At 37.8% G+C, this 288,358-nt stretch overlaps 3 protein-coding genes and 1 long non-coding RNA gene across 15 annotated transcripts; 1 reads left to right on the top strand and 3 right to left on the bottom strand.

The window, feature by feature from the left end:
• Positions 1 to 74,333: 74,333 nt before the first annotated feature.
• On the top strand, positions 74,334 to 95,262 carry EDNRB (endothelin receptor type B). 3 transcript variants are annotated; one of them, XM_064645926.1, is made up of 8 exons: positions 74,334 to 74,630; positions 74,845 to 75,357; positions 84,726 to 84,838; positions 85,001 to 85,205; positions 85,590 to 85,739; positions 86,657 to 86,790; positions 87,343 to 87,451; positions 93,454 to 95,262. In XM_064645926.1, exons 1-8 carry the CDS (start codon positions 74,340 to 74,342, stop codon positions 93,544 to 93,546), a joined length of 1,608 nt encoding a protein of 535 aa, XP_064501996.1. In that variant the 5' UTR covers positions 74,334 to 74,339; the 3' UTR covers positions 93,547 to 95,262. The 3 variants fall into 3 exon arrangements, with proteins under 3 accessions (XP_064501996.1, XP_064501994.1, XP_064501995.1); XM_064645924.1 differs by lacking the exon at positions 93,454 to 95,262 and adding an exon at positions 88,954 to 92,336; XM_064645925.1 differs by lacking the exon at positions 93,454 to 95,262 and adding an exon at positions 88,648 to 88,947.
• Positions 95,263 to 104,886: 9,624 nt separating this feature from the next.
• SLAIN1 (SLAIN motif family member 1) lies at positions 104,887 to 198,251 on the bottom strand. Of its 5 annotated transcripts, none has more exons than XM_064645949.1 (8): positions 197,709 to 198,251; positions 194,223 to 194,362; positions 169,772 to 169,921; positions 167,701 to 167,850; positions 165,286 to 165,624; positions 158,613 to 158,777; positions 156,379 to 156,676; positions 104,887 to 108,464 (listed from the first exon to the last, which is right to left on the bottom strand). In XM_064645949.1, the coding sequence occupies exons 1-8, from the start codon at positions 198,155 to 198,157 to the stop codon at positions 108,446 to 108,448; spliced, it is 1,710 nt and encodes a 569-aa protein (XP_064502019.1). In that variant the 5' UTR covers positions 198,158 to 198,251; the 3' UTR covers positions 104,887 to 108,445. The 5 variants fall into 5 exon arrangements, with proteins under 5 accessions (XP_064502019.1, XP_064502018.1, XP_064502016.1 ...); XM_064645948.1 differs by lacking the exon at positions 104,887 to 108,464 and adding an exon at positions 116,121 to 116,198; XM_064645946.1 differs by lacking the exon at positions 104,887 to 108,464 and adding an exon at positions 150,637 to 152,267.
• Positions 198,252 to 207,127: 8,876 nt separating this feature from the next.
• Positions 207,128 to 276,721, bottom strand: SCEL (sciellin). Of its 6 annotated transcripts, XM_064645957.1 has the most exons (18): positions 276,528 to 276,720; positions 253,536 to 253,735; positions 247,265 to 247,340; positions 243,382 to 243,499; positions 242,685 to 242,747; positions 242,307 to 242,378; positions 237,050 to 237,118; positions 235,253 to 235,318; positions 233,993 to 234,058; positions 231,910 to 231,942; positions 229,893 to 229,964; positions 219,415 to 219,474; positions 218,054 to 218,113; positions 216,466 to 216,555; positions 213,544 to 213,618; positions 212,177 to 212,285; positions 209,768 to 209,870; positions 207,128 to 208,786 (listed from the first exon to the last, which is right to left on the bottom strand). In XM_064645957.1, the coding sequence occupies exons 3-18, from the start codon at positions 247,305 to 247,307 to the stop codon at positions 208,770 to 208,772; spliced, it is 1,116 nt and encodes a 371-aa protein (XP_064502027.1). In that variant the 5' UTR covers positions 247,308 to 247,340; positions 253,536 to 253,735; positions 276,528 to 276,720; the 3' UTR covers positions 207,128 to 208,769. The 6 variants fall into 6 exon arrangements, with proteins under 6 accessions (XP_064502027.1, XP_064502028.1, XP_064502029.1 ...); XM_064645958.1 differs by lacking the exon at positions 253,536 to 253,735 and having other exon boundaries at positions 276,528 to 276,721; XM_064645959.1 differs by lacking the exon at positions 276,528 to 276,720 and having other exon boundaries at positions 242,307 to 242,375; positions 253,536 to 253,798.
• Positions 276,722 to 278,063: 1,342 nt separating this feature from the next.
• On the bottom strand, positions 278,064 to 285,373 carry LOC135409852 (uncharacterized). The gene is made up of 3 exons (XR_010428384.1): positions 284,665 to 285,373; positions 284,190 to 284,371; positions 278,064 to 280,322 (listed from the first exon to the last, which is right to left on the bottom strand). It is a non-coding gene; the product is annotated as an uncharacterized LOC135409852 (long non-coding RNA).
• Positions 285,374 to 288,358: the final 2,985 nt, after the last annotated feature.

Genomic DNA, 288,358 nt, shown 5'->3' with positions numbered 1-288,358 from the left:
AAGGTGTAGCCAGAGTGCCTTCAGTTGAGATGGCCAGTAAAGAACAATTCCTTACAACCAATTTTATTGATAAATGGGAATGTGATGGGGATTAGTAATTCTTTCAGAATAAAATATCAATACATGTTTATCTTTTTGTGACATTCTGGCAAGTATGAAAATAAATTATTTTTTGTTAAACCACAGACTAAACAGCACTATAGCTCCAAATTTATTGCTTCACTTGGTAAGACAGTATAAAACTATACTGTGCAAGGATATCTCACAACAATAATTTCTGCACATAACAAAGAGTAAAATAGACAAGCCCTGTTAGAAAAGAGAGTCAAAAGGTGTTGAAATAAGTACTTTGAAGTGAAAGAGAAGCCTTGTTGTGGTCTGAGCAATTAATTTTGATCAGTAAACCATGCAAAAAATCTGTTCTCCTGTCCAATCTAACATTGTTCAGTTGTCAGACTAGATCAAGTCTAATTAGAATTTACTACTTTCTGTAAAGTTGTTTGTGATCCGTCATGATAAAAACATTCCAGGGATTCAAATTTTTGTTCAGGCAAAAATCAGTAGTGAAAAGTTGCTCTGCTCTCAATTCCTAGAGTTGAGGACATATTCTTACAAAACAAAACCATGTCAACTATTTGTTATCCTTCTACTTAACACCTCTTGGGCTGAAAGGTTATGGCAACTTGTTGATTAGTATTCTGTCTTTGAGAATGACCCCAAAAACATTCCCAAAATCCCAAAAACTTGTCTTTTTATAATCAAAACTGTTTGGCTTGTATATTCTCTTACATTTGACATGGTCATAAGCCCACAACATATTTAAGCTACTTTTTTGCACTTCTTAAATACTGTTTTGTTTGTGTTTACATTATGTATGATTGACAATATCATTAGTGCCCTTGTCCTTGTCCATGTCCTATTAAAGTGATCAGCCTCAGGACAGCCCAGCTTCCCAAAGATTCGTCTCCTTTACCCAGAAGTAAGAACATTCTTCATTAAAAAAAAACCTCATGAATGAAAAACCTTCCAATCTATCAAAGATAATTTCTTTATGATTTCCCAGTTCTATTATGGCAATTAACAAACCTTCAAATCAGTCAAGGTTCTAGAATACAATTGTTTTTTAGTTAGGCCACTAGAGTTACTTTCGAGTAGTCAGGGCACAACACTCCACGTTGTACAACTCCTGCACTTAAACATATTCAGTATTCATGCACAAGTAATACTTCCAACTTCCCTAGAAATGCTCTACTGTAGTTGTCACCACCTCCAAAGTCATGGTTCTGCAGTGATTGAAAGTTTTCCAGATTTGCTCATCATCAGTGCTTAGAATAAAGGAACAGTGGGTTTTGTTATGGCTACACTCATTCAATCACTTAGGAGGTTGGTGTATTAGAAACATGATACAGCATACCACCTAAGGAGTCCTTCTGCTGTGCCTTTTGCAACTGGACTTGTCTATCTCATATTGGCCTTTTAGCCACCAGCGCGCTTGCAGCAAATGTGGGTAGAGCCCTTCCCAAATCTTCGTTCTCAAAGCCTAGCCGTGATGACTGACTGATGACAGCATTAACCTTCCATGCAAATTTCTTCTGGCTTTTTTTCAGCCTTGAATATATACACTGATAAAAGAATGTTAGATTCCCAAAGCCAGCTCAGTATCTCTTATCCTCTGCTAATTCCTCAGATGAGCCTTATAAACCAAGCTAAAGCAGCACTACACTTGTTTCATGGAAGGTATCCCAATCACAGCTTCATGATTTTACTAATTTTCAAACAAACAGCCTTTCCCTCATCCCAAACACATTAAAATAAAAATTATAAAAGACCCAAAACGCCACAAAATATGCATATAAGGGTTTTTCTTTGGATAATAGATTTTATCTCTGTACTTATCTTGTCAAATTATTGCAAAAATAGGAAACGCTGCTAAGGCACAAGCATTATTTATCACCTTAATTCATTCACTATCCTTAAGTATGCATGTACCAGCAACTAGAATTATATAAGTGAGTTGACTCCATTCACAGATCTGAGGTCTGCAGATGGATAAAATCTTGAGTAATACTTATGAGTTTAAACAAGTACCCCATGGGAATTGTTTGATTATTTTTCTCACATATGTCCAGGAGATGTTTTTTCATCTCCATATGAAAACTTTCTGTAACCTTGTCATATTTTGCATTCCTTTGTACTATTCATAAATTCAGATAAAAGAAATTTCAGCTGAAGAATTACGTCATGGTCATCTCCTACAAAATGCAGGTTTTTCACCTTTTTGAACAAATAATTTTGTCCAAAATATATGCCCAGACACCTAGTTGACTTATTTCAAAATTTGCAGCTATACTTATTATCCGTAACATCAGTATGGAGCAGAAGTCTATCAAGTGCTTTTTCAAAGTCTTGTTTTGTTTTTAATGTGGCTGGTTCAAATCTAGCTTTACTGTTAAATGTGGACTGGTTTTATCAAGGAATAATTGTAGAAAGAGGTCAGAACCAAAATTTAAAGTGTACTGACATCCTTTCCTAAATTCAGCTTCCGTATTAGGATTATGACTACAGTATCCTAAACTCTAGGAAGCAAAGAGAATTAACAGAGGTAAATAGATGAACATAAACAGCCAATGCTATATACCACAACAGATGTGGTATATAAGCAAGCATACTTCAATTTTCTTTACCATATGATGAACTCTGATTTGAATTGGAGGCCTTAAAATCACCACAAATTTTAAAAACCAAACCAACAAACAAAAAACCCCCACAGTAACAGAAAAAAAACAACAAAAATAAAAGGGAGTGGAGCATCTCTCGGAAATGAAAGGCTGCCAATTCCTCATCAGCCACAGAAAGTGATGGAGAAAAAGGGAAATGAAAACTGCGGGGAAAAACACACACACTAAAAATGGGAGCATTTTATTTGTTTTGGTTTGGCTTCTTTTCAGGAAAAAAACATCATAGTTCCAAATTTAAGAGCTGGTTTTATATAGCCACTCAAAATAACTGTCATTAATCAAATAAAAAAAATTCTCACAAATTATAATTTAATTATGTAATCCCAGTTGTTTAGATAATGCATATGTACAATTTGAGTCACTTTCAGTCTTAATTTTGTAGGTGATTTTGCAAAGCAGGGACCAAGATCTTTCTTTAATTATCCAAATTAAATTATTCTCAGTGCATCAAACTCTAGTTAAGCATGTCATTTTGAAAGCAATAGAATAGTATATGATGCTTCTTCACTGCTCTCGTGTCCTGCACGTAGCCTCTCTGTGGATGGGTTTGAGAAGTGAAGTGTAGCACCTCAGGCCTGCATCAGGGAAGACAAAAAATTCACAAATCATCATTTAAGTAACCTGAAATTTTATTAAGCCTCCTAGAAACCCTGGGCAGCATATCAGACAAAATTTTCCACTGGTCTCTCTGTGATTGTTCACCCTTGCTCCTCTAATAAATCCCTCTTCCACCTTGGTCTCAGATTGCTCCTGGCACCGGGTCATCCTTTAGCTCCTGATGATCTAGCGATGTTCTTGGATGGATTTCTCTCAGCATACATGGCCAGCTTGGTCACAGCACTAATAGAAAAATTCAATGTCCAGTAATCGGGATTCATAGCTGCTGTCTTATGACAGCAGTTTTTCTTTTATCCCTTCTCAGTTCCAAATTTATAGACAATGAAACTCTATGAATTTGTCTAAATTATTTTTAACTTCTAAGTCATTGGAACATTTATCTAAATTGCCTCCCCGCAAAACAGATATTCAACTGGGAAGGGAAAATATCCTTTCTGCCTTACCTAATCTGTCACAAACACGAAACTTCATCTTGGTCTCAGAGATAAGAATATGACTAACAAAACCCAAGCAAATCCAGTCTCTTTCTAATAGATATCTGGGAGGGTGAAAACTGTTGATCAGGGCCACAGTCATGGAATAGAAATATAACATCTCCTCAATGGTCTTTTCTCCTTTTACCTACTTCTACCACTTCAGTTTCTCTCCAGCCCACATGTTAACCGTCCTACTACTTCTCCCCTATACATCCTCACCACTTAGAAGACAGACTTAAAGAAACTATCTTTGTTTTCACTGTCAGACCAAGAATAGAAGTAGAGTAATATAACTAAAGTATCCCCACTTTTCTGCTGCTCTGCTCCTTGTGACTCTGACATCTCCTTATGTTTAGAATTCTGCCCAAGCTTTACTGTACCTCTTGCTTGCGAAATACTATGCAAACAATAATCTCTTTGATCATTTTTTTAATGAGAAGAAAATCTGCCAGAAAAAATAAAATGCAATATCTATAACATGTTAAGTTAAAGCCCTTTATATAACCATTGGCATCTTAATTGGAGCTTCTTATGCTCTGCATTTTGTCATGTAAGGAAGGAACTGAACTTCATTTTTCCTAAAGATATAATATCTTCTAGAATTTCAACATTAGTTTATGCTGAAAGATAACATAGCAATTAAGCATGTCCCAGTGGTTGTTGAACTGTATTTTCCATCATTTCCAAAAGCACATTGCTTTTCAAACTAGGGATCTGATATATCTAAAATTCCAGTGTTGTTTATGACTGATGATTTCAATTAACACATACTGCCAAGCACTTGTTTTCCAGAAGTCAGGGACTGCTGAAAATGGAATCAAATTCCAATTTTTATCAGACTTGCCTATCTGATAAAAATTAACCCCTTAAACTGAAATACTTTAACAGAGATGGATATACACAAGTTAGAAGGCGAGGGATCATGAAAAAAATCACAATTTGATTTCAGAAATAGGAGGTTGTTCTCTTAATATGTAGATGCACAAAACCAATTGACCACTGTGTATTATGTTTTCTATGTAATAACAGTTGACATGGCAATTATTTTAGATTTCTTAGCTTGTTTTATGTTGAAATTTTGTTTTAGAAGGACTTGTACAAGCTCTTCTTTTATCATTCTGGTTAGATTCCAATTTTCATACCTCAAATTCTGCTTTTAAGCAATGAGTAAAAATCCAGAGCAAAGTTTAGCCAAGATTATCAAGTTTTACTTCCATAAGAGTCAGAACCAAGTTCTTACAGGTTTGGTCTAAGACATGAGCAACACCGGATATCTGACCATACTTCTTTCAACAAATGAAAGGCTAGCCATAAAAGCTGATCCACAAGTCATTATTACAGGTGCCCTTCAGACTACATAACTAATCAAAAGTCTGTCACAACACCAACCCTCGATAAGGTGTCATTCTTCCATGCAGATGTTTGTAAGGAGGATATGCAATCCGTAGTATGTTTTTAATTCTGGTGGAATGCACCTGCATTGTTCATTTTACAGAGGAAGTGGACGTGGGTGCTTTATAATTCACACGTAATTAAGAAGCGTAAAACGTTTTGTTTTGAAATAAAACTAGATTAGATTCCTTCATTTGATTACAAATAGGAGCTCAGTGGACTAATGGTTATTTAAATCACTTTGAATTTCTTTGAAGAATCTTATGCTAATAAAATGTCTTCTCTTTGCACCATCAGCATAACAAAGCAAGTTCTTCATAAATTTGCACATCTATTCCACACTGGAAAATTCATTTTCTGCTTCCTCCAGCCTTGTTTCCTTAAACCCCACACTGACACCACCTAATCTGCCTATCATTACCTTCTCTGTCTTTTTATTCATAGGTGACTGAATAGTCTGTTCCTCTAAGGTTCATCTATTAAGCATATTCCCTATTTGGGAAGTTTGTTTTCCCTTGCTTTTCTGAAGGACTTCTTGGCTCCAAGCTTCTCATGTCATTAACTACTATTTACTCCACTCTTTTCTTGCTGCCGCTTGGAGTCCACTGAAGGGATTCCTTAAACTAAAGACCCTCAGCTTCTTCTTACCAATTAACCCAAACACAAAGTGGTCCACTGAAGTTGTTTTGCTTAACAGTATCCATGCACCTTTGTTAATTTAGGAAGCTAAGCGGGTAACATTTAGAGTTTTTATTATGCAAATCCATCAGGTAAACAGTGATCCTAGGACCACACTCCAACAGAACTCTATTTTGCATAGCATCTTCTGTGAAACAGATGCTTTACCAGACCAGAAGGAAAGGTATATTAAAAGTTTGTTTCACTGCAGACATGGAAACCACTGAAGGATTATTTTAAAAAGCATTTTTGTCAGAATAGAATTTTTTAGTATGGTCATGTTGATTTCCTTTACAATTTGAAAAGGAAAATGCCTTTTAAATTGCAAAAGCTTTCCACTTCTATGAGGTAAAAATGTTTTAATGCCATGATTTCAAATCATTCAATTAACTACATCATTCCAGTAGAAATACAATATCAATGACTTTGGAATCTGATTCAGAGAAGAGTGGGGACTTCCTTCCTTCCTTCCTTCTGTCCTTCCTTCCTTCCTTATTTCCTCAAAAATTAAAATTATTTTATACCATCAGCTCTACAGTTGGCTCCTTTTAAACACATCTCCAGGTATATCCAAAGTTCCCTCATTCCAAAGTAACACTACACTAAACCTGTGCTAACTGGTCCATTACAAATTGAAATTCCTGTAAAGAGAGACACCAAACAAGAGGAGTGCTGATATTCCACACTGCTTTCTCACTATCTCCCTTTGTTTTCTCAGGACACTAAGGTACTCCCCAGCTCTCAGGGACAGGGTTGCACTCATACTTGGCTGCAGGTGGATAAGAGCCATGGCAAGTAACCTGAAAGATCTAGCAATGTATTTGGATGATTACAGTACTAGCATAGTCAAAGCAACTAAAATATTGCTTTCCACTCAGGCCGCTCACTGCCAGGATAAATGTACCCACATACATTCTGTAGGTGAGAATTTTCTTATATAGATACTCAAGGAAGAAAGAATAATGAAAATAACAAAAGTGACAGAATTAACACTAGGCAACAGAGGAAGGAAGACGATGGATCTATGAAACTTAGGAAGGAATCGGTCAAACTGCATTAAACACTGATACACTTCATCTGTGCCACCCCCAAACAGATGCTTTACTTACAACAGTAGCATAAAACATCTGCTTATTACCTTATTCACAACTGGGGCCACTAAAACAGAATGCTCCCAAATCACAAGATGTGTGCATCTGCTTGGCTGCTTTTGAGACACGTTAGTTCAAAAAAAGGAGTTTCAAGGCTGAAGTCAGAGACAATCTCAGGAAATCATTTTATTTAAACACTAGGTTGCCATTAATTCACAAGAAACAAGGAATATTAAACAATATTCAGAACTCTATGGATAGAACTGACATTTAATGCTTTGTCAAAGCAGCAAAGTTTAAACCTAAACCAGATTCTATTAGTTATAGTAGAAAATGGAATAAACATTGAACACATATTTTTAATTTTTTTAATCATTTTCCATAAGTAAAAATTATTATTCATATTTTGAATATGCACATAAAGAAGGCTTTCTGCTGTTTTACAATTGTAAAGCCACAATACAAAACAGAACCTCCTCAAAATTATGCAAATTTCCAAATCAGGAGTACTTCTAATTGTAATAGCAATTACTGGTAAACTTTGAACTAGAACAGTTTATTAAGCCAGGGCAGAGGAGTCAGATTATAAGAATGGAAATTAAAAGCTTCTTTAAAATGGCATGAGGATGTTGTTTTAATGAGACTCAAGCATGTGTGCCTGAAAGGTTGTTTTAATTCTCTGAAGACTTGCATGACTACTCTAAGCAAAATGTTTTTCACAGTTTCACCCCCAACTGTCAAATCTCAAGGCTTCTAGACTTGACTTCCAGAAATGAGTTTACTAGCCTAAAATCTGCAATCTGTGACAAAAGGGGGGAAAAAAAAACCAACAACCACAAAACACCCACACAAACAAACCAAAAAACCCAAGCAAACAACCTTTGCTACAGAAAAAAAATTAGAGACCAGATATGGAGAATCTTTGTAGTCCTGTGCTAGAGAAAATATTAAACGTAAAGTAGAATGACTGAACATAGAGCTTCAAGTATAAATTAGGTAGCAAGGAGTTTTAAACAGTACATACTACAAATTATCCTGAAGAAGTGTTTCCCCAGAACACCAAGAACCTCAGAGGTTTTTGTTTAGTTTTTTTTTAATAGATATATTTGCATGAGAACAGATAGTTTATTTAAAAAATAAAACGTGGAATAAAACTAATTGGGAACAGTCTTATAATGAGAACTTGGATCACTCTGCAGCATGACAGACCTTCTCAACTTGCAGACCCATAAGCAATGCCAGATTCAGAAGTTTTGACTTCAGATTTTTTTCCAACATGACTAAAAAACTGAGGATAGGAGGAAAAAAGAAAACAAAACCCAAACAACTCGTTTTAAGCAGGTACACAAGATTGTTTTTGCAGCCATTCCTCAGTCCAACTGAACATCTGTGTCCCAGGGTAGGGACTGCCTGTGTTAATGCAGTGGCACTGCTACTGAATGCCGAAGTGTTGACTCAGAGTGAAGAGTACAAACTTTTCTGAAAGCTGTATACACATACTCTTTGGATGCAGATATGTCACAGTAAGAGGTTAAAGGAGGGTCATCTCCTTCTGCTTGTCTTATTGAATGCTATCACCTCTTTCAATCTGCCATTTAAACTTCTTGTGTGAGTTCTGACTGGTCCATTTAAAGCAAAATGCACTAGATTAGCTTACAGTCTTAACAGTAGGACTCAATTTGACTGAAAATTTCTTACGAATTCAAATTAGATGGCAAATCCAACCTCCGGAGAAATGGCAGTGGATTGCTGGCACTGTGTTGCAAATCTCTTGGATCAACATCACTGCAGGACAAAGAGTCCTCCTCCACTGTGTATGTTTATATGCATACATCTCTAATTATATGTATACATTTCTAACTATACTGCTAAGGAGGGTAGAGTTAAGACAAAACATACAAAATTGATACTGAATAAGTCTGTCTTTACTTTCTTTTTCATCTCTTCTTCTCTGTTCTTGGAATTATACTGGTGTTCTCACCCCTGCCCAACTCTGTGATCTGATCTCCAAGGAGTTGTTGGCTTTTTTTCCTTCCTTTTTGGTTGAGCGGGTTTCCTACTAGGTCACTAAGAGGAATCAGTTCCCTGAGTTACAGCAATGATAACATGTTAAACAGTACCAGGAAACACTCCAAGGCACTGGAACTGGATTGTTTATGCTGCATACAGTAAATTATTTTAATGATCCCAGTATGGTTTTGGCCCAGGTTAACTACCTCTCTTCCAACAATTCCTAGGAACAGCTGCAAAACCATAATGGACCTGAAAACATTCCCCATAGGCAGCTTGTATATGGCCACCAACCACTGAAAGTTTTAAGAGTGTGATGAATGGGGAGAGTGCTGCTCCTTTCCAGATGGTCTCAGTACCAGAGTACAGTTCTGGGTAACTATAATTTGCTAGAAAACACAGAGCCCAAGGGACAGGTGTGCCTGAGATCTGGTGAAAGAGGAGGGAAGGAGTCAGCAGATCAGAATGAGAAATAAGTGAAAAAGCTATTGAAGATGAAACAAGACAGTTCCTCTCAGCAGCAGTAAACTTTTACACAGATTCAGCCTTTCTCATATAGTTGCATCCCTGTAGATTTACAGTCTTGCTTTTCAGCGAAATATTGGTACCAGTTGCTGCTGATGGCAACACAGATACCAGTCAGCTGCAGAGCTAGTATGGAGACAGTTTTTCTCTCCTTCCTTCCAAGGCTGTGGCATTGTGTCAGTCACAAAATGACTTCTGGTTTGGCACAATAGCCATGTGAATTTTTATTAAATGCCAAGAAAATGGCCATAAAAAGTGTTACAGTTTAAAGCATTTTGAATCTACCAATGTCTTCTGAAACAGGGAATAGGCAACTTGGATGTACCAGACCACATGTTAACTGTTTAAGTATTACCACTTGTGGTTTTACAAGTAGTAAGATACATAATACAGATTAAAAAAAAAAGAAGAAGAAGAAGAAGAAAGAAAAGGAATTTGCCACTGTAGCTGTCATTAACCCTTCAGTCTTCTTGATGTATTAATGGAGTTGCATGGTTTAAGATTATAACTGGAGGAATTTGAAGATGAATCCCATAAGAATCCCAAGGCCTTTCTTGCATCCATTTCCACACTTTTAGAATTAAAGGCAAAAAAACAAGGGAAATTGCTGTCTGTTAATTGGATTGGGACCAAAAAGATCAATAATGATTTCTGGAAAAGGGTTTTTTTTCCTGCTTATTGCTTTTAACTTCAATTATGTCACAGTACATGATCTCTCTCTCCCCTTCTCTTTCCCCCTCTCTCTTTCTCTCCCTCTCTCTCTCTCCCTCTCTCTCTCCCTCCATCCCTCTCTTAAAAAAGGTTCAGCCCAGTTGGAGGTAAAAAGAGGAGTCTGAAATGAGAGTGCCATCATACATATTAATTTATGCGTATCTTTTGCTGGTAAATGGTACAAGAAAAGATCATGTCCTGTCTTTCTTTTATGCTGTATTTGTCTTCATCATACTTCTCTGAGTGAACCTTGATCCCTCAAGTTATAACCGTACAGCTAAATAAATAACATACAGAGGCCAACCCCTTCCTCTGATGCTAAGTGGCATCAATTGACGCACATCCTCTGTTTAGGAGCAGACCCCTGTAGAATAGATTCCACTTGGAAAGTTGGCAAGATCTGCCTTGCTTTATGAGGAGCAGGGTGCAGCCTAGCAGATGCATAGTGGGGTAAAGTGCTTGAACTCACTTCCTGGCCCTCTTTTACTTAGTAGTGCAGATGCAGTTGGAGCAAACATGACAGAACATCTGGAAAGAAAGATGAGGTCAAGGAAACTTAAAAAGATGAGAACTTTCCATGGCAGTTTCTCAGCTCAAGGAAACATTTTCCAAAGTTACATTCTCTTGTCCAGGCTCTCCGTACTGCAGTTCTCTTTGATGATTAGGATTAGCTCCGACTTCCTGACAGGGAAATTACCTCACAAGGACCTTGGCTTCTGCATCTCATTCTAGAATGGAAGTTTAAAAAAATCCAGTTAAATAAATAGCAAGCATTTAAACTATGATGTTTGCAACAGTTATTCAATAAAACAACAAAACCAGATATTTCTTAAGGGCAATTACTTGAATTACTTCCCTCTAAGTGCTCCACACTCCATACACTGTGCTGATAGTTCTGTAGATAAAATTTTGCCTAAAGCTGCCCTTTACTTGATATTTACTTTATAAAATAATACATTTTTAATTGTTCTTAAATTGTTCATATTGCCCTCCTCCTTTCTCACTTGAGGTTTGTAGTAATTTGGTGAAAGACAGTTAAAAAATGGGGAAAAAAAAAGTCAACCATGCATTAACCAGTTACAATCTCATGAAGCTATTTGTGTTTATTTTTGGATGGTAACATCAAAGCTTGGATGGTTTATGTCATCCCCAAAAGTCATGCAGAGAAAGTAGAAGCCAAGAGCTGATCTGCACCAGTGACACAAAGGTGTTCTAAACCTGTCATAACCAGCTGCTCCAGATAAAGGTCCATCTGCTTTGCATCAGTGATGTGGTGAGAAGCAGCTGGAGGATCTCAGTGGATCTGTCTCTAATTATCCATAACAGCCCTATTTTCCCTTTACACTGTTATACTGTATGAAGTTCTGTGGCACAATTCCCACCTGTCTTCAGCACTTTTGAAGCCCTGTCAGTATTATTTGTTCTCCTCTGCAATCATTGTTGTCTTCATTTAACCTGTACTTTCACCACTGCTGTTGTGGTGACAAACCCTCCTTTCATCCCCATCTTTCTCTTTTCTGGGGTAGGTCTCCATTCTTTCCTCTTCTTTCCATTTGATTACATAAGAACCCCTATATGGTAGCAACCAACCATCCATTTGCTTTTATCCAACAGAGAAACCCGTGTTTTCTACTGCTTCTGCTGCTTCTGTCTGTGTCCTTTTCAAGGGTATGAAGCACAATCATATAAATTTGCATTAGACCCAGATACACCAAATCTATGGAAGTTGTGCCTCAAGCTTCAGTAGAAATTGGATTAGATCTGAAAGAGCTAAGTGCTTTTCCACAGATTTCAATAAACTTCATTAAGCCAAATGTATCATACTGTTGTGTGATACATCCAAAGAAAGGTGACGGATGAACAACTTTGGTAAAAAAATTTAGTAGAATTAATAAAGGACAACGAAAAAGAGAGAAGAAAAATAGGCTTAGGTCTTTCTAACCTGACATGAGGCATCTGAGTCTAAACTTGACTAGCTCTCATACACCCACAGGAAGCAAAAAAACCCCTTTTGAGGTCTGGGTGGTTGTCTCAGGTAAACACAGGACTTACTGGACTTTTTGGTATTCTGTCTGTGTGGCTCAACTATGTATCTGTTTACTCTTCTAGCCTTAAAACTCTTTCAGTCAGACATCCCAGGAAAACAGAGTCAATATAAATTGCAGAATCAAGGAGAATCTAGTGCTTCATAACCGTTTGGGGTTTTGTTATTTGATTTTGTCTTGTATGGGATGAGAGTCCTACACACTAGTTCCAGAAGTAGATGAGTGGCATCAGCAGCGAAGTGAGATAGGAGTGACTTATGGAAACTGCACAGCTTCCAGGTACCTCTGTGTCATCAGGTTTTTGTCTTGTTGCACTCACTTATGTTATTAACATTGCTTCCATGGATTAATTGGACACTCATGTTCCTGGTACTTTATTGAAGAATAAATCCTTTGTTTGAATAGGATTTCTGGGAAGCGCCCAAATATTGATTTTTCTTACTTACATTTAAAGTCACCAGACCCTTTTATATAATCACAACCAAGTACTATTGATATGACTTATCTATAAAGAATGTTCAAAGTATCACAAGGAATTTAGATTTTACTAGGAAAAAATAGTCAACACTGTGCCTGAACTAATCTCAGTATATGGACTCCCTTCTTTTACAGTAGAATTCTTTTCTCCCTTCTCACCCCCTGACAATATATAATCTTGGCTTGGGCTTCACCAAAAAGAGAAACATTAAAAAATAACAAGTAAAGATGTTATGGATTCCTGAAGTCAGCTTTTAAAATCCTGGGTTTCTTTTCTCTTCACAGCATACTGCCAGATCTTTTGCTTGACTTGAGACTACAAGCCTTTCCTCAGTGGATTATATTATTAAATATTAGAGTCTCCAAACTTTGTGCCAAGGGGCAGGCAATAAATTGAGTATACTCTCTCTTCACAGATCTTTAAAACACATTCAGAACAGAAACAAGATCAAGCTCATGTCCAGCCTCTTATCCACGAGCATATCTGAGTCCTTCTCTGCAGGTCTGCTCTCAGCCTGTTCATCCCATAGCCTGTATTGATATCAGGCATTGCCCCGACCCAGGTTCAGCACCTTGTCCTTGTTATTGTTAAACCTCATGAGATTCCCTTGGATGGAAATTTTCTCCTTCTTGCCCCTTGCCCTTCATCTCTGTATAAAATGAATTTTAATCTATTCAAGAGGGGATTGCACAGCGCAAGAGCACACACCAAGAGAATAATTAAATTTTCCAGTGGTGCTCTTCCACCAAAATGATGAACCCCAAACCAGTGCCAATCTCTAAGCTCACATACAATCTTAGTACTCAAGCAGAGTATCTCCTTGGATCCCACGAGCAAGGTATATAAACCACAATGCAGGCAATTACTGGGAGCTTAAGATTCTGATCCTGAAATCCTGAACAGAGACCTGTTCATTGACATAAACTAGGTGCTATGCAGATTTATTTGCAAAATTAGCAAAGAGTTAGCAAAAAGACAATTTACATGTTGGTGAACATAACATATTCTGTGTTATTTTATGCATTATTATGATATTATAACACTTCAAGGAATTTTAAGTGGGAATAGAGAAAATTGATTCTAGATCCCCTTTCTGACAAGACTGATTTGGGTCAGGTTCTTCTCAACCAGCTCAAAATACCTCATAGTTAGACTGAACTCCTTCACAATTCATTAGAAAGAAACCTCGTGAGAGCAATTAATTATATCCTAAAATAACATCTAAAATCAGACAAATCACTTTAAAAGTACTTATTTCCCACATCTACTGAAAAAAAGAGAAAACAAAAATTTCATGGTGACTATGGTTATTTCATTGTTGAACATCCTATGCCAGTGAAACAAATCCCACACTTTCAGTTTTTCACTAGTTTTCATTAAAAGCTGAATGAGGATCCTTCTGGATGTCTTGACATGGGATTTCATGCATATCTTTATTCTTCAGCAGAGAATGCCAAAGGTTGTGGCTGATACAAATGGCTTAGTGATATTTCAAATGGCAAACCATGGTGGATAGCATTTGTAGCTGAATAAGCTCTCAAAATTGCAGATGCTAGTAATCCTGATTATTTATATTACCTTCTGTGTTTATAGAGAATTTTCAAACCTCATGTACTCCCAAGGTTAAGTATTATAAATGTATTATTAGAATTTTTTTCACCTTTAAGACTTCTAAGAATAGCAACTGGTTGCCAAACAAGGAGCAGGACCATTCTTTTCTTGTACACTTATTTCTAACAGCTATTATTACTCCAATTATGTTTACATTTCAAATGACTGATCAGATATTAAGTGCAGGAAATAACTTTCCTTGTCCGACTGTAACTATGACACGAACAGCAGCAGATTCCACCCAGGACTTGGCTGCATTCACAGGCTGCGTGTCACTCCTAATTGCCCTGCTCATCCAACTAGCAACTCAGGCAAAAACAGTGTAAGAGAAAGGAAAGACAGGAAAAGAGCCTGACAGCCCTCAAAGCAAAAAGTGTCTAGTTCCTTTCTTGTTTCAGACTTCCAGATGTGTTTTTCTTACAGTCTTTAAACAGGCAGTGCCTTGGTCTCCACTTCTTAGTAGAAGTCATTAACTGACCTTACTTGCTTCATATGTTGACAGTGTTAGCACACAGACAAAAGCACTGGTCCTATACAGGAACCCAGGCTCTGTCGCCTCTGAAACAAATTGAATTCCTCTGAAAGTCAAATGCTCCAGAAGTAGAGCAGGTGAACAAGCTTGTTAAGTATTGCAAGTCCTGTGTTCTTTAAACAGGCATTGTGTTTGCCTTTTCATCACCTAATTTTTCCAATGCAACATGTTGACTTATATGATTGGGTTGCACTACACTGTGAACAACACTCTTCAATGTGAGCTACGGGTCATATCTATTGTCCCTGAGGGACCACACAATTTGTGTGCCAATTAGAACCACTGTGCCAAAGGCAATTTGTAGTGAGGGCTTTAGTTGGTATTGCAAGAGTATTCTCATTTACTAGACTGTACCTATTATATAAGGAAAAACAGAATAAACTGGATGGATGTAGAGAAACAGATAGAGTAGGTAATATCTACTTATAAGAATATAGTTAAAGGATTTGAAGAATAGTTGAGTCTTTGTTTTCAAAGCCACCTGAATAAGTTTACAAAAGAAATTTCCTCACTCTTTTCTCTTTTTCCCTTTTGTCTTCCTTTTTCTTATGCACATGAACACAGGAATGTAGATGTACGTTTCTCAACTCAACTCAAGATATATGTATCAGAGCTTATGGGTATCACTGCATTCATCATGTACTTAGAAGGTCAGCAGCTGCTAGGCTTTAAACAGTTCTCCCACAATTGTTGGAAGGTATTCCTTCTTTTTTCTTTCCCTTTTCCTTTCCTTTCTTGTGGTTCTTGGTCTTGAAAGCCAGATTTAACATCAGTATTTTGACACTATCCACATTTTCTGAAAACATATAAAACTATTTATTTTCCAAGTACATTTCTTACCCAGACTTCTGTCTCGAGTATTTTTATATTATTTAGGTACTTGTATAGTAGTGGAAACATTACTTTGATCAACTTATTCTCTTCCTAGCTATATGAAGCACACTGTTTTTAACAGCAACACCTTATTTCTTTCTTTGAAGAGACTTGTACACTCTAAGAGAATTCTAAATAATGATTTTGCTTTGGTACTGTTACTACAGAGACAGATTTACCTGGGGACAAACAGGAAGAAAAATGATAGTAGCCTGTGACAGAGACATCACTTTTGCCACTGCTATTAATCCATTAATATGAAGACTGGAGTCTAGGCTGCACTGTAGAAATATATGATCATAGAATTGACATATTCTGAAGAATCCATAGTTCAAATGCCTGATTTTTCAATAATCAGCTAATATAGTTTCTGATAAGCTGCGAAATAAGCTCCACTCCCCATCCTGAGTCATTAGCAACCAAAGCAATCTTGAGCAGCTCAGGAGACAAACAAGGTTAGCATGAAAAACATGTAGGAAATATGTCAATATTGTGAAAACAAAGCATTCAAAGCATAGAGAATTTATTTTCCAAACAAGGCATTTTCACTAATTTATTTTCAAAGCAATTTCCAAGCTAATCTTGTTGCAGTACTGTGAAGGTACATCAGTGGTACAGTTCACCTTTCAGAACTTTCTATGCTTACCACCATTCTGCCACTCACAGCTGTTTATTCCAAAGAAAGTCACTCATTTTACAACACAATCCCTCCCACATATTTGGTGTATCTTTGATTATTTGTTCCTAAAACAAAACAACTGAAAGTAGTGAATACACTACACTGTAGCCATAGGAAGAAAGATGGGTATTGTATTAAGGAATCTTAATAATCTCTTGAACTAATCTTATCTTAAAAACTTCACACAGTGCTTGTCAAGTCCAATCCCCATAAATATTTGGATAACTAGGAAGCTACTATTAAATTCAGACAAGGTGTTTGGTTATAAGTAGCAATAATATTTTAATACTTATGCTATCAAACATTTTTAATGCTGCTGAGCTGTTCAAAATGACATGTAACAAAGGTTGCTTCAAATCACTTCATAGAGCTAATCTACTCTCAAGCATCACAGGCAAAGTCTGCATTACACTTGCTTTTCAAATTGTTTATGTTTGATGGTATTCCATTATCTCTAAATGAGGTGAGTTACTCTAGTGTCACAGTCTGTTTCTTGTTATTAGTTGGCATGTTCCACTGTGTATACAAGATAAAGTGTATTTGATATTCTCTCTTTCCGTTTAAATATACTGAGGTTGAAAGATAAACGAAAGTGATTTTTTTTCCATTCCAAGGGCTATCATATCAAATACTTTGAGAAATTATTAAGATTCCTTGATGCTTTCTTTATGTAGTTTTCACACCTCAAGAAGTACAGATTTGGAATTACATATATGAGATTTCTGCTGATTCAGTGTTTGACATTAAGACTCCCTGCAGATATGGGCTCTAAGAACAGATAAGCAAAAAAAGCTATTTCTTCTTTCTACTGCAGAGAATCATCATCTCTGCTGTATCGTCATTTTATCCTCACTGTAGAAGTGAAAGCCTTTACATAAGAGAATACATTTAGTGGAAGCCAGCCTTGTCACTCCAAATGTGCATCCCATCCTTTTCCACTGTACTGCCCAAATGATGAAATAAGCACTTGGTAGCTGGATAGGAAAGCTTGTCTGGTTGAAAACAAACCCAGGGAGCTATCAAACTGCCTGTGAAGTCCCACAGTCGCAGGCATGGAAGAGCGACAATATGTGGCCAGCATTAAGGGAAAAGCAGTGCTATTCATCATAGATGCAATGGGGATATGTACTAATTTAAACTGATTGTAAAATTACACCTCATAGTCAGCTGTTTGGAGGCAGCAGAGACATTAACCATTTCCATTTAAAATACTACAACTGTAATACAATAGGGGACTTAAGGCCTCATTAAGCATGTAATCGTTATAGTGCAGCTAGCGATTACTCTAACAATGGGTTTTTTTCCTGACAAAATACTAACTACTGTCTTCAAGATTGCAACAGTACCTACAACTGCCAAGCTAGACAACGCTTTGAGCTCATACCACAGTGCCTTAAAAGCGTATGTTCAAAATCCCTCTGAAGATAGCCTTGAGAAATGGGACTACAGCATTTCCCAGCTTCTAATCATGCAGGAGCCATGCTCTGAAAGGTCTGCAGTCCCCATATTCCAGGCATCTTGCTGCTTAGCACAATCCACAACTCTAATGTCTGCCTAGGCACCCTGTAGAACACAAGGTGATTTTCCAGAGATGCCAGCAATCTAAACTTTCATATTGGCCAGTAATGAATACTGTGATGAAAGGCAAAACAGATTCTATAACTCTTACGAAGTTAAACAACTACTTGTATTGGGAATTTCTGTTGTGAAGCCCTTCCGAGACATATGACTGATACGGCCCTCTCTTATACATCTATTCAGCAGTGTAGAAACAATCTATGGTGCCTTCTCCGATTCTTCCAAAACTCAAATGTTCATTAGGTATGCACGAAGAATGTAATATGTGAAGATATACAAATGAAATTTTCTTTTGTGCTTCCTTCCAGATCTTATATGTCACACGAAAGGTCTGACCAGGTGTTGTCAGAGAGCCAGGACTGAGGTTTTCTCATTTTCAGCTGTCAAACATATTCCACTTTGTAAAAAATGTAGGTACTCTTAAGCAGGTCCTCCCACTGCCAGTTGAGATTCTCCATCATTAGGTTCCAAAATAATTCTTAGTGTTTCTTTGGTCCAATGCATGTTTAATATTGCTGTGTAAAGAAAAACAGAGAACCTGTTTCTCCCCCTCTCAGCAGCATTCAAAAGCTTGGTGGTTTTATTCACAAATTTTAGATATTGTGTCCAGATTGACTCATGAACAAACTAAAAGGAATAGCACCTCTTACAGCTCAAGTAAATACTCCATTGAGTAAAGAGAACAAAGACCAGATGCTTTTACACAAACTCGTTTCTGTACTAAGCATGATGTATAATATGAGCAGCCAGTAGGTGAGACCTACCCATCAAAGAGAGCTGTAGGACACATGCTCTGGGTATGCCTGGCACACAAGGATGAAATATGTCCCCAGATGCCTAGCATTCCCAAGATAAAGACACTCTAGCAAGCTCAGGATGGCACATATATAACAGGGGAGTGAGGTTACTGCTGAGGTGTGAAAATTGAGAATCTTGAATCTAAAACATTTGTAAGGGCTGTATCCTCTTGTGGATCTATGTTTTTGCATTATAATGCAATCAGCCTACTAGGTACAAGGATTTGGGGGTTTTTCATTGTAGTTGAAGTGGTTTTAATTTTAGAGATGAAACTCACCACATAGGTACCCTTCACTTCATCATTTCACTGGAAGTTTTCTTTCTACTTCCATCCCACATCTGTTCAGAAATGTCTCTTAGAGGAACTCCAAAGAAATAGACGGATATCTGTTGAATTTTTAACCTTAGTTCCTTTTTGGCAAATTTCTTCCTAACTTCCTTGGGAAACAATATCCTCACGGAAGAACTCCCTGTTCACAAAATGCACTTTAATAAATTATGTGGCCTGATGACCTAATGGTTTATTTGGGAGATGGAGTATACTCTACAAGATCTATAAATGACGAACTTATTTAAAAAAAGCAGCTGGGTCAGGATGTATATTAAACCTATTGCATAGAGCTGGACATTCTTAACAGTTAAGAACTGAGCATTATCTTCCAATATACCAGAAGTACTTCTATGGCCAGAAGTATCACTTGTTACCAGTGGAGGAAGAGGTGTGTGTCAAATCACAGAACAACAGAGCTAATCTCAATCCCAGTTCTGCTGTCACTTATATCCATTTTACATAGTTTAATTTCCCTGGCCTCTATGTTAATGGTAGGATAAATGAGGATAGTATCAATTTCAAAAATCTACTTTTACTGAACCTGCAAAAAATAGCACGAAAATTCTATGTTAATTAGTTATGAGGAAATTAATCATTTCCACCACATAAAGCCTTACAAGTATTTTTTATTATTATTTTTTTCAGAAGAACATTAGTGGAGGTTGTAAAGACCTGAATCTTTTGCCCACTGCTTCTCTTCTAAATTGAGTGGTCATGATTTTTTGCAGGACTTGCTACACCTTAATTTCTGTAACTTCTTACGCACAATTGCACACACAACAATGCGCTTATATTATACCATAATAATTCCTACCTTACAATTTAGCTGAAATATAAAGAGAATAAACATGAGAATATGATGAATCAAATTTAGGAACATAAATGAAGGGAACATGTGTAAATCAAAGTAGTCAGTCCAAGTTGCTCAAGTCAGTGAGCAGAAACAGACAATTTCAGAATGCAATTCTTTTAACTTATTTTGAAGTACATTAGAAGGAATAAGCCCAATGCTAAGAGCTAAGGACATAGTTAAAATTAGTTTAGAACCAGAGTTCCTTGTTCTCCACCTGGAAAATTAGATTTTCTCTTGTGTTATTTTGTATTCAGGATACAGGTAGAGATCAATGAAGATAGTCACAAAGTACACATAGCCAGAGCAAATTCAAATAATGGGGAAGGGAACCTTTCCGTTGCTTAACCACTTTGCTTTTCTACTTACACTTGTACATGTAATGAAAGGACTTAACATTTTTCCTATTTTTTCCTACTTTACCCTATTCTTCTAATGAAAGTTAAAATTACATACTAGGCCCCACAGCATTTTTGCTTTTTCAGAACTGAGGCCCCTGGTTAAAATTATCTGTGCTTTCAAAAAGAGCAAACAATCATTTCAAAGCAAGCTGCCAACATATAAATAACAGCTAGTGCAAATGAATTTCATGAAGCCTCTGATGCAGTGGCACATGTTCCAGTATTCTACATTTTTATGAGACGAAATGCAACTAAAGGCTGTAGAAATGACTAAAAGAATTGTTGAGTTTTCACAAAAGTATTTTGCCTTCAAAAAGGATACAAGTTTTGATAAAGAAATAAAAATTGGAATATCGAAACTCAGCTAGTTTTGGCAGATGAATTATGAGAACAGCACTTCAGACAGATGTTCAACGGAGCTTTCCAGCTGCTAGCAGAAATTATGTCAGAGCATTGCATAATCCCCTATGTTTGTAAGTGGTTGGAATAAACAGTCACATCATTAAGTCAGTTATTAGTATCCAAATTCCTTCCAAAGCTTCTGTGTTACAACTGAACAGCACTTTGTATCTTATAGCTCATCTCGGTGACCTTTTAAGTATTTGGGTTTCGGACATCTGTTTTATTTAGAATTGCTTATCTTAACAGTGTGCACAGTGTGAGACTGCACAGGTAGCAAGTTAACCCTTTACTTTTATTTATCCATGATAAACCAAAATTATCTTCTCAAGGCCTGATCCTGAAATGCTCATAGCAGGCAAATGCTAAGCTGTAGCATCAGACTTCCAGATTTGTTTCTGCATAAAGTTTCATGTTTCAGAGGCTGCTTCATAAGATAATTTCCTAAGAACATAGTGGGTGAGCCATGTAACTGTGGCATGTTCTCTCATAGCCTCTGTCCTCCTTGAAATTTAAAGCCTGAAAGCCAAATTATAGTCTGTGAACAGCATCCCCTACACCTTATGTCTCTTCTATAACCCTTCAAATTCATCTTTATTTCTCCACAATCCTTTGAATATGTTACAAAGCATTTTCTATGTTTTATAAATTATAAAGGATATAAGTATTATTAAAGAAATGTGTTGACTGGAATGAGGAACAATAGTACTTGATGATTGGTTTTGATAAAGCAAAACACCCTCTAGCCAGGTGGCCCAGTCACATTGCAGTGAGTCTTAAGAGTAAGGAATCAGAAGACAATACCCATTGCTCCAGCCAGAATTTTCATGCTGTGAAAGGAACTCATCTCTTTCAGATCATTTAAAACTCAATGGGAAGTTGCTGACTCTACAGACAGAGCACTTAGATCTCTTAAGAAGTGCAAAGACGTTTTTGTTTACTGACCCTCCCTAATCTTTCCACATGGAAACTTATAGAACAAAAGGGCATTGTAAAGGCAAAGATCAGGAGGCTGCATTAATTCATGTACTTTTTCATTTGTAGCTCGGTCACCAGCCTTCATGTAGATGTTAAACTACATTTGAGAAAAGACTATTTCATCATGGGTTTAAAACACATTTGGACTGAATAGTAAACAAGTTCTAAACAGGTTACTGTGGGTGAAACAGAAGGAAATGTCACTTTTCCTATCTGGTAACAAGTAGGAAAAACAAAACAAGCAGAAAAAGGGACAAAGTAGGAAAGTCTGTCTGATCAGATAATCAGAAGTAATAATTTCATCATAACAATGTTAATACATACATGTGTATTTGTATAGGTTATAGTAATCACTAAGCTTGATTGATTTTTTCAGTGCAGAAGACAATAGTTTCTGAGAACTAAAAGATAAGAGGTAAAGGAACTGTTGCTTATATTTATTCACACCCCTCCCCAAATAGAATATCTTTTCCTAGCAATTAATGCTCACTAGTCAAAGTCTAGATCAAAACTAAAAAGTTTATCTATTCTACAATACCCCAATTAAATGACATTTTGTCATAGTCTTCAAATATTATGTAAGACCCTGAAACACATAGCAGACTTTCTGGTGTATAGTTCACAACAGTCTCAAGGACTTCTGTGCCTGCCAGGTCTGAGAGCAATTCTAAAAGGGATTGGTTCCTGTTAGATGTTTCTCTGTAGCATATCCATGAACTGAATTCATTGCAACAAAAGGGAAACGATAACCTATCATCATTCTTCCAGGCCATGATATTGGGGCAGAGACCTCTCCCGTGACTTCTTGTCCTCAGAGCAGCTTACTGAATCAATCATTCTTTGGAGACAATGAGACAACTTTCTCTGAGGAAGAAGCCAAAACCTCAAACGAGTTGCTCATGGGTGGATCATGGGAAACAAGTTGAGAGGTTATATTTATCTCTACCTACATTACAACTGTATTTTCTCTGTTGACAAGTTTTAAAAGTTTTACAATACATATTGATAAGCGTAGGTCAAATGTTAGATGATAAAGGAAACCTAGAGAAGAGAGAGGAAAGACTTGCTAAAATTGAAGGCTGCTAATATCCTTTCTTGATAAGGATTTCAAGCTATTTTGAGAATAGAGTTTCTACTCCTTTAAAAATCAGCAGCACATGTCTTCAAGGGCAAAATTAATTTTAAATCGAGGCTTTACCATGTATATAAAATCTTCTCTGTACTAATGAGATCACAAATTAATCTGAAATTTATTTTAAACTGAGGGTTCACCATGCATATCACTTCTTCTCTGAACTAATGAAATCACACATTTCTGCTAGAGGTTTTCAAATGTGTGAATCTAAATTATAGCTCATTCTGAATTTAATTACAGCATATGTAAAGGGACCAACTTCAAAATAGTTTTCATCCACATCAGAAAGATAAAAGACTTTCATTATCACACAGAGGGAACAGTCAAATTTTTCCTCATTTGGGGTAAATGTCTTAGTGTACAGAACACCCATTTCCATCCCTTTTTATCTATAAAAGGAATTGCAATATTTTAGTTTGTGCCAGCACCTGATTAAATCAGTTCCATTGACTTCATTGTTCTAGATAATCATAGGAGATGACCAAAGAAGTGGATATCGAAGTCAGAAGTTTTCTGAAAATTAGGCAACAGGAGTTCTTTTGTAAAGGTCTCTGTAGGTAGCCATACAGGAGAGAGCAATAAATGGGGCAAATCACCTGGCATAAAGTCACGATTCCCAAGAAATGAGGTGGGGCAGCTTTTGGTTGCAGAGCCCAAAAGCTCTGCAAGGTCTATAAAAGGACTGCTACTTAGGTTATACCAGGGAGAGGATGGAAAAAAAGAATGGTCCCCTGAAGGAAGTCAGGGCCTCTCTTGAAAATTCCTTTTTCTTGCTTCTTACTTTGCCTATTAAAGCCTATTAAATCCTGTTTTTTCATTATTGTTTTTAATGTGCTAAAAATAGGGATATAAAAGGCTCCATAATTTCATAATAACTATTTGGCCTGAAATTTCCTTATTTACCTAAATAACATTAACTAGCATACTGCTATAATAGATCGCTGCTACTGGGTGCAAGTATTTATAGGAGAGATAAGGTAATAACCTTTTCCATCTTCCATCCCTGTATAAAGAAATTCACTGACTATCAAATATTTCAAACTTCCTTTGAATATATATTCCTAAGCTATGTTACATTTAAATTGTTTACTGTACATGATATATTGCCGTGAGAACATGCTAATTTCTGCTCTGTTTGAGAAACTATAGGTGTGTTTGAACCACTCTGATACTCTGGCAACAATATTGTTGCAAGAAGAAAGCACTAAAGAAGAAGATGAAAGTACTTAAAGGGAACCTACAAGAAAGTTGGAGAAAGACTTTTGACAAGGGCACATAGGGATAGGACACAAGGTAATTAACTTGAAAGAGAGTAGGTTTAGATTAGATATTAGGAAAAATTTGTTTACTGTGAGGGTGGTGAGGCACTGGAACAGGTTGTTCAGAGAAGTTGTAGATGCCCCATCACTGGCAGTATTCAAGGACAGGTTGGATGGGGCTCTGAGCAACCTGGTCTAGTGGAAGGTGTCCCTGCCCATGTCAGGGGGGTTGGAATTAGATGATATTTAAGGTCCCTTCCAAACCAAATCATTTCATAAAAGTTTCAGATCATAGCGCAGGACTTACCAACTCATCAGTTGGGCTTTCTGCTTCTTCACAAGCAAGATCTTGGGACATCAGATCTTCACTTAGGCACATATTCTTGCTGGTGTTTGGGTATCTGATTTCCTGCAAATGGAATTAAGAAGCCATATCCGAAAAAAAGTTAGGCACTAGATCTTACAGCCAAATACATAGTACTAAGAGCTTCTCCTGAGTAGAAAAAGGTTAGGCTCTTGGGTAGGTTTCACAATAAACTTTGTTCTAAAATAACCAGTTGAAAACACCAAGGTAGATGTGCATCAGAAATCTCTTTCTTCCACATACATCATGACTGAGTTAGTATAGAGAACACCACGAAACTGGGCTTCACAGCCTTGAAACTCGTCCTTTCACCTGGATTCTGTATTCCTCCTTTTAAGCACGAGAGACTCGATATTTTTTTCGTAAAGGAAAGACAGATTTTCGTATGAAACTTTTCTGCCTGACACATTCAGCAGCAAGAAAGAAATGGAGGTACATCTCTCCTGTCTTGGAGACAAAAGTAGTCCCACCTGCTTCTCTTGTTTACAAATGTTGCAACATAAGTGCCAAACTACAGAACAACTTGATGGAAGGTCCATTTCTTCCTGTATGCTCTGAGTGACTGAGAAACCAAGAATACCCAAATTCTTGGGTCTGTGAGGAGAGGAAGCATATCAGACATTACTAGAAGTAGAGTTAGTTTCATCTAACTTAAAACATTCATGATCTAGACAGCTACAGCAGAGCTTGTCACCTTAAGCTTCTTTAAAGACAGCAAGAGAAATGCACAGGTGTGATTCACCTGGCCTGTTTAAGACAATACTGTAGATATCTCATTTGGTCACATGCATCTCCCCATATTCTGTAGCCAAAGATGCAGGCTAGACACTAAGATAAAGTCTCTAATGACATGATCCCTAGGTGTTTTTGAAAATGCAACTTTAATATATTGTGTAGACTGCTAATGCTACTCTCAGAATTTCATTAGTTCCCTGTATCCGGTGCATTTGATGGTGAACAGATTTTTGAAAGCAGTCATTAAGAAGGATGGAGAAATATTATCAATAGAAAATTATAGGTGTGGGCAACCTATCAACAACAACATAATCAATATCTTGTAGGACAAAATGTTTACGAAAGCTTCTGTTCATAGATCACTTCTGATAAACAGACCTTTATTAAAGCTGACATAGTTGTGTCAATCTTCCGATTTATGACAAGATGCTGAAAGCTGCAGGTCCCGCAGAATAACTTGAAGTAGCATAAATCAGACTTTTACATATTTGAGGTAGAACTGAATATGTATATGGTTTGGCACACTGGCAAGTTCACTTGAATTTCTCACCTTTCTCTGGGTAGAAATCTTGAAGAAATACTCATAGAAAAAATGCTTTAAAGACCTTTTAGCCTAAACCAGTATAGACAGCTGTAGAGGATAACACAAGTCACATGATTTAAAAAAATGCATAAAACCTGTTATATAAGCATAATTTTAAATCAGTGTTCAACTAACTATTACATAGAATATTTTTTCTATATTTTTACCCATTGAATATATGTTGACTAAAACCTAAAATTTCCAGAGAATTTGATTGGCTGACTGATTATCTTTTTATGGTGAAACTTTGCAAAAAGGCAGCATTATTTTTCTTAAGGGTAAACCTATTAGATAGGAATCTGCACATGAGGTCTACACTTCAAAATTCTTTCATTCTCCAATATTCAGGAAAGTTTTTCATATTAATCCCCAAAAAGGGAAAACAGAGAAAGAACAAACCCGCCCAAGAAGGTTGTGTGGTTGTGACAGAATCACCAGGAAAATTTCAAGGGACTTTGCTTCTCTTGTTGATTTTATGCTTCAGGCATTTAGATAATTGTGCAGCAGTACAAAACTCTAAGGTAGATATTTACTTTTGCTTAGCTTTTGTGTTTAGGATTTTTTTCTCTTTGACGTTATATCAACATTTGTTCTCTACTGCTTCCATGCTGCTTTTGACATCTCTTTAGAGTAGATTATTGCATGTGAAGGCAAGGTTCTTTTGCACATAGGAAAAAGAATAGCTTTCTTTTGGAAAGTGCTTGTGGAAACACAAGTAATATAGCTATTGTCTTGTCTACAGCAATAATTTTACAGAGAAATGTTGATCAGCTGATGATGATTTACTCAGTATCATTTATCTGAGAGAATAACTCAGGTAGTTCTGGCTTGCGTGTCTATAAGCAGTTCCTTTAAAATTGAATGTATCTGCTTACAGCTCTTTGTCCTGTTGAAGTGACATTTATACCTGTGCTGTCATTTTCATTTGATGTGACGTTAGATGCTGATGTGCCTCCCCAGCCAATTCTTTATTATTTTAAATAACAAGTTGTGTTCTGAGTCCTAGCAGAGTCTTGACCTTGGAGCGCAGCTGAGTGTTCTAGAAACTGGAAACGTGGGAAATTGTGGAACAATATTGCAGAGCTGAAGAAGTGCAGGTGTTCAAGACCAAAGCAGGTGTTTCCTTTTGGTGGTCCAATTTTCCACATGAAAAACTGGAGTCTACCCAACAAAAAACTCCTCATACACCTCTCACATTTCATGATGCCACACAAAATCTGATGCTCAAAAAGAAAAACATGAAAAGAAAGGTATTATCACATGCCAGCAGAGGCTAGATAATTAGAAAAAAAATATCTCGAACTAGACTACCTGCTCATATCCAGGCTTTTAAAGAGGTAGATTATAGCACCTTTGCTATAATAGTTCAAGAAAGGAAACAAATCAGTGTTCAGCTTCAGGTATAAAATTAGAACAGAATACTCAACAAGCAGCATTTTTGATACTGTTAGAGGGTGAATAGTCTGAAGGGATGGGCTATGTGAAAGCATGACAAATTTTGCTGCATCTGCTTTCTTCCCATGCCAATCTTCTTGAATTTCATCACTATAATCTAGTAAAAAGTACCAAGATGAGACTCTAGTAGGTAGATATCTTCCAGATGCCAAATAGTAAAGGAAGAAGAGGCCTTATTTCATCCTCTACTAAAAATAGAGGATAAAAAATTAAAAATAGAGATAAACATGAGATCTTTGTTAAATTTTCTGTATAAATTTAGACATGGTGAAAGAATGTGTCATATAGTAACAATAATAATAGCAGACTTTGCAGACAATAATTATTACTTTCTTAATAAGATTATTTTAAGAAACATTTTAGTAAGAATATGCTACAGTAATAATATTGAAGTATTGAAATAATATTTACAGTAATAATATTGAAAATCCAATACTAATTTGTTGTCAGTAGCTAGTTTTTTTCCCCAAACCCTTTATCACATATAGTATTTGAAAGAATATGTGCTTTAAATTATCCAAATGATAATTGCAATATTTCTTTGGGATAACCTTATTGAAAGACTTTTCATAAGGAAAAAACATTTTTGTATATCATATTGAGAAAAGCAGGAATACAAGTTAAATCCAAATTTTCACCAATATAACGAATACTTGAGACAGGTCTCTAAACTGCAGTACTTAAACAGTGATCATTTTTTTCTATTAACATATTTTAAAATTAAAAAAAATTATTAAAATGTGTGATTGTAAATGCACAAAATTAATTTTGTTCTTTTATTGGCCAAAACCATGACAAAATCCTTTTCTTTACAATTTCATTAGCTGTATAGTCTGTCTTTTATTTATCTAATCTATTATTTACATATTAACATAAAATATGTTCGATGTTTTCTTCTGTGCTAAAAAACATCTTTCATATTGAGTTTATTATTACTTTTGAAAGTCTTTATAAAACAGTACAATTGAAGGATATATTTAGCTGAACAGTAACTTACAAAGATCTTCTAATACACAGAACAATTGTGACTGAGCAATTAATCTCTGGTGAAGGAATAAATATGTCCGCATCTCTAAATGCATATGTTTAAATACTGTGTTAAACTGCTGCCATAATCTTCCATTAAAAGTAATATTTAAAACGTGATGTAGGGTAAATTTTTTTATAAATATGTTCTGCATGTTAATCACTAAAAACACCCCACAGTTGTTTTTAAAATGTTCTTTACTCTCTCGTGCTTACTTCATATGTAGGGACATGATTGACCTCACATTGTTTCAGGGATTAGAGACTCACTGTGTAGTCCAAAACCTGGTCACACAGAAATACCCACAATCTGAGCAAAATTATTAGAGGACTGCTTAGGGGGAAATTCCCCAGCCCATGATAAATTGCCCCAACAAAGAGGTTTCTTCTCTTCTGTCTCCTTTTGCACAGGGCTTTACCATGAATAACAGCTTTATGAATCTCATAACTACTTTGCAGTAGAAGAAATAAAGCTTTTTTTTCTATTTGCAGCATTGAATCCTAATGGCACAAGGAGCTGATTAGCATACCTGAAAATATAAAAATATGTCATAAAATACATTTCTATGAGTAAAGCATTTAATTCGAATGAGGCACAATAATTTTTATACTGATATGTTTGTTCAAAACTAAACACTGAACAAAAGCAACACAGGCTCTGTGATAGATAATCAACATAAAGAGGTGGATAAGAAGGAGATAAATAGTTTGACTGAATCACACTGAAATGGAAAATCTGGCTAAGGATGCTGGGTGAAAACCCTACTCTAGGAAAGTTGTCCTGGGACCTTTACAGCTTGATATTGAAAAACAAATTCTGGGTCTTCTTTGAAATGCCATAATGGCAATGCATCAAAAACAAACAAACAAACAAAACTCCAACAAACAAACTAAAATAAATGAGACATTACTACAAAAAATATTATCCAAGCTGCAGAATCTATTGTTAAGACCTTATTCAAAGCGGTTACGTGTAAAAAACTCCAGAGAGCTCAGATTTACCGTACTAAAGGGAAACAGTTTTTCATATTCACAGATTCTATTTCAAATTAAAACAGGAAGTTAGTTTTTCTGGAAAATTCAGCTTTGAATCTCCAGTTGCCTCTCTCTGTAATTTCTTTTATATACCAGATGCAAAAGACAGGCAGAAATACTTTTTTTTTTTTAATCGTGTAGTATCTATTTTTACTACAATTAAAATGCCCAGAGTATTGAGGGTTTTTTCCCTTTGTACTACATACGTATGTACTACTTCAGCATATGTAAAAGGATACTAAATTTCAGTCAAAAAATGAAAATCTACTTCTATACATTCTTTTTTTCTTTAGTTGTATTTGGCACTGCACTGTCTAGCATCAATGGCTTTCATCAGGACAAAAGGAAGGAAAGACTGACAGTTTACAAAGCTGTGCTGCTGCTGGCTCTAATATTTTAACTTTAAAGAGGGAGTAAAGAAGGAAAACATGAACTAACTTGCATTAAAATGTGTGCACAAAACAAAATATTAAAGCTCAAGACTTAAACTTCATTCTCACAAGAAAATTACGTTCTCCAAATACTATAAATCTCTTGATCTATAACTTTTTTTTTCAAACAGTGGAATTAATAAAAAATGCAATGTAAGCAACTATGAATACTTAAACACACAAATTATTAATATGGTTACTTCATAAGCTTATTTTTGAAAGTATTCCATTTTGATGCTCAGTTTGTTACTGTTTTTAGTGGAAAACAAACAAAGATAAACAAAAAATATTTATTGGAAGCTTTTACTCAGCAAAGATAAAAATCCAAGACTTTGGTTTTAGATAGTAACACAACTTAGAGCAACCATTCTGATTTCCCTAGTTCAGTATTTTTTTGTGCAGATCCAGTTACTCAAAGTTGGATCACAAAGTTCTTTAGATGTAAGACACAAACAGGCAAAGCTTGAGAAGGCATGAGCTGAACTTCAGTCATCCACATCAGATTACTTAAATGTAATCATGGAAGTTTGACATATTTGTATCAGTAACTGCATAATTTTCAGTGCTCAGTAACTCGGAAAGGTAATGAAAATAAACATTCTGGTTGTTAGTAGGAAGTTACTAGCTCATGGTTATAGTGAATATCTTATATGCTTCTACAACTGTGTCTTGAGAAGAATGGTAAAAGTTTAATGACTAGGATAGCAGCATGTCATAAGGCAAAGTTCTGGAAAAGCTGCAGGGAAAAACAATTTAAACATGTGCCATTGATGATTTAATATAATTTTTCCATCTCTGATGTATTCTATAAGTCCTTTATTTGAGGAAGATTCTGAACTCAAGCCATTTTTCTAGGAATGACTAGACAATTCACAATCATTGACTTCACATTATACAGTAGACATTCTTTGCCCACAGATGCTTTATTGCTTGTTTTCTCATGGTGCCCTAAAGAAGTATGACAGGATAATTGAATCTTTACAATGATCTTTCAGACCCTATTTCTCTTATATGCATTTGAAGAAAAACAGAGTCTTTCAGTGGAGGGTTTAACAACAGTAATGTTTCTTTGATTTCCTAACAGCACTTAAAAACTTTTCAATATGCTTAAATTACCTCTTGTACCTCCTTACATTAAAAAAAAAAAAAAGGAAACACTGGTTTTTTCACACAGGAGTAGGAACTCCAGAACTAGCTATAATATAACTGGATTTTTGTCTTTTCTCCAGAACAGTTACAACTGGAGAGTCCCACCAACAGCTGCAAAGTCTGCTATGTTCTCAGAGGAGCTTTCACCAGAATAAATTATGAAGCTGCAGTAAGATCTATATGGGGTGGTGGTTGATCTTTGACTATGATGACAGCCAGAGCTTTTATCATCTTGCCCAGCAACAAGTAAAATTGGGCTTTAATTGCTGTTCAGAGAACAGTGCTCAATTAAATGTACACAACACAGAAACTGGTACAGGGCAGAAGGGAATGAGGGATGTCAAGCAGTCATGAGACAAACCCTTTTTTGAGACTCTGTTCTAAAGACAATGTGAGCTTTATATGTAAAATGAAACACTCAGAAAGGTTCCCTAACTATGAGACAGTGTCCCGAAACTTCATGCTTAATAACTGCTTTCTTATCAGCAATAGCTTGAACTGCATTGATTAAAATCTGTACTAAAGAGTCCTGCACCAAACTACCCTGTCAGGATCCATTTCTTGTCCACATTTCATTAATTCACCTTCTTAGTAGATAGCCACTGAAAGACTTAGAGACAAGTTCAAATTAAAAAGTTTAAAGGCACAGTATACTGCACTCAAGGGAATTCAGGTTTTTTATGAGTATTCTTTAGATGTAAAATGGCCTTGATTCCTTGTAATTTAATTCTCACTTTGATAAATGCTAATGTCTGAGTAAGACTATTATCTCTTGTACAACATCACCATGAAAAAGGTTACCCATTTTCCTCACCTCAATCCTTTCATACTTGCCTAGAAATTACAACTAATGTTTAAGATATTTTTTTCGGATATTTTGGTGACAGTGGTCTAGCAACATCTGTTTTCTTAACCAGTGCTAAGAACACTGGCAGAGTTTGTGACACGCCTACATTAATAATACTTGCCAGATACAAATTTTAGGCATAGGTACCTAAAACACATCTGCCTATTCAAAAAACAGAGACAAGTCAAAGCACATTTGATGCCTTAAACTTCTGTAAGATGAGCTATAAAGGGCCAGAAAACTGTAAAATGACAAAAGCCAATCAACTGTAGACACAGGCAAATAGGATCAAAGCTGGAATGTAATTTTAAAAGTAGAGACCAAATCATTCTGCCACATCTCTTCCTAAGTGGAAAAGAAGGGTTTTATTCCGGGAAAAAGCAAAACCTTGTATAACTGCCCAAGTTCACCTTTGTAGGTGTTAAAAAATTTGATTCAAATTGATAGCAAAAGAAACAGGAGCATATAGCCAGTCACCTCCAGCCAGCTTCATGAAACCGTGGGCTCTTGTCAGTGACATTCTGCAGCTCTTCTCATAACCAAGAAAGGGAATATACTTAACCCTGCCCAAGATCTGCCTAGATATTGAGGCCTTCGGCCTGCTATTTTCAGGCAAATTGTTTCAAATTCAAGAAACATACACATTGCTTGTGTTTGGGGAGGTTTTGTGCATTTTTTTTTTTAACATAGTAACTTTTTTAAATTATAAAATTACCATTGATTATATTTAATTTTAGTACAATTTTAAACATTTCGTTGAGAAAGAAAAAGTTTTGACATCCAAAAAGTTTTGAGTTTGTAAGAAATTTCTGCTCTCCTCTCCTGCACAGTGATGAAGAGGTTTAGAAAAATGTATTATTAAGTCCAAGAAAGATGCAGAAAAGATGTACCCATTCAAATATAAACGAGGTTGGTAGTTTGAATGCAAAGAGAAGCCTGAAGCAGACTTTTCAAAAGCATGATCTTAACTCAGATATACTTTGATTGAAAACTAACTTGAACAACATTTCAAATAGATGATGTAATAATCAAAATGTGTCATTTCTTTAACTTGGAAAAAAAAATAACATTATTTTACAAGTAATTAAAATTCAAAGTTATAAAACTTGAAATATTGAATTTTATGTGTAATCAGTCCCACTTCCGAAACTGATTTCTTTCCTCAGGAATTTCAGTGTCAACCCTTCAATCAAAAGCAAATCTCTAAATAACCCCATTCAAAATATCTAAATAGTGTAAATTGGAATAACTGTGATGTAAAAGTTGTGCATTATCTATATCCCACTTTAGGTCCTTCCATTTTATATTCTTTTATATTGTTTCAGTGCCAGACTTGTCACAAGAGAACAAGTAAGTTTCCCCAGTGCATGACAAGTTCTGAGGCACAAAATCTCACACAAGAAAAACTGATATTCATGCTGTGCATGCTACAAAACCTTCCTCCAAAATTAACTCACATTTTGAAAAGCACCTTTACTGTAACACTTTTTTAGGATAATCTCAAGTATTGCGGGAATAGAGTAAGCTATTTGAACCCCCTGATTCAGTGAAATGATTAATCTGCTTTATCTCCCCATGAAATCATTATACATTTAATCCAATTTAACATCCATGTGTGTCTTGGCACCGTTCTAGCATGCTGAAAATGGCAAATGTTCAGCCTGGCAAAAGAATTTGGTGCTAATTTGTTGCCTGCTAGTTCCCAGGTATGTTCTTTTAACCATCGTCTTGGCTTTGGACCAATGGGAGAATATAATCTCTTAAAATAAGCAGGAATTTAGCATGCTTTTCATATTTAGTTGCTAAATTTGCCATTGCACACCTGAAGATCTCTCAAACAGAAGAACTGACAGGGAACTGGGAAAGGAGGGCAGCCTTCCATCAGTGCACAGAACTCAGACCCAGAGAGCTCATAAAAAACATTTGCAGTACTACTTTGTAGCTTCTAGTCTGATTCTGACCTTTATTACACAGATGTTGATCAAGTGAATTAAAGTTCAGATGGTACTTTTAGCAAAAATCTTGTGCTCCTACCTATGATTAAATAGATCTAGGTATCTCTCTATAGCAAAGAATTTTGGGTAACTATGTGTCTAGGTAATATCTTTCAGAAAATGTTTTGTATCATGTTCAGCAATAATATAACAAATGGTGGAAACTACATGCAGTACAACTAAGGAACAAATTGATCAGAGGATTAGTAGTGAACCAGGGAAGAGATGGGCAGGAAAGCTCAGTATTATGTAAGAGATCAGAGAATAAAGAAAGGGAGGATAAAAAATGGCTAATAAAAGTCTTATGGATGGATGGGAAAAGTCTCCTTATCTTCTACACTCTTGACCATTACTTTCTTCCCATATATTTTGCTTGCAAATTGTGTTCTTTTTGCACTGAGCTGAATGAAAAATTAATCAAAATTTGTCTGCACTTTATCACAGACACCTGTTTTTTTGACCAGATTATAAGTGGGATAAGTCCTATCTCATATTTAAATCAAGATATTTTTTATTTATTTCAGTGGAGTTAGTACCCTGAACGTTTAACTTATGTGTCTGCATAATTTCTGAAATAGATCTGGCTTTTCCATGATGTTTAAATTTTCTTATTTTATGTTGAATTTGATACAAGGTCTGGGGTCTACAACCCACAGGAACAACTTTCTGTAAGCAGTAGAACAGATGCATATTTTGTGGAGAGTCCAGTTTCTATTTGAAAAGGTTTTTTTTGGTTTTCACAGGAAAAGGCTATACTAAAAACCAGAAGACAAATTTGCCAAATTTTTCTGATATGTGAATTCTGATATATATAAATTTGTCAGTACTTGTTATTGCGTTGTCTTTTTGCCTCACAAATGTGTTAATGCATGGTCTTGCAATTTCTGCTTAGCTTTATGAAATGCTACTGAGTACACATGGTTTAACATTGAAAAAAATACAGAATTAACAGCATTAATAACAACATGCTTTATTTTTAGCCCAACATTGAAGACATATTTCCCACTGAAATGTACTTTTGAAGAGGAGATTTGAAGAGTAATTACTTATTAAACTCCACCTAAACCAACACAAAAATAATAAGACTGACAGACGTGCCTTTGTTAGGACAGCACAAAAAATTCCATATACAAACAAATAAAATATCAGGTAAAGAAAGTCATAGCTGCTGGGCTTCAATCAAATAAGTAACTGCTACTCCAGGCATGGATTCTGTTGAGAGGGACTTGGTGGATATTCTATCATTCTCTAAAGAGATTAAGATTCATGGATTAGTTAAACAAACAAGTGAAAAGGTGATCAAATAACCTCTCAGAGCCTTTGTCTGACAAGATCACAGTGTTTTGGTAGTAGTTCATCTTTAGAAAAAACTCCCCCAACCCTTAAATTGGAAAGAGATGATACAATAAAAGCTCATGTTGCCTCACCTGCACTGACTATGTAAGTAGCATGGACAAAGGTCTGATTAGTTCATATAGGTGGACCATATACCTTTCCATTCTAGCCATGGAAAACCTAGCAGCCTTAAGAACTGAATCAAGACACACTAATAACAGAGGTTTCTGTGAAAGCTGTGATCAGAGCCTGAAAATGCAGGACTGAAACCCTGTCACAACTAAGCGAAGAAACACACATTCACATTGATGCCTTAAGAGGATTTTGATGAAACATTATGAAGACAGTGGCTCTAAGGAGTATCAGAACTACAGTGCTGCAGCCCCTTCCAATTCTTTCAAAGGGTTTGACATTTGCCTACTTTTCAGTTTGTTACAGGTTAAATTGCATGTGGAAGCTATCCTACTTAGTTTAGTAATATTTAACTGAAATTGCACGTGCCTAGCTTCAGAGGATGATCCAGGTCACCTAACACACCTGTCCAAATTTCCTACAATAGTAATTAGAGATTTTAAAATAAATATGAAGATTGCAGTAAAAGAAAGCTGTTTTCCTAATAGAAGCATTTCTCTTTCTCCGCTGAACGCAGGTGCTTCCAGATGATGACATTGCCCCCTCTTCAATTAAACCTCTGATTCTGTCAGAAAGCTGGACTATCTGATGTGTCTCATTGCCATTCTCATTCTCCTCAGATTATAGCAGCCCATCAGAGGAAGGTAATTTTTGTTTGTTTGTAGTCTGGTGAATACGTCTGGAACTCTCCCTGGGGATAGGAACATTCCCCATGTTCTAAGTCAGTGCCCAAAACATCAATGAGCAAAGAAATGTGGATAAGGACATTTTCCTATCTTAGCACTAGGCTACCAAACAGCAATGTATATTTACTGAAGTGACATAGTACAACTTCAAGAAAGAGTCACCTGCTATACGTTATGGCCTGTTGATCAGGACATTCTCCAGTATTTTGAAGATGAGGATTTAATACCCTGCTCAGACTAAATCAAGTCAAAGGTTATCTAATTCCTTTATTACTGTTCAGACTTCTTAACTAGTCCATATCATTTCTGAAAAACAGTGATAGCATTTTAGAATATTTTTTAGCATTCAGCTAAATCCTGGATCCCAATTCATTTGTTGGCAGAGTTTAAAGGGCTCAGGATCTTCTAAGCAGTCAACATTGATTTCCTTTAGGCATCCTAGAGATGTTCTAGCTTAGTAGGGAGGTACCTAATGAAAGTTGCTGTGTAAAGAGTTAAGCAGATTTTGAAACCTGTTGACTTTAGCTGCAATGGGCGTCAGGTGCCTGTGTACCTACTCAAGCTCTGTTTAAACCTACTAGATACCATGTACAGTTGTTCTGCATTCAAGTGGCTTTCACAATTTGAGGATTTTCTGGGTTTTTTTCCCCTGTGAAACATCTGGCCTTTGAACATATATTATTATTCCTGCTTGGAAACAAACTGTAGAATGCAAGATATATTTATCTACAGTAAAAATTAATCCAAACTAGTAACAAACATTACACATCTGTCAAATCTGTATTTTGCTATCCCACACAGTCTTGCTAGATAGCAAAATCCGATTATGTAATTATCCTCTGTGATTCCTGGCCCTTCATGAGCTATTATTTGCTATGAGCTATTATTATGAGCTAAATTTAAATTTAACAATCTCTTGAACATTTGAATTTTAAGTAAATGTTTAGATATTGATGGCTCATCAGGGCCTGTCCTTTCATCTCAGACTTCTATCATGGCCTTGATAATTGACTCCACACTTGTTTATAGAGATTCTTCTTCCTGTGTTTTGACATTTTCTAACCCACTACTAAACCTCAAAGTGATTCAGAAAAACATATCAATTCTCTTGTCACTTTTTTTTCTGTACTGACGTTATTTTGGCATTTCCTTTTCCATCGTCTCTTGCCAGTGTTCATTCAGTCTGTGGCCTTTACTTGTACCTCTGACCACTGCACCTTCATTCAAGTGCTGGCAAAGCAAGGACAAACAAGGACAAACAAGGAAAAGTTTTACAATTCAGATTTTTTTCATTAGTGGTGCCTTTCTAACGGCAAGTGCAGAGGAAAAAAAAAGAATTTGAGATCCATATATCTATAGTTCACAGTTTTATCAGTTCCTCCAGCCACTAAATAATCTAAGTTCTTATCAGGTGACTTGGCAAAAGTACTATCTTGAAACACTGAAAGAATGAATGACAAAGTAAAAAATTGTACAAGCTTAATTCATCACATAAAAGAACAAAAAATATCATCAATCATATTTCTGGACCGTGTCTCATCAGTTTTCTCAATTCTGAGGAATGAGATCTTTAACGAAGTAAATCATTCCAGTCATACTTAAGAGAGATTTGGGGGGGGGGGGGGGGGGGGGGAAGAAAAAGGAAAAAAAAAGGAAAGAAAAAGATTTTAAGTTTTCTTAAATGGTTTACATACACTATCTTATGGTCTGTAGAGTGCTACGTATTTTGTACAATATTTGGCATAAAATTCATAGCACCAGATTGTCTTACTAACAAGAATGACAATGATGACAAAAATTTCCTGAAGGAGAGTTTTATATTGTGCAAACTCTGACCAAGAAGTGTCAGGACTGAAAACACCAGGGGCTGTGCCAGTCAGATGATCTGCAGAGATAATTAACAGCAGAGTTCATAGCTTTGACTAGCCCGGGGACAGTGTCATGCAAACTGCTTCCAGGACCTGAGCTACCAGCTTTTTTTTGAACTGGGCTGTCAGGGAGACCTACTAATACATTTGGAACAAAAGCAGAAATTCCTGTATGATCATCATGTGGTCTAGACATGCCTCAAATGATCAGCAACATTAAATTTCTACCTAGATATATTAAAAAAAAAAATCAAGCATGTGTCACTTTAAGTTTTTCATATGTTTCATAAAAGGGCCTTTTTCAATAGGAGAAGGAGTAATGATTTTAAACCATTAAGGAGGATCAATTTAAATTAGATATAAGTAAGAAGCTTCTACAATTAAAAAAAAGAGTGGTGAAACACTGGAACAGATTGCCCAGAGAGGTGGTCCCATTCCTGGTAACATTCAAGGTCAAGTTTGGATAGGGTAAGATGTAATTTCAAATTAGACACATATTTCATAACTTGCCATTAAAATACTCACATATTTTGTAAAACACTAAACCCTGAATTCCTATGCCCTTGTGTTTTTCTCTTCTGCTATGGTACCTAATTATTTAGACTTCATATTTCCTCCCTCCTTTTCCTACTAAGTGATTCATAGGTTTTCTAGTTATATTCTTATCATTTTTCTGCAGAACTGCAGCTAAATGCTGACCGGTTTCAAACACAGGTATCTAGGTCTACGGGTATTAGAAGTAAAGAACTATGGCAATTGCACTTTTCACACTGACATCTTAAACTGAGTTTAGGAAGAAAAAGATATCTACACTGAATAAAGAACCAGCATTTCATAAAAACTTACTCTTCCCTTCGTGAGTGTTTCAGTGAGTCTCCCAGCTCCGTTATCCCAATAGCCTTCAGGAATCTCCTTTACTATATTCTAGGTACAATCTAGATTTTTTACTGGATTTACTAAAACCAAGCAAGTATTCTGAAATACTTAGTACAGCATTCAGCACTTCATTGTCATGTAATATAGTATTACATAGCATTATAATGTAATGTAATATAATTTAAATAAAATTATAGAACATAATATAGCTTTTGCTTGTAAATGCTTGAAAACAGGTCTGAAGGTACTATACTGGTAACAATCAATATCCTCTATTTCCTGGGTAAAAAGTAGTTCAGCTAATAGTCTTCAGTGTAGAATGTAAACTATCATTTCACAGAATCATGGCGTCACAAAATCAGAGTCACGGAATGGTCGAGGTTGGAGGTCGTCTGGTCGTCTGGTCCAAACCTCCACACCTGCTTGTCTCCATCTGGATGGCAGTGACCAAGAGTTGTCCTTGCTGAAGAGTTTGCATGGAGCTGGTTCACCTTCACTTCCTAGGACTAGGTTCAGATTTTTTGAGAAGTGAATCCATCCCAGTAGATGATCTGAGAGATCATCCATCTGCTTCATGTTAACTTCCTTCAAGTCAATACTTGGTGCGTGAAACTTAAACAACTTTAGCTATATTTGCAGTGAGATGACTACAAATATATGTACAAATATATAAATACACAACTGCATACAAACAAATGTATTTAAAGACTGTATATGTGTTTTTAGATGAATAACATTTATGCAGCACTAATGATTGTTTCCTTCATGTTAACCATCAGTGATTTCCCTGAAAAGGGGCCTAACAAGACAATGAAAGAAAAGGATGGTGGAAAAGGTTTACTCTGACCAATTCTGTCATATGCTACCTTCCTAATATTATCATTTTTTCTCTTTATACTTCACCTTATATTTATACTCTTAAAACATTGATTTTTTTTTTCTTTCACATTTAGAAACCTAGCAGGGGATATTGGAAAATTTTCAAGATATCTCTAACCTCTGCTCTGACAAGTCATGTATAATAAAATGTTCCTCTTGGAGTCCAAAAAATGTAAGTATACTGGTTAACAAACCTTTAGTACTAAACCTTACACATCACAAATCAAAATGAGAAACTATTTGAAAGTCCAAATGGCCTATATAGTTATATATAATTACAATACATAACATACACAATACATGTATTATATACTTATGTGTATATAGAGTCTTTGTACATATCAATATGTGTAAACACATGGGGGGACATGGGCATATGAGTGTGTGTATGCATATAAACTCAAATTACAGAATGTGTACATCCTAACTGCTTTATAAATTTAATACAGTTATCCTGTAGCACACAAAAATGTATTGCTGGATGCCTGGATGCATGTTTTTAAAAATCATAATAAATCATCTTATAGAAAGAATAATCTAAATCTTTTAGATTAGAGTTTGCTGGTGTACCAATGAGTATTTCCTTTCTAATCTCTGTTTCATTTGTATAGTTCCATATGTACTTAGGAGCATTTAATAATTCAGGCCTTAATTCATGACTTAATGTTGAGACCAGTCAGAGCATGAAATAGAAATAATGCCCCACAAGTGTAAGAGAAAACATGAGATTTCAATCCAGTAACAATGAGATAAAATCTTATCTATGCCTGGTGCCCAGTGAAATCATTTATATTCATAGAACAATTTTCTTTTTGCCTACCCATGCTCTGTAATTGATATAATCTGTGTTCTCCAAACTCTTCTTGTTCAGCTCAAACCAACAGACTCAATGTTCTTGGGAATCACTGACTAATTTTCAGTGTGTTTTCTACAGCAACAGAAATGAAAGAAGTTGCATAAAGAGGATGCAAGAGAAAAGCAAAATGAGGAGCCACTGCCATGATGGAATCAAATTTCCAGACATGTCATTAAAATGAGGAACTAATTGCCAAATTCTGGAGCCAGATTTTACACTTGGATACATGTACATAACTCCCACTGGTTTCATTAAGACCTATTCTTATGTACCAGAGAAGAGAGTTTGGCTTAAGATTTGCAATCATATCATATTAAAAAAACTTGTTCCTCAGGTGCAGCCAGAAGTTCAACAAGTTAGTCATGCAAATCACATTATGTAAATATTTGGACTCATTACTTTTTCTTTTATAAACTGTTTCAGAGTAAGCAATAGGTCCTATTACACTACTCATTTTATCAGTGATAGTGTTTCTTGAAAATTGTCAAATCAAAACAGAACAAGCAACAGAGCAAAAGAACCATGAGGCAAAATGCAGGAAATAATGTGTGCTGAGATTAGTCACTGAAAAACAGGGTGACAAGACACTAAGGATTCTAATAATTAACTTTCTGTTCTGCTACACGAGAAAATAACAGAAAGAAGCTAAGTGCTTAGCAATACTATTGCGAACACTATATCCAACACATTATTAAGAATTCTTTATCAAGAACACCTTGACTGACTCTCAATAAAGATATACACAGAAGGTATAATCACTGCTATGTGTTAGGAGAAGATATACAGGTGTTTGTGTAGCCCTTAGCATCATACAATTGATATGAATATGTCTGTGGGTAGGAATTTGTTGCATATTCAAGCACGCCCAGTGGAAGCAAGAAGAATACAGAGATGCTGATTGTTTTTGGAGGGAGAAAATTTGTGCCACTAGAGCTCAGCTGGAGTTGAAGCTGAACAGAAATGCGGGGAACAATAAAGAGTTTTTTTCAAATATATTAATGTCAATAGGAAGTACAGAAATATTATTGGCCCATTACAGAATGAGGATGATCAACTCACAAACAGGGACAGAGACAAGGCAGAGATGTTTAACACTTCCTTTGCCCCTGTCTTCAACACAGATGACAGACCAAGGGGGTCTCAGTGCCCTGAGCTGGAGGACCATGACTGCGAGAATGATCAACTCCCAGTTGACCCTGAAATTGTGTGGGATCTGCTCCTCCAACTGGTTCCCTACAAATCTACAGGGCCTACATGGGATTTATCCCAGAATCCTCTTGATGATTTTTGAGCAGTCTTGGGAATCCAGAGTGGTCCCAGCTGACTGGAAGTTGGCAAACACTGTCCCTATTGTCAAGAAGGGCAAGGAGGATCTCAGAAACTACAGGCCTGTCAGTCTCACCTAGTGCCTAGTAAAGTTATGGAGAAGATTATTCTGGGAACTATTGAAAACCACCTGTAGGACAACACAGTCATTGATCACAGCCAGCACAGCTTCATGAGAGGAAAGTCCTGCTTATCCAACCTGATTTCCTACTATGACAAGGTTGCAGTCTACAAATTCACCATAAGGGAAAGAAGAGAGGCAGGCACTGATCCCTCCTCTGTGGTGACCAGTGACAGGACTCGAGGGAATGTCCCGAAGTTTTGTTGGAGGAGGTTTAGGTTGGATATTAGAAAAAGGTTCTTCATCCAGAGAGTGGTTAGGACTGGAACAAGCTCCCCAGGGAAGTGGTCACAGCATCAGGCCTGACGGAGTTCAAGAAACATTTGGATAACACAGGTACACGATGTGACTCTTGGGGATGGTCCTGTGCAGGGCTAAGGGTTGAACTCAGTTATCCTTGTGGATCACTTCCAGTATTCTGTGATTTTCTGATCACATTGTATTTGCAAACTATGAAGCTAATTTCATGTTACAGACATGGTGTTCAATTCAATTGCCTAAACATAAGAGTATGGTATCTTCTGTAACATCCAAGGGTAGCTAAGATCCCACACAGGGCTAACAGATATGAGACAGGAACTACATGGGATCTAGATCCTTCTCAGTAAAAGAAAAAGGAATATTCTGGGCAACTGTGTTGAGGCCTTTGCCAATACACAGACATAATACATTTCTGTGAACAGAACCATCAAGTGCCATCTAACATTCCAAGGATGCTAAAATATCTGTACACATCTGATGGATGTGGCTCAAGACCTATGAGAGATCTGTGATTTTCCACAAAAGCAGCATTTTCCTCATGGCAGACTGACTCCAGGAAGTGTAAAATGGCACCAAACACAGATATTCATGCAACTGCATTGTGCCAGTTGTAGTCTGGAGAGCTACTAAGTTCATCCTAGAGTAGGCATCCTGTGGGAGATTTGGCTTAAGACAGGTGTGACATTTATGACTCCATCAGTATTTTAGAACCTTCACAAGTCAGGCAAAGTATGTAAGGACAAATGAGAGACTTGTGGTCTTCTGATGCATCAATTTTATACCTCTCTGAATCTAAAATTACTCCAATCACCTCAGCAAGCAACCAGTTGTATAGTTACATTAGATGTATTGAAAAGGTCAATACTACCTATGTGGATTTCATTTGATTACATTGAGAGTTTGCATTGCACATAGATTTTTACACAGTAGGCACATATATTAGAGCAACTGAATCTAGAGTTGAAACTAAATCAATTAATTAATATCAGATATTCCAGTGTATCTGAACTGTTGATGGAAGACTGGACAGGAGTATCACCACTACAATGCTATATAACCTGTAAGTCAGGGAAGTTAAATGTTCAAGGACAGGTTGGATCGGGCTTTGAGCAGACTGGTCTGCGTGAAAGGTGTCCCTGCCAATAACAGCGAGGTTGGAACTAGATGTTTTTTAAGGTCCCTTCTAACCCAAGTCATTCTATGATTCTGTGAAGTCCAGCTTTATATCAGCTGACACTGGTGGTAGAGAACATCCCAGGTGTTCCTGTAATTCTATCTTACCTCTTAACTGTAATATATAAACCAAAAATTTTAATATCCCTGTACAACAACATGTATTTGAAGCCCACTCTGCTTTATAATCATGGAGAGTGATTACATATTAATAAATATTTTATATATTTGATTATATATTTTATATATACGATTATATATATTTATAAATATTTTAAAAAATCTTTAAAAGACATTCAAAAGACACAGAAACACTCTTGCGACCCTGTTGCATTGAGTACAAATTGTAAAATGCAAATGTAAAAATTATTTGGATTTCTTTCATATCATGAATAGTCTTTACCCCTCATTTATTCCATCTAATGTGTTCATTAAACTATGCAGCTTAAAGCAAACAAATTTAAGGACAGGAAACTGAAGTTTAATATTCTTAGGTAGGGACTTCACATTCTCTTAATATAATGCAAAAACACAGATTGGGTCTTCCATTTCTGCCCTGAAAACCAGACAAATGTTTACATGAGAGACAAATAAATGTTTGGTCTATTGCAAATAACTAGTTTACACAATTTTTCATACTGTTGTATACTCATGTAACACAGCCCAAACCTTGGAAGGATGAGCTATCTCACGGTTGTCCCTCCGCCAAGTAAAAATACACGGCTTAATTAAAATGTAGGCCTTTAATCAAGATGATTAAAGAACGTGGAATCCTTTTTCACCAGAAACACATCTGGCACTATAACTATTATTATTTTTTTTTTCTTCATTTTTACAAACTAGAGATTGAAACACTAAATACATAGAATTAATCACCAGCAGGTCAGATATTGAACTCACTTGTCCCAAAATGCTTCCAAAAAAGGACGAGAAAATGCAATTTATTTACATTAATGATATATTTATATATCTAAGAGGTGAAGCAAGCTTAATGAGCAGGACACAGATCTAAGTAATATACATCCCCAAAAGAATTACCTTCCAAGTGAGATTGTCAAGACTAGATGAGAACTTATATAACAGTTCAAATAAAAGGATCACGATGAAAATTATTTCAAGGTGATTTCAAGTTCTATGTATGTTTTAGTCAATGGAGTTCTGTTAAAGACTCCAGCCAAATACAGTCCTCAATGACACAGAGGACCAGATGTTTTTGTGTCAACTATGCAGAAGACCAGATGTTTTCATGTCAACCTGGAAAAGGACTTAGGTTAGTAACAGCATAATGAATGGAGCTACTTAGAGTCTAATCGTTTTGCTGGCATGGGATAAGAGCATATAGCCAGCAGCAATCAGTGTGAAATTAGTGGTTATGTAAAGGAGTAGATAAAAATACTTCACTGTATTTTACTGAGTTCACCATCAGAAGATCCTGAGAATCGCTATCTTCCGCCATTCTTTCATTCCAATGCAATTCCTAAATTGCAGACTACCACAATGACCATTAGGTAACAAGTAACTGAGGGTGCATTTTACATGTCCTGGAGTGCTTAGAAAGTTTGTCAAGGATTTCTGAGCTGGGAAGATTCCTGGGGAATACATGAGAACATGTGAGATGTGTGACATGGGGAGACAAGCATGCCACCTCAACACAGGGAGCAATACCTGAAGACAAATATCTCCCACATTGGGCCTAGGTCTTACATGGAGATGCTTATATAGTTTACACTTAGCAGAAGCAGATACTCAATCTTGTGGCCGAGATCCAGAGGTGGCTTGGGAAATTATGTTCTTGACGAGGTAAACTTAACTTGCACCATGTTTAAGATTATGGTAGCTATTTCTTTGAAAATACAGACTGCAAAGCATGAAGATATGCTCTGAAACAGAAATCAAAATTGAAAAGTTACAAATGTAAAGTAAAATACACAATGGCAGGGGGAAAAAAAAGTTTTCTTTGTCTGGATTACAGATTCTCATCTCTAGCTGGCCAGAGGCCCACTAGAAAAAAACAGTCTGACTCATCAGATGCCCTTTGAGGAACAGCCAGAACAAATACAGATGGCCAATAATGTACAGTAAATGTCATCTATAGATAACATTCTGTCTAAACACACTTTAGAAAGGAAGACAACTGAAATACAGAGATGGTTTCTGTCAGTCTGACTTAATCATCTACTTCATCAGAAAACCCACAAAATATAGTAACTTCCTATAGAAATCTTTACAGAAAAAACTTAAAATTTCCTGAGGTATACTTCTCAGAGAATAATATGAAATATAAATGTTCTGAAACAGTACTTTCCACAGGTATCATGACAATCTTCTGATCAGCATTAATGATTGAGGTAGGCAGAAACTCTGTAACTAGTTTGCACGATGGCAACCTGCTCTGGAATATTATTTCTTATCAGTTCTGTCTTTCCTATGTGCTTTATTACAGTGCACACCAGTGGGAATGGGCAATGGGTGATTGCCTCTTTTGCAGGAAATTAGACGCTTGCTGAAATAAAAATCTTTCTGACTGTTAGATACAACACAGTAGTTCTAGGTACTGTAAAAGACAGACTGTGCAAGGGAGTCCCTCTTCCTGATGGTTCATATAATATTACCCAGCTTCAGCTTGCTGACTCTTCCTTGCTATTTCCCACAGCTGAAATGTGCTAGAAGACAGTGAGAAACACCCTGAATGCTTCCATGGTTGCTGCAACAGGAACACTGTGTTGTTACAGATGTGAAAAGAGCCAGTCTGTGTGATGATGAGAGAGGGCAATGGCAGTTTCTCTAGACAATCTCTCCCTCAGAACACTACAGAGATTCATATCTGTGGGAAAACAATGAATAATTGGCAGTCTTCTATGGTTGCTTCAGAACTCAGAGCAATCATACAGCTAAGTGACCTCTGTTTCTGCTAGGTCACCAAGAGGTAAATAACAGGAGAAAGGCAGTAAATGAAGCATTATTGTGCAGATTCTGCCTATACTGTATCAGTTCTGTAGAAAAATAAAGGTTTCCTGTGTTCTCTTCCTCCATGGTCTCAGTGGCATGATTAAGCACAGCACTACACTATGCATGATGTGAGTTAATTTGCCCCAGGCTGAGCACTGGGAGGTTCAGGGAAACAAAAAAGTTCCCAGAATGATGTGGTTTACTCAGTGAGAGCTTAGGTAAACTGCTTTGCATCTGTGGTCTGGAACATATGGACTGAGCAAGTGGCAGTCCCAATCCTGTGCCTTAAACTGAGAAGTAGGAAGAGGGAGTTTACCCTTCCCTTTTTAAGGCACTTTTGCCTCCACTATCTTTCTCCTCCCAATTTACTAAAGCCATAATTTGCAACACCATTCCCCAATGACTGCATTTCCAGAATCTGGTCTTGCTCATAAAGAGCTAGTTGCATTGTAGCATGCCTGGTGGCAATATTCACAAGGAAATGCTTAGCCCTTCTCTAGCAAAAAGAAGAATTAGAAAACTGTGGTGTTTTGGTTATGTTCTGAAATCAAAATAAAGCAGTTGTATGAAATGCAGAATTACAATAAATAAAAATTTTGTCTGTTTTATACCTGTGATTTTAGTCAGTCTCATGTGTCATAATTTACAGTTTTCAAATGTTTGATACTCAGCATACCATGTTAAAGTCCTTTTTGCTCCAGTAAAAAGGTGGTTGGATTGTCAATCAAAATATGCAGTATGGTCAATATTTCTGCTGCTTTGAAACCAGAGTTAAACATGATTCTAGAAGCCTTTATTCCTGCCAGTAATCCTCACACACATGAACACCCCCAGTTAAACAATGAGGATTATTCACTTCAGGTGAGATAGGTAGGACTGGCCCATTTTCTTCTATATTCTGAATCTTATCTGAAAAACTCATTTATGCATGGCTTGACAACATTCACTATTGAACTTCTTAATTTAGAGCAATGACTATACCAGGTGCTTGGATCAGAATTGCAGATTATATTTTGAATCTTAAATCTGTTCCAGCCAAGTTTTCACACACAAAGATTAACTACTTTCATGATCCACTTAATCATTCTTCTTTCAAGGATTCAGACAACAATTTATCTTTTACTTTTCTATTATAAATGAAGCATCACATGCTTAATGGAAAGAAAGCAATACATGATTTCTCAGAATAAGGACCAGATTTGAAATAGCCACAGCTTTGATCTGCAACCCTGTTATGTTTGCAGCTTGTTAATATGCAGTATAAATGCAAATGAAAAACCTTCAAGGTAATGGAAATATTTCTCATAAAAGTCAACACATACTTAGAATTATACTATTAGCCATCAATATAAACTTTAGTAGCTCTTTTGTAGTCAGTTGTCTACTATATATTGTGGACACGGTGCCAAAGCTGGTAAATCAGTGAACAGGTAAGGCAAGACTGATGCATAAATGAAGGAAACAGTGTGAAGATACACGTGCTAACAAGAGGAAGGAGGGACAAAGCTGAAGAAAGAGTCCACAATAGATAGGCTATCTGGAAAATGTGTAGAATATCTGCTAAATATCTGAGTCTGAAAATATTTTTCACAACAAGCTTATCTGACAAAAGGAGAATTAAGAATTTAATTCATTACATCTGGCTTTCAACAAAATATCTGAAACCACATCAGCCCTGGTTTGGGTGGCCAGGCTGCTTTGGTGGTCACTTATTTTCCCATCAGAGGCATCCAAGTTTATCTCAGATTAAAGTTCTAGCATAATGAAATTTTATGATCTGCAACAGCAATCTATTCTTATTCAGACTGCTGATATATCACCCTGAACATTCTGACAAGACAGAGGAGGTCTTGAAAAACAGGCCAAAAATGCTGTGGATGTTTATGTACATCATACCATTCAGCTATTTCACAATGCTGATATATTTCTATTTATATTTTCATCAGAGATAAGAGGTATTTATATTTCCCTCCAAGAACTGTTGATTAAATAATACTTGTCAACTAAACTTTAGGTTTACACAGTTTTCATGGAACAATTTGAGAATTAGCTTTTTAAATGTCGATTTAGATTTCCTAGTAAGACACCAGAAAAAATGCATTCTAGCAACTGAACCCTTACTAAGGGCAGCTGTGTTCAAATTTGAGTCTCAGGGTTTAAAATTTATTTGATTTTAGTTATTAGTACAAGTTCTCTGTGTTTCATCTGGAGATACTGGCTCATGTACATAGCCCTTACTTGAACAAGACATTCAGGGGGAAGAGCTGGGCATGCCATCCAGCCAGGAATTATGTGACTTGTACCAAAGTAAAAAATTTATCTTGTGTCTGACAGCATACAGATACAGAGGGAACTGTGACCCAAGCAAATACAGCTGAGCATGTAGTCACATCATCTTCTCCTTGCTTTGATTGCAGTTCTTATGCAGCAAGGTTTTCTTCGCAATAGAATGACACGCTTACACCTTTCCTGGGTATGTATAGCTCCTATACACAGTAAATTCAGTCCCCTTTACTTTGAGAAACATTTCAATATAATACATTCCCAGCTGATAGATTCACTTCATCCAGCTGCCAGCAGAATAGCTCTCCATATCCAGAGTCCTAGAACTTGGTTGTTTCATAGGGAACTATGCAAATGTCACACAAGAGCCATTTCAGAGTATAAAATTCTTAATCCATAAATCTGTGGTTCTCAATTAACAGTGACACTGTCTCAAGGAAAACACTCCAAATGCAGGGAAGGAAAACCTTAATGGAGGAATTCTAACAGCATCTGATAATGCACACACACTGAAGCAAGCCATAGAAATACATTGCCTGGAAAAATATACAAATATTTTTGCACACTTATCATCGTGTCAGATGCCAAGGCCAATTGAACGTCTAAGGCACCCCTCAACTGAGATGACAAAGGCCCTCCACTGCGCAATTCATGCTGCTGGGGCTCAGTGAAACCTTTCATGTCACATGTCAGACAGACATGTATCTGCTCTGTATGACATTGGTGACATTCCTTTGTGATAGCAATGGACTTTCTTGTTTAGGCTGGATCATTGAAAGTTATGTGAACAGGAAGGACATGAAGCCCATACCATGCACAGTTTACCATGTGATACACACACAGTCTTTCCTTAAAAAATATTTCAAATATTTCTTATATCAGTGGGTTGCTACTCCACTTCATTTCCACTTTAGACCTAAACGGACATTTAGACTGTCTTAACATCCATCGATAACTAGCAGGAGAAGATAATCTAATCAATACTAAAATACCATGAATATATGACTAAACTAGATTTATGATTTTATTTCATATAACCAGGAATTCTATTATAAGCAAGAACAAACACTCCCTTTATCTACAGCTCATCACTAAGGAAGAGAGCACTCCCTCTGGTATGCTCTAATAGCCCCATGCCATGTCAGATATGCAAAGCAATCATAAATCCACTTTAGCTTGTTAGTTTACTGCTGTTTTCTATCACCAGACAAGCACAAAGCAACTGGAATGTGTCAGTGAATCTGGCCCTAAATCACATTTCTTTTTTTCTTTTTCAAGTGGTATTTTTAAGCTGCGCCAAGTAATAACATTCCAAGACACCCAGGGAAGAGAGTAACAGCACATACACTGACTTTCTAGCATGTAGATGGCCCAATTCTCTGTGGAGTCCTGGCTGCTTGGCACAGTTTGAGCAAAGCAGTACAAGCCCAGCTCAGATGACTGGGTAAATGGAGTTTACTGGAGTAGCATGTACAAGCACGTTCCTGAAAGAAGCGCACAAAAATTCAACAATTCAATTTCCTTTTTTTTGTTTTATAAATGTATTTTGGAGAATTTAGTAAATCATAATTGTAGAGGAAAAAAAACTTTCTAAAAAACTTTCTAGGAGGAATAAGTTTCTTCCTTTTCTTACTTTCCTTTTTTTTTTTTTTTGAAGTATGTTACATCTACATTTTACTGTTGTTTTATCAAGAGGAAAACCAGAAGTACATAAGTGACAGTCAGGAAGACAAAGTTGCACTATTGATCCAAAATTAAAGTCAGCTCTGCAGCAGGGTTTAAAAAAATCCACATAGAAGATGTAAAGACAATGGCTGATGAACCTAGAGAGACTTTCTTTCTTTAGCAAGACATGGAAACACATAAAAGTCTTTTTAACCTCACATTCCTGAGTGACTATGCCTGGTTCCATAGTCAGACTTAATGAAATGGCAGTTACTCATCTATTACATTTGACAAGGATTCTGCCATTATTAAAAAAAAGTAAAATTGTTTCTTTTGTGTGTCATTCTATTTCGAAGAAAACCTTGCTAGTTCGCCAATGGTTCAAGAGATATTACGATGATACGAATGGTCCTGTGACCAAGGAATGACTTATAAACATGACTTGTAAAACTATGAAACTTACATTGTTTTGCTTAATGTGATAGAAAAGATCAAGAATTTAATTCTGCTTTTCCCAAATTATGGATAACAGCTTTAGTTGCTTTAAATAAGTAAGTGGATCAAACCAACTACCTACATAAAGAAGAAAATTCTCAAGAAAACCAACACAAATACAATATGCCAACATATTTGGCAGCAACTCAAGTAATCTAGGGCAGGAGAGAGATCATTTGTATTGAGAGCCAGCTACTACATTTGTCACTTAACTCTCCAGCCCAGCAGGGCTTCAAATAGTGCCAGCAATTAAAGCTAGTTAGGCAACCAAAGGTTACATAGAGACAAATGAGGCCATAAAGGGGCCCTGCTTGTAAAAAATTTTGAGAATTACAGACTTCTTTTGTGTATATTCTGTTCTTCTTCCACAGAAAATTTATTTCATAGGTATTTCATAGTGCTAATTTAGCAGCATATGCTTTCTTAGAGCAGTCTGAAAGAGAGATAATAAATTAGAGATTGGTAGAATGTAATGGCCTCATTTCACAAAGGTCCAAGGATGTGGTCATCTTTTCCCCTATAAGCCTGTTTTTTGCATGATTTTTACAAAGCTAATTAAATGCTGTCAAGTATTTCAGCCCTTGCTGCTATAGCTGTGGCTGTTTGTCTTCAATACAAACATCTTAGAAGCAGCATGAGACCATGCTTCTCTTTCAGAATATCCCGTGTTCATATGTGTACCACATGGGCCAAGAGTCCACCTATGTGTGCCCTGCCCTGAGCATGCTATGCTAACATGCAGTGAATGATTGTACCCAGAGGCTATATCTGTACTAGACCATAAAACAGCCAGGATTGGTGCTCAGGTCAAAAGGCACAGTTTCCTTTGACTGTGCTCTTCTGAAGGTTTATTGTAGAAGAGGGTATAACCTGTGGTGTGTAAAATCTAGCCACTGGATGTGTCTGTTTGAAAGTTTGAAAATAAAACATACTGAGAAAAGGAAGAAGGAAGTCCTAGAAATCACACATGACCCAGTACCTCAGTTTCCACTTAGATCAACAGTTAATCAAGTTCTCAGACAACTTTCTGAAAATGTACATTACCATGTTTCACCTGTAACCATGGTGTTGGTGTTTGGGAAGTAGCCGTAGGATAACAAGATCACAGGATAATTGAGGTGAAAAGGGACCTTGGCAGTTTTCTAATGCAAGCTGCTGCTCAGTGCAGGTGTAGCTCTGAAGTCAGAGCAAATTACTCAGGGCTGTGTACTCTGGGGTTTAAAACCTGACGGAGATAGCATAGCTTCTCTGGGCAATATGTTCCACTGCTTGACTGTCCTCAAGGTGCCCAGTTTGGGGTTTATTTTGGGTTTTATGACTTTGTAACTTTTCTATTCCAATGTACTGCTGTTGTTTCTTGTTCTCCTGCCATGCAACTCCTCAAAGAGTCTGTCTCTGTCTCCTGAATACTGCCCTGTACCGGGGTGTTTCTGTTAGATCCCCCCTCAACCATCTCTTATCCAGGCTGAAGAAGCCCACATCCCTCGGGTTTTTTTTCTAAAGGGCAATTCCAGTGGCCCTCCACTGGACCATTCTCTAGACCTGAACAATCACATCTTCTGCACATGTGGCTGGGAATAGAATTTGAGGCTTTCACCCTCCTCTCCCTGTCTCCCTCTTTCTCTTTCTCATTCCTTCCTTCTCTACACATACTATTTTCCTTTATACGGAAAAAAAACCTTCCAACTACCTTTTTTTTAACACTTTTGGTGAGAGAATTTTCAAACTCACAAGGCTGTAAAGTGGCAAAACACCCAAAAGGAAAAGCCGTTTAGGTCCAACTGTTTTCTCTGGTGGGCCTAGGCTTGTTTGGAGGAATAATAATAGTAATAACAGTGTAAAATAGTAATAGTAGTAATAATAATAGTATAGTGCATCTTGAACCAAGACATTGCAAAATGTGAGACAATTTGAAATGAAAAATATAAAACAAAACAGAAAAAAAACCAAAAAACAAAACCAAAGAATCACAGTCAATTCTGACAGGTACAAAACATTTTTTTTTTTGTCACTATTTTCGAATTGTTATCCCTGCAGTTAGTTAATATTTAAAAAGAATAATTGCCTTAAGCTGACGGGCTAAAACAATTTCTAATATATCTTAAATTCATTATTATAATTCAGAAGATTTCAAAGACTTATTAAACCAAAAATATTACATTTGTTTTGAAAGTACCAGTTAAAAGAGCTCAGTGTTATTTGGTAACTAGTTGCCCTCTGCTTTGGACAAGGAGTTACAATTTCCTTACAAAAAGTTCCCAGCTTTATGTAGGGAAAATACATTCTGGAATTGGCACACCAATATGCATGTCCTTACTAAAATGGGCCCTAAGCGAGTCAACAAAGCAGAGAATTAATCAAGGCACTTTCTGTGTCATTGTGTCTATGTGCATTCAGAGTGCTGCTCTTCCGAGATGAAATCTTTCCTTCTGCTAGCTGGATTCCTACCAAAAAAAAAAAAAATTATATATAAAAAAATACTTCTACTCTGTGCAGCCATATATTTAGGCCAGAAAGGAAAAGCATACCAAGCAGCATGATAGTCTAGCTAAATGGTCAGAAACAGTGACAAGAGAAGAGCTTAAATCTCCCACCCCTGTTTCCAGTTTACTCAGTGCATGGGTAAAATTAAACACAGCAAAAGTCCTGGTGGAAAGAAGTGGCAGCCAAACCTGTAAGCGTGTATTATACATTCTCAGAATATATTAGTTGGGCCTATTAGGGAACATAGCAAAGGAATATTCATTATCCAAACTGCAACTCAGTTAGGCTCAGATGCTCAGCTCTGTTAAAAACGGAGTAATCCTATATGTGATTGGAAACATGAAAGTCAGAGAGTGAATTTTCTATAATATTTGAGTGTCTCAAGGTCTCAAGTTATGTGATACCTGAGTGTAGTCTTATTTGTATGCATATAATTTCAGCCTAAACTCTCCATTACCTACATAATTCCTGTGTTGTCATTGAGTTCTTAATGTAACTATGCCAGCTTTTTTCCTTCTTTTTTCTTTCTTCATTTCCCTTTATGGCAGATACCGACAAAATAAGAACAGAACTGGTCACACAGCACTAGGAAAACGCTCCTATCTGACTTGGCCTCCCAAAGTCAGGAGTTCTTTCAAAGTAGTAATTTCAAAGGAGCAAGATAACTGCAGATGAACTGACCTTTTTGAAATATCTTAGGCAAAACAGAATTGCTCATGCTGCATGTCAAAACCCATGCCAAAAGTGGTTCTGTCTTTGGTTTGAGAAATCTTTTCTTATGAAATCTTAAACTAACACAGTACATTTCTCCAAAGGTTTTTTATTTCAACTACAGTTTTCTAATAAAAATTACTTTCCTGAGAAATGCTTAACTGCTTCTCCCCACAAGAAGGAGTCTTTTTAAGGTTAGCAGAGGACTAAAATGAGGAGAGGAGTAGGAAAACTCATCAATAGGTAGCTAAAGGATTGGTGCCATGGCAGAATTTTGGTTTTTTTCAACCTTGGAGCAAATTCTATGGTACCTAGCCTGGTAGAGTCAAATGGGCTTCACTTATCTAGCAAGGGCAAAAGGACTCTAGCCCATAAGTTGCCGGGGCTGATGAAGAAGGCTTTAAACTAGGTTTGAAGGAGGAAGGAGATGAAACCAGGCTCTCCAGAGATGAACCTAAGGGTGGAAAGCCTGAGTTAGAAGTGATATCAGCAGCCCAGCTGAAGTGCATGTACACCAATGCATGCAGTGTGGGTAACAAAAAAGAGGAGCTGGAAGCCATCGTGTAGCAGGAAAGCTGTGATGTAGTCGCCATCACAGAAACGTAGTGGGATGACTCACATAACTGGAGCACTGCCATGGGTGGCTACAAGCTCTTCAGAAGGGATAGGCAAGGTAGGAGAGGTGGAGGGGTAGCTCTATATGTTAGAGTCTCTTGACTCCGTAGAACTTGAAGTCAGTAATGATAAGGTTGAGTGCTTGTGGATCAGAATCAGGGGGAAGGCCAACAAGGCTGACATCCTGGTGGGAGTCTGTTATAGACCACCCAATCAGGATGATGAGGGTGATGAATTATTCCACAAGCAGCTAGCAGATGTCTCAAAATTGCCAGCCCTTGTTTTTATGGGCGAATTTAACCCTCTGGATGTCTGCTGGGAACTCCACACAGTGGAGAAGAGGCAGTCTAGGAGATTCCTAGAGTGTATAGAGGATAATTTCCTGCTTCAGCTGGTAAATGAGCCTACCAGGGGGTGGGGCCTTGCTAGACCTGCTGTTCACAAAGAAAGGGGCTGGTAGGAGATATGGTGGTTGGAGACCATCTGGGGCACAGTGACCATGAAATAATAGTTTTCAATACTCAGGGATACAAAGAGGGCTGTCAATAAAACTTCTACCCTGGACTTCCCCAGGGCAGATTTCAGTCTGCTCAGAAGGCTGGTTCAGAGGGTACCTTGGGAAACAGCCCTTGAAAACAAAGGGGTCCAGGAGGGATGGACATGCTTCAAGAAGCAAGTCTTCAGCACACAGGAGCAGGCAGTCTCCGTGTGCCAAAAGGCAACCCGTCAGGGAAGATGGCCAGCCCGGCTGAACAGGAAGATTTTAAAGGAAATTAGGGGAAAAAGAGAACTTACTGACTATGGAAAAAAGGGCTGGCTGCTCATGAAGAGTTTAGTAATACAGTTAGGTCATGTAGGAAGAAATTAGAGAGATAAAGGCACACTTTGAACTCAATCTAGCCACTTCTGTTAGGGATAAGAAGAAATGCTTCTACAAATACATTAGTAAAAGGAGGGGTAAGGAAAACGTCCATTCTTTGTTGGGGGGGAACATAGTCACCAAAGATGAGGAAAAGGCTGAGGTACTTAACACCTTCTTTGTCTCAGTTTTCAACAACAAGGCAGGTTGTCCTCAGGACAACTGGCCTCCAGAGCTGGTACACAGAGACAGGAAGCCAAATAGCTCCCTGTAATCCAGGAGGAAACCTGCTGGGCCACTTGGATCCCCACAAGTCTATGGGACCAGATGGGATCCATCCTAGGGTGATGAGGGAGCTGGCAGAAGAGCTTGCCAAGCCACTCTCCATCATTTTTCAACAGTCCTGGCTCACTGGGGAGGTCCCAGATGATTGGAAGTTGGCGGATGTCACACTGATCCACAAAAAGGGTCGGAAGGAGGACCCGGGAAACTACAGGCCTGTTAGCCTGACCTCAGTGCCTGGCAAGGTTATGAAGCAGATCATCCTAAGTGCAATCACACAACACCTACAGAATGGACAAGGCATCAGACCCAGCCAGCACGGGTTTAGGAAGGGCAGGTCCTGTCTGACCAACCTGATCTCCTTTTATGATCAGGTGACCCGCCTGGTGAATGAAGGGAAGGCTATGAATGTGTCTACCCAGACTTCAGCAAAGCCTTTGACACCGTCTCCCACAGCATACTCCTGAAAAAGCTGGCAGCCCACGGATTGGACAGGAGCACTCTCTGCTGGATTAAGAACCGGCTGGAGGGCCAGGCCCAGAGAGTGGTGGTGAACGGTGCTGCATCCAGTGGTGTCCCCCAGGGATCAGTGTTGGGCCCAGTTCTATTTTATATCTTTATTGATAATCTGGATGAGGGGATTGAGTGTACCAAATTTGCAGATGACACAAAGTTGAGGGGGCATGTTGATCTGCTGGAAGGCAGGAGGGCTCTGCAGAGGGACCTGGACAAGCTGGAGAGATGGTCTGATTCCAACGGGATGAGGTTCAATAAGGTCAAGTGCTGGTCCTGCACTTTGGTCACAACAACCCCAGGCAGTGCTACAGGCTGGGGACAGAGTGGCTGGAGAGCGGCCAGGCAGAAAGGGACCTGGGAGTTTGGATTGACGGGAAGCTGAACATGAGCCAGCAGTGTGCCCAGGTGGCCAAGAAGGCCAATGGCATCCTGGCCTCTATCAGGAACAGTGTGGCCAACAGGTCCAAGGAAGTGATTCTTCCCCTGTACTCAGCACTGGTGAGGCAACACCTCAAGTGCTGTGTCCAGTTCTGGTCCCCTCAGTTCAGGAAGGATATTGAGGTGCTGGAGCAGGTCCAGAGAAGAGCAACGAGGCTGGTGAAGGGACTCGAGCACAAGTCCTATGAGGAGAGGCTGAAGGAGCTGGGGTTGTTCAGCCTGGAGAAGAGGACGCTCGGGGGAGACCTCATGACTCTCTACAACTACCTGAAAGGACGTTGTACCCAGGTGGGCGTCAGTCTCTTCTCCCAGGGAACCAGCAGTAGGACAAGGGGGCACGATCTTAAGCTCTGCCACGGGAAGTTTAGGTTAGATATTAGGAAGAAATTTTTTATAGAGAGAATAATCAGGCATTGGAATGGGCTGCCCAGGGAGGTGGTGGATTCACCGTCCCTGGAGGCTTTTAAGATGAGACTGGATGTGGCACTTAGTGCCATGGTCTACTAACTGCTATGGTGTTGGATCAAGGGTTGGATTTGATGATCTCAGAGGTCTTTTCCAACCCAGTTGATTCTACGATTCTATGATTCTGACATACCAGCTGGCTAGACTTTCTTGAGGAACACAGCAGACAGAAAAAAGTTCAACATTAATTTCACTAAGACCCAGACTTACCTGTTTTGCAGTGGTTTATGAGCAGTCAGTAGCCAGTAAATTTCATTCTTTCAGTGCAATAACAAAAGCAGTGTGCATGACAGGCTAAAGCATAAAAAGCTCGTGCAGTTTGCCACAGGATTGTCCTGGCAAATTCCTACGAACTCTTCTTTAAAGCCTTGAAAAAAATTTGGATAAAACATCATTGCTTTGTTTTCCATCCGTGACATGGTCTTGACTCTCATGAGACAATTAATCCCTTACAGAAACTTAGTCCTCTGTTAGTGGTCCTCTGGAAGTCAGACTAGCATTGGTAGAAAAAAAGAAAGGATTATACTTAAAAGGAACGATGTAAGAGAGGAAAATCAAAACAACTCAAATTAAGAATGTTTTTCTATTCTATTGTCTGTCCTGGAACAAATTACAGCTTGTCACAAAAATTGTTCCAAATATTTCTGTGGTCTGGTTTTAGATTATTGCTATCTTTTGGGGCTTTTTTATTCAAAACAGTTAGTGATATATAACCAAAAACACTAGAGTACTCAGTATTTCACACCAGTGAGGGACATTTTGGATCAGATTACTAGCTGCTCATTTGTTCTTTTGCTTGACTTATTCTTCCTTGGCTAAGAGAGCATCATTTGTTTATAAGCCTTGAAATAGGCTCGTCAGTATAATGTAAATAAGAACTTAGCCCTGCCTTTGGACCCTCCGTAGTCAAGGGAAGTTCAGACCAGAATCCAGTGGAGTACTTGTTTAACTGTTTTACTGAGTCAGGAAAAGAGTGATCAGCACATCGGCAGATCAAGTCCACTTGTTGTGATATTTTAATAAGAAAAAACCTTATATGAAACCTCTAAAGTTACTATGTACATTACATTTCTGGAACAAGCAAGCATTCAGGATTGGCTATAGAAGAATAAAGGCAGTACTTTCTCTTCTGTTATTGTACAGACAGGAGAAAAAAAATGTTAGCATTACACATGGGGAAACACATAAATTGTCTGAGACTCCGGGTGTCTCACAGACAACACAAGTCACTTTCGAAGGGTAAAGAATGGACACATGGCACCACCAGAACACATTTTAACATGCCCTTCTTGCTTCAGAAATTATCAATATCTAATTATTTTGGGCTCATAATTATTTTGTTATTTTCTGCGTTTCAGTCACAGCCAAGGAAAAAACAGCTTAGAACAAAACGAAAGCACAACTGAATCAAATATGTTTAGAAGTTTAGAAACAAAAAGAAACTACTGACACAGCATATTGCATAATGAACTAGTGAAATTTTATGCTTAAGTGATCATCAGTAATGTGGAGGATAACCAAGTCCCCTAGACAGCTATCATTCAACTTTAGCATGATTTTAACAGTAAAAATGTAAGGGAATACTGGCATTATTGCTAGTGGAAGAAAAGGTTTCCACGAACGTATTAGGTAAAAAGCAGTGTAATCTCAGTGGGCATGGAAAAGATCTATCAGGTCTTCCAAACTTGCCACTTGTCACTGTATGACTTTTCCTCCAATGGTAAATTGATTACTGTTGCACAGAACCCTGCTCCATGTGGCAAAAGGTACCTATTAAGGGTTATCTCCACAGTGACAGCATAAATGTGTTTTACTAGGATCATTTTAATTCCCACCTATTCCACTCTGTCGACACATCTGCATATATTGAGACTAAACCTAATTCTAGTTCAGATAGTAATTTCCTACTGCTGAACTGCCTAAAATAGCTTTTCATTTTCTAGGCTCTCAGTAGGGTAGAAGCCTTTTATTGAAGCTTATTCTCAGCACACAGGAAAATTGCACAACCATATATAATGAGATTGCATCACATCACTTAGATTTCTCCTTAACTACCTCCAGACACTGCAAACATGTAATCTAGATCATTCCCTGCATCTCTGCCTGTTCCATCTGAACACCAGGAAACACTTTGTTACACTTTTTTACTGTGAGGGTGACTGAGCTCTGGCACAGGTTGCTCAGGGAAGTCATGGAATCTCTGTCCTTGGAGATATTTAAGTCACCCGGACATGGTCACGGACAAACAGATGTACATGGCCCCATTAAGCAGAGGAGTGGACCAGATGACCTCCAGAGGTCCCTTCCGACTTCCTTGTTTACCTGATGATGTGGTAGTGTAATCTTCAACACCAAAAAAAATTTTTATGAGGTAAGACTTTGAAAGAAAGGAGGATATGGAACTGGCTAAGTATCAAAAAGAAAGCTGGGACAGAAAGAGAATTTGCATAAGTTCAAATATTTAACAAGTAAAGAAATCTCAGGCTACATCTTATCAGGTTATAAGCTAATACATTTTATAAACTCTTCAGCTTATCCTGTTCACTGCATATTTTGCTACATGAGCCTGCTGAAATTCAGTCATGTGCGTTGCTTTTTCTGATAATTGAGAATGAGTGAAGACACAGCAGAACAGACTGCTTGGACTTCTGCATGATAATCCAGAAAAAAATTCACATTCAAAATGAAATATCTGCCACATTTATGTTACACTTGTATCTTTGTGATTTGGTCCCTACCAAAAAGTGTGGAAACCTTACAGAAGACACTAAGAGCATCCCCACAAAAATATCTGAAAAGTGGCCACTCTGGGCCTCTATAGCAGTGAGATTTACCTATTGATGTTAGATGCAGCAGCTGTTTCAGATTTCCTCTTCTCCTTTTTAACTTCATTCCCTGGTAAAGCCAAATTTTCCTTCCTTCGGCGTTGATTAGTGCCTCAGTTGGGAAAAGGAAAGTCCAAAGAATTCTTCACTCTATAGCATATAATCCTCCTTTTTCTCCACAGTTCTCAAGAAGCTCTTTTATTAAGATAGCTCTTTGATTGCCTTTCAGACAGAATCGTCCTGTATTCAGTCCTGGATATCCGTGGGAATCTCTGTAGTTTCTATCTGCATGATGTAAAATACCTTAGACACTTTTTTCCACTTCCTAGTTATTTTTTAAGTACTCATCTTCATATACAACTCAAAGATATCTTCCAATCCTTCATTTACATGTAAGTTCAAGAAAGAGCCATATTTCATAATATTGGCATGAGTTCATCTCACTGGAGTTCACAGGAGTCATGTGAGATGGAACCTAAAGTTTTCCTTTATTCTAAGCAGTCTTGTAAAGGAAATACCTTGCTTGATCTGCAAAACACCATAAAAGCAAAACACTGTTCTGTTACTTTTCCAAATAACAGTTTAGCTGATTAGCAGCTTAATCACACAATTTGTTATCAATTCACTTCAGGTTACTGTGGTTGGATATTTAAAACCACATGCCAAAGATTTGTGATGTTTCTGTCAGGTCACATTCACTTCAGCTGGTAACTGGCTAAGTACTTAGGGAAATGTTTTCATACAGAAAATCCTGGGCAAACTTTGGAAAGCTTGGGTAAACCAACAGATGTCCAAATGATTATTTAAAAGTAGTTTGAACTTAATAAGTTGTCTTTGTGACAACCTCATGGGATGACTTTCTCTCAAACACTTGCTAACTGTACTTGTGCCAAAAATACACAAAAATTGTAATTTCTTAAAATATGCTCACAGATGCATATCTAACTCTTCAGCAAATGATGCCCTGTAACTATTTAAAAACAAAGTTAACCAGATTTGATTGTTTGATTTTGGAAAAGTCTTTATTTCTTTGGAAAAGTCTTTATTTCAGTTCAGTTGGCATTCTAAATGATGAGTCTAACTGTGCTTCCTATAATCTTACTTCTTTTTTACAAAGTAAGTTATTTTGTAAAAGTACTGAGCAATTGGCAATCAATTATGCTAAAGTCAGCAAACTCCCATGATGGCTTGCATCAGTTTTTCCATCTTTAATCAGAATATTTATCTGCACAGAAGTAACAGTTAAAGTTAGAATGCCTTTTGTGAGATGAAAATTAATGACCAGAATCTTACACCTTCAAAAAGCTGCCCAGTAAATAACTAGCTCATATAATCAAAGTGTTTTACAGCATAAAACATTATGACAAGATTCTTTTACTAGATCACAAACAGCCAATAAGTGTTTTTTTCCTCACATGTGTAGAAATAAATCATTTGTACAAAATAGAAATTGCCTGCTGTGTTTTTTATGAAAATAACAGTAACACTTCAGACAATGTAGCCAAGGGTGGGACTACTAAGGTTATAAATACAACATTAACAACGTCATTGTATTTCCCTTGACTTCCACACTTGTATCTCTGGGGAAATAAAGGCCCTGTTACTTACTAACTTGAATTCCTGTCATTGTACTTTGGGAATCAGTTGCTTGGGATGAAAACGGACAACATATGCCTAAGGTTATCATATTTGGGGTCATCCACAAGCAGTGAGGTATAGCTGAAAAATTTATTTTTTTTTTTTATTCAGAAAGGCACAGAGCTAGAGAGACTTGTAATAAATCAAGATAAACAACAAACTATGAGCTGGCAGAAAGTGTAGTGGAGAAGTGAAAAATGTCCCACTTTTTTTTTTTAATTAAAAAATAACCACACTCTACTGTGATAATCATAATATTTTTTTTAAATTTTCAGGCAGTCCAAAGTGGTGATGTGTCAAGCTTTGCAAAAACACCTATTCATAGTTTCCTTCCTAGCATCTTTCCCTCCTTTCTGCCACTACACTGTTTAAGTGAACTGATGACAACAAAATCTTAAGTGAAATGCTTATCCCCTATTCTAGCTAAGGCCAGTGAGTAATTATCTCTCAACACTCGCTAAAAATCTACTCTGAGTCACACAGAGCTGCTGTTAAACTTCCATCAAGCTGTAGCATTCCTTTTCCTCTGAAAACATCCATTTTTGTTTAGAAAGGACTGCATTAATGTCATTACATGTTAAATCATACTGTATACGTATAGACCCTTCTTTGGTTGGTGCAGAGTCCCGTTGCTCATGCAAATTGGTGGCTGAGAGTCCTGATGAAGCCAAGCACGGTGTGGGTAAGGATGGGATGAACCAATCAGTTTAACAAATTAATATCACACAAATCCAGACTCCCAAAGTCCTGCAATCCCAATGCCGTCTCAAACACAGTCCAGTTCCTCCTCAAGGCTGCAATTCATAAGAAATTCTTGGAAACATAAATGAAGGAGCAGTCACATGGGGACAGAAAGACACAAGGGCAATGGTCCCAAGCTTCTCTGTGGTGCTTCTCCATGAACCTATGGATATTATATATACTCCACTTCAAGAAACTCTGAAGTCCTTAAGAGAAATAAGGCAGCACAGTATCAGCAGTCATCTATTTTGGGTTTAGATCTTACATATCTTCACATCCAAATCTTTACTATTTCCATTTGGTCAAAAAATGTATAGTTGTACACTTAAAGGGGAATGGCCAAATGCTGGTGTCAGTTAGATGGTGGAATGGCAGAAGCAGTTTCTTGTTGCAATGTTACTTTATCTATATAGTTAAGACGAGGCAAGAAGGGTCACTTCACTTTGTAGTTCCTGGACTGAGGCCACATGTGAAGTAAGTAACAGTGAAGTAAGCAGGCTCGAAATAAGCAGGCTTGAGCTATTGGGACAGCCAAGCACCATACAGTTCAACTGTCAGTTTCCAAGACAAAATAGCTACACCTTAACAGCTTGTAGAGAACAGTTCTTGCCCCTGATAACTCTGGAAGCATGCCCAAGTATTGTTTGGGAGGGTGATAGCTAGTCGCTAGAGTTATGCATGCCATGGACTATAGCACACTTTAACAGCATGGACCTCCAAATTCCTGTGTACTCTGGGAATATCTACTTTACTTATACAAACACAACTAGATGTTCTTGGGATGGCAAGAAGTGCTAACTTTCTGGCACATCTGAAACAATCTCTCCAGTGACAATGGAAGTTATAGCAAGGTGGAGGTCCATCTTTAATTCCAAGGAACTAGTAACAGGACAAGAGGAAATGGCCTCAAGCTGCACCAGGGGAGGTTTAGATTGGACATTAGGAAAAATTTCTTTGAGAGTGTTATCAAGCATTGCAGAGGTTGCCTGAGGAAGTGGTGGAGTTACCATCCCTTGAATATTTTAAAGACAGGTAGATGTAGTGGGGTGGGAAGGCAAGGCAAGGCAAGGCAAGGCAAATTTATTTATTTTGGTATCACTGTTTTTAACTTTGAGATAATTGAATTCACCAAATATATTTATTGTGACTGATCCCATCTTGTCCCTCCAGAAGACCAATGGGAGTACTATTATTGATTTCCAGAAGAGTAGAATTGGGTCCAAATTATCTGAATCAATGCCAAGAAAAAGCTTGTTTTCATCTGATCTTATGGCTAGTGCCTTGTGCCAAAAATAGAGATAAAGGAAATGTTTCCTCCTTATCATTAATATTAACCCATTGGAGCAAAATGTGTGTTACACTCAGTGATTTTAGAAATTAAAACTATATGGAACATGTAACGAGCCATTGTGTAGAAAAAGATATCATAATTTACTGATGGCTTAAATGGTGAATAATGTTAGACATGGAGAAACAATTGTTTAGGAAACATGTTCAGATGAGGAATAAATAATAAAAGAGACAATATGACATCATTTGTCCTTGAGTGGATCTAAAATTTATGTGACAAGACACAGACAAATGTAAGAAATCTCAATAAACTCAACATACAGATATAGGAAAAAGCTTTTCTTTTTAACTTATTTATCCTATCCTAAACCTTCTTCAAGCTAAAACTCAGACACCAGGCTTCACCTCATCTATTTTTAAGCAACTAAAAGATTGAAAATTAAATCCAAGCCAATCACTGTACTCTCACTAGACCTAAAGGAGACAGAATAGTAGATTACCCAGAAGTCAAATCCTCTGAGCAACTTTATGCCCTAATGTCCAGATGCAATTAATCACCTTCAGAGACAACTGATTATATTAATGCAAAGAAATCTTATAAAAGCTGCTTCAGGTTTAGCTTCTGTCATGCAGATGCCTAGCTCAGAAATTGCTCTAATGCAGAGTACAGCCTCCAGCACACTTTTTGTGGGTAAACAAGGAGATCAGGAAAAACAGAGTTCCATTTAGCCAGAAAACATCCACTATTGTCTAGTAGTTGATGAAGGTCTTATTTGCCTCATACTCTTTGAAAATTAACTCAGAAGAATTGCTCTTTAGACATACTATGGCCAATCTGCACAGACTCATTAAGGTACTTAGACAGGTCTCCACCTAGCTTTAAAAAGGGATGGGTTCTTTTTTTCCCTGTTCCACAGCTGCCAATTCCCTTGCAGTTCAGACTGAAATGCCCCACTGTTTTTCCAGATGACCCTTTTCTGTCAGCTGTTCATCTCCGCTATCTGCGTTACAAGTGGATCCATCTCTGAAGCTTTGTCTGCTTACATTGGAGTGAGTGACTCACTAACTGCATGTCATTCCTCCCTGTGTAGAAGGCAACACCAAGGTCCAGTGTAACCCTGTCCTCAAAGCTTCCCTGGAACTTGCAGGATATGGCTGTATCAGCAAATAGGATTAGCCAGGAACCCCAGGATCAGTGGCATGATGCAACTTACTTGCATACATCTAAACCCTCTTCCCTGCAACCCACCCCATCCCATACACACCAAAACAAAGTGGCTGTGTCCAGATTCCTTTTGGAACAGTCTCTATCATGCATTACCCCCATAACGCACAGGCATTATCCAGGGCAGCTCTAGCTGTTGTGTGGTGGTTCTCTGAAGAGTGGTGAATTTAATCCACTCATCAGTTAATAAGAAATATGTGGAATTATACTTTCCCATTTCCCAAGACTTGCTCTTGCACAGTAATGTTTAGATCCATAACTGCTCATGGTGCCCAATAGGCTGGCATGTTCAGGAAGCAAATCACCTGCCTAGGGGGAAGCAGTAAGTGGGACATGAAGCCCTCAGAAATGATGGTTGACTTATATTCTTAAGAACATATTCATCACTCAGCTGCTGGTATGTGGTAGGAACCACTGGTTACACATTTACAGCTAATATGAAAAACTAGGGAAGGAAACTGATTCTCTGGTTGTTCCCTTCCTTTTTATTCCGGATGCAAGACATATATACTAGTTTCATGTTTCACCTATTGAGCCTACTGGGATTTAAGCTATTAAAAGGGGCAAAGGGGTAGCTTAAAATGGCAGCTGCAAAAGGAACGATGAGAAAGGGAGTGGAGCATATCTTTTTTTAACAGTGAGGGCAAGCACATTGGCAAGCTCATTGCTGGTCTGAAGCATAGCAGTGTTAACTAACCCCAAATGTCTTATGCCATCAATAAGCAGCAGTAAATCTGCCTCTCTGCATTATCAGTCCATAAAAAAGGTTTAATTTAGTAGAAATTAATTTTGACATTTTTACATTTGTACTGACAAGATACTTTTGGCAAATTGGATGTTACTACACAAGCTATCATACAGCAGAGAAAATTACAATCACATTCTTAAATGTTATGGCATCTTATCTTTGCCCTGATTCTCATGGCTTTTTGCTCTTTTCGTCTGGACTTCTGGCATAACACAGCTATGAAAGAAATGTGTGTTTCAGTCAAGTGTTTCAAAGGAAGGGCTGCACCAATCTAAATGCATAGGAATCATGTCTGAGGGATGTAACTTGTATTTAACCAGGAAATCCCCATTAAAATAAAGTGTCTTGTTTGCAAAGCCATTCTGTGTTTAAAAACAGAGGAAGGAATAATCCTCATTCACGTCATTAGAGTAGGTAGCCAAGGACTCTGTATGAGGACATGGGTTAATGGGTTATCATACTCTTATATTTAACATAAAATGCAACCTTGGTACTTTATTTTTAGCATAATAGAAGTAAGCTCGTTCTGCTGACTGTGAACAGAAATAGGGGAAATGGCTCAGATATATTGAAACTCTCCTTGACGATTCGCCAAAATTATAATTACTCTTTTAGAAGACACAATATTTGCACTTGCTTTTCTTCGTTGTCATTTAATTTTCTTCCTCAACTGCTAACCAGAAAGAGAAGTGATGACAAAGCAAGATAGTTATTGTATGATTTCATTCCTGACTAGAAACAAACAAGCAAAAAAATTAGAAATGGACATAGACTGAGTTTCTAGTGGGTTAAAGTTGCTTTAACTTTAACCCACTAGTTAAAAGTGTGAAAAGTGCCCAGAGCTGCATTTGCTAACCCAAGCTGAATGCACACTCCAGCTAACATGAGTTAATACAGTGCTGTGAATTTCTGTTCCATTGCATTGCACATTTTACATGGTCCCATTCTAAAAGACAATTGCATACAAATGTCAACACACCAAAGAAGAGGAACACAGGACATAGGAGTAGATCTGTGATCCATTTCATCTGCCATGCAGAATAATGAACACGGGAAGACAAAGACATGCTATAGTTGGGTTTGTAGGCCACCAGGAGACTGGCACAGTGGAGAATGAGAATGAACATTACAAACCTGGAATAGTGAGAATGATGCAGAAGAATGTTGAAAACCACAACATCTACTTGTTATTTTCAAGATGTTGAATATTTATTTATTTTAAGAACATTTTCATTATCTGCAGGTGAAAAACCCTGGAGAATTTATTCCCTTCTGACAAAGAGTCTTTATTAAGATATATTCATGCAGACTGTAGCTAAGTTTGGAATAAGCTTTCTGCAAATTTTTCACCTATTTGTAAAGTCTTTCTGAAGCCTAAAGCTGATATTTCAGCACAGAATTAAACACACTTATTCTGCCCACTTGCTACAGAATCACAGCCCTTATTTAGCTACAATGAAAAGACTATAAATATGCCTATAAGAAAATACTGGCTTTATGAAGAACTCAGAGAAGGTATAAGTCTCTGCAAACAGAAACAGAGCAAGATCTATTTTCCGAAGTTAAAAAATGAAACCATAGAAGTGTCAGCAAATTTAATCTATGAAGAGTGGGTGAGATGATAGCAGCAATGTTTGAATATCAGTTTTGTCAAAACAGATATCTGAGTCATGCCGTTCAGCTGCAAATCTGTCAATATGAAGGTCTCTCTGGATGATACATTCGTGTCATATTAAGAAGCTTTGAAGTGAGAGAGTTGGAGAAGAAACCAGAGGGTTGCTCTGAGAAGAAATGGTATTTTGTGGCTGTGGCTTCTAAAGTTCAAGTTCTTCTGTGGGAAGATTACAGAATATACATCAGATATTACAGAAAGAGATACACCAACAGTAGGATTTCAATGCCTGGATGATAAAAAGGCCCAAAACAATAACAAAAAGATCAGGAAAAAGTGAAGAAAGTAGCTTTAGAGAACAGTTAAAAATGGAAAAGAGATAGAGCAGAACCTTGAAGACTACATTTTTCCCCCTGAGAACTAAGGGAAAATAAAGTTTTCACTGAAATAGTGCCATAATAGGGTAGTTTGCTTGGCAGTAGCAGAAAGTCTCCAGCTTAAAAAAGTGGAGTTAATTTCTGTCTGATATTGGGAAGAATATGATTTTGCTGGCTCAGGAACTTAAGAGAAAGAGATATAGGTACTCTCTCTAGTAAAGCAGAGAAAGAAGGAAGGGTCATGAAGGGGAGGTCACAATAAAATGGTACCTAAAAGTCAAGGATGGGGAGAGAGCTAAAAACAAGTTAGGGTGATCTTTTCCCGGAGAAATCAAAATGTATTTTTGAGCAGGAAGTAGCTTTGAAGAGTTCCTCTTCAAACATGAATACTCCATTTCCTGGAGATAAAAAATAGATTGCACTTGGGAGCAAAGAAGTCCACTTCAGAGAATGGTGGGTTAATCTAAGAACAAATACGTGACCAGGCTACTAGAGCATCTGTATCTTATCATAGATCTGCGAACTCAGAAACAAGCAAGGTAATGTTCTGTTAATGGCTGCAAGTGGATCGAGTGTCACAGAACATGCTTGTGCCAGCTGGGTGTGAGAGTTCTGGGCTCTACAGTACAAAAGAGATATGGAAGTACCGGATAGATACCAGCAAAGGGTCACAAAGATGATTAAAGGATTGGAGCACCTCTCCTATGAGGACAGGTTGATAGAGCTGGGAGTGTTTTTCTTTGCAGAGAAAGGGCTCAGGGTGGACCTTATTAATGTATATATGTACCTTGGTGTGGAGTCTCCATCAAAAGCCATCTGGACTCACTTCTGTAGAATCAACTGGTCTTGCTTGAGCAGGTGGGGTGGATTGATGACCTCCAGAAATCCTTTCCAGCCTCAATCATTATGTGATTCTGGTAGTGATAACAGTGCCTGTGGCTAACAAATCTACTCAACTGAAGGACCAAAGACAGCAGGAGAAAACATCACACAAAAATCACAGTATTTGGAAACCAAAATGGATTCCAGAAAAACAAAATAAAACAACTCCAATGCACCTGGAAAAAAAAAAAGGACAGCAAACTAAAAGAGTCCACTGTGTAGCAACAGAGTGCTCTGTCTTTTATGGAGGACTTTGAGTTGCAGGTCAATACCTGTATGGGTTACGTTAAAGGATTATTCTAATAGTGACCATGCACCTGAGCAAAGGAACCCACTTAGGCCTTTAAGCCCAGATTCTCAGTCTGTTAATATAATGTAAAACACGTTTGTAATGGAAAGAAAGTTTTTGAACCTAGAATCATCTTGGTAACATCAACAAAAATGTCAGATGTCGAGGCTTCTTCCAGAGGCCACCTTCTATAAATAAAACAGCATCTGGAGACAAAATTCCTGTTTTGCCTTCGCTGACAGCATACGATCTTTTAGCACTAAATATAGATGTATGTAAAAACTAGTATTAACAGTTTGACCCTTTACTACATAAAAGGAGAAGACTTGTTTCTCCACTACCACTTTTTTAAGTGGCTAGATTTTGTTGCAAAATGAACAAGGTAACAATAACACACGCCTGTTTTCAATATATTAAGGACAGTGTTTGTTGAGGTCCTGAGAAGACATGCATCTATAGTAACTACAGAATGTAGAATACAAATCCTTCAGCAACACCTATTGAAAAATGTAGTTAAATAGCCATCTCATCAAGCAGGTGCACTGATTTGAAAGAGTGTGGTTTCAGTTCATTAGATCTGGGCCTCTTAAGTACCTCCTTACCAAAAATGTGGTGTCCAGTAGAACCAGTAGTGTTAGGAACTTCCTAAAAGATACAAGCCAGCTTCAGTCTTTGCTGACCTGGAGAAGAGAGTGCTCTGACCTTCTTAGGGTTGAGAGCTGATGAGCTACCAATCTATTTCCATGGCAAACATCCCAAACTGAGAAAATCGCCAAGCACTGCTTCTCATTCTACATCCAACATTTGTTTCAAATAAAAGTGAAGAACTTCTTCAAAGGTCTGATCAGTAAAGACCTACTTGCACATATAAAATCTTTTTAGGTCTTATAAGAGAAAATGTTAGAGCCCAAGATCATGATGTAAATCTGTAGAAAGCCTTTTCTAGATCTTTGAGCATTTGAGTAGCTTCCAGTCAACCACATAAAGAATATTCCTACCTCTTGGGATATATGGCATCTAAACACTACCTCTTGCATATTCCCCTAGGTCTGTCAGTGCAGTTTGGTGAAAGTCACAGAATCATAGAATCACTTGCATTGGAAAAGATGCTTAAGATCTTTACGGCCCCTCAAGGAAACAACTTCCGCTTTAGAAATGGAAGTGTCTCCCTCTTCAACCCAAGCAGAGGATCCCACAGACTATTTTACTTGTTAGGAAGTGCAGCCATGTTACTGCCCAGAAGGTGCCCCACAGTGCCTCGTAGCAAGAACCAGCTTTCATCACCACTACTTCAGGCTGGCCCCGCAGTAATAGATTTCATTTGGAGCTAGTTGGAACCACCCTGTATAAGCATGAAGCAAATAAGAAGGCTGTGGACAGCCAGCTGTCTTGCACCTGAAATCCCTCCCTAGCACTCTTTTTCTTTCCAGCATGGATTTCCTTATTATAATGATTTTTAATTGTATGATTTTATTGGTGTACAGCTTGACAGTACATTTTAAAGTCAGAATGTGGTGGCGGCTTCGTTAAATCCAGATAAATGCTGTGTTTGTATTACATGGACACACTTTCAGAAAACCATGGATGAGTGAATCACTGCACCTCTTGCTGAAGTCAGACATTTTGTCTGGAAATGAATTTATTCCAGACTTGAAAGGCTTGACTGGAGTGATCTCTATGTGATAACATAAACAATGTATGGTCAGTTATCACCTCCTTTGTACAGATTCATACATTTCCCAGCAGCTGAAATATGTACTTTTTTTTTTAACAACAGATCTTATCTAGGCTTTCTGGAAGATTCTAATCCAAACTCCTACTACAGCTGAAATTTAAAAGTAAACTTGTTCACCTTTATTCTATTGAAGAAGCATGGGAAGAAGAAAAAAAAGAAGTGGTTTTAATAATTTCCATAGAATTCAGAAATGCTGCTCTTTCAAATCTGCAACTACTTTCACAAATACATTTCAGTAACTTCTCCCTTAATAGAATGATTCAGTGCATTTTATACATCAAGTTAATTACATGCTGCTATATCAATTTCAGAATTGTAATTTACCTTGTGATTTCCTTTGCTGTTGCTGAGTAGGAAGAATGAGAGAAGTAAATTTTACTATGTGGCATATTGGTTTTAATCTTGGAGTTATATGGAAAAGTGAATTTCAGTTTGCAATCAGTCTGACTCAAAGGCTTGAACTTTATTCCATATAAAAATCCTTGAACTCTCATAAATAAGGACTGTAAGAGGCAGTCAAATGTTTTTTCCTTAGTACAAATTTGATTGCCTTTCATTGTTTTGCATTTTGTAGTTTTAAGTTAAAATAAAGAACCATTTGCAATTTAATCTACATTAAAAGAGATATCTGCATTCAAACTTCATGTTTCATTTGTGGTATCTACCATTACTATTTATTATATTTTTTTATTATAAAATAAATATTGTTTTATTGTTTCAAGAATCAGGTATAATGTCAACACACTGCAGTTGATGGTCATCATTATAATTTGTGGATGTTGCTTAGCTTTGTAGAAGAAGAGACAAAGCATAGCTATACATCATATTAAAAAGAATTTCATATTTTTGCATAAATTTAGACTAAGAAAAAAAAGGAGACAGATAATGTCGTTCTTCTTTGTCATTTGTCCAGTATATAAACATATGCAGCTACGAAACTGCAATATCCTAATATCACAATTTCTTAAAGCATTTTTATTCCTTTAAAATTGCCATTGGAATTGTTTCTATGGTAACTTCTGAAACACAGAAAACTATTTTCTGACTTCAGTTCAGCTCATACATCTAATGAGTGGCTCACACTGAGACCGCTATTCTTTCTATTCATCCTAGACTTGCCCCTGTTAGCGGGCAAATTTCTACCAGACTCAACAAAAGGAAAAGAAGGCCGGAGGGGGCAGGTTTCTGAGGCTACTTAGTTGCTGAACTACATAAATAGAAAATGAATGAGATTTGCAAAAGTACCTGCAAACTCATGACAGAATTGTCATTGATTCAATAACAGGAATTAAAGTATACAATCCTGTGGTGTGTCTTATGAGTTTGTTAATAAAAGAATTTTTTTATGCCATAATTGTGACTACTTCTCATGATTTATATTACATAAAACATAATAATCTTTAAAGTCTTTCTGTTGTTAAAAATCGTTCTGGTGGTGCTTACAGTTTATCCAGTCTCTTTACTTTGTGTATGACATTTCAAATTAGAAAAGAAAAAAAAAGTCAGAACATTATCAGTCATTGATGGAAATGTTGGATCTGACTGTTGCATCAGTCATTAAAATAGTGACTGGCCACAATTCATATGATTGTTAATAGCTGGTGGGATGGAATGCAGTGGAAGTGCAGAATATAATAAAACGAATCTCAGCCAGTCTGGAAGATCTTTGAGAATGGGGTCCAGCTTTCCCTATTTTATACAAAAGTGAACTTTACATAGGACAAGGAGTATTTCTTCTGCCGAGGAAGGAAAAAAACCCAGATACGCTAGCAGCAGTTTGCATAATCTTACATAATGTATTTCATTCACTTCAGTAAGGAATTGATTTCATAGCTTAATTAGCAGAGGCAGTTTAAGGGACATCAGTCTATCATATTTACAGATGTTTTTCTCTTGTTGAAATCCAGATTAAACTTGTAAGTTGATCTTCATTTTAATTACAGTTAACTTGCCAAGATACCCATTATGCTCTCAGTATTTAATACAGTATTTAATCCTCACATAAATTTCTGTGAAACTGTGTTTTCCTTTAATTTTCATTAATTTAAGCAGACTTGTCCCACAGCATATGCTCTTTTTATTTTTCAAATATCTGAAAAAAAATTACTAGCAGCAAAAAGGGTGGTAAATTAAGCTAGTTGCAGCCAGAGACAGCTTAGATGCCTTGTCACATAGACTCATTTTGTGAAATATTAGAGAGTAATATGTTTCAGGTATCAGCAGCCACCGCAAAGTTCTGTATATACTAATGTTAAACACTTCAGAAGCTAAACTGCTATTACTAAAACTTCTGAAGCTGAAGTAAGTGGCAGTAATGGTGTTGCTACTGAACAGTAACAAACATATCTTGTGGAATTGTGCTAACAAAATTGTTAGCAAATATATCTCAATGTAGTCACAATCTATTTCTTAATGGTCAGGATCAGCACAGAAGCCTTTGAGACTTAGCAGGAACCTTACAAGTAAAAAAGTATTTGAGATAAAAGTTAATGCTATGTTAATTGGTGAGACTTTCTAATACAAATCAATACTGCATTTAGCAAAACATTGTTCACTTATGGATTGCTGAAGTGCAAATAGAGAAAATACAGAAGTGAAAACTGAAAATACTTTGTTTAAATCCCCAGGGCTCAGAATATAATATTGAATTCAATCTTCATACTTTTGGGAGAAGAATCAGTCCTGCAAAATGAATCACGCTGCAAAATACAGTCTTGAAAAGCTTGAACCCGGAAAGATCAGTCTTCCAGCTGGTGTGGAATCAGCTTCCAGCTACCCTTGTTCAGTTTAGAAGTGACTTTGTTGTCTTTATTCCACAAATACTACAATTTAAAATGGGATGAAAAATCAGTGTGACATAAATTAGGAAATGGATCAACAATGATTAAATAAAAAAGGTATTTGATATGTGAAGAGGGAGCTAAATGAGGATGAGAAAAGCCTGTCTGCTACAGTAGCTCAAGAAAACGTTAGCAGGAGATGTTGGAAAGATGAGATCAGCCCACCAATTTCTGAGAAAAGCATTTAGTTTTCAGTGTTTTCCCCTATGGGTATGTCAATAATATAGGTCAGTGGGTCACTTCTGTAATGAAGCATGTATATATGCAGGATTTAGCATCCAGCATGATTAAAGAAAAAAAAAATAAGATTAGAGGTGCCAGAAAACACCTATAAATTCAGCTCTTTTTAGTTAGACATGCAACTGTCTCCAGCCTGCAGAGGCTGTTCTTAGTCTCCAGAGAATCCTGTACAAATCTCTGCGCCTTTCCTTACGCTTCACTGAAGGGTGCAACGACTGGAACGAGCTAGCTGAGATCAGATGCCTTGCTAAGGCTGCGCAAAGCGGCAACCAACCAGAAAACCGAACTGGATCACTGCAACTTCAGAGCGAGTCAAAATACCATTTCTGATGTAAGAAGCGTATACAAAGTACCCCGGTTTGTGAAGCTCTTTAAAACGTGGCACTAATCTTGTAGGCGTTGCACAAGCAGGTTCTCCAGTGTGTGTGCCCCTCGGGGTGTGTAAGAGGGCTGTCGGTAGGGAGGAGAACCCCATACCCACTACTGGGAATTAGCCTCGGAGAGGACAGCAGGGAAATGCCCTCTTTCTCCCAGTTCTCCTTCAGTAATGCCCAAACCTCTTGTAACAACCCTTCTGATCTGAAAAATTGTTTCAAAGCCGGCAAAGTTACATCTTTAGGCTGCCACAGTCAGATTAGTATAAAACAAGAGGTCAGGTCTCAGGGCATGTCGTCCGGTCGGTACCGAGGTGGGGAGCCCTCTGGCCCGGGGGGCACTCCTGACCGCTGCGATGGGAAGCTCGGCGGGCTGGCGGGCGGGGGGGCTGGGCTGGGCTCCGCGGGGGGAGGAGGGCGCGGGTGGGGTCTGGCTGTGAGTGATGGGCCAGATGCGGCTGAATGTTTTAGAAAAGGGGGGGGCCTGCCCCGCCGGTGCGGCTTTAGCCACGGGGTCTGGTGCGCGGCTGACGGCCCCCGGGCTCTGCCACAAGCGCCTGTCCCTCCCGCCTCCTCGGCGGGGAGCTCCCTGGGAATCGCTGTCGAGCGGCGGCAGCCGGCCCGGGCGAGGACAGACAGACAGCCGGGGCGCGGAGCGCGGCGACAGCCGGCGGAGCGCGTTTCCCTCGCTTGGCCGGCGGGCGGGGAGGATCGGCTCGGCTCTGCTGGGCGAGGTGAGCGGGAGAGGAGCGGGGCACAGAGCGGGGCGACGCCGAGCCGGTCCAGCCGAAGGGGGCTGCTCGCCCCGGCGCTGCCCTGCCGGCTGCACCCCCGCACTGCCGCCACCGCCCGGGGACAGGCAGCGCCCCGGCTCGGCCCCGGGCGGTGGCGGCGAGCGGCGGGCGCGGTGTCCCCGCAGCTGACGCCCTGTCCCCTCTCTCCGCGCAGGTCGGCGCTGACGGCGGCGGGCGCCCGGCGGGGAATCGGCCGTGCCGCGGAGCCATGCCCGCCGCCCTCCTCCTCCTCTTGCTGCTCCTCAGCTGCCACGCCGCCGCCGAGGGCGACGGTTCCCTGCGCCGGCCGGGCCCGGGCAGGCAGAGCGCTCCGGCGGCGGCCGACGCCGCGGCCCCGACGGCCGGGGCCCCCGTAGTGCGGGGCGCCGAGCACAACTCGTCCCGCCCGGCCGCGCTACCCAAGGGCGGGCGGGCGGCTGGAGGGCGGCCTCGCCCTGCCTCGCTCCCCATGTGCACGGGGCAGACGGAGATCAAGGAGACTTTCAAGTACATCAACACGGTGGTGTCCTGCCTGGTCTTCGTCCTGGGCATCATCGGCAACTCCACGCTGCTGCGGATCATCTACAAGAACAAGTGCATGAGGAACGGCCCCAACATTCTTATCGCCAGCCTGGCCTTGGGCGACCTGCTCCACATCATCATTGACATCCCCATCAATGTCTACAAGGTAAGGAGGGGTCGGGGATGGATTCGGGAGCGGGTGCGGGGGTGCGGTGGTCACGGCGAGGGGAGACGCGTCCCTTCCTGTCTAGGAGTCATCCTTGGACTTCGCCTCACGCCAAATACCGCCCGAAGGTGGTATTTTGATCAGATGTTGTCGCAAATGGCACCCTCTCTGTGCCCCAGTCGCATCTCAGCGTTCCAGGCTGGGAAGGGTCAGAATGGGGGTGGCCAGGCTCCGAAAATCCCCTGGAAACAGGTGCTGTCCCAGGGATAAAGAAAATAAATGCGTTTGTCACTTCCTTCTTTTCCCGCAAAGACTGGAGGGGAGACAGAAGCTCCTTTCCTGTGGGTACCGCTCGGTTCCTCCTGCTCAGCTGCTGCAGGCTTGGTCATGATGCTTCACGTCTGTACAGTCGATTTTGGCATGGGGGTTTTTCAAAGAAACCAAGATCGTTCAGCTGAGCGGCTTTATGCATCTAGCGGTTGGGAGGTACGATGCTTTTCTGAGCCGTGAACGCTTTCCCCCCAGTGTTGCAGCATGGGCAGCCGAAAGGGAACTTGCTCCTCTTGAACCTTCATTAGTCTGTCCGTTGACGTAATAAGACTTGCCATGGAAGGAGTACAACCCCTGTCTTGTCTACCCAGCTTGTGCAGTCCATTTATCCTTAGGAATAAGTTGAAGTTGAATCCAACCTCTAGCTGCAATCAGTACTCTTGCGAGAGATACTGGAAATAACATAGCTCCTTCTGCTTTGAAAGTTTACAGTCTGGGTCCCTAAGCACCTATCAGTTACTTCATAAAGTGGACAAAATAGCCTTCATCTGTCATCTTCTCTTAGTTTTGTATATGATTGTAAACAGGGAATTGTTATTTTTAGCTTTAGAAAGCCACGTCAAAGGGTTAGGTTTTGAATCCATAATGATTACTCTCAGAAGCTGCTGAAATAGAAGAATCCTTTATCTTCAGCCTTTTAAAGTATTGAAGTATTACAATGCAGGGAATGTCATCACTGTGTTAAATTCATGAGCCAGTTAATTTGGATTACATGACAGTTCTTAGATTTGAAGTTCAGTGTTTTTTATACTCTACTGTTTACCTATTATATCTTTATTTATACTGTTTATCTTAGTTCTTGATAGAGGAGTGACTCTTCTCAATGAGGGTGAAAAACAAAAAACCCTTAACATGCTTTAAAAATGTGTTTTTGTAATAACATACACTGAACAAAAAGGTTTTTTTCACCTATTCTCAGAAAAATCAAAAAGATTGTATCAATAACAGCTGTTCAGTACAAGACTTTGCAATCTCAGCGATACTATCTCAAAATTTAATTACTGGTAGCATGCAATAATATACCTCAGTTTTTATCTCGATTGAATGTCATCAAGTATATCATTATGAGTAGGTTGGAGCGGGAGGAATAAAAGGTCAGATTGCAAACTGATAAATATTACACCAGCTGCAAGTCCAGGATTTTTGTGGTGCTGTTCAGAATGCTGGGGGCTGCACAGTAGTTCTCAGGTTCTAAATCTACCATGCTGCTACTCGTCTTAATGAAGAGCCCATAATCAATTTATATTATCCCTTATAATAATGAATTAAATATTTACTGGTTTAAGACAGGACTTTTGAATAAATGTAAGTTTACAAAAACAAACAACCCCTCCCCATGAGACACTGTGTTTATTTAATCAAGAGTTTGAGGGTGGTTTGAGTTGTTAACTTTTTATTGATTCCACATCCCATTTAATTCCATCCTCAGAGCAATATTTTGAGGGAAAATGCAATCAAAAACTAGCTGTTATCACACAGCAAAAGCTTGGTTAGTAAATCAAGTATGCTTAACAGTTGAAAGTTGCAATTTGAAACCATTTAAGATGGGATGAAACAGATCCAGGGGTAGAATTGCCAGGTCCCCACTTAGGCAACTGCATGAAAAAGAGAGTGAGAGAATTTCTTGTGTTAATAAAATGCCAGCAGTTGGCTCCACAACACTTGTCCTAGAAAGTGTGAAAGTGTCTGTGAATGCTTTCCAGACAGACCCATAGGACACAATCCAGAATCCACACCAGAAGCAGCTTTTTATTAGGTATTAAAAGTGATAACTGCAAAAGATATCCCCTGTGACTACAAAAGTAAATATGTAAGTAGCTGAAAAAAACCACACAAATGAAAATTGATGTCTCTTGAATCAAGCATATCTAAAGAAAAGCAGGTGTTATCTAGATTGTGAGGCAAATGCAGTCCAATGCATAAGATGCTAATTAGCCCATTGCACTTCATAAATTTGAATATCAATCAATACTTTCAGTAGAAAATGGAAAGTATCTGGAATCTGTCACACAGTCAGGCAACTGGGTATGAAATGAGGGCTTGAGGGGTGTTCAGTTCCAGCATGCAGAACCTGGCAGAGCTTTTCAGCATTGGTAAGTGGTTTGGCTTCGGCTGAACCTCCAAACTGCAGAATGGCAAGTAGATGAAAGTCTGAGGCAATCGTTCTGCAGTATGTAATGTTGTGGCAGTGTAGATACTTTGCAAGATTGTTACTAATTGGATGTGCAGGTGGTCCTGTGCCTGGTCAACTGCTTCACTAAACAGACTAAGTTAGCATGTCTTTGTTAATTTGAGGCCTTAAACAGCAATTAAGGAGCAGAAGGAAAGAGTAGCTGGTCAGTGAGCTTTTTATGTCCTTCTCTGCACTTAATTTTTGGAAGACAAGACAATGGTGGCTTGTACACCTGACAATACAGATCTGCAGTTCTGGAAGGCTTATGCTCAGTTTCCCAAGTCAATAAAGCTGCTAAGTGCCGTGTATAAGGCACCAAAACATCAGGACTGAAATTTCCAAACATACATTAGCTTTGCTTCTCATAGGCTTAAAAAGCCATAATGAAATAGCACAGAAACATGCTTTCTCTTTTGATACATAAACAACACCTCACTCTCTCATTTTCTGATATTTATTCTCTCATGTGAAATCCAATTTATTGTCATGTCCCATGGATTTTTAACAACAAAAACAACCTATCCTCTGCGCATTATTGTGTGGCTTTCTGAACTCTGTCAACTTGCTATGATACAGATGACTGAGCAAAAATATCTACCTGGTAATATTGTCATAGGTTCCTTTTTCTCAGAGCACAATAGAAAAGTGGATAAAAAAATTTCCAGGGAGTAAAAAAATCTGGTCTTTATCCAAGCTAATGATCAAAGGCCAGACTCAGCTTTGTAGGCACTGATTTCTTTTCAGTAATGTATTCTAAGGATTACATAAAAATTATGGTTAACATGTAGCATTATCAAGCACTGGAAATACAAGAAAGACCAGATTAGGGACTCTATATCCCATGCGGACACAAACTGGCTCCTTTGTTAATCCAGCAATGCTCTGAAAAAGGCAAGTTCCATGGAAATTTGTTTGTGATGATCTTACTAACTCTTGTAATGCAATTACCTGCATCATGATAAAGCCAACCCTTACCTAACTTTCAAAAAAAAAAATCAAGGTGCTTGTCTTTAGAAAACATTGCTAATATTCCATATTAGAACTCTTGGCCACTGGTTCTTTTGATGTTAAAGATAACAGCCATTTAATTGGGAGAAATGCATCATTTCCTTTCTTTCAACCTCTGAACCACTTACTTGGGATCTTGCAAAGTTCATCTCAGAATTTCTTATGCAAAGTTTATTGATATCTGGCCGTATCAAGCTAGAAGTTTGTTTGGTGAACAAGTGCGGTTTATAGGCACTTAAAAAGGATCTGAATTGTCCAGTGGAGGAACCTGTCTGGATTCTGCAGGCAATGGCAAGGTAACTTGGTTCTGTAGTTATGTGGGAACAATCTACTCTGAAGTCAGATGTATGGACTACTGGAAATGTCTGAATGTTGTTAAAAGTACACATATGTAATTTTCATGATGGATCTCCAAACTGAAATAAGTTAGATGATGCTAATATAGATTTATAAACTTAGGGGAGTAGTTTTTTCATTATGTATACATTTGTTGTGCATACATTCACTTAAAAGATACATGTGACAAATTTGAAAAGTTTTCATCTGATTCGGTTTTTGCTTCTACCGTGTGCTTATATATCCCAATCTGACAGCAGCATGGCTTTCTAAGTGGTTACTTTTGATGCAGTCTGTTCACTGGGGTTGTTGTGAAATTGCAGAAATGTTCTGACAACACATTATGAGGTTTCTGTAATTTTCAAGATGTCTTATAGTGTTACTTTATCTTAATGAAGTATTTTTAAATGAAGTTTCTAAGGGGAAGTTACTAATAAAAATACAAGAAACTAATTGCATGCCTCATATTAAGAATTACAGTTTATGGGACCGATATAGTTTATTGGATAGTCAAGTTAACTAGAAAGCGGGAAATACATGTTCTTGTCTAGAGGGAAGATCCTCACCCTAACATAATTATAGCTGAATATTAATAAGTTTTGTAATGTTGTTTGACTTATCCGTTACCATAAGCTTAATTTCCTGGGCAAATTTTCTGTTTTGAAAAACGCTCCTATAAAATACTGAAAAATACTTTATCTGCATGACCTCCCCATGTCAAAAAAATAAAAAATATCAGGTGAAAATTTGCTAGTCATTTCATAGATATATTGAAAAACTGTTGCTTGTGAATTAGGTGCACCATTGCATATCTGATTTCCCTTATAAGTGCAGTTCATAGCGATGAAAATCACATCCTACTCTCCTGTGAACTGGACTTGCTGTGAGCACACAGCTAGGAGGAAATATAAATTCCTGCCCTGCATTTCCCATGTGCATTCATTGCTCGGGACTAGAAGACTGACGTAAATATTCGCACGCTTTGCCACTTCTTCCTGCTCAACTGCAGCGGGTCACCAGTTGGAGCCATGGTGTCAGCCTTCTGGCTGGTGACCACGGCAGCTGAGCCCTCGAGAGCAGCGTACTGTGCTTGCATGCTGGTGTGTTCCAGCAGCAGATTGTGAACATCTTTCAGTTCTTACACAACCAAGAGGAAGCAGAGCAGGAATTGTGATTCGCAGGTGTCTCTCTGAGTCACAACATCTCTTGGGGCTACTTTCATAGCTGTGCAGCTTGCGTATCAGTTTAGGCTCAGATCTGTCTGATCTGAGAAAGTGTTGATTAGGAATGCATCAGATGTATTGGTTCTTTCAAGTATGATTTCACATAACTTTGAAACTGGAAAAGGTCACTCGGAATATAGCCAGTGGTAGACTTCTCTTGGCATTTTACTGATGAAAACACAACATTATTTTCCTCTTTGCTGCCACTTGGCAGTATCTCATCTCATGGCTCTAAGTTGTTTATCATTTATAAAATGACACTCTTTTTACAGCTACCCTATTGTGAATCATAAGAAAATCATTGTACTCATACAAAATTGCAATACACTACATCTGTACTTCACTAAGAATAATCATTGCTCTTGTCCACAAATGTGATGCTCCTGAATATTTTACATTGGATCTTCACTGTACTTTAAGGCAGTGTTTGGAGGAGATGGCAATACAGAGAACAAACAGAAACCAAGGAAACACAGTTCAGCAATTAAAACATTCTACTTTTTTTTCCTTTTACTTTCTTACTGTTTTCAAGCTTTTGGTGTAAAGCATATCATTAACCATTTGCAATACCATGGTAGAGAAACTTGTGACATGCATTAAAATGCTCAAATTTCAAAATCCATCAGCTGCAAGAGATAAAGGACATGTTTTCCGAGTGCACTACAGCAGCTGCATGTCCATTTTGCCCTGATTTAAGCTGGCTGAATGCAAGTAATATATATAATATTTTGATGTTATGCTAAACCCAGGCACCCTTTCTCTCAGTCGAATGCGTTCACTCATGTGCCACCCCTTTATAATCCAGCTACATGGGTCCCAAACTGGAGCTGGCTCCAATCCAGTCAGCTTGGAGCACAGGTATGACTGTCTGCACCTGAGAGATAAGTTCAGGGAAATCTCCAACATAGGAGTGAATTGTGATAATCATACTGTGATTTTAGGGAGAAGAGATGGGGAGTGTCTTGCATGTACACCAGCTAGATGTAGATAAAAGTTTTCAACAGAATCTGCCAACAGAGATTTGACCAAAGTTCTGAATTTAAATTACAAAGAAAAGTAATATTTTTCTTTTGAACTGCTTTTTTAATCAGTCATCTCTCATCTAATATACACACATGTACAAGAGGTACCATAAACAAGTATACAATATACTTGCTACCTAGTCCTTGATTTCTAGAGCAACTAGATGTGATAGGCTGGAGGTTCACTGCCTGATTTATAGAAATTAAATTAGTTCAGGTGTCATTTGATTCTGTAGAGTGAACATTTAGAACACCTGTAATTATTCACATTGCAGTTTTAATAGTGATTGTTCCTGTCACCCCCTCACAGCAATTCAGGAGAAGTGTCAGGGAGAGGCTTTGCTGAAAATACTTTAATTGCAGACTGAGTTATTTTCCCACATCACATAAGAAAAAGATACTTTATAGTTATTACAACCTCATCCCTGCTTCTGCTACTTTATTACTTTCCATAAAATTCTCAAGAAACATAAATCCCTAGAATTTATCTTTCTGGTTCATTTCTGCAGAGGCATCATGTTCTTTGTCTTACTTAAGTAGATCATTGAGGAAATAAATCAAAGCTGGGCCATGTTGCAGTTTCTCTGCTATTCTTTTAAACAGTCCATCACAGCACAGGGCTAAAGCAGGTATTTGGAGGCATTCTGGTATCTGAAAATACTGGTGGGCACTTCATAGATTTCCAAAAGCCCATTGTCATGAAATGTACTTAACTCCCTTTGTGTTCAAATAAAATGATACTTAAATTATGTCAGGGCTTTTCAAAAAACTCTTGTGGACCATGTAAGTGTTTATCCTTAGATGCATATGTATATGTTATTTGTGCGTAAGGACTTTGCTGAACCAAACCGATGTGAGCAGGCAACTCTGTGTCGGTCTTCAGTTACAGAATCATGGAATTGTTAAGGTTGGAAAAGACCCCTAAGACCACTAAGTCCAACCATCAACCTTGCACTACTACGTTCTCCACTAAACCATGTCCCCAAGTGCCACATGTACGTGTTTTTTGAATGTTTCCCTAGGCAACCTGTTCCAAAGCCTGACAACCCTTTCAGCAAAGAATTTTCTGAATACCCAATCTAAACCTTCCCTAGTGCAACTTGAGGCCACTTCCTCTTCTCCTGTTGCTTCTTACTTGGAGAAGAGACCAACCCCCAACTCACTACGGCCTCCTTTCAGATAGTTGTAGAGAGCAATAAGGTCTCACCGCAGCCTCCTTTTCTCCAGGCTAAACAACCCCAGCTCCCTCACCCACTCCTCATATGACTTACTCTCTAGACACTTCACCAGCTCCGTTGTCTTTCTCCGGACATGCTCCAGCACCTCAATGTCCTTCTTGCTGTGAGGAGCCCAGAACTTGACATAGGACTCAAGATGCAGCTTCACCAGGCTGAGTACAGGGGGATGATTAGTGCTCTAGTCCTTCTGATAGAAGCCAGGATGCCTTTGGGCTTCTTGACCACCTGGGCATACTACTGGCTTGTGTTCAGCCAGCTGTTGACCAGCACCTCCATGTCCTTTTCTGCCAGATCTTTCCAGCCACTTTCCAGTCAGGTACTGTTCCCCAGGGCTGTAGTGCTGCATGGGGCTGTTGTGACCCAAGGGCAGGACTTGCCACTTGGTCTTGTGGAACTTCATACAGTTGTCCTTGGCCCATCAATCCAGACTGTCCAGAATGGTCAGTAGAGCATTCATACCCTCATTTTGGTACCCAACAAAATCTACACAGTATGATGAGCTATTTCTTCTTTTCTTAAAACACTATTAAATGAGATGTTTGAAGAGACTTGAGCCAAGGAAAAGATTTTTCAGTCTCTTTTGTGTAGTCATCATTCTTCTTCCCTCTCCTTTTGCATTTTGTAGCCCTCTATCTGCAGCAGATCCAAAAGGCCTCATTTGAAGAAAGTTATGAAAACATAAATGGGCTTAGATTAACTACTTACAGAAACTCAGAAACCTTACTCTTATGTATAACAATGCATCTCTATTTCTTGGCATAACCCTTGTTCTGGAGAGTCTTGTTTTTATGAGACCTGGAAGATTTGGCTGTGGTGTATTTGAGGCATTAGAGCAGCTCACAGCAGAGTTCAAAGATTAAATATTTCTAAACTGAAGCTGCAGTCAAACAGACCATAGCATCAGCTGTGAGGAAGGTGCTTCCCGTGTCCAGTAAGTCTTACCTCCTAAATCACATAAAATGTACAGTTGGGTATGTGACAAGATTTCCATTAAAGTGTATGACTCAAAGTGTAATTGAACCAACCTGAAATTCATTGTGCTGCTTTTTTTATTCCGTTGCACTTATAGGTATGTCGAATGTGCAGATAGTCCTTTTGGTATTGTAATACAGAATCATTGGAAAACTAGTCAATAAAGATCTTTAGTGAGAGATTCGTCTGGTCTGTCTTTACCTGCTGTGAAACATTTAGATCAAACTAACTGTTTAGGCTCCCTGTGTGTCCAGTGGGCCTCTTTGTTTGTTATCAGATGATCAGCTAAAAACTATGGGGGATACATTTTCTCTCCACTGTTGCCTGATTTCTCAGCTGATGGAGCCTAGACACTAAGCTTCAAATAAATCCCATCCCAGATGTGCACTTTTTGGCTTTGTCCCTGTTCGGATCAGCCTGAAGTAATTTTCTGTATTTCTAGTAAATGATGAGTTACTTGGAACATGTATGAAAAGCAATGAACGCTCAGGGGAGATAAAGCCAATACACATGAGGAAGATCTTCACCTGCCCAGGTGCATCACAGTGAGATGATGAAGATAAAAGCAAAAAGAGTGGAGTTTGTGGGCTTAAGAAGTCAGGACTAAGCCTTAATTCATATCCTTGCCCCTCCAAGGAGTAACTGAAGCTACTGTCCAGTTTTTAGGACACACACCTCAGAGAGTCCCTTGTGAAAAGGTTCTTCTTGACTAAGTTTTACATAGAATCATAGAATGGTTTGAGTTGGAAGGGACCTTAAAAGGTCATATAGTTCCAATGCTCTGCCATGGGCAGGAACATCTTCCACTAGACCAGGTTGCTCATGGCCTGTCTAACCTGGTTTTGAACACTTCCAGGAATGGGGCATCCACAATATCTCTGAACAACCTGTTCCAGTGCCTTACCACCCTTCTCTTCTCCAGTCTGAACAAACCCAACTCAGTGTGTCTTCACAGGGCAAGACATGGTGGAAAAGAAAAACAGTCTAGACAAAACTCCATGTTTCAGTTTGGGGATTTTTTTTTTTTTTTAATATTTCACCTTTAATTGTTGTTTTCTTTTCACAGCTGCTTGCAGAGGACTGGCCCTTTGGTGTGGAAATGTGCAAATTAGTACCTTTCATTCAAAAGGCATCGGTGGGCATCACAGTGTTGAGTTTGTGTGCCCTCAGTATAGATAGGTGAGACCCATTTTTCATCAAACTCTATAATTTCCTTTCTATACGGGCACTGGCTCATATTCACCTTTCCACTCAGCTGATATAATAGAAGATGAGTTTAAGCCATTAAATCAGGTGGGTTTTCTCATATTTTTAATTTGTAAATGTGTGCTGTTGCTTCAGGTACCGAGCAGTTGCTTCTTGGAGTCGCATTAAAGGAATTGGAGTGCCGAAGTGGACTGCTGTTGAAATTGTACTGATCTGGATTATATCAGTGATACTGGCTGTTCCAGAAGCTATTGCATTTGACATGATTACGATGGAGTATAGAGGAAAGGATCTTAGAATCTGCTTGCTCCACCCCACACAGAAAACATCCTTTATGATGGTAATACACTGTCATTTATAAAATCTCTGGAGCAGTTCCTTGGATCTTCTTAGTGTTGTGTGGATTGTAATGTGCACGGGTGTATGTGACATGTAGGTGAATATAATGCTTAAATGAAATACTGACATTTCTGAAGAATATTGGTTAAAAAGAGCATTCATATGAAATACTGGCAATTCTTAAATATATTGGTTTAAAAAGAGCATTCGGAAACGTTTGACTTTTTATGAACTTTGAACCTGTTGTCCTGTTTTCTCGTCTGTAATGTACACCTTACAGAGATGCTTTTCAGGACAGACTGATGAACTAGTTATAGCACACTTAGCAAAATGCTCAGCATTCAACTCCTAACAATGTTTTTGCTTTGGTTCTTTTTCATTTTAGTTTTACAAGCAAGCTAAAGACTGGTGGCTGTTCAGCTTTTACTTCTGTTTGCCATTGGCTATCACAGCGTTTTTCTATACTCTCATGACTTGTGAGATGTTACGAAAGAAAAGTGGGATGCAGATTGCTTTAAATGACCACTTAAAACAGGTAAACATTTATCCCTGACAACTCTGCTGACTGTAGACAGGATAACAATAACGCCTTTACTGACTTTACTGACACATCATTTTTCTCTTCCTGTATGATTACTAGTAAAGAGAAGTTTCCTAGTAGTGGTGCTGCTGAACTCATATACATGTGTATGCATCAGAGCCCTCAGAAACCTAAGATTTTAACTGATAGTTACAGGATTTGTTCTTTCTTGTTTGGTTTTAATGCTTCAGGTTTTATAGTTTTTATTTCTTCTTTACAATAATTAGAGCTGGGTATTTTGTAATGCAAACTGAAGGTATGCTATAGTCTAGAAGGTGGTGCTATGAAACTGTTAATTATTTTGAAGCAAGTTATTTCTAAACTCTAGTGAGGTTAGCAGTAAATGTTAGCAGAACAAAACACATTCCAGCATACATTCCAAGTTATTAGTGCATCAGACACAAACATCATACATCACTAAAATTAAACTACAGTTGTACTATAATGCATAAATATGCTCCTTTCCTCTTACCTTGTTAAAGCTGTAATTGAAATGTCTTAGGGCATTTAAAATAAGACCTGAGATCAAAGCACAAGAAAATGCAATTGAAAGCAAACTGGTATTTGAAAGTGATTGGGAAGACAAATATGTTCTTAATTTTAATTTAAATTACTGTTTTCATGACCTTGGTTTTTCATATTATTACTCATACTTTTTGGAGTAAGAGATACAGTGAATCAGTGCAAGACATCTGAAACAATAGAAAAGATTAAGTACATATTCCAAGAAAATAAGGTATTTGATGTTCTCGTAACTCCTGTTTTGATAAGCTTTTTTATCTTGTTTATTAAACATTTGGATATTAGAAAACAACAACAATCCAGAGAGAATCAGAAACTATAACACTATTCTGTCCAATTTTCTTTCTCAGAGACGTGAGGTGGCCAAAACTGTGTTCTGTCTGGTACTTGTTTTTGCCTTGTGTTGGCTTCCACTTCACTTAAGCAGAATATTAAAACTCACTATTTATGATCAGAAGGACCCCAACAGATGTGAACTTTTAAGGTGAGACTGCAAAAATAAAATGCTTAAACATGCTAGCATTCTCCATATGCATATCTGGATTTTCTAATGAACTAACTTAGTTCTGTGTTAGTTCTGAAGTTGTCCCTGCTTCTTCATCCAGGACCCTCTGCTTTCACTCCAGTAGCAGAGAAAGAAAGTTGTGAGAAATTCCCTCACTTTTCCCTGTCTTACTCCTGAACCTTTTTGGGACTGTACTACTGTCTCGAGAGTGGAAGAGGGATTTCTGTCCCTGTTTTCCCTTTCAACAGAACAGCTAGGATTCAGTTTGTGCAGAAAAACTTCATGAACATTTTCTTCCACAAATTAAGGTGGTTGGATCTTCTGAATTTACTTTCACGAGAACAGTCTACTGATTCAGACTTTAATGTTGACCACAACTGTGTTCACCATGAGCTAATCCTGCTGATTTAAGACTCCTTACTATTACATTTAATAGTTAATCTTGATTGAGTGAAGCTGAGACCAATTTTCATAGTTGTAAACCTCTACTAAGCTTTTTAAGAGAAGTGTCTCACTTTAATTTCCACACAGCTTTTTTCTTGTGATGGACTACATCGGTATTAACATGGCTTCACTGAATTCCTGCATCAATCCGATAGCCCTGTATTTGGTGAGCAAAAGATTCCAAAACTGCTTTAAGGTAAGAGGCTGCTGGGAGCTGCTCCTTTTGTTAAAAGATGATGTCAACAGTAAAATTCATTCCCTAACATGAACAGACTGTTTCAAATGGTCATTAAATTTGACTTGAAATTTTAACTGGGTTGTGGTAAGTGTTCTCTCCCTGTCCTGCTGAAGCTACATAGAAAGGAATTAAGGTTTAATGGGAACAAAAAGAGAAAGCAAAAGAGCAGAGTGTATAATAAACCCTCTCAGCACCATGCTAATCAGTGCTACATCACTTCCTGACTGAAGTTGGCACTCAGCCACTTCCAGAGCCCTGACGAAGCAGACTCAGACCGCGCTGCAGAGATTCACGTAGCCATATCCTCTGCAACCCATTTGGGAGGGCACTGACCCTGGGTTCCCCCCTCCTGCCTGAGCACTTAAATCAGTTTTGTAAGGCAGAGGGTGCGAGTATCCACTCGTCCCTTTGCAATGCCAACATTTTATGAGACAGACCTGTTCACAGTTTTGCCCTAGTCTGACTAAATATACCCGGGCACTAATTCTCCACACAGGATTTGAGGCTCTAGATTGCACGTGGACCTTCAGCCTTCATGTCTGCTTGGAAAATGACCAGATTTGGACTTTTTTTGTGGCCTCTTACCATCTTCAGACATTGTATCAGAATTTTTACATTGACAAATTCTCAGATTTTTCTTTTCTTGACAAACATTTAACCACTGACCACTGCCAGGTTTATTGCCTGGCTGTGTAAATTCCTTACTGGCTATATCTTTCAACCAGAAGCTAGCCAGCCCTGCATCTAGTAAAGTTAATGTATTTCCCACATAATTGTGATAGCACATGTTGCAGATGTTTTAGTGTTGGTCTTGTCTTCCCTCTCTACGCTGCTGGCTCCCTGAAAGAGTCACTGGAGCTGAGAACATGTAAGAGGTCTCTAGCATCCTGAGTGTGGAAGTAAGTGGGTGTGAGGAATACTTCCAGCACCCAAAGACCAGAGAGTAGCATCAAAGGTCATTAAAAGTTCTGCAAGTACACCTAGTAAATGTATGAATTTATGTAGATTTTCACCATTCTTCTACTTTTCGTTTTTGCACCTCAAAAAATGAGCTAAATACAACATCTTGCTTAGAAAGTATAGATGCTCATACATTTTTTCCCAAGAAAGATTATCAAAGAAAGGACAACAAGGAGTCTTAATTTTATTTTCAGGTGCATTTAGAATTGCAGACCAGATTTGAAAGGGTACGTGTGTGGCTGCTATCAGATATAACTCAGTATAACTCCTCCTGCTCTCCAGTACTCAAGTTGCTAATGGGGCATCCCAGTAGTTAGTAGTGGCCATTTGAGCAACTCAGAGATTAACCCCATTTCTTTGCTTACACTGTAATCCCAAAACAGCAACTTGTACATTTGCCATTTCCTACTGTACCCCTGAAGAAGGGCAGCTTTTCAGTGCAGTTTGCCACACGTGCAAAACAAGGTGATGTAATATGTTTATTCCTTTTGTTTTAACAGTCATGCTTGTGTTGCTGGTGCCAATCTAAAGATCTGTTGTCCCTGGAGGAAAGGCAGTCCTGTTTAAAGTTCAAAGCTAATGATCACGGATATGATAATTTCCGCTCCAGTAACAAGTACAGCTCTTCATAAAACAAGCATAAAAGATATATTCTCTTACATTAAAGTTGGTGCCTTTTTAAGTAAAAGTGGCAATTACTTTTAACAAGATGGTAATGTTCAAAAATATATAGTTTTGTATTTGCACAAAAAAAGAGCGTGAAAAAATTGCCCTAAAACTGTGTCACATTGAAAATCACGGACATTTATGAAATCGTCATTTATGGAACACGAAGAAAAGCATAGAAAGAAGGAGTCATTGTTAGCACTTGAATACTTCTGAATCAGCACTTCCAAATGATCCCCACTTCCTGTACATTAAATGATCATTTGTATTCTCTGTAACAGTTGTAGGAACTGAAGTCACAGTAATTACTAAGTAGTATAATATAAAGTTAATTGGATCAAAGCCATTATTATATATAACTCAATGTATTATCTTTTATAAAGCAGATTAACCACCATCACTATTGTGAGTTTTTTTTTAAAAAGCATTAAATATTTTTTAATAGATGTTTAAATGTAAAAAAAAGTAGAATTTTTATCAGGGATTCTATAGAGATAGCTACTGAAAATATTAAAGGATGCAGTGAAGTCAAAAGTGCATTTTACTTTGATGATTGTTTTTACCTATTATTGTTAGAAGGAACCTCCCAAGGATTCTATAGATACCATTCTGTAACCACTGTGCATGTTTAGGGCATTTGGCAGCACTGTGGGTGTGAGTATTTGTGTTTACTCATAGCAAAAGAGAGAAAAACACACCAAAACCAAAAAACTGTAACTACTAGAAACATACAAACAATGGCTGATATTTCAGCTATTTTTAGCTGAAAACAAATTGATTGTATTCCATGTAAAAAATGGGCATTTGAGAGCCTGATGGTTCTTTACTGGAGATACTTTTACAGCAATTTACAACTGTTTTTGCAATCCAAATACTGTCTTGGGGAAAAATGCTTTGGAAAGATCAGGTGGAAAAAAAATTAACCAAGGAAAACAGAGAGAGAATTGGAACTGCTATTTTCATTTAGATTTAAATCTTAATAAAGAAAATAATTCATGAACTGTACTTCTAGAGAACAGTACTATGTAGCATGCTCATCTTCATACTGTTTTAAAATATGTTCTACTTCTCTAGTTCCATATTTATGGGCTTAAGAAGACGTGTGATTAGTTTCTGCATCTGTAAATAGTTTAGAGAAACATAATTAATTGTAAAGTATTAAGATATGGGCAGGACCCTGTAAGCAAACAGAAAGATAAAGATGCCTGTCGTAAACATGGTGTGTGTTGCCAGGAGCAATGCACATTTTGTACATACATGACAGGTCATTCTTTGGCTTTTTGTTTCCTATTAATTTGTTACAGATGTCCCCAAAGACTTATTAATGTATTTCATGCACTAAAGCATGAGTTTTTCAGGAAAAATTGTCATACAACGTGCTTTTATAAAATACATGTTTTCAATAGGCTTGGTATTTTATTATAATACAAATATTTATCAAAACTCAGGAACTTTTTTATTTTAAATTTCCAAATTTCTCATGTAAGGATTTTTACCTTGTTTTCCAATTTTGATTAACTTCAGATTTTTTAATAAAGTGCTTTAAATATGCTCTGCATGAAAACAGCTTTCATTAAAATGTTCAACTGATGATATTAACTTTGATGGTTTTCTGACTTTAGGTAGCTACAGCTACCTTGCAGACAGCTAATAACGGGGGAGGTGAACCCCAGTTGTGGTGTTGCCCCCATCAAAAGCTATTAAGTGTATGCTTGTATAATCAAGCTGAGGAGAACCTATGCACATGCATTTGACCATGGGCACATGGGTGTGTGGGTGTGGGTGTGTGAGTACTGTGTGCAAGCATGTATGTTGTTTACCATTAGGTTGCTGTTACCACCTTTCTGCAGCAAATGCACTCAACTGCTATAATGCTGAACTTTTATAAATATAATTCTGTTCTAAGTTTTGTTCTTTACATTTTTACCTTAACTTTCATGGTAACTTTCTCACAGTAAGCTGTGAATATTACTTCACTTCACCCTACCTGCATCTATTTCTGTGAAATGCATTTCATCTGTTAAGGATGGATAATCAGTTAAATCCTAAGTTTGATACTGATCAGTGTTATTTTCATCAAATTATATCGTTACAATATTGTACATTTATATTATTGTTATTTTTATTTAAAATATAGCTGTTCTATTGGCAATTGTGTAACATACTTTTCATTTTTTCCTGGACTAATACTTAGTTAAGACAAGTCCTGCTAAGTCAGATATTTAGGTTTTACAAATAAAGACAATGTATACTGCCCCCTTTAATATACAAATTAAATATACAAATATTAGTGCACTTTTTGTCCTTTTTTCAGTATTATTCAAAGCAGTATTTTTAGTGACGTTCTCATTTCCCATAATGAAAAATTTCAAAACTTCTGCTCCTATACAGTTCTAGCTAAGATTAAATATCTTAATACTCAATACAGGTGTTTTCTGAAATCCTCAGTATAGGTCTATGCCTCCATTCACTGAAATCAGTGAATGTTTAACCATTCAATTCAGCTGGAGCAGAACTAGGGACATAGAACATAGCTCTTGGAAAAACCTAGATGACATTTGCTGCCCTGAACTAAAAAAAGCTTAACTTCTTTTTTTAAGGTGTTGATTAGGAAAGGTGGGAAAAGAGGGTAAAATAAGCTTGTGGGATAAAACACCCAGTCTAAGGCTCTCTAAGCCCCAAACAGGGGTAGCATAACAACTGCAGAGAGGCACAGCCTTCTTTATAGGAGTTCGATGTGCTTGCAGAGAGTGGTATGACAGAGTAAGAGTCATCTGTCCCAGTGGTCTGACGAGTTGATACAGAATGGCTCAAGATGAAAAAAACTTACAAGAAACTACATCACAACTCTGGGTTTTGGCCTTCAGAGAGTAGTTTGATTTTAGTTCCCCAGCTGCTCTGAATTCTGCCTAAACTGAATGGAAACACTGGTACTACAACTCAGAGAATCAAATGCAAAATTTGACAGTTACGGAGCATCTGCTGTGAGCTGTGTCCCAAACAGCTCTTAATCAACACATAAGTGGCTTAGCAAGAAAATGTCGTATGAACTGAAATAATGTTTAAAGGATCTTTTAATACTGTTCTGTATAGCTGTGTAAAATAATTCTATATTTCATTTTCTGTGTTCACTTAAAATAGGAACTTCTGTGGTTCAGGCAGTGTAAACATACTAAATTACCAATAAAATATTTGTAGTTTTGATTCATTACAAAAAGATGTCTGGCCTTTTTTCTTCTGGGGGGTCTCAATTATTAAAAAGTAACAGAGATATAAAAAGAAGTAAGCAATTCAGAACTAAATATCAAAGCTTTTGAGGGGAATGGTTTTATATAGCTAGTTGAAAAGAGTTCAGACTTGCATATGCATTGCAAAATTGTCCGATGTTTATTGGAACAACTGTGCTTATCTTTGCTCTGTTTGTTTTTGCACAAAATGTCCATCTCAATCTCTTCTCTACACACCCATATATAGTCACAAATTCTCTTATGTTAGGGACATCACAAATAAAAGTCACGAAGCTTTTAGTTCATTAATTTAGAAGTGTATGCACTCGATGGTGGAATATGCCATTTGAAAAGCATCATACCTTTGTATGCTGACAGTGTAATTTTGTGAATATTTTCATTTACCTTTCTTAAAGCAGTGGAAAACAGTATCAGACTAAATATGCTGTAACTGGTCAAATATATAACTAGATGTTTGCAGTATCTGTACATCCCAAAATGTGTTTGATACTACTGCTGTTTTGCTCCTAATAGTTAGGTTTCCTTCTCTTTACTTGGTGGCCTACTGCATCCATGTAGATTTGTCTTTTTCGTGGTCCCAGCACCTTTAGCACGTAGTTTCAAGTTTCCCTGTGCTTGGAACAGAAGCACCTGTAGAGAGGAGATACCTTGCAAGTAAATGTTCTACTTAATATCTCTCCTGGCCTCTTCACTTCCTTTCCCTTTATCCTGTCCTATGGTCCAAGGTCTTCACCAACCACTCACTATGAAGAAGCATTTTTTGCATATTTCTTTGAAGATCCTACAGCCTTCTACAGGTAGGCCATAGTCTTCACAGCCCAGCTAACTTTTTATCTACTGCGGTCTTGGCTCTTTCACTGGGGAGATTAACTGCAGCTTGTTGATAGTTTCCTGAACACACTAGAACTTTCTCAGCAACATGCATATACATGTAGCTTACGTTTTTCAAACACTGGCTCGCTCTGACCCCTCCTGAGAAGGGCAGATTTGGCACTTTGGTGTTGGTGGAGCAGGATGGTCCAAATGGCAACCTGTGCCTGGGTCTGGTCCATAGAGTGGTTCACTTTTTACTGCACTCTTCTGCAGCCTGCTGCTCTGACCACTGGGTTCTTGGAGTCTGCTCAAGAAGGCCCGAGAGTTCTCCATGTACATGCTGTGCACCTCTGTTTAAATTTCTAAGCCAAGTTGCTGAACGCATTAGAAGACCAAAGGAAACAGAAGGACTCAAGATTAGCCTTATATGTTCTGCTGGTCATTTTTCTTCTCAGTCAGCAGTGGTAAGAGTACTGTGTTATATAACAGCAGTAGTCACATGATTTACTGGCTTGCAATTGCTAGCTTAAAAACATTAAATAAAACCCTGACATCTGTTTGGTCTTGCCAGTTTTTTTAATATACTCTCATTTATCTGTGAAGGAGGTCCCAAAGATCACCCTTACCAATGAAAGGGCACAGCCCCCATCCAGTCCTCTTTCATTCTCTTGAAAAATAAAACTATCAGCAAGAAAAAAAATCTACTGTAATAAAAAGTAAAACCTTCAGAAATTAATATTTTACCTTAGTAATCAGTATCCTAAACCTCCATGAAATCTTTGTGACAATCCAAGGGTGTCCTGATTGTGGGAGGTAGTATCTGAAAGGAATTTTAAAGTATGATGTGGCAAGTAGTCAGGTCATACACCTCAGCACGAGGCTATGGATGTTGTGGCATGTAAGGCTTGCATCAAAATTTTTCAGAACAGTAATATGGAAAACACATCAATATTTAGATGATATCTATCAGTGGATATCTCAACTCTGACTTCAGTATTGCCATAAAACTTCACATCCCCTATAGTCACCCTAGAGGAGTGCCCTGGAAAAAAGTGGGAGTCAAATCCTGAAACCCAGTAAAACCTGAAACACTGATAAAAAATTAGGGTAACCATACTTTCTTCGCAAACCATATCCTCCAGAAATCGCTTCTACTGGTTTTGCTCTTGGGTGAGCGGAATGGGGGCAAGCATTTGTTGCCATTTTACTTTTTCATGACCTTCATTTCCCAGTTTGTGTGAGTCGCTCATAAGTCTGTTTACCCTGAAGAAACAGATCAGTGGTGAAACCCAGGGAGTCAGACAATGGGTCTCATTTGAAGCTATCAGGAAAAAGGTTAATGATAAATCCCCAAGATGCTCACGTCTTCCCAACACATGCTCAGCCTTTGAAGGGGCAGGAAAGAAACATGCCAAGCTGACAAAACCAAAACTGGGGGATTTGGTAAGTTTTAGTTTGAGCTGTGAGATGCCAGAATTCAGGGGCGAACTGGATTTTTCTTCTTTCCTTTTTTTTTTCATAAACGAAACTGTAACAAACATCGTAATTACTAATGGGTGTTCACAGAACCAGACTGGAGTTTGCCAAAGATACCGGAAGCTTTTCCCTGAAATGCACCTGCAGCAGGTAGCACGTCCTACAGGTTTGGCCCCATTGGTCTTCTTAATGTACTAGCATAGATGTAGCAGGAATCTTCTGCTGTAATCGAATACTTGACACCTACAGTAACCAGGTGCATACACTTTTGATGCATATTTATACGAGTTATATTGCATATTTGTAATATAACGTGTAGTATACAGAATGTTTTTCATTAGTTTTATCTGAAAAAGTTTACAATGAAATCAAGAATTTTTTAAAAACCATATCAATCTGAACAAAATGTAGTTACTGACTTCTTAAAAAAATCTGAACATGCCACTTTTAATGTGTTCTATAACTTTGATGTTTGATTTTTGAAGACTTTTTATTAGACTTGTAAACAATTTTACATTAATTCATGCCAGAATATGACTAATGTAAGCTATGTATGTCACACATGCAAATTATGAATGTCTGCCTAACTATTGGACTAGTCTTTTGCATTTTTAAATTATGTGTTCATTAGCATTAATAATAAAGACAACTGTTCACTGACAGAAATATTTTTATTGTTTTCTGAAGTGGATATAAAAATTTGAAATACTGACAAATCATGTACTACTCACACTGCATGGCTATATTATGAATTGTAATGAAAATATGTCTAAACCTTTATTAACTGGTATTAATAAGTTCCAAAGATAATTGGTTATGAAATAATTTTATAATTTTGTCATTTTAAGAATTTATAATTTAAAATTCTTCATAGAATCAAATTTTGTAACTTTCCTGGCCATTTTATGACAACAGAAAAATAGTATTTTCAAAAAAAATTTAGAACTTCATATTTTCATAGGAGATGGAAAGACTGTGAAATTAATGCTCTACTTCAAGCACCTCCATAGGTTATGAAGATCCTTCCTGTTGAACTAACTACTAAAACAATCTTGTTAAATTTGTTTGACAAAATTTCAAAGAACAAACAGACAAATAATATGGCAAGCTCCTTAATATTTGCAACTCATTATTAAGTATCTTAGAAGCATTTGACCTTTATAAAAGCGTTCATACTTTAGTTGATGTATTTCACTTACAAATGTCTTCATAGGAAGATCTATTTGTCACATATAGGTGAGGTCATTTAATATTTGTTTATGTATATACTCAGTTTATGAGTGAAATCAAATTATTTTTAGTTGACAGAATAAATTGGTATTGTAATACTTAGTATACAAGTCAAATACCTTTCAATTACTGTATTTATAAACATATCTATGCATAATGCATTTTTATCTCTGTGTGTACGTACATACACAAATATACATATATTACGTAAGCAAATATATTGGTCACAACATAAAAGATGCAGAAGAAAAAACTAGAGAAGGTATAGTTGGGAGTAAAAATACCAGAAATTTTGAGTACATGTAATTTACTGAGACTTCTGTGCTTTTTCCTGAACTGAAGAACTTACAGCTTTCATAGAAGTAACCAAATTTTCCAACTGTTCAAGGTCTGACCATGATTACTCCAGTCTTCCCAATGAGTTGCAAAACTCTCAGTAGAATCACATTTCATGACACTCCTACACAAGAGCAGGACTGCCAACTATGGGGTTTTGGCCAAATTCCAAATTAAATAATTACAAATTAAAATCTGTTTCCTCTGTTCTTCTCTCTTCCTGTCAATGCATGAGTTAGCAGAGCATACTGCCCTGTTCTGCAGTTTCACACTTTGCAGGGAGACATCTGCTGTGTCTTGCACTGGAGGAGACTGCATTTCAATACTAGAAAATGGGAGCCTTCCAAATCCATTGTCAGTTTAGAGTATTTGGGAGTGTTTCAGGATGAAAAGCAGAATTTATATGTAAAATCAGTATCTTAACACTCAGAGTTTCTTTAAGCATATGTCAACTCAATGTTAAGTGGATCTAAATCACCCCTTTTTAACTGACTTCGTTAAGTTTTATAAACATGTTTTAAAAGGCTTTTAAATCTTTGTGTATCTTTTAGTTGTATAGTTAGAAAGATTTATTATAATCTGGAATTCATTAAATAGTGCTCAATTATTTGAATAAGCATTAAGGATGTCTACAAGGTTGAGTGTAGAAAGCCATGAGCTGCAGACATCCGTGTGCTCCAAGCTCAAGCAAAAGTAGTTTAATTGCTTCCAGAGCAAAGCAGACTAAGATCTTGGGTAGAATGAGCTAGTGTCAATCTGTTGTCATGCAGGTGGCTCCTAAGTGATGTGTAACTACTTACAAAAGCAAGGCTAAGTGCTTGAACCATTTGACTGTACAAATATAGCAAGTTCATCATAATTTATTAAAAAAAAAGGTTGTTTGCTTATATTCAGAAATTTCATAGATTGCTTTGAGTTGGAAGGAACCATAGACAGCAACACCTTCTACTAGACCAGGTTGCTCAAAGCCCCATCCAACCTGTCCTTGAACACTTCAGGGATGGGACATCGACAGCTTCTCTCAGAATCTGTTCCAGTGTCTCACCACCCTCACCATAAAGAGTTTCTTCCTAACATCTAACCTAAACCTGTCCTTTCAATTTAAAGCCATTCCCCCTTGTCCTGCCACTACATGCCCTTGTAGAAAGTCCCTCTCCAATACTTCTCCAATACATTTGATTGCATTTGTTTGAAAGAATCAACAAAGAACTGGCAATATTTGTTTTAAGGTATTTCATTACTTAAATGCACTTTAGGAGGATTTGACAGATAAGGAGCAGTTGAGATATCTGAGACTCCTTAGCCTGGAGAAAAGAAGGCTGGGGGAGGATCTCATTGATACCTGACAGGGGAGTAAAGTACCTGACAGGGGAGTAAAGAAAACAAAGCCAGACACCTGTCAGTGATGCCTAGTGAATAGACAAGAGGCAGTGAGTAAAAACTGAAACACAGGAAAATTCACTTATAAGAAAAACATTCTGTAGTGGAAAACTGGAGCAGGCTGTGGAGCCTTCATCCTTGGATACTGAAAACCTGGCAGAGTACAGCCCTGTGCACCCTCCTCTGTAAGTGACCCTGATTGGAATGAGATGTTGGAGTACATGATCTCCAAAGGTCGCTGCCAACTTCAGCAATTCAGTGATTCAAATGTAGTCCATTCTATCAAGTGTGTAAGTCCCATCCGGACCTAAAAACACTGCCACTGTCAGAGAATAGACATGAGATCAGACAGACAGGTTTCTGCAACAGAAAAAAAGTTTCCATTTTTTCCCTTCCATGTTCATATTTCAGTGTTGGTCAAGTTTTTTTCATTAATCACTTTTCTTTAATTAATCATTAAAAATATACTGTGAGATTATAGATAAAAAACTGATGTTTTCATATGCAGCATTGAGCAAGAAAAGAGGCACTTGTAACTACAAGATTCAGTAGATATTTTGGAAAGCTTCTCTTAAAATGCACCAAAACTGTCTTCCTTGTGAGATAGCTGGACAGCTGAAGTAAATGGAAGTTTGCCAGGTAAAGATGTGTTGAGCTTTCTTCGAAAATAGTTTAGTTTAGTTTAGTTCGGTTTAGTTTAGTTTAGTTTAGTTTAGTTTATTGTGGGCAAATGCATATCAGATATAGTGTTAATAATACTAGGTAGGTATGTTTACTTTTAGTTTTAAATAAATATTCAAAGTCTGCATGTCTTCTTTCTGTAGACTAGCATATCTGGGGTTTGTCTACCGCTTTATATCCTTCAAGAGGGATTAAGTTATGACTGGGCCTCTCATTGCATTAATTCACTGTATAGCCAATATGAAGCCCTGATCTCTAAAGAATTTGTTTCTCTGAATATTTTTTTTCTATAACCGGATTAAATAATATGAACTACTGCTTCTTTTGGAGGGTAAGAAGCAAAGGAATATCTTATTTGTAAGGTGACACTAGAGCTATTGTATACGCTTTCCTCCATTTTGTCCCATAAACAATTGTATGCATTTCAAGTGATGTTGAAGCAGTAATTCTGTTGCTCAGAAATCTTTGACTTTGTTGTGCTTCTTGAAAAGAGGGAAGGAAGTTATGAAACACACATCATATATATACAGATGTCAAGTACAGTTAATGAAGATAAGCAGATGCATTCCTTAATAGCAGTTAAGCAGAAGGAGGCAACATGTTGTCCACTCCGATTAGGAATTTTCAAGGCTCCTTGCTTAAAAAGGCTTGTCAGTTCCTTCACCTAATTTTTATCAATATGCTTTTATATTACTCTCTAAAACGTATACCACATTAAAAATTACACCAGACTTCTATGTAATACAGGATTATAGATTTGCAGCTGCAACTGCAGTGTAAGTACTTAAGATCATGATGTTTTGCTGTAACAGGCACACAATACACACCAAAATCTACTGCACAATATTTGAAAGATGTTAAAATCAAAGTTATCTCACACTGGAACTCTGCAAAATATTTGTCATACATATGACTCTCCTTTCAGTATGTCCCAGAATGAGATTTTTCTCTTTTTGCAATGATAAGAACACTAAAGTATCTTTACATATTGGCCCATTACCACCACTGACCTTTGCTGCTTGTAGCAGTATACACTACTAGCCTTTACCTAGTTTCACACTGATAGCTGCAGACCACCTTAGTGGTCTCTGATTCATCAAGGCAGTTTTGAATTCTAATACCATCTCCCATAGTGCTTCCATATTCTATTTCATATGTAATCCATTAAGTGTACACTGTGTATAACCAGTCCAAGTCAATTGCAAAAGTACTGAACAGAACAACATGCGCAAATAATTCTTACTTGAAATGTAAAGTCTTGCTTGAAATAATCTACCAAAGTGAGACAGATAGCTCCTGTTTAAGGATGGTTTTAAAAAAATTTGAATTTAGGACAATATTAGAGGGGTTACTTTTTAGATAAATTTTCTCCATGGTGTTCATGAGGACATCATATATGACAAAGTCAAGGAAAAGTCAAAGTCCAATCTCTAAGCTAGTCAGTCCTTATTCCTGTCTCATGTAAATCAAACACATCATTGTCCAAACTACCACTGCATGTAAAGACACTCTTGAACAGATCCCTCTTTCTGTTCATGTTCCTGCTGTATCCAAGTGATTCTGTGCTGCCTTCTACCAAAACTACCTTCCCACTCTGAGTTCGGACAACATGGATTGTGAAACACGATAGGGGAGGAATGGAAACTTAATCCTATGTCTGCAGGGGCCTCTTTTAAAGACCTACCCTCTGGGATCTCCCTTTCTCTGAAGCAGAAGACAAGCAGAATTGGTGTCCTTGTCATGGCTACTGCTTTGAGCACAGTCAATTCAACATTCTGGGCCTGAAGAAATGGTTTCTTGTTCGTGTGCAAGGGACAGGATTGGCAATGCTGAACAGAATAGTATTCAATGGAGCTGTGCTCAGGGAAGGGAAGGGAGCTTTAAAATCTATTCTCAGGGCTGCCACATTAGCAGCTTACTTAGTGAAACTGTAATAGAAATACTTTCTTGAACAAAAAAAGACAGAGGCAGAGGGAACAGTTTCTGATGCAGTTAGGTACTATGTAGATTATACAGCTCGTGGTCCTCAGGTTTTAAAAGGCACAGCAGCCTTTGCAGTCATAGCACATGACCCTTAATATAGCACAAAACCCAAACTGGAATGACACAGGATTTCTCAGTGGCCTTGTACTGCAACATGATATGGACTCCATAGACTCACACCCACGTTGGAGGACAATTCAAATGGAGACAGATTTTGTTTCTTCCAAAGCTGATCTACTTTGAAACCATTGAAACTGGTATAAGAACCAAACCAAATCTCAGCAAGTGAAGAAAATTGAGGGGTTTATTTCCCATTTTACTGCTCTGAACCAAATTGCTGTAGGCAAGATCAGAAGCACTTTAGGAAGAATGATTCAGGAGGCATCTAAACTTTTCATACAGTTAGCCTATCTTGATTTAATCTACATATGTGTTCATCGTTTTTATAGCTCTTCTCAGCCTTCTCACCTCTCTATTTTTTTGGTTTGATTTCTATTTATTTTTCAGATTATTAGTGTTTCTATACTTTCATTTAGTGCGAAAGCTGTAATTTTAATTCTAAGTTTTCATCACATATTTGTGTATTGGGGTTGTTTATTTGGGGAAATCTTTTTATAAAGATGTTGTAAAGTTCCAAGTGACTAAAACATGTAGGAGATCCCTTGTGTAAGGCAGAGTATATTACATACATCCTTAGCCCACACAGGTATCATGGAATCAGAGAATATCTCTGGAAAATTCCAGGGATGAGACCCAGTAATGTAAATAATTACTTGCATGTTGCAAATATTTATTTGGAGTAAATAAAAAGTAAGAGAGGTTCTGGGTCAATGACTCACCTACTGACTGATACAGTAAACAATTACAAACTGTGAAAATGACTCCACTAGATTTTTGTTATTTCGTAGCTTTTCACAGAAGAGTTATTCACTTCCTCATCATCTATTTCCTCTTCTCAATATAAATAATGTCACAATAAATCCTCTGTTCAATGTTTCTCATTAAATGATACAAGTAGGAACATCAGAGCCAAAAAACAGCTAAGAAAACCAGGAATAGTGTGTCATAGTGTGGATAGTATGCTAAGAGAACCAAACACCCTGTAATGTCTGAGCTATCACTGGTGTCAGAATACAAAAAACAGTTTAAAATACCGCAAGTTACAGTAATGACTTACTTTCATTAAGGAGAGAAGCACTTTATTGCAACCATTTTTTTAGTACATGAAAACAAACTTGCTTAGGGTCTATATTGAACCATGCATACATCAAACAGCTGCACAACTCTGGATTGTGTAGAGCCAGCTCCACAAGGGAAAGCAGCATAGTCATGTTACCACAGATGATTGACTAGCCCTTGTGCACGACATGGTTAATTAGCCTGAGCTCATCACCAGAATAATGCTGCTGTGCTGCTTATCAGATCTAAGGTAGCATCATCCCCATGTCACGCTATATAAATACAGATACCAGCTCTCTCAGAGCGCACTGAAGAATGGGCATATCCATACAGTAGAAAAAGGGCAGAAGGGCTCAAATATCCAGTCTGATCCCACCAATGACAGAGTCTACAGAGTCTCACAGGGTTATTTCTGCTTCAGGATAAGTAGTCCCACTGAAAATTAAACTTGTCTTTAGAGAAACACCCAATCTAGATTTAAAAACTGCCAGTAATTCCACACTTCTTAGGTGAAGCCTAAGAATATAGCCTAAGAATAAGGTAAATATATCCACTAATGTAATGGATTGCTAAGAAAAAAAGTGCCTTTATTTTTGTTTGAATTTTTAGCTTCACCTTTTTGACAGAGGAGCTTGTCAGACCTCTGACTGTTGGACTGAACAGCTCTTTGCTGTTTGTCCTGTTTTGTGTACCGTGACCAGTTATCCTTAAGTCATCACGTTGATAAGCTAAGTAGATTGCACTGCTGGAGACTTTCCAGGTCCTTAATATTCCCATGGCTTTTCTTTGACCCTTCTCCAAATTATTCACATCCATCATGAATTCTGAGCACTAGAACTGGATGCTCTATTCCAAGTAGCAATTGCTTCTCTGCCAAATGACTTCACCTTCCACTTCTGTCCAACGGATATACCTAACGATAGTATTTGCCTTTTTTTTGTCCATATGATCCCAATAAAGTGTTATGACATGTCCTCTTCAGAATCTGTGCTTCATAGGAAAGTCCTCACTCCTGTTTTTATGGCTTACATTTCTGTTCCTATATGTTAGACCCTCTATTTGGCTGTACAGACAATTTTTTGTCTATTCTTGCTTACACAGTGTCCCTGGATACTCTTTGTTGTTAATTCATCTCTTCTTAATTTTTTCACTCCTGTTATCTATGTGTCATCACCAAATTTTGTCAGAATGTTATGTCCTTTTGCCTAATCATTGGTAAAAATGCTCAATGACATAGAGCAAAAAAATAGTCCCTCTGGCATCTCACGGAAAACACAGTTAATCAAAAAAGACACAGAAACCCTCTCTTTTTACAATTATGTATGGAGATAAACAGTTTTGCATCAATATAATGTGTGCTACATTGACCTGTTTTTCTGTAGTGTATTAATGATGATCTCATACAGTACCAAGTCAAACCTCTACCAGAAGTTCCTCAGTTCTCCAACCAAATTTGGATCTTCATTCAAAATATTCAGTAACTTTGCCAAGATAAATTTCTCGCAATTTTATTGACCGAAATAATGATATTAACATTTCTTAGTATTTTTAATCAGTGTATGTATATTGATCCATTATTTGTCCTAATATTGTGCTCTGACTGCCAAGCCTGTATTATCCAGGTCTGGGCTTTTATCCCTGCATTATCCAGGTCTGGTTTTTTTTCTGTTTTAAAATAATGGCACAATATTAGCTTCTATCCAGTCCTCTGGAAATTCCAAGGCTTCTTGAAAATCAAGACCAGAGGTTCTTTACAGTAATCTCAACATTAAACTTGACAAGGGTTTGGTTGCAAGATTATTGGAACTGCTAACTTAAGATCATGTAATGTCTTGCACCTGTACCTATCCTTAGTACCACTGGAGGATATCAGATCAGCATCACCCAACAGGAAGACATTATTCTTTTTTCTCCTCAGTCCATAATACAGAACTGAAACACTTATGACTGCCTTTTCTGTGTCAGTCATTGCAACTCTACTAGGGTCATCCTGCCTTTATTATTGTTAGTATTGGTTTTGTTTGGATCTACTCAGAAAATACTTTTTCTTTGACCCAGATGGTTACAGGCTTCCATTTCCATTCCTTAATCTTCATTAATTTTCTTTATGTGCTGGCTTCTAAGCTGTTTTCACTGATATCACTCATAAATATATCCCTGATTTTACTCATAAATATTTCTTCTTTTTTATTATTTGTTCTGCTCTGATTTCTCTTACATTAAAACTTCTTCTTTTCTTGGATCAAACACTCTGTTTTCTTTGGAATACTGTCACTTTTTCAACATCTGGTAAAATATTTCTAAGTAGGTCCTAGTTATTCATAATTCTTCTCATATTATTTCTTCTAACTGGATCTTTGTATCATATTGAATTATAAGAGTCAGTACTGCGCATACAACTAAGAGATGCAGACTGAATAGAAAAGGCTGCCACTCTCAGATGATTCAGGCATCCTGCCACTTCGACCATCCGGCAATGGACCAGTGTAGCCTTAATGGGAGCAAAGAATCCCAGAAGGATCTGGTTACCATTGCTTTGTACAGAAAGTAGTGAAAGCATTCCCATCACCGGACAGTAGTACCACCATCATGTAAGAAGACAAAGACACACAGAAAAGTTTTGCTTACACTGAATAATTAAACTCTCATGGCATTCAACAGCTACATCTTCATAACAGCATATACCTGACCAGTGTCAGACATGGAAAAAAAATTCATTTCTCTTAGAAGTTACTTGCAGTCCTTGATGATTGTTTTAATAATGTGTACTGTTTGTGCATGCTTAAAATGTGTTTTCACCTCTGCAAGAAAAAAGTGGCAACTTTTTTTATAATTATTCCTGCTTTGAGGCAACGACAGGAAGCAACAAAAATAAAAAGAAAAATCCCTCATATGGTGCTTGGATTGGTTTCTCTTTGGCTGTGGTAAGTAGAAGCATTAGTGTGCATGTTTGGACACATATATGAAGGCTACAACTTACTCTGTTGTCTGATCCCAGGAAAGGGCAGAGTATCATTCCATTCTTTTTCTTGGCTCCACATATCTAGGCTGCCAGCACATATGCTTCTTGTAGCACCTCTGCAAATATAATATCAAGCCTTACAAATCCCAATTGTTCTTTTGATGTGTGGCACTAGTGTTTTTCCAATTAGCCTTCCATGACACCAGTTTCATGGTAGATCAGCATGGTCAGACCACAGGCCAGATGTGCCAGGTGGAAATAATCTCCACTAACTCTAAATGACTGCAGAACAGATACCTACATAATCATAGTAGGTTTGCTTTTTAGTCAGTGGAGAAAAAGAAGCACCCTCAAATCAAGGTCTATTTTAACTATTTTGGAGATCTGTATCAGAATATCACAGGGGGTCTACTATTTTCCAACAATAAAATGACACTTTAGCAGTAAAAAGAGTTTAAAGAGAATAGCTCAGATGTACATGTTCTTAAAAACTGTTATTCCCCTGTATTGGGCACTCCAAGGATATCTTTTGAGCTCTTACAGAATATTGTACTTCTTGGAGAGACAGGTGAAAATAGAAACCAAGTGCTGTTAGCTGAAGTGTTCTTGCTTTGGATCTTCTTGGTCTTCAATTCCAGAGGAGATTTAGAGACATTTTAGAGTTCTGTTTTTCCTAGACAACAGTGAAAACCTTTGTTTAAAGATCTTTCCACAGAAAGACTACTAATAACCATTATCTTTCACTAATCTTAAAGGCCAAGGGAGAAAACCTGCCTCTAAATCAGTTGAAATCAAGGTATATTAATTGGAAAAGGAAAAGAAAGTTTTTATCAAGCTAAGTTTTACCCTAAAGGTAACCAATGTCAGAGACCAAGTGTATTCAAATATGGGATTTTCTGTTGATTTCATGTGAGAGGTACAAGAAACAGTGATGGGCCTCAGTTACTTATACCCTGTGGTTACTAAAGGAAATAATGCAGTCTTTACCTCCCACCCTTTTCCAGTGTGCAATGTTTTTCTCCCTTCCCTATGTGCTTGATGAAATCATTTTGACTGTAAAACTTAATTGGATTAATGCAGTTTGGCATAACTGCCACCTTTTCTGAGATGAGATAGTAAATTGCTTGGACAACACTCTCAGGCACATGGTGTGATTATCCGGGTGTCCTGTGCAGGGCTAGGAGTTGAACTCGATGATCCCATTGGGTCCCTTCCAACTCAATATGTTCTATGATTCTATGATATTTGGTTCAAGGAACTTAAAGGCTCTACAGGTATTCCTGGTTAGGCATGATTTGCCCTTGGCAAACCACATTATTTTCCTCCATATACCTGGAAATGGTCTCCAGCAGGATTTGCTCTATAACTTCTCCACAGACTGAAGTGAGACTGATTGGCCTGTAGTCTTCCAGATCCTCTTCCTTGCACTTTCTGAAGATGTACATGACATTTTTCTTTTTCACATCTTCAAGAACCTCCTGCACTCTCTACCACTTTTCAAAGATGATGATGAAGAGAACCTCAGTGACATAGACCAGATCCGTTGGCAATCTTTGATGCATTCTGTCCAGTCCCACGGTCTTGTATATGTCCAGTTTGCTTAAGCGGTCTCTAATTCCAACACACCCTACCTGGGGTAACATTTCTTTCCCCAGATTCTGCCACAGAAATTATGGAAGCTGGAAAGGAGACCTTGCCAGTAAGAATCAGGTCATTGAGTCAATCTATCTTTTCTATATCCTTCATCATCAAGTCATCCATCCTATTCATCAGTGGATCTGTATTTTTTGTTGGTCTTCCTTTTCCTCCCAATGTAGTCAGAAGTCCCTCCAATTGCCTTTCCTATCACTAGTCAGTTTAAACTCCAGCCAGGCTTGGGTTTTCATAACTTTACCCCTTCAAGCTCCAGCAATAATTTCCATACTCTTCCTTAGCTGATTTCCATTTCCCCTATCTGTATACTTCCATTTTGTGTTTGAGCTCAGCCAGGAGTTCCCTGTTCAGCCAAGTTGGCTGCCTGCCACACCTGCTGTTTCCTGCATATCCAAATGATCTTCTTGTACTTTGAGGAGCTGTCCCTGGAGATCATTGCCCTGTCCTGCTCCTTTGAGTGAGGCCTTGCTGCAGAAGTCACTGCCAAAGATTTCAGCATTTCTACAATTCTGCTAGAAGAACAGTTTATATTAGGGTTTCCTAATCCACTTCAGACAGAGCAAACCAGGTAAACTGCTTAAACAAAAGAATTTAATCCAATTAATTTTCCCTGAAATGAGTTAAGGGAGTACTCACAAATTGCTTTACTGGCTGGATATAGGGTGGTAAATGGCAGAGGTGATAACGAACATCTGGAGGGAAACAGACCACTGAAAGTCAGTGAATCTTCAAAAGCTCAAAATTGGCAATACTTAGAGCAAAATTAGGAAAGGTTGATCTGGTACTAATCAAAGTAAGTACTTTTCAAGTTATGTCACAGAACCTCCAACACACAAATTTATATTCACATTTATATATATATATATATATATGTGCAATAATTGAACTAAGAATTTTAAATTCATTTTGACATTTTAGATACCTTATGTACCTGTAGAGACCTGGGGTACTTTGACACTTTCTCTAAATGTCTCTTATTAACACTGTCTCGTTTTCTCTTAAATATTTCAATATTAATTCACCTGTGAGAATGAAAGGTTCTGATAATAATTCCAAACATGGATTTTAGGCCAAATGAGTGGCAGTATTCAAGATCATCTCAGACAAGGGTAATACTTTGAAGTTTCAGCTTCATGATCTGGATTATATATTCAACTTTCAAGGAAAAAAAAGTAGAAAGTAGAATTTATATTTTTTTTTTTATGGATAATGCCCTGAAACATCTGCAAAATAAAAACTACTCTAGTTATTAAGTGGTGTTGAACTAATTGTACTCGTTCCTTGGTAGACCCACTGGATATCCATACCACTGGATCTACAGGCACAACCGCCCCAGCAGTGATTGGAATGACTTCTGGTTTGTTCTCATCTTGCCAGCAGGCTTGCAAGGTTTGAAGAACGGTAGAGCTGGAAGCTCTCTGCAGTTACACATGGGCCTTGTTATTGTGCAAAATCACATTTTCTGGCCTTCAATGTACCATTACTCTATGGTTACAAATGTGTCTCTGAGTGGTTTGTCCTATTGACCATCACTGCAACTTTTTAGGCTGAGATCCACTTGGGAAATGGTTTCTCCCTTACTCTTAACAGACACAATGCAGAGCCTTTATCAAAACCTTGTTGGTGCATCTTCGTCATGAGTGGTCTGAGTCTCAGTTTATTAGGACTATGAGTGCTGGCACGATAGGCAAACATAAGGGAAGACTTAATGTCTGGTACCCTGGGTTTGGTTCTGTGATACCCCGGAGGCCACCTCAGCACATGGGTTCCTTGAGTTACCTCCGCCAAAATTTCAAGAGATGGCCATAGTCCTGATCTATTAGTCTCCAATTAAAAAATAACTAACCAAATTTTGTATTTACAAGTACAGATTGAATTCACATATAGTTTTAATCATGTCTCTGGCAAATAACCAAACTAACAGGGGAAAATATTATTCAGTTCTAGTCTTATATTTATTGTAACAGTTTTATAAAATTCAATAACAAATAAATTATAAACATCAGTGCTTTGAAAAATAGAAAAGGCAGCAGTTTTCCTCTGTATTTCAAATACATACACTGTATAGACAGTTATTCCTTGGCTAAAAATTCTAATGCTCTCTCCACTGTTTGTGTTTTGCCATTGTTAACAATTTTGCCATTGTTAAGTCTCCTCCCCTTTACTGGAAATAACATTTCATTTTTCCCTCTCTTCAAACATCCTACTTTGCAGATGAGCAGGATACAGAAAAAGGCACACCTACTTACTGAATCTAAACATGCCTGAGTTATCATGACATCTTCAAAGTGCTCCTCTTCCTTCCACTCTGTCCCCCACCCTTGTTGCCACATCCATATTACGATTGCTTTTGATGTCAATGTGTCTGCATTCCTGGTTCTAGTGTCAGCCATCATTTAGGATACTTAAAAGAAAAATTGAAAGAGGAAGAACAAGTCAGACTAGGACTATGTTTTGTTGTAGGAAGCCTTCAGAACATGAATCATTTTAGACATAGGAATAATCGGATTAAAATCAGGGGCTTTAAGCCATTTGTTTTAAGAAGCTGTGAAAATAACTTACAAGACCAAGGACCAAGAGCCAAATCTAGATCCATGGTTTTGTACACATAGCATAACTTGGTACATTGACCTGTGCTAGGAACCAGAAACAAAATACACAGATTAATGGTATCAGCCATGCTGAAGCCCAAGTGGTGGTTTTCAGTTGCCTGATCACCTGTGACTGGAATAATTGGAGGTGTCCTGCCTGCTCTCCCCAATATCTTTTTGCGTGCCATAGTTGATGCGCTCAGTGTAGTGGGTGGTGAGAACCCTCCCTAAAGTCTCTGTGTCATCTCCCACAGATCCCCTCCCCACCCACCCTCCCTCAGCCAGCAGTAAATGACCAAACTTGTTAGTTACATTCCTGGTGACATTTTGGATACAGTCCTCCATCTAAATCAGTGAACATCCTGTGATAGTCAGCTTCTAAGCACTCACAAGATTGCTACTATTTTGGCACAGCTGAGCAGCTCAACATATGTTTACACATAATTGGAATTTTAAATTATGCTTCTTTTCCAAGAAACTCAGCCTGGCAGGTAGACTCTATGCACACATAACTCACTTCTAAGGTATAAACTCCATGAAGAATACAGCAGTCATAATCACCTTCCTTCTAGAATTCAAAACTAAGGTATTTGCTATGCAAAAGAATGGCATTTACTATTAAAAAAAAAGTTATTCACCGTCTTAATTCTTTCCAGCCCTTTATATAGTAACTCAAGAGACACAGTACCTTCTAAAAAGCAGGGGATGATAACACTTTTTTCAAATGTCAGTTTGCCTTTTCTCACCTGTAAAAAGTGTACCAGACATTAGGCTGCAGGCTGCTCATGACACAAAGCAAAGCTTATTCATCCCTGTTTTTCATCTGTGTTATTATACAAAAATCAAAAGTGCAGCCAAGGTTGATGTGTCTGGAGAAGAGCAGAAAACTTATTACTCTTCTCCAGCAACTAGGACACTCACTCACAAATGTGGGCCTCTCATTCCTACTTGAATTTCTTCATTTGACCTGAAACAGCCATCAGCTAGCATGAGCAATGAGTGCATTCATGATTTTCTTTTCTTGCTAAATTATGCAAAGCCCTGAATGTGAAGAAAAAACCCAATGAAATCTGTCTTTCTTCACCAGAGAGAATCCCTCATTAACACATTTCAAAGTCATCATGAAAAAGCTGGATTTGTTTTCTGAGACTAAACAGGATCTATTCAAGTATTTGTTTAGAATAAGGATGGTGAGGTCACTACAAGTCAGTCAGCAGAAGTATTTAATTCAGAAATCAAATTATTTTGGATTGCTATTTATATTTCTTGTCATATATAAAAAGAGCAGAAACCCATTTAGTTGCAACTTGTGAGACAGGCTAGGAATTATTTCTAAATTCAGATTTTTTAGTGTAGCATAGGTAGTAAAGACACATCAGTGTTAACACTGGCACAGATACACACAAATTTAAAATTGTTGGTGGAAAAAGTCTTTTACATCTCTTAAAACAAACTGTAAATAAGACTGAGTCTACCTGAATGCCATGTGAAAGATTGTCTTGCTAATCTGGGATTTCTCTCATTGTATTCATGTATTTTTGTTCTTCTGCACTTAGAAAATTTTCTAAAGTATGTCGGGGGGGGTGGTTAATACCTTGGGCCTCTACAAAATTATTTAAATTCAGTTTAATTTCCAGTACCATCTACTCTCCTTTCAACTCTAAACAAACAATAAAACATGTCTTCGATTTTAAGCCTAGAATTGCACATGTGGGTTCTTTTTCTTTAAGTAAATTTATTTAACATTTTTAAAAGAACTGTGGAGGGGATTACGTCTTCTTCATATACAAGTTCATTCTTTGGGCTCTTTTAAATAGGATAATTAACTTAAGATAATTATATAATGGGTGTTTTCAGTCCCAAATTCCAAATACAGTCAATACATATGTGTGCACATTTCTGCAGAACATCATGCGGAAACTCTTGGAAAATCTAGCCTCAGCAACCAAGGGAAACCACACTCTTATCACCATGCTGGCAAAACCAGCAATGCCCTGTCTGTACTGGCACCTCATCTATCAATAAGGTCATGTAGAGCAGTTCACAGGCAAGCAGGCAGCATTCCTACTCCAAGGCAGAGGACCTTTACTTCCCAGGCTATACATTACATGCAGCTTTTGCTTGGTCCAGGCAGCAAAAGGAAAAGTATGCTGGATGTTTACTGTTCCTCAGAGTTCTTGAAAATACAGAGCAACACTGGCCATGTTGCTTCCACATGGCTGCATTTTCTGCCTGGAAACTTAATTATGGTAGATTTAAGAGAATTTTAAATATTCATCCAATATTCAGTGTGGAAATCCTGAATGATATCCCGATCTCCTCTCTACATAACCATTGCAGCATGGAGATCAACTGCACAGGAGGTTCACTGAGAACATGTCCCATATGCAGCACGTTTCATATTTACTTTCCCATTTAAAACTTGAAAAGGGTAGATTGAGATTAGATATTAGGAAGAAATTCTTTACAATGAGGGTGGTGAAGCACTGGAACAGGTTGCTTGGAGGAGTTGTGGTTGCCCCATCCCTCTCCCATTCCTAGGACACAAGGAATGTTGCCCCACCCCTCCCCCACTTTCCTAGGACATTCCCTAGATCAGGGAAACAAAGGCTCCTCAGGTGAGTTTGTGTTGTGGTGCATGCATCAGGCATTGGTGTAATCCCTTGGTTTATTAATAAAAAGTGGTTGAGCAGTTCAAGCAGAACTGAGCTTGAATGGATGCCCTCCTTCCACAAATTTCTTTTCTCAAAACGATTCAGAAGCAGGGACCTGGTTGACACCCCCATTACCACACGGACTATGCCACTCATCACAGAATCACATAACTGTTGAGGCTGGGAGGGACCCTGGTGGTCGTCTGGTCCATCATTCTTGCTCAAGCAAGACCACCTACAGCTGGTTGCCCAGGACCATGTCCAGACGGCTTTTCCAAAGGGGAAGACTCCACAAGCACTGCAGGAAACCTGTTCCAGTGCTCAGTCTTCCTCACATTAATAACAGTGTTTCCTGATGTTTCAGTTTGTGTCCATGGCCCCTTACCTTCACCCCTGCACAGTGTTTCAGCTTTAACAGCAAACAAAGACTGTCCCTGCATCTCTACTTTGGCAATAATTATATAAAATAGCAACAAAGGATTCAAAGCCCTTTATAAAAAGAAGGACTTGAAAACCAAAGCTCCCACTTCCTATTTCATGAGTTTCATGTCCTTCCTCTGTCCACATAATGAACTGAACCAATTGTCCATATGCTCAGTGGAGCATAGGCATCTATCAACTGCAGCTGGCTTTATCTTCATTTCACACAGGTATCTAAGGACTTTCTAGACATATAGGGGCTTACAGTCCACAGGAATCACTTAGGTGACTCCTGGTAGTCACTTAGGTGACTCAGTTCTGCTTGAAACTGGTAGGCTTAATGTAGCCCTACATGTTCTCATTGGCCTGTAAATGAATCAAGTAATGCAGCAATAGAAGACAGATATTCCTTGATGGATGGCAAAAGCTACCCTATAAAATAAATTAACAGTATCTAGAAAATACATCATGTCTTAAACACTTATCTTACTTTATTGGAATGTAACAAAGATTAGAAGACATGAAAACAACTAGCAATTATATTAATAATTTTGTTTATTGCTTACTGAGTCACTTTAGTCATCCTGAATGAGACTGAATGACCAGTTTGGCAAGTCTCTCTGAAGAATGGTACTTAACATTTAACAGAAGCATTATTAGTTTGCCCTTTAATACCCCCTGTTCTTCAAACCCGACAGAAGTTCAGCATTCAGCCTTCTCTGCACTCAATCTAAATCCCATTAAAGTCAATGCAAGTCTCTCCCATTTTAATGGGATTTAAATCAAGCCTTTAATCCTCAGTGTCTCTGTCCTCTGTGTCACCCACAGACAGAAAATTATGAATGTGGGTTCCTGATGTAGATATTGCTGCAATGGGAGGTGAATTGTAGAAATCAGTGCAACTTACTGTAAAAAAAAATCTTTGTGTCTCTTTCTTATTGATGAGAGCAGAAGATATTGTATAATTTAAGAAAAGTTAAAGCAAATATTTAAGCTGTAGAGTCTTGAAGCTCTTCACTCTGCCAAGTCTACACCTCTGAAGGGATTCGCCTGCACCAACAAACTTTCCTAAATTTTGGAAGCTAATCCTTCAAGTTCCTTTACAGGACAAAAAAGTGTCACCTCCAGATGGCAATTCATCTGATCTGTCTTAGATGTATGTTTTAAGCTAAGATGAACAGCTTTCTTCTGATGCTTATTTCTTGACACTGATCATACTGGGAAGGTTGAATGGATAACTCAGATATCTCATTTTTAGCTGTCTATAGTTAAGGCAGATGTATTTCACCCCTCATAGGATTTTTTTTTTAAACTGCAAGAGGTACCCTTTAAACCTGGAAAGTAGAGTTAGCTCACCTCTACTGTGATGGTGTTCAGTTTCATTTCTATAGCTAGATGCAAGGAGCATAAGATGCTGGTTTTGAAAAACAATTTTTTCTTTAAAGTAGAATACATATTTTATGTAGAAACAACTGGTTTTATATACATATTTTGAATTACAGAGAGATCATCACATCTCTTGTTAGGTTATTGCTATAGTAAATCATCCTTACTACTAACCATATTATTCCAGCTCTGGTAGAACTTCGTAATTTCTTTAATATTTGATGCAAATCCTCTCTAATAGTTTGCAGTCCATATGTTCAAGACTTGCATTTGCCCTTTTAATCACAACAGTATGTTAGGACCACATAGATAATTTGGTGTTTGCTGAAACTCTTTAAAGCTTTTAGCCATGTTGCTTTTCAAGGCACATATCCTTGAAAAGTAATATATTCACTTTTCCTGCCATGAGTGCCTCATAATTAGCCGTACTATAAACCTGTTTCTCTCCACAAGATACTAAGGGAGTTTTTCCACCAGTGCATCTACCACGTCTACTTTAATCATTTTTGTTAAGCCAAGATTAGAGCTTCATATTGTGTAGACAGATATATGAGTTTAGGGTGTGTGATGGTTTTTCCCCAGCTCAGCTGAGACATCATACTGACAGAAAAACTTTCCATCATAGATCATATCCATAACTAAAAGTTTGCCTACAAAGCCTGAGGACAAAAAAAAGCAATCAAACAAAAAGAAAACTTAATGTACACATAGCTTTCAGTAAGAAGTATTTTTGGGGATACAACTTGGCAGGCTCCACTAACAAACACATTTACTCTTCTGTTACACATTTACACCAGTATTAGAAATATTACCTTGTTTCCAAGTATTTTGTTTTTATAGAAGTTTCACCCCAAAAATCTGTTCCTTGATGCTATCACAGTGATGGGAAAAAAAGTGTATAACACCTGCTTGAGTCTACCATGCAACAACAGGAGCTGTATGAATGATCTTTCCTCCTCACTATTTAACTGTGTTATTGCCAAAAATTATTGCAACAAAAAATTACTATTATGAAAGCTCAGTTGTGGACTATGTGATGAGGTTGCTTTTTTATATGTAATGCAATTATTTGTACATGATGCAACCATGAACTCTCTTGTTCTTTTTCTGCCTCATATTTGAGAAAAAAAAACAACCACAAAATATTAGTTACAATCGAATAAAGACAGGTCAGTTTTTTTGTGGATTTTCTGAATGTATAAAAAATGCATGACTAGGACTAAATTGCCACTTGTAAACTAAACACTGGAAAAGTCATAAACCTTTGAGTCACATAGAAAATGTATACTCTGAGCAAGAATATTCTTCAAGCCACTAAGTTTTACATATAGCACATATATTATTGGGTATGGTTTGAGCTGAGGAAAGAGTTGTGGTGACATAGAAATCTAAGGATCTTGAAAAAGTGAACAACTTGGTATGAAATGGTCTTTTATATAACTCAGAAAGAACTGCGTGTGGTTGAATGGCTCTAAGACCTTTCTAGTAAAATCCTGATCAATCAAGCTACCCTTGAAAAAAAAAAAAAGAAAAAAAAAAAGTAGAAAGAGTGAAGTAAAGAAAATTCAGAATCAGGAGTCATTTTTTAGTTCATGGGACTACCGGAGTGCTTACAGCTCACAGCTACACAACTGGCAGATGTAACCACAGCACTAGCTGTGTGCCCTGTCATTACAATGCTTCCTTTTGTCCGATGGCTGCAAATGTTTGACAGTCATTAGAAAGTCGTCCAAGGAAATACTTCCTTTCCATGTACAAGATCCTTGTCGTGGGTTTTTAACACTGAGCATTCTCAGTAATTCAGGCATCATTAGCAAAAGAATAGTTTCTTACAGCTTGCCTCTGCCCTTAAGGGTCTTTTATAAAGAGGACAGAAGCTCTTTGTTATCACTCCTTCACACATTATTAACAGAGATTTAACAGAAAGAAGAAGGGCTTGTTACATGCCTGCTGCAATTTGTCTTTTATTCGGTTCATTCGGATCTTCATCATGTTCACCAGAAGATGGATGAACCCAGATCCAGGGTGACTCTTTCAATATTAGACAGAAAATTATTTCAAAAAGGCAGACAGAATAATCTCGCCCTGAAAAGAACCAAATCAGCTAACGAGACAGTAACTATTCCTGCATGCCAAACAATATTTTTGTACAACAAACTGCTGTTCAACAAAGGAAAGTAAACCTCAGTGATATGCAGATATATTACCTTGATAACTTGATATGATCATCTTTTTGTCTAGTGGATGTTTTTACTTTTTGTCTCTGCTGCCTAATTCTTTCCAGGCTACCTATGCACATTGCACATCCGTTGCTGAGCCCCGACTGTCCGGCATAAAGCAGTAATTTGCTCTGATTTCTTCTAATCCTATCACACATTTGGGTCTGCAAACTGATAGCTGTGATGGGGTTTTCAGCTGGTGTAAAATGGGATCGCTCTACTGCTGACAGCAGTCAGGCTGACTCAACACTAGCTGAGCCTCAGCTTCCTCAGTTCAGCCTTTGGCAGGGTCCAGGCCCCCACAGTGACTTGCCACTTTTTACAGTTCCAGCAATATTTTGATGAATTTGGGACCATGCCCAGTATGAATCATAGGCAACTATCCAGTACTGATGCTCAGGGCAGGAAGCTGTAGATCTTTCCATCGTGGCCCAATGAGTCACTTAGCTTCCAGTGAAAATTTCTGTTACCTCAGAATTTCACAAAGGGATGAAGAAAACAAAAAGACACAAATATAAAAAGGGAGTTCACAACATGGGAGCCAGCGTTACACATGTCATGCCTATATGCTAAAAATCTCTGTGACTTCTTGACAGTCAAGAGCTCTCAGCCTATGAAATTTTGAGAGTATCTGAATGCTGAAGCTTAAAGATAAGATTGCTTAAGTGCAGATTATCCAGGAAATGGTATTATCTAACCTATATTTTTCTTAGAGCGCTGTTTACATGTTCCATTTTATTTGGCAACAAAATTAATTCCTGAAAAGTCCCACTCACTTCTAGCATCTGTTCCCACTCCCTGTTGAGGTTCTCTGCTTTACGGTGTGCTCTTGAAGGGTCACAGGGATGTGCCAGGTCTTTTCAATGATCTAGGGTTAAAAAAAATAAGCAACAAAGAAAACAACAACAACAAGCCAATATCTATTGTGACTTTTGAAAAAATTGAAATGAGGGAGCAAGCAGCTGTGGGTGGACAGGAACCTTCCAAGATAATTTTAGCATTGAAAAAACTGTAATGCATAACTATGATTAAAAAATAAACAAAAGCATATAGGTATATGGGAAGCCTTTAAATCTTCCATATCAAGAACAGTGCAGTGCAGGTCTACTGGTTTAGTCCACAGGAAACAACTAGAGGATGCTCTCTCCCTACAGGTTAAATTCTTCCAGCTATTGGATGGGTTTGAGCAACTTCCTCAATTCAAGGAGTTGAATAGTCTCAGACTGAGCACAAATTTGGTCAGGTGTGTGCAGTGCGAGATGTTTGTAACCAGCCTGGCAAAGAGAGCCAACAGTGCTGCAGTGAGGCGTGTGGATGTAATTAAGTCATTCGAGGTAGAGTAAGGAACGGGAACCATCCTAAGTGACTGAGCAGTGAAACGGCAGGTGGAATTCAATGCAGATAAACGTAAAGTCATGGGGGAAAACATTTGGAAAAAGAGACCTAGTATCACATGCAAAAAGGTGATTACACATAAAATGAGCAGAGGTATTCTGCAGCAAGATCTTGGGCTTAGGCTAGACAGTGCTGTGAAAGCAACAACTCCAAGTAGAACATTAGGAAACATTAGGGAAGGATAACCAAAAGGACAGGAAAATGTTTATGTCATTGTTTAAATCCATCATTCATTCACACCTTGAATAAATATTGTTTACAGCTTTGATGCCTTCATTGTAGAAAGAATATTAGGAACCGGCAATGTTTTGATCCACTTTTTCCCTTCCCTTCATGTCAAGACACTGCTAGGGCAAAGTACTGTGCTAGACAGACGCTTTTTCTGAACCATTCCTATGACCATACATGTATGTGAAGATTATTTTGTGACTGAGAGCTACAGCTTAAAGTTCTGACAAGTGAAAAATGTACTGACAGCTGAAAAATGTACTTGTTGTATACTCACCACCATACCTCCATGTGAGGACAGGGGGGATGAAGACTTGATTACAAAAAGAGCATTCGAAACACTATACATATGAAATCATCTCAAGTATAAACAGCAACCAGTGTGAACAACTTGCTATGCTGCCTATACAGGTAGTAAGTTGAATGCTGGAAGTAATGCTATAGAATGCAATAACTGCTTGCTACTGTGATCAGGGTCAAAATATGGCTCAAGTATATCTGCAATATCTGTGACCAAGCTATGGCAGGTACAGACACATACTACAATCATCCAAAGCAGAACTTTAACTGGGTTATAAAATAGCCTAAGGCAGCTGCACAGACAGGGCTTTTGATGCTGTTCTCCCATGTCCAGTTCAAGCCCACCCCACCTTTCTCACAGCTGCATACAATGCCAGTAGGGCACCACCAATGCTGGAAAGCTCACAAGCAAATTTGTTTGAATGCTCAGCTATTAACGGTTGCAAATCCCGGGAGAGGCTGATTATTTCCTCTTTGTATCAGCAACATTCCAACTATGTGGGAAAGTCCAATTAATTCAAATGATATATTTCTGCTGCTGAAAACAAAATGTCATATTCAGAACTCTGAAAATACCACAGACTCTGGTAACATCAACAGTACCCTGTTGTTGGTGATAGTTGTAACACGTCCCCCATTCACTTGACTGTTTGAACACTAAGAGACGTATTCTCTTCCTCACTCTGTTTCCCCTTCACTCAACTGCTAAAATGACAAAAGGAGGCCGGCTGAATGCTACAGGCTTTTTACAGAGTATAAAACTAGTGCCTTCACATGGTCTTAGGAAAACAATAGTGCAGACACAATCAGCTGCTTCAGAACAACTGAGCAATATGGAGATACAAGTTGGACTGAGAGAGATCAGTATCAACTCACATCTGCACTGTGCCTATGCTGCTTGCTGACCATGAAAACAAACGGAACTGAAGAGCTAGATACTGCTCACAACCTCTTCCTCAAAGGCTTTATTTGGATTAGGGCTCACAAGCAGTTTGAGTAGTTGGTCACCCCTCTGTACTGGTATTTTGAATGTCAGCTGGGAAAAACAGGGAAACAGGTTTGAAGTTTAGCAGGACTGATCAAAGCAGTGGTGAGTTCTGGTATAAGAAGGTCTAACTGATATTCAGGAGCAGGGAGAACAGTTTTTCTAAAATGAGATGTGTATACAGTACTTGTTTCAGAAAGAAGAAGTGTATACAACATAATCACTGTGAAATACCCCTAGGTATAATTAAAAAATATGGCCCACTGTTAATGAAAAAAAAGCAACATTCATATCGATGTCAAAAATGAAACATCTACATAATCATAAAGATAAGGACAGTTACCTCTGTAATGTCATTCACTATATAGGGATCTTAAAAAATCTGAGACCCTGAATAATAAGCATGTAGCAAATAAGAAAGCTGCAGCACTGCTTCAACCCTGTACTGATGTTTAACCCAGGATTGCATAGCGAAGGGAAAGGAAGCCACCCGAAGCATAAGAAGCTGGCAGTAGTGCCAGAAACAAAAGACCCAAATCCCATGGATTATCTTCAGCATCAAAGAGTCTTTATACGGTGCAACCATCTTCTTTGTGTGTTTTCAAGTAAAATTAGAGCCATGTGCCTGATCAGTCTGATCACTGTAAATCAGCCCCCACCAGAAGAAATTTCAGGAGTTCAGGTTCCCACAGGTCTAGATCAGAAAAATTCTGAGGATATGTTGGATCCTGCCTTTTCAGTTCCCAGGGAACCCTGCATTGCAAGTCTAATAGAATTAGAGGTTTTCAAGGGCTATCAGCTATCTGTTGCAGATATCCTTAATTTCTCTTTTGAATCTTGTCATCAAAACTCAGTCTAAATCCAGCTGAATACATCTCAAATCCCAGAGTGAGCATTCTAATTTGACACTGAGAGTGCCTTGCTGCACTTAAGCATAATCCCAAACTCTACCTGTTCTCAAATCGCTTTAAGCAAAATTGCAGAATTGCATTGCTATTGCAGAGAAGGTGGTACACATAAAACCTCAGACATGCTCTCCTGGTGCTTTTCTCTCTTCCACATGATAGGATTTAGAGAAACCCTCCCATAAATTACGTGATTTGACTAGGTACCTGAATCTATGTGAAATAAATCCAGAACATAGGACCTGAACAAAAGGCTGTTCACAGTGAACAATATCTAGCAGAAAGTCTATTTAAATATCTCAGTGAAGTAAACTGGATAATTATATAGTATTCATATACAATATGTAGTAGGGAAGAAAAATTCTTTCTACAGAAGAGATTCTCTGCTGCATTTCTTCTAAAAGTAGAAGGAGGTCATCCTATCAGGCAGTGTTCAAGTTTGAACTCAGAAGGGAAAGCAGGAAAAAGAGGGAGAAACAACAGCAATGACCTCTCTCTTATACTTTAGGAAATACTTGTTTGGAGGAGTTGCATGAGAACATATAGATTTAATGTTTTTGGTTTCTTATCAGGCTGGACCAAACTCAAACCAATGACCTTAAGGTTAAAAGCCCTACATGTCTTTTCCATGTTTCCAAACAATCCTACCCTTCCTACTCATAAAATATCTTATTCGGAAGTCCACACCACTGAATTACATATGGCTTGTAAAAACAATTAAGTCTAGACAAGGATGTTGAAAGGTTATGCAGGGAGAAAATTAGAAGGGCCAAAGCCCAATTAGAACTTAATCTGGCTGCTGCCATAAGAGACAATTAAAAATGTTTCTATAAATATATGAGCAACCAAAGGAGGGCTAAGGCAAATCTTTATCCTTTACTGGATGGAGATTCTGGCTCGCTGGTCAAACCCAGAAAGCTGAGGTGAATGATGTCAAAATCATTTGGTGGCTGGTCATAAGTGTTGTTCCTCAGGGTTCAGTCTTGGGACCAGTCATGTTTAATATGTTCATTAATGATCTGAACAAGGGGATTGAGTGCACACTCACTAAGTTCACAGAAGACACCAAGTTGGGTGAGAGTGTTGATCTGTTGGAGGGTAGGAAGGCTCTACTGAGGGATCTGGACAGGCTGGATCAATGGGCTGAGGCCAACTGTATAAGGTTCACCAAGGCCAAGTACCAGCACCTGCACTTGGGTCACAACAACCTGTAAAGCTGTCTGGCAGAAAAGGACTTGGGAATGCTAGTCCACAGCTGGCTGATCATGAGCTGGCAATGTGCCCAGGTGACCAAGGTGGCCAATGGCATCCTGGCTTGTATCAGAAATAGTGTGGCCAGCACGGCCAGGGCAGTGCATTTTGGCTGACCCAAGTGCCTACAGGTATGTCTGAGATATGTGTGAGCAGAGAATTGCTTTGCCGAGAAAAAGTGTGTTTGCATCTGTGTGCATGTGTGTGTACATGTATGAGCAGAACTAGGCCAAAACCCATTCTAGGAAGGTGTAGTGGGCATGACTGGCAAGGTTTGGGTAAGAGAAAGCTACAGAAGTGACTTGTCCGGGAGAAGGCCATGAACTATCCTGTACAATCACAGCCCATTCCAGCCAGCTGAGCAACCAAACCAAGCTGTGCCAAAACCTCAGCTGGTCAGAGGAGCACACAATGCTTCTGCTCAGACCTAAGCAGGAAAAGACAATAGCCAGAGAAAGAAGAAGCCAGGCAAAGAAGCCAGACCATTTTATTATGCCAATTAGCTTGACAACTCTACTAGATAAATGATGAAAAAGTCTTCTTTGCATTTCATTCTGCATACTTGAATTCATCCTATATAATGCTGCTTGTTAAGGCATATTCTACATCTGAAAATTTCAAATTTTCAGTTTAATGAAATTTTTGGTTTACTATTTCAGTTCTCTATGTTTGGCTGTAAACACTGCATATATTAATATTGAATATAGTTAAAATCAAAATGCTGTTTAATTACCTAACATGTTACTTTATTACAAAGAAAGGTCATTTAATATATAGGAAAATGAATGTGTAATTACTATGATGTTACAAAGATGAATGAATTGAGGGAATGACAATAATATTATGGGCACACATTCCAAAAGACACAAGTTGAAAGAGCTTTATGTTATTAACTTTATTGGGAGTCCTTCCAAAAGACTCGAGTTAAAAGAACTCATGCCATTAATATATTTGTGAGTCATTCCAAAAAAAAAAAAAAAAAAACAGTAGTAGAAAGAACTTCTTGTAGGTTGATTTATTTGTTGATTTAAGCAGAAAAGTTAACCCTTTTGGTATTAGATGCTGGATTTTGACAGCAATTCACTCTACTAATGACTCTTGTAAAGGGAGTTGGGCTTTCCTGGACTAATATTCATTAAATGTTGAAGTTAACCACTTGAAATCAGGTGAGGTTTTTCCTGTCTTCTCCATATATTTATTTTCCTGATTCTTCACAATTCAGCCCTTCTCTATTCTCTCTGTTTCATATTTATCACTGACGTGTGTTGCTGCTATTACTTTTTCATTTGAAGTGTTCTTTTTCTGCCAGAACAGATCACACTCCTGTAGACAAGTTCTCAAAATTTTTAATTTGTTGGCCAGTACTTCTGCACTGATAGTAGTGTGAGATACTCACTTGTTTTCTTCCAAAAATGTCTCTGCATGAGTTTCTCACACAGGATGTTCTAATACTAGGAAATTTTCCTCAGTCTATTACATGATGAGGGAGATAGCTTGCATGCTTGTTATGCTGGATAATACCGTCTCACAGTTCTGCTTTATTTCCACATCTTTTCACACCCATATTTCAGGTTTTTTCTCAGATAATTTTGGGCCAGGCTCTGTGTTTTCTGTGCTTTTAAAAGAGCACTGAATATAGAGGTGTCCTGGCCATTGCAGAATTCCAAATAGTGTCCTATCTTTACTATCACATTGTCGTATCCCATGTTTCACACTCCACTCTTAGTCCTTTGATCTTCCGGACCACATATATATATTCCATTGTGGGGTGGTGTCAGAAGGACTGGAACCTAAACAGTTTCCTTGTGAAAAAAATGTGCAAGCATAAACTGGAAACCAGCAAATGACAGAGTTTTGTTCCTATATAAAATATAAAAATAAATCCTGGCAGATCTAGATTCCTCAGCCTGCAGGCTTCATTGCCTCGTGTACCCTTCCTGGTTCTCATGCTATAGACCAAAACAACATGCCTTAACCTTGGCAGCATGCTACAAAACATTCTTGTGTTAGATTGTAAGGCACTTGTCTTGTTTGTGTCCATTGCTGAACTGAACGGTGCTAAACAGCATTTAAAGAAGTGGCAGCTGGAGCCAAGAGGAGATCAACACTCATGGTTTCACCACTTCAAATTCTGAAAACATAATCTGGGGCCAAAGAAAGAAGCTGGAATTTGAGGGACGTTTCAGGATTTCCAAAGTATGCACAACAACTTGGGTGGAGAATTAGCTATGCAACATGCCTGTGATCCCATGTGCTCAGGACAAGCCCTACACAGAGATGCCAGAGTCCAAGAGATAGGTCTGTGTCTCAGCCTCTCCAGACTACCCAGACCCCAGCTGTGCAACATCCCACAGGATTAGCCTCCAGATGGTGGTAACCATGGTGATGAGGGCCCTAGGAATAAGTGGACAGGCACATGGTCATGACATTTATGAATCTCCTCACTGAGATTCATCAATGCCCTGCAGAATCGGGGTGTGATGTCTCTACCAAGTCACACAGCTGTAGGTCATAGCACTGGGAAATCTGGGAGTAAGTGTCCCTTTAGTGTCTTATATGCACAGTGGGAAGATGCACTTACTGCTTCGGAAAGGCCAAGAGCAAAGCAATGAATGGACATGGGCAGAAGGGTCTTGGCCTTATCTTCCTCTGAATTACCTGGCAGGGAACTTTCTCTTTCCAAACTGGTTTGAGGTGGACAGCCCCCCCCAGGGCCACTTCTTGTCCATGACAGAAAGGCTCTGATGATGACGTATTATTGCTGCATGGCAGGAATGAACTCCCCACAAAGAACTTCATGTGTTCCCATTCCTACCTTAAAGTTTTGGAGGTACTTTGAGCATCCCAAGTCCAAAATATAATGGTCCCATCAGAGAGTGCCCCCCTCACCAAAAATTACTGCTCAGTAACAAAGTCTGCCCTCCTGAGAAAGTGAATTAAAGGGTAATGTCCCAGTCAAAACAGCCTTGTCTGATAGTATCAGAGATGGGAGGAGTCCATCTTGCCACGGTCTGCTAGATATTTTTGTTCCAACACATGGGGTGTGAACAAACCTAAAATATTCTTCCCAGTCAAAAGCATAACACTGCCACTAACAACATCAGTAGCCATACCAATAGACAAATTATGTAGCAGGTCCAAATAAGAGGTTAAGCGTCTGTCTCTGTCATACAGAGAACCGGAGATACTTAAAACTCAAGGGGACAAGATCCTGAGCAACCTGATCTCAGCTGGCACTGCTTCAAGCAGAGAGTTGTATCAAAGGACATCAAGAGGTCTCTTCCAACTTAAATTACTCTTTGATTCAGTGATTCTAACACATATTTATGCTAGAGTATCATCACACTCAAGTGTAGGAAAAAAATAATCACCTAAATTAGAAGACCCATGTACAGTCCAAATGAAACCATTGCTAGCAACTGAGATAGTACAGTATAAAGCTTAAAGTTCTCTAGAGGCTTAACATACTGTCTTTCTCTCTGACTTCATTACATACGTGAAAAATAGAATACATTTAACAAATATCATGGAGCAATTTTCAAATTACTTTTTATGTATAGAATTTTTCACTCATGGTAAATCACTCACTATACAAGACACATTCTGACAAAATAATATATGTAGTATGAGACTAAAATTTTTTATGACAGTCTAAATTTTGGACTAATTTTCAAAGGAGAATGCACATATCTGTAAACTCAAAATTCTGTTTTGTCTTTTGAGGGCAAATAGTGATAGTCTTAAGTGTAACCGTGTGTGTCCAAACACAAGAAACCATATCAAAAAACCAACTTTCTGGCAACCAAAACAGAGCAAAATGCTGACTCACTTTGTCATCACAATCTCTGACTGTTCTTTCTCCATCAAAGTTGGATGTTGAGATGCACACATTTGGTGTGCATATACTATGAAGACCTAATAGAAGCTCATACTGTGCCTTAAGAACCACTAAGAAACATGGAATTTACCACAGTTGTATAAATATACAATCAGAGAAAGTATCAGGACCACAGAAGTCAGAAAATGCATACACAAGACAGATACAGGACAGAGGAAAGGAAGAACATGAGCACAGCAAACAAAGTGGTAGTAGCAAATATCAGCTCTTTTAGCATTGCTATTATTGGCTTCATTTGTTGCTTAAATCTTTTCAGTGGAGTTCTGACAGGAATTAGGTAGGTGGAAAAACAAAAAGATAGGAGTAAATCTGTGAGAGTAAATCTGTATGGACAACAGGCTACATGGAGTTAAGACAGCAGAAATAAGCTTTTGAAGTCATCACCGTTTTAATGCTTTCAGCTTCCACAGTTTCTGCAGTGGCTCTGTCAGCTTTACTCTTTGGTTGGCTCAGGTCTGCTGCTTCTCTTGTAGGTTTTAAAACCTGTATGGCAAGGGAAGCAAGACATCTAAGCTCTGTCCAATTTACGGTCTAGATGGGCAGTGATGTACTCCCAGATGTCCACATGACAGTATGTTTGAGCCCAGTAACTTCTTCTCAGCCTTTGTTCCTAGCTTTCACTTCAATGCAAACTAGGAAAGCTGTGCAATCTTCATCATCTCAGCCCTAGAAGCACTTCTAACCCTGGTTATTTAGACATAGCCTTAGTGATTCCTAGACCATATTTCTTAGTTCAGAAAATTATACATTTCAAGAATCTTTAAGCACTGATTGCCTATGCAGAGTGTGAACAGCAAGGCTATGTACTAGCTAAGGATAACACTTTTTAAGAATAACAAAAGCAATTAGGAGAGGGTGGCCCCATCAGTCCTCTAAGGGGGAATTTTGGACCCAGATGGAATTTTGGACAGAAAAAGGGTCATTTTTGCACTCCCGCTTATATAAAAAAAGACCATACAGGTCATTTAAGGACTGAAAAACCTAAGAGAACCAGAAATGCTTTATATTGGCTCAGTTGAACAGAGATATTGAGCAAACTTTTGAGATGTGTTGTATATGCCAGAAGAACAAGCCAAGTCAAGCAAAAGAGCCCCTATTGGTGGCATAGGAAAAATTGTTCCCTTGGAGCAACACAGGCTTAGACTTGTTTAGATTGGCCAAGAAAATAAATGCACTTTTTTTCTGGACTAAGTTTACTAAGAAGCAGTATTTTGTGAAGTTTGGGTGTAGACAAGTTACTGCTAGTGTGCCTTTAGTCATAATCCAAGTGACTTTGAAAAAGTTTACTATAATTAAATTACAGGGTATAACAACTAAATACAGGTTGCCACCTGTAGGTATTTGTATTAGTAGACAGGGAGAATTATAATGCATTTACTAATGATAGAAGTTGATGTCAGAGTTTTGTGGAAGTATAAATACAGCTACATGCAATATGATCTGATGGTCATGGAATTATCAGCAATCCCTTGACTAGAAGCACTGTATATGCACATGATGGAAATTAATGATCAGAGCACAACGGAGATGGAGGAAGCATAAAGTCCAATCAAAAGTGCCTCATGTCATGCACCCTAATCATATGACAATTGACCGAATTTCCCCAATTCCCCACCTTTTCCTATTTATACTGTGGCTAGACCCAGTCGGACTATGATACTATTGTTCACATGCTTATGAGATTGACATCAATAGAAAATGCTATCTTCAGTTTCAGGAGAACAGGTAAGAGTCATTTAGCTTGATTTTTTTTTTTTCTTTTCTAGTCATGATTAGGCAATTGTTACAATAGATAAGACAGCTAAGCCCCAGGTCCTTAATACTATCATATTCAACTACTTACAATTTCCTATTAGAAACAGTTATGATATTTCAAGAGAGACCTGTCATACCACAGATCAGTCAAAACCACCTCGGAAGCAAGCCAAATACATGTAGCTTAAGGACTAATATATTAAGTGCTTTGGTCAGGATACTGAGCAAAGAAGATCATGCTCTGAGTGCATGGAAGTTCTCTTAGATTATCCCACTTTCCTGGCAGACAGAGGAAAGTAGGGAAGTTGGAGTAGTGCACAAAGGAACATGCTGAGATATGTTTTATGTTCATTTCATGTTGTATATCTATCTAAAAGTTCATATTAAACCTAAAAATATTATGGAGTTCAAGAAGCGTTTGGACAATACTCTCAGGCACATGGTGTGACTCTTGGGGATGGTCCTGGGCAGAGCTAAGAGTTGGACTCAATCCTTGTGGGTCCCTTCCAACTCAGCATATTCTGTGATTCTGTGAAAAATATTATGTAATTGCAACTCTAGTAAAAGGCCTCCTAATCGTCCATCCTAAACTGGGAGATATAATAGATCCATGGACTTGACACCTGGATGCTCCAGCAGTGAGTGAGATATAACCTAAAGTAAGAAGCAAGTAACCAGAGCTCTGAAGTTCTCGGACTCAAGCTAGAAGCTGTGTACTTCAGGGAAGAAGCTGTACATTTTTTCTGTTTCTTTGATTCCTATCCTTCCCTTCCTCCTTCCCTCCTTTCTGCAAAGCACTGTTTAATCTGTTCATTTGTTTGGTTCATCACAAATATCTGTAAAACTTTTTCCAGACAAACCAGGCTTATTTTCCCAGGTTTCTAGGTGAATATTCAAATCTGTTTTAGTAAAGAGATTTCTAGGGGCCTTTGTGCTGCCAATAAGGCCTAAGAAAAAGACTATTGTTACTAAGTTTTAACTGGGAAAATAAGCTGTGGTGTATGAAACCTTGCCTTTAAGGAATTCATCTTGGAAACTGTGTCACTGATCAAAAATGATCATGCTCCATTACCACAAACCCTGAGGTTACCTCTAAACTGCTCAACAGAGCATGCCACTTTGGCTGGCACCAGCATGTTTACCTCAAACTGGCTTAGGACTAACCTCCTAGAAACATGTCTTTGTGGTGGCTAGTTGAAGCAGTCCAAAACAAAGACAGGGAATGAACTAGGAACTGAGGGATATAGATCATCTTGGGTATAGTGCCTGAGCTTCTTTCCCAGCTCCCTTCTCTTCAGCAGTGATGACCAAGCCCTACCCTCACCTTTCAATATCAACCATGGAACTGCAATGGCACCAATATACAACTAATGAGTGCCTATACCTTTTTGGAGGAGGCTCAGGAACACCTTGGTAGTAGGTCTCACCACCTGCCAGGGGATTGGACAGGGTTTGAGTCATATGGGTTAATTTTGTGCTGCAGGACAGAAAAGTAGAGAGGAGAGGGAGCACAGCCAAGAAGGTGTTAACCAGAAACCAAAGCAAATCCAGCAACACCAGACTCAAGAGAGACAAGAGTCTGTCCAAGCAATATGGAAAGGTTAATTTTGAGCTCATTCCACTTTCAGGCATCCATGACAATTGCAAAGAAGTGCAGTAATGTAGCTCAAGAAAGCAGATGAAGTCACTCAAACTAGGACAGAATAGAAGAGGTAACTCTGCTAACTATTTTGGATTGCTCCTCAGAAAGCTTTGGTTATTCCAAGCTATTACCTGTACAGAGATCCTAGTACATGGCTTTTAACTAGCTATGTGTCAGATGGTTTGCACCACAGTTTACTCCTCTGCATGCAGTGTGCTGCATCATTCACAGGGCATATAACAAAGTCCCAGGGAATCTCCTACAAGTAGTTCTCCGGAAGCTGACACCAACACAAAAGTTCCAGAGTCTAGCTGTTAGCAGGGATAGTGCTGACAGGTCTTTGGAAGGGCTTTATGATTAGGGATTTCAAGACTGTCAGCCACCCTGCCCAGAGGTGGTTTGGAACAGTCCTATTGCATGTTTTTCCAGGCTGCCTTTTGATGGATGGCTTGTTTATCCAGGTAATCCCTCTTTAAGAGTAACTGTTCTGCCAAGCCAAGGAAGTGACTGAGTTGTCACCTCAAAGCCTGATAGTCATGCTCTTTTGGTTTAATATAGATTTTTAAAATGCTCCAGACACTACAGAGCATCCAAAGGACTTCTAGCCTGTGACAGAGCATGTTTTTGGACCAAAAGCTTCTAAAGGTATTTTGTTACATGAACAGTCAGCTGTAAATTTGTATCCTGTTGTATTTTCTTTCAGAACATAACAGGAACATAACCATTTAAAAAATAAAACCCAGACCACTCTACTGTGTTGGTCACACTTCTTACAGATGTTATAAATTGCCCTCTGTGACAGAAAAATAATTTTTCTCATGCCTCTTACAAACATGATCTAGAGATGTTTTTAAATAATGTTTTCATCACGTCTTCAGGCATTACCTTTCTACAAACATTTTGGCAAGTACGACATGTACTGTCATGTCACAGAATACCATCTGACTAGCAGTAAAAATAAATTGATGTACAGAGTGTGTCTGTCCTGTAGAGTTGCTTTGGGCACTCCATAGCTTAATATAAACATTCTAAAATGTATAAATATGTACTCATTATAACATACCACCTAAAATTCAAATAATTGAGAATTAAGTGAGCATGAAAAAAAAGATTTTATGAGCTAAATAAACCCCAAATCACTGTTATTTATTATTAACATAGTCATGTTTATCTAACTGGTGCTAGATCAATTACTTTAAATCAAGGCCTAGGTCTGGCAACTGTAGGCAGGTTGAAAAAGTTTTCTTAATAAATAATTCCACTTCCCTCAACTAAAACACTCTACCATATGCCTGCTAATGGAAGAATTTGGCTTCTACAAGTCAGATCAAAACCTATCATAATCATCAATCTTTTTTTCTGAAAAAGTTCTGTTAAGTTACATCATAGCTCTCCAGATACCACTGACACTAGTAATTAAATGTGCTTTGATTATAATGGGAGCTTGGATGTGCAGTTCATTTGCAAGCATACTTTCAGCCATCTACAGTCTGGTACTAAATCCCACTCCTAAATGGTTTAAATCACAAAAACTTGAGAATTTAGGACTCTGTCGAATAGCTTAACTACAACAGGACATCACACTGAGCCTCCTGCTTTCTATTAGGGAAGCACACAGGCCTCCCACAAGTGCTGTACTTTGTCTACCAGTCCCACAGAGATGGTTCAAGACACCTTATGGCAGTAGGCAAATATGTTTCGGTAACTGGATTGGTTCCCACATGTCAACCTTCAGATGAGATGAACAATAACACTGAAGCGCCTGCTTCTCTCTACTGAGTATAGAGAAGGAATAGCAGGCAGCTCGGGTATCAAAGCTGAGCAGGAGAATCCCACTGCACATGACTTGTGTAACTGTAGTGGTGACTCAACAGCAGCTGGAGGATGAACTTTTCCCATTTGAAAAATCCTATAGTGGAGCTAAGTAAGTGAAGTTCAGCCCAGTCTTTGTGCATATCCAGAGACAGATATGCTGTCTTGAAAGTGCATTATCACCCTGAAGACAAAACAAGGAAAGAAACAATGTGATTTCCTATCTGTGGCTCATCTTGGAGAGAGAAAACTCTTAATATTAAGCCTACAGTTTCCAGCTACATTTCAGTGTTTCCATGTGTCAGTAGTCATGGACTACCAACTCATACAAAAGCTCCCGTACTACTGCTCGCCCTTCATGTTTTCCTTGGCCTTACAGTATGACCAGTGCAGGTACTCTCCAGGTATAATCTCACCTCAAAGAACCTGGTCTTCGGTCAGGGCAGACTGCAGTTTCCAAACCTCAAGTCTAACAATAAAGTGTATGTATTTCAGAAAGAAATGAATTCTCTGGGGAATGAATGTTAAAATACACTCAAAACAAAAATTCCACACCACCAAACAGTAAGAAGTTACATGTGTCATAAGGAATTTCATGTAAGGAACTCCTTCTTATTAAGATGGGTTTTGTGCTGTGTTGTATCAGAAAGGAGAGGTTAACAAGGATGGGGAAATCATGTGTGTTTGTACACACTGAAAGTATCTCCACGTTTCCTCACCTTCATGGAAAACCACCATGAAAAACAGGATAAGTGGGCTGAAAAATTGTGGGTTTCACAGTAAAAATCACAGTTAAAAAAAATCATAGCAAAAATCAATCTTTCATCCAATAATTAATATCTTGAGTTAATCTCCAGGAAAGCTGGTGTTGGACCTATCTTTTGCATCTTGACACCGTTTCCAGATTAAGCTTTTTTCAATTTGCTTCAACTTCAGTGCCAAGAGTTTCCATTTTTTATAGTCAGTCTTCTGAAGAAGAGTTAAAATTACAGCACTGTCTTTGCTCTAAAAATCAAACAGTTCTCATTCGTTCCTACTACGATGAAAAATTTATTGTTTCTCATGACTCCAAGTCAAATCTCAAGGGCCACCCTCCCACCTTGGAACTATTTTGTGATGGAGAATTTGTTTTCGTTTTACTTCTCTGCTTCCTAAAAATGATTCCCTTTGATTCTCAGAGTCTCTTAATCAATGCAACATTACGGATGATGAAGAGTAGTTCTGCAAGCTTTGTCTTTCTCAAGTCCTATCTGCTCTTGGTTGCTTTGAATGCTCTGAGTTTTCAAAACGTATAATTGCTACACTTTTCATTTCCTCATCTGGTCATGATTTGTCTGCATTAGATCCAGCACTTTGTCAGAAGGTGTCATTTAACATAAAATCTGAATGTACAATAATAGAGCCGAGATTCATTCTCCATAGCTATTAATATCTTGGTGAGGAACTGTAAATATCTGAGGCTGTAGTCAATGGAGAGAAGTAAGCATTTTGTAAAGCTTATCATCCTGCCAAGTACTTCCTTCTATTGACTAAATAAGAGGACATTCATATTTTAGATACTGTAGTTAGATTCCTGACTTTCATGAGAACACATTCAAGAAAAAAAACCCCACACTTTTAACATAAAGCAAAATGGTCAAGTTAAAGCCAGGAATATCTCGTGGATGTAATTCTATTTATTTTGCATATATTATAGTAAAAACAAAGAGAATGTACTGCTGTTAGGCTGAGGTACCTAGTGTGATTAATGTCAAGCCTTGAAGTTCAAGGAAAAATTTTAAAATATTTGAAAAAATTCTCTTTAGTAAAAACCAGAAAATTAAATCTTGCGTAATTTCCTAGGAGTATTACTAACATCAATAACCTCTTTATTGTCCTGGTTCTCCCTCTAATGAAATTCTGAAATAGAGAACAGCTTTTGTGTATTGAATTCTAGTAAAAATGAAAACTTAATTTCCAGGAAACTGTTCTTTTATAATAAGGACAAAAGACAGACTGCTTGATTTTCTTCTTTGTTATCTGTTAAGAGAGTACTGGTTCTGGTACATAGCTGTTACTTTGCAAAGCCAACTAGACATCAACATGAGATGATTTATTTAACATTTATATCTGTTTAGGAATGCACTCACTGTGAATGACTTTAACTACCAGGGAAACAAGTGGTTCATAAACTCCAGGACTCAGAAGTAAACAATTTGTGAGCAGAAACCATGGAGAAGCATACTTGCATAGTGGATAAGAACAGCAGTAAGTGATGACAAATTGACATTTAAGGATAAGAAACATAATTTGCAGAGCACTGAAAGCAAGAACGTGATGAAATAAAAAATCTGAGGACAAGTGACTTATTGCTATGTAATTAATGTGATGGGTGCCTCCCCTGTTGCCTATCAGCACCTTATTTCTGCACAAATTCCAGTGGTTACTTGACCAGTTACTGTTCATCATATTTGCTTTCGTGTCTAGAGTAACTTAGCAATTGAGGTGTTTCAGACATAAAATGTTTACTATACAAGCAGTATAAACATTATATGTGAGTACATGCACAAAGAAGACAGAGAAAATTTATCTTCCAGTGCCATTTAAGTTTTTCCAAAGTTGCCCATGGGCACATATCAAATGACACTGAATCACTTATTTTAAGTGTATAAATCCACCTTCCAACAAATCCACTGAGAACAGAAGCAGCACTTGGATAAAATGCACTTTAATTTTGAAAGAGAATTTAATTCATTTAATATAAAACTTAGTGTTCCACTGGCAGGAATCTTGAAAGCATGGATAATACTCTTTGCAACCATCCCAGAGACCCTAGAAAATGATAGGGACGTGGTGTTAGATTGGGGACAGGATTCCTCTCTCCTCGAAGTCCAATCTAGTTGCCTAGGTCTTCTCTGCTTTAATGGAGAGAGAGACACTGACACTTCCACAGGGAAGCTGACCTGAATAAAGATCTTGTTAAAAGAAAAATTGCTTCAAAGACAATCTTATCTTTCTTCATTGAATATAGGGAAATCCCATATGGTTAAAGTTAGTTTAAATAAATCATACCTTTAGAAATTATGCTTTGGGAAGAAATATTTTTTTATTTCAGAAACAATGAAGAACAGAGCAACTTCGATGCACCTGTAATGGCACTGAAGCAGTGGGAATGGCAGTGGGCCCAGCAGGAGCAAGTGGTGGGTATGACATAGTTGTTCTCTATCTGTTGCTCCACTTGCCAGTTTTTATCTCCACTTAGATTAATAAATAAAACACCCAAACCGCCTTTCTTTTTTTATTACTTGTTTGTACTGTTTTATGCTTTTACTGGTGCTGAACTGTGAATACATGAAAGCAATGAAAGAGCAGACATATACAGTAGGCAAACATTCCAAATCAAACAAAAGAGAAAGACCCTCTTTGTATTTCAACTATATTCCACAAGCAAATTTCATTTTAATACAGACAGATTTGCTGCTGGAAACTGTCTCATATTGACTAGACAGATTATGCCATAGTACCGTTCAGATGTCAGTGCTGGCAACTGCTAAAATGGTTTGCATTTTCACCAGTAAGCTGATCATACTGACAGATTTAGGTCAAAGCGTTGAGGAAGCTATTCACACCTGGTCTGCAAAACTGAATGGGCTAATCCATACTGATGAAAACCCGCACTGTATTTAAACTGAGGGTCTAGTTTTTTTAGTGCTGTTGCAGTTTGCTTACTATATTAGCAGTCATGTACAGGCAGGCTACCTTCTCAAAGCTAGAAGGGTTTTCCTTTCCACACTTTATGTTTTAAAATTGGCCAACTGCCTTTGTTGCCTTCTGAGTTTGCTTTGTATAATTTAGCTACTGTTTCATGTAAAATACTTAAAACTAATAAAAACAAATAGTACTCAAGAAACCTTAGAAGACATGGAAGTAATGACAATAAGCACCACGTTATCTCCACCAATGAATTTCCCATCTTCCTGTGTGTCTTGTAAACTCTAGGCTATTCACATCCAGTAGTGCTTATACAGAAGGCACTGCAAATGCAGAACACATTGCTTGTGTTAAACCAAAAATTGCCTATTATGTTTTGCAGACCTGTAAGTCCTCATACTCAATCATGTTTCTACTACAAGCGCAGGAAAAATTAGTGAGTTCCCCTAGTCCAAACCCCGTGTCCAGAACAGGTACAGCAGTTCAAGCATTTTGAACAGTACCCATTGTGAGCAGGCAACAGGACATCCAAAAGACATCCCAGATATCAAAGGGTACTTTTGTAAACCACTTTCTTCTTCACTTCCAACCAAATCTGAAAGAACTGAGTTATGTGTGAGCACCTTGCTCTGGCCAAATGTTAGGTCCTCCCTCATGGGATCCCTGTCCAGCAAATGAAGCAGCTGTGTTTTGCTCTAGCTGACTTCCCAGGTGGCCTGTTCAGCGCATCCCCTCTGAGAGAGCTTTCCAATGTCACAGCCCAACAGAACAAAAAAGGGACATTGTTGTGGCTAGATCATTGCTCAAAATTAAACACATAGGCAATCCCCTTGAAAATAGAGTATGTCCCTTGATTTTGTGAGCTGACTTCAGATTATACCTGAGGTACAAAAGTCAAAAACATTTCCACAACAATTTACCATTGTTTTAGAGTCTTTCAAGGTAAGCCAACACAAATAATGACCATTTAATTTAAAGAACTTTTTCCAACTGACTGTGTTGTCTTCCTCGACCAGCAAGCAACACGCCCATCCATACCTGAATTCAGGCTTGCACCTGAATATAAATTTCCTCAACCTGAAATTCAGTAGTCAGTAGAGAAATGCTTGTCAGGAAGAGATGTAGCAAGAAGCAGCATGAACACAGGGATGTGAGATGTTATATGGGTTTTAGAACTGTCTGCAACAGGTTTAGCATAAAATTATTTAATGTTCAGAAGGGATGCTGTGGAAAGGGAGACAGTGGAAAAGCCCCACTGCATGGGGTAGAAATGGAGACAAAATTTCGGAAAGAGGAGCATAGACCTGACACAGGTACCTGCAGTCCTTCTTGCTGCACTGTGCTACAACTTCTCTCCAGCTTTGGAAGAGCTAGAGAGCTGTGGCAGTGGTCAGGTGCTCCAAATCTAAGTCACTAGCACAAGACAAGAGGAAAGAAATGTGGTATTAAGAAGAAAAGAGAAATGCATGAGACATTTTCTAAGCAAAACTCTTTCTCAAAGAAATGGAAGAGAGTGCACTGAATGCACTAATGTACTGTTTTGCAGTAAAGCAAAAATGTAAGGATGTGAGAGAATTTGTATCCAATCCTAGAGTAACTGAAAAATCATTTGTGATAGCCAGTAAACGGGAAAGATAGATTGGAATTAAAAAAATTTGTTCCCTTTAACATAGTAAAGAAAAACTCTTCAAAACAATGAGTCGGCATGAGGGCAGACAAGCTTTATTAAACAAAAATTAAAAAAAAAAGGAAGTCCCCTTTCCTGTAGTTTTTTTATAAGAGTACTCCTTAAGCTGGAATTAAGGAACCACAAGCCACAGTTTCTGTTTTTTGAGCATCTCTTAGTGTCACTCAGTATTGAAAAGCATTTGTTAGGTGCCCTAAAATACATGTATACTTTGGTTGCTACTGCTCAGGACTAAATGTGTTTCATTAGAGTCACTTGGGTACCATTCGGGTATATATAATTTTGGGTCAATACAGTTTATTCTGCTCAGATGTCTGACAAGATACTCCCTGTTCTAAAGGAAATGTGATTTACTTCTTCAAGTATGAAAGATCTGCAGACATATATTGAGGCAAATTTCACCATCTGCAAAGCCATCAAGGTAGGGGGAATAACACAACCCTACAAACTGTATAGCTTTCATTTTCCCCTACATTAGGAATTTACTAGTGAAGGAAGGGGATATGCAGTTTAAGCGTTAGGTGGTAAAGTATCCTATGATATCAGAATCAAAACTTTCAAACTTGTGAATGTTTATTCTCCCTCCTATCCTCCAGGCAAACTAGATGCACTGCACTTTACCAGTGCTCTGGGGTGTGTGTATCATGCACAAAGCATTAAAAGTTCCTGTTTATTCTGAGTGGACATTTTTGATCCTGGGACACAGATCATAAAACTAGGCCTTTTTTCTTTTATACTTTGCCAACAACAGACTGCTCACTCTTCTGTGGTAGCATACATACATACATATATCAGCTTTTGGATCATTTGAAAGACCACATAAATGTAAGCTATAAGGAAGGTAGTAAAACTTGAGAATCATGCATAGCTTGTCAGACTGTAAATTATGACAGCCATCTACTTAAAGAGTAAGACTGTTAAGATCTCATATGAGAAAATCAATTCTAATTAAAACATCCACTGACGGCTGCTTATATTTTTTTAAAATACACAATTATCCTGTGCAGGACTAGTAGTCCTAGTTCTAGTGAAAAAAAAACCAAAACAAAACAAAAAAGCCCCAAACAAAAACAAACAACAAAGCTTTGCAGTATTACTGAGTCATATGTTAGTGTGACAACTGCTGTTTATCTTAACTTTTTGCAGCTTTAAACACGAAATCTAAGAGGAAGGAAGCAGGAAGACAATTTAGCAGTCAAGAATAGCTAGTGTGAAAGGAAGGGAGGGAGCTTTCCCCTTGGGCTGTGAAAAGATAACTTGCAAAGCCTTGCTCTTTCTTTCAAAATCCACTTAAAATTGGGGATGGTGAATACCCAGGTTCTGGTACTTAAAAGAAATAATTTATGGCAACTTTTTTTTTTCCAAAAAATAATCTTCTTTTGTCCCAAAGATTTTTCTGAGGAATGGGTTCCATAAAATAAACAGGAAGATCATAGGTGACCTTGTGCATGTATTCAGAGTAAATAAATTTTATTTTGTGGTATATCATAGAAACAAAATGCCTTGGGTTGGAAGGGACTCTTAAAGATTATCTAGTTCCAACCCCCTTGCCATGGGCAGGGAGACCTTCCACTAGACCAGGTGGCTCAAAACCCCATCCAAGATGGGGTCTTTTTTCCTGTATTTTCTATAATGATTTTAAAAGCTAACTTCTATAGTTCACAAAGGGCGAGGAGGGGGGGGAAGGTGAGTTCAAGCAAGTTTTTGTCATTCAAAGAAAGAAAAAGAGGGTTATTTCCAGTTCTGGATTTTAAAATGGTTTTAGAATGTATCTTTTGAAATGCTTATTTTTCCTACAGGGAAGGGAGAAGGTATTCCAGTATTCTAGACAACTGTGCACAAATGCCCCCATTTAGGTGTTTTTTGCATTCAGTAAGAGTAACAAGGAGCAAACAGACCCAGCTGTGCTGCACTGTACACACGCAGTGATGTATTTTCTCCCCACCATGTAACTAGCAACATATACTGTGCAAAGCAGAGCTTTGTACAACAAGAAGCAAAACAACAGAGGTTCTACATATTCAGAAGCCACCTTGTTTCCATTATGAAGTTATATACACTGTTGCAGTACTTCCATTCCAAAATTCATTTTCATAGCTGAAAATGAACCCAGCATGTGATTAAGCAAACCAATATTTGCATAAGAAAAATTGGGACTGCTAGGAAAATGTTCTACAATTATTTTTAGTGCTGAAAAAGCCATACACTAATATAGCACACATACTAGAGACGACTGAATATTTCTTGAGCGTAGGTTTTTGATTTAGGCTCACAGGTAGACACTGTACAACTGTTTGATGATGACCTCTGATGTGGACACAGCTTTTCCAGAAGGCAGAGCACTTGGCACAGACCCTAAAGTCATATGACTAGCATAAGCCTTAGACATTACCATCTGTACCTTCGACCTCTTTTGTAAAAGGGTAAGAACTACCACTGTTTTCCCTTGAATGGCTGCTAAAAAGCTTAACTAATCACTGCTAATAAAGTACACTGAGGCTTTCTCACAGCATGAGTATTCAATTCTTTGAGACTGAAAAACATGGAAACAAGAGCTATCTTAATGCAGAGGCCCGATTCCATCTTAGAAAATGAAATTTTATTTTAGGACCACTAAGATACACAGAATGAGATCCTCAGAATGGCAGCTTCATTGAAGTCTGCTGAACTAACTGGATGTACCTCAGTAAAATATATGGGCCATAGTTTTTAAGAAGCATAATTTTAATTTAAAACATTTGAGGACTGGAAATTAATACATGAGCACTTTGGCTTTTCAGATTCAGAACAGCCCATACAGAATTTGCAATTAAGGGCTTGTTTATTAAATTTACATTGCAATTAATGTTAGGCACCTATTTTCATACTTTCCTGAACAGAAGCAATACCAGTGTTGTTTAAGAGCTTTCTCAGTCATTTTCCAGCTGCAGTTATTAAAACAATCAAATAGATACGGCTGTTTCTGAGGCTTCAAAACAGAACTTCATGTCCCCTGCGTGTAGTGAAACAATATCTATTTAATGCACATTTCACAGAGTACAAATTCTCTAAACTATTTTTGCAACTGTATTTTCATAGTGTTCCATTTCCCTGGCATCTGGAGCAGTTAAAGAGCCTTGCTCATCTGCAGCAAAAGCAATAATGTTTCTGCCAATATCTAAGAATGAAAGCTGAAACAGCTCTCAAAATACATCTTGAATAAATGTTCAAAAACATACCCTTAGGGTAGTTCCCCTTGTTACTGGCAAATCAATTTTGTGTGTGTCTGATAAAATGGTTTGAACTACAGAAGTTTAATACTGCAAAGAATGTTTGATGATGTTAGGACATGCCATATAACAAACTCAGAGCAACTCACGATACTGCTAGTTTGCCAGTTCTTACCACTAAAAAAATCTATCAAATGTATTGAGCTGGACATCCATGTTCTTCATCTTTCTAATTACTGGCATTTTACAGTTAATTTCCTCCTACCTTTTTTGGTAAATCTGAGGATTTGTATTAACTTGTCTTTATTACTAACACAGGACATAAAATTCCCTGAACTATTTTTCCTAAATGATAAAATGATGGTACATTTTTTTTTCCAGTGAGGAGAGCTATTAGCAAAAGAAAACTTTATCAAGGAAGAATTTTTATATCTTTCTCTCTCCTGAGCACTCCAAATCATGACTAGATAAGTTCCTGGAGATTCAGCTAAACACAAGGGTCAATGGTGAGAAAAGAGGGTAAACTTGTAGAAAACAGGAAAAATTTAAATCAACAAGGAATCATAAAAGCAAAGCAAGCCAAGTCAAATGAAAAAAAAAATGGAGTAGTACAGCTTTAAATTAGCTTAAAGCCACATTGAATTCTATCAGTTGAATCAGAAGACTTCACTGGGCAGAGAGCCTTTTCTATCAATAGTGACTCCAGTGATGTGCAGTACGTAAAGTCCTGCCCAGAAAGGAAGAGACCAATCAAGTTATGAAAGATACCCCAGACACCAGAGGCTCTAGGATGGTGTGCAATATAGATACAGTTTCTATTTATTTAATTTTAATGGGAAGTCCCTAGAAACTGAAGAATTATATTGCACCACATACCATTTTGAGTTGCAACTTTAATTCCATTTCCTTCTACTTGTGAAACTTCTACTTTTCAGAAATAAAGTTTCATGATGTCCTATCAGTGCCATGGTGGTGTCAGAACCATGGAGAAAAAAAGGAAAAAGCTTTTCATTTTCCTAATTCTTTTGGCTGTTGAAACATTTAGCTGGTATTTTGGCTGTACAAAGTAGAGCTTTGTTAAGAGTGACATAATGGCTATGTTAAGAGTGAACTGGGATTATGCTAGATGACAAAGCAGTGGTCAGCAACAGCTCGATTGCATTAGACCTGATCTGGATTCAGCAGTGACTCTGCATCATTTCAGGTAGTAAAATGCTCCCTGATTTCTTCCAGGACACAGAAATTGCAGTCTTTTTTTTTCTGGAAATGTTTCAAAACTAATGCACACTGAAAGCCTCTGAAAACTGAGCACAACCTTTTTAAAGAGGTACTCCCTTAAAGAATTTGCAAAATATTTGTGGATGGATGTTATTTGCCCTTGGCTATTACATTCCAGTTTTCATCTGCAGAGCAATAGAAAGGAACATGTTTGTTTGGCATATGCCTTAAAATCAAGGCAATTAATAGTAAGATTCAAGACCACGATTTTTCCCTCCACTTTCCCTCTTCTTGTTACATTTTGAAATAATAACTCTTGTAAGATATGCTCAGCAAAAAAAAAAAAAAAATCCAAGCAGAAACCACAGGTTCTATCTGCTGATGCTAGTTACTACCATCTGCATAAAGGTTTGCTATGCTGAGTACATCTAACAGCTGCAGCCTCCTCCAAGGAAGTAGCAGTCAAAAAGACTCTTACAACAGATGCATTTCAGATTCTCCTGTTGAACATGATCCTTTCGGTGGCAATATGCGCAGCCTGAATCTACATTTTGTACCTACATTTGTCATGACTGCTTTACAATAGCATATTTGGTGATTTTTTCCAAGCTTATTTTTTTAGAAATAGAGTCAATAAGAGGACTGTAGGCATTTAAACATGGCAATTCCTGCATTTAAGAACTGTTTCATCTAAAACACAGAAATAGTTGCAAGAGAAAAACAACCAATCAAACCAAACCAACACAGTGTTTCCTTTCCCTTAACTACTTGCATTCAAAGCTATGCACCAGTTATTCTCTCTCTGGCCTGAATTTTCCGGTAGTTTCTGTCCAGTTTAATTGGAGAGGTGGAGGGAACTTCATGACAGTGGCACTCCTTTGGGACCTAGAAACCTGGTCTATTACTTTTTCAGGAAGCACTGGAACCATTGATAGCTGCATATAGGTTGTTATCTTGGAGGCTATCTTTTAGGCTGGTAGTTCTGTCCAGGTCTTGCAAGGCACATCTTTACTGCTAAATAAGACAGAATTTGGGTTAAGCAGCAAGCTCACAAATCATCCACAACATTTAAATGTTAGTTCACACCCCCTTTCATAAGTCTCTCCAAGATAAATTTAGTTCCACAGGAAGCCACCTCTCAGCTGTGCAGCCATGAGGCAGTTTGTCTCATTTGGCTTTGAGGTCAGGGATTGGCTCATGGCCTCTTTTTAATTAGAAGCGTAAACATCGCTTCAAAGAACATATGTGGGTGTCTAACCTCATTAGAGGATTTGTGGTTGTGAATCCCAAGTGAGCAGAGTCATCTTTGTTGAAGACTTAATTCAAGCACCTACAGTCTAGGAAAAGGGAAGGCTTCAATTAGCATTTTTTATTAGCTAGCCCTAATGGAAGCATTCCTCTGAGGTATTTCTCTCTCCCTTAGCAATTAGGATGCTTCCTTACTTTACTTAGTATTTTGGATTACCAACTAGGAGGACGAGAGTGCCAAAGGTAGACATCACATTTTTTACCATGCAGGCACTCACTTCCACAATGAGATCCACCCCTACACTCCTTCACGAAGAGTTTTTCTTCTAGAGGTTTTCACCAGGTTTAGACTTAATCTCTGCTCATTCAGTCTCTACTGATGCAAATCTAGATGAAGAACAGAAGCTTCCTGGTTAGAACTGCTTAGAAGCAGTTAAGAGCCCAGGCAGGACAGAAGCTCACACACTAGGAAAAAGAAGAGTGTCACAAGATTTTAAAACAACAAGTAATATCATCATATGCCTTTTCCCCTGCTGTTTTTCAAGTCACCAGAGATGCTATCACTACTGCTTTTTCTTCCCCTTTAAGGGGTCAACATCAGCTCAGGGATGACAACAATTGTGTGGTGGTTGGCTCAGAGTCCTTGATCTCAGAAATAATACTTCAAGACCAGCTCCTGGGTAAATCTAAAAAAGGAGGATGCCAAAAAAAGTTGCCAGAGACCTTTCCTTTTCAAATACATATTTGAACTGCTCTATAAAAGTACACACAGTTTGTTTTGTTCAGTATTATGCTGGTTTTTAACTTGCTTTTCGGACTCTTAAGCTCTTCAAGGCAGGGACTTGTTCCTGATTTGATCCAGTTTTATCTCCTGATCAAGGCCATGTGCACAACAGCTGAACAACAGGCCCAATTTTGCAGTAACACTGCCCTGAATATCAGAAAACAGGATGGTATTTTTGTTCACAGCTATTGTAATACACAAAAATACCCAAGTGTTTGGATTGCAAAGAAAAGTGCATGCATAACCAACATATATCATCAGAACATCAAGTGCTCTAGCCCAGATGCTCTGGCTCACTATTACACTTGTGAACCACCATAATATAATGTAATATAATAATAAATACAGATGAACCACAACTGTCCCAGTTTTCTACCATTCTCTCTCCTTCCCTCAATCTCAATGGCTGGATTAGCAGAGGGCACATATATGAGTGGATACTAAAGGACACTAATTTTTCATTTTAAGCTAAAATTTTCTACTACCTGAATTCAGATCATACGTGTATCATCTTGAGATTAGCTCAGTTGGTTAACAGCATGGTGCTAACAATGCCAAGGTTGTGAGTTCGATCCCTGTATGGGTTATTCACTTAAGAGTTGGCACTCAATCAATTATCCTTGTGGGTCCCTTCCAACTCAGAATATTCTGTGATTCTGTGACCTTGTCTAACATCCCAGAAAAGTCAACTGTTCTTCAGGATAAGAATCAGTATGTGTGAGATAAGGATGAGCTATATAGACCACTTATAGTGCATTTAGTGTCTCTGGATATCTTCTAATCTACCTCTCCGTTTACAGCTCAAAGGAAACAGCATAGGGACAATAAACTGGCTCACAGTTGTGGCTTTTTGACTGTGGCTGCATATTACAGTTCAGTACCTCTTACAGAAGTCTCCTTGTCTTCAAATGAGTACTATTTCCTTCAACAAGCTTTATTTCTGATTCTCTTTTTCCCCTTTACTTTCACTTGTGTTACTCTTATTGTGTTGCATGACACAAAGATACAAAACTTTCATCAGGATACAGAACAAAGAACAAAACTTAACAAACCATACATAGTTATTTCTTTATGGATACCTAAACTTTCACCAAGCCTTTGCTCACTGACTAAATGCACTGACAACACAAAGTAATCCCATTTACACAGCACATATCTGTACAGAAATTTATTTTCAAATCTGAATTATGAAGTTCTACTATTCCACTGCTTTCCTTCATTGCTAAATAGTTACCTCTGTTCAACAGAATCAGAAGTTATTTGCTTCACTGTAGTTCCCATAAAACCTAAACAATAACTCCGTTATGCCAGGCTCTAGGAGTATATGGTAAGTTCATTAAAGCAAGGACTGTTTAAGCAGAAACTCAACCATGAAAGAATACAAAAATGACCAGCTCTAAAGAAAATGTTTGGAGAAAACAATCCAGGTTTTCTGACTTCCAGTTTACCGTCCTGACTGCTCCTGTCTCGGAATCAGCTCTGCAATTCTCTTGCAGCTAGAAGAGTTTTGTTCATATGACAACGTGCACATAGTTCAGGCAATCCCCTCACCTAGACTGCCACTTACTTTGGACAAGGTTTTTTGGCTTTATTCCATGAAGTCCAATTTGCTTCCAAGCCCACAGACATTACCACAGCAAAAACATTTAATCCCATTACTCAAGTGTGGGCAAGTCAGGCAGGTTTTCTGGTAGTAGTGAGGCTTTAAGAAAACACGTTCATTTTTACTGCTTTGTGATTCTGTCTGCAGGCTAACACATGCCGTGGGAGTTTTTCCCGTATCTTTTTTTTCTCATGGAGGAAAGGGGGAAAAAACCCGCAAACTATTTCACAAAAAACTTAACTGCTCTGTGGAACTAAGGAAAAGTTTCGAAACAGAGGGCAAAACTGCAGTTTACTGCTTCACAAAGGATTAAAGGAATGTACGTAAGTTCTCCTCAAGAAGATGGCCTGCTTTTATGTAAACTGCCTTTCATCTTATCATATATTGTTCACACTGAGGATATAAAGTAGACAGGATATCAAGTGAGGCTACAAAATGATGCAGAAGTAAACAAGGCTCTTTTTAGTAGTTTATGTTCCAAAACACTACTGAAATGCTCCAATGTTTCCACATCTCCATCTCTTTCTCGGAAAAATACTTGTGCTTATGTAAACCCAAGAAGCACCTGTAATTTATATTTTGAAGCAGGACATGAATTTCTTGAGCAAACTGTTGGTTTAGTCTATATGGAGGCAATAAGCCTACTCCTGGGAATGATGCTAAGGTTTTCCATGATGGAGTCCTCCATAACGTAAATGCCCCGAGTGTTGTTTTTGCTATTCTATACTATAAAGTTAACTTGGATTTTTTTGAATACCTGAGACTTTTCAATCAATATTGGCATTTATACTCAATTCTGTATAAGGCGACTGGGTGTCAGGGAAAATGATCACCCCAATTGTCTGGAATAGCTTGTCAAATAAATAGAACATTTCTTCCTGTTTTCTTTGGAAAATGTATCATCGACAATGCAAAACAATTTAAACCACTAGTTTTAACAGAATGTTCTGTGCAGTGAGTTTGGAATTCCACAAAAAAACAAAATATCCATGCCCAGACAGAGAATTTTATTCCAATCCATTTTCACTCAATGCCATTGTATAAACTGCTTTCTGAATAGACTTCAAGATGTTGACAGTAATGAAACATCACTTTAAATGGGACCTTGGTAAGACAGTATCAGGAAGACAAATTTTTCCCAGAGTCTAATTTCAAAGGTGCTAAAAGTCTTACAATTTGAGCTAGATGCAGTGGGAGCTGCAAATACTCAGTGCTTCAGAAAAAGATGCCCATGTTGTCAGACTGTGCATAACTATATTTGGCTCTTCATCAAAGAGCATCACTCAGCTCACTCACAAACAAAGCCACACATCTGTTATCAGCCATCAGCTACCAGGCTGATAGTACTGAACTAGGTAAGGCAGATGCATGGTCTCCTTCTACCCAACCCACCCAACCACATATCTCCATCTGCATGAGACTAGCCAAAGTAATAAGGTATCTTGAGAAGCAAGATAAGCTCCAATAACACTCAGCATAGCTTCTGGATCAGACTTCACTTATATCAACCAGATGAGAGCATACTTAAAAGGACTCAAGCCCATCTGCACCCACCCAAGTAGCTGCATCTGAAAATTAAGTGGGATGAGCCCATTGTATATCATCAATGCTGTTTCACGTTGGTTGAAAAGATCAGCTGCTAAGTGTTCCTTTTTTGTAGGCAGAAGTAGGTTGTCTAATGTGAATTCAGATCGAGTGAAGAGCAACACTCTATTTTATCTGTTGCTTTTTTCCTTCTCTCATATATAGAAAAATTCTTTCCATTGAACATGTATACATAATCAGAGCTGCATAATTTAGTGCAGTCAGGGACTGCCCAGAAAAACATGGATTAAATCAAAACACATTTTCTTTGGCTTAAAAAAATCACTTTTTCTAAATTGTTCTTTTCTTCTGAGTTCTTGAGTTTTCATTTCAACTATTTACATTTTAAAGGAACTGAATGGGGTATTAGCAACATTATGTAAAGAAACTGGATTATATCCTGGTGCTGGCATTGGAATACCTCAGTTTTAGAAACAGTGTAAGTCTCTTAAAAAGGTCAGTAATTCATTTTGCTAAAATGAATTCAACACATTCGTACTGACTCAATGAAATTCATACGATAGCAAAAAGCACATATCAAGGCTATCCAAAAAGTTAGTATAACCTCCTGCAGGAAGGGTTGAAAAGCAAAGTCACAGAAACATACCAGTATGTTCTCTTTTCTATTATTGCAAAAAATAGTTCAAAAAATTCCAGTTTAGCTGTATTATAGTTGACATCCACATCATGTTTTCTGCTGCTTCTATTATCGAAAAGTTCAGTCTCAGATAGAGTTAATATACCTTGTTTAGTAACATCTGTGTGCAGACTGCAAAGTATGAAGGTTGGCTGGATTACTAGAGCTCAATTTGGGAATTTGGCCACAGGCTCATTCCTTCTATAGGTCTGGCCACAAAGACAAAGGAATATTTTATTCTTCCAGGGAAACAACAGAAATCTCAGGGGCAAGAAGTGAACAGAAACAAAGAAGAAATATTATTTTATTTTTTTTCTTAACAAAGAAGAAATATTATATTCATTCTTCTAATTAGAAAAAGTAGTCACAATAGAAAAATACAACACTAAATGTATGGGCATAGGGAAAGAGCTCTAGAGAGCAGAAAGATTGTGTATGAAAAGGCAAAATATTATCTTTTGTCTGTGCTCACAGAACAAAAATAATGTTTGAGTATCATCTAGTGGGACTCTGCCCCAGGAAGTAGCTCTTTTAAGCATTCCATCTTAGCAAGCAAAGAACATCTGCTCTCTGGTACCTCCGCATAGGGCAGTGGACAGCCATGGACATGTGTCTGGGTACCAGGTGTGCAGCCGGTACTGTGCTCCTGGAAAGCAGTGGGGCTGCTGCAGAGCAATGGATCTGCACTGCAGATCCACACTGCATGGCCAAATCTACTCCGTGCTTAGGAGTCACAAGGGGATTTTTCTGCCCAGCCACAAGAACAACTTACACAGCTCAATCAGTTTCAGATGTTCAACTTCTTTGCAAAGAGGCCTGAATTCAGCAGAGCAGCAGCAAATACCTAATGAGAGAGTTGACGGTAGTAACAGTTACCTTCATTTTTTGTATTTGTCACATTTTTCTGCAAGTAAGACTCATTTAATGGTTTATGAACATTATCTATTGTCTATCTACCTGTAGTTTCATAAACTTTTGACAGCTGCATCTGGGAAATGTGCTCATATTTTGACTGTGTTAGATACCAAGCCTCTCTCCACCTGTAAAAAGTCAAGATAGATAGTATAGAGATTAATTTTTGAAGTATTTCTCTGCAAAAAGTTTGAAGCTCAACTATCATTCAACGTCCAAACTTCTTAACATGTAGGTGTCAAGAGCCAATTCTGTACATCTGTCCATTGTTCACACGAACCAGTGGAAGACAAGACTACCAGTTGCTTTTACAAGTATCTATGCCTCCCATCATTCCATACCCTGCTCAAGGTAGTGCATGAATTAAGAAATGTGCTTAGTACTTCTTTAAAGAAATGTAGTAAGAATCATGCAATCATAGAATCATGAAGGTTGGAAAAGACCTCCAAGCTCATCGAATCCGACTTCTGACCTAACACCACCATGCCAACTAAACCATAGCACTAAGCGTCACATCCATTTTGTGAACGCTTCCATGGATGGTGACCCCACTACCTCCATAGGCAGACCATTCCAATGCCTGTAAAAAAATTATTCCTGATGTCCAACCTGAATCTCCCCTGGTGCAGCTGGAGGCCATCTCCTCTTGTCCTGTTGCTCGTCGCCTGGGACAAGAGGCTGACCCCACCTCACTACAACCTCCCTTCAGGTAATTGTAGAGAGCAATAAGCTCACCCCTGAGACTCTTCTTCTCCAGGCTAAACAACTCAAGCTCCCTCAGCTGGTCCTTGTTAGACTTGTGCTCCAGACCCTTCACTGGCTTCACTGCCCTTCTCTGGACACTCTCCAGCACCAAAATGTCCTTCTAGTAGAGAGAGGCCCAAAACTGAAACGAGAATTCAAGGTGTGGCCTCACCAGTGCCACATGGGAACAATCACTTCCCTAGTCCTGCCGGCCATACTATTTCTGATACAAGCCAGGATGCCATTATCTGTACTGGGACCAGTGTTATTTAATATCTTCATTAATGATACAGATGAAGGGATTGAGTGGACCCTCAGCAAATTTGCAGATGACACCAAGCTGAGTGGTACAGTTGACACACCTGAAGGACAGGATGTCATCCAGAGGGACCTGGACAAGCTCAAGAAGTGGGCCCATGGGAACTTCATGAGTTTTAACAAGTGCAAGGTGCTGCACCTGGGCTCAGGCAACCCCTGGTATCAATACAGGCTGGAGAATGAACAGATTGATGCAGCCCTGACGAGACGGACATGGGGGTGCTGGTGGATGAGAGGCTGGATAGGATCCAGCAAAGTGCACTTGCAGCCCAGAAAGCCAATTGTATCCTGGGCTGCATCACGAGCAGTGTGGTCAGCAGGTCAAGGGAAGGGATTCTGCCCCTCTACTCTGCTATGGTGAGAGCCCACCTGGAGTACTGCATCCAGCTTTGGGTCCCCACCACAGAAGACATAGTGACATCAATCTATGATTATACCAAAATCAGCATTTGGGCACCAAAAGACTCTTTTTTGTTTGTTCATGGATAAGGGATTTGTAACACTGAAGTCATTTAAATGATTATGGCTTATACAAAAGGGGAATGAGGTTTCAAGAATAAACCTACCTAATCACTCCCTTCCTTCCTTCCATGAGATGCTTTATATAAAGTATTGTTGAACTGTACGTTTAGAAAGATAATCTCCTGGGCCTCTTTAAGTCAAAGCCAATCCCTTGAATTGCCCTTGAAACTAATGGGCAACTTGGTGAGATCTGAGAGCAGGGGTCCCCTACTCCACTGACATTATTTTGGATTAAGTATAACTTCTTACCTGGCAAGGTAACAGCTGTAAGTCTCAATGATGAAGACAAAAGATGCACTGAAGACCTGCTCCCCAGGCTGGTGAGTGAGCAGAAGAATAGCTGGGTGGGATCTGCAGGTGGATGGCCAAGAACTGCACAAGCCAAACAAGCATGTGTAGTCACTGAGGTTACAAGAAAGGTGTGAATCTCTAGAAGCATAGATGAGGGGGAAAAGATGGCTGAGCAGATGGGCTGGTCAAATGGGAAAAAGAAAACTAAACTAGACTAGTCAGAATATACCCTTTTCACCTCAATGGTGACAGAAAAAGTGATCTTGCTTTAGTCATTTCTTTTTTTAACCAGAATTTCTGAATAAGTAAGTCATGCCTGAGCATTAAACACCACAGATCCGCTTCCAAGAGAGTGTGTTACTGCTCCGATTCTTTTTAATTAGGAAACCTCACCAATCATTCATAGTGGATATTTAAGTAGTGTTTTTCTGTATAAAAATGCTAATTTTTAGTATGTGTGTTATTATACAGGCATTGTAATAATGGGTCTGAGATCCTACCAGGCTTCATGCTGTAAAAACACAAAGGAAAAAGACAGGAGTCCATGTCTCCAATGACTTGCAATTTAGGTATAGCAAAAATCACCAATGAAAAGAAATGATGAAGCAGCATTCATTAGTGGGCTCAAAAGCAGAAGATGACAACACTGGCAATTTATCTGTTGTCCTGCTTTAAGTGGTACTGTATCAGAGAAAGAGCCTCGTAAGAAGGAGAATTAAAAACGGAGATGTGTAGGGGTCCCCTACAGTGAGGGGCAACACAAAAGGGTGCCAAGAGGTGATTTGCTTGCAGCAGGCACAAGACAGGTTGGCATCATGGACTTTGATATGGGAATTCACTTCAACACTCAATGAGAAACTAGAAGTGGGATGGGAAAGTGTCCATGGCTATGTAAAAGATTACAAGTAGATCACAACTCAATTCTTCTTGACAGAGGGAGGAAAATCAGTAGCAATACACAAGAAGTGGTCAAAGCAGTGACATGGTCAAAGCAGGAAGACAAGAAAATTATCAGATCGATTTGGACAGATCTCACAGGCTGAAGCCACTATAAGGCCAAAGATGACTTCAGGTGAGGAGGTAACAAACAAATTTCATCTATAGGGATGAAAAAAGAAACACGTATCTTCAATATATAATGCGGGACTTTGACTTAACCAGAATATTAGACTGTAGAAAAGTCAATGACAGTGCACAAGTTATGGGGCTGAATGATTGGATATGCAGAGGTTTTATCCCCGGTGGCTAAAAAGGGAGGGGAAAAGACCTTTGAGAAAAAGGTTGTTAACACTCAAACAGTAGCTCAAGAGCTAAGCCCAAGACTACAGTCCAGACAGAAGGAGTTAGATAATTTTTGGGATGCAGCAACAAGGAGAAAGCAGTGCGATATGCATTCATGGACCAAAAGAGAAGAACCAAAGAGAAGGGAGAGAGTTCTCAAATGCTCCCTTACACTTAGACATTAATTTTTCATTGTGAAAAATACGTCTGAGTCCTTATTTTTAAAGATAACTGTGCGGTCTTGCTGTTTCCCATTGCCTTGAAGGAGATCCTACCTCTCACAAAACTGAGCCTGACAGAAGTGGGTTTGTGTTGCATATTCCACACAGTTTGCTTCCACTGAGATTGTCATGAGATACGTGACACTGTGCAGGAGTATCTGGTTCACTGATGCTAATCTCAGGGGACACAGCCAGCCCCACCAGCTACAGGCAAACAGCAGCGGTATCACAGCCCACAGCTGAAACAAGTGTGATTCTGTCGATTCTTAGATCAAGCTGCTCATACCTTGGGTTTCCTCCTAAAGTCTGATGGCACATGACAGACACTTGACAAAAACCACTTAAAATAGCAAAGCTATAAGGTTACCAAATCCTGACATGACGTATTGCAAGGGAACGGGATAACTAAAAAAGCAAAACAACTGCATCTTCTCAGAGAGCTCATAATATCCAAGATGCTTGACTCTCTAGTTCATGACACATGCTGTAGTGTGAAATTTAAAAATGCAAATCACATTCGAGCACCTTCCTTTAACATGGCATCCATCACACACAGACAACACTGGAAAAAAACATATGCACCGGCTTCAAACCAAGAGCCTGGAAAAGAGAAGACCTTTAGCAACCGAAAGAAAATATTTTCAAAGTATATACTGCCCTCCTGTGTACAACTCGGTATTACCTCCAACAGCTGCTACCTATTTCAAAAATTGACAATAACATAGTGCTGTGGTGTTCCAGATAAAGGAGGAACAGCAATAAAATCCTGGCAGGAGTGAACAGAGTGAAGAGACAGTTCAGACCAGGGCTGCTGGCAATGAGAAGCAGCTAATCACTGCCACTGGTCTTCATCCACCTTTTATGAAGATCATGTTAAATCCCTAGCACCAGAAGCCGGGAGAGCTTATTAATTCAGGAGGTTCTACAGACCTCCTCCTCAGAGGCAAAACGCAAAGCACCCCCAAGCTGGCTCTGAACCCTACCACAGTCAGTCTGTGAGACAAACCATTCAAGACAACAGAGACTGTCCACAAATGACTGACTGCTTTAACCATCAGTAATTTCTTTCAATTAAAGCTTGTAATGAATATGATAAGTTTGGCATACTTCTGCTTAAATACTTACCTCTGCAGAGATAATTTCTTTTTTGGAATATTTCAACAGTGCTGCTTTTTTTTTTGGGGGGGGGGGGGGGAAGATTTTAACTGGATTAAAAGAACTACAGTATGAAAAATTAACTCTTTATCTCTGTTGAACAACGTTATGCTGAACAGGGGTACTACCGCACTACCATGCATCACTTCTCAGTGTAATACTCACCACTGAACACTTCCCCTTTGCTTTTTATTTCACCTTGTCCTTTTAAGAAAAGCAGGTCCTCAAGCAAATTCAGAGCCATAGTAATAGATTCACCTGGTACCCAATCTCTGTTTCCCATTGCAAGTCACATTTGCACTTGCAGAATCTAAATATTAAATTGAAAAAAACCCTTAAGATAAGAATAAGATTGATTTGAAAATAATACATATTTGTTTTCTAGGCATACCATGGCTTCATAACACAATTGAAAAAAAAAAGAGTTTTTCAGATTACTCAGTTACTATTTGCAAAAAGTCCAGTATACTCTTGATAAAAAGTAAGTAAAAACTTCAGGAGCTAAGTAGATGACAGTTGCTAAATTCTGACAATGTTTACATTGCATACTCAAGAAGAGCATTATTGCCGAAATAGATTCTTTATTTCCTGAAACATTCCAAAACAGCAGTATACACAGTTGTAATCAAATATTAAGTCATATGCCATTGTAAGAAAGCATTGATTAGTGCAATTGAATTTTGTAAAAGGTCTATCAAAAAGATTTATTCACATTAAAACTCACTTTCCATAAGCAACTGTTAATAAAACATTACAATTTTATTCTTTGTAATAAAGTACTGAAAATCAACTGTAGTTTTAGAGATCACTGTATCTTTGTAAATGCAATGTGACATATGCGGCCATTTTAAATACAAAACACTATGACAATAAATTAAAAATTGAACAAATGGTGAAGGACCAACAAAACCATGCTGACCCAGCTGGATGACAATTTCCAGTGAATGCTACCTTTCTTCTGTGCTTCTGCAACATAAATATACTGCTTTGTATTGCCAATGGTAAGATTTTGTAAGATATGTTCCTAGCGCTAAAAAAGTACATTGCCCAAAAAATATTATTTATGGCACAGAAAAGTTAAATTATCTCTCTGTTGTTCAAGGTTCAGGCAAGTTAAAATGAACTTAAGTATACAAAATAAAATGTACTGGAAACACTAGAAAAAAATTCAAGCACATACATAAGTACCCCCAAATTCAAAATAAAATGCATGATGCCTTTACACTGAATAAATTATCTCAGAACTTCAGTATGGCAAAGCTGCCCAAAAGCATAATCTCCCAGTTCCTTCCAAGGAAATATTTTTGTACTTTGCACACATTTAGTACTCTCTTCAGTTCCAAATGCCAGTGCTGCCATTGTTAATCTGATAACAGTGCAGCTGTTCGGGTAACTGATTAAGTGCAACATTTAGTATTTGATAAGATGTTCATTTTTAAAAATGACATTACATTGTAGATGGTTACATATTAAGATCCTGGGGGATATAATACTGTACGACCCTCCTTTTCCAAATCATTGTTACCCAGCCAGCTGGGTAATGAAATCTGCATTATTTGTTTTCCACTGTTGATGGGCATCCTTCATCAATAGCAGCCATCTCTCCAGTTCCCATCCCGTATTGTGCTGAGTGATGAAAGTGGCTTTGGAGGCTGAAGAAAACTGTATTAATCAAATGATAGGAAAAAAAAATGACAAAACAAGTCATATTTCATGTGAAAGATCAAGGTAACAAACATCATTTACTTCTGCAGTGACACTGGCTCTGGGGCTTGCTCAGAGACATCACTCTGGTATATGTCTGGTTACACGTTAATGCACATGTAAAGATCTATGGTGAAATCAAGGTCACTTCCAATAAGACCCCATCACTGTTAATGGTCTTAAGAGCATAAAAGATTTGTAAAAAGGAATTAGGAGAAAAACTGTAATCATGCATGAGATGCCTCTAAATGGGAAGATTTGTTTTTTCAGGGCTAAAGACAAAAAAAACTTATTTTTGCCACTATGGGCAGCAGACATCTAATGGAAAACTCTCTCCAAAAAGTTGTTGTGCTCAGCATGCTCATGAAAAACCAGGACTTTATAAAAACACTATGCAGGCACTAAAGAATTTTATCAGTTGAACAACTCTACCAAGTTCTGCTCCGGACCCTCTTATCCAAGACACATAATGATGGGTTTCCATCCCACAGCCACAGTCAAGAGAGCCACCAGCTCCAGCACTACCATTTCTGCAGGGAACTCACTGTCCTCTGGGTCCCCACCCTCACACCTGGGCTGCATCTCTCATTCATCAATGAGGAGTTACAAAATGCTTGCTGATCATCTTCCAAACCCTCTAGGTACTACTGAGGCAACTATTTCAAATAAGACTAAAAAAAGGAAAAACAACCATCTGATTTGATCCAACTGCCAACTCACTGATGACAACGCAGGCTCTGCCTCTAATTTGCCACAACCATAATTTTGTTACACTAGAATTGGCTGAAAATAATGTATCTCTACTCTGTGAAACTATTTCTCACAAAACCAAATCTGTGCCTTGTTTTCACATTACTCTGCTTTTGCTATAAGCTACTGATGCCTCCTCTCCCTTCCAAATGCTTTTGGCATTAAAAAGGCAGAGGTATGTTGTAAGGTATGTTGAAAGGCAGGCAGGCAGTCAGCAGAGTAGCTTCTTGCCTCTCTGCTATAACTGCTTTTTTAGTGGCAAAAACACTGCACTTAAGTAAAAACAGTTAGTTACACTTAAGATTCAGCCAAGCTGCTTTTATGTAGCTCCACTTTGCTGCAGCATCGCTTATCTTTGATATAAATCCAGTTAACTTGAGACATAGAACTGTTTTCTGCAACTGCTGCCTTTTTTTTTCCAGAAAAAAAAAAAAAGAAGAAATTATGTTTAATTATCTTCAACAAAAAACCACAACAAACAAAACAAACAAACAAACAAAACCAAACCAAAACAAAAAAAAAACAGAGAGGGTAAAAGTAAAGAATAATTAAGTTCAAAACAGCTGTCAGTTGTAAGAATACTTCCATGTATCCAGAGCTGAAATCTCTGCTACAGGGCACTGGACAAGAAAATGTGCCAGCATTGAAAACCATTTTAAACAAGTACAAGGTGTCAGTATGATGTCACGTGCTTTGAGACAACAGTTTTGGAGGGTCTGTAGTCCATTTTTACTTTTCCATCACCAGCTGGATTGCAGTGACTGACTCCAGTGCAAGGCAGCAGGAACAAGCTAGCTTTGGCTCTACAAGTGTGCTTACACTCCTTCCATGCCTGTGCCTGGTAACTGGCATGATCCAGACCCTGAGCTGCTGATTGACTTCCTACCTTTAGGCAGACCCTGTCTCATCTGTGGACTCATCTGGATACTGGGACTGTTGGTTGACCCTGGTCACCACCAACGCTGCTTTTGCTTGGGCACTGTGGGGCAGCCTTAGCTGTCCCACTCAGGTCCCAGCTCACCTTACCCTGTGAGAAGCTGCTTCCGCTGCCTCTCACACTGCAGAAGGTTAGGAAGTGGAGAACTGGAAGGTAGGGGTCTGCAAGAAGCCCCAGGCATGGAGCTGGAAAAGGCTGAGGGTTGTGTGGATCCACTTTAACAGGAAGGAAAAAAAAGCTGCTGCCTTACCTGTAAGGCTAAGAGATGGATGTTACCATCACAATTTCTTTACACTACTTGTGGGTGCATGAATCTCTGATGGCAAGCAGAAAATTTTTTTGGCCAAGTTAATTATCTTGGCTGTTATAATTTTATTTTACAAATTATTAAAAGCACTCCCTCATCCTTTGTTTGATTCTATGCAGTAAATACTGAAGTTCCCTAATGTAACCCCTATAAAATGTGTCTATATATATATAATGTCTCTCTCTCTATATATATATAATCTGTATTCTGTTTTAAGAATCTAGAATACCAGTAACATAGCTACTTAACAGTCTGGCCATAGGTACGAAGACACAAATGTGCTCTGAATGTGCACTTCTCCCTGAACATCTGATTTATTCAAAAAACTCAAAAGACTTGTTCTGCTTTTAACCAAGTCATGACTAAAAACACTGTTTGATTCTGAAAGAATTTTAGAGTCTTGAACTGATAATCAGAAATATCATTCCTTAGAAATGACAACAGAGATAAAAACCAACAGGGAGAAAATCTGCCTGATGGCTGAATGCCCTCCAAGGAAAGTCCACATGAACTGAAACCACCTGTATTTTTCCACATGCACCAATGAAATTAAATGAGGGTATTAAAGAACTGTATGCTGAACTCCAATCTACCTGTGCTTTTTGAGTCCTATAAACTTGTCATTCCCACAGTGCAAAGACCATCCATCTTCAAGGATCACTGGTTTGGCTCTATGGCAACATATGATGCTGCTAAGGTACATTTGAAGGAAAGAAGACAAGAGCCCAGACTTTTTGGACTATAAATAGCTTTCTTACTGATTTGAATCAGCTTCTAATAAAAACAAGTGTTGAGAGTACAGTGTCTCACCCTCCCACTGAAACGTCTTAATTTTGTTTTTCTTTAATATTGTCTGAAAAGTTACAAAATAGCAAGGGACTTTCTCGCAGGTTGCTATGAAAGATTCAAGAGCTCTCCAGAAGAACATGAAGTTGAGGAAAGGAAAAAAAAAAAGGAAAGAAAACCCTCTACTATAAAGAACTCTAACTGAGAAAGTTCCAGCTGAGAGGAAAGGAGGTTATAATAGAAATCTCACGGTACAGTCTTCATCAAAGAAGAAACCTGACAGCTCTTTATCAAAGTTTCACTGCAGTTGGTCAAAATCCGTTGTCAGTCACATCAGTGTAATCTCCGAGTAACTCAACCAAAGAGAGAATGCGAACAATTGAGCTTATTCTGGATATAGCTAGTATGTAGTGAAAAGTATAAAAATGATGAGAGCTAAACAGTGACAGTTCATCCAACAGAAAACGAGGTGGTCACACAGCAGGCCCTCACAAGAGGAGGGATGTGTGCAATGGGAAGAAACCATTGGAAGAGTTAACACAAGTTGACAGAGGTTTTCTTTGAGAAACTTCATCACCTATTAATTACAGAACATGCAGCTAGAGTTTAACTCCCAGCTGTGATAAGGTGACTAAAACATAGTCTCCTTCCTCAAGCTTATTTTATTGCTTGATTTAAAAATAATTCATTTGGAGATTAAATTCTCTTGGAAAAATGCAAAAATGCATTTGCTTAACAGTACGGCTCATTCCAAGTATGTGATACTCCAGGATTCCCTATTTGCCTATTGTCTCCCAGCTAGAATGGAAAAAATGGTGGTTCAACCCAAGACTGTACTATCCAGGATATTTCCTTCCTCACAATGTGTAATGTCACAACTCATATTTTTACAGTCTACTGCCATTTACAACAACAAGGATGCAATTCTTTCTACTCTAAGATTTGCTCATTCTGTGACACTGAAATAGCAGTTGGCACATGTCTGGAAGAAGGTAAGCCACATATGTTCATGATATGAGGTTTCTGTTTGGTTTGATTTCTTATTCATGAGTGGCAATCCATTCTTATTTATATATGATTGCACAATATCAATTATCATAGTTTACTAAGGGCTACCAGCAAGCACTGTCCCTCACTATTTCTGGCAAGAAACCTTTGCCCATTCAGTGACGCCCCACTGGTAGACAGAAACTCTTATGTTTTAGAGCTTCATGTGCAGGAAGAAAACAAAATCCCACAATTTCAGCCTAAGCCATCCCCACAGGGACAGAGGCCTGTTTAACTCTTACCTTCGAACTGGCTGTGCAATTTTACTTCTGGGAATGCCACTCCCATTGACGGCCAGCGATGGTCTCGGAAGAGCACTGCGCCCCACAAGCCCTTGACTGGCAGTCTTGTTTGGCATTGGGATCCCAGTGTTAGAATATAACTGCGAGTTGCTGGACACTGGAAGACTGCTACTGCTACTGCTACTACTACCTTGTACGGTTGGGCTTACGTAGGCAGTAGCTTTGAGAGGCTGTCTGACAGACACTGGAAAATGTCCCACACTGTGAACTCGGTGCTGAAGCTGTCCTGGTGATGGAACTGCAAAAAGTGATAGAAAAGGAAGTAAGAAGGTCACTATGCAACAAATAAGGCCAAGTAGCAATGTTTGTTTCTAGATAGATTGGAATAGGGATAAACACATCACTGTACCATTTACTTACTGACTACGAACTGCTCAAAAACCCCTTGGATCCAATGCTGAATCCAGTAACACTGCACTGAACTAAAATATTGTGTTCCGCCCCCATACTGAACAAAAATACTGGCTCATATTCATCCTTCTTTCTCCCCTCAAAGGGGTTTCATTAGCTGTTATAAGCACACTAAATCCATCTACACAATCAGAACTTTAAACAGGAGAAACTGCTAAAGGTATAAATTAATTAATTACTGTTAGATCATTTCAATTTTTGGAAGGTGGCTTGCAAGAACTACATCTTGCAAGAACCACATTCAAGCATTATGAAACATCAGAGAAGTCTAAGCTTTCTGTATAAAAACAATAAAAAGGCTATAAAAAGGTCTTAAATGTAGCAGCACATTCCAAGGCTGATGTTATGTAAACTATCATTTTAAATCAATGCTCTGAGTTCCAGAAGCTTTATATATACATTTTTCTATCCAATCCTGCCCTCTGGTGTACATTTGACATGCATCAGTTTCAGAGTCCATGTATCAAAAGCGAACTGTCAAAAGCCTGAAGCACATAAACTAACACAGCGTGTCTAGAGCAATCAGTTTTCAAGTCTTTGAAAAAGGACATCTTAAAATCATTTAAATTCAAATCAGCAGAAATTTCAGGGCTGTGATTCATTTAAACTATATTGGCAACATATTGTCAAGGAACTCTGATCATAACAGCTCCTTAAATACCCCAGTGCAACCACTTATTAGAAATGTTTTTTTTTTTTAAAATTACTTCAGAAAAATTACATTTTATATACACACAGATATATAAGAGCATAAATACACAGAGAAATAGAGATTTCTAAAATATTAAATAAAATTAAACTCTCAATGCAATACCATGCAAATTCATGTGGGAACCTGAACTACTTCCATTCTCCTATTCAAACAGGAAAAAAATACAGGAAAAAAATACAACAAAATAAATCCATCAGTCAAGAATATTTTCCAGAAAAGATATAATTTAGAAGTTTTGAAGACATTTGTAAATTCTGCTCAAATTTGAAAGAAAACACCTGAAGTTTTTTCCAACTTGTCCCTCCAAAGTCTCACAGGACATGGAAGGCATAGGTTAAATCCTTTCTTCTGCCTACGTCCAATGAAATACACTTTTTCCATTTCCTCTCAGAGTACCTCAAGCACTGTGCTAAAAAAGATGGGTTTGGATCTTGATCGATTTTGTTCACATTCTACATTAATAATTCAGCATCCACTAGATCAATACTCCTTTCATTTCCCCCATCAAGAAGACACCTAAATTAAACCAATTACAGTCATTTTAATTTCCCCACTCAACAAGTATATTATACTCAAGGATACAATGTTTACTACATTTGCTTGGAAGAAAGTGGCTCAAGTTCAGTAGGGGAGAGGTCATGCATTTTAAGATAGTATTTATACAGTGGACTGTAAACCCAACATTGCATACAGTATCAAGAAAAGCAGTTTTTAATTGTAGCACCAAAACTAAAAATGTAAACTTATGTGAATTAATTGGATTATTGGTGCTTCTACACTACTACTACTACTTATTATCAAAATTTCAGTTTTAAAGCTGGTGCAAGATGACTGGGCAAAGAAAAAAAAAGGTGAAGAAATGCTCAATAACAAGACTGGCAAAATTTGCTTTCAACAATAGTATTTTTGAAATCCTGAGTTATATTAAAATCTGGTGCAAAAAGAACAGTTTGCTTTTCATTTTTTCACAGAACAAAGGATCAGTGACTGAGACGTGTATTTTACCACTTCATCAATTCCTTGCATGCAGCCTAAAAACACAGGTACTTACTACTTGACTGCATCCTTGAAATCCCATTACTCGCTCCATGTAAATTGGAGTCAAAGCTCTGACTGTTCCTCACAGTGACGGGAGAACCAGCAAAGCCAGCATTACTGTTAACGGTGGGGGTACTTGGCATCCGAGTGAGGTTAGGCATGCTTCTTCGAAGTTTATCTGAAGCAAAAGAAGACAACATCCACAGTCAGGTCAGAATTTCCAACAAACACAAGCAGCCTCCAAGTAATTTCTGTAGAAAACCAAAGTTATAACAAATTACTTCAAAACAAAGAGAGGTTTTGTTCTGCAGGAGTAATATGAAAATGCTACTGACGGTCTAAAATGCTACTGACTATTTTTACACCACGATTATTCACAAGTAATTTTAAAGACACCAAGAAGCAGTACATTTGCAGAATTGCAAGGATTTAAACAATAAAATGTCATAATAAGGGTAAGTTTCACACAGATGTGTAAAGTAGGTCAGATGCGTTTCTTCGCAGAGAATACAAAAGCAAGGCTGCAGCGACAGTCAGACACAGGAATTTACACTCTGGATGTTTAAAGACTGGTGAGATGAATCCATTCTAAGTGACTAAAGTCTTGCTTTCAGGTGCCAATGAAATGCTAAAAAATTCCATTCAGAACCTAACCTTATTAGCATGTTAAGTTTCTGCAGGTGGCCATGTGCAAAACCTATAAAGTCTTGATGCTGTTCAGTCGCCTGGAGCACTGGGTTGACATCAGAATTTTCAAATCTCATGCTTCTCCCTCCTACCTCACTTGTGGTACCTGATTTGGTAAGCATTTTCAGAATCGGTCTGTAGGGCCTTCCACAAAAAGAAAGCTGCAAATGCCCCAAATGTTTCTGGGGCAGGTTCAACAGCTAAGGCAAGTGTCTTAAGAGGTCAGAAGACATCTGCAACTCCACTCACACTAACTGATGTGGAGAGAGAGAAGCTGAAACCAAGTCTGACATCTCAAGACTTCCCAACAACAACAGCATCAGGTAATGAGGTAAAGCTCTTTCGGTCTCTTCTGCTGCCGGGCCAAAAGGAGATGATTCAGGTCTGTATAATCAGAAGAGACTGGCAGGGGCAGAAAGGCACAGACTGAATGACCTGGTCTGAATTGCCTCCTGTGACATGACAGACTTCAGTAAATAACCGCTGTGGGGAAATAATGGGTCGTTTATTAAACTATCATTAACACACCACCAAAGGTTTGCCTGTTGGCCAGGCTGAGGAGCAGTGGTATGCCCTGCTGAGGTGGCTATGTCTTTCCTGGTACCATGGTCAGCATACAGGCCACCAGCTCCTGTTCCTGATGTAGGTTCCAGTGCCTGGCAGATGTTTGTCCTCAGTTCTTACACTGCAGCAGAAAGCAGGGGTATGCTTGTCTTGTAACAGGCAGCTACAACTGCTCTCTCCAACAGCAGCAGGGCATTTCCAGATTGATGTTTTGGTTTTATGCATAGGAACAATACATGACACTGCTTGGAACTGCTGGTATGGGTCGACCTCCTAGCTCATGCAGGGCAAGTTCAGTCCACAGAAAAAACATATTTATTCAGAAATCTCTGTTGCTCAGTCCACATAAATACATAACCTATTTAGCACCATCATGAGCTTCTCTAATCCTTAAAGCTGCTAACAAGTAAAAAGTAATACGAAGTGACAGTACAGTTCTATCTATGCAGGTTATCAGGAGTCACTAACAGTAACTTCAACATATGTGATGCCTGTGTAACTCCAGCAAACTGTGTTACAGCAAGGCTACATCATCTCCAGCGGGAAAAGGAAATGCAAGATCTGAATCCCGGGCCAAACCCTAATAAAGAACCACTTAAAGGGTAATCCTTTATCAAAGAGTTAGAGTTGTACTTTAGTGACTAATTACTGACACTGGTAGACTGAAACTGTCAATGGCATTGCAATGAACATTAGTAAAATGATTACCACTGTGGTTCAGTCAGGTGGTAAGTATTAATATCACTGATGAAACAATGATAAAAGTTATCAGGCTTCCAAAACTGTCCTGGAGATGCAAACAATGGCATCCACACAGCTACTGCATGTCTCTTTTTTCCAAAATACTCATGGATTTTGCAAACTGAAAAGGGAACTGTCCTCCTGTGATGCAATCCTTGGCCCAGAATGGCAGAAAATTCATGAACATGGGATGTCTGTAGCTACCGTTAATTCTAGCCTACCCTTTAAAGTCCTAGGTCCTGAAATCCTTGGTCAACACTACAGAACTTGGCAAAAAACGTTTGAGCAGCTGGATGGTGGTAGGGAAGATGGTACTGCATAAAACAGCTTTTCTAATATCATGTTGTATAGCAGAACTTCTTAAGACTCTACGTGCTCTTCAACTCAGGGACTGCATTAGCCACCCCAGGCACAACCTGCGCCTTCAACTGTCCAGTGGATGCAGCTACAACAGCAGATAAATAGGTACAAAAGTAGCCTGGATTTCCTCCATGTCAGGGGTGGCCACATCTTTTGCCTCCTCTCCATTAGTCCCTTCTTGTTCCAGCAGTCTGCTCTGCTGCTGATTCATTCAGTCCTCAGGCAGCAGATTCCTGCTGCACCTGCAAATTCTCATCCATCAATCAGCTGCATTACTTCTTTGATGGGTCCTTGTGTCTGCTGAGATAAATGGCCCTGAAAAGCAATGAAAATAGCAGGTCAGTTTTGTGTTTGGGGAAAACCCAGAAATGTTCGCCTTGATGGCATTTTGCAGCTTTCATCTCCTTGGATGATGCATCTTCTTTCATCTCTTTCTTGAAGTTTGTTCTGTCACCTGCTCCCCTCCTAAGAACTGTGGAAATAGTCTTACAGACGTTTTATTTGTAAATGAAATGCTGGCACTTGTGAGCTTAATATATGGAAGCAGAAGTAGGAGTTATGTGATTTAAATATTATTTCAGGCCACAGAGATGTGACTAGGTATAAGCTTGCTGGAAATATATAAGAAAACAAAAATATTTTTCCAAGCTGCCAGTAGCAAATGCTTCCTTTCCAGACCTCTTTGCTCTCCTGAGACTGATGAGAAAATTAACAGAAAGGAGAAGTGAAGGAGTAGAGTTGAGATGTATTCTCAGGTGAGAAATAATTTGCTCAAGTAGTCCTGTTTATGTTGAATGCTGAAATTTGCTACAGTTTCTGCTACCTCTTCTGCACTTATCTGGTTCAGTAGCAAACCTAAAAAAAACAAACCAGTTCCTTGCAGCTTGTTCTGTTAGGAAGATGTGGATAATAACACTAGGGATTAGGGACTCCAAAGGACCTACACCTGCTTCAGGAAACAACTGGAAGTGGACTTAGTGCCATGTTCTAGTTGACAAGGTGGTGATCAGGCGAAGGCTGAACTTGATAATCTCAGACATCTTTTCCAACCTAAATGATTCTGTGGTTCTACAGCATCCATAGTTACTGTGACCCATTAATTAGCCTCAACTATGATTAAGGCCGAAACCAAAATGATTCTTAAGCAGCAATGAAGCCACATAAAGCATCACAGATGACATCTTCACCTTTCCCAGCCTTCTCCGAGATATAATAGCATGACCTACAGACACTGTATTGCTGAAATATTTGAAGTGTGAAAAAAATTCAAGAATAGGTCATGCAAGGGGAGTTAATAACTCATTCCTGGTTACTATTACCTTCTCATAATAATTCATGCATATACACATGTGCTTGTTATTTCACGAGCATTCTTTAGGGGGCATACACTGCCCTTGTTTCACATATCTGCAGTAGAATGAAACACCAAAATCATCTACTCCATGTTTACACTTTTTCCCATATGTAGCATCCATGCTGAATTAGCCCACTGTCTACAGCACAAGAAAAACTGGGAATTGTGAAATACAGGATCGCCTGCCCTCAACGGAAAATGTGCATGAAAAGGCCATCCCCCAGCACAGATCATATTCACTACTGCTGAGAAACAGGTTGAAAAGGAGGCAGAAGTGTCCCTTATTTTGTAAAACATTCCACAAAATTACAGTGAAGACAGCAGTTGGCCTCTTACTCAGCTGCTTCAGTTCTGACTTTTTCCAGGAAGCTCTTCTCCTGATGCTATCTCTTCTCTGAAGTCAGATTGGGATCAGTGGCCCAGCTTCTTCCTGGCAGGAGACCAGAACAGGCAGCACCTGCCTTCTGTCTTCTGATCCCAGCACCGCTGGTGGCTGTCCCCATTCCACTGCTTCTTTATTTTCCCCTTCCCTGACCTAATACTATCACCAGCTGCAGATTAATGTCCATGCAGCACGCAAACAAACCTTGCCCTCGGAGCAAATCTGCCCCAGAAGAGGTGCACTCTTGGTGGGCTGCCAGATGGGGACTTCTGTAGCAGTTCTTGATAAGTATCATCTTCTATCTGCCAAGATACCTCAGCCAATGAGGCTCTCCTTGCAAGGAGGGCTTAAGATGACTCTACAGTGAAGTGTCTTAAAACACATCTTAAAACACATTTATTCCTTCATTGTTATTCTCTGCAAGTGTTGGCAATGTTTTATTTGAACAAAACGACTCATGAGCCTTGCCAAAAGTGCAGTATCATTAAGGAATGTCATACAATGAATAAGAATTATTATTGGCAATATATCACTGTTCGAGCTACGTTAGCAATTTCTTACACTTATTTAATTCCTTTACATAAACCCTGCAAATTCAATTCTGCCTTATCTGTATTGTATGCACAAATAAGCTGATGTAAAGAAGACCTGAGATCAGTACCTGCAGTTCATTTGTTATAGTTATAACATTTATGACATCTCAAACACACCACAGTCTCATTAATGGTCTGTGGAGTCATCAGCTGATACAATAGAGACAGTGGTAAAAATGCAAATATGGATTAAAAACTAAAAGTAAGTCCTGAAGTTAAGTGAGCGATGCCATTCTTTTATGATTGCCAATACCTACATTTCTCTAATGCCGAATGTTTTATTCAAAACTATTACTTCATCTCACCCTGGCTTCACATGCATATGTTTGCCACCACAGTCAGTTACAGCCAATTAAAGATTTTTCCATTATCCTTCCATGACTCCTCCCACTGATCATTATTCTCAATGTAACTTCAAAGGTAGCAAAGTAAGATTATTTTTCTTGTTTTCTTTAATAAAGTCCGCAACAATTTCCTAGAAAGAATTCTCCGTTTCTTACTGAACAAGAGAGGTTATGAGCAGAAAACCACTTCATAAATTAGTAAGAACAGACTTTTTCCCACCTCTTCAAACACACAAATCAATGTTAGTCTGCACTGAACTGATATATATCTAAACACCAATCTACTGCCCCTGAAATGCTGCTCTTCTGTATCTGCCTGCAGTTTGCTTTGAAAAAACCCAAACAACAAACAGAAACCACATTTGCAGCTTTCAAAATGAGGAAAGGGTGCAACAGCCCATAATGTTCATAATATTTTGCCTGAGAAATATTACTCCCCAGAAGAGCAGGCAATAAATTAACTCATAGCTAGTAATTTCTGGAAAATAAAAGCAAAATTTTTCAAGTGAATGGTATCTGTGGCCTGTTTATGAAGGTCTAAGCCAACAAAAATGCTGCATAACTTCCCTTTCTATCTCCCAACATATCTGCAAGCCCAGCAATACTGTCCCATTCTTGTACCTCACCTGCAAGAAAAATAACACTGAAATTAATATGGCATACATGCTGCACCAACAGACACCCACGTTGCTCTACCCTCTGCTAACATCAGCTTTTCTTATATACTGCCACTTGTCAATTATACTTCCACGACATGGCTTACTTTGAATGCAAGTGCTTTTGGCACCAACCTGTCATGTCTTATTTGTCAGAAAAGCAACATGCATACCTGTAGCACTATAAATAGCAACTGTGTGTTGTTTTGAACAACACGTTTATTTTCTTGCCCAAGGGTGAGCTGTAACCTGTAATGTTACAAACAAGACCCTGGCTGGAAATGGACTGCTTAGAATTAGCCTGGAGGAAAGACTGAAGAAATAAGAAAGTAAGACACAGCAGAAGGAAGAAAATCGTGATCGTAACAAGAAAAGAAAAGTAGTTAACAGCAACAACGTAGGGAAACTTAAATCATGAGTAAGCACCAAAAGACAAATCTTCCAGAGGCTCTGGAATACATTTCAAATGCAGTGCAAAAAAGCAGCAATGTCTCAGGATAGTTTGGGAGTGACAGTATCTCCCACCACTTTAACGGTCAGCCCTATCAGACCTAGAACAGGAGCAAGGTGTTGACCCCTGCCATAAGCACTCATCCTGGATTCACAGCACAGATGCCTTAACAGCAAGCTCAGGAATAAGAAAGAGAATGAAAATCTGAAACCCCTGATTTGTATGTAACTATATCCACGATGGACATGCATACATCAAGCCTGAAACACGATCAGTTCTTCTAACCAACTAATAGTCTGTTAAACATGCTCTTCTTTCCTTTTCTTCTTCTTTCTTCACTCGTGGTCATCCTTGCAGCATTTTAAAACAGATTAAAGCAACAACTTTCAGGACCAGGTCACAGATTACATTTTGTAGCAAACAAATGCTTAACAGTAGCATATTTTTTTTAATCATCCACACAGGCTTAAATTATTTGTCACAATTTATGGACAAAATGGTACTGGCACTTGACGCAGAGAGAAGACCACTTCTCAGGAAAGCATGCAACCCACCTCCATTAATCCTATTTGGTTGCTGATCTGGAGTTTGGGCTTGAGGAGAATAGTAGGGTTGCTGATAAGTATTTGTAGGGAATTGTGGGGAAGTAGGGCTTCTCCTGCAGTCCCGGATACTGGAGAAAGTCTGTGAGTGAGGGATCCCTCTCTGGAAGGGGGAGCAGCGAGTCAGACGTGGCTGTGGAGGTGGAAGGTGGTCAAACTCTTCCTCGTCCTCAAGACTATAGCGATCATATTCCTGGTCACCACATGTCCCTTTCTTTCCCGCATGCAGAGAGACGCTGGAAGTGTGCCTTGACACAGATGCTGAAGTCGAAGCATAATCTTGCCTAAGGCCTGTAAATTCCAAGAGGAGGATGATTCAGCTCCTGCTAAGTGATTAACTCTTAATATGCACTTCAAGCATGAAAACTAAGCAGGTAAGTAGACATAATTTTACACCAAAAATTGGATTTACAACATAACTAGGTTGAAGATCTGACATAGGATTCATCTGATCTAATTTTCAGTTCTACCTTTTAGGCATTTAAGCCCAAATTATTTCCCTCAAGATCCCTTTTTAAGAAAAAATTGAAAAAGAATACCGGTGTCTCCAAAAGATGGCTTAGATGTCTCTCTTGACAGAAAATGAACCCCCTCACAAGGTACCTAGTTCTATGCCAATAAAAAGATTACATGAGTACTAGGTTTTTAACTATAAAATATTCTTAATTAGAGCAATTACACTCACATTAGTTTTTGACATTTTTTAAACTTATAACCCATGTAAATATTCTGGCTCTCCACCCTCTCTGAACCAGAAGTAGTTCCTGAAAGCATCTGGTCTCACAGACAAGGCTTAGTGGTAACACAACGGTCTTTTACATAGGTACACAATCCTACCACCCTTTTCTTAGAACACCAGGTTTTGAAAATCATCTGGCTATTAGCACTACCCCAGAAGAGCCTGTTTGCTCCAGGTCAAGTGAGAGGGAAATATTCACAACCCTTGCACATCCCCCCTTTCCCTAGCTGCACAGTAGCCAGGGAAAAAGGGGATGTACATCACATTTCCAGGAGCCAAGTAGCTCTGCCAAGAGCTGCAGATAACAGCTTTCCTAGATTTACAAAAAGCCCTCAGCTTTAACAGATGTCTTTGCTTCATAATAGAAACTTCTTAATATGCTTCCTCTCCCCCTCCTCGAGTGGGAGTTTCTATTTGTGGCTGTGAAGAGAGCGTGCCTGCATGCACGTATAGAACTACCACTTTCCACAGGATTACACGGACAACAACTGTCACGTGCTCAAACATCCTATTCAGCTGCTACTACATGGATACAACCACTGCACCTGACACAGATTAGAAGAAAACCCAGTGTTTTTCTTTCCAGTTTGCCAATGACCTAATTCAGAGCTAAGTACCTGAAATATTTTTCAAACCTCACTCTGAAGGAGATGAGCACAGCTGTCATTTAAGTTATGCAATCCTTGTTATATTTGATAGTCATAATTTTTTTCTTTTTAAAATTAAAACACTTGCTAATTTCTCTGCTGAACATAATAAGTGCTACTAAATACTCAGCAAGTTTGACTGCTGAAAAGTGATCACTCTGCCTGCTCTGTCTGGTGCTTGCAGACAGATCACTGCTCTATTTTTTCTTCACATTTTTTGTTTTATATAATCACTTATTATTTGGCATTTTCCTCCTGGCCCCACCTCTGAATTTCTCTTGCTTTTAATATCACCAATTCTTCCTTGATGTCTTGCTTGATACTAATAGGAAGCAAGGAAGATACTGCACTTACTGTCTCAGTGACCTCTAAGACAAATGCCCTTTATTTATGAATAAATTTTCCAAAAATTACTATTTAGCCAAACTATAATCTTTGTCAAACCAGACTTTGGGCTCGGATTTCTGATAATCACTAGTTTCAAACCAAGATGCTAAATTTAAAGGTCCCAATTCAGTATTCGAAGGGGATTTAATTTCAAATTTCACCTGACAATTAAGAAAATCAAACTTGAGGCAAAGAAAGTGACAAGAGCTGCTTATTTTTGCCTTTCTCATGAAACGTATGAGAAAAATGTTTATCATCTTCTCTCTCCAGAAATAAAATTATTTCAGTTAATGTGGTTAGACATTATAAATCCTCTAAATCTAAATGTACTTAACATATACAGATATACCAGTCTGAATTCAGAAAAATACAAACATCAAATTTTGAGAGATCCAGTATCAGCTCAGATTAACCTGAACCCAACAATGTGCACATCTTCTCCATGCAGGTGAAGAGTTTTTCCACCTGTCACTCAAGAGGCAACACCGTTTAAGAAAGATCCACTCGACTAAGACCAGACTGGAGTAGTTTTAACTGCAACAGGAAATCTTCCTTAAGACTATTATAAAAACAAACAAAAAAAAAGCCACCTACTCTCCTCCTGTAGACGAGCCATGATCTGAACATCAGTGAGATCCTGCAGTTTGTACCCCATTGAGATGGAATCATCTTCCAGTTCTGAAGTGCTCAGTTCACTGTCTACTGATGACTGTGGACTCAAAGGGGAACTCCTAGAAATGTAACCTATGTAAGAAAAAATAAACTTTAGGCTGCAAATATGTCTGGCCATCTTTCCTTCATGATCATCTGCCCTTTATACTACGGTAGCTTAATATATTTTCTGTACAGCACATAAAAACTTTCAGAAGTGTAGTTCCATTCACTAACAATTAGCAGAGAGCTTTGATACTCATGAGTAGTAATAAGTGTAGTAACAGATCATGAATTCCTCTGCTTGTTCCCAAAATAGCATTGAATAGCCCAGATAATGAATAATTTATGCAACACAGTTCTGATACAGCTGAAATCAGTTAGTGTAGTCTAACCACATCTGAATTAGAATCTCTCTTATGGGACTGTGATTCTTCCTGCTCTGTTCTGAAACGCAAGTGTGTATATGTGTCACCAACATCTGGTCAGTACTCGGATGCCATATCAGAGCTGTTGAGCTAAATTTTATTCTTTCTTCTTTTTTTAAATTGTTTATAATTATCAGATAAATCAATGACAGTAACAATTAAGACTGAACATTATGCAACAGAGAAAGCATTGCCTCTTTCACAGAGCTACCTTTTGGAGAAAGCTCCAGACTCCACTTTTTCCCTGCATTATAGCAAAACATAAACTACTTTGCAATTAGTTGCATGATCTAGTTGTTGTTACACTTTAAAGAAAAACCCTTCAACTAAAACAGTAAATCACTTTCTAATATCCTCTGGACCACCAGAGACCCATAGCCTGCAGGGCAAGAACTGCTGTGACCTGGCTCAGCAGCCATGCTTATGTCACAGATGTGGTTGCATCCTCTAGCAATGTTGAGAGCAGCCACCTAAAATTCATCCTACATTCAGCTGTTCTCTAATAATATCTTCAAAAGAAAAGGACAAGCAGGGGATTACTTTGCTTTGGAAGGATTGTAAGGAGCAAATCTGTTTGCTTTTTCAAATATGCAAGTTACAGCAGTCCCTGAGGTTCTGTAGGGGTAGTAATAGCTGTGCTCTTTTGGAGCAGCAGTGGGAAGCTAGACAAGATACCTGAGGGTATCTCAAATAGCATGAGATGCTTTCATTTAGGAACTAGATTTCATCCCACTGAATAGGGAAGCTTACACATTTCACTCACATGCAGACACCTACATCAGGCATTCAGTCTGGAGCTTCATCTCACCCACAGTCCCATATCCCTTTTTGCAGTGATTCTATGAGTTGTAAGGAAAATTGTACTCAGATCTGTGTGACACTGATGCTAACTTCCTTAGCCCATGCCTGCTCCCATCAGCAATAAAATGCTAATGCCTCTTCCCCAGGAGATTATTTTCTCCACTGCCACTGCTGCTTAAGAGAAGTCACAGATACAAACTGACTGCTGATACCTGTACTGAAGAAGGAAAAATGCAAATCCTTGCAATTTACAGACCATAGAAAGTTTGTATTTTTCCCAGAACTCTGCGTCCCCTGAAAATCAGTGGTAAACATAAAATAAATATCAGATAGTAGCAACAATACCAGTTTGAAAACAGCCATGATTTTGACAGTTATTTTTATTATAGAGAAAGTCTCCTTGCAGTTTCATTAGACAGCTGCACATATGTTTCTGCAGACACAAGAAATGGGCACCATGGGGCAGAAAAAAGCAGCAAAGCTGGGGACTGTTTAAGCTGACACAGTCACAACTATACTATCAGGTAAATCGTTATTGATGTTTACTAGTATCACTTTCCCGTAACATGCTGCATAACAGAAGATAACCTGTAGTTAATTTAATTAGGAAGATAACTTGCAGTTAATTACCAAATTTTAGGTCATTAAAAAAAAATATCTCCCTATGAAATGTGAGTTTATATACAATCATCTGTGAAAAGTGTACTGCTGTTAAATGCTAGCAAGATTAGATTAAATTAAGCAACTCTGTAAGCACCACAAATCAACAGAAAGATAAGCATTACCTGTCCGTTCAGGTGTTAGTATTGCTTTACTGGAGGTTTTAGAGAAGCTGGGACTATTAAAGCCATTGGTGTACGGGGTGAGTCTTGCAACAGGACTATAGGGAAAAGCCAAGGAGACAGGTGTAGAGAAGAGGTTCCGCCATCGGCTAGCTGTTAGGGATGCGAGGGAGGAGGGGGAAAAAACAAGATTTATAGTTATTAATAAAATAGTGCTGTTAGAGAGAAAAATAATTTCATCTTAATCTGTTCATTACACATTTTTTACTTATTACAAAAGGAAAACAACGGAAAATTCAGCAGCAAATCAGAGGAACAGCACAGTCTTCTACATGTGTAAGTGTGCTTCAAAAGCTTTTCTAGCAAATATGTCTTGTTTACTATTTTCTACGTACACACCTTTTTGGTATATATTCATCACATACATCACTGGGTGCCAAATAACAGAGAAAGTAAAAACTGCTACAGTCAGTAGAGAAACACAAATGAAATTTTTAATGCTCTTCAAGGAATTGTTCATGGCAATCAATCATCACACAATTAAATTAGCAGCTAAATTATCAGTTAGAGGAGTTTAGAGACACAGGCGTAAAAGACGCTTAACCACCAAGTGCTAAAAACAACTGTAATCCCATAGCAAGCTTTTAAGCTACCATATTTTCCCTTCTCTTTTTACAGTATCAAATTCCTGATTGCATAACCATGGTTTTTTTGGTTTTCACTGTTTCTGCAGGACCAACCAAATAACAGAACAAGGCATCTCTTTTTCTACATACTGTTTACAAAAAGCCTGCAAGGCATCTGGTCTTCTGAACACTATCACAAAACACTCAGAGTAGGCAAAAAGAAAGCTAAAGGCTTATTTAATTTACATTTTCTTAGCTCATCCAGTAAAAATATTAATACAACTGTCCTGTGTTTTGCCTATTTTTAACACACCTTCAAAAGGTAAAATAAAAAACACCCACATGCTCTTCAGAAAATAAATACTAATGATAAAATTGTTTTAAGTAGAAGGTAAAGGAAAATTTTAAAAGTATAAATTTCAGAGAACCCATTAAGATACAAGCAAATATGAAAAACATATGATAGTATTACCCTCCTTTTTCTCCTTGATAGAATCTATTTTGCCCTCAGAAATGTTATGTACAGCCACACAAGAGAGGGAGCTAGGAACATACCTATACCTAGCTTTGGAATCAAGGGCATAATCTCAATGCTTAGCAGCTGTACTTTGTAGTGTCATATGCCACAAACTGGTTTTCAAAACAGAAGGGCCCAAAAGCCCTCAAAATCTATTCTCCACCACATGACATGGCTACTTTAACAGCAGAAATCTGCTGTGTTATTTGGACCTGTTCATCTGGTCACCTTAAACACTCATAGATATTACAAAAATACTCAGGCTCTGTATTTTCAAACCTGACAGCAAAAAGATTTAGCAGGACATACAAACTTTATTCCTCCTTCTTGCTAACATCAACACCAAGTGGTCATGGGGACAGCAGGGATATCTCATTGATGGGCTGACAATCACATCCTTGCAACCTATTGGAGTAATTAGTCTGTCATCAGTCTAAGAGGTGCTATCTTTCTCCGTTTGCTTGGACCCACTTAAATGTACTCCTGGGTCTGTAAGGAGTAAATAGCCTTTTCTACTCTTCCCACAAGTGCTACTAAGCTTGGAGTAAAGGCAACTGCCTGGCTCTAGTGGTGGCACAAAGCAGTCTGCTGGGAACAGGGATTACCTACAAGGCTCAGGCTTTGTGGAACGTTACTGAAGTACACATAAGAAACATACAAAAATTAAAATTGCATTCTTTAGTGTCTCCTCATCAAAGAATTATTGCAATTCCCTCCTTTTTGACAATTCTAGTTCCTTCAAGCTTAAAGAAACCTAAAAGTCTGAGATCTTACCTAAAGGCAGCATCAGCATCATTTTTAGGAAACTGCTCAATGCCCAGCCACACAGCTCAGAATTCCCAGTTGGGCCATTTGTCCTTAACATTCACTAATGTGATCAGTTCAAAAATAAGGCACACAGGTGTTTCAGGACAAAAAGGAGAGCAAACACAGATGGACACAACTCTATAAACTAGCAATTAACACAAATCCCTGGGGATGAGATTAGGAACAGGAAAACCCATGTGATGAATAAGTGGCTTAAAGACTTGTGCCATCGGAATTTTGGGGTCTTTTATCATGGGGCAGTTTATAAGGAACCAGGCGTGCTGGAGACAGATGGCATTTACCTATCAAGCAAGGGCAAAAGGTTTCTAGCCCACAAGTTGGCAGGGATGACTGAGGGGCTTTAAACTAGATTTGAAGGTGAAAGGGGATAAGACCAGGCTCCGCAGAGATGAGCCTAGGAGTGGCAAGCCAGAGTTAGGGGCAAAATCAGCAACCCAGCTGAAGTGCATCTACCCTAAGGCACACAACATGGGTAACAAACAAGGGGAGCTGAAAGCCATCGTGCAGCAGGAAAACTGTGATGTAGCTGCCATCACGGAAATGTGGTGGGATGACGCGCATGACTGGAATGCTGCAATGGATGGCTCCAAGCTCTTCAAGAGAGACAGGCAAGGTAGGAGAGGTGGTAGGGTGGCTCTGTATGTTAGGGAGTCTTTTGACTGTACAGAGCTTGAGGAGAGTGATAATAAGATTGAGTGTCTATGGGTAAGAATCAGAGGGAAGGCCAACAAGGCTGACATCCTGGTGGGATTCTGTTATAGACCACACAACCAGAGTGAAGAGGTGGATGAACAGTTCTATCAGCAGCTGGCTGATGTTTCACCATCGCCAGCTTTTGTTTTTGTGGGAGAATGTAACCTGCTGGGTGTCTGCTAGAAACTCAACATAGTGGGGAGGAGGCAATTCTAAGAGTGGCCCAGTGGAGAAGGACCTGAGGGTGCTGGTCAACAGCCAGCTGAACATGAGCCAGCAGTGTGCCTAGGTGGCCAAGGCGGCCAATGGCATCCTGCCTTGTATCAGGAATAATGTGGTCAGCTGGACTAGGGAAGTGATTCTCACCCTGTATTTGGCACTGGGAGGCCACACCTAAGTACTGTGTCTAGTTCTGGGCTCCTCAATTCAGGAAGGAGTTGACTTGCTGGAGTGGGTCCAGAGAAGGGCAGAAAAGCTGGTGAAGGGTCTGGAGTGCAAGTCCTATGAGGAGTTGGGGTTGTTTAGCCTGGAGAAGAGGAGGCTCAGGGGTGACCTTATCTCTCTGCAAGTACCTGAAAGGAGGCTGTAGCAAGGTAGGGATCAGCCTCTTCTTCCAGGCAGTTAGCAAAAGGAAAAGAAGACATACATAGTCTTAAGCTGAGCCAGGGGAGGTTTAGGTTGGATATTAGGAAGAAATTATTCAAAGAAAGGGTGATTAGATATTGGAATTGGCTGCCCAGGGAAGTGGTGGAGGTACCATCCCTGGAGGTGTTTAAGGAAAGACTGGGCGTGGCACTGAGTGCCATGGTCTAATTGACACGGTGGTGTTTGGTCACAGTTTGGACTCAATGATCTCCGAGGTATTTTCCAACCTAATTGATTCCATAACTGACAAGGAATTAATAACAGCAAATTGATTTGAAGCATTCAATAGAGTAGATCTCAATATCACATCCACAGCTAATGTCTGTCATTTCTACTAGAAATCATCAGGAAGAGCAAGAGATGGCACTTCCTTGTGATTTTATTTTTCTGCCTAACACAAGCTACTCTTTTGTAGCAGCCTGATGAGCTGCCAGGCCAATTAGCTGCCAGCATGTTCTCACCCCCAGATGTGGTCAAGCGTAGAGCACAAATAAACATCATTCATTACCCTCTACAATAATTGCTGTGAGCTGGCCCACTGAGCACAAAGCAACAGTTATCACGACTGTGAAAGCAAGAACCCACACGAAGAGTATAATTAGTATTTATGGCAAACCAAATTTCAAACTCCTCTTTCAAATAGCATGTGTTCTCACGGAAACACGGATAGAAGACGCCAGGAAACTCTATCTACACTGATCTCTATTTATACCAAATCTCTAGAGATACCAGTGTAAAATATTCACACTTCTACAAACTTCTGTCACCGTACCTCAAATAAAACTTCAAAGTGTTTAAGCATCAGCAAAGGATTTTTAGGTATATGATTAAATCCATTGTTTAGGATCAAATATAGAAAACTGTCCTCATTAGCTTTCAAATGGAAATATCAAAGCACATGGAGTAATTTACAGTATTAATAAAAACAGAAAAATTAGATCTACTGAAGTTTTACGCTAATGCCAAACCAATAAAAAGCTATGCAGGAAGCAAGTGCTAAAGACATGTAGGCAAACACATTAATTAATATAAAAATTGTGAAATCCCACAACTGTGTAATGATAGTCATTTGAGGATGACTGAATCAGAGACTGTCCTGGTTAGCACGATAAAACACCACTATAGTATGCACAGATGAGACAGTGGTGTTAAGACCTTTATTTTAAGCTTAAAAGCCCAGCTGTTAAGTGTTGAATTTTACAGTATTTGTAGCTTCTTCTTAAAGCCCCAAGTCCGGTTGCCTGCTGATGAAATAAGAAACTCAGGTACCCTTTAAAGACAAAGGAATCTTCTAACCTTTGCAGCTTCCTTATACGGAAGATGCACTGAAGGAAGAAAGACATTCAGCCATAGAAAGGAAAACAGGGGCATCTAAAACAACCATCAAGAGAAAGAAGCCAAAAAATCCATTTAATTTACTGACAGCAAAGATGTAAACACATTAAAAATTTGACTTCTTGAAGCATAAAAGTGTTGGAACTAATATTCTGTAATACAATAACCATAAATTGTCACAGTCATCTAAGTCTACAGTTAGATTATAAGTGCCCACTTTTCTGGGTATGATTTCCCTGGTTTTGAAAAATTCTTAGTAACTAAACTGCTGCTAATGTACTGTGCTACAAAATATCTACTGTAATATTTTAAAAAGGGACCTTTCAAACTGACCACATAAAGAATCAAACAAAACCTTTCCTTTAAAAAATAAAATCAGCAACAAGTGAGCCTACTTATACCTTTAAAATATTTACTAACAGAACTGAAAGTTTAAAAATTAAGACCTTATTTTTACAACTTCCCCAGAGATATCAAAACAGTAAAACAGATGAAAATAGTAACTCCTATTGAAAAATACGACCAACTAATAAAACACAAATATTCACTACCCTGGCTCCTGTGAATAATCAGTATTTAATAAGAACTGATGGAAAATTTCACATGAAAGCCTGAACAAGTAAACATCTACAGAATTGCATGGTTCAAAAGGAACAAGGCACCCTCAAAACCTCAACATGCTGTACTATACCTAAAGCAATTCCTTTCCTAAAACCAATTCCTCATTTAAGCTACATAAGGTACAAAATTCCTAAACATATAAAGAAGTGTGGCTTTGAGAGCAAAGATGAAATTTGCTATTTAAATTATTAGGAATGTTCATAAGCATACCCAGTGTAAAAACTGGTATAGGTTCTCATTATATTGCTTTAATTTTTGGGGTCACATTGATGTAAACAGAGGCAGATCAAACACAGGTCCTCTACTTGATGAATCAGATATACCTATGACATTAGATCTGATATACATAGGACATATGGGTAACCAAGCATTGGAACAGGTTGCACTGAGAGGTTGTAGTCTCTCTCACTGGAGATATTCAAAAGTCATATGGACAAAATCCTGTTCAATGTGGTCTAGGATGACCCTGCTTGAGCAGGGAGGTTGGACCAGAAGACCCACTGTGGTCACTTCCAACCTTACCCATTCTGTGATTCTGTGATCATATTAGCTAGGGAATCAGGGTTTCCAACAAACCAAATAAAGTACATGCACATTTTGCACACCTTCCATTTTCATAACTCCATTATGAAACTCAGTGAAATCTGTTTGTCAGAACTGGAACTTACTTTCACTCTAACCAACACAAATAAACAGTACTTCTTTGCTATAAAGACAGAAAACAAAGTCATAAATACCCCTGTTGTATTACTGACTAAACATACTAAATTATATGAAGTATTATCTAGCTTGTTTATCTACTCAATTAGCTTAAGTTTTATATAGGCCTCCAGGCCAAAGTCAAAAATACTTCTTAAGCTTGAGCTAGAAACAAATTAAATTGCATATATGCAGACATTTGAACATGGGTACTAATTACATAGCCTGCACAAAACCCTCTTTCAAGCCAGCACTGGAGGAATTTACAATCCTATCAATCCACACAGCACTTTCCTCTTGACACACTTTCTTCAGAGCAGAAAGACCAAACCACTTCTCCGGCGCATTCTCCATATGTGCTGTTGCACAGCAGCCACGCTTAAAAAAAGATCTCTCTCACAAGAGTAAAACACACAGACCTGCATGGCAAACAAGCATTTTGCTAACCACTGGAGAAAATCAGAGTGCTAGAAGGGAATTCAAACCCCTCTCTTTACCATAGATGATAATGTCTAAACCACCTAAGAGACATCACCTCAGTGAGGCTTATCTAATACCCCACTCCCAAAGACAGGTATTCAACCTTCACTTTTGGTCCCTGTAAAGCAGCAATTCAGAGTCTGAAAAGTACTCCCGCAGTCAGATGTCTAACACACTTGACTGATAGAGGAAGACATGGAAAGAGTCCCCACTACTCACTGAATAGTGCTCCTATTGGGACACTTGCCCAGAAGCGGGAAACGCGAGCTCCCACTACTCAGCAGCCTGAAGAGATTTACATGGGCTGATGGAAAACCCTGGGCTCCTGTTAGAACTTGAAGTAGTCTGAGGTAGAAGAGAGGTGGCTAGATACCCAAAAGCAACCAACACTGCACTGCCCCTATCCAGGAACAGATCTTCAGGGAGCTAAGTTTTCAAAGAAGCAGAATCTAAATTTCAAGTACCTCAGTAGCTCCCAAACACATGGACCTTAGAAGTATGTATAATCCTTAGCTCTGCTTCACGGGGTGAGGCATTCGGCTCCTGTGCTCAGAAGAGGACTGCAACACCTTCCAGGGTTTAGGTGAACACGGTGTTTCAAAGCTTTCCTTTGCAATTACAAGTCCTAAATATTTGCTTGATATTAAGCTGCAACAATTCATAAACCTCAGGAGCTCTCTCAGCAAAAATAAAACAGACCTCTTTTAAAGGTACAATCAGAAAGCCTATCTAAACTGCAGCAGTTTCTAGAACTTTCAGTTAGCACAGCAAAGTAATGCAATAAGCAATGGTGTTTGGCATACTGCAATTGGTGTGAGCAGGGAAATATTCAAGGTAAATGTACAACTACTGTACTTCCCTGTAACAGTGAAAGACTGACCTGAAAATTGTCTTTGGTCACATTGCATGCCAGAAAAACAACCACTCTGCTGTCCAGCTGCAGCATGCTGAAAAGCATTCTCTGACCCAACTTTGTCACAAAAGTGATTTTATGACATCAAAGAATTCAAAAAGTCTAGAAAGGAAATGGAATTGAGAGGTCTGAGCTACTTCCAACAAACCACAAAAAAAGGATACTGCACCTTAGCTATGTGATTTGGAGACTTGGGCTGTGGGTTTTTTCGTTTGTTTCACTGGTGTTTTTATAATTTGCCTCTTTAAGGCACACTCTTTACCATACAGCTACACAGACAAGCACAGAGGCTTTGTGAAACATTTAACTGCCCCAGCATTCATCTTCTTTCTGCGTGCACAACTCTCTCTGCATGCACAGGTCCAAAATCAAATTTTCTGAGCAGAAGTAACAGCCAAACTTGGCTTCCCAGCTTCTCTTTTTTGAGAAATTGGCCAAATATTATGCTGGAGTATTACGCCTTAGGCACAACCTAGGGCTCAAATGTCTGTTCCCTCCCCAGCTCCCAGTTTTTATATAAACTGTCAGTCTGATGCATTTTCATTCTATTTGGTGAATTCTTAACCAGAACCCATGAACATACAAGCTTTCACATTTCAGCTCGTTTAAAGTAAAATAGACCTTTCTGAGCAGGAGACTCATTCTCATGTATTACTACATAAGGTAACCTGAAACAAAAAATGCAGCCCCAGATTCTTCTACCAAACTATTAGCATCAAATAAGGAATTAGGAACCTTCCAAAACAAGGAATTCCTACCAAACAGCACCATGAATACAAAAACTAAAATGGAAAAACTACACAAACCCACAAAAGAAGAATCCATCAACGGTTAAAAAAATCACATCTAATTCAGAGGTCACATCTGGTTCAGTCAAGTGTCTGAACTGGATATACAGCTGGAATGGTGTCGGGGCAAGCATGTATGCTATTTCCTCACATTCTCTCTATCTATTTATGGTGCTTTAAGACACTGGATCCTGCGTCCCAGACACAATGAACATGCTCTTACGTACAGACACTGATGGCTGACCTAGTCACCTCAAGATACCATATACTCCAAGAGAAAGGACAGGGTGCAATTCATCTCACCTCCACCTGCAAAGGACACGAGCTGTGCCCCTTTGTCTGCTCTGCCTACAAAGGCAGCCCAGTGTGACTGGCTCCAATACAGATCTCTGCATACATTGAAATGAAACTCACTCTGACAGTATTCATTGCAGAGAACAATAAACAGAGCTTAAAAACAAAGACTGCATTCAGTTTTCACTTTTTCTAAGCAATTGAAAAAGACAACTCTTGCAGCACTAGAGCACTGCAATGCTTGCATCCATCCTACTCAAACAGCTTGCAGATATTCAACTAAAGTTATTGAACATCTTTCTCAGCAGCAATTCCAATTGAAAGGGGACATTTATGTTAATTAATTTGTTTTATAAAAGGAAGAGTTTTTCAATCCCCTTTAGCAGTATGACAAAGCCCAGTTGCATCAGGGCATTTAAGGGAAAGGTGGAAAAGCGGAGAACAGCAGCAGGAAGGTGGGGCTGCTGAAGTCAACACTGCCTCCAAAAAACACATCAGAGAACAGCCTCCAAGATGTGCGTAAAGGCAGGTGAGATAAACCCAGCATCTGGCACCAATAATTTACTTGCACATACAGTGCAGAGTAAAACAACAGCACTTTCATTGTATTTTAAGAATTAGCAACAAAAAAGGGAACAAAATGGTAATCACCTTATAATGTCACTCAAAGGGTAAAGATCTACCACCATGATGTGCAGACAATGCACCTAAGGTCACAAAAACATCTTCCTCCAACTCTTGCAGTGCCAGCTGGATAGACCTCCTGCCTCCGCTGGTTCTGGCTGTAAATTATCAGGTCTCTGATTAGGTTCACCCAGCATGTACTGACTGAAATGGGAAAAAAAGTCATCATCCAATAATCTCAACTAGTACATCTGAAGAGGCAGCAATTCCTGTAGGCACAAATGAAGTTAGAACAGGACATATCTCCTTGCCAACGAGAAAACTAGTTACATTCCTATGTAAAGGGATAAGAGGAAGACCCAACTACAGCAAATTGAGGATCATCTTATTCTAAATGTAGTTGATTCACAAGAGACTTTTAGGGGTTTTTTTATACCATACAGCAGAGTATCCAAGAGCCCTGAAGAGGCTACTCTATCTCCCCAGAAAAAAACAGGGCTGTGGCAAGAAACCAATGTCTCTTCCAAAATCAGCATACCTTCAAAAGCAGCTAGCTGCACCCGGTCTGATGGGTACAACTAACCCAGTCTCAAATAGTTCAGATAACCTTGCCAAAAGCTCTACATCATGCTAATGTATGAGTAGTGGAACAGGTGTCTTCATGAAGACATTGCTTTTGCACTCCATGGCATGGCAAAGAGTTAAGATTTAAGCAGAGCTGTGTCAGAAGTCATGACACATACACCACTTTAACACTGTTTGACCATCATGTTCATTGTGAATCACATTCTACTCACTGCCTGTTAATCCAAAGAGAATTATTTTTGCTGGCACAATTTCTGAAAGACTTTATCTTTTCCTTAATAAAACACTGATTACACACACTTGCACCTTACCATTATGAAAGAGACATTCATATTCTCTCATGTCATCATAAGAAAAATCCAAACTCTTATGCTCATTGCATAAATACTGTGAAATTCATCCCAACCTTTTTTTCCTTCTTGAATTAGTTACCTTTGATAACTGCTTTGCCTGAACTTCAGTGATAGCATGATACAGCAAAATCTCCCAGATTACTGTGGGAAGCATATATAGCAATCACTCAGCACTGGTTTATAATTGTTCTGTTGGCCACAATACTCCACAAATAGTTAAACCAGCTACATTTTTAACAGAAAAATCTTTTTTCTGTCTTAAGGTGCTGGCTCTTGGGTTTGTAGCATCCCCTACGCCTGAGAAACAGTGTGTCTGGGTTTCAAGACATCTCTTCAGTGACTACTTGCTTGCAGAGCACTGGCAACCTTTATCTGCCATATAGTTCATACCTTTTAAATTCAATGAACATTTGCTTTGCAGACCAGTATGACATTAGCTCTGAAACAGTCAAGAGAATGTCTGCAGGTAAGCAGCAGTGAGGAAGATGGAGCTGCAGGCATCACCTCCTGCCATAATTCAAAACATGCAGCATCCTCAGCAGAGATGCTTGCCCAGGATGCAGCTCTCACACAGCAGAACATTGGTTTGATAGCCACTGTGCAGATTTATTAATACCACAATTCTGTGGATCATGAAATTATCCAAAAATAGGAGGACATAAATCTGTTTGACTCAAAACTGCCATACTGTCACAGAATATGTCTCACAGAGAGGTGTCTTTAACTGTAACAGGATCAATGACATGCTCCTGGAGTAGGAAGGAGATACAGTCTTGGAACCTCACCTGAAATCAGGTAGTTTGTAGGGTTTGCCACTAATTTTCAGGTCGGGTATAAAGAAACAAAGGAAGTTTAAAGTCAGGTATGTAATCTGACTGAGATAAAAAAAAGAAAAAAAAGCTAATTAAACAGCCTCAACCAGGAGAAAATGCAGAAATTCCTTCCACTTTGAGATGCAGAGTAGTTAAGAGAGCTGTTATTTTGAAAGACTGCAAACCACTTAACAGAAAGGATCAGAGCTGCTCTTCCCCGGCGCATCCCCTGGGGCATGCTGAGCCCTCTAACTCACTACTCTCAACAGCCAAGATTCTGGATCAATGAAGGGAGAAACCTAGTATCATATATTAAATTAATGATGTATGTTGGAGTGGGGGGTTTGCTTGTAATACAGGCTCATGATTATAAATCTGTACACTTAAGCCCTTCAACATCCTAAAAAGTATCTGGTGGTAATGTTAACTGAGAGAAATATGGCCTGATGCTTCTTTGGACATGATTATCTATTATTCAGAAGCAGGCTCTCAAGCTACCAATCCATCTGGTACATACACTGGTTATGTGATTTTTGCTACAGGTTCTCCTCTTCCCCACTCAGACAGCTCTGTCCCTTGGGGCTATCCTAGTATGAGCAGTTTGCCTCAACATCCAAGGGGAAAGCAAAACTGTTTCATGTCCCCTATTCAGAGGGGCTTTCATCCACCCTTGTACTTGTCACATAGGCTGCAGTGACAATCTTCTTCAGTTGCAGTAGAAGCTGGTAAATTCATTTAGCTCTCTGTAAGATTACTGCTTGAGCTAGTACTTATAATAATGATGCTTTTCTTGGGCATCTGTCTTGCAGCTCAAAGATTCTTGTTTCCCCAAACCAGTCTACTCCATACACACACTTAATTCTTTGGATTACTTTATAAAGACCAAGTAAGACTTGGTGCTGGGGTATTTCCCTAATACAGTAGAGTAATACCTGTAAATGACTCTTACACCACCGAGGAAAGTTGTTCTTTATCGCAACACTCTACAAGCATTACATGAACTAAGTACATTATATCAATTCAAGGAAAACTTTCCAGAACAAATACATGTACCCACCAGGGACTTCTACAAAAGCAGGTCATGGATTCACATCTCTTCACATGCTTGACGAACCAAACTATGCTGCACTCACATCTCCAGAACTGACCTGACCTTCCCAGTTCTTGTACAATGGCAAGAACACCACTATTTGCTCTGTGAGTCAAAACACCATGGCACCCAGACAAGTTTTGCACAGCCCTCCTCAAGCAAAATCTCTGAATTTGGGGAATCAAACTCCAGAATTTGAAACTCTTTGTACTGATCACTGCCAGTCAAATCTGGAGGATGAACTTACTGTATTTTCAGTCATATGGGAACAAACACATACAGAAACTCAGCTTATCACATTTTTAACTTCAAATATAAAGCAGAAAACTCATCTCAAAGTGATTTGACATTCATCCCAAAAAGCACGCAATTAGTAGGCAAAATACCTTACAGAACACAAAGACAATGCACAAACCAAAAGAAAATTATAGACTTCCAGTGACTTCAATAGGTTTTGGGTCAACAAGCTCTTTTTTCTACTGCATTTCAACTACTCTAAGGTTTCCACTGTTTCTATCTAGTACATTATACATTTGATGTAATTACAAAAGATTTTTAAAACACTATTTAGTTACTGCCTCTCCTACCATAAAACATTTATAGCATGTTTAACACACACACACACAGATATATATGGTAACTAGAGACGTGACCTGAAAGCTGAAATATCAAGACATTCATTCAAGCTGGATCCAAGGGACAAGCTATACCAATGTATATTATCCATGCAGCACTGCACTGTGTGGATGTACTGGAGCTAGGTTGTTAGGCATGCTCTGCGTGGTGTAGACTCGCTGGATACATTGACAGGATCAGCTCTCAGGGTCTAATCATGTTTTGATAACACAACAAGAAGGGATGAGGTCTTCTGCTTGCCTGTATATGCTCTGTATACAAGTGTACCTTTCAAGGCTACTAAGAACATGAGAAGCTTTCATCTCATCAGCAAGCTACCTCCTAAATAGCAAAAGAAGTACAGGCCTTATGTATTTTCTTAACTTCAGCCTGAGAAGGAGTCCTGTTTTCAAAACAGTTAAGCTAACTGCACTTTTTTGTGCAGAAATAAATCTCCCCAACCTCTTACAACGGTGCATTAAACATCCCTACTTCAATTAGCCAACAACAGTTTTAAAACCCCAGTGATAGCAGTGCATTCACTCCTTTGAAAATGTTGTTTTCGGTCCCTAGAGAAAAGCAGCTGCTTTGTAATCTTAAGTCTTCGTACTGGTAGGTCTAAGATCATCAGTGCCATTGTATTTATCTTCCTGTTCATTCACCATGAGAGCTGAGTCATTGCAGTCCCAGAGAGTTCTCCTTTTCTGCAGCTTTGGTCTCAGGAGTTGAATAAATGATGGGAAGAGACAATACTAAAAGTACTATTCCAGAAACACAAATTAAGATCAAATCATGACTATGTAATAATCAGGACAAGAATTCAGCCATGCTGTGAACAACTTTATTTAAAAAATTCGTTGAATATATTTCAAGAAGTGCTCAGCTGCCCTTGATAAAATGGACGAAGATGAAGGGTGCCTTTGCCTGTTCACTCTGCAAGTCCATGCTTAGGGGCTTCCTCTAGGATGAGGAGCAAGACATCTCTGTGTGATTTAAACAACAGGTATTAGTTCAACTCCCCTTGCAGATCAGAGCACAGGTACTACACAAGGTGCTCTCATGCTGAAGATATCCTATTCATTTAGTCTATACATTGTACTAGAAGTAAAACAAAACATCTCCAAACTATTATCTACTGGTTAGTGCACTACTTTAGAGAAGGTAGCCACAGCTTTCATTCAGTTAATAAAAGAGAACTTCATCTCCACATGCCACACAGGATGCATCACAACTGTAGGTGGACATGTACTATACTGCTAATCAGACATGCTAGCAACAATTTTAATCAAAGGTGTGCATTTTTGCTCTGAACAGGTGACTGGAGGAGAAATATAGCTAACTACATTTCCTAAATTTAAATTTTCTCATAGCATACATAGTTCTTTTCTTCTTTGGTGCATTACCATTGGCGAGACAGGTAAGCACAAAGGGTGAGGGATCCATTCTGTTAATAACAGACTCATAGAAGGACAATTTGCAATCCTTCACCTAACAATATAGAATCTTTATTACATACCAGGTAGAAATCAAATATATGTGTCTGTTGGGGTATAACTCTTGATCATTTATCATAACACAGAAAAGACAAAATTATTCCAACATTAACCCTAAATTGAATTTTTTCTAACATTACTGTTTACTCCTGAACTTCCCCTGCATCCAAGAAACACTCATAAACACATTACAGTGCCCCTACAACTCTATCTACTTGCCATCTGTATTTATTCACAGGTTAAACCCTCTGGCAGCAGAGTTTTGCAAGAGAGTTTCTCTGTTTATAGTTTCTGACTCTGACACCCTGTTTCCAGATGCCACACTCCATTTTCTTTGCTCAAGTATACCTACTGCCTACATTGAGTCAGAATGAAAAAGCTAAAAGTTAGGCTCAAATCGAGGTCAAAAGTACCACTTACCCTCCAGGAACCCTGTGGTTTTTGGATAAATATAGCAAGTGTCACAGTTATGTGCCTATTATGAGAAAGTGTTAACACTATTACCCAAGCAGAGAAAAGATACAAAACACTTAAAAAATAAAAGCTACTGTAAACCAGGTTTTTCCTACTTTTAAAACACCAAATGGAGAAAAAAAAATCATGTAAGTCTAGGATTAAGAAAAGTTCTGATAGAGGTTTAACTGACTGTCAAATATAAGAATGTATTCAGAATACATATTCTCACATAGAATTAAGGTTCGGCCCCAACTTAGAGCCAAATTAAGAAGTACTAACCAAATAATTACTTCTAGGAAAATGGGTTAAATAACACAAATGTTTGCTATAAATACCGTTACCATTATTACTGTCAAGGGGGTCAGGGATTCCGCTAGTTCTTAACCGAAGCAGACTAGTCTCTTCAGATTCCCTAGAGACCAATGTCTCCTGGCAGTAACTTGGAGCATATTCCTAAATTTAAGCTCCCCTGGCGTGATTTCAGACATCTTGAGAGAGACTCCTTAAGTAAACTTCTTGAGAGTACCTTCCAGAGGTACCTACACTCCATCAAGAACTGTACAAGCATTTAACAGAGGCAATCTTTGCTCCTCACTAACAAGTAACACAGGTATAAGTTGACAGAGGAGGAGAAAGGAGTATAATATCACCCAAGAGCACAGTACAACAGGGAAAGTACACAAATTGCAGAAGCTTCTTCAGTACAATTATTACACTGCTGCAACATTCTTCTGCCTGTGTCTTACTGTCCCAGATAAAAGGTACTCTGCAGTACCTTGTAAGCATTTCCACCACCAGAACCTGCCACGTCCACAGTAAGCAAAAATGGGCTTGGACAACAACGTCTGAGACACTTCTTCAAGCTTCTCTCTAAAAACCATTTTGTTTCTTCGAAGTAATTATTCCAGATTTTTCAGCACCCACATAGATAAAAAATAAAATCTTTTTTGGACTACGTCCAACACAATAAGAACATACATGCCTGATTAAAAACTGAAATTTGTTTCCTTATTCATAAATAAAGATCCATTTGTGATTACAGTAAAGTATTTCACACCCAGTGTTTCAAAAGACGTCAAGAAATAACCATAATGCACTCTGAACACTGACTATATAAATGCAACATATGAAGCAGAAAAGACAAGAAAGAAAACTGGTAACACCACAGAGGAACAAACTGAAGCCATGACTCCCTCTGTCACTCCATCCTGCCCTATTTCATGCAGACAAATCACTCTCTATCCTGCCTTTCCTATGGGTCAGGAAAGAACAATGAAGAACATCAAGAAGGTTTGCTAGTGGTTCAGAGAGCTGAATGAGGGACATGGACTTCTAGGAAGAAAGAACCTTAGGGTGTTAGGATGCTGAGCCCAGTCCTCTGTGTTTGCAGGCAGCAACACAACAGACGACTCAGCTGCTATTGCCCACACCCTTCAGGCCATAAAATCCTGCCCTGCACCCATAAAAGACTTCAGACATTTTATGAAGAAGAAATTGCTTGAAGACAAAAATCACAAACACATCAAGTGCCAAATAACTCTAAAATAAAACAAAATAAAAAAGGATATGCCACCAGTCAGATGCAAATTCTAAAATCTTAATTCTACTCTTTTATTAAGGCTATAGTGGGGTAGTACCTCGAGCCTAAAGAAATTGGAACTATATAGTATGAGCCATTCCTGAAGAATACAACAAATTATATCCCCTAGACCTAAAAGCTTACTTTAATTTCTGACACAAAACTTTACAGGGCTTTCAAGTGATATTAAGTGAAGTGCAAGCAGTTACTACTACTTGAGATCCATTCACGTGCTAAAAATATAGCAATGCAAGTTACCTTGCACTTATTTTCTTGCATGCTGATAACTTTTCTATATTCTACCAATATAAAGTGCATATTGAATTTCTTCATATGCAAAAAGCAGTTCTAAAAAGAAAACACAATGCTTACATACACACAGAAGTGTCTGCTTGTAGGCAGCCTCATTTAAACACCTACAGTCCAAAGCATATCCCACCCTTCAGCGCAAAACAGGAGAAGCATGATTCAGCTGTCTAAAACCAGAATGTAATGACATTTGAGGTGCTCCAGTTAAGTGAGGCTGTTGTGCAGATCCCGTATCAAACCCATCTGCCCATCTAGATACCTCAAGGATGCAAAAGCATGCCAAATTATGCCTAGGAGCCTCATTAAGATCAATGAATCACAATCAAAGTGATTGTGCCTTAAATCAGGTATATACCAGATGCATGCCTAAAATTAGTTAGAACTAATCTGGGCCATTACAAGTTCTATGAATTCAACAAATGCTCAGACTCAAGGACAAGGTACCTACAGTCAGACACAAGAGAAACATATCTGGCTCTGGAAACTTAGACACAAAATATCTTTCCCAGGGAGATTCAATCACAAAGATTTTCCTCTGTGATGCAGATGCAACACAAAGCAATAACCCCTGTATCTCAGTTAAGACTAGCAGACACATACTATAGAATTTACACCAATTATTTCACCAGTGATTGGACTGTGGTACTGATTTTTTGTGCCTATCACAGAAAGATATGGATAGCTCCTAGTATGCGAAAACACCAAAAAAATCCCTAACTGTCCTATGTGTCCAGGTTCGGTGAAATTATTCATAACCTTTTAGGATCAAAAAGACCTCTTACAAATCCTTATCATACTTCGAAAGAAACAACCTGTCCTCCATCAGCTGCAGATAAAACCATGAAAAATCAACTGATCTTCTCTCCTATGCAGCAGAGAACAACTCATCAACTCTTAGAGTGGAACTTATCTGACTGCAAGAGGACATCTAGGCTAAAGTTATCCACTTCTAACTCTCTGTGTAACCATTTTAGAAATGTGCAATTCAAGGTATAAATCATCTCACTATGAATTAATACAGCACAGGCAGCAAGATCAACATCTTTACTTGGTACTGCATAATGGGGGAAGACAAGTGAATTCAAAGAAGCTGACTTTCTTTCCAAAAGTAGGCAAACTTATTTGTTCCAAGTCAGCCTGCATGTGTAATGACCCTCTCGGCATTTGAGGGGCACACAGGATTGAGTATGTTCAGCCATCTGCTTTCAAGGAAAAGGCTCTTCCAAAATGATGATGTCATACAGATTTCTCTGGCAATACAAATTGGGCTTAATCTGAGCACAGTCAGCAGTGTAAAATCAGTTTACAGGTACTTTACATTGTAGAAGTGGTAATGGTGGTCCAAATTCACCAGTGAACATGACCCAATACCTCTTTTGTCTTGGTAACATAATAAACTTAAAAATATATAAAATTAATAAAACAAATAAATAAGTGCCTATGCTACCAGCTGAATGTTATTTTTAAAATTGTTATCCCATATCAGTTTTCCACAACATCTCATAGCCAGAGTATAAAATATCCAAGAACTTGAAGTCGACTTAATTCTGTATGATTCTCTAAAGTTAGCAAAAATGTAATCTTTGCACTGCCACTAATGTTTCTCAAAACAAGAACTACCTAGGTTCCAGCTATTTTTTTGCTAACAAACGTAGTTTTTCATCCCACAGGCACACTTTCACTACTTTTGTCACTCAGACTTCTGAAGTGTGAAGCATTTAATGAAGTATGCCATTACTGCACCTGAAAAAGCCATATTCGAAGAGATTTTTATAATTGTTTAGTGACCCCACCGAAAGTGAATATTCCACAAGAAAATGTTTTCTGTATTTAAAAATTCTTCAAGTAGATCCCAATCTACAAGTAAAATTAAGAAAATAGTATTTTAAAGGAGATTCATAAAAAATATATAAAATGCTGAGGAATTTTATTTTTATAAACTTCTGTGTCTCTATCATTTGCACAAACTCATTTTCTGTCTTGCAACGTTAAAAAAATATCAAGTAAATCTGTAAATGCCTGTGCCTCACAAGTATTCAGATTAGAGCTTACTGACTACATTTCATTATCAGGTAGAGTCAAAAAAAGTTTTATTTCATTATAAGAACTTTTCCATAAACATTTACTTGAAAGCAAATTACTGGTGTAAATGTGTTATTTTCATGAAATATGAACACATATAAGCTGAGTGTGGAACACTTGGGAAAGCAAGTGCAGATAACCAACTTCTTTCTAATATATTAACATGCAAAGTCAGTTGCAAAGGTAAAATAGACTGTATGGCATATTTACATGTAACTGTGGACTACATCCCAGAAGATACAGTCCAACCAAAAGATATTTCAGGATCATGGCATAAAACAGTCTAAACCAAAGCTTCCCAAAAGATGCAATGCTATGAAGACAAGAATCAAAGTTCTCTCTGAAAGTGAAAATACAGAAATTATCAACACATCAGTAAAGAAGCCTCTATATAACCACATGCAAGAGGCTTGTCTGCATTCTGAAATGTTATTCCCTGCTCTCTTCCACAGACATCAAAAACAGACCGTGAAAAAAAGTTAGCAAGAAAGACAAAACCTAAAACAATAATTTGGGGACTATCACACAATGAGCAAAACACAGATTATCAGAAGCAAAAATGGAATGACAGCTTCCAGAACAGCAGTTTTGAAAAGATCCTCTTTTCCACAGAAAAAATATCTCCAGGGAATAAGCTTTCAAGTGCCCTTAAGTGAACTATTAAAACCTAGGTTTCTTTTTAATTTCTATCCAGTAAAGTATTTGCATACTTCAAAAACAAACCCAATGATTAGTAAGTACTCTGCTAGGTAACACTAACTGTGCCTGTATTTTTAGCATAAAACAGGGTTGATGCTACTTCTACTGCTTTTAGACATCCACTGCATTACAGACCTTGAACTTACACCATAAGTTATTTTAAATAAACCTACTGAAATCCTCACATAAAATTTGACAGTGTCTCTAGCTGTTTAACCACTCATAAGAAGCTGATAATCCCTCCTCAGTAGCTAGCATGAATTTATAAAATATATTCTAAAATGGCATGAGTATCTTCTCAACTGAGGCAAGACCCAACACCACCTCTCTACCAATCTTTACAGAGACTTCAGAATTCAGCTTGCTCTTGCAAGTATAATGACAACCTAAGGTCTATTCTAAGCAAATAATTATGAGCTGCACAAAAATCAACCCCCAATACTGAAATTAAATTCTTGAATAGTATGCATATTGTAATTTAATAAAAAGTAGAAGTCACATCCAAGAGCTGCAGTAAAAAAGCAAGTGATATCTCTGAAATTAATAAAAAGTGAAGTGCCTGATCTTCTATGCATTTGTTGCCATAAGGGTTTTAAACCAAACACTTCCATCTTCAAGTGTACTTGCAGAGTAGAAATGTTACAGTGGTAGGGCAAAATATTCTGTTTGAAATGCAAGTATAATATCAAACCCAAGTTTTTCCAAATTGAAAAACATGAATCCTCAGAAGCTGTGCTAGACAATCCATTTGCAAAACCTCTATGAACTGCGTGGAATTATGCAGCTGTTACAACAGGTTACTTCAAATAAATTATATGTAATAGGAAATAACTGCTGTGCATGTATAGATGCACTCCGAGCACTAAGTTTGTACTGCAGCAGCAGATGGCTATACATCCTGACCTCTCAGATGCCACACTCCTCAAAGGGTGCTAAGATGTTGGTAAGAGTTGTGGTTGTTCATCACTTTTTATTATCAGAAACATACATAAAAAGAAACCAAACCTCCCATGTCACTTTTTTCATTCCTTCTACAACTTTAGACATTTTATGATGAAAACAACAATCCAATCATCTGTAAGCTTCTGCACATTATTATTTGCTACCTCAAAAGCATTTTACATGGAACTAATCCACATTATATATGAAAAATAAGAAAGCTATATGAAATCTTATTAATCTAGTTCTGAGTTCCACAACATACATCTCTGCTCCACCAACAGACAGCAAATAAATTTGAACCTGCCTCCTTCTGCATAAGCAACAAGTTGCACATCCAGTTAAAACCTTTTGCCTGGGGTTTCCTTTATTTTTATAGGTAATGTCAAAATAAGTTTTTCTTCTCAGTGTGTTATATATTTGGACATAAACCTTAACTAACATGTAACATTGGGATCCTGCACAATAAAGGATAAAACTTCACTGACGAGATTCTTGGTGCTTGTGGAATCACAAACAATTGGAGAGAAACTACAATGGATCTGTTTCACAACATCATCCACAGACAATGTAAGAGCATTCATCCTGAAACACATTAATAATTTAAGAAGCAAAACAGAGTTTTACTCTTTAAACTACTGCAGCCAACTGCAAAACCTACAGACTTCTGTTCCTTGTTCTTCTTAAACATCTGAAGCAGCATTTCTGAATAAGAACTCATCTAAGCCAAACTCTGAATCTAGCCAATATTTCATATGCTACAAGAAAAAAGAGCTTTCTGTCTGGGAGGCTAAACTGGATGAGATATGCTTTGAAGCCCTGCATAAAAGCTGAGCTCCTACAGACTGACTCCTTGCTAAGCCTCTTAACTCCTCAGTTTATCCACCTGCCTGCTTCAGAGTTTTTTACAGAGGTGAAGTTATCTTCAACCAGGATGTCAATCACCAACTTTTCAATTTCAGAGGGGTTATAACCATCTGCACTAGCTAGGAAGGTTACAAATAACATGTCTCTGCTCACTGGGCTTAATACTGACATGTTCCAACATCTTCAAGTACTATCAAGAAAATAAAGAAGCAGCTCTATGATGCCATTAAGACTGTTAGGTGGCCCTGTTCATTTCAGTTCACCTACCGAAATAAAAAACAAACAGCAAGATTAAAAATCAAATGGAGAGGAAACTCTAACCCCGCAACAGAGATCTGCTGTAAGCATAACAAATCAGAAAGGTTTCAAACAAAAGATAACTGAAGAGCAGGAAGAAAGAAGTGATCCAGGTACGGCAGCAGAGAAAGAACAACCAAAACAAACAACAAAGAAATAGTACCTCAATACTATAACTGCTCATGGGAAACAGGAACAATTCCAAGCAAAGATCTTATCATAGAAGGTTACATTTAACTTTCATCCTCCTTAAAGCTAGCATGCTTAATCCACAGAAACAGGGCTTGTAATAAGCCTAGTTCCTTATAAACATGATAAAAGCTTTACCTACTTAGTCGTTGACCAGAGGAATGTTGAGAAGCTTGTCCAACTTCTCACAGTGGTTCACAGAAGAACCACCTGCTAGAAACCACCACTGTGCTTACAATAAACCTTAAGGATTTATGCCAAGATGAATTCTTAACTTCCACCATGAAATACTTAAACCAGTCATTTTCATTAGAAAAGAAACAGGCTGGTGAGCACAGCGAAGCGAAAAGAAAATACCATCATCAAGTGATTCTCCACCCTGAGAGACCAAGTAGTCGTTGGATTATTTCATTGCCTTGGACTGCTTTGGCAGAAGTCTCTCACAAGACTTTTAGCCTTGTTATGAGCTATCCCAATGCTGGGATATTTCAGAAAACAAATGAAAACTTTTAGGAAAATCTGGATACAATGTAATTTAAAAAAATCTACATAAGCATGAATAAATGAGGGCAGAATTAATAATCTTGAGAACAGAAATTAGTTAAAAGTCCAAAGTAGGTTAGCAAAATTTTTATTACTTTTGGCTCACAGCTCTTCTCTCTGTGCGCACTTACTCAGATATGCTGACTTTGCAAACAAAAATCAGTTTTACTGCTTTTAATTTCTATGCGCTCTACAGTGCCTAAAGAGCAATGACAACTCAACTAGTTTAACTTTTGGCTAATGCACCATGGACAAAATCACTAAGCAAATTCTACCTATAAGCCATTCCAGAAATCACACACTGGTACATCATAAATGTTTTTTGACTACGCATTTAGTAGCTCTCAAGTCCATCACTGTTAACCAGTGACTCAAGGCTGAGCAAAAGAGGCAAAATTACATTTTCAAGACATCTCCAAAATGCCCTTGCAAAGCATATGGCTAAAAGGGGAAAACAACATTCAACTTACAAGTACAAAGTTTGAAACTTCAGTACCAGTAAAGAAGAATGCCATTCTTACTGAGTCACTTTTAAAATTTGGATAAATTACATGTACCTATTTATACACACATATTACTGATTGAGTGCATTGGAAAACAAAACACTGGAAAGTCAGGTTACAGAAAGTTTTTTGTACTTTAAAAACCAAATCATTAGATTCTCACAGAAATCTCACACCTGGTGCAAAACTGAGACAGAAATAAATATTGTGAAACCAGCTTCTACAAAGTTAGAATAAGGATGACATTTTTTTTTATTACATATTACTTGTAAAGCACAGGTGCTAAAGAAAACATTAAGAAATATGAGAGTTAATGAAGAGACTAACTGAATTATTAATTAAAGCAATTTTAGCAAAGAATTGCTGCAGTACAAAGACAAGTCTATTGTATCTCTGAACGTACTATTCCCATAATGAGTTTTATTTATGGCATATAATTTCTCAGAAACTTTGTACAGACCTCAGGAAATTCATGAGCAAATCACCACAAGTAGAACATGTGAATCAGAGCAACACATTGTCAACATAACTCTGTGACATATGTCACTTCCTGTGACTTCTGCACAGACAGCAACTGAACTGATAAACACAGAGAGATTCAAATCTGACATCTTTATTGTCTATTAAATTTAGATAAATCCTTATAAGGGAAAAAATAGGTCATGCTGTCCTCTGACTTGTTTCTACATTCCCATTACAGCCTTGATTCAGTTGTCCATACTCAGATGTGCTTGCCCACCTGAGAGGCCCTTGGGGAGGCCAAGATATGATTAAAAGATGGCAGGTGAGGCACAAGACCGATGGAAGGTCTGTATCCTGACTAGATATCAGCCTAAATGAGACCATCTCAAATGGCACTAGGTACCTACGTGCAGCAATCTAAGTGGAGCTTCCACATCAGATTCAGCTCCACTGCTGGATGCTCAACACCACATAGACAATACCTTTAGGTGACCAGATGAGGTGAATGCCAAGCACCCACTGTTGTCAGTGGACTTAAAAGAGAGCTACTGAATTCATTCTACGGCAAATACCTAGAGCTCGTCACTGGAACAGCTCACCTGATTCCTCTGACTTTACAGACAAAACTCCCACTGGCGGTCAAGCATGGACATTCTTCAACCCTAAAGCTAGGTGGGATGATTACAAACATAGGAACCACAGTTTGACCCATGTAACTTAAGGTAAATGAGCTCAAAATATTGCTAGGGCAATAATCATTGTAGTATCTTTTAAAGGCAATATAAAGAGATAGATGCCTTCAGAGTCTGAGTCAGATAAATGACTGATTTGGATAAGACTCAGCCACAGCTACCCATATGGGTAGCACACAGGAATATGTTCAGTCTTTCTTAGTAATTGCTGTAGTTAACTTATACAGCCATATGTTCACGTTGTCATTAGCTTTATTTCCGTCTCCTGTTGCTTCCTGTATTGTTCATCTTCATCTTCTTTCCTAGTGAGTTATAAACCTTAAGACAATATCCTCCCTTAATCACTTTTTTCAACAATGCTTAGTACAATCTTAATGAGACCCTAAATGGCAAAAAAAGTAAGAATCATGCTGTCTGATATTTATTTAAAACAAAATTCAGCACACCCAGATATAACTCTACAAGGTCACTGGCACTGAACAGCCATCAGACTGGATCCAGTACTTGAGATGACCCAGAGCCCAATAGAGCAGTACTATCAGTCAAGTTAAGGCTCTTCTTAGTCTACTATTTTAAGCAATGGATGCCAAGTTTAAACAAGTTGTGCAGGAGAAAAAAATTGATAACAAAGGAGGTAAACACCTTCAAAACTGCATGATCAGAAAAAAAATTTCAAACATTTGTTAGCATTTAGGCATATGTACGAAAAAACTGCATGTCTGCCATTTGTAAAGCTTGCTAAATTGTGAAAAACACCAAAGACAAGTGAAACGCCAGACCAAAAATACCAACCTAACTATCAAAAAAATTCTAAGAATAAAATTACCTTGCTCCAACCTAAAGCATAGGGAACGTTTTGCAGCCTCTGTCTCAGGAGTTGGATGATCCAGAACACGCCTGCACCACTGCAGAGGATTCAATGATTTGTCTTGAGAAGTGTGAGTCTTGGTAGGCAAGACGTACAACCTTAACCAAAATACACAAAAATATCAGCAAGATATGCAACACTTAAAAGTTGCTTTTTTAAGTTCTTATCTATTAGCTACTAATAATGTATAACATACAAAGCCTTGCAAGAAGATATCTAATTAAAAAAAGACTTTCTGGGGTAGAAGAGTTACATTAGTTTTCTTCCTTCCCTCCTCAGAAAACTAAGTGGCAAAATACAAACTTTACAGCTCTGGCATGACAAAACAAAGAACAAGATTTCACATTAAAATCTTCCATCTCATCACTACCACTGTCTTCATTCCAGCACTGCCCAAAGTTCAAACATATTAGGTGCTACACACATAGAAAAAAAAAGGTGGTCTCACTTGTCCCTTTTATACTTATCTTTATTGGAGATAAATATAAAATCAAATATTGAAATTGTCTTAAATCACAATTTCACTGTTAACTATTTCACACCTTTACCTATCACAATTTAATCACCTTATTATATATAATAATATATATAATCACCTTATTTTCTATATCCTATATAGAAAATTACATATATATTATTTTCATACACCATATCTTCTCCCAAATGAATCAAATGTTGTATCAGTCATATTTGTAAAGATTACAAAACATTTGGTGAGAAACAATGAAAATCCATTTTCAATATTCAACTCCAGCAGGAAAAAAAATATATGCAAGAAAATCTAATGTATGTGCCTTATTCTCAGACAGGAGCAGACAATTAATCAGATGGCCAGGCACATTAGGAAGCCAGGTACCAAAGCAGATTTCATGGGGAAATTCTTGAGGCTGAGATCTGGGTTGCTGCTGTCAACCCTGGCAGATTAGCAAGCACATCAGACTTGATTCACCTGGGAGAGCGCAAATCTCCTGGGAAGCAAATTATTCTTGGCTGCTGAAGACAACAGAATGGCTTGAAGGGACCTTAAAAATCATCTAGATCCAACACTCCTGCCATGGGCAGGAACACCTTCCACTGGACCAGATTGCTCAGAGCCCCATCCAATTTGGCCTTGAACACTTTCAGGGATGGGGCATCCACAACTTCATTGGGCAACCTGTTCCACCACCTCACAGTAAAGAATTTCTTCCTAATATCTAAATCTTGCAGCTCCCTGGCCTGACCACCTCCAATACATGGGGCTCAGCAGATACTCAGACACCAGAACACTCTGTAGACAGCAAAGGAATCTGGCCTGCACACAGCAGGGGCAAATGACAAAACCAAAAAATAAACAGGATTTTGTTCCTCAAGGGATACTAGCAGGTAGCAGCAGCCTTTCACCTTCATGTTTTTGGCTCAAGAGCTACCTAAGTCTCACCAGAGCAAGCACTCTCCAGTGTCTGCTCCATGGGGGTTTTTTTGCCTTTGAAGTCAATCAGCAGTGTCTGTTAAGCTTACAAAGAATAAATATCCTCACTGCAACTGCTCTCTCGGCAATCCCAGCAGACATCAACTACTGAATTTCTCTGAGGAGAGGACTCATTTCCCCAGACTTCCTGCACTGCCTGGCCACACATTTAAAAAATGATACAGAAAAAACCAAAAAGCAAAGAAAAGCTATGAGCTTTATTGTTAACCTGCAGAACTGCTTCAAAAGCTAAACATCTAACTGATGATCAGACCTTCCTGTAAAAAGCTCAATGCCAAAAAGTGGTTTGATATCTCTGCAGTTCCACAGGGTCAGTTGTTTTATGTTTTTATGTTTTTTTATAACTGCAGATAAAAAAAACAAAACACACACAGACACACAAAAAAAACCTAAACCAAAAACCACCAAAGGTATTTAAGGCCTAAAACTACCAATCAACAACTATGATATGCAGCGGGCTTTAGCTTTCCAGACAGCCGTTAATGGCTAAAACAACTCACTCTTAGTGGAATAAACTTGTTAACAAATCTCTATGATGAAATTCTGCTGGTGGACACGTGTGTGTGACAAAGGTAAGTTCTCGTGCCCAAAAAGCATTTAGGATTGCTCCCAGAGAGCAAATCGAATTGGGAATTTTACTAAGGCACAATGCAACAATGACTTTCTACCATTCTTAAATGTAAACATGGAAAACATTTTGTTTAACAGGACATGATAAATCAAATTTGCTATTCCTTAATGCTAAGAAACCTAGCAGTTAGAACCAATGGAAAATTTGATTTAAGTCTGGACCGACAAGCCCAAACCAGCCCTGCACAGACTAATCGTACCCACAACGAAGCAACACTGACAAAAATCTCCATGCCATTTGTAGATGATTCTCAAAAGCAATTTTCAGAACTATGGTATTGTGTACCACAAAGCAAACACAACCAGCACTCAGGAGCATTTATGGCATTTAAATTAATTTTTGAACCCTTTCTCTTTTACCGAAAATAAGCACATTTCAGCTGCTTTATACTCAGTTGACATAAACTTTGTCTCAACTCAAAAACTAGTCTCGTTAAAAATATTTCATTGAAGCTTTGACAGATACTTAAAATAGTTATTTAAATATAGATAATTTACATATTCTTATTGACACTTCAAAACTATTTAGGATCAATTACATTTAACATGGTTACACGGCTAAGATAGTATGCCAGCACTGTCCCTACGATGTTCATCCACGTTGCTGAAACAGCTTTTGAGGCACCTGCCTTACTTATTTATTTATCTGTAGCTTGTAATTTCCCCTTCTATTTGTTTTTAAGTAACCATTTCTCCGGGTTGATTTTATTTTCTGCTTTATTCATTCGCTAGTCGTTTCCGACTTATTTAATTTACTAGCACCCTGCCGTGCCTTTTGGAGCTTCGTGGGCGCGTTAAGATACACAACAATTTAGATCAATGTCTCAAAGACAAAAGCCCTCCCAAATCCCTGAAGATGGGAGACAACTGGGCAGAGATTTTAGGATGAGGAGGCAGCGCTGCTCAGATCAAGGCTTTCCCGGAACAAAATTCGGCTATTTTTAATTCCTTATGTAAACAGGAGGCTGAAACTAGGCTGAGATCTGAACCAAACTAGGCTGAGATCTGAACCATCTACCTCAGAGTGGAAAACGAGCACTGTTCCCCCGAGCCGGGGGTTCAAGACTCGACCTGTGCCGCCTCCCGTACACCGGCCCCTTCCCTCGGCAAGGCCGACCGCACCGATGGCACGGTTTAGAAGGAGAGAAGAGGAAAAAAGAAAAAGGAAAAAAAAAAAAAAAAAAGAGCTGCTTTCAGTCTAAGCAGGGAGATCAAGTGGATTTGGGGGCTAATGCTAAGCAGTGCCGGGAGACCGCCGCGGGAGGCCCGGCCGGGAGGCGACCGACACACGGGTCCGGGGGGCACAGACAGGCCGGAGCGGGGCAGGGCCGAGCCGCATATACCAGGTATCCTCGTCCTCTCCGCAACCGTCCTCCAGCTCCAGCACCGCCACCTCGTCCAGCACCGTGGCCGCCGCCCCCGGACCGCCGCCGCCGTCCAGCCCGCCGCCGGCCGCCGGGAGGCCGGGCGAAGGCTTGAAGTAGGCGAGGGGCTCCGGCGGGCACAGCATGGTGGGCACCGGGCTGGGCATGCACGGCGCGGCCGGGGCGGGGGGGCTGGCGGGGCGCAGCCCTCCGGGGGCCGGCGGCGGGGCCAGCAGCAGGTGCGGGCTGGGCGGGCCGCTGGTCACGGCGGCGGCGGCGGCGCGGCTCCGGAGCTGCTCGTTCTGCTTCTCCAGCTTCCGCACCAGCTCCTGCAGCTTCTTCACCTCCAGCTCGGCGCTCACGCCGGGGCCGGCGCCGCTCCCTTTCACCTCCGCCATCATCGCCGGCTTCAGCAAGGCAGCCTCCATCCTGCCAGCCCGCTGCCGCCGCGGCCGCCGGCACCTGCTCCGCCGCGCCGCCGGAGGGCAGCGCCCGGCCCCCGGGGGAGGCGGGAGCTCCGGGGAGCGCCGGGGAGCGCCGCTCGCAGCGCTGGGGGCCCGGCCCGGCCCGGCCCGGCGGTGCTGCGCTGCCCGCCCGCCCCCGCTCCGCCGCCGCTCCTGCGCCTCCCGTTAACGGCGGCGAGGGCGCGGGCGGGATCCCCTCCCACTCCGGCAGCCGGAGCGCCGCGCACACGCACTCGGCAGGAACAAAGAGCCGCCCGGCGCCCCCGCCATCCAGCCGTGGAAAAGCCGGCAAGACCCACCTCCGCGGGGAGCCCCAGGTCTTTAAACAAAAATGCCTTCCCCCCAGCGCCCCGCACCGCACCCCGCCCCGCCCGCGGGCTGGAGCCGGCCCCAAGCGCTGCGCCTCTCGTGAGCCGTGTAATTAGAGCCTGGTGGTGTCAGGGTGGTAATTACGCAGATCGAGTGTGAGGGGAATGGGAATCACAAGTAGAGGCTTTGTTGGGCTTGAAAGGAGCTAATTCAGCCAAAACCTGTGTGTTTGAAATGTGCTGATTCTGGGAGTTTTGGTTCATAGCGAGGAAGGCGACGTATTTTTGAAGCTGCACTGCTGGTGAAGCAAGAACACGGAACCAAGCATTGCAGAAAACTGCATTAACTATGTAATTGTTGATGTATAGGAGAACACGTGAGGGGGAAGATGTCTTTGTATTGAAATGTCTTCCTTTAACACAGTCCAGATTCGTAGGTGGACTTGTAACATGCAAATCTTTGCGAAAGAGGTGAGTAACATTCACTCACGGTAGTGTTTTTACATTGTCCTTCATTGTCCAGCATTGTAAGAAACCATCGCTTGTGTCCCTTTCTTCCACCTAGGAGGTGAGCCGATATTCAGTGTTGCCCAAGCCTGCTCAGCCATCACACAACCCTCATTGAGTTCATTTCCTCTAGCCATACCTAAATAACCATCTTGAAGTTTCCTAAAGCGCTGATACAAAATTGGGAACAAATCTCAAGGAAGCCAGGGGAGGTTTAGATTAGATATCATGAAATATGTCTTCACCAAAAGGGTTGTCAAGCACTGCAAGAGGCTGCCCAGGGAAGTGGTTGAGTCACCATCCTGGAAGTATTGAAAAGATGTGTAGATGTGGCACTTAGGGACATGGTTTAGTGGGGACTTGGCAATGCTAGGTTAACAGATTTGATGATCTTAGAGGTCTTTTCTAAATGATTCTGTGATTCTAAGTACATAAGTTGCTTGCCTACCCACTAATAATAGCTATTAGTCACTACTCAGTTCTTGAGTATCAGCTTTATGTAGAGCAGTAGCCTTATCAGCCACTGATGCCTTCCCCATGCTTTTTTGCTGGCTCAGATTTCTTGTGCAAATAGAAACAGACATTATTTTTCTGTTCAGGGCATAAGTCAACTTTGAAATCATCCAGCCTGTCACACTTCTCTCTCTTTTGTTTATAATCTGGAAACTTTCTTCTGCATATGCACGGGGCAACAGCACTGTTGTTTGTTAGTCTTTCAAGCCAGTGCAAGTAATACCTCCCAGTCTTATAAGAAGGACTGGAAAGGAAGATAGAGCACAGCACAAAGCGTTGACTTTCAGATGATGTAACTTGCATAAGTACAGCTCCCAGTGTACTACTTTGCCACCAGATAGTACTTAATCTAAAACTTTTGTTGGTATCTCCTCTGTCCCTTTGGAAGAAGAAATGGAAAAATGTTGAGAGTAAAAATCATCTGGCTCTAATTCTGCCGTGTGTCATTAGAGTGAGTAATAAAATCCAGTTTTCACTGCTACAGGTAGCTGTAATATTTATTTCCACAGGTAAAAGAGTTGAGTTTCTATATGTTTAGCTCTAGACAAAATGGGCTAAGGTTATTATCACTATTAATGATACTAGCCTTAATTCTTAGAAGTGCATTGTTCATCCAGTAAGATTGCAAAGTGATTTAAAAGATGAATTAGGAGCATATGTAATATGGAGTTTATTGACATCAGTAACATACAACGAAAAAAAAGCCAAGAAGAAGTTTATAGTGAGAGTAGTGCTGGATGATGCAATGAGGTGAGAAGGTTCAGTTAGATATTATAAAATAAATTTGCACTGAAAGAGTGGTTAATCACTGCAGTAGGTTGCCCAGGGAGGTGGAGTCACCATCTCTGGTTGTGTTCAAGAGACGTCTTGAAGATGTGTCACTTGGGTTTATGGTTTAGGAGTGATTATGGTGGTACTGGGCTAATGGTTAGACTAGATGATCTTGAAGGTCTCTTCCAACTTTGGTGATTCTGTGGAATACTCAAAAGAGATTCAGAATGGAGGAATCACTTTTTTTCTTTGAACTAAGCAGGTCATTTAGTGAACCAGCAAAAAAAATGGGAAATGGATATCTGATGTTTTCAGTTGTCAGTACAGGAATATGACAGTATGGCCTGGATATTGCATAATTTAAAAAATCTTGATGCAGACATCAGTTTGGAGATGCACCAGGAGACACATTTGAAGACACACTAGAGCATGTAACATCATGACATAGGATCTGAAATGTCACCATGGAAATGCTTTACCTCAGTTGTGAGTACAAGTAGTTGCAAATTTTCAAATGCCATCTACTGTTTGTGCCACCTGTGCAAATGCTCCATGCAGACACTTGTTTCAGAACTGAGTTCCCAAAGAGAGAAAGCTTAGGACTGAGCATAGTGCCTTAGCATGGGTACAAAAGCTGTTCCAGGCAGTTCAGATGAATTGAGCATAGGCAGGAACAGTGTTATTACATCTGGTCCCCAAGAAAATGGGACAGAAGATTGATTGGCTCTTTCTTTACTGGACTGCTGTAAGCCTGATTTCCATCCAGCAGTATGGGTAGAAAGCAGCTTAAACTTGTGTGTGCTTCAACTACCATGCTCACAACCAATGTGAGAAACCCCCTTTTTTCCAGGCATTACCTGGACAGGTGGATCTAGTAAAGGATAGAAATGCATTTAACTGTGTTATATTTGTTGCTCTATTTTAAGTGCACTAACATATAATTCCACTAATACTGTAGCTTCACAAAGAGGTGTTGGCAGGTAAAATGTATCTTGATGAACACACTGTCTCATGGTGTTCATGCTGGTCTGCTTGTCTTCTGCAAAGATGATTTGAACACCTTAGTCATTAAAATATTTAATCTAATTTTGGGGGTTTTCAAACACAAATTATTCTGCTCCCAATATTTGCATTACTAATAAATTGTCAATGAGCTCCATTCAGTATCCCAGCAGTAGCTGATGAGTTTGATCAACCCAGAACTTCATCAGCACATTACAAAGCGCATTGAAGACTTGATGGTTCCATTCATTTTTTTAAGGCTCTGATAAAATTTGTCTGACACCAAACCCAAACATGATGATGTGCCCATGAAACCTGTTAATCCTGGACCAGAGAAATTATATGCCTTAAATCTTCTACAGGATGCTACTTACACAGTGTCCTATAGTAAGAATTTCTGAATCAGTATAGTTACTAATAGGCTGCCAATGCAGAGAACAAAGAAGCAGGAAGTCCACAAATCCCATCTGCTCTTTTCTGATAATAAGCCTGTTGCTTTATACTGCAATAGCTGCAGGCTGGACCTGCCTTTCAGGCAAGCCAGTAAAGAATTAATTGCAGTAATCCAGTCTGGGTTATACAAAGGATGTGTAACAATAAGGTGAGAGGATGGACAGCAAACTCCAAGTCTGGTGAGATTATTTTAAAGTCTGAAAAATCACTGTGAAAGTAGTTTTATAAAAAGAGAGCCACTACCATGCCAGCAGAAGTCATCTAATCGAGTATTCTGCTTCTAGCAAAGGCTGATAGTAGCTTTGTAAAGAAAACATCTCAGAAACAAGAAGAATATTGAGGTATTTTCTTCATCTTTCAGAAGCTGTCAAATCAGGACATCTGGATCATTTATTTTCGATAGCCACTGATGTGTAATAATATTCCATTTGCTGAGTCCCATTTTTAAACCATTTAAACATTAGGGCTCTACAACACCCTGTGGCAATTAAAGCTGCAATTTAATAATGTTATAAAAACTGCTTCTTGTTATCTACTTAAAATCTGCTGCCTAGTAATTTAATTGGGTGCCCCTTATTCTGGCTTTCTGAGAAAGACACAATGATTAATCATTCCCTATTCAGCTTCTCTTTGTCATTCATGACTATATAAAACTCAGTTACTTTTCTTCCCAGCTGACAAGCCCTAATTTATACAGCCTTGCCCCCACAGAAGTCAGGCTGAACCTCCTATTGTTTCCTGTCTCCATAATGAAAACTGAATTTTCTAACCCATTGTTTTCTTTCTATTCTTACTCCATGTTTTCTTATGTCATGATAGTTTAGGGAAAGACTGTGAAAAAATTCTTGTAAATCCAGGTGTACCCAGTTAAAGAAATTGGCTTAACAGAAAGCATATTGGCTTTTTCAGAAACACTCATATATTCATGAGCATGCTTGATTTAAAAAATCAGTGTGGACTCTCCTCCAATATATCATACATATCCAGATGCCTCTGTATGCTGTTATTTATTATAATTTGTAGAAAACTGGCTTGATAAAAAATCAGAATAACTGAAATGTAGTTCACCAGACCAGTTTTCATGTATTTTTCAAGTCTGATGTCCCAGCTGATGCTTCCAATTTGTTGGGCACCAAGCCTGCTTTGAATGGCAGGGTAAATGGCTGTGAGAAGTTCAATGATGTCCCATTTGGGCTTCATAGAGTTTTTGCATAGATACTACCTAGACCTAGCAATTTGTTATTGTTAAATTTATACATTTGCTTTGAAGTATTTGAGCAATTAAACATTTTCTTGGAGTTACAGCATGGATTTTTCATACTCAATGTCTCTTGCAAACATTTTGACTTCCTAGCTGTTGCTAATTTCATGCTAATTGACTTTCTCTTTTTTATACTGTTTCCTTTTCTGAACTACCATGATTCCTTATGGCTTTTTCCTTATTTAATTAATATTAAATTGAAGTACATTGTAGTCACTATTAGAATGGATTTACTATAGAATCAAATCCAAAATTGCATCATTATGGTGAACCCCAATTGCTCCAGAAAATCAGCGTTTGTGGTATCAAAAGGTGCTGTCTGTGCGTTAAGTTTAGGGTCTGCTAGTTTGTAAATCCATCTAGACAGAATTATACATGACAGCTCTAATTCAATGGATTGCTATTTTATTTTAACTAATCAGTTCTGTATCAAATCACTCTGAGTTTCAAATGCTTTAGACCGTCCCCTTCCCTTGCCTCACTTCTCCTCCTCTCCTCTTCCCTCCCCTCCTTTTTAAACAGTCCTGGTGATGTCTGCATTAAAACCTAGAAATCAGAATTCTCAAAGCATGTGCCCTCCTCTGACTGGGTATCCGGGATGTCTCTCGCTAGAGTGAAAGAGGCAGAAAAAATACTGCTCGTTCCCAGCTTTCCTTCTTCAGCTTTCCACCGATGTCATTCATGTAAAAATTGGTGTGCTTGTTCCCGTAGAGAGTTTTGCTGTGAGAAAACTGCTGTTTTGCTACAAAAGGCTTTACTGTTACTTTTATGCATGTTACTTTGGTATATGGATAAAATCAATGTTCAGTTTTAAAAACAGATAAAAACAGTGTTCAAATACATTATCAGTCATGTACTTCCCAAATATTGTTTAAATATTTGTCTCTTTGAAATTAGAATGCTACAAATACGCTTAGCTGGATTCTCATTCTTAATTCCAAGATTTGAATTACATACAGAGATAATATAATTCAAAGTTCCATGGGTAAAGATTCCCTCAAGGAACCAGAAAATATGAAGACAGACCAATGTTTTCTGGAATATTTGTCTTACAGCCAAGTTTGACTATTAATTTCAATGGCACCATTATTTACAGCAACACTAGTACTTGTAAAATTCCTTATTTGGCTTATTTTCATAATGCTTTCATCTTTTTCTGAATGTTTTCTCACTTTTCTGCTTCTTTTAGTATTTGAACATGTGGAAAAATATCTTGAATGCTAGAAAAAGTTTACCTTTTCATTCCAGAAATTATGATGTCTTTTTTTTTCCTGAGTAGGTAGTTTTAAAATGTTGGCTGCCTATTATTTTGACTGCAATAGCTGTCTAAGTTCCCTAAACAGATGTCTGATGATTGCACAGCAATGCCAAGTGCTTTTGGCATGATTATATTCAGATATTGATTTTAACAGGACAAAACCAGTCATTTTTAAGTCTTGGCACAGGCTGCGAGACTGTAGTTGTCAGTTTATAACTGACACAGTTATAAAAACCCCACAAAAGGTAGTACATTTTTAAACAGCTTGCTTGGAAAGGGAGGTGAAATCTAAATTTTTCTTGGGTCACTTAGACAGGTGCAGCAGTACCACCCAGAGGCCACTGCTGTGCTGGGCACTGCTCAAGCAGAAGATAATTGCTGTCCAAAAGAGCTCAGAGACTGGAAAGACAAAGATACTAAGGCTTAAAAGAGCTCATCATATGAAAACACTTCTAGTACTCTTGTATTAAACCTCCCAGAATTCCACTCCCTCACCATACTACTCCCAGCCAAATCTGATTGACAACTCCTCTAATGTTGCTAGAAAGGGAGATGGCATTAACAGAAATAAACAGAAATTCATTCACACTGCTTTGAATTATTAGTTAGACCACTAAGATGAGATGGTGAGATTCCAGGATTTGGTCTTTGCTCCCAGGACTATATGTTTTCTATTCAGCAGTCATGCATGAGGTATTAAGAGGCATATAGTGAATGTGCAGGCATTGTGGCTATCCTGTGGAACATGGGCCATAAGGATCCACCCTGCACAGGTGAGGGTGCAAAAACATTATGGAAGCATCTTGTTTATTCCTCTCAAGGGCCTATTCCACTGTGTTATGCAATTTGGTTAGGTACATTGAGGGAGAAATTGAACTTGGCACTCCCGCTTTCTGGGCCAAGTTCATCTGTTCAGATGGAGAACACCATCTCCATGGTTTTAAAAGCTGGTAGTTACCAAGATTTTTGAGGAGGTCTGATTTTAGCAGTGTGCCAAACACATTTTGAAAATATCTGCAGGTTCTTCTCCCTGAAATGCAAGAAATGTTTGTAAGTCCTAGTTTTACTGATGCCAGAGATTAGAGTTGAGTTGCTCAGACCAGGCAAAGCAGAAAACAGGGGAGGAGGCCTTTGAAATCAAAAAAGGAAATACCTCATCAGTTCACCTCAGTTCTTTTTCTATTTAGCAGCTAAACGAAGCTGTTTGGTCAGCAATTTCAGACTTTGGCACATGAAACCAACCTAAGTGTTAAATCTCTTTCTCTTTATCAAATGAAGGATATTTCTGCTGTTACACTGCTGTGAAGAAAAATGAGGTGTTTTGGTGCAGCAGAAGGAAGAAAAGGATGCTACATTTCTCCCTTGTAGTCTGACATCAACTAGACTGGAAGCTAAAACCACGTCCTGGTGTAACAGAGTAGTTACAATGAGCAATATGCAAGTATGATTAGAAAGCAAAACCAAGGAAGAAAGCAGATACTTTTCACTGTAAACAACAGGATTTGTACAAACAACAGGATTATGTTAAACTATCAAGGAAGGCAAGCAGAGTAGCAGAGTTCTGACCTGGTATGTTCGGAGTAAATAAACTGAACACATTAAGCTATCCCAACACTATATTCATCCCTATACAAAAGAGAAAGGAATAGAGGTGACCCACTGAATAAATGCAAGGCCCCTTTGATGTTGTCTAGTTTTTTACAAGCCTAGCTAAGGAGACTCTATGAAGTAATGGAAAGCATGTTTTGTCAAACTCACAGGAATTTTTATTTCAAGAGGAAGAGGATGAGAGGACAACGTTACAGACATTTGTCACCCTGTGTCGAGCACTGCTACGTAGAGATGCACAGGCTGAGCGTTCTGTAAGAACCTACACAGGATACAACAGAATGTATCAACACAGCAAAACTGTTCTTATGACATTCCTTATTCCTGTAAATATCAGTAGCTTCGAAACAGTCTACACACTTAAATGCATCAATATGCATTATATGCATTATTTCACTCCTTTCCTCTTATTGTGTGATTCCCCCACTGTAGAGCTATGCCCCCAACTTTGTAAAATAATGTATCCATTACACACTGAAAAAATGAGCCTGATGAATCACAAAACTCCACATAATTTAGTACATCTCTCAATACAGCTTTTCAGTCTAATCTGAGGCATTATTGAAGATAACACGTTCATTAAAACAGCTGCCAGCAAACTGTTCATTTGGATTGTTTCATGGAAGCACTAGTCAAAGGGAAATGAAACACCACATGCTAATGATATGCAAAAAGGACAAAAAACATTTAAGTTTTGATACATTGATATTGAGATGTTAATATGATTTTTCTTAATGAGTAATGCTATGCCAGCTTTTATATGGTAAATCACAAACCTGGTGTTTCTTTTCAGGAAACTTATACAACATATAATAAAAAATAACAAAAAAAACCCCATGGCAAAATTGCCAGGGCTGTTCAGCATGGATGACTAAATGAGAACAGAATTATTATTTATTGTTTCTTATTGCTACTTCTCTGTGATTGAGCATTTTAGTAGCAGATATTTTGATCCAGAGCTTGCTCCTGGTCTCTAGTGGAGTGAACTAAAATCTCTCATCCCCTCAAACACTAGGAAGTCCTAGATTCAATTGTGCTGGCTCAAATGAACATGTAACATCTTCCATTCTAACCAGGCTTTAGCAATAACTGTTGGTCTCCGAACAGGACCAAATGTGTGACATTAAAATTCTGCCACTACTTTTCTCACCCTCTTGTGCAAGTCTCATTTTTTCCTGGCGAAGCACAGAGTAACAATAAGTATAGTTTAACTAGGATATGTCATCAGCAAGAGACACACACCAGAAAAAAAAATATATAATTACAGATTTATTAGAGCTACTGCCATTAATTCAGAAGAAATTTTCATAAAATTAACAAAACAAAATATCTACTGTTTCATGGTTCCTTTGCATGTCAGTCTGAAGATCCTTTAAGCCAGACAAGACAGATTACATCATTATTCAGCTGCAGGCCCAATGGTTTAAATTACACAGACATCCATCCATGCCTCCTGTCTCCACTATGAAATGTGCAGTCAAGGTGAGAGAGCTTGACTGGGACAGCCATTCACTAGTCTAATATTTATCTATGGCTTTGACATTTCACACGCTTCTAAGCTCTTGCTCAGGTCCAGCAGCCTCCAAACACTCTAACTGTGTCATGGCCATATCCAAGAAGTCCTTTTAAACTGAGGCGTAAGGAAGAAAAAACTGTTCTGGATAATCATAATCTAAAATGTCTCGTGTCAAAGACTAGTAGTCAACCCCTTGTATGTCCAGTAAATTACTCAACTATTGAATATTTTAGGCAACATATTATAACAAAGCATGAATTCCTCTTTCAGTTTCTATACTTTATACACATACACTGTCCAAAAGGAAAAAAAATGCTTTCACTGTAATCTTGAAGGAGTTTATCTGACCTAATGCAGATGTGTAGAATTCTGAACTGTTCATTCCAGATTCCTTTGCAAACCATGGCAAATAAGACATACATTCGAAGCATGGTTAACACCACAGTAAAATAGACATTTGCAATCTGACCGATTGAATTGCTTCCTAAAAAAGTCTGCTCCTCTGTGTGAGACAGAATAGATCAAGTAACTCAGAAATAGATGTCTACATTGTATATAAATTTAGGCAAGAGGAATCCATCCAAAGTGTTTAGGTAGTTTAATAAAGTAGGAAAGATAAATACAACAACATAATATCGTGCAAAGTATGTATTTCATTATTTCATGGCAACTATTAAGTGTACACCTCTTAAAAAATGGTAATACAATAGTAACAGAATTATAAACATAGAGTGGGATAATTCTACTTAAAACCCTCTAACTATATTTGCCTAGAATCCTTCTGCAGTAATAGAGATGCATTTTCCAAAGATGATTTGTTCTGTCTCAAAATTACCATTTAGGTTACTTGGAAAGAACCTTCCTCTGGAGATTGATGTCTCTCCTCAAAGGTACAGCATGAACCCCCTTCCCTCTGTATGAAAACACTAGTTTAAACCAAATAGTTGACCTCCAAATGGCTAATTTTTGATGAGGTGAATCCCATTCATGCTATATTAAGCCAACAGATCTTTATATTGGAGAAGATGTGTTTTACACAAAAGAGAATACAGCCCCTTCATAACAAGTGTGTAGGTATGTTCTGACATTCAGAAAGTTTCAATAAATTATCATTGGTTTTACATACACTTTAGAAGTTTCACAGATCTGATGAAAATACTGAACAATGTCTCGTTTTGCTTCTTGCAATGTATGTATGAAAGGGCATCTAAATTCCCAATATATTAATTCCTTTGATAACTGTGCAGTAGGACTTCATTTAGGAAATTTTTTCCTAGCAATACAAATGAATAATTTTACGCAGTGCTTTGAATTAACAGGCCAATACACTTAATTAAACAATAGTGGAACTTCTTTATCATGAGTTCTGTGTGTCAGAATTAGTAGATCCATTTTTCTGCAAGAGAGAAAATATTGGTCAGAAATGCCAAGCAAAGAAGTATACTCTAATTTTTTTTTCTTTTTTAGAATATCTACTGAAGTCTGACTATCCTATCTTGTAATTTGATTAATAAGGACGTCAATTTATAATGCTTAATATACAGAATCCTGGTATGTCTTTTTACCGTTTTGTAACTATTACAATGTCTTATTAATTTTCTAATCTGATTAATTGCAAAATTCTTCCTGTCAAATTTTGCAATGGCATAACACAAAGTATTCTAATCAAACAAATTTTTAATGTAATTTTAGTTAACATGATCTTATCTTGGAATTATGTGGTTGATAACCAGCTTATCAGAGCATTTTTTCTCCATTTCCATTTGTCTTAAGATGGTACAGAGGTACTAGGTACTGATTTATATGAAATAATAATTGCTGTGAAGACACAAGATTTAAAATTTGCAGCTTCTAGAAAAATTAATAAAATGTTCATTTGTCACTGCCTTGTTCATTTGTTTACTCACTATGCTCCTCACAAAGGTAAGAATGATAATCACAGTATAATATTTTCATTATGACTTAATAGATTTTGTATCTTCTTTCTAATGGTCACAATTGTTCCACTAGGTGAAAATACCTCTGGACCCTGGCTTAGTCATTTCAGTAGAGCAACCTGATTCTCAGATGACCTTGCAATTTATTCTTCTCACTTCCAGGGCAAGAGGCTATTGTCTCACTCTAGGTGTCTTCATTGACTGCATGGGTAGGACTCCACGGGTTACAATGAGACCTTAAGAAATCTCCCTCACAGATACAGAACAATTGTATCTAGACTCTCAGGTTGGATATCATCCTAAGCTTACTGAATTAGATGCTTTGAAAAATTTTAAGTATGCAGAAATGAGAAAAGCAACAGCTGTGTTGTCCGTTCAAGTTGTTTGAATGAAGTTCTCAGAATTGTTTTCCTTATGTTCAGTGCCATCTCGTACATTACCTTTAACTTTGGAATAGCAGGGCTCACAATGCACAGTTTGTCTGTAAATCCAAATGCTGTCTCCTGCTTTTAGATCTTCCAGGGGTCTCTTACATACTTCACACTTCAACACACAATTCAAAGAAAGAAGAAAAATTAAAATGAAACCCTTCTCTAATAGTCATTCCCTGTATGCTGTACTGTAGGAACCAGGCAACCCCAGACCAGAATAGGGGTTATTAGTACTGCAATATCATCAAATCTGAAGTCTGAAAGAGTAGCTTTAATGAACAGGAAGTTAAACATCTGAATATCTCACCTTTAAACGTCTGAAAATCAGTGTCTCAATTGGTTCCGTAGGTACTCATTATACTTAACAACCCCGTACTTCCCTGAGACATTTTGAAAGGGTACTTTCTCTGTCTTAACTTAGAGGTTTATCCTAAAATAAGATGAATCACTATTTTGAGATCCTTTTCTTTCTTCACCAAGTAAAGGAAGCATGATCACACCTAATCATGCAACTCAGAGTAGATCTTAAAGAAACTAAACCTGCTTATTTCAAAATATTTTAAGACACTTAACACTTAACTATGTCTCCAATTGCAGAATCTGGACACTGCTTTCACAAATGTCTAAAAAAAGCTAATTTTTGAGATAGGGAAGCATTGTCCACGTTTCACATATGAAAATACACATACACACAGAAGCTTACTTCCCAAGATCACAAGGAAAGCTGACAGTGGATCAAGGAGCATGGTAATTTGATATATAAACTAGAACCTCGATACCCAGATAATTTTATCTATTTATTTATTTATTTATTTATTTTACTCTAATACAATAATAGTAAATTCTGGTTTCTTTGGATATTTTATGCTCTGATAAGTGAAAATCAGCATTAGCATTAAGGTGTTATTAAAACAGTCTGCTTCTTCACTTTTTTATGTTTCTTTGTTTAAATCACCAAAAGGATGGGCATGTCTTCATGATCTTTCGATCACCAAGATTGGCTAGAATTTTTATACAGAGAAAACCCCCTATAATTTGGATTATTTACTCACAACTTTTGGTATATACCTTTACAAGGAAATGAAGATATTATACTGCTGTCAGCTACACGCAAATCTCTAATGGATACAGGGTATTTGTAAGGAGCTGAATGAATATTAATGATGAAAAATTGCACTGTTTAGCTAAATACATAACTACAAGCATGAGCCACAGACCTACATCAGTTGTTTAATTTTTTAGCCAATGCTTTCATAAGTGTGTAGTTACACAAAAATTAAGATGAATTTTGCTGGCCAGAAAGGTCCCAAATGGAGAATAGGTAGCAAAATAATATTTTTTTAAAAAGCATAAATATTTAACAGATAATTCAGCCTATACGAACTTATTAATACTCTTAACTGCATGAAAAGCCCATTCATCTCTATGTGGGTTGATCCATCCAAAAAGAATGGAAGCAAACCAGAGCTTATATTTACCTGCAGTAATAGTATTACATAGTGGTTTCCCGGGAAGAAATTGCATTTCTGGTGCTCAAAGAGCTCAGAAAGTCAATATGAGACAAAAAGCACATGTAGCCTCATACATGTTAAGAGCAACCTTACTGCTGTATTCTGCTTTGTGTTAATTTTCATGCAGTAAATAGGTAAAAGAACTGCTGTCAGAAGCAGAAGTCAAACCTATGCAGGACCGGGCAGAAAAATGAGCTATGCTAATGCAGTGATTTTGCAGAGTATTGTTTGTGAGAACAGCAAACTCTGTGTGTAGATGCAAGCAGAAACAAGACAAATGAGGCAGAAAGAAAACAGACCATAGGACTGAGCACTGCCAGGCATACCCTGAGAAAAGTTTAAGAGCAAATTTTTGGCTGAGGCTTGTGTTTTGGAATGGCAAGCAGAAATAAATTTCCTCTGCTTTCATTTTTAATGGAAATGGGGAAAAAATACCTAGTTTTTAATAATTAAGACTGTTTTAGATGTCACTTAATCAAGAACATCTACCAAACTTCATAAAAAGAGAAATTGAACAAAATTTTATAATACGAAGAAAGTGTAAGTTGAAGATAATTCACTGTATCAGACTGGAAGGGTGTATAAGTGAAGGCTTCTAGATGTGTAGGACATTCAGGATACGTTCAGTTGCATCCTTTTTCCTCCTTGTGGTTGTGAGAGAGGAGAGGCAGGGAGAAGGAGAGTAGAGGGAGGAGGGAGAGAAATGGAAAGAAAGAAGAAGGGACTGTGTAGAGCAGAGAGAGAAACAGAGAGATAGTATTTCCTACATTAATTTCCTCCAGTTGGAAGCCTTCCTATTCTTCAAGGTGGAGAAGGCCTAAGGCTTAAATAGTCTTATTATATGTGTAGTATAATGCAGGTATTACATTCAAATCATATTTCTTAGTACCAGGTGAAATCTTCTTACCTTGAAGCAAGTTGAATGACAGCAAATTTGCAAGGCATCTAAGATCATTTTGGCATCTATGCCCAAGGGCTTCCTGCAGTATGTACATATATCTTTTCCAATTATACTCCTGTGTATATAATATAACATCAGCTGTCAGAAAAAGAGCTGCCATCGAAATCTCAAGCAGAAAAAAATCTCAGCATGCAAGCTTAGTAGGCTGCGTGGGAAAGACATTTGTATACTGTACAACGGCCATAAATGGAAAAATGTCGTGTGTATTCCCTCCATTCTAGTTGACAAGTGTAATATACATGTTCCTGTGATGGATAAATTGCTGAATGTAATTGTCAAATAGCAAAAATACCTTCATAGAAAGAATGGTCTTCTCTGGTGAACTGAATTAAGCTGCTGAATGTCTGGGAGCATGTATACTAAATAGGGATGGAGTGGAGGACAAGAATTTTAACATTTTAATCACAAAAATAAATTGGTACTTGTATTGAAACTGCCATAATTTGATCAATCTGGTATAGAATTCGCTGTGTTGCTGAAATGCCTGAAAACTTTTTTGATTTTCTGTATGTCAGACAGAATTTATATCTTCATGGCAGTTATAGTGAACACGCATATAGAACAGTCTACCTGGTATTCATGACAATAGTACTTTAAAAAATTTTCTCAGCTCTTGTTGCATTCTTACATGACATCAGTCTGTATCTAGACATAATTGTTGGTTTTGCATTACAAAATCAACTGGCCTTGCTCCTTTCTACTCAATGACAAACCATCGTACTAATATTTAATCATTCCCAGAGTTTCTTATAGCTATGTTGGAAAGGATACAAGTCTTTCTGATTTGGTAATTCCAAGTAATGGGACTGTTTAAATTATCCTTTAACTTTTTTTTCCCCATGAGGTAAGATATTACTAATGGAGCAAATATGCTTCTTATGTTTGGGAATATCTTAATTGTTGTGAAAACATAGTTTTTAACAGCGTTGTCATGTGAACTGATTCCTCTACATCTGGTCGTAAAGTTGGTAATTACAGAAACCACTCTCACAAAGGAAGGACATTTTGTAGAGTAAGCAGCTGCCCGAGATAGAAACTACAGACTCACAAAGCCAACCCTATCACTTAAAGCATTGGCTATTGTTTCTATAGATATTTTAAAATGTCAGCTGTGACAAGCTTGACATAATATTAGGCTGCTGAGCTGTGGTAATGATTTGATGGCAAGATCCCACTGAAAGAGAATTCTGTATGAAAAGCTGTCTGACAAGCCTAATGGTGACTTCCACTGCTCTCTTTTGTCTGAACACTTGAATGCTTATGCAAATGTCTGTGTCCTTTGGTACTCTACGATGTTATTAATGTGTACGTACCGGTCAGAAGTGGAGTAAACAGTTTTAATAGTATTTCCAGTTATATTTTCTTCATAGGCACCATATGATGATTTGCTGTGAAGCAGAGAGTGCATCGCAATTACTAAACAGTACTTTATAAGGGTTTCACTACACTAATGATAATATGCAAATTAAACTAAAGTAACATTCTTGTGAAAAAAAAAAATCATAGTTGGTGATGAGTTCTTTTTCTGTACCTTCACAACCATAAAGAATAATAATATCAAATAAAAAAAACCTAAATTAGAAATATAGTGTCCTTAGACTGTGTTTTATTGTTGAATGATTCTTCAGAATTTCAAAATTAAATCCACACAAGCCCATTGAGCAAAATTATATGATGTTATTGGGTTTGCCTGTGCTGATATCCCAGCCTGAATGATACGTGTCAGGAAATGGTGACAGACTGCATTTTTTTCCTTTTCCTCTGCTTCTTTCACTTGTCCTCAAAGAGCTTTCAAACAGCCAAACAAAATTACAACGTGGTCCTAGAATTAGAGTGAGGGTCATTATAATACAGGCTGTTCAATGTGTGATTTGTGTTCACTACAATAACTGTATTGTTCCTCATATCAAAGTAAAAGGAAGTAAAAAGGAATATACTGAACTGTCAGGGAAGTTTAATCTTCCTTTTTTAACAGTCCCATTTCTAAGTTGCTTAACTGGCAGTTTTTATTGCATGGAACGGATGAACATATATATGACAGCTGAAGAAGTCGTCTTGCCCTACATATTTTGAACATTTCTGAACTGATTTAATTATCCTATTCTCCAGAAATTAATAAGGCATGTGGTAATTATTACATGTTCCATTTCACTCTTGAATAATATTCAGCAATGTTAGGAACAACTGTTTATAATCATGTGTATCTGCAGAACATCTTTCTTTACAAGCTTTGCCTGAAATAGACTGATAATGTGTGTGAAAGGTGTTATGAAGCCCAGATACTCTTTTCTACATAGCTGCATTTTTTAATGTAAATATTTCTTATTTGAATTCTATGCAACACCAGAACTGTATTAAAATTACAATTACTGATAAGCTTAAATGATAAATGTTTTATGTATGTTTCATAGAACATAGCAATGTTGAAAAACACAAAAATGTATATAACCACAAGTTAGGAAAAAAATATGACTGTACTACTGTATAGAAAAAAATAATGAAGCTACAGCAAAAATATTTCCAAAGAACCAGTTTCTAACCTTGTCAACTGAAAGTGTGAGGAAACTTGGAACCTTTTTAAATAAATTCATAGTCTGAGAGGTTGACAAGACACTAAGTGAAAACTGAGTCACAATGTAGCCTGAGAGCTGTGCATCTGATCATATACCTTCTTTCAGTTCATATAACTCACTCCTTTGCTTGCTGTGGTGTGACTTGTTTACACAGCAAACTACTCAGCAATAAATACTCTGTAGAATCTATTGCATAAAACCTGAAATAACCTACAAAGACCATTCATTTAATAAGATTTCGTTAATTAAATTAGGAATAGAGGTTCAGGTAGAGGGTATAAATTTTGTCAAGTGTAAGAGAACATTGCATATTGCAGCACATTCTTTGCCCTGCCACTCTTGTATTGTTGTCTCTATTTTAACTTTCAAAAATAATCAGAATATTACAAATCAGAATCTGTATGTGTGCAAAATGCTGGAAAATGCTAATTGAATTTTCTGTTGAATATTCATTTTTAGTCTTAAATTGTATGCTGTTTTGCTTTGCCTTTATTCTCAGCCAATTTATGGGTTTGTCCTTTGAGGCCATGCAGAAGTTTCAGAATACATAAATTTCAACTGTACTCCAGCCTCCTAGAGCAAATGTAAGAAAATGAGAGATTGGAGATCCTGTGCCCATTCATACCCACACCAAGGCTCAGGTGTGCATAAGGTTAAGGATGGGGACATTGGCCGTAGTTCCCATAAAGTACCAGACTATGACTGCTATTTTCCCTGTCAGTAAGGCTCAATAGAAGATTACTCCTTTCCCTACCAAGTCATCAGCCTTGACTCAGGGAGTTCAAAACTACTATACAGCAATACAACACCTTACATATAGGATTATGTCTTTAAACAATCTCACCCACATTAATATTTAATTATTGGGTACTGAGTTGTTTGGTACTGAGGAGAGGTTTCTTCCTAATCCAAAAATGTCTCTCCTTCAGGAATTATATATTACATTTTTGTCATATTTTTTGAAAATACATTTTAACCATGAAGAACAAGATATAATTTCCTTTGTTTCAATTATTTCCTGTTACCAACACACCTGGTGTATAGCTAGTTCTCTTAAATATCTCTACATTCCATTTTTCACACAGATTTGCAATGTGTGTGCTTGCAGAAGCAGAATCCAGCTAGAGCAAGAGTATTGCAAGATAAATGGCTTTTAAAAGAGCTTGTTCCTGGTCAAAAAGTCAGGATGTCACGGTTTCAGTGATTAGATTGGTGATACATAGGTTCAAATTCATCCCATTTAGGAACTTAATAAGGCACCTGAGTAGGGAGTGTAATGTTTTCCTTACACCCTCACAAAGAAGTAAGTTTGTAAGAAATAAGAGCATTGTGTATCTAACACACAGGAAATGCCTTTCCTCCGTTGATTATATATGAATTCTGGCTTAGCTGCTCTCCTCAATTTCATGTTTCAGCCACATGTCTAGAGCTACACGAAGTATATTTTGTGCTCTCCACTCTGTGCACCAGAGCTATGATTTGTGAGCTTCTATGCCTGGGATCCTGGAAGAAGATTTGGAAGAGGGCTGGCATGATTCCAAAGACCAATGTGAGATTTCTAAGCATCCCTGAAATTTGATGCATAAAAATGTTTTTTTTCTTAATTTTTTGCAAGAAATGTCACTTTAGATGCTATGATGCTCAATTGATTGTCCACAGTACCTGGTCTTCCTTTCATTGTCGCTAGAGTAGTTTGTTTCTGGGAGATTATTTGGAGCCCTTGGAGGATTCTCATATGCTTTCTCAGTTATCCTAAAAAAAAAAAGAAGAAACCGTACAACAAGAAAAGAAGGACTTTTTAGAAATCATTTTCATCTATACAGCTTTTAATTTACACTTAGAGCCATAAAGGCAGAGGCTTGGGCTTGAAAAATAGGTAAAAAAAATTTTGTTTATCTTACTGTTGTTAAACTGTTGCTGGTGAAAAATAATGCAACCACTGACCTATAATTTTAAGTCCTCCAGTTTATGCTGATATATTCAGATTTATTCATATCAGAAACTTTATCTAACTTTATTGAACTCTAGTTTCCTATAAGTGCTCGCTGAGATTTTCAACTGCGCAATAATGTCTCAGTGGTTGATACCGCTGTACTTTTTCTTGTCAGCATTTTATGATGTATTCTTAGGCTTACTGCATTTCAGTCCCAAATTTTCTTTCTTTTGGATATACTACAGTTATGTTTTTCTTAGAAATAACCAGCTAAACAGATACATAGACTCATTTCAAAAAGCAGGATTATTATTCAAGCAAAAGAAACCTTGCCTCTGCAGTTTTCCCTGCCACAGACATGACAGTCAAACAAACATAAAAATAAACCTTGTCATACAAATTATAAGATTTAAGGAATAAGTGCTATAATGTTTTTGAAGATTTTACAAAGCAGCTCAGATAAATGCTACTGTTGTTTGATTCTGCCAAAGGTTCTGAAGCAACTTGATGATTACAAGCCTTAACTCTGGATGTTTGGGCTGCAGCTTGATTTGTTTCAGTGAGCTTGCCAAGGACCAAAGCTCTGCAAACGACCCTCACTTAGTGCTGTCATGTTTTATATGCATAGCATGCGGCATGAAGCAGCACCCTCTGTTGTGACTCCTAACCGGGCATGCCCCCTTTCAGAACTAAAAGAGAAACTCATTCACCACAGATACTCAGTATATGCTTCTCTGGTCAGACTGTCAAGTGAAACTGCTAGGACAAAAATATTTTCTATTGAAAAATAGAAAAACTGCCTATGTATACAGATAGCTAATTCTTCCTCTTCATTTAGATATACAACTAAATGGAAGACTCAAAAAGATACCATCAGAATGGTAGCTAAAAACATATTACTAACTTCACTTTAATTGACCAAAATGGGTCCTAGCTTCTGCAAATAAAGAAACCTAGTAGCAGTGAAACCTTGTACTAGGAATGCATTTACTTATATCTGTTTGAGATGCTAGCAGCTGAATTCACAAAACAGCCAGATAAGCACAAAAATGCTTATGAGGATCTTGTCACCAGTCATTTTCATTCCTTACAAGAGATTATATGTTTGAGTTGTTACTTATTACCAAAATACATGCAGTTTTATTGTTAAATTTCATTAGTCAGTCACATTTTAGAAATAATACAGATATCTTACTTATGTTGGGCAAATTTTGCTTTCTTGTATTAGGAGTTCAAATTCCTGGTACCACACTAAACAGCCAGAACTGTTGATATTAGCTCTTGAAATTTTAGAGAAAACTACCAATTAAGTCTCACCGCTTTTTACTTTGGTCATCAGCAGACTTTACTTCGGTGTTATCACCAAGGTCCTCATTTCTGAAAGTGAGAGAGACCTCAGAATTAATAGAAGTATTTTATTTAATCTAAACATATTAAACGGGCTGAATTATTTATGTTGAAGAAGAAAAAAAATTGTGTGCATTTCGCAGAGAATATTCCTTACTACAGTTAGTAGTTATCTGTTCAGGCTTCAATATTTTTCAGTTTCTTTCTGGTGTGACACCACAAAAGAATAACAAACAACCCAAAATCAGCAAGTTCATTATAGTTTTGTAGGATAATTCAGGCTGGAATTCAGGGACCTCAGGGGCTCTCTAGTCCAACCTTCTGCTTAAAGCAGGGGTGGCTCTGAAGTCAAACCAAGTTGCTCAAGTCTTTGTCAATTAGGTCTTGAAAACCTCCAAGGAGAGAGATGGCGTAACCTCTCCAGGCTACCTGCTCCGCTGCTGGACAGTCCTCCATATATCCAGTCAGAATCTCTTTTGTTTCAGTTTATGACCACTATGTGACATTGCGTTCCCATGCTACAGGTGAAGCATCTACATCTGCCTACATCTGCTAAACTGATCGTGGCTCTATCATTTTAACTTGATAACAGAATTTCATTTGGTACAGGCATCAATACCATGAGCTATGGAAATGGCTTTCAAAATATGTTATTTGCTTTATTATTATATGCAGACCAAATTCCTCTTACGACTGCTGTTATCTAGGATTGTATACAATCTCTAGATCTATATGGCATCACATTTATACTAGTAGCTGATCAATCACTTACTGTGAAAAGCAATGTCATATAATAAATTTCATATATTAATATATGTCATGTATATAATAATATAATTTTACATTAATATTGTATATTAATTGCCCTGTAATTAAACAAAAATGTTACCCATTGACAAACTGTTTCAGATTAAAAAAATGTCACCCAAGTTCCCATTTGAACACAAATTAAAATGTAATGATTTTTACAGAACAGAACGTATTAATACTAATATCCAATCAACCATCAATATTTTATGAGTATGTAAGAGAAAGATTATGACAAGCTCGCCTCTTATTTTTCTGATCAGCAGTATTTATTTCAGTAAGATCCTGAAGGTGTTTTTGTCTGAAACAACAAACAAATACAACTGTTAAAATATTCCCCTATTTAGGAAGGAATAAAGTGTCATAAAAGAAAGAAATATATTCATCATTCAGTATAAGGAATGCTACTTATTAATCTATAAAACATCTTCCAGATTTGCAACATTACCTTTCCTGACATTCTCATAGTTGCAAATTACTCACTGCTTTAGGAAAGTAGAGCCTGAGAAACTTTGAAGACTTACTCCTTGTCAGTTGTGGAAGAACTTGGATTCACTTTGCTGAGGTTATCGAGGTCTTGGTTCCTTTAGAGACAGAACAAACCCCAGATCGTATCACAATCAGTATAACAAGCTGTCAAGTAGTCAAATCAAATAATAATTTTAAAAAATTATAATTGGCACAACCTTTATGAAAGAAAAAAATTAACTGATTAAAAGTTCAAGGCATACATCATTTTAGTAATTCAAAGATAGTCATAGTCACAGCCATATGCCCACCATATGCACATAAGCCCACACTCTTCCTGAGGTAATGGAAAAGTCCATTTGTCTGTTTGGTAGGCTATCTAGACCAGCTCCCTCCCAAGTAAACTCTCCTTTCTCACAAGAAAGTTCATGTTTAAAGTGAGAGATGATGAGATCTAGTTACATCCACTAATTCTTGAACTTCCGCACGAAAGATAGGATGTGATTTGTTATTATTATTATTATTATTATTATTATTATTATTATTATTATCTGTTGTAAGGGGGAAATATTATTCCTTGAAATAGAACTTGTTAGTTAATTAATTTCCTTTTTTCAATATACTAACATGAAAGATACAATATATATTAATGTAACATAACTATTAGAAATGGAAATTAACATATTTTATACTCTTTGAATGTAACTTTTAATGTTGTCAAGTCAAAACATGGAGTGTTGTTTTGACTACCTTTATTTCCCTTCAAAGGATTGTGCTGGTGTTAACATTTCTATAAAACACTTCATTTCCATGAAAATGCATTTTCAACATTTTCAAACTCTTCTCCTGAAAATTTTTCAGCAGCTTTACCTGTAAAGTTACCATCTAGTTACCTTAAGTCCCTACAAAAAATTGATATATTTACTCCTCAAAAGAAAGCAATGGGAAAAGAATGATGCCTTTGATGATATGACAGTGCCACCCTATAGGACCTGTTCTGTAGCCTGGCAGTCAACAATGTTCCATGTGTCTCTTTACTGACTTTTCATTCTGACCTGTTCTGTCATGAAACAACAGCCTTTTCAGGTTTCTTCTTGATCATGTTTGTCAGCTTTGGGGTTCCCTTTGGTGAGATTATCAAGAGTGCGAGAAGACTCTACTACCATTAACTACGATTCCAAACCAGTCCTTAATAAATTATATGCTTTTGGAAATTCTCTTTATATTATTGCAGATTTCACAGTTCCAGAGTATTCCTTCTGAAACTGTAGCCTTGCAAAACTATCCAAAACTATCGTTTCCTTTATGAGCTAACTGGATGGCAAATTGCTTCCTCAGTACGTGGAGGTAGCAGCACTGAAATTATAGTAAGTGTAAATAAGGGCTCAGGTAGTTCCTTTAACTTATATTTTTGCAAATTTTATTTAAAAACAAACAAAACCACCAAAAAACCCAGCTATGCACATCTGACATGAGTAGTATATGCATTATAATTCTTGTTTCTTGCATCCTCCATTCCTTTATGTTCTTAGAGGTATTTTAAATATGCATCTGAACTCTCCTATGAAGCCTACCAAAGCTTTGCAATTGCAGCTGTCTCAATGATCTTTATGTGCTATGCAACCTGAACATATATATCAGCCTCAGTGTTGTATATTCACCCAAAACATAGAGAGCAGGAGATTTGGGACTCCTGTTCATTCTGGCTGAAGTCATGGGATTACATGCAGTTTACTCAGCACAGTTATCAGTAGCCTTTCTGCTTACTTCTGCTGACTTTCACAGCATGGAGCAATAGAAAAGCTATGACAGTAGCAAAGCTGTGCCCTGCAGGCCACTATGTCTGTATGCTCCTATGAGTTAGTTCCCTTCTGTAGTCTTTAAATCATAATGACTTTGCAGCCAACAGCATTTTCTTACTTCCTCATACATTATTTTCTGTGCTTTGGATATCCCAATACACTGACTGGCTTGCAAGGAAGATTTTACTTATTATCCAAAGGGATAACAAAAGTAATAAAAGTCTCGGCTACATATGCACTCCTGGTCAACTACAGCCTGATTTATAGAACTCTTAACTCTAAAGAGTCCTAATAAGCGAACAAAACCAGTTGCAGCTGCAGATTACAGCACAGAAATAAATACAGACTGACCTGTTCCCTATACTTTATGGTTACTATGGAACAAAACTTCTGTAAAGCACAACTCTTAGAAGATATTAATTTATTGCACTCGTAACACTTCTCAAACTTTCAGCCTCATGAAACATCTTGACATGACTGCACCAAGTAATGAGGACTGACATCTTTCAAGTTGCTTGCCTTGAGGTGGTTGGCTGGTGCAAAGGAGAGGTCATAGGATACACAACTTCAAGTTACTGGTTCAAGCACAGTTCAGGTTATTATCAACTGAAGTTAAAATTTGAGAGCTGTTATTTATAAAAGGATAAAATGTAAAGTAGGGCAAGCTACAGGACATAGTGCATATCTCAGAATTTGTCTGATTATGTTCAGGGCATACTTTTGCTGACTTTTTAAATCTCTCTGTTAGCAAAGCTATGTTTACTTTAGCGTTAGCACACAGTGAGCACCAGTGTTGATATCAGCACATAATCCAGCCTCACATTAAAAACTAGAGTGAGCGTGCATTATAGAGCCTAAACAGAATTTCAGGCTAGGTTTCGTTTGACAGTTGTTACGTTGTTAAAAATCAGCAACACAATTTTTCCCTTTTTTAATATTTCTAAAAGAGATGACAAGTATTACTGTGTGATAGAGACTAACCTATATTTATATACTGAAAAGGCTCCTTGCATATCAGAATATTAGATACAGTGCAAGGCTGCTGTGGAGAAGGATTTCCAGTTGCAAGTATAATTGTCACTTGAAAAAACAAACTATTTTGGTGTCCAAGGCTGGCTGAATTGAATTCCTACTGCTTACATTTGTCAACAATTTTTTAAAATATAGATGATGATGGAAAACAGCAGCATAAAACTTCTATACAAAGCAGTTTAGACAAACTTGAGGAAATATCTTTCAAATATGGTAGGTGGCTTGTAATAGATGTTGACATTTTTCTTAAGTCATTCCAAAGGATGCCACCTCCAAGCATAGTATCTTTTGCGACAGCCGTTACATCTCTGTGAACATTCTGCCTGGGGTGAGTATTTTTGAAATGGATCAGAATGAGGTGGGTTAGACAGCCTGCCAGGAGGAGAATACACAGTTTACTTGCAAATTCAGTAAAATGAAATATTTTAATAAAAACTCAGGACACGACTGGAAGTTTTTAGGGGTACCTAACTCAGGATAACTAATATGTATTTTTTTATTTTGCAAAAAATAAAAATACAGTTCCTAGAGAGGAATTTGTATCACCTTTTGTACAAAAGGATCTCAAGTATTGAAACAATGAATTAATTTATTCTAAAATAAAAACATTAAGACTTGCATTGAGACCTCAGTGTGCTTGTCATCATTGCTGAAGTATGGAAGACAATTCTATTGATTCATTTACTTTTCTGTTTGTAAGTGAGTGCCTTCAGAAAAAACTCTATTCTACCTTTAACATCGCTTTTCAGAAAAATGCTTAAAATAACACTGTGAATCCAAAAGGAAGCCCCACTCTGAAGGACAGAAAAAACTATGTGCAACTAGGCCACTGTGGGCCTCATGCTGTAAACTTGGTAACCATGAATTTTGCTGCTGCTATCTGATATTTTGCCTCTAGCTGCTTGTGTAAAATAGGATTAGAAATCTGACAATTAATGAAGAGAGTGCAGTAGAATAAAAGGATAGCAAAGAACATAAATAGAAATAGGTATAAAAAAAAGCTGTCAAAACAAGCTGCATGTAGAATATATGGTTTAGTTTAACCAGGGATTCTTATTCTGCCATATCTTGACCCCTATGCCTCTCAGACACAAACAGAAAGGAAAATTATATAATGCTTGTGTGACAAGCTCAACAGCTAAATTTCAAAAGCTTGGTATCTCTGACCCTGTATCAATATCAGCAAATGTTTCTTCATTTACAGAAAAATTATCTTTTGTATTACCTCATTCCATTAATGTTAGGTATCTGGTGTCTTCTTTAATTTAATGTACAAATGATCTGTGAACATTTTTAGTAATTTTTAAAAGTGTAAAAATTAATGTATTATGTAACCACAAGGTATGAGTTTTTTCCCTTTTATGCTTTGTATCAAAAAGTTAGAGAAATTGAGTTGTCTACATTTGGCTTTTATTTTCAGTCTGCATTTGATTTCTAACTCAGTTCACTTGAGATAAAGATCTAATACTTTTCAGTCCTTCTGCTCTGTGAACTATGCTTGTGAATCTCACTTATTTCAGTGGATAATAGTTCAGAAACTCTGGTTTAGCTGGTGACAAGTCAGATCACCATCAAAAAGAAAACCACAAATTAATCCTATCCACACGTTCAAGCACAGCTCACAGTTTTTGTTGGGTTTTTAGTTGGTTTTTTTTTTTTTAATCTTGAAAACATTCAGATAAAATTTCAAATGACATGGAAGCAGGAAACGTGAATCATGCCTACAAAAGAGCTTTAGTGATGTCGTAGTTGTTCAGTGAAAGCACTGAAAATCTTTCTAATGTTTGTATTTGCAAATTCTGAGAGCAATGAAGAAAAAGTCAATAAAAATACATTTTAAAAAGTTTGATTGCATTTTTTCTGACTGTTTTTAGTGCTGAGGTGAAATTGAAGTTGATCCTGGACATATGGACTAAAGGAAGTGAGAAAGGAAATTTTAAACAGACTGCAGCCATGCTCTTGTATCTCAAGGATCATGCAGGAGAGTATGTGCCCACAACTCCCTAGTCATTCAGTGAATGCTTATTTAACCTGTAAAAGTCTTGCTGAGCCCCTGTCTAGTTCCAAATGTTCCCTAACTCTTGAAGGCATTCTTATCTAGTTATCTAGAATTTCATCATCCCTCTTTGCTGATACACCAATAGTTGACATAATACCCAAGCACCAATATTGTAGGTGTCATTTTATGGACTAGAAAACTGAAGGACCATACGTATTGCAGAAGGTTTGCTGTATTGCCTTTAATGAGTTGGACACTTCATGTCAAATCCCGGGATACTCAGTAAGGTTTCAGATGTAGTCACTCTGTCATCATCAACATAATCATGAGCAATCCAGAGGCAGATATTAAAGCATACTATTTGAATACTATTAAAGGCGTCATGCACATTATTTTTAATAGATGTCCATCTGTTTTCTGATAAAAAGCACTGAGCTGAATTATAAAAACTACTGAGATGATATTATAATATATATATAGTATTTTTAACTGTGAAACCAAAAAAGTTACATCTGTTGTCCTTTCTTTGGTGATCTCTCCCAGCTGACCAACAAAGAATTCCAGTCAACAGTTCCCTCTTCTGAAATTATGGAATATAGAAAGACCACACCAACCAAGTCTGGCTAAAACCATAAGGGCATTTCTGACCTAGTCATGTCTGCACAGGAGAAGACAAAAACAATCAATTACCAAGTGGACCTTCCAACTCTGAACTGAAAGAGTTGGTGTAGAGTATACTATATGTGTCAGGCATCTTACTGGATAAAGTTTAACATCGTAGGCCCAGCTGAATTTTGATCTGCTGTTATGGCTGTGTTACTGTCCCTGTATCAGGCTTTTGTCATATATAACTGGGAACGAATAAAGGAGTCCTTTCAGAAAAGATTGGCATTTATTCTGAAGCAGAGTGCATTTTCTTCCACACTGCTATGTTCGCTGATCAGTGCCAGAAGCCCTCATTCAGACCTTTCATCAATAACAGCTGAAGATGAAAGAACAGAAGAAGCTTGCAGTCAACTGTGAAAGCTAGCTTATACTGTGCCAAAACCAGTGTAATTCTTAGCCCAGAGGATTTTGGAGTTAAATACAAAGGAAGAAGCTGTTGATCAAAATGTTTCATAGAAGGTAGACTGGGAAAGGTTACCGAAAAAGGACAATAACTTATTCCATTTTGCTTGAAGGGTACGTATGACCCTGTAAACACTGTATTAACTTTTCAGTTGGGAATAATGGGCTTGGATCTCTTCACATAAGCTGTGCAACAGTGAGTTGTTTGTATCAACATGCAGAAAAGCTGCAAACCAGCATTCCAGTGAATGCTGAATCTGTCAGAATTGAGAGACAGAAGGTGCCTGTCACTTGGAAGCCCTCTGCTGAAATGCAAAAATGTATAATCAAAAATGACTGTATTGATTTGTACTATCAAAAACAATTTAGAAAGTGTAAAGCCACTTCACTTCACCATAAAGAAACAATTGTCATTGTAGCCAAAGCAAGCTACTGAATTGTGAGTGTATATGACTTCTGTTTTAGCATCCTTGCTTCCAGCATTTTTTGAGGGACACAGGTGTCCTTCAGAACATTTTAGAGGTCTCCGGAAGGTCTAGATAAAAAGTGAAAGCAAATAAAAAGACATCCCAAAGGAAAAGTCACACAGGAATTGCTGGTATGGGAGCCATGCCTTCAAATTTTGGTCATCTAAACTTTAGTTTGACCAAAGGTAATTGTTCAGGACATTTCTAGTGGCTCTCTGGAATTGCCTGTCCCATAGAATGGTTTGGGTTGAAAGAGACCTTAAAAATCGTCTAGTTCCAACAACCTTAAAAATCGTCTAGTTCCTGCCATGTGCAGGGGTACCTTCCAGTAGACCAAGTTGCTCAGAGCCCCATCAGACCTGGTCTTGAACGCTTTCAGGGACAGCAACTATCTCTCTCACTAGAGAAGTTTTCTCTTTTTCGTGCAATGGGAACACATAATTGGCCAATGCCTCAAAATGCACGTACATGTTCTCTCACTTTTCTGCTTTATGCAACTCTAGAGCAGGAAAAGTTTTATCAATAAATGTTCATTTAGGAGACCTGACATGATGGTTTTAATTCCATTGGTTTGGAAAATTCCAAGTTGATAACAGTTTACTCTTTTTCTTAATAATTTGGAAAAACAATCCCGTTTCTTATTTTTTTTCCACTTCTCAAAGTTCCAGATGTTGATAGACATAGAAATGTGTGTCCTTGTAACAAGAGTTAATTTAAGCACAGGTAAATAATTTGTCATTCCTTCACAATCAATTACCATGAAAACTGGCAACACACCTCGGGTTAAATAGGGATATCATGAAATAGGAGCAAAATACAAACAAATTTACAGCATTGTCTAGATTTTCTATTATCTGACAAGAGTAATGATATTTAATTACTCTATACAGTATAGGAAGACCCTGTACAGGAGCAAGAATATAGAATTACCTTAATTATGTCAGAAAAAAATATTCTAGTTCCTCGTTTCTGTTCCCTAGAAATTGCCTCTCTCACCCACATACACACAAATACACAGTTGAAACATTTTCTTCAACTTAACTGCTGTAGATGGCATATCAAAAAGATATGTTTATGTAAAAGTTTCTACAATATGCCTTGTGTCCCTACAGACTAATAGTCATTTGCTGATAGCAGAGAATCTCACCACAGATGCTTTACGAGCTGAGTGGGATCTCTCTCTAATTTCTTATATAGCCGCCCTTACGATCACCTCATAAGCTTCTCCTCAAGTATGCCCAACATGAATTCTGATATATCTATGCAAAATAAAAGATAAATTCATCACTTCTACAATTTATGAACTCTTGGAAATATGGCTTTTTGGTTATTCTGCATCTTTTGGTGGTAATACCTTTGTTAATGCCCTGATAAATGTGGCCTACTGTGACAAATACATTGGTTTCTGTAATGGGGTGTGTGCATATATATATATATATCCAAGGAAGCAGTGCAGTTGAATACAAGTGAGCCCCATTATAAAAGCATTTGATAGAAATACACATTTTTGCACCCTAACTGTAATCATTAATGAAATATTGACTTAAACACCCTCAGGGTGTTGGAAGTGGTTTAACAACATTTTCTACTGACCATAGTTCTTCAAAAAAGTCTGGCTTTTAAACACCTGCAGTTGATGGTTGCTACAATTACGTAGTGGAAAAATGCAGAGTGAGAAGGTTGAATCTTCACTGAAGTGAAAATAAAACACAAAAAAGAACCTGATAAGCAATGAATAAAAGGCCCATTGATGAACTCAGGAAAATGTCTCTGTATGTAGTGCTCATCTGCTGCTGCATTTGTGTGATACCAATAGACCTGAATTGACCTATTATGCTCTGAAAAATGCACAATTATTAGGCAGTAGTTATCTTTATTTTTTCTGTGTCCTAGCCTACTTATGCTGTCTAAGGTATCTGTAAATGCCCTAACTAATCATAAGATGCCTTTTTCATTCTGTTAATCATATCCAAGAGGTGGAGGTCCATATGTCCATGCCTCTAGATATGAGATAGATATATACATTATTGTATACTCTGTGTTTTTAGATGGATGCCACATTTAAGTGTTGTCCATGAAAACAATGCAAAATTGCTTTTTACATTAGCAGAATCAATGTTAGGCCTTACATAGAACACTACACAATGAAGCTTAAACTTTTAGCCAAAAGAGATAGTATCTGACATCCTTTTCAGGTTAAATCCCTTCTAAAAGATTTTCCTTGTATCACTGACCAGTTTGATAGAAAGCTAATTACCATTTTCTGCTTATTTTATACTGAAATTAATTCATTATTCCTTTAACATCCCTATCAGAATCCTGAGTGGAAAACAAGTAATCAATTAAGTATGAGTTTTAAAAGCATGACCTGAAAATGTTTCCATTCAAAGTAAAAACATAGGAAACTAATGTATGTAAGTTAAAATAGTATTCTACTAAAAATTGATGTTACCATACATACTCTTCATATATACTTCCCCTGTGTGACACAACCACTTTTGCAAAAAATGTAGTGTTTTTATGACATTTTTAATAGAAAAACAGCACTTCTGCTGACAGCTGATTAATACATTTTTGGTTAGCATAGATTTAACAAAAATCTGTGGTTTTGTGAAGTTAACACAGCAGCAGCAGATGACATCTGAAGCACCAGCCAAATGTAAAGGAATTAATAGCAGCAGTAGAGAGGGCTGAATTTTACCCACTAAGATTACAGACTACTTACAGTTTATATACTGACACAAATAGCAGTGCAATGTTGCCATAGAAACTTGTAGACCAGTAAAATATTCCTCCAGCTCTTCACCAATGAAGGGACAGGAATACAGAGCTTGATGTGGTAATGAGAGCAACCAGGGGGTGATGAATGTGAACTGATTGAGGGTGAGGATTAAGGAAGACCTTAAAAATCCTTTAAGAGTGAAGAATGGCTGTGACTCCCCTGGTTAATACAGTGGCATATTTAATTCTCTAAGATGCCCCACATTTGTTAATAGGAAAATGTTTCAGTGAAACATTGCTTGTTTTCTAGGGATTACACTCTCGGGCATCTTTTGGATGCTTTCTTAGTAATTTTGTACTGATTTTACATACTGAGGACTTTGGGCAAGGGAAACACAATTCCAAATAATATACACTATAGCTTTAGACCCCACTAAACTGAACTTTATGAATCAAACTAATTAAAATTAGTTAATTTAAACTAATTTTAGTGACTGAACCATTTCATATTTCTAAGTAAAAATGGCAAAATTAGCTACTATAATTCTCAGTGCATATCTAGAAATCTGTTTCTAATTAATTCAATTTTTAATTGCATATTCAGGCCTTTTATTCTGTTCAAGGTCACAGAATAAAATTTTTTGAGTGCTTATAGAATCATAGAATCATAGAATCATAGAATGGCTTGGGTTGAAAGGGAACTTAAAGATCACCTGGTTCTAACACCTTTACCATGGACAGGGACAGCTTTCACAAGAGCAGGTTGCTTAGAGTCCCATGGCCTTGAACATTTCCAGGGGTGAGGCAGTTATTGCTGATTGTTTTGAAAAGCATAACATCTCCATCAGTACAGAACCTTACAATTTGCTGAAATTTTAGTTAAAAAGAGTCTCTGTCTTTTCCACCAATAAGTTTCTGGTATTCTATACTCTTTCCAAGATTAGTACATATGCCATCTAACTTATATCACAAGAACAAGTCCATCTGTTTAAAGGTACTAATTTTGTCACACTAAATATATATGTTGGGATTTTACTATTTAAAATGTTAACACTGCAGTGCATGAGTTGGGGTGTTTTTATATACATAGTGATGTGTAGTTATTATCTCTCCCACAAGGTATTGAAGAGCAAAGAAAATACACTTTATAATCATACTACTCTAATTTTTTCTGTTTCCAAACATTTGCAGCAACTATCTATATTCTGTTTTTCAAAATGAAGGCTAGACAGACTAAAAGATTAAAAAATGGAACACCTGGAATAACTTAGCAAGTCAATGAAATGAAACTCAAAGTTTGTACTTCCAGGTCAACGGTTAGGACTAGATAAATGCTGCATTAATCACACACATGTCCAAATGCGATATCAAATAGAGTAATAAAACAATTTGAGTACTTACTATCACATTTATCAATGCTAATCAAAATATCGTTTTTATGTTACCTTGCTATAGCTTGAACGTCCACATTGGTCTTTGATTTCTGAAGGGTCACCTGTTCTGATGAAAGAGCAGCCCTGCAATAGAAATGGTGGAAACATGCTGAAGGTACAAGACTATTTCCAAGAGCCTGTAGTAACAAGACAAGGGGAAGTGGGTTCAAATGGAAAAAGAGTTGGGTTCGGGTTATATATTAGGAAAAAATTCTTTACTGAGAGGGTGGTGAAGCACTTGAACAGGTTGCCCAGTGAAATTATGGATACCCCATCCCTGGAGGTGTTCAAGGACAGGCTAGATGGGGCTCTGAGCAACTTGGTCTAGTGGAAGGTGTCCCTGCCCATGGCAGGGGGGTTGGAACTAGATGTTCTTCAAGATCCTCTTCCAACTCAAACCATTCTATGATTCTATGAAATGGTTTATTATTGCGAGTGAGTTTTCATTTTCTTTGAGACATTTTTCTCTTTTTTTCTTTAATATATATGTATATAAAATATGTGTATAAAGAATTATACATATATAAAAATAAATATATAAAGAGCTATGTAATGCTTTAGTTCACTAGATTACCGCATCCACTGAGCCTTTTGAATAATTAGTATCTCAAGAGTTACTGTTTTGCTAGTATTGATGTAAGAGTTGACTGCCATTTCTTTACTGTTTCAAAATTATTTTAGTAATAAAGGAACTTCTAGATCCTTTTCTCCTACCTAATAAATAAATTTTACTTATTTAGTAAAGACAAAACTTTTGCTTAACTAACAAAGTACTGATTTTTTAAAAGCCAAATAAGTAAACAATTACACTTTCCTATTTTTATTTATTTATGTGAACAATCAGATTGGTCACTACAGGAATACTTAAATTATAAGAAATTATAAGAAAGGTGGCTGATGCAGTTAATGAGGGCTGTCTGCTCCTTCAGAAAATTTTTCTATTAGTATGGCAACTAAGCCATGACAAGCTGTGTAGCCGTCTTAATTATAAGCCATGAAATTGCAGGTTGGTTAAGTAATCTTTTCTTAATTTAGACCATATAAAATATACATTTAATTAATGAATTATTTAAATAAATTAGACACTCAAATAAGGTTGGAGTACTTTACATCAATTCATCTTATGTTAATACCATCTATTACAAGCTTTTGCTTATGCAAATTTACCACTTTCTTCACTTTATTCATAGTGTCTTGCAACATATGTAGCCGTGGAACTAAATTTGTGAAGCAGTTTTTAATTTTTATGGAGTTACAGTTGTTTTTTCAATTTGAATAAATATCCAATTAAATGTTTTAAGCAAATGAAAATAATTGCTTTTCTGCAAGGAAGTCTTCTTCATGCCCTTCTGTGACATGGACTATAGAGGAACCCTTCCTGGTAAATTATACAGTGTTTATATTTTAATTAATACATCTGTATTAATAATTAATACATCTGTTCTAGAGCAAGCAGCAGTCACAAGTATTGAGGCCATGTTGCTGAGAACACAGCTGCGCTGGGCAGGACACGTCTCCAGGATGAAGGACCCCTGCCTCCCTAAGATCTTGCTTTGGTGAACTTGCCTCCGGCTGCCGCAAGAGAGGAGCCCCGAAGAAAAATACAAGGACTCCCTGAAACAACATCTCAACCGTGGTCATATTGATCACCATAACTGGTCTACTCTGGCCTCCAATCAGGAGACCTGGAGACACACCATCTATAACGCTGCTGCTTCCTTTGAGAAAGCACACAGGATCACCCTTGAGGAGAAAAGACAATGCAGAAAGAATCGTGACTTGCAGAATATACCACCTAAGGAGTCTTTCTGCTGTGCCTTTTGCAACCGGACATGCCTGTCTTGTATTGGCCTTTTCAGCCACCAACGCACTTGCAACAAACGTGGGTAGAGCCCTTCCCAAATCTTTGTTCACGAAGCCCAGCCATGATGATGATATTTTAAATAAATCTAAAATAATACTCAAGGTTTATGCATAGAAGTGCATTACATTTCTAAATCTAATAAGAAGCAAAGTAAGCAAGACATACCTTGTTTGAGCCTCTGAATTTCCTGAAGTGGCACTAGAGAAAGAACAGAGTAACCATTTCAGAAACCAAGTAGCTAGTATTTCGGAATGCAAAATGCTAGTATTGAAGCACTTTGCAAGATTTAGGTGAATCAACAGCAATTAATTTTACTTTCCCTTCCTTCCAAGATGATATTTTCTTTTTTCTTAATGCAGAATACATGTTTAAGTCAAGTAGCATAATACCAAGTTTTAATCACATTCTTGATATGTTACTAAGATAATCATTCCTCAATTGACATTCTCTGGTCAATCACTCTTACTCACAGTGTTTTGTTTTCAGCATAAAAATCACAACCAAAACACTCAATTCCAGTGAGCTGCTTATAGTCTTAGCTCCAACTGCAATTTCTTTTAAGTGTTCTGTAAAGGATGCTTAATCAGCTGAAAACTGTGGCAAAGAACTCTAGAAGTTTACATATCACGTTTATCATGTATTTCGTGTTGGTATATAAATAACCCTGACCAAAAAACCCACATACCCATGATCACTGAACTCCCTTCCTGAGGATAGCAGAACAGTCAGCCGTTCTCAGATTTGAAGATAAGACACAGCTCTTTACTCAATCTTTAGGACTGATGGTGACCTTTAAAAACTGCATATTAGCATCTATGCATGGTGCTTTATTTCCTGAAACTCACAGGCAAGTAAAAGGCTTTCCTTCGGTGGCTATTATTAGTAATATTCACAATTGAAATAGCTTTCATATCGTAAAAGCACTTTTAGAAGTTAAACCAATTAATCATTAAATGTCCATGACTTTTTAGCCAACTGTCCTTGATTACATCATTGTTAGAGGATCCAGGAAGGGACATGAAAGCTTCAGACAGAATATGCCTGTATTTCAGTCTTCTCTGAACTATGAGACTGGAGGAGTAACTGGTTAATTAGTGTTGAGAAGAATACAGGAATCCCAGCTTCCTATTGAAAGATGGGTGGACGGCATATAGAGGATGCATCTTACTGTAAGCTTTCAAAATTACCATGACCTTAGCAAGGTATTGAAGTGAAGCCAGATAAATTCATCACAGTGGGCATATTAAAAACATCTAGTAAAGACTGACTTAAAAAAAAAATAACCTTTAGCATCTATGAGCTATCTTTGTGCTGGGTAGAGAGTGTATATTTGGCCGAAGAGATAGAAAGTAGTAAACACATAAGATTAAAAATAATTGACAAATTTAGTTTTAAGGGTTCACCTTGAAGTCTTCCAGTAACAGAGATTCCATAAACTCCCTGGGCAATAGTCTACCAAGGATTATACCTAACACAACAATGTATCCATTCATTTCTCTTTCATTTAATTCTCATCATTGCTATGCATGACTCATGTTGGAAGTTTACCGGATTAAAACTAGGGAAACAGAAGGCCATATTGGAGCCAATAGGGGACCTAAGGAGAGAATACCATGGAAGTTCATTCATTAATATTTTAAACCATCCATATTCTGGTTTTAGATATAGGTCCAAGAAATGTTCTCTGTTCTCTTTCTAGTCTGCCAGAAAGCAACCACAACTTCAGAAATAAATATTAAACATTCATCTGCAAGTAACTTTATTGTGATCTTTTCTTCTAAACTATTTCTTAGACACTTAACTGACAGGTGACTAAGCAGATCTTGAGGTTTTGTTGATGCTGTTAAGGGACAAGGATTAGCCCCTGGCTGTCAACTCAAATGGCACCAATAGATTCCTGCCCTTATGGCCAGTCTCTCTTTAGCAGATTTACCTTGAGGCAAAATAACTGAAATAGTTCAAAAGGAAACCGTGAAGAAAATATGCAAGCATGATAGAATAATTTTGGAGGCTTTTACGTAACCTCAAGTTGCTGGCACTTCATATACTCAGACTTCGGTCAACACTGGGCATAAGGCTGCCAAGAGCAAACACAAGTACTTAGGCATGGGATGCCTTCTTTTTGCAGGGCATCTTAGACATCAAACTCAGTCCATCAAAGAATTGCCCTGTTGTCTCGCTCTCAAAGTTGGCTCTAGCCAAGAATTAGGAAATAACTAGGAAATAACTAGTAATCATTCATACTTACTGCCTGGTTTCCACTGCTTGTGTTTTGGTCTTAGTACTCGAAACAGGGGGTGGCATCCAAGATTGCCTGTCAATGTTAACAAATAAATTTTTGAGTATTCGTTTAATGCTGAACAGCACACTGTGAATGTTAGAATGTCAAAAGTGGTGTTAAAAATACCTGGAATTTTCCTTAAATTATCAGCATTTTGAAACACTGCATGTATATACTTTTTAGACCATTTTTTTACGTACAACAGAATGGAATAGGAAATAATACACTAATTTTAATTTTTGTTCTAAAAAATGTATTCTGTGACTCTAGTCAATCCTTTCTGCAATCTGAATGGTACAAATAAATGGATCATTCCTGGAAAGGACAATCAGATAAAGAGCACAAAGGAAAGGGTGTAAAGTATCAACCCAAGGAACAAATTCAGACTATTACAGGTTACATAAACAGAACAAGCTGTTCCTTTTTTTCCTTTTTTCCCCCCTCTAAATATCAATCCAGGAATTGTTTGTGAGGAAAAAACAATTGCAACAGGAACAGTTCAACTCATTGATGGCCTTCTGTATCTTCAAAGAGCCTGAAGAGAACTACTGGACTGAAAACACCTTAAACTTCCACCAAATAAGCAGGACTATTAATATAGAAACGTTCACATTTTAATTTCTACATTCATAATTCTAATGATCACATTTTTATGCATGAAATATGAAAAAAATCACAAATTAACAGAATTTACAGCTGGGAAGGATGCAGAAAAATATGGCTATCACCAGCAGTGTATTTTAAATTAAAAATTTACTTTGTTCCACACCCTGTTTTTATTCTTCCCCAGAAAATACTATCTGAAATCCAGATTTTTAAAGGTGGCTGTATATCATTTAGGGAACTCTGTGGTTCATATTTACTGCAACAGCACAGGGTCAAGTTTGGCATCAGAGATTTCACAATTAGAATGAGCTACAATGCTTTAAATTTAGACACTAAAAATGCGTATGACACTGAAATAGCTGAGTTAGGGGCTGCAGCAAAGAGTTAACACCAGTTGTGCCGTGTCCACTGGGCTCACGAAACTGGCTCTACAAAAGCAACATTTTAACTCCCAAGGAAAAAGCCAGTGTGCAAAAGTTTAATTCTTGAAGCTTGCTGAGGAACTTGAGTGGGCTGGAGGAGGAAGCTGGTAATGTTTTTTTATGTAATTGTGATACATTACTGAGGCTTAATACAGTGCTATATATCCTCTAGCAACCAAGCAATGGTGGCTATGAATACCTCTTTTTCTTGATTGAAGAAGTGGCAGCAGTGTTTGTGAGTGCTGCATTAGGATTCCAAGATTGCCTGTTAAGGAAATATACTTAATTCATTAATCTTCAACAGGAGTATCATTTTAAACGATAAAAAAATATCAGAATCTGTGTATGGTAAATCGTATAACTATATTTCTACATGCCAACTGAAATTTTGGAAATACCTCAAAGAATACAGAATTTGGGACACTAAGGGATTCTGATGTTTGGAGAACAGCTGCATTTTTACTTGATAACCAAAGTAATTTCTGACTTCTTAAAATCTTGACTTCTGTACCTATGCTTTAGTCTCCAATCAGTACAATATTTAAAATCCTTATTTTTCATACTTTAAATTTTATGTTTCTTGTTCAAGTAAGCTGCTCAATGTTATGATATGCCTGTAAAGGAGATGGTATTCCTCATACTCCTAAACTATATAATATCCAAGACAGTGATTTTTCTCTTAAAATTTATCAAAAAGTTATTGTCTTATTCTCTGCAACTCAATTATAGTAATTGAAGTATAGAGCTTTAGAGCTTTACAAATCATTTTATTGCTCTCTGGAAGGAAAAAATATTTATACAATTGAAATGTCACTTAAGACCCACTTCAGAATTCATGGTTGGTCTGTTAAAAAACCATCTCCAGACAAAATAACATAAAATCCAGTGTATATGATGCTTCCTGTGTCATCATCACCATGATTTACCACATACTGGTGCAAAACCATAATTTGAAAGAATGACCTCTATTGAACTTTAAATGCCAGAGGTATTCATTTGCTCTTCAGAGCAATATCTCAGCTCTTCACAAGATGACTTTTTGAATTGCTGTGCTCTTTAGCAAATATATTCTGTGTAACTTATTACTGATAGAACTCTGCTGACATTGATGAAGGCAGAAAGCGATGTGTATGTCCCTTTGCATTTATAAATATGGTGACTGAGATCTTCTGACTTTCTTTAATAAAAATTTCAGTTAGTTAATAGCTGTAAGTTCTTTAGAAAATATTTTTTCGGTGTTGTGTAATCATATTACAAATACAAAGTGGCCACCTCTGAATCATAACAACTTTTTTAATAACATGTCAAAAATGTTGTGCTAACTTAATTAAAACTCTTGTTTAAAAAAGACTGACATTCTGACAAAAGAAAAGTTTTCTACTGGAAAAATCAGCCTGTCAAAAAAATATTTTTTATATTTTGGTACCCAAGTTTTCCACTGGCAATGTACAATGGTATTTTCCACTGAAAAAATTGATTAGAATTTTTTCATGTAGTCCTCCCTCAGAACTATGTATTGTATTTGGTAGACTTTGTGCAGACAGATCTAGAGCTCTAGAACATACCTGCACTTTTAGAAACACTCTGATTCTTTCTTCTTCTTGTGTTTAAAATATTGTAATTTTTAAACAATCACTGTGCTGAGCAAATGTGTAATATGAGCTGGTCTCTCTTTTAATCTGTGTGGAGAAATAGGCTTTTTTAAGGAAAATTCCTCTTACTCTAAAAAAAATATCTGAGAAACACCAGAGGAATTGTCCTCCAAAAGACCCTTTTTCTCCTCATTGGCTATAAAAAGTCTGTGGTAATCTGAATATAGAGTCTACATTCCAGCTGTCAGGTGATGAAATGAAGCCAACCATTAGGCCATATTCCATACAAGTAATTTCTCTATATATTCTTGGTATGTACATGTATTCTAAAGTTATGATAATGCATGATAAATGATAAATTATAATAAATAATATTTAGATGATAATGTTTCCAAAACTCATACCTGTTGTTTTGCTTATCATTCAGAGTTGGGCACTTATTTACTTTATCAGTATCGCTTCTGGTTGGAATTCTGTCAGAAACACAGAAATTATTGATAATAGACACTCTCGTATTTTTTAAACTCACTTTCAATAAAATTAAAAAATGTAGTATCAATTTGCCCTGTGTATAGATTAAAAATTCCCCAGTATCAAAATAGGTATAGAACAGAAGCTGAAATTATATAAATTTAGTGCATTATCTGAAGAGTCTAAGTAGCTCACTGAAAAAGACTTTTCAAAGGTGATGTTCAAACAATAATAGATATACTGTATTAAGCCTCACTGTTGCTAACAATTTATTACAACTCCTTTGAATTAGACCAGAATACTAGAAAGAAAGCAGTATTCAGTCAAGCAGTATACACAGAACTGGCGCCTTTCCCTCTCCCTCACCATCCCTTGAGAGATGTAACAGTCTTGTTTTCTTTACAGATTTTCTTTACAGATTTTAGACATAACTTCTATCAAAGAAGTTATACTGTTTGTGTTTAAATTGGTATCATTAAGCCATGAAACTTACATGAAATAAAAAACACATAATTTTTCAAGCCTATTATGGATTCTACAATTGTTGCCTAAAACCTTTTGGAATTTTCACAGAAAGCACCATGTAGCTATCCTAGTTGAAGCAGATTGAGTTCTTATTTTATTCCAACTTTCTTCCCATAGTGGAATATCCTTTAGTAAGAACAGGATGACTCCAAAAAGCTCAAATATAAAGTGATGTACATTGAAATAGATGACAAATGCTGAGTTGAGACAGTTATCTTAAGTATTTGGTTAAATCAACTGAAACACGTCTTGAGCTACAACTTATTTACATATAGAAATTTCTTAATTTTAGTTACTATTCCCATCTATAAACTGAAGCTAGAGACGCAAAATAACTAATCCTAGAACTATAATCTAACATTGCGTATAAACCTTCTGTATCCTGCCTTCAGCCAAGCAGGACGGAATACTGTTGTATTTAATTCAAAACCTTCCAAGGGGTTCTGGGAAACGATCTGCACCAGCATGTGCTCTGTGCCTTTTGCAAAACCTAAATTTAATTGTGCAAATGACAGTCTCGTGTCAGGGCAGATTCTGACTGTGACGGCAGCTACAGTTACTCGGAAGATCACTAGAGGTCTCACTAAACATGCTGGCGTTGCCGCGGATGCAAACCTGAGCGTTCCTCCTTATTGCCAAGTAGCCAACGAACCAGCATTTCTTTCACGTATCATCGTGTATTTTCAAAATTTTAGCACCTTGCTTTACGTAATTTTGTATTTCCTCATTTTAATGTATTAAAGATTCTATCTGGCAAATTAAAGAAAAGTAAGTAAAGTGTTAACTTCTCCTTGTACAACTTTTCAGCCTCTGATAGGCAGTTGAAGAATATTCTCTGTTCGGCACCCAGAATGCAGTCTCCAACAGACATCTCTGGATCAATGGTCCATTTAGTCGTGTTAAGTTTTTCTGAGCCAACTTCTGTTTCTGGCCTCCACAGTATCCTGTGGTGGTGACTCCCACAATTAATACACGCATTAAGAGAAAAACAAATGTTCTCTTTCTTATCTTCTTCATTTTTTTCTTAAATCATGACACAAACATTTATAGAGTGTCTCCTCTTTCTTACAGTGCAACAGAAAATACTCCTTCCTCGCTCACTTTCCCTATATTACTCTTTTCCAAGATGAGGACTCTTTGTCTCTTCAGATATTCTGCATATGAAAGCTATTCCATACTTTCTCACCTTTTTATTTTTTTTTTTTTTTGTGGTTCTATTGTAGTTTCTTCACATAAGTGAAATGATGCATGCAGTGTTCAAGATATTCAAAGCAGGTGCAAACCACATACTAAAGTGGTTTCTGATTTGCTCTCCAGTCCTTTCCTAATAGATTCTACCATTCCAAAGGATTACATTATTAATAAAGTGTACAATGAAAGTGTCTCATTTGCTTCAGTCCTATCTATTCAGATCTAATTCCTATAAATGTACTTAGGATTTAGTACTTGAAAAAATAGCAATGTAATTTTCGTCACTATCTAATTTTTAAGTTTTCTCCCCTCTTTCGTCAAATATTTAGTTAGTTGCTAATAATGAGAGAGAAATAAAAGGATAAATAAATTTTTTCTATCCATCCAGAAAGTCTGTCTGTTGTCATCTGCGCAAAGCAATTGTTGTCTGAGTTAGAAGCAGTGTAAATCTACATGCCAGTACGTGTGCATCTACTGTCATCAATCTTTGGATTTCTGAAAACAACTTAATAGTGTTCAATGTTTTCTTGTGCTTGCAGTCAATGGTGCAATTGCATATAGTCACCTGTAACATCTCTCCCAGGTCCTTAATATGGAAAATGATGTTTGAATTTTGTAAACACTGGGTTAGGCAAAATTCATATAAAACCCCTCCCTTTTTGAACATGGATATGGCAGTATCCAGGAAGCAAAAGGCTGCACTTAATATGGTTTTTAGATATGTTTTTACTTGCACATTTACACATGTAATGAAGAACTCAAAATTATTCCTATAGCCATCAAAGATTTTCTTAATTCAAATTTCAATTATTATTTTGTCATTTTGAAAACTAGCTATTTAAGAGATATTCATCCAGATTCTTTAAAGCCTTTTCTTTTGTAATATTGCTGTCATGGCTAGAAGAGTTGCAAAGCAGAATTGTGAAAAGATGTTCTAGTATCTACCTTGAAAACAGGTAACTCATAAAGAACTCTTGCAGAATAGAAGACTGCCATTTTACAGAATTTTAGCTAGGCAAAAATAATTTTCCATAAAGACAACATGACATAATTCTGTAAACTGCTCTCCAATCCAAGAGATCTCCAATATCAATGTAATTTTTCTCTAGAAGCGCCTACTAGGAGCAGTCCTTTGAACTTTTTTCTACGTTCCAGAAACATGCTCTGTTTTCAGCTCTGTCTTTTACTTTTGAAGAAAAAAAAAAGAATGCTGCTTTTTCACAGAGGCAATAAACAATATAGCTGTTCTGCAAACTGGTTACTACTAAGCTTGGAAGACTTCTGTACTATGGCTGTGCTTGCCAGAAATAGTTTATAAGAAAGTAAGGGAATTGTACCAAGTGGAGAACACCCTTCACAGAGGAAGCAGAAGTACCAAATTCAACCATAAAAAAGGTACTAAGTGAAAACACGTCACTACACCCTGTTATGCCTTAGGTTGCAAATTTGAGGAGTTGCAGAACATGTGGTCACCCCTTACAGAACTGCCTTCTGGCAATAGGTGTGCACAAATTAATCCTGGAATGACTGTATTTCACAGTTTTAAGAAGACCATTGATGACTGAGGAGAAATAAACAACTTGACAGCAGCTTCCTTATTGTGATAATTTCAAGATAGAAGCATCATTATTCACTCCATTTATGGACATATTCTGCACTAATTATCAGAACTGTATATTCACACCTATAATCCTTTCTTTGTATTCTCTCTCATCACTTACATTTTAAGAACCCTTTATGTTAGATATTTGTGGCTATGAAAACACAAAGACACCTTACAATCTCAAATAATTCAGACATTTTTATATATCAGCATAAACCAAAAAGATATAGAGTACAAAAGGACAATGGTCTTCAGTGACACTGTAGAAACCAGAACTGTCCTATGACTCCTAAATCAGTAATCAGAGTTTGATGCATGAAAATTAAACCTTAAAAATTGTTTGGAAGTCAATGAGCATATGAATAAGTGTGACATAGCTGATATATTCTACTCAAATTTCCAAAAAGCTTCACAGAAATTTGCTTTAAGTGCCCTTAAATAAATTGATCTCCTATTGGTAATAGAAAAGGTCTTTCCATGCATAAATAACTGCTTAAAAAGTAGGAAAGATTTGAAATAAACAGCAAGTTTTCGGAGTGGAAGCAGAGCTGTATAAGACCTGTGTTTTTCCAATGTTCATGAATTATCTGGAAAAGACGAAGAGTGAGATGATGTTGCTTGACAATGTCATTGATTAATGGTAGTCAAAACAAATCCCAATTGGCAAAGTTTTCAGAAATCATCTGCTAATATGTCAGATTTCTAGAATGGCAGATGATGCTCACTTTTCTTAGATGCAAAGTAATGCCTGCCAAGAAAAGCAATTGATCTCTGAATGAGCTATTATTACTAAGGAAAGAAATCTTGCAATTATATAGGTAATGTTATGAAAATCAAAACTCAGTTCTCAACAGTGAAGAGCAAATTCAACGTTATTTAGTACAAGGAAAGGAAAAGCAAATGAACCAGAAGTCATTGTTATACTCCTCTGTGTACGTACAAGGTGTGCATAGATCTTAAGTATGTGCATCAGGATCTTGGTCCCCAGATCAAAAAGACTAATATGGAAATATGAAAGATACAGAGAAGAGCAATATGTAAATTGAAGTTGTAGAATGGCTTCCTCATGATGAATGAACAAATACAGCAGGATTCACTGGGGTGAATAGACAGGGGTATGATACCACACAGGTTTCTAGCCTATTCTTTTCCAGCCTTATGTGGAGAAGGTAAATTTTATCTAACAATTTTGCATTGTATCTTACAGCAGTAGTAAGGGTCATGAAATAAAATAACACGGTGCTAAGAAACAACCAAACAAATGCACATTTTCCACAGTGTGTGTTTATGTGCAGGTACTCATAGCATCAGCATGTTTTGAATTGCAGATGTTAATGGGAGGGATGGATTTTGAAGATGCAACGCAGAAAGAATTTGCAAAGACTAACATGGTCATGTCTTAACAGAGGTCAGGGCTGAACAGAACATTCAAATTACATGAAAAGCATATGATTCTTATGTTTGTACTGATCATGGTATGAAGTGGCAGAGAGGATTTGCAAAGAACAAGAGGTTTAGCCATGTTGCGCTTAACTATTGGAGACAGGACTTTGATTTATAGTTTGAAAAACAGAAAATTGGGAAGGAATGGTTATCATCCGTGGAAAGATACATACAGTTATAAGGACAAGAATACACAGAAATTGTTACAGAAAAAAGAAGAACAAGATGTCAAAAGAACCTTCTCTCAAATTACATTTCCATTTGCCTCATTGAAAATTCATGCAAGAATCATACCAAGTTTTTTAATTAGATGATTAATAAATAACAAAACTTTTAAAGACCCACTGATTTCATTCATGCTTTCATTTTTAAGACCTCTCACAGGTATGCGAATCACAAAATATAATACATCCAGAAAAAAGCCATACCTGTCCAAGGTGGTATCAGATCTGTATCGTCCAAGTACAGCTGTCTGACCTTCCTTTTCATTTGTGCTACTACTGTAAAAGAAAGTTAGAAATGTCACATTTGTCATTGGTTTTATTAAACAACTCATCACAAAAAAACCAATATCTATGTCTCAGATTAAAGTATCATACAGGATTTCTGACCATCCAGGTGTCAATAGATCCAACTCTGCATTCATTGCAGTGGTCAACTTAAGAATTATTGACACTGGAGTCGGATTTACAGTGGAAATATGTATAGACTAAAACTGAACAAAGCAAGCTCTTGCTATAAACAGGACATAATGACAGATTTCTTTGGTAATATTATCAGAAAGGTGTTAAGATACTCTACCATACCTGTGTAGGCTATCTTGGGATTTGTATTGATTAAGCACAGCCCTTCCATAGTTTTCATCAGCACTTCGAGAGAAAGAAAAACAATGGTTAGTTAAAAATGAAGTATTAAAAATAGAGAACTTTTTCTTGGCAAAAGATTTGTCTTCGGTCAGATTTCACAGCTGTCCACTACGACTGTGATTGCCTCAACTATAGATCTCTGCAGTAGAAGACTTCAGACATTTTGGAGTAAGGATTATCTCTTCCTACAAGCTGTTCATGGACTGTATAATGAGGGCATGGTCTCAAGGTGTTTTTTCTGCTGTAATGCAAGTCCTAGTTTATATTAGAATAAACTTAATCTGATTCTGACTAAAGCTCCTTAAAAAAACTTGCCAAGGTTTATAATCTTCATGGTTGTAAAAAGTCAAATCATAGTCTTACAACCTAAATATGTGAAATGTGGGATTTTTCTCATAGAGCAGAAACCTGCCACCTCATTAAATACTCAGAGATTGAAAGTCCCAATGAAAAACATAATGAATATTCAGCAAACTAATACTTTCAAAAGGCAATCAATACCTCATCAAGATAAATAAATAAGAATTATTTAATTAATCTAATTCTGGTTGATACCATCCATGCAAAAATAGATATTCCAAGAAAATGTACATGGCATACTGAAATGCAGAACAAATGCATTTCATATTTTTCTTACCTTTCCTCTTCAGGCCTCTTCTTTATCCAGCTGTTATCTTGCAAAAGTGTCCGTCGTTTATTAATATCATGAGAAGCCTGTTGTCTGCTTTTAATTGCAACAGAGGGGCTCTTCTTATCTGCAAATGCAGAGAAACACGTCTTGAAAATGAACATGTGGAATAACTTTGGAAACCTCGAGTACTATTACAAAGTTTAAAATATGTAAAAGTTTAACACAAATTGAATTTTCAGTTATCACACCTGTTTAGTGAAGATTGTTTCCCTGATAAGTTTGTGGCTTCAACCTTGAAAAGACTGCAGAAGCCAGTTTACCAAACTAAATCAGTTTCGTCCTTAATATGAAAGAGTTTTGTATATTTTTAATGTAAACAAATTTCACAGATCTGATAAAGGAATTATGAAATTTGCATACCACAGTAATCCCAGGAAAGTCAAACTAATGAATCCTGTTTCCTAGGGTGTTATCTATGGGTTTTATATTTGCAGATGTGTGACAGGATGCAAATTTTGAATGAAAGCTAATCTTGAGTTGACCACATGGTCCTTCAGCTACACCCAGCCCAACATATGTGGATTTTCACATTTCTCAAAATGTCAGACTCCCTCTGAAGCTTTTTCCTTAATGGTTGAATGAACAGACTTTCTTTTCTAATGAGCTCCTTAGTTTTACTGAACTTTAATAAAAGCGATACCTTTAAGTCTATATCTTTACGTCAAATTTAACTAAAATTGGTGCACAGTTTCAAAGGTTATTGGGAGAGACAGATAGACATGCACACTCACATGCTTTATGAACACAGAAGCCTTATTTACTTATGAAAACAACCTAAAATATCTTTGCCCAACAATGCTAATATTTAGTATATTGAAGAACTAACAATATGATACTGACTTGATTTGGGACATTTTGGGTTCCTCTCTGCATTAGAAAGCTGATGTTTATCTCCTTTGGTTTCCTTTTATGAGGATTTTGGCCCTTTTTTGCAAGAAAAAAATATGCAATGACTACTGTCCAGCATTCTTAGTTCTTTTATTCCCTACCTAAGTTTCATATCATCAGCCTGTTTGAGGTGAGAGAAAATATTGTTGTGATATTTTAATGTACCCTTTTAAAATGAAAAGCTAGAAGTTCAGACCAAATAGAAATTCCATTTTTTAATTGCAATATTTACCCCAAGTTTTTCCAGGCAAGAGAAGTAAAAAAATTAAATATGCAAACCCTTTATTAATACATCCAAATAATCAGTAAAATTAATGATGAAAAATACAGAGTTTCTCGGGTTTTCCTTTAGTCACCTTCATGATTTTATACATTAATTCCTCACTTTCTGAGCATTCATGCAAAAGGAGTGCAAGACCATCAGATTTCAGGAAACATCACTGTCTGATGTTCAGCAAGGACATTTGACTGTAAAGATTGTGTATAGAAAGACCAAGCTCCACAGAAAATACATGCAATCAGTAATATGTCATTTGTCAAAGATGTGTTTTGGCATTCTGCTGTGATTTATAAGAAAATGTAATTCTTACTTTTAATACAAGAACTTCAGCTGTAGTGGTAACATTAAAAAATGACAAATGGCTACAATGAGTGGAAGATGAAATAACAAAAAAAACACCAAAACATTTATTTTAAGTGACAATTGTCAAGATTGACTTTTTAAATACATTTTTCTCATGAAAGAAAAACACTGCAGTACAAAGATAAAATTCAGTCTAAAAATGTATATCTGACTGTAACTTAAACTGTGTCTGCTCTTATCTGTTTATATTCACTATACATATGTCCATACTGGCAAATGAAAGAAGGCCAGAGAAGGAATGAAAGGCTTGGACTCATCAATCTTGTTTGCTTAATTGCAAATGTTCTCTGGTTCTGTGTTGGACTTGCTCTCCCCAAGACTGAGTTACTGGAGAAGTGGCAAAGGTTTAAGAAACACAGCTGTGATAGCACCGATATGTGCTTCTGTTTCTTGGCCTTGATGACAAGGTTTGGCTTTCTTTTTTTGAGCAGCATAGATGCAGCCCTTTGACAAATGACCAGGGACATCAAAGATGATGTTTTTAAGAATGTGCCAACAGTCACGGTAGATTAACAAAAAGTATTCTGTCCTTACTTCATGATTTCTGCGTTAGCCTGTTCACTGCCAATTGAACTAGTTCTTCTCTTAAAAAGATTTGTTAAAATCTGACTTTAAAGACTTCAAAAAATGAAGGCATCCCAGGCTTGTCTGAATACCTCCAGTGGTTCATTAGAATATCTGCTAAAATAAACACTTCTTGCAAACCAAAAAGAGGAAGAACCTTCACCAGTTTAAACAATAACATCGTCTCATAGTCACTGGCAAGAATGAAGATAGTTTTAATTAGCCAGCAAGATCATATGAAGTGTGTTTGCACTAAAAATGTATACGTTTCCATTCTCATGAATATTTAGGTATTTTTAATTTGGTACAATCATTTGTATTGGAGGGGAAAAAAAAAAGTTAATTTTTCAAAAGTAGGAAAAATGTGATCTCAAGTTTATGCATTCCAGAGAGAAAACTTCTCTACAGTAAGGACAGCTGATGGCAGCTAAAGGGGTGGAAATGATTCCAGCATTCTTTTCATTCTAATAGTTTTAGCCAAAGATGCTTTGATCTGTTTCCAATGCATTTTAATCTGTGCTCTTCTGCTGTCAGCCATAACCTCCTCAGAATCTTGAAGAAAAACCTTAATGACATGAACATGACATAAACATTTCTATATAATCAAGAAGTACTAAGTATATATCCAACTATTAAAATTAACCATGTATGTGACATATTGACCTTTTTCCAATAGCAATTTAAGAAAGCTGTTATCACCTACCCAAAAAATCATTTGTATTTCACAGAAATCATGGTTTTTTAAACTGTTTGGTGCAAAAATTTGAGAAACCTCCTATAAAGGCAGTAGCCAAGGGACATACACTGTTTTCTTGTCAAGAAATATTGCAAGCATTTTGCTGCTGCCTGAGGCCCTGGCTTTGCTGAAGAGTACTGATTTCTGGTCTAATGAATTTTCTCCCAAGCTTCAACTAAAAAATGAAACGTAGATCAGATACAACTGTTCAGGTCACGTGAGTGCAGACAGATGCAGCTTGTCCCTGTCTTAATTTGATGGTAAAAGGTTTATGTCCTCAACACAATAGAGCCAAGCAGCTCCTTGCCGTGGCTGCACTAATTTTGGTGTACTTAGGCCTGGCACATCCCACTCAAACCAGATCCACATGCATTTCAAAACCTTTTGGTCTTCAGAAGTATTTTTTATGTTTCAGGAAAATGGAAAATATCATCATGTTTACAGTTTGCCTCTGATCATTTCTCTGCATAGAAAGCAAACTCCAGCCCTCCTCAAGTTTTGTCCCTCCAGAGGAACAAACAATCCCATCAGACAACGATTAAAAAGCTTTTCTCTCCCCTTGCCCTGTTCTAATTTTCCTCAATTTCTCCTCGTTTTCCCTGAGTGAGTCAAGGAGACGGTGCTGAGATCAATGAATCTGCCCACTGCCCTTCCAGCTTCTGTGCTCCTGTGGGCTTTCCACAACAACCACAGCCCTTGGCATGGGGAATCACCACCTTGCACCACACCACCTGACTCCCCCACTCCACCACACAACACTGCTCAGTGGGATGTTCTGGCCTGAATCCCTGCCAGCGGCAGTTTGTGCACAACACCAATAGTCTGGCATCTGAAGCGGGTCTCACTGTGACTAATAACCATCCTGTCACTGCCAAAACGTGGCGGTGTGCCCAGTGAGGGAGCTGAGGGATGGGCATGGTGATACTTAGAAAGGAGGAAGGCCACGCCTCAGCCTCCAAGTGCCCTGGGAGCAGAAAATGGAGAAGACTCGGTATTACCGCTTTGATTTGGAGACTGTTTTTGTATACTGAAAGCTGACATTTGTTCCGTGGTATGTTGTCCTTCTCTAGGAATCTAAAAGGAAACACGACAAAAAAAAAGAAGATATTAGGAATCAGCCCCAAAAACAGTTCAAGTTTGTTGTCCACTTCGACCACCTCCTTGCATAAGTTTAGTCTGACAGGGTGGAATGGCTTAGTGCTGGCTGCAGCCCTGCTCAGACCAAATCTGAGTGGTGGCAGAGTGGTGGCTTTTCCCTGCCTAGTAATGACTATGTGTACTCCTGCCTTGTGCCTCTGCCTTTCACAGTGCCTGTCCTTCCTTTCCCTTTTTGGGAGCATCTTCCCTGAGAACACGTGGTGTGGTGATAGCCTTCGGAGGGCCACACTGAGTAATGAAGAATGAGGTGAGGTGATAAGCTTAATGGGAAAACAGTATTAGTCAGTGGCTCAGAGTGGCACCTGGAGCACAGGTGGGCTTACCCAGCCCTGCTGATGGGTCTCACAGCTACAGTGATCAGCAGCTAATGCTAGGGGCCAGGACAGAGACAGTTCTTCTGCTCTGCAACAGTTTTCCATTCACTGACTTCTTCCCTTATCTCAAATCAGGTTAAAAAAATGAGCCTCCAAGACTGCCAATTTAAAAACAACAACAACAACAAGAAGAAAAAAACAAACAAAACCAAACAAACAAACAAAAAACAACAACAAAAAAAACCCCCAACCAATTATTTGGGAGTTGAGCCACTCAAAAGATTTCATGTTTTCCTTTGAAATTGGATTGTGAATACCAGCTTTCCTAGAGAAAGCATCAAGCAGAACATAATAACATTTCAATGACAAAAAATTCTCCCTTAAGTTAAAAAACCCCAATGCTGACACTCACTTAAGGGTGTGGCCAAAACTGACCCTCTTGAGCAAGTGGATTCCTTTTCAAAAAGCAGTGTTTTCCAAGAAAACAATGTTAAGATGGAAAGCTGCCAACCAATTCCACTGTCAGACTACTAAGATTTACAGAAGCACTAGAAAACAGTTTTTGTGACAGCAGCAGCCCTTAAAAATCAGAAACGTTCCCAATTCTCTGGGTGACACAGCTATTATATTTTTCTTACTGCAGATGTAAAGTGTATTGCTCCCACACCTAAGATAGAGTGGATTGAGACTGGAGCATGTGGCTCTTTCTTTACAGATGGGAAGGGAAGAAGATTTTGGATTCTAGCAAAAGCAAATAATATTTGAGTATAAAAGTTCACATGTATCTTACATAGTTGTGAAATTCCAGATATTTATTGGAGTTTAAAATTCTGGCATGTTGATTGGAAAGCTCCAGCCCACATTCTTGTTTTTTTAAGCTTAGGTGTTGGTATCAAACAGGCATTGGCACAGTATATGTAGAAAACATGTGACTGCTGGATCTGATTCCCACACAATAAAAATTTGCTCGGGGCTATGGTGAGCCGTATTTATTTTGCAATTGGTTATAAAATATCTTTTAAAAATACTTTTATAAGAAGGTTTAAAACATATATGCACTGAATTTCCTAGAAACTGTTCAGGTAGGTTATTAAAGAATGACTTTTAGATAGTGACCATTCTCACTATAAATTTTCCTGAACTGTCCCAAAATGGTAGAGAGGTCTCTGATGTATTTATGTTCTCAGCTTAGCAACAGCTGTACATCTGATGCAGTCAGTCAGTCCTGGGATAATATTTGATATTTCAGAATATTTTGTAAGCAATGAGAACTAGTACTTCTTCTCCTCAAGAAGAAGTAGTAGTTTCTATAGAAGGAATTTGGATTTATTTTCTAATAAGTACATTTAAAGCCATTTGCTAAGGGAAATGAACTGTAAAACTTTGAAAAAGGAGACTTCTTTTGTGAAAATTAAGTGAAATGAGATAATTTTAAGACTTAAAAGATCTTGTTTAAAATAAACATTTTGCAATTTAAATATTTAATACTGAAAATAACAGTCAACTGCTATGTAGACTTCATGTTAGACTGTAGCCCTCCTTCCTATATATTTGTAATAGAAACTGAAATTTCTCACAGAACTGACAAGGAAGTATCATATACCTTTGTTAGAAATAAACAAAAAAACCTCAGGCATTTGTTCTGAAATAAAAATTATGGCCAAAGTAAAAAATCCATACATTTTGAGGCTTGTCTTTAAAATCTACAGATTACTACAAATGTATTAATGACACTGAGATCATGAAAAGTGACTATAAAGTGAGTTTGCAACTCCTAGTTGTATCCATGCAAGACAAAAGAAAGTCCAGCAAGTGTGTTTCTGTCATCCTCCTTAATTTAATTAAAACTATGTTTTGTCTCTTGTCCTATATTCATTTTTTAATGGTTTAAGAGCAAAACAATATTTCTGTTGCACATGTGTACAGCATCCAGAATAAACTGCTACCTAGTCTCCCAACCCAAAAGTAGTATGCATAAATGAATATGAAAACCAGCCACACTCCCTTTTACAGTCAGAACTGAAAATGTTCCAGGTATTCTGAAATTTTAAACCTAGGCATTTTAGTCCTACAGAATACTGCCATATTGTCCTCAAGGCTTGCTTCATGCTTCTGAACTTTCAAGTTGTATATCAAAGATTGATCCATTAAAATTTAAAATGCAAATTAAAAGCTACTTCAGTCTGTAGCACAGACAATCAAGAATCATCAGAGTAAGACTTAAATTTTAGTATCTTAGAAATTAAAAGATTCGTGCATAAAGAGGCAGGATACAGCTCATCAAAGCATTTTTTGAACTCTGTGTGTGTATCTGTGTATTTGGAAAGGAGAATGGACAAAACATTAAGATCATATTAGTTTAAAAATTCCAGCTAATAAAGATGTGAAACTGTCACATTGCTCACACAGGTCAGTGAACATTTTATCTTCAGCCCATAGGCAGGTTTAAAAAAAAGTCTTTAACTTTGTAAGAAAGAGGAGTTATAGGTTTCTATAGTATACTATAGTAGTAAATTTAGTTCAGGCATTCTTAATAGGATCTCAACCACTGAAGCAAAACAACTCAGCTGGAATGCAAAACAAAAACAAACAGGAATGCAGCTCCAGTGTAATTTGAATTTAAAAACAGCGTCAGGAAACTTTAAAGGAAATTAAAACTGCCCCAGCCAGTCCAGTGAGCAGTTCCCAAATGGTTTTAAGACATGCCAGTCCTGGATTCAGACCCTCACCAATTTTTGGAGAAACCCAAATATAATTCCAAAGAAATTCAGAAAAAACTTCAGACATAACTTCAGGGAAAGTCAAATGCCCCTTCAACTTGGAAGGAAGTTATTCCAAAAGCAGCACAGGTCTCTAATCCTATTTTTATCACAAATATCTATATTCACACTTCTACATCTCCTTTCCACCTCCCGCAGTGACTGATCAGCAGAATACCTCAGGCCTGCCTTAAATTCTGAAAGCTAGATCTTCTAGTTTTCAGGTAGTCTGAACACACCCATTCTTCCTTCATAGATCTCTTTTGCCCCCCTTCTGCTCTTGGCTGTAGCTTCCTATTTGATGAGGCTTCACATATATCCATAGCTGTATTTAAAATATACATAAGAATGATACAAACATCTCCTGTAAGATTCATGTTTTCCACATCAGACCAAACTAGTTGGAACAAACTAGTCTATGTTCTTTGGCTTCTAGCTAAGACAGTGATTAAGACCTTATTTGTAAATATTCTGTTTATATGCATTTTTTTAATAAACAATATTTATTTTCACAGCTTAGACACAAGAAGCATTGCACATATACTGTATAATAAGTAATTCAGCATAGTAAATGTTGAAGGAGAGATGTGAGAGGGACACCTTCTTCTCTTAAAAGTCAAAACATTTGTTTTTATGCTGAGGTTTTTCATATAAAGCTTTGCCAAATGCAAATGCCTAAAATGTCAAACTTCCCAGTATTATTAATTAACTGGGTAATACAAAAAGTTGTAACTGAACAACCAGTTTAAAACAAAAATGTTTCAGAATTTTCCTGACATCCAGCTTCTTGTGCTGCATTGCTAAAGCAGCCTGGACTGTAAAGAAGCAGTTGAGTTCAGCGTGTCCACATGAAACACCAGCTGGAACTAACAGGTTCCTTATGTATGTGGCTTTACATGACCACAGCTTGCTGACTACTGTTTCCTACATGTCCTTCAAGTTCCAGCTTTTCAAAAGTATCTTATATTTGCCATATGAAAAAGAAAATAGACATATATACTTTTTTCTTTGTTTATCCCAAATATGAAACTTGCCACCAAAATTTCAGCTTCTTGAAGAAATATTCTGTTCTGAAATAAGCTGAACATTCAGATTATTTGAGTGGGGCTCAAAATTTTAGACCTATTCCATTAGAAATGAAGACTTACTTCAGCTCTACTTTTCCATTTGCTTTGTTTTCCATTGAACCCTTAATGTTAATTCTATAGTACGTGGCTTATCTTTCATTTATATGAGATAACTGTGGAGAATACAACATTTAAAAAAAAAGCACATTTGGTCTTAATTACAATTATGAAACACACAGCAGTATTTCCTTGCTTTCATTTAACACCTTTCATGTCAGCAAACCTTTTTATTTTCTCCATCTTTTCTCTTGAATACAGTAAGTGTGAGCAAGCAACTGATTAAAGTAATTCTGACTTTATACAGGATGAAGATCTCCAAGCCTTAAAACTAAGGCACTGGGGAGACACATTGTTATAGTTGTTCTTCTAGATAGGGATCCATAGCTGTGTGAGGTAAAATCTTTCTGCTTTGGAAGTCAATACCAATTTTGCTGTTCTCTACATCCATCACTGCCCCTCTCAGATATCAAAGTGGGGTGACTGGGCTATCAAATCTGGCTACCTATACTTAAACTCAAGTAAGAAGTTGTGTTCCTTGATTCCAAACAAAGGTTGTTTTGCAAATCACCATCACAGCCAGAGCCAGTCAATGCTGTGCCATCCTTCATACATCCAAACATGTTATTTCGGATGAGAATATGATCTCTTCAAATAACATTAAAGGTCCACTCTGTGATGTGCATCTCTATATGTATAACTGATTCTCTACTTTCTTCCCTACAGAATTGCCACTGGTGATTCTATTTGTTTGGCAATTAGTTAGTCTTTTGTCTTTTTGCTGAAATTACATTTAAAAATAACTAAATTTATTTTACAGACATTAAAGAATAATAAAAGTATGTTCCTAGCTTGATTTTTTTTCCCAAGAGTTACATATCAGAACAATACCCATATAATATATTTGTGAACTTCTGGAATTAATACATTGGGTTTAAATGATTATTTTACTTTACAGTTTTGGCCGCAGAATTAATAGCAATTCTCACAGAAAATAAAAACATGTATATGTGTAAAAGAGAAAACAAGCAAGGTTGGAATAGGCAAGGTAGGACTAGAGAACACATGAATGTATGACAGAAGTCATTCATCTTTGTAGCTGAAAGAGCTCTCAAAACTGGTTTTTCAAGATGTGGGCGGAGGAGATTCTGTTTTGAAAGAAGCTTTGGAACTGTCATTAAAATCAGCTGCAAAGTCAGAACACAAATCTGTATGTATTTTCAAATTAGAAATGCATGATCAGTTTTAGATGTAGTGGTTTGTTTTTTTTTTTTAATAGAGTGTAGAAGAGGAGGTAAAAATTTTATTTATTCAACTATGTCATTTTCCTAGATTTTTGGTGAAGAACACATCCTGTCTATACATGGGTTCAGCTAATTGTATAGATAAGTCATTGTATCAAAGTAGAATGCACCTTTTGCAAAGGTGCAAATGAAAGCAAACTGTTGCTAATTGTTTTTTGCCAATAGTAAACTTCAAGCAAATTCAAGTAAAGGAGAAAAGAGTAAATACTCTTTAATTTTAGATAAAAATTACAGAGAAAGAATAAACTAACAATAAAATTAACCAAAGAGCAAAACTGACATTTAAATAGCTATTCATGAAAAGTGGTCTGAATAGTGAGTTTGTCATCAGAGAATTAGCACTAGAATAAAATGCAATTAGCAATATAATGTAAATAATGAAGTAATTGAGATCGTAGAGCCAGGAGAAGTCAGAAAGATCTGGGAAAACTGAACACCTAAACTGTAAAACTTCTAGACCTGGATTTTCATAGACAAGTTCTCCACACTTCTTGAAAATCAGATTATCTGAAGTGGGATCCTGAATTGGACACAAGGAAGTCACAGAACATCTGAAAATGTAGGACTTTCCATACATGTTATATAAAGCCAGAAGAGTAAACATCCTTACCTAGGTATGGTAGAAGTTAGTGTCCTAGCGTGGCTCAGTGTGGTTAGTCAACCTGGAGACAGCTGGAAGTGAGGCACAGTCAAAGCAGACAGAGAGCTGAATTGTCGTTCCCCATCCAGCTGTCTGAAAACTCAAGAGATTTCTCCTTCAGAGGCTGAGTCACTTAAGGAGGAGGTAGGAGGTGTGGAAAAGGGTGGCACCTTGCAGAAATACCAGATCAATTAAAAGTACGGGTGAGTTGTTATGCTTCTGTGCTTGCTGTGCTTTTCAAGTGCAGTAGGGCTGGGTTTCACGAAATGAACTGCTTTAACAGACCTTGAAACAGAAAGCTAAGTGATTACCATTTGGAAAAATATACTATAGTCATTTTGATTTTCCACATATACGTTGCAGAGCTGTAGGGCTGCCTCTCAGCTACAGGGTTTCAGGTGTTTACACAGGTGAACATGAAGGAACACTATATTTCACCAAAGAAAAATTCTGGATAAGTGTTACATGGGGAACACACCCTAGAATCTGATCTGCACAAAGTATTTGCGCTGTTTTAGTACGTGGGCAGAGGCAAAAAGATCTGGGGGGAAATCCCTCCCACGAGATCTTGTTGCAAGACTCTCTTATCTGTGTACATTTGCATTCTCCTGCAGTACAGACAGCAACAAACAGAACGGAGAGAAGAGCTTGCCTTCACTTATTTTTTTCTCTCTTTAAAATGGCTGCAAATAAGTTTGTAGGCTAAGAACTGCCTTACTATTAGTAAATACAGTAGTATAGAATCAATAATTTCCTTATAGAAATACTGTATACAACTCCATGCTTCTGTTTAAGATACAGAGGCTGGTTTTAATGTAGCTTATATTGGCTCATGCTTCTTTTATATTTGGGGAATTTTTGCAATGAAATATGTGGCAGATCATTTAGCAAGATGCTGGGCAACCTTTAGTCCTATTATCTTCTGTAAAAGTTAGGAACTTCTTTGAACAGATCAAAAACAAATCAAACTCTGTCATGAATTAATTTATTATTAGTCCTTATTTTTGTTGATATTTTACCTCTTCGTAGGCTTGGTACTTAGGAGGGTGAAGTTATTGTCTAAACATTAGTTATATCTGATGAAATAGAGATGATGAAGCAGTGCAGCAGACAAGAAGATACCAAGTATAAACTACTAACTACCACAAGTATCAGAATTAATGAATACAAGGAAGTAAACATTTCTGAACTTTGTACATCTCAACTTTGGCGTTTCTGAAAGTTAGAAATACTTTAAGCGGTCCTGGAATGTTTACCTTTTTGCAATCATGAAGAAACTTTTGTGAATATATCTCATTAGGGACATATTGAGATTTTATAGTTGCTCCCAAATGAAACAGATGTCTTTCTTCGTAAGAAATGCACATTTAGCATTAAATGGGAATTAACTTAAAAAAATATATATCCTTTAATTTGAAATGGATGTCTAGCTTTGATTTATAGTAACAACACCTGAGACTAGGAATATCTTTTTGTTTTGAAACATTTTTCTTTCATAATCCAGGTGCTACATTATATGAATTTGTTATCATTTTACATTAGCCAGACAAGTTGTGCTTGTAAATCAGAGATAAACTTAACCTGTCTCACAGCACTGCCTTCTTTAGCCAAAATGTTTGAGAAACACATATAGAGATGCAAACAATTCAGTCTGGAGAAATTAAATTGATATTTTCCTGTATTTATGGCCTTTGAACACAGAGAAGAAATTATGGGACAGAGCAAGCCAGTTCTGCTACACAAAATAAGCCCAAGGGTTCTTCTAAGGCAGTCCTTGCTAAGTCTTTGGCATCTGGTGTGAAGGAATAGGCAGTCTACAGGAAAACGCATACGATATAAGAAATTCCAACAATGGTACTGACCTTAGCTTAAGAATAAAGTGGGCCAGCTGTCTTTTACTGACTGATGTGCAACAACCAGGATATTCAATGCATGGTGAGTTTTTGATGTTAGCTGTGCTGATTACTTACTATTTCAAAGATGGAAAAAAAAATCAAGTTGTTTTTTTTTGACTAAAGGAAATTTAAGTCACTGCTAAATATTCTGTCTCATTTTCTGTATGATAACCACATACAAGTATTGTTCCTGGCGAATAAAGAATACATGATGCAGTGCCGTGTATCAGGAATTGAACATTTTCAGCATACAGTAAAAATGACCCATAACTATTTTCCATTAATAAACTTTGCATACTCTGAAGAAATTCAGGTTTCAGGAATTGAGAGGAACTCAAACATTTCCTCTAGATCTCAGTATAACAAATGAAATCAATCACAAATACAGCCATTCCCAGATTGCTTGAACTGTTCTGCATTCAGGTTTCAGTTTTCTTTTAGTTCTCTAGTTTAAGGTCTGTATTTAATTGAAGGAAGGACAGAAATCCAGATACAGTGAAATTTAATTTCTCAGGCTATTTCAGAACTTGAATTATGTCACCCTTTTTCCCTTTCTCACTCTCAAGAAAGTAGCCAAGTTGAAGCACAAACAGACAGTATTCTAAACACACATTTTTCCATAGTGTCAAAAAAGAGCAGTGCAAGAATAGTAGCACATGTATATATGTATATATATACGTATATATATACATATATGCCTCTGTACTGACAACCAATGACTTTTAATCAATGACTTTTAATCAAGGATGCAATTTACCTGGTCATTGCATTGGGCTGTGTTCTACTATTGATTTATCAGATTTGAAGGATTTTGGATCTTTTTTAGTTCAACCAGTAAGGTGCTTTGGAGCTGACAAGTAACTCCTTTCACATCTACCTATCAGTAACCTACGTGCTGGAAGTTAGGTAAATACTCTGCTTTTGTTTGCTATTCTCTCAGAAAAAAAGAGGGAGTTCTCTGAAAAATAGATACAAACATAAATGGCCATGTCCTAGGCTTAACAAGATACAACTCCACCAAAATAATAGCTTGATTTAGCTGACATGATTTATAAGAGAAAGCAAGAAATGTCTTAGAATTCCTTCCTACATTAAAACTTCTTTATAATTTATTATTAACAAGCAATAGGGGCATATTACTGATTAGTAATCGGAGGGCACTATCTCTTTCTGCTTAGATTTCTAGCACATTTTGGAGGACGTTTCAAGCAGGCTCATTTTAAATACCTCATCAACAGTGGAGGCTTATTTGTCATCCACTGAATTCTTACAAGGCCTGCTAAGAAGCTGCCAGTGGGGGATGTTATCTTATTTTAAAATAGAGTAGCACTGGCAGAAAACTGAACCTAAGGAGTTCAGAAATGCCATAATTTAGATTTAAATGGCTTATTCAGTATTATTAAAGTCAAATGCTTATAGCACCCTACAGTGGCAATACATTATCACATTTCTCAATTCTCATGGTTTTCTGAACAAGATGGTTGTGTTCAGTGTTCTTAGCTTTAGCTTATACACTTTTCTACATAGTCTGTCCCTTGACTGCTAGTAAAACACATTTTTCTCTACATGACTTTCTTGTCAGTTTTTGCTGAATTTCCATTTTTTAGTACAAAACATATTGCAAAATAGTGCGCTACCTCCACATCCTTTAAATCCACTAAGATTTAAAAGATAGCATACGGAAAATGTCAACATGTAGCCTAGCTCTTTTGAGCTTTTATGTAGATTCACAACAGAGAGCTGGGAATGAGCAGTGATTCAGAGGGCAACTTTTTGGACAAATATGATTCTGTGACTCCTCCCAAAAGGAGAGGAATATTTACTGAATACATTTTTTTCATACACTCAGTCCTTCAAAAGAGAAGTCCTTTAATACTTCAGACTTTCCAAGTAGGGTTGGTTAACTACTGTGTTTTGGGTTATAAGATTCTATTATTGTAACTACTGTGTCCAAAAGATTTGAAGACAGCCTAGCAAGTACTGTTCAATTTTTTTACTTTCAAGATATAGATAAAACAGCTACATTTGTCCTATTAAATTAAACTTACCAAGGCCCAGTCTTTGGCCTGAGGACAAGTGGAACAGCATGTTCTGTACCTGTATCACTAAATTCGCTTTCCAAAAAGAACTGTGTGCCCTCATCCACACTCTTATTGAAAACAGTCCAGAACTTGTACTAGAGAGATCTGTGCCCAAGTCTTTTTTCAGAGATAGTCAATTGACAGGAACAAAACTGTGTCAAGGAGTGTGCATGATAATAGTATGGACAAACAGAGGATATTTCTCAAGCCCAGATCCTATTCTTAATTATTTAACTAGTATGGTCGTACTCACTGGACCTGATTTTTCAAAAGTTAATTGTATTTGATATAACTCATGTCAAAAGATGACTAAAACTAAACACTGAAACATATGGATAAATGTCAGCAGTGGATGATAGCCAGCTGCAAGGCAGCATTTAGCAGGCAGACACGGCTAGTTAACGTAACCTTTATCTGGGAAATGGGTTGCACATCTGTGCCACCTGCACATTTTTCGTGCTCAGGGTTGATCTAAGATCTCCTATATATGTAAGCAGCAGTTCTAAAAGGTTAAGTCAAAAAGGCAAGGGTCACTCATAGAAAAAAAGAACCCAGGGCAGCAAATAGAAAAAGAAATTATGCTCTTGCCTAGGGTGACACCTTCCTCTTGAAGGTGACTAACACAAGGTCTGCTCCTCCCTAGATTCCCAGTCCAGCCCTACATAAAATAAGCTGATGCCTGGGACCTGTGATACCTCTCTGTACAGAGGTGTTTTTCACCCTGGTCAAAATAATTAACCAAGGGAACGTATTGCCTATGGGTACACCCTTACCAAGAGGTATGTGTGACTCAGAACCAGACTAGAAATGGCTGTATGAATCCCAGTAGCACTCATAACAGCAACACAGAGGAGAGGGAGAAATAAGGAGTATGATTTTTTCCCATGGGCAAGTCATTCTTTCATTAGATTCCATGAGATTTCTGTAACTTTCCATTGAAGATTCTGATTCTCTTGCTCCTAGACAGACATCTCAAAGTAAAATATACTAATGATGTGATGTGAGATGGAAAGACCCTTTCTCCGTGGCCATCCTAGATCATACTAAGATGCAGATTTTAAAGGTTCAAAGTCCTGAGATGCCTTGCAAAGGGCAACTGCTGGCAGAGCCAGGTGCCTGGGATCCTTTGTAACAACTTTGTTCTTTCCTTCGTGCTCAAAAATTAGAATTCTTCAGCCTAATCCACATGCAAGGCTCATCTCCAAACACGCTGTTACTATCCTATTAGTGAGAGGTCCCTTTGCCTCTTATCTCTCTGCAAATGAGACCATATGCCCAGGTCTATGACTTAGATTTTATTTAACAATGAATGTGAGGTAGAGAGATAGAAAGAAGTAGAAAAGGGGGAAGGGGGAGGGGAGAAAGAGAGAGAAAGAGAGAGGAGAAAGGGAGAGAGATCAAGTAGAAGATAGTCACCACTCCTGGACCCAGTGGTGTTCTCTTGGTCCTTCTTCTTGGTGGTGGGGGTCTCAGGGTTGTTCAAAACTTTTCACTGTTTATACAACTTAGTAAATAAGGGAATTGATGCTCATTGGGTACAAGTTAACATAGTTCTCTTAATAACTAAGTATTTTATCTTGTATTGGTTAAATGATTCCCTTGCCTCTAATGTTAATTAGTCTGCATGCTCAGTCTTTCTCTTCTTTTGACTCAGTGAGTTTCTTGTGTCAGAGGGCCGTGAGTTGGAGTTCGCAATCTTGCCCTGCCAGAACTACCTTTTACCCGCTCTGAGCTGATTCAGCACAGTTGCTGAGTTGGTTTTGTTAGTTTCTTCCTTATCTGGGGAGTTCTGCCAAATGTCCTTGTGTTCTGTAAATTCTGCTTCTTTGTGTCCATTATCAGTGCTACATCCTTCTTCCCAAGGTTTTTTAACCTCTCCCTAGGTCTGAGATCACTGAAGCATGTCAAACCCTAAACTTCAGTAAGTTCTACAGACAAGTAATTTATCTTCCTAACACCCAGACAACAGTACCACCTTTATACAGTCCAGGTTCTGGTTATCCACAGAGGTGTATTCAGGGGGTCTTCCGTGGTTGTCACTGGTCACAGATGCTATGAATCCCATGACTTGGGGTGATCTTTGTTTGACCAGTGACGTTCCAAACAGTTTGCCATGGTGGGACTTTTTGTCTGGATGCATTAACCAGGATGTGCTAACCACACCTGACCTCTGCCAGGCCTGGAATTAGGGCTTTCCCATCACAAATTCCTCCCTTCTGTGCTCCTCTCAAGTTTTCATGGTGGTGGCATATCTTATGGCAAGTTCCTTCTGTGGCCTTGACAGTGTTTGAGATAGACAACTGTGCTCTTTAGCTCATTACACATGCTTAACTCTTTAAAAGAACAGGACAAGAAAGCAAGATCTTACCAACTGGAAAAATCACTTAGCCTATGACTAAACCCAAGTTCAAATCATTCCTCCTTTTGATAGCAGCCCATTTTTACCAGCAGACTACCTTACCACTGAGTTACTATTTTTTGTTTGAGGGAATATAATCACCATAGTTTTTCTACCTCCTGAAAGTTTAAATACTCACTGGAGAGAGAATAATGCTACAGCTCTTTTACTACAGCATACAGATATTGGTCTCACCACTGTCTAAATGAGTATTGAGATATTATATATGGAATTCTCTTTATTTTTTTTATGTTGTAATTTTTCAGCATTTTATCACTTGGGTGATTAAAATAGCTAGATATAAGAGTATTTTTATAATATCATGTAGCAACATGATGTTGTGCAGGGGCAGGAGAACCTAAAGACACTTTCACTAGATTATGCTACTGTTAAAGTGAGTACAACTTTTCACTAAGTCTGATATGAAATACCATAATGCACCAGGGATAATGCTGTGTTTTATTGATTAATTTTTGCCAGCCCAGCCTACATTTCCTATAGCTGTTTCAGGTTGCTGTTCCTGGGGAAGACCTTTCAGAAGGTTAAAGTAAGGCATGCAATCCTTTTTAACCACACCTTTATGAATACAGGAAGGAGCACTGTCAGAGCTTTTTCACGTGCATTTTTTAAATGCTAAGAAAATCTTAGTCACAATGCAGATGTATTTGCAGCTCATTGTTCTCCCAAAAGGTGTGGCAAGGTTCATAAACTAAAGAAGGAAGAAAAAATTTCTATAAATAGAATGCAAAATGTCTAAACCTTTTGATGTTTTCTAGTTGCCACAGAAAATGCTTGAGCAGTGTCTTCTATTCATAGCAGGTGTCAACGCATTTCATAGACATACACAGTCTACGGTGTTAGTGGGCCTGATTTTCCCACAATTTGAATAGCTCTTTACTCTGCAAGTAAGTGAAATATCTTGCAGAAATCCCTGAAAGTCTGGTCCATAGCATGCTAAACTTGAGTATCTTGATCTTGCACCACTGCCATTACTGTCTTAGCTAAAGAACACAGAGTTACTGATAAAATCAGTTATTTAAGGAAAATTGTGCTGAAAATCTGGCAAAGTCAAATGACATCTGTGTGGTACCAGATGAATGGCTGTAACCAGTTTTGTAGCTTATGTTATTGATAAATAGCTTATTTGTTAATTTGTTACCATCATCTGAATTAACAAAGAATATTCATATGGGAGGGTAAAGAAATTAAAATCAGACCAACAGTAGAGGGAGTGTGAGAATTATGATTAGATGTGCTTTTTTCATAAAAAAATAAAAAAGACTTTGTAACATCTCTATCACCTAAAAATGTTCTCTGACAGAGCCCTGGGAAAGAACCAACTGTGCTGATCTCGGGGAAAGATATGTTTTTAAAAGATGTTAGAGGAGGTGAAGCTAAAGGGTAAGAATTTTTTTCTTGCTTCCTATCTGAAATTTTCTTATAGCAATGAATTGGTCAGAGGCATTGTAAATACACAGGAGACAACTCCCCCAGGCCGTTCTTTTTATGGTGCAGATAGGGAGAGGTATCTGCCCCACAGAATGATATCCACGTGAGGAACTTCACATTATACTCATCTGATAGACTGGGTTTCCTCTCCTTGCTGGGAGATTATTGTGGATAATCTGGATATTGTGCTGGGATTATCTGCTAGGACTAAGCACCATTTTCTCTGGTCATTCTTTCTTTTATAATTTGGCTTAAATTAGTTGACTGAGAACTTGACTGTGATTTGAAAACTTATATGGAAATTTTATACCAGTCAAAAAACCCCAATGAACCAATATCCCACCTAGTTAATGAAATCTTGACAGATGCATTCCATACTGGTGTTATCTGCACACATAACTGCTATGCATGCTAGCCAAATTTTACAGATTGTGATCGTGTTCTCCATCCACATCAAAGCTGAATATGAGCATGGAAGAAAGGTAGGGTTTTTCCTGTTCCCGGAAGATGCTGGCTGTGGTACAGTTAGCACAGAACAGCTTACTGTAGAAGAGTTCTTAGAAAATGTGTTCCAAAACCAGTAACTGCAGAAATATGACAAAGGCAAAAAATAGGAATCAAAAGGGATGGAGTTGAACTTAGAAAGGTTCAGAGAAGGACATAAAAGATGACGGAAGATACAAAACTGCTTCTCCACACAAGGGAAAAATGCATCAGCTAAGATTCTTTTAGTGTGGAGAAAGGAGGTATAAGTGGCGTAAAAACATCACAAACAATATAAGAAGGGTGTATTTCAATTCTCCCCCAGTACAAGAGCATCAGCATTAATTTTAGTTGAAAGAAAAAGAAAGAAAAAGAGAAAAAGACAAAACAAAAAGAAGAAGAAGGAAAAGAAGAAGTAGAAAAAAAAGAAAAAGAGAAAAAGAAACAGAAAAAGGAAAAGGGAAAGGAAAAGGAAAAGAAAAAAAAGAAACATAAAAAAGAAAAAAGAAAAAGAAAAAGAAAAAAGAAAAAGAAAAAGAAGAAGAAGAAGAAAAAGAAAAAGAAAAAGAAGAAGAAGAAGAAAAAGAAAAAGAAAAAGAAAAAGAAAAAGAAAAAGAAAAAGAAAAAGAAAAAGAAAAAGAAAAAGAAAAAGAAAAAGAAAAAGAAAAAGAAAAAGAAAAAGAAAAAGAAAAAGAAAAAGAAAAAGAAAAAGAAAAAGAAAAAGAAAAAGAAAAAGAAAAAGAAAAAGAAAAAGAAAAAGAAAAAGAAAAAAAAGAGAAAGAAAAAGAAAGGAAAAAGAGAAAGAAAAAGAAAAAGAAAAAGAAAAAGAAAAAGAAAAAGAAAAAGAAAAAGAAAAAGAAAAAGAAAAAGAAAAAGAAAAAGAAAAAGAAAAAGAAAAAGAAAAGAAAAAGAAAAAGAAAAAGAAAAAGAAAAAGAAAAAGAAAAAGAAAAAGAAAAAGAAAAAGGAAAAGAAAAAGAAAAAGAAAAAGAAAAAGAAAAAAAGAAAGAAAACGGAGATGTTTCTTCCTACAGTATATATGTAAGCTGTCCTTGCTGCAGGAAGATGTGTTTCCAATAGTTTATGAAATGCAACAGTTTATTTATATATGTATGTATCTGTACTTGTGCTCACGTGTGTGTATGCATGCATGTACATAAATACTTATATGGGCATGTGTGTATGCCCATACGTAAAACAGTTCAATGAGACACAAGACAAGCTTGTGGAAGAGAAATGCACTGATGCTTACTAAGTAAACAGAAACTGCACTGGGCTAAGAAAGACCAAATTGATAGAGACTGTAAGGGCACTTAGGGAATGCAATTTGGATGCTTCCTCTCCTTCCGGAGCATTTGCTTTTGGCAACTGTTGGTGACAGAATATTGGGCTAGGTAGACCTTTGGGCTGACCAAGGCCTGCCATTGCTATGTTATGCAGTCAAAATTTGTATAAGGCACATAACTAACATTGCATTAAAATTATTTCATAATTTTTTGATTAACAGTAAACAATTAGCAGTACAATCAAGGTTATACCTTTTTTTTCAGAATGTTGATGTTTCAGATATTAAAATAAGCCAAAAAAACTTCATCACTCCTTAGTGACGGAGTTGTCATTCAGCCCCTCAGCTGAGAGTCATTTAGCATTGTCATCTTAATTTCTTCAAAATTAATTTCTTCTCTAGTTACATGACAAATGTGGAGAGTATGTATATGTGTAAACATGGAGAGAACTTTACTTTGTTAGCACATGTTTAAGACCTTTTCCTTACTCATAAATACCTTTGCAAACCAATAAAATTGCTCACCTGTTCAAATAACAGGAAAAAATAGCAAGGCAGATTTATGATATGTGTTGAAATGTAAGTAATCTGCAGGAGTAAAATTGAAAATGGTATCACAGAAATGTCATCTTCCCTCCACATTCCCCTCACAGCTTCTCTGGAGAATTCAGCTGTCTTTTTGTCCTCCCTTATCCACAGAAGTAGAAGGTTTAGTAGCATTTCCAAGCATCTTCCAAGGACTAAATTTGAGGTACAGATTTCAGTCACAAACTATGTGAAAGAAAGGAGAACACATTTCCTAAATTAACGCATTTGCAAGTAGGGCTTTATGAGCTGAGAAGCTGAAGAAGCAGCTGAGCTCTCTTCTTGCCTTTATAAAATACTTGTCCTTTGATATAAACTGGCCAATAGACTTTTACAATGTGTGGAAGTTAGTGCACTTTAAATATCAACTTCTCCTTCTCTTTTATTTTTGGTAAATTATATTCTTCTAATAATTGTTTTCCAAACTGTGAGTACTTTGGAAAGAATGTTGGCAGAAAAAAAATCTTTTACATGAGTTTTAATGTTCAGTACACAAAGAATTGAGCTGTGGGTTTTTTTCATTTGTTTTTGTTGCTGTTGTTAAGTGAAATGAAAACAAGGCTGCACTTTGGAATAGGATGATTTCTAAATAATTTGGGTGAGATTACAAGGGAAAGAGTCAGAACGGAATGATTATAATTATCTAGATTTAATCACAGAGGCCCAAGTAAGTTCCTCAGGCTCCAGATCTTGCCACAGTGCTTTAAGAGCATAATGTGAAGAACCCAATAATTTCAAGAGTAGGCTGCTCTGGATCCTCATGCAGACAATTGGCCTGAGAGAGCTAAATGCCAATTACTTTTTGAACAAATAATTTGAACTCTACTCAATGAAGGAAAAGCCAGACTGGTGACAGCTATTTTCAAACATTTTTTTCCTCAGAACTAGGCAAGACTTTCCATCCAGGCCCTATTTAGCCAAAAAGCTAGGCTACATCAAAAGCTAGGCTCCTACCTCTAAATATGTCACTCAAAACACCTCTAATGTAATCTCACACTAATGCAGATGACTAAAGTAGGTCAGAGGATTGGGCTGTAAAGTTACTATTTCTCTCCCCTGTTTTAAAAGGGAGCCTAAAAATGACAAGTTAGATGTAGGCATCTGCACCTTTGTTTAACACCTAGACATGTCAGATGAATTCCATGCAATAGCACGATTTCAAATAAAATTTTTTCTTTTGTAGAAAGGAGTTTTTGCTAAATTAAAAGGAGAAGGAAACAAGGATGCAGGTTTTTTTTCTTTCTCTCTCTCTGTCTGGCCAAAATTCAAGCTGCTCACTCTGCAGCCTCAACAGTACTGCATCTATAAAATCAGCTTCCTTACTGCACTGTGGCCACTTACACAAAAAGTGTGACAGGGAAACTATAATCTGGCCATGTTGGAGTCTGAATCACAAAGAAATTGTAAGATGAGAGGACAGAAAGAAACAAAAAAATCATTGTGCTTTCCTGGAAGTTCTGTCCCTTTCACTCACAGGTACAAAGGAAATATTCCTTATATTTTTAGAAGGAATATGTCAGATTTTTTATGAATTTGAATCCTCTCGCTGTAGCAACAGTAAGACTTGAATTTGGGGGTTTAGCTGCTTTACTTGTAGATGTCTATATTGATTCTGTTCAGATCCCTGAGCTGAAGACAAACTAGTATAAATGAGGTTTGGCATTTTCTATGAATCTGTGAGCAGAACCTCATAGCATTGTGCCTAAGTCACAATCTTTGTATTCTAAATATTTTCTTAATTTTCTTAATTTAATTTTGAAATATACAATTCTGCTCCAGCATATTTGAAACATCTAAGCTCACAGTGCTGAAGTCATTTTAGGTTGAAGCAGAAAACTCTAAGCAAGTGAGCTCTGTTGTAGCTTAATTATATGGCCAAGCTGGGTGTGTGAAAATAGCCAGTGCACACTGGAGAGTAAATTGCTGGGTTTGGTTTTTCTTGATTTACAGGTTGCTATAAGTGGTGCATGTTCCCAGGGAGTGGCAAAAAGTAGGGGTGTGTTAAACAGGTTTAAGGACATTTTAAAGAAACACTGTCAGGTTTGAGACATAGTAGATTTGGTGTACATCCTCCCTCCTTCCAAATAACATTTTCTGTTTCTGCGGTTACAACATCTGAGCTGCACCCTGACTCTCTGTTTAAGGGATACCACAAAATTCAGTGTTGCAGTTATGTGTCACACTGCTTGCTCTGTGTCTTTTGTTTGGTTGTTTGGGGTTTTTTGCCATGAGTGGGGAAACGAAACTGTCAGAACTGCTGTTCTTTGCACTCCTTGGACAGGTCAATTCACATGCCATCGCATTCCACCAGTAAAAATCTTGTGGTTTTCTGCAAAAATAGCTGCAGTGGGGACAAGCAGCATTTGGATCAAACAATTTCTCCACTCAGAGTGGTACAACAGTTAGTTGCTAGTGTTGCTGGGGTCACCACTTTAAGGTCTGAAACTCCCCAATCCAAACTCTGGGCTCCAAGTTCCCAGGAACCTTGGCAAAAGTCACATGACTTTGAACCTGAATTTTTTTGTTTCTCAGAAAGTTTGCATGGAGAATGGACATAATTTTAAATCTTTTATACACATAGAATTGGTTTCAAGCCTTGGAGACCTACTGGGTATTTTCTCCTTCTGGGTATCCTACTGAATCTAAGGATAATTCCAATTGAATATGAGAGCAAACTTTCTTAAACAAGAGATGTCAGGAATATCCATTTCAATCTCTTGCTTAGTATAGGAGAATAGAATTAGCTGAGCACAATGTACACTCAAACTTTTGTATATACAAACAAATATTTGCCATTATTGCAAGTAACACTGAAATATTTGTTTGGAAGGATTCAACCTCATTCCATAGGCAACATTTTTAAATCACTTTTTTTCCCGCTTGTTGGTAAATATGTTAATTTTTTGGATCTCTCCTGTGGCATTGTGCTATAGTACTTACAATGCTATTCAATATTTTGTGTAGTAAAAGTACTCAACACCAAAAAGTCTAGTAGAATCATAGAATATCCTCAGTTGGAAGGGACCCACAGGATCATTGAGTCCAACTCCTGGCCCTGCACAGGACAACCTCAAGAACCACACCATGTGCCTGAGAGCATTTTCCAAATGCTTCTTGAATTCTGGAAGGCTTGATGCTGTGAATGCTTCTCCGGGGACCCTGTTCAGTATTCAGTTATTTGAATAAACACATCTTTCAAATTCCCTCTTACAAAGGTAATAAGGGAGTACCATCACACACACACAAATCATTGTTTGCCAGACCAAAACATAGTCCACGAAAAGAGCAGAGTGGAGTTGTCACTTGCAAGTGCCACTGTTTAAAAGACACAGAGCAGAGGCAGACTGAAACTTGGAAGTAGGTAGCAAAGTAACTGAAGAGGATTTGAAATAAAAATTAAGGAAAAAGATGTCAAAGAGACAATGAAACAGGCAGGAAAGGATCTCAAAGGTCAAAGATCACTTTGATAGAGCATGGCTGTAATAACACCAAAGTTGTGGGTTCGATCCCTGTATGGGTTGTTCACCTAAGAGCTGGATTTGATGATCCCTTCCAACTCAGAAGGGATTCAACTTCTGTCAAATCTGTGAAATATGTGAAATATATGGAGAATGCAAATCCTGCAGAGCAGTGTTCATGAAGGGTTTCAAGAACGACGTTCTTGTAAATGAAGATTAATGTATCCTACTGGTTTTAGGCAATGGTAGAGGTGTTCGTATAAAAACCAGAAAATTCTTTGCCTGGAAATCGTACACTTTAGAAAAACTGCGATCAAATGAAGAGAGGCAGGATAAGCAGTGATGTTACATGAGAACTATGCAATGAACAATGCATGGTATCTCAGCTATTCCATCCACATGGCTTGTGTTTGGGACAGATTAACGTCCAAATTATGCTGCAAAAGGAGCAAATAAAGGCAAGCACATAGGATGAGAAAAAAGAGTTGCTCTGTTGCAAACAAGAGAACCAAGTGATTTGAAGACAATGCCACAAACAAGCAACCCTCAGAAGTTCATGCATAAGGGTAAGTGCAGTTATAGCCTCTCAATACATTTTTTTCTCAGGGTTTTACAGGGTCAGCCTCTTAAACAGTCAAAGGGATAACTGCAGGGACTACCTGTTCAGGAAACGCCACAGAGATTGTCAACAATGAGTATCTCTGTCATTTATCTTACTGTACAGTGCAGTGATCCAGTAAATGGGTGTTGACAATAGGTTTTGCAGTGAACAGCAAGGGTGCGGTTTCTTTATCAGTTTAAACTGATCTAGTACCACATTCCCACTGAAAGTAACAGTTGTGCCTTCCCTGTCCTGCCCTTGGCGATACTCTCCAACTAATCCCTTAGATTGCCTTGGTCAGAGCAGCAAACATCAAGATCTAACTCACTACAAGTCTCACAATCAAAAGAAATGAAGAAAAGTATGTGGAAAATAAAAAATATTCAGGGTAGACTAAGACCATTCTATTGTCATAGCGTGCTATTGGGTGATTTACATCAGTCAGGAAACCAGCTTTTTTAATTCAGCTACTTAATTTATTAACTACTGAAACTAAAGAACAGTTCATGCCTCAAAATCAATATTTTAACCTCTCTGTAAATTCAGTCATATTGTTATTTCTGATTTCCCTTCAATAATTTCCCTGCCTTAGCAGCTACAGGGTTTTTAATAAAAGAGAAGCCTCCCACAGGAGTTGAAAGGACTTGCTACCACTTGGAAAGAATTATCTATGGCCTTTCAGAGGATGTCCTAAGTTTCTTGAAGTACTGCACTAGCTTTCCTCTCATCTCCAAATCATACCTTGTTCAAATTTCTACACATACACATACGGGAGAGGCTATTAACAACATATTTTGATATATATGGGTAATTTGCCAATTATTTCCAATTCATGTTCTTTTCCATATGGAAGAACTTCTTCTGATCTCAACATTTGTTTTCACATTAGTGGTCTTTGACAATCTTTCAGGCACTGCTTGGAAGGATAAAACTTGAGGATGGAATTTGAATGACAGGAGCTGCAGGTTTTAAAGAAGCCATCTGACCTCCAAAGTAGTCAAACGTGTTCCAGTACTTTAATCATCCTCTCACTGGACTTGGTCCAGTAAGTCCGTATTTTTTTTCTATACTGGGTAGTCCAGAATTAGACACAGTACTCCAGATGTGGGCTTATCAATGCTGAAGAGAAAAAGGATCACCTTCCTCATTTTGCTGGCAATGCTCTTACTAACATTGCCCAAGAAGCTGCTGTCCTCTTCTTGCCTTGAGTGGTGCATTGGTAGCTCATGGTCATCTTATCCCTTTCCTGGAAACTTTCACTCCAAAGACCTTTTAAGCAAAGCAACTTTCCTGACAGTGGGTCCCCAGCAGGTACTGATTCCTGGGGTTAATTCTCCACACGTATAAGGCTTTGCCTTTACCATTGTTGAAGTCAATGAGATTCCCCTCTGGCCTGTTCTCCAGCTTGTCAAGGTCCCTCTGAATGGTGGCATAACCATCTGGCACGTCTGCCAGTCTGCCCAGTTTTGTATCGTCTGTGAACCTGATGAAGGTGAACTGTGCTCTTTTGTCCAGATCATTAATGAATATGGAGAACAGTATTGGCCCCAGTATTAAGCCCTAGGATACACCACTAGTGACTTCACTAGATTAGATTCAACAATCTAAAGAGCAGACCATCCTCCTCGTGATGAAAGACAATTTCTCTTCTCCCTAAGCTGCATGTATACTCTATAAATTGCTTCTTCCCCACAGGGAAGACCAAGATATAATTAATAACTTTGAAAAGAAGTGCATGCTCTGTCTAATTATATATGTCTTCTTTTTATGGGACAGCATTAACCTGTTTCCTTCCTCATTTTCTCCCATTCTTGCCACATCTCATATCTGACAGCCATGGTAGGTAGAAAAAAATTAAGGGCTTCCATGAACTCTTCATTTAATAAGAAACAAGAAGGAAGGAGGTAATGACCCATACATTGGCAACTCTGTAATTAAAAAGTCAATTAAATGTAAACTATCTTGACTTCTGTCTTCTAAATAACTTACTGTAATTACTAAAATGTACTGGTTTATTTTCATTCTTGTGTTGCAACAGAGATTACTACTAAAAAGTTTGCAAAAAGAAGGACTAGTAGAAGCCCAAAATCCAAAATTCATATGCAGGAAGCTGTTTAAATGTAAACATAAATTTGTATTAGAAGCAAAGGAGATGAACATAGTAAATAGGCATGTTATATTGCAACATTCCCACTGAGTCAAATGGTATTTAGTCACTTGCAGTTTGTGTAAGTACTACAGGTGTTGCTCCATGATGAACATTCAAGCTAATCTGAATACAGAGGTACTGTATCTCATTAGCAGTAGTACTATGAATGGTAAAATACCTGACTGCTTTGATTTATCAACAAGGTACAGAATATGCATTCAGGTAAGTATATGATCACACAGTAAAAGCAGACTTTATAGTTAGTGTACAGATGAGTGAAACTTTAACCACTACTTTATATATTTTAATTCCATAGTAAATTTCATGTAAGTATAATATAAATATTAAATATGGTCATGTACAAAATTTATGTTCCACATGACAAGCTTTCTCTGTAGTTGCCATGTACAGTGTGCTGCCGTACAATCAGGAGGAGTCCTAGTTCTGGCCCCTGGGCTGCTCATGCAGAGTGTCTGATCACAAGGTGGCCACATGTCACTTGTATTACTTTCTCCTCATTTTGTATTCAGTGGAGTGGTCCTTAGTCAGTGCTTTGAAGAGACAGTGGTGGACACCCATCTGTCTCTGGTTCCAGGTGGATAGAGCTCAGAATAAGGCACTTGCAAGCCAGACATAAGACATCCCTTGCCCTCAGTAATTCTGTATTGACCACTCCTAGATGACTGCACAAAGCGAATTTCAGGTGGCTCTATATTCAGGGTTCTCTGGCTCCATGCATAGTTTAAGGCAGGCAGACGGACTGACTCAGCTTTGAGTGTAAGTGGCAGACACCTCACTGGTGTGGTGAGGTCACACATCCTCTGGTTATGTCTGACCTTCCCTGAACTCCTTTAATTTCCTTGTTGAGACCTTTGTAAATTCTACCTATAAATTAAGGGAGAAACTTGAGATTTAAGACCAAGACAAGTGTAAGTTCTGAAATCCTCATAAAACAGCACTAAACACAAGAGGTTAGATTACTCCCTTGTAACAGACACAAGGAAGTATCTGCTTACTCTCTCAGTAGATAGGGATTTTCAGGAAACCTGCTTAGGCATGTTCAGGTGTGAATTGTTATGGGTCTTGGACTGGGATCGTGGGATTGCTGCCTCTGCCTCCCAGCCCCATGCAGCACCTCCAAGTCACAGTAGTTATTCCATTTGGTTACACTGAAGCTTTAAAGAAACATGAGACTTGACAGCTTCTGGTGTACTTCAGAATCAGTACAATAGACAGAAAAATCTGTGAAGGGGTTGTTCTTTATTTCTGGTACCACAAGATGAATCTTCAGGAGGCTGCTCATCTGTATGAACAGATTTATTATCTTCATACTAGAGGGAAAGCAGTGCCCTTACTTCTGATTGCAGGTCCTTGCACCTTCCTTTGAGGTGTCTTCCTCTGGGCTCTGTCAGAAACAAATTACTGGCCTGGATGGTGTGTAGATCTAGTCTGGTGTGTCCATGCATCTATAATGGAAAATATTAAAAGCAGAAGTGCCCTTCTTTCTACCAGCCTTTGCAATAGAAAAGAGTGATTCAAAATATGATATCACCATAGAAATGTTACAAATACTGAAACCAGGTTCCCTCTCACTTTTGACCATAATATTTGATTTAATTGATTTAAATTTCCTCACTCTCTCTCAAAAAAACCCAAATATTTTCATCCAAATACTCATTAACACAAAGATCACAAGACAGGACAATATACACAAGTCTGAAGAGGATATATAGTGCTAATTAAATTTAATAACAATCTATTAAGTATTAACATAAATAGAGTCCTCTAAGGAAGTAAGTTTGTATTTTGCCAAGAGCAGCGTCTTGAAGGATGATAGGGCAAGAAATACTACATAGATTATTACAAAAAACTACTTAGAAGTGAATGTACTAATTTTAACTATATTGGATAATACTGAGTCTTTCCGTACTTTCGAAAAATAATTTATTCTTCTTGCACTAGTTTATTGTTGCTGTCAGACACAGGCAGGACTTTTTTCTCCTGTCTCAAAGTCCTACCTTCCATCCCCTTGAAAGGACACTGTCTCAGTCACACTCTGTCTGAAGTAATAAAAAAACTCACATAATCTTCACCTGACTGGGCAACTGCAGAGAATAAAATAGCACCTCACCTTACTATGATCCAAGACAAGAGCAGTTGTTTCAAAATGGGTGGGACTTTCCTACAGACCCCACATACAGACCCTACCCTCTTCAACGGCTGCTTTCTGTACTGCAGAGCTACATCCACAGCAATCCCTTCACTAGTTTACGTTTCCTGCTGGATGATGTAACGACTCAAACCAAAGCAAACCTACACTTCAACACAGGAAACCCTCTGTCAGGAATGGGGCAGTGGGGGTGTCAGGTAGCAACAAATAGTATAGTAGATACTGCTGTTCACTTAAACCTCCTCCACGCATTCTCCATAAAAAGCAATTTAATTGATATTATTTCACAAATAAGGAGAATTTTACTGTAAATAGATTTTTATTTTACTACTCAAGCAAGAAAGTTTCATAATAGAAACTGCTGTAGACTTGAGCCATTCTGTAGCTCAGAGTTCACAGTAATGTTCAGAGTGGTAAAAATAATAGTGTTTTAACAAGGAGGTTCTGCTAGAAAAATGCTGACCTATACAGTCCTATGCACTTAGTCTTTTGAAAGGTTAAACAAATTGTTCAGTAAAATGAAATTGAAATCCAAAGCTGTAACTGTAAAAAAACCTCAACCCACCTGTTGCCTCTATCTGTAAAAATGTAAATTCCATGGGCAGGTCACTGTATTTGGGATTCTGTAGTGACGTACATGTATGCCTTTGTGTAGGTGTCTGCATGGTTTGAAGCAAACAACTTGGTGTCTACTTCACGTTCTAAACTGGGTGAGAAGTATCCAGAAGACCTTAAAAGAGTTTGATGCAATATATGTTTTCAGGGTTTGCCTGAGTAGTCAATGCTGGGCACTTCAAAAAACAGAGTGGCTGCAGAAGTTTTATTATAAAATAAATGTGATCACAGCTGGTGTAGTACCAAAGGGCATCTCTTGTTTTACTCAGACTTCATGAGATGCTGTTTCATTTATGGTTGGTACCCTGCTTTTTTCCAGGTGGCCACAGCTGTGCTGCCTCCTGTCTAGTAAACCAGCAGTTAGTGTGCTCTCCTAAGCAAAAGATATTGCAGTTTCTTAGACTGGGCGTTAACTCACTCATATTTTGCACACGCTTAAAGAGAAAGCACAAGGGAAAAGCAGGAGCTAAAGCCTTTTTCCTAAAGAAAATGTCCAAACTACAAATTGTGGATACAGGAAGTTCCATCTTTCTACATATCGGAGATTAGGAGAAATAACCATCCTGTGGTACAACTAAGAGTTATTTAGCTATTTTATGCTATTTACAAGGAAAATAACAGAATTGCTGCAATTTTGCTACAAAAATGCATGAAAAAAGCCCTTCTTAAAACTGTTGAAGTTAGTGCCATACTTGTGTTGTATGAAGTACTGTTTGAGATTAGCAATACTAGTATGTTTTACTTTTTATACATGTATATAACACAAACATTTTATCATAGAACATGAAAGAAATGTAAAACATCACTTGTCCTGTCTGTATGCTGTGTATCTGTTCATAAGCCTCCTGCTTATGCTTTCATAAGGTAAATCCACAGTTGTGTCTTCTAGCTCTCCTCAACCTCCTGAAAAACGACCAATTTCATAGTCCAGCATAAAATCTGTCCTTTTCTTTTCTTTCAGCATAATTGAGTTTTTGAATTCTCTAGTTCTGCTACTAAAATGTTATTGTTGTATAAAATCTGAAAGGTACTGTATAACTTGAGATATATAGGGAAAGACTATCCAGATGAGTCCACCTCAAAATTTCCAGGTGGCTTAACTATCCCTTTCTAGATTTCATCCTGAGCACATGCTTGCCTGTCAAAGTAATGAATGTCTCTCAAATACCATGGTGTGGTCCTTTTTATTCTCATGCATTCATTCGTCTTCAGTTAACAAGGGAATTACTACAAAAGTTACATACACAAGAGGGATTCTAAGAGTTAAATCAAATAACTGATACTCCTGTTTCTGAACAGATCATGCAACAAAAACTTGACAGCCTTATTCTGGGAGCTAGTGCTTTTTATAAAAGTGATATTTAATCTTCCTTATTTATAATGCAAATTCCCTGCAAACAGAGACCAATGCCGATTTGCAGTTATCGATTCTAGAACATATGTACAAATTAGTGCAATGTGCAGTTTGAGCACTAGGTGGAAACAGAGCAATGAAAATAAGATCCCTTATCAAATCTTCAATACAACGAATGGAAGAGCTTTTTTCCACACACATGACTGAGATCCCAGAAGGAAGAAATGGCAGCTTAATCTGCTTCATTTTACTGGGGGACCTCTATCATTCTCACTTCTTTCGCACAAGAATAAGAGAAAATATTATCCTTAGTGTTCTTCATATTTATTTTTTCATTTTCTTCCCTCTCTGACTTGCTTTAAATTTTCAGATACCTGTATTGAGAGTGCTCAGATACATTTCTGTTGATTGTTGTTCAAGTATTTCAATGGAAATTAGTATTTGAATTGGCAACCTTTCCTCTATTGCTGTTGCAGTTGTGAAAACTTTAGGTTGAACATTTAGCGCTGCTTTTGTCTGCTGCCATTGTATTGTCATAGATTCTAAGCAAATAAAATAGAGAAAATAAAAATTTAATGCTTTCCTTTCACCTACTTATGCAACAAGAAAATCAGAGCTTTCATTCACTCCTCTGTATAACCCAATTCCAAGAGCCTCGTTATTATAGCTCTGTTTCTTCTTTTTTTTTCCATCTCAGGAAAGAGAACTGAAATGATATCTAGCTTTGGATGGTAGCCATATTTTATATATTATGTTGCTTGTGAAAAACTTGGCTCCAGGAAAATCTGTATGCAGAATGAAACTGCAGCGAAAGCCAGCAGAAATAAGGAGGAATGATGTAGCATTACACTGGAAATCACAAAGCAGAAGTGGGATGCACAACAGCAGTGCTGGTCCAAGCATGCGTGGTCAGGATGGGACATCCAGGCCTTCTCATCTTACTTCCAAGAAATGATCAATCTTAGTGTAAGACCATCCATTTGAAAGGATATAGCATGATCTACCCAGCCTCAGAAGAGACTGACCTAGTCATCCCTCATCCCTTTCAGTACCGTCTGCAGACCTTGAATGGTCTAGGTTAAGAAGCCACTATAAGAGCAAGGGGCATCTCTGGTTTAATTTAGAATTCATGACATGCTGCTTCATTTATGACTGTTACCCTCTTTCCTGCAATTTTTTCACTTCTTCCAAATTCTTCTACATATTTTTTTTTTTAGTAAAAACATTGGTGATTACCAATAACTTGTTCCATTTCATTATGCATCTTTGCCCGCTTTTAACACAACAAGAGGGCAGACAGCTGTATCACAGGCCGGTTTTACAAACTGAAGCAGATTTCAACTGCTTGAGGTGACTTAGCCAATTGACTCAGATGCCAGAGCAAGTATTCATACTGGTGGAATGCAGGTCAAAATCTGAACTGAACTTGAAACCTGATGAAGCCTGGGGAGCAACTAAGACTATTGTTCCTGATCCAAGTAAATATAACCTTTTATCTACCAGATAAAAACATTCAGTAAGTTAGATTAAATGATTTTGAACACATTTTCTAAACTCTGTAGGAACAAATGCTGAACTAAACTAAAAGTGGAAATATCAGATAGGTGCATAAGGCTTACTGTCCACATTCCTGAAGAATGCTTGTGTGTGATGGATGCAGTGTAGGTTAGATAGGCCAAGATATAAATGCAATTATAAACTAAAAACTTTGGCTGTGGAAAGGTTTTGAGGAATTCAGTGACAGTTGTCAATGAATTAAAGCTATCAGTGGGATACTGTAAATTTCATCAAAGCTATTTGAAAACAGTTTAAAAAATAGATTCCATAGAACAAGTAGACTCTAATTTAGTACTTTGTCCCTCACAAGATGGTCATCCTAATCCTTATCCTTACAACCATCTTTTAGAGGAGACACATTAAATAGCATAGAAATCTCCTTGCAGTATAATAAAACAATCCTTTGCTTACAATTGAAAGGTATGAACTCCTAAATAAAATATAGCAATTGTTAAACACATCTTTAAGAGGTTCTTGTGTACATTCAGTAATATCTCTACTTGAATGTGTCAGAAGATACTGGCATGTCTTCAATTTGTCCTATTATTCCAAATCTACTAAGTATGTAGGAACTGCATTTTATATCAATGGGACTTTTTAGTACGGCCTAGCTGCATGATGGAACAGTCTCCTGATGCCAACAACATATCAGTGCTAAAACAAGAAGGAAAAAAGAACTTTTCAGGACAATCAGAGCCTAGATTACAGATGGCAGGAGAAATCCTATCCTACAGATAGAAGAAATTCTACTTGTAAATTAAGCAGAGGTTATATGGAAAACACTGAAAAGCAAACACAGATGTTCTTTTTTCTTTTTTAAATTTTCAAATTAATCCCCATTTCCAAGTTCCACAGATAAGCATATTGCTATAACACGGACTTACCAATTTTGGCACTGAAGAGTGTAGGCTGGGAGAGCTTTCCAGGTGCAAAAACTTCCACTGCTTGTAAAACCTCTGATGATTTGACTACTGAACAGAGGATGCCTAATGCACTTCCAGTTACTACTTCCAACAGCTAAAATCCCTTTTCTACCAAGATTCAAGTTTCAGGTTAAAGCAGACTGAAAGTTTGCTGTTTCCTACTTTTGCTGGCTGGCAGTTGCTGTTGGCGACTGAAAGTGTTACTAGGAGTGGTTTTGGCTCTGAAGAGGATAGTTGTGAGTCAACGTGGGACAAATCCAGACATGCCCAGGTTTCCTCCTGCTCTGTAAATGCACTGATGTGATACAGAAATCTGACTTTGATGATCTTTAGATGCAATAAATATATTTGCCTTTCTGACACACAAAGGCTGTGTTCATACTCAGCCCAATAGGTATGTGACACAGGTTATTTTTTGAGGCACTCTAAATTGAAATGACTTCCTTTCCTGCAAGGTCAAGCATGAGTGATAAGCATCAAGAGTGAGATCCTGGCTGCTGTGAAGCCAAGAGAAAAATCCCATTGATCTCAACAGAATAATGACATTACCTCAAGATGTTGCAGACCGCTTTGGAGGAAATGTCCCACAGAATCCATTTTCTTCCTCTCCATCTTGATGTTCTAGCCTCTTCTTTGAATCCTCTCCATCTAGAGCCAACCTTCTCTACCAGGAAACCCCTCATGACAAATATCCCTTCCTGTTTCCACTGTTTCCTCAGACAGGCTGCCTTTATATTCTAGTTTGTTTTGGTCAAATTACATTCCAGCTAATACGGTAACCTGAAATCTTTACACACTCATTTTTTTTTCCAGGTGAATGGCTGTTTTAAAGTAAGAATCTTTCAGCTCAGTTCTTTAGAACATGTCTTCATGCTACACATCATGAGGATAGTAATTGCTTTCCTGGATTTAGTATCACACAAGTCTTGGCAGTGTAGAATGTCTTCTGCAGACAGACTGGATTTTAAGCAGGCGACCAGCAGGATGCTGTATTCATTCACTGAAGATACTAATTGACACAGTAAAAATGGAACTGCATATATGAAATGTTAAAGGAATATATTCAGTAGACAAACTGAAACTGTGCTTTTGCAGCAGAGGACATCAGGAATTTGTGTTCCAAATATTTAGAAATAAGTTGGTCATAGACAGAAACAGATATATATAACCATATTCTTTGCGGTCTCTGCCTAATCCTGCTATCTCCAATAAACTGAACAAACAGACATAAAAACAATTTTCAAAATGTTTGTTAAGAAAATTCGAGGAGAAATGAAGAGAGAAAGAAATAAATAGACTCACTCCAATGAAGTAAGGATTTCTCCATCAGTGGCTACATATATCACCTGCTTATTCACTTATGTATTTATGGGGTTTTGTCCCTATTATATAGTAGAATCACAGTAATGAAAGAGACATCCTGTAAAGGCCATTGAACTTCTCTTAATTTTGTTTATATTAGAATGCTTTATTTTTTTCAAATAAAGTGGATTATATCATAAATTATCAGACAGTGTACTATAGATTTATTATTTAGATAATAGATAACAGAAAATTAGATCTTTGCAGCCAAGCTAAATCTGCTGCACAAGTATTTGCAGAATATACAGGGAATTAAAAATTTGTTCATTACTCAAATTAGGCCATCAAACTGTCAGAGCATGGAAGAACGCTCAAATGGTTCTCAGATTGTTTTCCATCATCCTTTAACACTGTAAAATTTATTTGCCATTGGACCTCTGAGCAAACAGGAGTAGTGTCTCCCTTAGTTGTCAAAAAGTTTGACAGTACTTGATTAAAATGTAAACACCTTAGATGCAGAGCTGCTTGTAAGATACTTCAAGAAGTTCAAAAGTATTTTATCTTATATGTCTTAAGTTATTTAAATAGACTGATGGACTTAATGACTTTATTGTGAGTCTTGGATAGCATAAACTACAATTATATTATACAATCAAATAGAGCAGTGTGAGACAATAATCCATGGACAGTACTGAAAATACCACTTATGCATTAATATATTAGGTTGACACAATCCTTTCCTATTGAATTAGTCCATAACTAAAAATTTCTTAGAATTTTTAGCATACTTGATCATAAAATCATAGCGTATCATTAAGCAGCAGTTCTAACAGCATTTTAATAAGACAAAACTGTATTTAGTGTCAGTGATGAGTGTAACTCTAAAAACATACACAGTCTGCAAGTCTGTAATTCTTGGATAGTAATTCAGGACATGTTAATTTTATGTCAGTCCTCCATCACCCCATCAAAACCTTTGAGTCAGTGCCCCTTGCAAAATGGCATAAGTTCAAGAACATATCAAGGAGTCGAGAGCTTAAAGCACTTGCAGTCACTAACAAGTATTATCATGCACTCAGAATAATTGCTACTAAAAAAGCCAGGAGCTATCAAGCAACATTTTAATCTTGGTTCAGAGTAACTACTGTGTATTAAGCCCCCCTCTGCAGTTTCTAACTGGAGATACTTAGAAATGCTTTCTTTTTCAGTTGGAATGAAAGGAACTATTGAACAACTCTTATTGACTGGTGTTTCCTCAAAGTACTGAGGAAATCACAACAGATTTTCAGTTACAAGTAGGCACAACTTCTCTTTCATTGTTTTATTTAGATTAATTATTTTAGATTGGTTTTAGATTAACAATCTAAAAACTAGCTGGATTTTGACTAATAACACATTTTTGCATTACTATGTTTTAAATAGAAGCCTATTTGGCACATGGAAAAGGAAATCTTATCTTCCTACACACAATATATAGAAGCATGTGACTTGTACTTTCAGAATTCAGTTCATAGTGTTTTGTGTTAACCTACTGTACTCTGCCTTCTATGACTCTAAAGAAGACTAAACTCAAATTATAGAAATACATATTATATATAAATTGAAATAGACTACTTTTGTTCTTAAATAAAGAAATTACAAAACCAAGTAATCCATTACAATGCAGTGTGGACGTGATACTTTAATACTAACAGAAAAAATTGAAAACTCCCAGGAGGTGGGAATTGTTTCTTTCATGGAAGGTAGCTCAGGAATTGTTTCTTTCATGGAAGGTAGCTCAGCAATAAATGCCTTTGTCTGTTCTTCAGCATTGAAATGACACATCCTAAACTATTTCAAGGCAGAATGGGCAAATGCCAGGCTTAAAGATGGCAAGAAATTCTTGTAAAATCTGCTATGAACAAAGCCAGCCCCAGTAGCTAAGGCAGAAGAAAATATAATGTAATTACTTCCAGTGTTCTCATGGGACCCTGCTCATATTCATAACAATGAGAATTAAAGCTATGCATCACTCTTGTCATTAACTAAGCTGTTTCTTTCCACAGGTGTGATGCAAGAAGAAATGAAATTATGGAGGCATAAACTGTCCTCGGGAGGACTGTCACCAGGACACAGCTTCATTGTGCAGAGTGACTGCATGGGAAAGCCCCTTATTCACAAAGTAGCAGGTAGAAATATCTTGCCTCCTGCTTTGCTAGTGGAGAACATGCAGGCTAGCAGACAAAGAAGTCAGCTGGTCACTTCACCTTTGCAGAGCCACTGATCTCACTCTCTCCTCCCACTGTTACAGAGTAAAGATCTGCTACAGTTTGACTGATTAGTTTTGTTTTATTTTCTTACCTATTCTCCTGACATATAAGAGAAGTTAACACCCAGTTCTTGACTGCTTAAATTAGTTTGGAATTATTGGAGATAAGCCAGCTGATTATGACAGAGCTTGGGATTTTCTTTTCCCTATAGAAAAAATTGAGCCGCACAGTTACATCAGAGCTTTTTAGCAAGGCATTAATAAATCATGTAAATCAGATTACTGATACTGATAATTACTCACAAGCAATACTTTAGAGCTCAAGTTCCTGAAAAGAACCAGGTGCCTAAAAATATGTATTTCAATTATTATTTGTGTACTGAGAATGTTTGCCTTCTTTATACTGTTTGATGGTATGAAATTAATGAATCACTTATAGAAATACTATGACAATGTTTTGCTTGATTCAATGTTATGTTTGTATAAAAGTAGAACTAGTATGAATAAAATCTGCTCCATTTTGAGAATTTTTTCTTATTAACAGGGTGCCTAGGTTTATTCATTGTCTTTTAATAGCAGAGTTTGTATTCATCTCACAAACAAAGAAAAATACTGGTAAAAAAATGCTGTTTCTCACTGTCATGGAATATAGCAACATTATTTTGATGACTGGACTGATTATCTGGACTGAAAAAAATCTACATGTCCAGAATCTATTCAAGGAATCTGTGGGAGAACAAAAAGGGAAAGAATGTCTGTTGACTAAACAATTTCAGAATTGTGTCACTTGATCTACCTTGTTATTTTGCACACTGGCAAACTGCTAAAAAAAAAATTTAAATAGTTTGGCTCTTGTGATTCTTCCTTGCTTTGTGGTGTTATATCCAACCCTGGATGTTCCAAAACCCTGCTTTTCTATTGCTTTAAACAAAAGCTGCTGCTTTGATCATCTCTAGTGTGTGCCAAGACACAAGACAGATACTCCAATGGTGTAGTTGTGCACCCTTAGAAGAAAATTTATTATTGAAGAAAAAATTATCTTTGCCCTTGAGACTAGAGAAAGGATTTACTTTTCCTTTGCTTCCTCCTGCTGCGGGCAAAGTGCCTCTGCAAATGGCCACCTACTCATCATCAGGAGGGGAGATGTGTGATTAATGCAAAGGATTACTACCCCGATCTTTTATTGTCACGTGGGCAAGTCCCCTAACTGTGAGATGCCCTACTCCCACTTTTTAGTGGAGCTGCTGATGGTAAACCTCCATTAGAAGCTTTAAAAACAAAATGCAAATTCATGATGATTATTTACTATTTGCAAGGGACATTCTCAAGCATCTTGGAATTCTCCTTTAGAAACATAAGTATTTCGCTACTTTATAAAGCAGAAGCTGTGGACAGGCATACACCATGGCATACCAAAACTTCTACTTAGGAGGCAGTGCCAATAGCAGGTGTCACATTACTTGCTATTGTCAGGGGAGGTGGAAAAGGGACTGAAGGGCTCCCACTGGTTGCAGAACTGGAAAAATAAAGGCAACGTTGCCCTCTTTCCAGCCTTCTGGAAGAAAATCCAATTAGGGCTGTTACCATATTGAAAAGTCTCCCTTTGCTGCCAAAATGTTTTCAAAAGGCAGCCTTACAGTGGTATGTGCTGGCCAGCACATCCAGATAGCATTTTGGGAGGGCTTTTTATCGGTGTTGATTTGCATTTCATTTATTTATTTATTATTGATTTTCTTACCATTTTAAGACCAAGCACTGAATTAGTTTCAAAAGGTAGTTTCTCACTGCTAAATAGAAAGGGAGAGGCTGTAGGGTCAGCTTGGGATACTCGACCACCCATGTTACTTAATTTTCTTCTCTACGTGAATGCATTGTGGACCACACCAACTAGCTGTCTCCCAGGCAAATTTAATAGACACATGAAAAGCCACAGGTAGCAGGGACATAAGCCAGTCTGTAACCATAGGGTCAGGAATTGGTCCCCTGCCCTCTTCTATTAGCAGTGTAGATGTAGCCAAGGGTTATGTGTTAGGTTAAATGGCCAATGGTATTGTAGTCAGCACATGCTGGGCAGCACACTCTGACACTGGCATCATGAGCAGCACTGGATTACTTCAGCACCAGGAAAAGCTTGGAGGATACTTGAGCTTCTTGTGTTTCCTAAATGAAGTACATTGGTATGGGATGAGTCAGTTGCTGAAAGCAGGGTCTTTATTGACAGTGAGAAGAGCACTGTGAGTTATCCAGGTTTTAGTCTAAGTTCTACTCTTCTCTGGACACTGTGTCTTCTCATGATATTCCTGGAAAACAGTGGTTGAGAGACAGAAGGAAATTTTCCTCTGGAGTACAAGTCGTGAGAACTGTGAATGAGAAATTACATAACTGGCAAGTGGCATTAAAGCAAAGAGCTGTTTAGGCCTATCATGAAGCTGTAAGTATTGTTTCAAGGAGATGGAGATACCACCATTTCACAGCAGCAGTGAATGGCAGCTTGGTGTAGATTGATTGGATTTGCGAACAAAGGAAACCATCTACAAACAATTCTCAAGAATGCAAAATGTGCAATGAACTTCTCTACATGTAAAATTGAAACACAGAGCAACACATATGTGTCTACACTGGTTAATTAATAAAAATACCACAACTAGAAAATGGTTACAACTAAGTGCTAAAACAAATAGCTTAATGGAAGGACTGAGTATAGAATGCATTCACTTCTAAAATTCAGGGGAGAAAGGAAAGAAGAGAAGAAGGAACAGAGAGAGGGAGGAAGGCAGGCAGGAAGGTAAGCAGGAAGGCAGGCAGGCAGGCAGAAAGGAAGGAAGGAACGAAGGAAGGAAGGAAGGAAAAGAGAAGTGGAAGAAAATATAAAAAGAAAAGGAGAGAAATCATGAAAAGGCTTTATATTTTATTATTTTTTAAATTTTCCTCATGAACTGCATGAGTAAATAAAAATTTTATATTAGAGCATTACAGAAATTCTACAAAACAGTCTTCACAATTGACATATTCTGTGTTTCTTTTTTGTTTTAACAGTTTTTGCTGTAGTAGAGATCTGTGCTCCATCTCCTTCACATTCCCTAAAATATTTGAGACATAACCACCAGGGCTGTGTTAACAGTTCAGAATGACTCAGTCATAATCTTCTGCCAGATCAAACCCAACTGTCCCAAATCAAGCAGGAGCTCCATGGTTTCAGTTAGACGCTCCAAATATGCCCTTCTGAAAACAAACATTTTCCCTTATTTCCTATGATCAGACAAGAAGAGCTACATCTTAAAAATGGTCTTGAAATGTTTCTAAAATGCCAAAATAGTAATGTTTATTAGTTCAAGTAATTCCCCTGTAAGCTATTATCTAGGGCTGATTGTTTAAATAAAATTATAAATTTATACTAGAAATAACATTTATTGATACATCTACTCTGCTGTAACATTTTTGTACAGGTGAAATGATCCCCTCCAATGACCATGCATGCAATCTCTCTCAAAAAGAAACAAAATGAAAAATAAACCCATTCACTATTTAATACGGTCCTGTCATGCTTTCTTCTAAATCTCAGAGGTATTTATACTTATACAAGAGTCAGCTACAGTCCATCATGTTGTTCCAGCTCTACATTTGTAGCAGCACAATGCCATTAGTCATTCCCAGAACCATAGCTATTAGAGATTGAAGTGACCTTTTAATGTCATCATATCCTACCCTGATTTCTACTATCCATGGCAACAGACTAATGTCAAACACACAATTATGACTTCACTGCAAAATGTAGCAAAGGAGAGGCTGATTTAGTTGTAAGTTACATTTCAGAAGGCACAGCCCTAGCCTTTGCCATCCAAATGAATTAAAGTAATTTACATTCCATCTGCAATTTGTTCAATAAAGTATTTATAACAACCCACCTTGCTTTGGTACCTAAATAAAAAATTTCTTTTATTTTTATTTTGGGCAGAGGAAGGAAAATTAAAATGGCCAAGTCATGGAAAAATTAATGCTTGATCCAGGAATCTTTCAAACAAACTACAGCTATTTTATAGAGCTGGGTGACATCGTTTATCTGTCTTCCTTACCCCCATCAAAGAACGAAGACTCCTATCTTGCAGGGATGACATATAGACAGGCCTATGTCCATTCTATATAATGTGGACTATAGTGCAAACTACTTCTCAGTTGTATCCCTCATCCCCCTGAAGGAACCACTCTGCTCCACATCAGACTGAAATAGTGTGTCTGCAATACAAGGAGCTGGAACCTAGGAAAAAACACAAGGTTAACAAATATTGTAGTGTAAATACACTTTTGGTGGTAAGCAATTACTTCTATCTGCTGCATGTATCTATGTATGCATGCATCTGAAATTCTTCACTTTGTAAAGATATTTCAGCTTGATTTAGACTAAATGCTATATAACAGTGTCAAGTAACACTACACTTATGGGAGGTAGCCCTTCCTCAGGGGTAGAAATAATCACCCTGGGCCATTGCCATGCTAACACAGATCTATTGTTTCTAGGACCAGAGCTAATGTGTATACAGGGCTACTTACTAGACCTCATCTGCTCATCTCAAGTCCGTTGTACTTCTGGAAACTCACTTGTGAGTTTTCTTGGTATAAACATAGTACTGTAACATAATGAAAACAATAATCAACACTCCTTTATTTGTGGTTAATGAAATTGCTACAGCAAATTTATTTCACTTGCAACAAAAATTGCTTAAGAGATTGAATTCCAAGTGTAATCACATCAAGATCATTTATCAAGAATTGAGATGTGTGACTCAATTTTGTAGCTGGACCTCTCTCTCTAATAGGATTTAAATGACATTTCAGAAAGAATTAAAAACCTCACAATTATTGCAGAGGGTTAGAGTCCTATAGCATCTCACCTCTGGTATAAACCCACAGGCTATAGAGGCTAGAGACCTGCGGTAATATAGCACTAGGTAAGACATGTGAAAGGGAAATTACTTTGTCATGAAGAAGATTCATTTTCCACTGATTCAGTAATCAAACATAACAAGAGAGATGCATTCTTAGTTTTTAATTTATCTCTACTTATATTGACAAATTCATATGAAATAAAACAGATACATTGAATTAGATAATTTCCCTTCAAAAGGACTAAACAGGACTGTGTAAGGGCTTACTTAAGGAGTTGGCCAGGAGCTTTGTAAAACACACTGTTGGGAAACTGGGCATCTATGGTTTTATATTTCAAGGATGATGCAAGATTTTTCAACCTTTAAATTACAGCTTGTGCAAGCAGTACTCTATTACTTAACAGATTTGCAGATGTGTCCAGCTTCAAGGTAATGGGCATTGCATTTCTGTCATTCAAGAAGCTGAGATTCAAAATAAATCAAAGAATGAATTATTCCTATCCTCTCATTCTCTATAAGCTTCTAAACACTACTTGGAAGGATTTTAGCAGAGATAATAATAGATTTGTATACAGACACTCTTCAAAGAGTTTACAGAGAAAGGTAAAAATTTTTTATCAAAATTTTAGAAACAAAAGATATGAGAGGACTTTACTTGAACCAGTTAGAAAAGCAATCACTGCCAAAGCTTAGAATAAATGTGGTCCAAGGTCTAGGCCTTTCTATTACACCCCTCCACCTCTGCCCATTCCCTAAAAAAATCCAGTATAAGAGGACAGGGGGACAGAGGGAGGGAGAGAGGAAGGAAAGAAGGAAGGGAGGGAGGGAGGGAGGGAGGAAGGAAGGAAGGAAGGGGGAGAGTAAGGCAGGAAGGAAGAGGGGCAGGAAGGAAGGAGGAACGCAGGAAGGAAGGCAGGAAGGCAGGAAGGAAGGAAAATTGGTTCTGGAAAGTTAGAATTGATAATATTTTATGACAAAGTGTTTTTCTTCAACTGTTGAACATAAGCCATAAAAAGCTGCATACATTTATGCCTGATAATATCTTTTGTGATTCAAGCTAAAATAACAGTTATTTCTCAGGAATAAAAGCTGAGCTCAATGAAAGGACATAATGTTATCTGTGTACAACCACTGGGAAACACTGACTAGCATTTTCCCTTTGACCTTACATGACAGTGTTGCATTCCAATGGAAAACATTGCCAAGTCTCAGTTCAGCATAAAAACAACACTGAGGAAAACATTCTGTAGCAAATACACAGAACTAAAACCTATTTCAATAAAAAAGGAGTCACAGTTGGAGCCAACAGCATCTCTGAAAACCTTTTTATTCTCTTGCCTCAAATCTGACAGGCCCATTGTAAATTCAATGAACTACAATTAAAAGAAGTGTTTGGGATAAACTAGAATTTTTTTTTTGTACTAGGACTCAGCTGACTTACATATCTTATCACAAGATGCAAGGATGTGGTAACCATGCCCTTCTTGCTGTGTGACAAAAACTTTAGAAAAAAAAAGGCCATGATAAAATTAGAAATAGAAAACTTGAAAGCTTAATATTCTGCAAGCTATTCTGTAATACAGGAATTATTTTTTTTTTTAACACTTCAGTTTCATGATTTGGAGCTTGTGGCTGTCACTTTACAGAAATAAATCTCAAAGGAGAGTCAGATTTGTGTGGGACTTGAATAAGGTGCCACCTCAGCTCTCTTAAGTTTCTCTTTGCATTGGGTTGGAAATACCAGGCTGTTAACCTGCCCTTTCTGAAATAAAGGAAATGCTATATTTTACTTCTAAACACATAAGATTTTGCCAGATTTTCAAAGGCGTTAGTTGAAATGGATCTTCTGAAAATTGACGTCTCTGCAGTGTTGTTTTCCCTTCTAAATAAAAATTTTCAGACTCTGATCCCTGAGAAATTTTTGATTTCCCAAAAAGGACAGAAAATAATAAAGCCACTGTCTGTAAAAGCAGAAGTGATACTTTCCCTGTATTGCGAAAGCCAGAGTTCTCTCCCTTTTTCACAGATGGGACAAGGACACTGAAGAAGTGCTTTTTGAGGGGTCCCCTCCTCATCTGTACTGCCACTGCCCAGGCTGGGCGGGGAGAGATGAAGATTCCCCACATGTAGGTGCCCTACCAGCTCCAGAGGAGACTGTGGATCCAAGAGGAGATCCAGGAAGATCTTAAAAAGAAGTCTACCTGGTTATGTCTATATTGGCAAACTGAGAGACAGACTCTGACGCTGTGATTTCGCGCTCTCTACTGTGGACAGCGTGCCCCTGGTATGGTTCCAGCCCTGACCAGCTAGCAAGTTAACAAACAAATCCTGAGCATAGATCCGGAGTTAGAAAAAGCCAGGCACTATTTCCCAACATATGGAATGTAGCAAGCTTGTTTATGAGACTTCAGTAGCATGAGCAAGGCTAGTCCGTGCCAGCTGGCCAGAGGATTGAAACATGGATCCTGGCACTACTGAATTTGCAAGTACTGGTGTCAAAGACTGAAACAGTTAATGATTTATGCATTCTAGGATTGCCAAGGGACTTTTGCAGGCTTCTGCAGGACTTTTGCATTATACCTCTGATGGCCCATCAAAACCCATCCCCCCTCTGCCAGTCCTGAAAGGCAGGAACCAGGCCAGACACAGAAACTCTACACAGGCCCAGGGAGAGGTTGGAGGCTCGAGGCATGGCCCTTGACACTAACCATGGATATAATAACTCACAACTTCTTGGAGTGTGGGGGCTTCCCTCCTTCACCCCCAGCAGATCAAGGCCACCACTTCAATTGACAGACATAGAAGCGGCAACTACCAAGTTTCATCACTGGACTACGTGGACGGTGGCTATATACATCTGTCCGCTCTCAGCTTTTCTTTCTCTTACTCTCCCTTAGCCTTATCCTGTCTTTCCTTTCTCTCCCTTATGCATTTTCCCCCCAGGGGTTATCCCTATGATAGATAATATAGATGGCAACACCCAAAATGCCTGTTAAACAAACACCTGTTAAAACAAAATTGTTAAAATAAACCCTACCTATATATGTTTTCAGACACCGATTATTCAGTGTCGTTTCACTCTAATCCACCCCGAGGGAATTACTGATAAGAACCTGGGTTACCCCCCCTTTTTTTCCGGAGTGGATCGTAACAACAGTATCTCATGTGTTGATGAGACAAGTTGTGGTGCTTACTACTAGGAATGGGATGAAGTCAGTATGATCCTTGACATTAATAATTCTTGTGGAAAGGCCAGGAGACCTAGAGAGGTGAAGAAACAGCTTATATCCTGTAAGTCAGTAAGGGCAAATGTTGATTTGAGTAGGAATGAAAGCAGGTGGAGTGAATGGATGTGCTGT

The sequence above is a fragment of the Pseudopipra pipra genome, chromosome 2, assembly GCF_036250125.1.
Source record: "Pseudopipra pipra isolate bDixPip1 chromosome 2, bDixPip1.hap1, whole genome shotgun sequence".
Classification (NCBI taxonomy): Eukaryota; Metazoa; Chordata; class Aves; order Passeriformes; family Pipridae; genus Pseudopipra; species Pseudopipra pipra.
The sequence above is the reverse complement of the archived record's forward strand: the minus strand, read 5'-3'. Positions and strand labels throughout refer to the sequence as shown.

Excerpts from the sequence above, each read along its gene's own strand:
- SLAIN1 (XM_064645946.1), bottom strand. The coding sequence starts at position 198,157 with ATGGAGGCTGCCTTGCTGAAGCCGGCGATGATGGCGGAGGTGAAAGGG. Across the intron at positions 167,851-169,771 it reads ACTAACACCTGAACGGACAG|GTTACATTTCTAGGAGTTCC; the intron begins GTAATGCTTATC and ends TTTCTTACATAG. Across the intron at positions 156,677-158,612 it reads TTCAAGGATGCAGTCAAGTA|TTCCATCACCAGGACAGCTT; the intron begins GTAAGTACCTGT and ends CACTTTTTGCAG.
- SCEL (XM_064645958.1), bottom strand. The coding sequence starts at position 247,307 with ATGTCAGCTTTCAGTATACAAAAACAGTCTCCAAATCAAAGCG. Across the intron at positions 242,748-243,381 it reads AAGAGGCCTGAAGAGGAAAG|TGCTGATGAAAACTATGGAA; the intron begins GTAAGAAAAATA and ends TTTCTCTCGAAG. Across the intron at positions 218,114-219,414 it reads TCTTCCACAACTGACAAGGA|AAATGAGGACCTTGGTGATA; the intron begins GTAAGTCTTCAA and ends TCTCACTTTCAG.
- EDNRB (XM_064645924.1), top strand. The coding sequence starts at position 74,340 with ATGGGCCAGATGCGGCTGAATGTTTTAGAAAAGGGGGGGGCCTGCCCC. Across the intron at positions 74,631-74,844 it reads GCTCGGCTCTGCTGGGCGAG|GTCGGCGCTGACGGCGGCGG; the intron begins GTGAGCGGGAGA and ends CTCTCCGCGCAG. Across the intron at positions 84,839-85,000 it reads TGTGCCCTCAGTATAGATAG|GTACCGAGCAGTTGCTTCTT; the intron begins GTGAGACCCATT and ends CTGTTGCTTCAG.